The sequence below is a fragment of the Phoenix dactylifera genome, unplaced genomic scaffold (genome assembly GCF_009389715.1).
Source record: "Phoenix dactylifera cultivar Barhee BC4 unplaced genomic scaffold, palm_55x_up_171113_PBpolish2nd_filt_p 000456F, whole genome shotgun sequence".
Taxonomy (NCBI): Eukaryota; Viridiplantae; Streptophyta; class Magnoliopsida; order Arecales; family Arecaceae; genus Phoenix; species Phoenix dactylifera.
In genome coordinates this window covers 4,486-292,843 of record NW_024067886.1, presented here as the reverse complement: position 1 = coordinate 292,843, position 288,358 = coordinate 4,486, and the positions used below count along the sequence as shown (strand labels likewise).

Genomic DNA, 288,358 nt, shown 5'->3' with positions numbered 1-288,358 from the left:
CATTGAAGTATATATATTTATAGAACTCAATTCTTAATCATAGTTTTTCAGCAATGTATACATGAAGCACAATAATCTTTTTAATATCAAATAAAATCATATATTTAAGAATATTATTTCAATCAAGATCATTGAAAGACACATCATTTAGACTAATATTAGTACACTTTAAGGATAAGAAAAGATATGTTTCGGATGCGTATCAGACAATCAACCAAGGCATCAAATTAATTCTGTTTTTCTTATGTTAAATTTTCCATTTAGAAATCATATTGAGTTATTCTCCTGAATGACGCGATATTGAAGCATATAACTTAGGTTACAAAGATGTAACGATATAAACATTTTTAAGTTAAGTTTAAGCTTTTATACAAAATCAGATTCTGAATTTTCATAAGAATTTCCAAGAAAGCTTCAAAATTATAATTTGAGATATGTATCTTCTACATTGTAGCTCATCTAAATCACTAAGATTGAAAACACATATTTCAATAACATTAGAGCACTTTCAGAATCTTTGTATTTAATATTGAGTTTCGATACAAAATGGAGGATATTTTAACAAGTATAGGACATTATGTATCAAAGTTAGGCAAGTAGAAAGATAGATCAAGATCCAATTCATTTTGCCTAAATAGAGATATCTTCTCTTCTTCTTTTTGTAAATCTATTTAACTTCAAAGATAATCGTGAATGATAAAACTGAAATTTCTTTTTATATTACTTAAAAAAAAACTTTATGTAGTATTTCAAACATTCAAGCATTGGAACACAAGTTAGTTTGAGGCAAGGGTGAAGCAAAGAATTTGTGAGCAAATTAAGACATATTCCAAGTTAAGACATATTTTAATCAACTTATCCAAGCATGGAGCATTACAAAATATTGAGAACCCATAATTCAAAACATCATGCCCACATGCAAAATATATTATGTGTTAAGTCATGCATTAAAATATTAAGAACAAGCATGTCAAGGATCAAAATCAATTCTTTTTAAATAAACTCCCTCCTATTTAAATATAATCTTCCACTAATTTCATCCTTAAGGTGTGTTTCCAAGTGATTAAAACTTGACTTGATTCTTCTTATATACTTTCATTTACTTTGTCATTCATTCCTCATTTTTTTTGAATTTCTTTTCTTAACCAATTAACGAACATTTTGATATTGTTTTCATTTTTACTTTCTTATGCTCAACTCTATTTGCTCCCTATCCGGTGGAGTTGGAAGGGGCACGAGGTTATACCACTAGCCTCCCTCTTGTGCCGTCCCTAATATACCCTACACCGAATAGTTGGGTCAAAATAGTGCCGGGGTACTACCACTAGCCTCCCCATTGCACCCATCCCCTATGATGAGCAATATAGAAAGGTTAAAATGTTCACTTCAAACTCTCCCTGTTTAAGTTAATTAATTACGGATTTTATTCCCTCCAAAAGAAATGCTCACACAGTCTCACAAATGTGGCCGAATATATTTATGGCTTGTTTTGCTTTCCTTAAGATTGGAGTATTGCCTTTACTTAGATTTTACTTCTCTTGAATAATATCCATTTTCTTTTCTTTATCTCTCTCTTTTTGTTCATTCTCCAAGTAATTTACATGAAAAGCAAATAAAGAAATAATCTTATGTATCATATAGATGTATATATGCAAAACAACATTGTTCATTGTCAAGAATTCATAGTTTCTCACAAGTCATTTTAATCAGCATTTTAAGCATATACTTGTGTATTTCATGGTTATGAATATAAGGCAAAGGAATATTTTTAGTTTGAGCAAACCATGAACAATCTTCTAAAATCATAAGTCAATTAATACATATATAGACATGATATCAAGAATTAGTAATCAAAGACTTTAATCATGCCACAATAAGATCTAAGTCATTGACTTTGCTTAGCTAATTTACAAGTGAGGTATTTAGAATTACCAATTCATTTTATATTCTTCAAGTCAAATACCTACTAGATTTCTTATGTGTAAACTTTTGGCTGAAGAAAGTCCCCTTTTTTGTTTGCATGTGAATGTTTATTGTATCTTATGTGAAGGAAAGTCATTAGTTTCTTCAAGATACAAACATTCATACAACATATTTTTTAACTAGATGACTCAACATAAGATATGACAATAATTGAATGTTGAGTCACTTTACTCAAGAGATTGCCTAAATATAAGCAAACACATGTCACTTGAACTAAAGAGATAGTTTTTAACCAAGATGGTTCAAGGACAAGCATGTGAAGCAATAGAAAATTCATCAAGTCAAATCAATTTTTATTTTCAGAATCAATTTAGTTAGATTTTATTTGCTTAAGATAATTATCAATAAGACACGCTAGCTAAGTTTTAATCAACTTATCTTAAACAGTTGTTTCTATCAAAATTCAGATTATGATTTATCTGTTGTTATCAATAAAATATGATTCATTAGAGTTAGATTGAAGTCTTGCACAAGGGGCACATAATGAGCATATAATCTGGTCTACTAGCTGTACGATAAATACTTATTCTATCATGCTTCAATACAGCTTTAAAACAATAATCTACTTTGCTCATCCTTTTCCAAATTCTACAAGATGGGTCATAGACATACCTTCTTCATGCCAATCTTCTATAAGAGTTTTCTTGTGGACTAACTTTGGTCAATGAAGATCCCCTTTCTTGTTTGTCTTAATTTGGAGTTCAGAAAAAATGTTAATTCATTCATTATACATATTTCAAACTCACTTTGCATGAGCTTAGTAAAATCTCCATATAAATCTTCATTAGTAGAACCAAAATGATGCCATCAATGTATGCTTTGAGCAAGCAAGATATCACAATTCTTCTTTTAATGTATAATTTATCATTATTACTTTTATTAAAAAGTTACTCAAGCTTTTTATATCATGCTTTTGATGCTTGTTCCAAATCATATATTGCTTTATCATATTTGTAATGAGTGTTTTTCAAATAAGGTGGTTATTTTACATAGACCCTTTTTTAATGAAATAACCACATAGGAGTGCATTCTACCACATTCATTTGATAAAATATAAAGCTCATAAAGCAACAAATGATAATAGTGATCTTACTTCTAATCATGCAAGAATTTTATCAAGATCTAATTCATCTTTTTTAATTTAGTCTTTTAGTAGTCATCAATTTTTCTTATTAAGTGCATTTCTGGAAAAAACTCCAATTGGTTCTAATTATTAACAAGTTTTCAGATTGTTATATGTAAAAGATTAACCATATACATATATAATTTGATTTAGTATCTTGATACTAAATCATTAGTCTCATAAAGAATAAAATGAATTGATATTTTCTACAACTAGAATCTTTTCATTGAATGTTTCTATATGCATTGCTTGATGAATGATATCAAAGATAGAAAATATTTTATCAGATTTGGCATTATTTTCAAGAAACCCATATCAAGCATAACATATACTACTAAAAAATATGACAGATATGCAATAGATCATTTTTTTTTTATTTTTCAGAAGATCAAATGGAGTTTTCATCAAAAAATAGATCTAATAGAAACCATATAGATGACAAGCAATGATGATAGCTTTTACGATGACGCATCATCTACAACATTGCCTTTTTCATTTCTTCAAGGATTCTATTAATTCCCTATTTTACTCATGGTATTCTTGGTGCAGAAACAATTGTATTCATTATTATTTTCTGTGCACGGCTTAATAACCAAAATTGGTTTTCAAAACTATGCCATGATACTTCTTTATTTTTATAGTTTGCAAACCTTTTTTCATTTGAACCCTTTTGTGAGTTTGTGCCAATGTAGAAAATATTTCAATTTGAGTGCCAAAAACAAAACTAATGTAAGCTTTTGAAAACTTAGTAATGGAAACAACATCTTTAGATTTAGAAATTGATTTTTGGTTGTTTCTTAGTTAACATGCATAGCAAACTTTGACCTTTCAGAAGATAATCTAAGTAAGCCAATGGACAAGTCTTTTGAGATTAAGTACATACTAGCATGAGTTGATTTTATATGCCAAAGATGGTTTTTTTAATCTTGGTATTCATAGTGCATATATTCAAAGCATACCAAGTACACATTTTCGTATCTATGATCAATAAACAATAATGCCATGGATAAAAACTCTCAATCAAGCATATAGAGAATTCATAGAGTTATTCTTAATAAATTGATTAATCATTTAGCAACTTATCCAATAGTGAGTAAAGCATATATAAAATGAAGTGATTTGATTATATTTCCAAAAGTATTTTCTATATCACAAAATTGATTAATACTCGCAATTCATATTTAATCAAATACTAAAGCAAAAATAATGATGAGATGCAAGGGTTACTGATTTCATTATTATTACTTTTCATAAGTTTATTTTAAGTTTCATTTTTTGACGTGTGTCTAGAACACCCATTTGTATGAAAGTTCTATTTGTTCCATGGGTATCTTGGCACACCTACATCTACATCCTCATATTTTCATTTTGGGTACCCAAGCTTGCTTGGGTCCTTGAGAGTTAGGACATATAGTTCCTTTTGGAAACCCAAATTTGTTAATTGTAATAACTTTACAACTTGATTTAATTATGTTAGAACGATAGGTAAAGTTGTTATGCCCATTCTTTTCATGTTTGAAATAAGTTATCTTATTTAATGGTTTGCTTGGTGAATTGATAACCTTTTCTCTAGAGATTTATTATTAAGTAAAGGAGTCAAGCCAAATTTTGATTTATCATAAGCAACATATTGGCTTTCAAACATCATTTTTAATCTTTCTGAACTTACAGTGAATTGTTAATAAAAAATTTTAATTGGTTAATTTTCTTTACTTAAGTCTTTGATTTTTCTTTAATTAAACTCTGAATTTTTTTGAATCAATTATTCTAAAGTTTAAGCTAAAGCTTCATTTTCAGAATTTAGTTTATCTTGTATTTCATCACTAGAATTTCTTTCTTTTGAAATTTTCAGATTTAGTCTCTTAAGATTTTTATTCTTCATAGCTAACTTTTACATTCACCCTAGCAAATCATGAAAAGCATTTAATAATTCATCATAAGAAAATTCTTCTTGAAAATCATTTGATGTAAAAGTAGATTCAGATTTTACCTTTATCTTCTTGTGCATAAAGCACAAGTTAGTTACGCTCTTGCAGTTCTTTGGAGCTAATATCATTATGTTGCTCCTAGCTTTTCATTTTCTTGCTTGACTCTTCCTTGGTCAAGGCTTTCTTCCTTTTTATCTCTTTCTTTCTTTCTTCTTGCTTCTCTTCTTCTTTGTCTTTAGGAAGCTTTGAATTTTTTGTTGTTCTTTCTTCCTCGAGTCGACTTGGTTTACTTGGAGTCGACTCGATTGACTTGAGAGTCGACTCGAGATATTCGGGAGACGGTCTCGTTCTCAGAGGCCTAAAAGATGATTTCTCTGTCTTTTGAACTGTTCTGCCATCGGAGTCGACTCGGGCCTTGTTGGAGTCGACTCGGCTAAACTTGGGGGTCGACTCTGAAATACTTGGAGTCGACTCGTTCACAGGATCTCCAAGACTGAGTCTCTGCCTTTCAGACTGTTTTTCTTTAGGAGTCGACTCGGGACAGATGGGAGTCGACTCGGCTAATGTGGAAGATTCTGCAGTCTCATTGTTAGTATGCAATTGAAGCATATGTGAGCTAATCCTGAGATTTACATGAATATTTCTTAAGGTATCCCAGATTTCTTTAGCAGATAAACATGCAGAAATCTTATGAAATATATTTCATGGATAGCACAATATAGAATGTTCATAGCATTAGCATTCAATTATGCTAAGTCTTTTTCATTGACAGCTCGAGAATGTGTGTGAAGATCATTTATTGTGATATTCCATAAAATCATAGTTTTATGATTGAATAAGAATGCTGATTCTAGCTTTTCCATTGAATATAGTAAGTTCCATCAAACAGTGGAGGTCTGTTTATGGAAAGTCCCTCGGCAAATAATATGTTATGTGGGGTTGTCATAATCTTTAGCTCTAGTCGGTTAAGACTATAATTAATAGAAGAGCACCTGCTCTGATACCACTTCTTGCCCAAGGTGACAACCCAAGAGGGGGGGTGAATTGGGTTTTCTAAAAATTATATTCCCTAATTTTTACTTTGAATTGAATGCAGCGGAATGATAAGATGTTATTTACTTAAGCTCTAGGCAATTACAAGTAAAGTAGTGGAAGATTAAGCTAGAGCAATTATAATCTATGTGAATGGTAAGGATGGAGTGGAAGCTAGCAAGTTCTAAATAATCACTTACAAATCAATAGGAAACAAAGCTCGAGATATTACACAATCAAGTAAGAATGTAAGGCATGTAACATAAGAGATAAAGCATCACAAACACAAAGATGTATAGTGGTTCGGTGCACCCCAGCACCTACATCCACTCCCTAAGACCTCTTGGAAATTTCACTATAATCCCTCAGATTACAGCCGGTTGTTTTACAAGCTCACAATCCAACTTGTTGTTTTGCGAGATCACAACGAACTCGGTCGGTTTTCACAGGCTCACCGACTAGAACCAACCGATTGTTTTCACGGGCTCACAATCCAACCCAGTTGGTTTTCCCAAAGGCTCACCAACTACAACCTTACAACGATTGTTTTTCGGGTTCACAATCAACCCAGTTGGTTTTCCCTTTGGCTCACCAACAAACCTTAACACCGTTGGTTTTTCCTTTGGCTCACCAACAAACCTTAACACCATTGGTTTTTTCTTTGGCTCACCAACAAACCTTAACACCATTGGTTTTTCCTTTGGCTCACCAACAAACCTTAATCCCTTGATTCAATTCCTTGATTGAATCAAGTTACAAGATATTAGACTAAGAATTTAAAGCAAATATAAGATTCTTAAATATACAAATATAGCAAATATAAACAGGTAAAGTAAAGAGAAGAAGCCCTCAAACAAATTTGTAGATGAAGGAACTCGGCTTCTTCTTTACTTGACCCTCTTCTGATTTGGCACGAGGTAGAGGATCACTGAGGCAGCACACAGTTGGAGAGAAAGCTTTGGAATTCACCTCGGATGCTCTTCTTCTCTCTCTTTTGCTTAGAATGGTCCTTTTGTGCTTTTGGGAGATTTTTCTTTGAGATCTCTTTCCTAAGTGTTCTCTCCCACTTCCATGACTTCTTTCCTAGCTCTCCTCTTGATTTTATAGCTTTGGATGGCTTGGAAACAAAAATCTAGCCGTTAGAGACAAAAATAGAGCCGTTGGAGTCAAGAAAAAACTAGCCGTTCGGAGTCAAGAAAAAACTAGCCGTTACGCCTCCCAGCGTGCTGAAGTCGACTCGGCTGAAGTAGGAGTCGACTCGGCTGAAACAGGAGTCGACTTGTGAATAGTAGTCTGTTGGCACTGTAGCTGGGAGTCGACTCTGCAGATTTTAGTGCTATTACCTTTTTCTTGTGAGAGGATTCTTCTTCATTGTGTTGTTTCATTGTTAGCACATGCGTCATGAGGGATCCAAGTAGCTCCTCGAGTGGCAGCTTGTTTAAATCCTTAGCCTCTTGGATTGCCGTCACCTTGGCTTCCCATGACCTTGGTAGACAACGAAGAATCTTTCTGACAAGCTCACTGTTAGTATAATTTTTGCCAAGGCTTTTTAGGCCATTGACAATGTCAGTAAATCTAGTGAACATGCAAGTGATTGTTTCATTAGAATCCATCTTAAATAATTCATACTTATGAGCTAATATATTTATTTTGGATTCTTTTACTTGATTTGTGCCCTCGTGGGTCACTTCAAGTCTATCCCAAATCTCTTTTGCAGAATTGCAAGTAGAGACTCTATTGAATTCATTTCTATCTAAAGCATAATAAAGCACATTCATTGCTTTGGCATTTAGTTGTGCCTTTCTAATGTCATTGTCATCCCAATCCTTTTCAAGCTTGGGTATGGTGACACCCTCTACATAAATGGATGGGATGTATGGTCCATTTAGAATGGTGGTTCACATCTCATAGTGGTGCGGACACGAATACTAGACTGATTACTTTGCGGGATTATGGTTGTCGCAGGAAGACGGTCCAGCCACTTTCATTGTGGCTGGATTGATTGATTGATGTTTTTCTTTTATTATTTATTTTATGTGGGTAGGATTAATTTGCATATTGTCTTGTGAGGACCTCTTTCGAATTGTTTTTTTTCGTTGGGACTTATTTGTTATTTGGTGGCCCTATATATATATAGGGCATGCATTTGTTTATTTTTTAATGAATTAATGCATGAAAATTAGTCTTCTTCTTCCTCCTCCTCCTCTCCTCTTTCCCTTCTTCTTCCCCTCTTCCTCTTCTCTTTCTCTCTGCATTCCAATCTCTACATCCGTCCTGCATCAGCTTTGGTATCAGAGCCAGGTTGACTTTGCCTCTGTTGCTGAAGTCGAAGGATCCGGTTTATGGACGGACCCCCGCCGATTCCTTTTCGGCCTTTTCCTCATCTATATTTTGCTAGATCATTTGCACCGCAAACGCCGGAACGCACGGAAGGACGTCGCACGGCACGTACTCCGAAGAAGAAGGGTCGCTCCCTTTCTTCCTTATTCTCTTCCCTGTTCATCGCCTCACCCACTGTGAAGAAAGAAAAGGCAAAACCCTCCCGTCGGTCGACTGCTACCCGGCGTCAATCCACAGATCGCCTTCGCAAGACGCCGTCGCCGCCTTCACTTCCCACCGCCGCTGCCTCCGACGCTGTCTCCCTTCCTTTCCATCCTTCTCTCGGATCTCACGCAGTGAAAGGCTCTGTCGCCGGAAACCCCCAAGGCAGGCCGGGAGGCAATTAAGCCGGCCTCCTCGTCATTTTCTCCTCCGACTGTCACTGTGCAAGCATCATCCACCGCAACCGTTTCGCCGCGCCGCCGATTCGCCTTCGGTCGCCGCCGTGCTTCCCCGGAGGTTTCGGCAGCATCTTGCTGCCACCGACCGTGGCCGGATCCAAGTGAAGGACATCGCCGCTTCGTTCACTGCCGCACCAGCACCCCGCTCCACCAGCGCAACGCCTCCCCGCAACCACCGCCGCGAAATCAGGTGCGACCGTCGGATTCGTCGAAGGTGGAAGAAGATCCACAGTGCGGGTACGATCTCGATCCGTTAACCCATTATCCATTAACCCGAATCATTTCAAAAAAAAAAAAGAATTGTGGATCGGACTGTCTTAGTGGGTTGGGTCTGTTAACCCGATAACCCGACAACCCGATTTGAGTATAAAAAAAAAAAAAATTGTGGATCGGACTGTCTTAGTGGGTTGGGTCTGTTAACCCGATAACCCGACAACCCGATTTGAGTCAAAAAAAAAAAAAAAAAATTTAAGTGACGCACGTGACGCGTAAGTCGCGCACGTGCGGGAGGCTTCCTCCTTCCTTCTTTCTCTCTTTCGATTCTCTGGTTTTTTTTTGTTTTCCTCTTTTCTTCCGACCACCGTTTCCCGTCAACCCCACACCGCCTCTTCTCCGCCGTCAACACCTCCGCCCACCGTCACCGCCGCCGCCGCCCATTCTTCCGCTTCACCACGTCTCCCGCTTCTTTCTTCTGCCATAGTTGTGATATTCCGCCGGCATTCATCGGCCCGCCGAGTCCACCACCACCACCGTTTTCCGCCCTCCCACCACCGCCAATTTCTGCCTTCCACTGCTGTCAGCGCTCCCCACCCGCTCCCCACCGCCGCTGCCACGCCTGCTGCTGCACCACCGCGCTGTGCGCCGCCCCTGCACTTCTTTACTGCCGCTCGCCGCTGCTAAGTCGCCGCCGCACCGCCGCTAGAACTCGCCATCGCCGGTCACCGCGCCATCACGGTCATCATTGGTGGTCCATTTCACGAACTGTCCCGACCAAAGCCACCATCAGCTTCTCCGACTACCTTCAGGGAGGTACCAGTGACCACCTTCTCCGCCATCAGCTGTCATAGAGCTTTCGTCCAGCCTCAGCTTCTGTAGACCACGTCTCTTCCGCGCGCACGAGTCTCTCTCCAGACCAGGTCAGCGCTGTTCTCCCATTTCCTGCAGATTCAATTTGCTCAATTAAGTTGGCATTAATTTTCTTAATTTGTGCGTGGTAATGCGTCCACAAATCTAAAATACACGCGTTCACACACGTTCACAAGACAAACAGAAACCCTAGTAGTAGCACTTTTAATATTGACTGTGGAGCTAGATCAATTCGGAGAAACATACGTGGCTCCGTCACACCTTGCATATTCCAAAAACTTAGTACTATTGGACTGCACTACTTGTTGGCCTGCGTCTTATATTAATTTTCAGTTTGCAATAACTATTTGCTAGGGAGTAGTTTTAGTTTATATTGAGCATCTACTTTGCAATTGTGAATTCATTTCATGCATTAGGTCTACTTAGGAACCTTTATAGTTGGTCGGCTAATACATTTTGTCATTCATTTTATGCATCTACGTAGTGGTCGTGTCGCATCTCATCTTGAGTCCCCCCTAGACATGGATTCCAAAATTGAAGCCCTATTAAAAGCTATCCACGATACTAATGATCAAGTCCAAAACACTAATGCCCAAGTTCAAAAAACTAATATTCAAGTCCAAAATACGAATGCCCAAGTCCAAGCAAACAACGCCCAAATTCATGACCTAACCACAATGTCCACCCAGGTTAATGCCCGACTCGATTCAATTGAGGTTTCACTTCAAAGGGTTCTTGAATCCCAAAGAGCTAGTACTCCCCATTTACCGGGTGTTGATGAGGACGACATCTTAGAACAACAAGCCTCGGCTCGGCAGGGCAACTTTGACAATAGGTCTGTTCCAGGTCACCATTACGCCTTCCCTCGCCCTAGAGGACCTGGTCCCATTCCTCCTGTTGATAGAGGTCACCGGTTTACCGTAGAACCTAGAGAGCCTCGTGACCCTGATGAAGATGTAATGCGAGGCATTAGGATTGAAGCCCCCACTTTCGATGGTCGTCTTGATCCGAAGGTCTTCTCCGATTGGCTACACAAAATGGATCACTTCTTTGAGTGGTACAATCTGTCGGAGGAGAAAAAGGTCCGATTCGCTAGAATGAAACTCCTTGGTCGAGCTAAGTTGTTTTGGCAAAACACCGAACAACTGTTAGCCAGGAGACATCAACCTGCTATTACCGATTGGGTAGAAATGAAAGAAAAATTAAAAGAAAAATACCTTCCATTAAGTTATCAATCTGACCTCTTAGATCGATGGAACAATTTAAGACAAGGTAGCCGCACAGCTACTGAATACATCGCCCAATTTGATGAATTTATGATGCGTAGTAATGTAGCTGAAGATGAACGTATGATCTTGAGCCGATTTCGACGAGGCCTAAATGATGAGCTTAGGAAAGAACTTGTCCTTCGTGAAGTGACCACCTTAGATCAAGCCTATACATTTGTGCAAAATTATGAACAATTCTCCAAATCTATGTTTGCTAGGCGCCCTGACACCAGGCGGGTCCCCACTAGTGCCCAACCATCTGGACCCAGACCCCCAGTCGGTTCTGTCCCTCCTAAACCCTTTTCTTCTCCACCTATCCAAAACCGAGATATTAAAGGCAAAGGAATTTTAGGTGAACCTCCAAAAACAAGCTCACGAATTCAGTGCTTTAAATGCCAAGGGTTTGGTCATGTTGCCTCCCAATGTGCAAATCCGACCCTAGTTATTGACACACATGAACAGAAGGATGACATAGATAATTTGGAGGAACAAATTTATGAGCCTAATCTAGATGATATTCAAGATGTCGAAGACGAAACTGAGGAAGAATCACATTTTTTAGGCTGTCTCCGACCTAACCCCCAGAAAATTGCCCACGAACTTGATCAATCCACTATGAATGTAGTAAGGTGTGCAATTACCCAGCCTAAAGAGACTGATGACTGGAGACGAACCTCAATTTTCCACACTTACATTAAATGCGGCGAAAAAGATTGTAAAGTTATCATTGATAGCGGGAGCTGCATTAATGCGATATCTTCCAGCATTGTCGCCCGCTTGGGTCTGACTCCTGTGTCCCAACCTCAACCTTATAAGGTCTCCTGGATCGACACGTCGTCCATTCACATTAAGGAACGGTGTCTTGTACCTATTCAAATCCTCTCTTATAAAGACACTGTCTGGTGTGACGTACTCCCAATGGATGTAGGTCATCTGATATTAGGTAGGCCTTGGTTGTTCGATCTCGATGTCACCATCTACGGTCGAACTAACTCTTGCTCTTTTGTATTCCAGGGTAAAAAGATTAAGCTTAATTCTTTACGGCCCAAAACGCTAAATAAGAGTACAGACAAGAGTAAATCAAAGGGGAAGGAACTGCATATCCTTAACCCCACGGAATTTGAGAGGAACGTCCTTAAGGACTCTCCGGTGTTTGCCCTGCTAGTTAAAGAACTTCAGCCACATCTTAAAAGCACATTATCGGCTGAATCCCTCGCTATTCTCGAGGAGTTCAAAGAAGTTTTTCCTGAAGACCTTCCAGATCATTTACCCCCTTTGCGTGATATTCAGCACGCCATTGATCTAGTCCCGGGAGCTACCCTTCCTAACTTGCCCCATTATCGGATGAACCCTTCTGATCATGCAGAGCTCCTAAAGCAAATTAACGAGCTTCTACAAAAGGGATTTATTCGAGAGAGTCTAAGTCCTTGTGCCGTACCTGCCCTTCTTACTCCAAAAAAAGATGGGACTTGGCGAATGTGTGTAGACAGTCGGGCTATTAATAGAATCACGGTCAAATACCGTTTTCCTATTCCCCGACTCGACGATATGCTGGATATGATGGCAGGTGCCACGATTTTCTCCAAGATTGACTTAAAAAGTGGCTACCATCAAATCCGGATTCGTCCAGGAGATGAATGGAAGACAGCCTTCAAGACAAAAGATGGCCTTTATGAATGGCTGGTAATGCCTTTCGGCCTCTCAAACGCTCCAAGTACATTTATGCGAGTGATGACTCAAGTACTCCGGCCTTTTATGGGCAAATTTTTAGTCGTGTACTTTGACGATATCCTTATTTATAGTCAAACTAAGGAGCAACATTTAGGCCATTTAAGGCAAGTTTGTACGGCTTTACGCAACGAGAGCCTCTATGCTAACCTTAAGAAGTGTTCATTTTTTACTACTCATGTAAACTTCTTAGGGTATATAGTCTCCTTTGAGGGTTTATCTGCTGACCCTGCGAAAATCACCGCAATTGTTGAATGGCCTGAACCTAAGAATATTACTGACATCCGTAGTTTTCACGGCCTGGCCATATTTTACCGTCGTTTCATTAAGGGCTTCAGTACACTTATGTCACCTATCACAGATTGTCTTAAACGAGGTGATTTTCAGTGGACACGCGCAGCTAAAGCATTTAATGACATTAAGAAAAGAATGACGGAAGCACCAGTTATGCGACTCCCTGATTTTAGCAAAGTTTTTGAGGTGGAATGTGATGCATCTGGCTTAGGAATAGGTGGTGTGCTTAGTCAAGAACGTCATCCTATAGTCTATTTTAGTGAAAAGCTGAATGAGGCTAGACAAAGATATTCCACCTATGACAAAGAATTTTATGCTGTAGTCCAGGCCCTACGGTATTGGCGACATTATCTCCTTCCTAATGAATTTGTTCTCTATTCTGACCATGAAGCACTTCGTTTTCTTAATTTCCAGAAAAAAACTTAATCATCGACATGCCAAGTGGGTTCAGTTCCTCCAGAATTACACTTTTGTCCTCAAGCATATGTCAGGTGCTGCGAACAAAGCTGCTGATGCGTTAAGTCGTCGAGTAACTTTGTTGTCCGCCATGTCTGTCTCCATCACCGGTTTTGATAGACTTAAGTTCGATTACTTGTCTTGCCCAGATTTTGGCCAACTCTATAATGCCCTTGCTGATGGACAAGGACCTTTGATTGATGGTGTTTATCTACAAGACGGGTACTTGTTCAAAGCGTCCAAACTCTGCATTCCGCGCACTTCTGTGCGCGATTTCTTGATATGGGAAGTACATGCCGGTGGTCTCGCTGGACATTTTGGCCGTGATAAGACCATAGAAGAAGTTGAACGTCAATTTTTTTGGCCCAGTTTGAAACGGAATGTTGCTAAAATTGTGGGACAGTGTCGCACGTGTCAACTAGCTAAGCACAAAAAACAAAATACTGGCCTATACACTCCGTTACCTGTCCCCGATCGCCCTTGGCTTGACCTTAGTATCGACTTCGTGCTCGGCCTTCCTCGCACATTTCGGAAACATGACTCCATTTTTGTGGTTGTGGATCGTTTTTCTAAAATGGCCCACTTCCTCCCTTGTTCCAAAACTTCTGATGCCTCTCGAGTAGCCAAGATATTTTTTGATGAGATTGTTAAGTTATACGGTTTACCAAAAACCATTGTCTCCGATAGGGATGTCCGCTTCATGAGCTATTTTTGGAAAACCTTGTGGCATCTAGTTGGCACCAAACTTAAATTTTCTACGGCTTATCATCCTCAAACTGATGGCCAAACTAAAGTCGTCAACCGAAGTCTAGGTAACCTTCTGCGTAGTCTAGTAGGGGATCACAATCGTAACTGGGATTCTATTCTGCCTGTCGCCCAATTTGCATATAATTCGTCGGTCAATAGATCTATCGGGATGAGTCCATTCGAAGTGGTCCATGGTTATAAAGCTCGCAAACCTGTAGATCTCCTACCTATGTCCCCCCATATTCGCATTTCTGAGTCTGCACATGCATTTGCACAACACATTCATAATCTGCATCAGGAAATTAGCAAGCGCATTCATATGAGTAATGCTCAATATAAGCTACAAGCTGATTCTCATAAGCGAGATAAAACATTTCAAACTGGGGATTATGTTATGATACGTATTCGGCCTGAGCGGTTTCCATCTGGAACCGTCAAGAAACTGCAGGCTCGTAGTGCTGGGCCCTTTCGGGTATTGCAACGAGTGGGTACTAATGCTTACGTTCTTGATCTTCCCTCTGATTTTGGTATTAGCTCCACTTTTAATATTGAGGATTTGGTTGCTTACAAGGGCCCCCTTTCTATTCCTACTGATCCTTTCGCTCCGCCATCACTTGAGCTTGATGATACTCCTATTCTTGATTCCATCTCATCCCCGACCACTCTAGCTTTACCACCAACACAAAAAGAACATATTGATGCCATTTTAGATGAGCAGACTGTTTCTACCAGTGATGGGGGTGTTCAGCATTTTCTGGTTCGTTGGCGAGGACGCCCGGAGTCTGATACTACATGGATTACACGTGCGGAGTTACAGCGCATTGACCCAGATCTTTTGGAGTACTACCAGAGTCATTCGTCGGGGTCGACTTCTTCTTACCCGGGGGGAGTTGGTGCGGACACAAATACTAGACTGATTACTTTGCGGGATTATGGTTGTCGCAGGAAGACGGTCCAGCCACTTTCATTGTGGCTGGATTGATTGATTGATGTTTTTCTTTTATTAGTTATTTTATGTGGGTAGGATTAATTTGCATATTGTCTTGTGAGGACCTCTTTCGAATTGTTTTTTTTCGTTGGGACTTATTTGTTATTTGGTGGCCCTATATATATATAGGGCATGCATTTGTTTATTTTTTAATGAATTAATGCATGAAAATTAGTCTTCTTCTTCCTCCTCCTCCTCTCCTCTTTCCCTTCTTCTTCCCCTCTTCCTCTTCTCTTTCTCTCTGCATTCCAATCTCTACATCCGTCCTGCATCACATAGTCTTGGGCTTGGATAAATATTCTCATCCTAGCCTTCCAATATGAGTAGTCGGATCCATTAAAGAATGAAGGTCTATGTGTGGACTGACCCTCAATGTGAGAAGATCCAAATGGGGTTGTCATTTTGATCTTTTACTCTTTGGGTAATAGAGTTCCGGCTCTGATACCACTTGTTGCCCAGATAGACAACCCAAGAGGGGGGGTAAATTGGGTTTTAAAATAATTATTGCAATTAAATGGTTTGTGAAATACTGATAGTCAACTTTAAAGACCACGCAATAGCACGTATATGGTAGGATAGTGATTACGGGTATCGATCCACAGGGATTGGGGTATAATTGTTTTTCTTTAAAAAAATAAAAATATTTGAAAAAGAGAATTTGTGAAGACTATTAAACTAAGCAATTTAATAAAAGAAAATGCAATTAAAAAGATATCAGTTTGGGAGAACCTAGGGCAAGGAATTCACCACTAACATCGGAACAAGGATTAATTATATTTTATTTTATTCTTGGATAAACATGCAAATTGGCTACAAGCCTAATAAGCATTTAACTAAAAATTCACAAAAGTAATTTGGGCATAATCCATCTTCGGTTGGCATGAAATGTCTACCCTAATCTAAGGTGGCAGCACATCGCATCTTCCCTAAGCATGGACTATCTTATATTTACTTAGTGATCATGAAGAACAGTTGTATAAACATCATATTTAAAATCACAGAAATTAAATATGAGATGAAATAAAATATTCATTAGAAGCAGAATAAAGTTTATACAACTCCAAGAATAGAAATCAAAATATAAAAACCCTTGGCCCTTTGTTAGGGCTACATCCAGCCCTAGTGAAGAAATCAGCCTTCCATGAAGTTGTGGGCGGCAGCAGCAGCACAGCAGCGGGCTCCCGTCTCTTCCTTCATGATCAGCTCCCTTTCTTTCTCCCTCAGCACTTCAATCTTATATTTTTATATACATGGGAAGTTATTCCCAAAATAACCAAACTACTCTCTCCCTTTACTTTTTCTTTCTTCCCGTGGGATTAGCCTGTGAGGGAGATCATGCCTCCTCTCGAAAGAGAAGAACTCTTCTTTATATAGGCTCTCCCTCCTTCTCTCTTCTCGGTTGAGATGAGGATGAATCACGCCAAAGTCGCAGGAGGTTGCTTGGAGCTCGGATGGCGAGGACGTGGACTGAAAGGATCTCGGACGCGGCTGGCGACGTGGCTCTGTTCGGCTGGGAGATCTGGAGGTTGAACTTGATTCGGTTGGGAACAAGCTAAGAGCAGGGGATGAGCTGGATGCGGGATGAAGATAAATCAACGTGAGGGAAGTTGCTTGATCTGCGGCCATGGGATGGACTACGTGGAAGAAGCTCGCGGATGGCTGAAACAAACCTAAAGAAGCAGAGACGTGGACGCCGGATTCAAGCTTACGACTGTGATGAAGATGCGTGAAACAGAGGATGCGGATGATTCGGGAGGATGAGGAGATGGAGTGCGGAATATTGGGATCAATCCAGAAGAAGATTGGTTCGATTTTATCCCGTGGATCATGGGAGAGGGGTCTTGGATCTGTTCTGAAACTAAAATAAGGGAGGTTGAAACGTGAAGCTCGGGTTGCTAACAAATGCTGGGAGATGATCGCGGATGGGGAGTTGGGATCAATCCGGAAGAAATGGAGCAACGAGAAGATGCGTTGGGGCTTTGAATGCGGAAGGGATGTTGCTCACAGTTGAGAGTAGATTAGGGTGAATCACGGAAGAAGATGAGGATCGGTGGGTTTGTTCTTTGGAAGAGAAACGGAAGCTTGGACGTGAGAGGTTCTCGGCTGAAATGAGCGTGGATAGGCTGTTACTCTGTTCCAAAACAGGGGATAAGGATGCAAGGTTGTTCCGCTAGGAGGATTAGACGTGAAAATACGGGAGGACTGAGCTGGGAAGTGATCACGGAAAAGATGGGATGAGCTAGAGCTTTATCCCGAAGGAAGAGGATGCTGGGTTGTGGTTATGTTCCTTAGTCCCGTTTTGGGTCCGAATGAAGGCTGGAGTGTTATTTATTTTTTTATTTTTAAATGGGGAAGGGACTTGGTTTGGAAGGAATAAGGGAGTCGGTTGTTGAGCCCAATGTTGAAAGAAATAAGGAAGTTGGGAGAGTAATGAAACGGATCTGTGAGCTAAGATATTGGGAGATCAACATGGGACAGCTGGGATCAAACTTGGAGCATTAATTACTAAGCACAGGTTCAGCTGCAGACGTGACCTGCACACATTAGACTTAATCATTAAATAATTAAATCAACTCGAATCACCTCTTATAATTATTAAAATGCAATGATGAGGGTAGCACATCTTTTATGGTTAACTTGACCAAATATGTCAATGATAAGTGCTATGAATAAGATATTAATTTATGCATTATTTAGCACTTATCAGGACTGTGCTTGGGCAGCATTCACTTGTTCTTGCACAAATTCAGGGAATTGAGCTGCCGAAGGACATTCATGAATAGGGTGAGACGGGCTAGAGCAAAGAGCACAAACTTGTGCTTGGGGAAAATTTGGAAACTGTTCTCTAGACATTAGCTAGTCCAACTTGCGGGATAGTGCATCTACTTTGTCAGATAGACCTATGGACTGGCTAACTTCATATATGGTTCCTTTTCTTTGAGAACTCGGGGGTGCTTGACGAGCAGAGGAAGCATGGTGGAGAGAATTTTCATTAAGGTTTTCAAATAATTGCCATGCCTCATGGTCGCTTTTAAGCATGAAAGTACCCCCGCATGCGGCATCGATCATCTGACGGTTTCGTTCAGTCAATCCGTCATAGAAACATTGCACTAATTGCCATTTGGGTATTTGATGATGCGGGCATTTTCGGAGTAAGTCTCTAAATTTTTCCCAAGTTTCATGAAATTCTTCCCCGTCAGATTGGGAGAAGCTCGTGATAGCACGCCTAAATTGGTTTATTCTTCCTATGGGAAAATATTTTTTTAGAAATTCATGTTGTATTTGAGCCCATGAAAGAATGGAATTGGCTTCTAATGAATGAAGCCACTGCTTAGCTCTATCCTTAAGAGAAAAAGGGAATAGCCTAAGTTTCAGAGCATCGTCAATGAAATTCTGAATTTTGACAGTAGTGCAGATCTCAAGGAACTCATCCAAATGTTTATATGGGTCTTCATTATTGAGTCCATAAAAAGAGGGAAGCATTTGGATGACACTAGACTTAATTTCAAAATGTGCAGCAGCGGTGGTATCAGGTAGTCGAATACAAGATGGAGAGGTATAAATGGAAGGAGTGAAGTACTCCTTTAGGAGTTTGGGTTGTTCTTCAGCCATCTCTATAAGTGGAGCAAATCCTATGGTTCTATAGGTGCGGATTTCAGCTCGAAGGGCCCTAATAGAACGCTCTATTTCAGAATCGAAAGGTACTAATTCAGGAGATCTGGAACGACACCCTAGCATACACTAATACTCTTCTGATCAGTTAAGTACAATCAAGCATGCATTAAAAAGAAAAACACATAAAATCCTAGTATGTCCCTAAAATCACTAGACAGCTCCTAACTGGTTTGAAGATGGCACCTAAGCCTCCAATCCGATCTAATGAACTTAGTTGACCAGGTAAGCTCCCAGGTAAGTGGGGGAGTCACGATGCGTTCGGAAAGGTCCCACTTAAAAACCACTTACCTCGAACAGGTGAATTGTCTCCCTTGGGACAAAGCTTGCCTAGACATCAACTGAGCCACAGAGCGAAATTGGTGCAACTTTCGGTGATCTTCGTCCTATTGAGCTCGAATGTCCCTAAGGGCCAACGTCTAATTGATTTTAGTCAAAGTGATAGCTATGTGAAAATTGATTCACCTAATTTGGGCAAGAATCTGGTGATTAAATCCAGTTCATATCTTGTTGGGATGATTGCCCTTACTATGTGCGGATTAATTGGTGTATGTGTATCAAGCATGCATTCACACTTTTACTGAAATTAAAATCAAACAATCACCACAAAAAGGGAATTAATTTAAATAAGAAAGGTTTAGAGGTTACCAAAGGGAATTTTTCCAGCAATTTTTTTAAGCAAACCTCTACAGCATTTCTTTTTCGGTAGTTCCCTTTTGATCGTCCCAAATTTTCTCCTCGATTCCTGATCAAATAATACCAAAATAAAAATCAAGAATTAGTAAGAAAGAGATAGGAGATAAGAAAAGTAAAAAAAATTGAAAATATTTTTATTTTATTTTAGATAATATATTATTATTATTATTATTTTATTTTTATTTTATTTTTGAATTTTTTTATGAAAAGAAAAACAACTATGCTAGCAATCCCCGGCAACGGCGCCAAAAATTGATAGTCAACTTTAAAGACCACGCAATAGCACGTATCTGGTAGGATAGTGATTACGGATATCGATCCACAGGGATTGGGGTACAGTTATTTTTCTTAAAAATAAAAATATTTAAAAGAAAGAGTTTGTGAAGAAAATTAAACTAAGAAATTTAATAAAAGAAAATACAATTAAAAGGATATCAGTTTAGAAAACCTAGGGCATGGAATTCACCACTAACATCGGAACAAGGGTTAATTATATTTTAATTTATTCTTGGATTAACATGCAAATTGACTACAAGCCTAATAAGCATTTAAATAAAAATTCACAAAAGTAATTTAGGCATAATCCATCTTTAGTTAGCATGAAATGTCTACCCTAATCTAAGGTGGCAGCACATCGCATCTTCCTTAAGCATGGACTATCTTATATTTACCTAGTGATCATGAAGAACAATTGTATAAACGTCATATTTAAAATCACAGAAATTAAATATGAGATGAAATAAAATATTCATTAGAAGCAAAATAAGGTTTATACAACTCCAAGAATAGAAATCAAAATATAAAACCCTTGGCCCTTTATTAGGGCTGCATCCGGCCCTAGTGAGAAGATCAGCCCTGCATGGAGTTGGAGACGGCAGCAGCAGCACAGCAGCGGGCTCCCATCTCTCCCTCTTGCGATTCCCTTGAGAACGGCTCCTTCTTAACTCTTATGGGAAGTCATTCCCAAAATAACCAAAAATCTTCTCTCCCTTCTTTGTTTCTTTCTTCCCGTGGGATTTGGCCTGTGAGAGCTTGGGACCAGCCGGCTCCCTCCTTCCGAATGCTTTCTATCTTCATGCATTGCTTCCCTTTTATAGGCTCAGCATCCCCTCTCTCTCTTCCTCTCTAGTTGTTCCGATGAAGACGTGAGCTGATCCGGGAATTTGGATGCGGAACTGTGGAAAGATAGGAACAGAGGATTCTTCCGTGATCAATGGGATTAATCCGAATGAGAGGTAGTTTGGATTCAGTTGGCAGTTTGGTGAAGAAATCTTTGTTTCGGAACAGGGGAGGTGATTCTAAACGCTAGAGATGGAAACATGAGAGGATCTTGGCCTGCTAGGTGGAAGTTTGGGATTTGGTTGATTAAGGATTAGTCGGTATGGGATGCAGGGGATGCCGTGAAGCTCAGGAGAATGGAAGGATGGAGTTGTTTCGAAAGCTTTGGAGATGAAGACACGGGAGGAATGAGCTGGGAATGGCTGGCTTGATTCTGTTCGTGGGAGACATGAGAGGATAAGCATGGGAAGTTCGCTGGATTACTCCGGAAGATGGCTGGGACGTGGAGACTGTTGACGTGGATACGATGGGAAGAGGATAAGCTCTGTTTCGTTGGAACATGGGAGAAGAAAAGATCACGGTTGAAGGAAATCTTTGGATTTAGTTGTTTGGAATGCTGGGAGGATAAGATTGGGAAGGATGATGCGGTTGCTTTGAACCGTGAGCTGGGATTAATCCGAATGCTGGGATTTGTTCCGAAGAAGGGATAGGATGCAAGCAGCGGGCATTTGAGAGGATGGAGCAGCTGGAAGCAGGGGATTTGGATAAATCACAGAGAACCGCTGAGATGGCGAATCCGGAAGGAGGTTGGGATACTATGTTCTGTGATGCAGGGAGTCGGAAGAATGGAGGCTGATCGTGTGAAGATTTGTTGCGGATTGGAGGTGGCTGGCAACGGAATATCTAGATGCTGGGAGGAAAGTTGGTTCGAAACAGGGGATCTTTGGAAGATATCTAGAATGAATCCGGGTGAAGAGGAGGATCGGTGAAGTTATTCTTTAGATGCGGAAGAGCTCTTGTTTGTTGACGTGGAAGGATCCTTGGCTGAGGAAGTTCGGATGATGCAGATGGATATGGAGGAGGTCACGGAGAAACAGGGGATTCGGTTGAGGACGTGGTCGAGGAGCAAGGAGGATGTGATGATCCGTGATTCATGGGATGCATGGATTCCAGACATGGAGCAGAGCTTCAACTCGGATCGGGATGAAGATTGGAGTTAGTTGGGATGGCTATGGGAGTTTGAATCATAGATCATCCGAACGCTGGAGAATAAGAAGACGTTGGAACTAAATGGATCACGAACGAGGTATGAGTTAGATTCATGCGGACGTTGGAGTTATCCAGAAGAAGGCTTGTTTGGTTCAGAAGAGGAGAATGTGGCTGGGCGTTTGGATGAACAAGGGAAATGGGATGACTCGTGGAAAAGGATGTACGTGAAACAGGGGATGGAGCTTTGATATAGGGTGATGTAAACGGGAATAAGAGATTTCCTTTGGCTGGAACATATCCAACGGTTATAATTCTTTGAGATCTGTGCAACTATAGATGATATACTTTGAGATCTGAGAGACAAATAATTGAAAGAATTTTATTGGTTTTTGAGATTAAAATAGGGAAATTGGGTTATGTGGAAAAAGAGTTGGAACGAGTGGGAAGAAATTTAGGTGAACATGAAAAGCACTGAATTTTGGAAAAAAATTCTTGGAGTCGACTCTGGAAAATATAAAATTGTGAAATGATGTAGTGTCCATTTAGGCTTTACCTAATTGAGTTTGACTTGACCTGCATGCATTAAACTTAATCAATAAATAATCAAATCAAACTTGAATTACCTTTGATAATTCATTAAAATGCACTGGTGAAGGTAATACATTTTTTAGTTGAATTTACAAAATATGTGAATTAAAATAATGATAAGTGCTATGAATAAGATATTAATTTATGCATTATTTAGCACTTATCAATCATGCCAAAATATTTAGAATTTATTGATGATTGATAGGTAGTAGGGTTCTATGTGGTGGCTCGTGGCCTTATGCCTATCCGCACCCTAGGACCGTTACGGCGGCCCGCCGGAACGGGGCGGAGGTCGTGACAAAGCTTAGTATCAGAGCAAAGGTTAAGAAGAGTCCTGTCAGAGCAATAGGGTGAGTCAGGATTAAGTATAGGATTACACTATGGAGCATAGGATTTTTCTATATGTTATTTTATGAGTCATTTACAATTCAGTAAAATATATTTGAGGATGAGACTTAAGAGTTCTTTTTTTTGACTCTTTTAGAGACATATAAAGAATACCTGAGAGGATCTGCTAGTCTTGAAAGGAGGATGGAGCCAGATATAGCATTGGATGCGGGTTCCGCACATGTCGAGCCCCAAAGAGAAAAATCTCCTCCTGCAGACAGGCGGAGAATTGATGATCAAGGGGAGGTAGGAAGTAGAGATCCACTGGTAGAACAACTTTTGGCGGAGAATCAGGCTTTAAGAGAGCAGATTGCTCGAGGAAAGCCTCTTGCCCCGTCAGTAGTATCCATCCCACCTTATGCACCTGTGCCGAGAAGTATGGCCAGGCAGGCTCTGGATGATGAGGGGATTTCTGTACAGGATTTTTTGAGGCTCAGAACTCCGGAGTTTAAGGGGAAAGAAGGTGAAGATCCTCAGAGATTCCTGGAGGAGACTGAAAAGATGATCCAGAGACTGCCCTATTCTGATGCAAGGGCAATAGAACTTGTAGGGCTCACAATGAAAGAAGATGCCTGAAACTGGTACCAGAGGCATATGGAGGACAGATTGTACAGTAGGAATCCTCCAACCTGGGAAGAGTTCAGGCAAGCAGTGATGGATGAATTTTTGTCTCCGGCGGAGAGGAAGAATTGGGCTCTTCATTTTGAGAGGCTGAAGCAGACGCTCGGAATGAGCGTAGCTGAGTATGCTCGTGAGTTTCCTAGATTGGGGAAGTATGCTCCTTACATCATCCCCACTGAAGCTGCCAGAATAGAAAGGTTCAGATGAGGTCTGATTGCCCCACTTTATAATGCGGTGTTGGCAGTAGAGGTCTCCACTTTGTCCAAGCTTATAGATAAAGCAAAGCAGTGGGAGACCAGAAACAAAGAGGAAAGAGCTGAAAGAGAACAGAGGAAAATGAGTGTGGGGAAGGAGCAAAGCAGTAGAGGTAGATCTGAGGGAGCAGATCTTTCGGAAGGTCCGACGGAGCAGTCTGTACGCTCAGCTCCACCTGCCCCACATAAGAGAAAATGGAGGAGAAGAGGTCAATCACAAGATACTTTTCTATCATCAGTACCTCGTCCTCCAGTCACTATGGCCAGAACCGAATCCAGGTTCCAATCATGGCCAGTGTGTGGCATATGTGGGAAGCAGCACCCTGGCAGATGCAGAATGGACCAGAGAGTGTGCTACAGATGTGGACAGCCGGGTCATTTTGCCAGAGAATGCCCACAGGGTGCCACCCAGCAGTTTGTGCCTTTGGCATCCTACCCTTCTGTGCATATGGACAGGCCTAGTAGTAGGGGGCTTGTAGGCAGAGGCAGAGGTCAGACACCAGCGTCACAGCAGAGTGCTGGACCATCTCAGCCGTCAGCTCCAGTAGGCAGAGGGCAAGGAAGGGTGTTCATGGTAAATCCACAAGAGGCACAGGCATCGAATGCAGCTGTGACAGGTATGCTCCTCATTGATAGGATTAAAGCTAGAGTGTTGTTTGATTCTGGAGCTATCCATTCCTTTATATCCCCTTATTTTGGTAAAAAATTAGCTAAGAATAAGATATTAATGCATATTCCCTTAGCTATTAGTACACCTGTAGAGGATAGTATAGAAGCGAAGTATGTGTATCTTACCTGTGCGGTAGAGATAGAAGGTAAAACACTCCCAATTGATTTGATTCTCAATACCACACCAAGCAGAATATGAAGAGAAGATACCCTCACCCCTTTGAGTAATCAGGTAATTTACTCTTTTAAATTCGAGGACGAATTTTATATAAGGGGGGGAGGATGTAATAGCCCCAAAAAAAAATTTTATATATATAAAAAGGGATAGAATTATCCTTTAAAATTGATATAAGGGGTAAAATTGGAAGGAATCAAAAGATAATGGCATAGTTGTAGATGCGTTGAAGTGGCAAGGGTAAAATGGAAAGGAATCAAAAGTTAATGGCATAACAGTAGATATGTTGAAGAGTTAGGGGCAAAATAGAAATTTAATAATATTAAACAAAGGATGAATAGTGCTTGATGTGACTTAATTCATGGGTTTGGTGCTGTGTCCGTGGAGTGAAACAGAGAAAAAAAGGGGGGAGTCTCAGGTGGTGACAGAGAGAAGGAAAAGAAGAAGAAGAAAAGAAAGGAAGAAAAAAAGAGAAAGAAGAAGAAGAAAGAAGAAGGAAATGGAGCTCCGGTTGCGCTGCCAACTGAAGGAAAAAGCGTAGATCTCCTTTTTCTCTACGCAAAGACCTCGATTTTCCAAAGAAAAAAAGGTAAATACCCATTTCTACCTAGTCTTTTGATGAAATTAGGCTATACAAAGGGTGGATGTAGTCTAGAGGGGTTGGATAAGGGTTGTAGAGGTGGTTAAAAGAGGAAAAATTGAATTTCGACAAGTTTTTCCGGCACTGCGGAAAAACTATGTCGAAGTCCCAACTTCGGTGAATTATTTTGGAGGTCAATTGGCCTCCGATGGTGATGCATGTTACCATTCTAGAAAACCCTATAAGTGTAGAATATTAGGTATAAATTTCATAAAATTTGGAGTTTGAAAAGTGGATCAAATCGGGATGAAGTAACCCACTGTCAGTCCGGGTTACTGTTTATCCGAGATGAAAAAAAGTGAGAAAATGGTGGGAGTCACCTCAAAATGCGCCAGAGTCGACTCGAGGTCCACTGGAGTCGACTCGGGGCAGATTGCGGTCAACTCATGCCTCAGAGGGGTCGACTCACGAGGTTGGGGGTCGACTCACGAGGTTGGGGATCGACTCTCTCTAAGAGTCCAGAAAATGAAGTTTTGCGGCTCTGTGGTCGGGGTCGACTCATGAGGTTGGAGTCGACTCACGCTTCAGTGAAATTTTTAGTGAAGGAGGATTTTGACTCTTTCTCGCACCTTGATCCTATAGCAGTGGCCTAAGGCATATGTGTGATGCTTTTGCATCATAATACATATAAGGAAAAGATTAATTGATAGAAAAAAGGAAAAAAGGAAAGGATCTAAAAAAGGAGGGAGTTGAATCAATTAAAGTTTCCTATATTTATGATTGGCTCGTAGATTATGCGCCTTGATACAAGACTAAATGTATTGTAAATGCATATATCAGTTGTGCAAGAAACTAGGAAACAAGAGGAGGAAGTTCCCCACTGCCTACTGTAGATTTTGAAGGTGTATCAGGACCGTGCCGGGTTGACAGGTGAGTGAAAGTCATGTACTTTATACCATGAGCATTCTTAATTCATTTTCATGAATGTCGCCAAGTATGAATTGATTCCACTTGAGCATATTAATTGATATTGTAGTAAATTTCTCTATAATCTTGATTCTCCATGATTGATTATTCTGTACATGCATTTGAGGGAACATTGAGAGAATTACGAGGGGTTGATGAGTAATTAAATTGGTTCCGAATTGTGAAATGACTTATTTTGTAAATTGATTTCATTTCCTCTATTTCAAAGCCTTGTGGAGCCTTTTCAGTGGTATATTGAGTTGCATTGCACTCCCATGATTCCTCACTCCCAACCCTGACGTTAGTTTATGATTGGGTCGGAGTCGAGTGAGTGGTAGTCTTGATTATATTCCTTTTTAGTAGAGTATTGGGAGGGTGCATTATGGCATTTACGCATGGCTTGGCACTATCTACAGGACACCTATAGTCGATGGGGTTAGACATCGGCCTGTGTGCATATAGTAGCCTTTTGGGTGGGCGGAGCCCAGCCCTTCCTAGGAGGGATGCGGCCCTAGGCGTAGGTTCGGCCGGTCCTACGACTTATATTCTGCTTGCCGCCGGGCATAGTACGACCCCGCGAGGTGCAGTATAGCTTTCCGCGAATGTAGAATTCCCGCGAGGTGCCATTTAGTATTCAAATGTGAGATAAGTCTCACGGTTTTCTATAGATTTCTATTCTGGATACTGGCCAGCATTTACATGATCAGTGTGGTGTCTTATCCTGCATATGCATGTGACAGTAGGAAGTTGTTGTGGTTCGCCTAGAGCGTAAGACGCACCTTCCAACAGCTGTCTAGTGATGACTTCGTATATTGACACCCTGATTTACATATTAGTGTGGTGTCATATTTTATCATGCATATGGCAGTAGGGAGTTATTGTGGCTCGCCTGAGACGTAAGACCCACCTTCCGATAGCTGTTTATCGATGTCTCAGCCAGGGGCGGCCCAATACATCTGGGGGCCCAAGGCGAATTCAGTAAATGGGGCCTCTTTTTTTTAAATAATAATTTTTTAATAAATATAAAATACTTAAAAAAATGTTATGGAAATAGATTGCTGTCAAGTACACTATTTCAACAAAAATGCATGAATCTAATAAAGGTCGACAAAAAGCCTCTTCAGTTTAATATAATTCTTGAATGAAAATATTAAAAAAAAATACTTAAAAAAAAAGGCCATGGAACTGTTCTTGGCAATACTGTTTACCATGTGAAGCGAGAGCAAAATAGGAAAAAGGCCATCCCATGGTGCTTCACGGTCAAAAAATTTGTCCAAGAGAAAGTAGGGTCATTATGGAAAATTCACTCCATCTAATTAATAAAAGTCCCATCCCACCATCTTCCCTTCAAGTGAGTACCCAAGCAGCCCCTGCAACATCACGGAACAGCAGCCATTCAACCCCCCCTCCCTCCTTCTCTTTCTCTACCCTCCTTTTCTTTTGCTAAAGACCATCTCCCCCTTCAAGTGAGCACCGAAGCTGCAACTGCAACATCACGGCACAGCAGCCATTCAACCCCCTCCCTCCTTTTCTCTCTCTACCACCCAAGAGGGGAGAAGAAACCGAGAGGAGAAAATTAAAAGAATCTCCACCCTCCAAGAAGTCCATCTCCAATCCCCCTATCTTTCTTCCTGATGGCCCAGCTGGATCAGGAGTAATGTGAGGGAAGGAAAACCAAGACCAAAACCAAAAAAGAGAAGGGATGAAAGATAAGAGTGGCTTCAGGTGTGTATGAAGCCAACCAAATCCCTCCTCTCTCTCTCTCTCTCTCTCTCCACCCAAAACAAAACTACTGTCCCCAACTTCCCCGATTGCCCTCTGCAGGCCAGGAAACCCTCCACCTCCCTTCCATCAAGGGGGAAGACTCGTAGCCAGCTTCTGCTCCCGGAGGCCTTCCCTTGGCCCGGGGCCTTAGGCGACCGCCTCAGTCGCCTAGGGCTCGGGCCGGCCCTGGTCTCAGCATATTGACACCCGATTTGCATGTTCCAGCATTATGATCTGTTGAGCATATTCATGAGTAGCATATATGTTTATTTGATTATTCCATATGTGCTTCAGATGAGTTGATATTGATTATGGTGATATTGATGATTTACTCCATATTCACTATGTTGAGTTCACGTTCATCTTGTTATTGATCTTGAGATTTCATCTCGAGCCATGATTATATTCTGTCTCATGTGCATAGTACTCTCTACTCCACTCACTGAGTATTCATATACTCACTCCCCAGTTTGGTGTTTTTGATTACAGGGCAAGTGTTGTATAGAGAGGAGCAGGATTAGAAATTGTCTGCTAGCTATGCCGCCCCATAGTATAATGTAGATAGAAGTTTATACATTTTGGTGTATTATAAACCTTCTGTTGTATATAGTGTAGGATTACAATCATAGATCCTGTTGTGGATATGGGTTTGACCATGGATGGAATGGGAACCAGATTTTTATGCAGATGAGTTATGTGCCTGTGATGATGTATTGATATATATTGTCCAGGTTCATTATGTGACAGATTATGTGATTGCTGCTCTGACAGGTAGTGTTGTGGTATGTATTGAGATAATCCTGATAGGTCACTATATAAAAGGTGATCATTTTGTGCATGCATCATGCCAAAATTTTCAGAATTTATTGATGATTGATAGGTAGTAGGGTTCTACGTGGTGGCTGGTGGCCTTATGCCTACCCGCACCCTAAGACCGTCGCGGCGGCCCGCCGGAACGGGGCGGGGGTCGTGACAATCTCGGCTGGGATGAATGAGGATGAACGCGGAAACCTGGGAGCTAGGGAGTTTGGATGAACTTGTTCCGCCCGTGGATGATGGAGTCAATCCAGAACGAGAGAAAAGCTGGATTGATCCGAAAGAAGAGGACGCGGAGGGGACATGGCTCTGTTCTTTGAACGGGCTCTAGAGAGGGACTCGGATGGGTTGAAAAAAATGGCTCTGTTTTGAAGCTAAAACAGGGGAGGAAAGGGATGACGTGGACAGAGCTTTGGATGCGTAAGGGAAGGACATGCACATGGTTGAGATGTGAATGGGTGTGGTCGGCTGGGATCCAATGTGGATGAGAGAAGTTTGTTCTGTTCTTTGGACATGGGAGGGAGAGTGACGTGGAAGCTTGATCTCTATGCACTTAAAGGGTGACGTGGACACGGGTTCAGCTGCAAACGCGACCTGCACATATTAGTTCAGACATCATTCCAATTAGTTCGACTCGACTTGCACACATTAGACTCGACCAATAAAATCAAGCAAACTCGAATTATTTTTAATAATGCCATGATGAAGGGAACACATTTTCTTATGTTTAAATTTAGAATATGTGCAAAAAAATAATGATAAGTGCTATGAGTAAGATATTAATTTATGCATTATTTAGCCCTTATCAAGTATTTTATTTGGAGAGGAGAAAAGCCGGGGAGGAAAGGAAGAAGAGCCAGATGTGATGGACGCCTTCTCCACTACTGCCACTGTTCAATTCTCCATGGAAAGCTGAGCTCTTCACTAGTGTTAGATGCAGCCCTAACAAAGGGCCAAGGGTTTTGTATTTTTGATTTCTATTCTTGAAGTTGTATAAACTTTATTTTGTTCTTAGTGAATATTCTATTTCATCTCATATTTAATTTCTGTGATTTTAAGTATGACGTTTATACAATTGTTCTTCATGATCACTAAGTTAATAAAAGATCATCCATGCTTAGGAAAGTGCAGTGTCCTACCACATTAGTTTAGGGTAGACATTTCATGCCAACCGAAGATGGATATTCCTAAATTGCTTTTGTGAAGTTCTATTTAAATGCTTATTAGGCTTGTGGCCAAGTTGCATGTTAATCCAAGAATAAATTAAAATACAATTAATCTTTGTTCCTATGTTAGTGGTGAATTCCTTGCCCTAGGTTCTTTTATTCATATTATTATTAATTGCATCTCTTATTAAGTTGCTTAGTTCAATAGTCATCTCAAACTCTCTTTTTCAAATATTTTTAAGAAAACAACTGTACCCCAATCCCTGTGAATCGATATCCGTAATCACTATCCTACCAGATACATGCTATTGCGTGGTTTTTAAAGTTGACTATCAATTTGGATGGGCCTTTCTCCAAGTTTCAATTCCTGAAACATATTACAACAAAGTATAGAAAGAATTAAGGCCCAAAAAGTATAGCTCCTAAATAATAAATACAGAACAATAAATGGAGCTTAGATATTGAAGATTTGATCTTTTAGCTCACAATGAAAGCTTTTGAATGATATTCATTTTGAAGCGCTCCCTTTCTGCTTTCTCCCTTTCTGGTTCTAGTTGGTCCAAATAGATCCATGTGTAGTGATGCAAAAATAAAATTGTTCTCCCAAGTGCAGGAGAATCGCACAAGTAGTAAATTCTCGGGAGTCCGAGGTCGAATCCTCAGGGAACGAAATATATATTAGATTATTTAATATGATTTTAGATTAATTAATTCAATAAATTTGTGGATAAAGATGATGTTTTGCAAATAGAAAATAAATCAGTAAACAGAGAATTGAAATTTGGATAGATTAAGATGGTGTAGGAATTTGGAATCCCCCTCGATGATATTATTTTCAACAATTAAATTCTGGGATTCTTGATTAAGGATCAATCAGATAGAATAGTTCTAATCATGGAGTATATAATTTGAAAACATGAATTCAAGATCTAAGTATTTATCGTGCCGATTACGTCTACGACAAATCAAACATCGAAACAATTCATGAATCAAAAAAAAATATAAACCATAAGAGATCTATCGCATAAATAAGCATGCAAGAATCAAAAACATATTAATAGATGTAAAGCAAAGAGAGCAATATTCAGAATTTACTTGAAAGAAAATAAGACATCAAAAGTTCCTCCATCACCCTTCACCTAAGGGATTAGCCAGCCATAAACATAAAAGAACTCCCCTCTTCCTCTTATTTCTCTTTTTTTTTTCTTTTTATTTTCGGAAACAGGGCATCCCCTGTTTCCCTTTCTCCCTTACTTTTCTTTTGAATGGCAGAGGGCCTCTCTGTTCTTTTTCGTATGAGGGATGACTCTCGCCCCTGGTTCACCGAATGGGGGATATATATAACAACTCTCCCCCCAACCGAGAGCGGTGTCAAGCTGGCCTTCGATCACTTCTTCGCACGCGGTGGAGATGACCGGATGAGGCTGTGGATGCGGGAGAATCGGACGCGGAAACCTTTCGCGGGATGCTAGGGGATCTGATGCACGAGATCATCACGGACGGTTGGCTTGCAGACGCGGCAAGGATCCATCGCTGGGAGGTGGAACGTGGACGGATGGAGTTTGCAAATGCTGGCGAGATCTGATCGCGAACGGAAGGTGGTTTGGAGCTGGGATCACGGTCGCTGGGATCTGACGTGGCTGGGCTTCATCGTTGGAGCTGGGAGCTGGGACGCTGAGATCACGGACGCGGGGAATGTCTGAACTCGGAAGCCGCGGATGCAAACAGATGGGGATGCTCTCGAACGGAAGGATGACACGCCGGTGGGGAGAAGGATCCAGAAGAATCGGACGCGGAGATGCTTCGCAGGAGGCTGGGAACTTGGCTGAAGATGCTTGCAGATGGAACTGGGATGCAGACACTGAGAACACAAGCGGAGAAGACGGAAACGATGCCTTGGGGTCGCGAATCCGGAAGCAGTGGATGCGGGAAGGCTTCACGGACGGCTGGGCTTTGCTCGTGTGGACGCTGGCGATATCGTGATGCTGCGAGGAAGACGGAAGCCGAGATCTCGGGGGTTGCACAAACACGGGATGATGAGGTGGTCGTTCGAACGCGTGAAGGAAGCTGAGAATCGAGATGAGGGGTCGCACGCTGGGATTTAGATGATGCGTTGGAAGGTTACACGGACACGGGGTGCTGGATGCTTCGTGGATGCACGAGAGAAACACTTGATCGCAGATTCCAAGAGTTGGGAGAAAGGTTGATCGCGGCATGATTTGATCACGGATCCTGAGACGCGGACGGGTCTTGAGAGGGCTGATGTGGCTCACGGACACGTCAAGGCTGCTGAAGTGCTTATGAACGGCTGAATCTAGGCTCTGCTCTGCAGCTGGAAAGAGATGAATTTATATATAATGATAAAACTATAATAAGTGCTAAGGATAAAATATTTAATCATGTAAATGTTAACACCTATTATTTATCATTATTTTGCTAGCATTAGCCTAAGTTAATTGGTACTTAGATCGCACTTTTGTGCTCTCATCACACCCCCCAACTAGCTTATTGCTAATCTCTAGCAATTAACGAGCAGATAATAAAATGAGAGTGCAAAAGGTGTTGGTTGATCCTTTGATGTTTTATTTGAACTAATTGCATAAAATTAAGATAAGCACTCACTTTCGTAGGAATCACGATTGCACTTAGCACGTGCAACAAGCCGTTAAACCCCTAGGTTACCCTAGTGGACGAGTGTTGTCTCGTGAGGGTTTTCAGGGATGTTACCCACAAACATCATGAATTATATGACATGAGATTCTAATAAAAATAAACCCTAAGCTAATACACATGTAATTAATTGACAAATATTTTCAAGTATGGCAACTGTCAAAGCAAGGAATATAAAAGTGTAGTGTGCATCAAATCATATGACTTTCTCAGAGTACTAATACCTCCACCACAACAGGGCACCGCCTGAGTTTTAGGTGCACTACTCAAGTTCACAAGTATTTTCTACAATTTGTTAGAACCTGATTCATCAAATTTTCAGAATATCACATATTGTCTAAATTTGTCAAGAATGGTTCGCATATAAAGAAAGAGCTATCAATCCCAACTAAACAACCCGGGTGCACAGAGATCCAACACAATGGAGTCAAACCAGTCATTACCACATGTCACTAGGTTCAGTCTGACCAACCCATACATGCTTATTATTATTTCATTCTTTTTTTCTTTTTTTTCTTTTTTTTTTTTTTAATACCCATGACGACTACATCTATTCAACCCCATTAGGCTCTAGTAAGGTCCATGTAGCGAGCTTTCAGCCAATGACCCCCGATCCAGTTGGCTCAAGACATTAGGTGAAACACCCCTCGGGCTTAATTACTCGAACCAGACTACGCCACGAGGCCAGACTTGTTATCAGAAGGATTTTTTTTTTTTTCAATGATTATGCAAGAAAAGAGAAGATAGACTGAACCATATAGGTATTTTTTTTATTATTATTATATATGTGACTGCATCGTGACTATAGGTCAACCAAGGTCGGATCATAAGGCACCTAAGTAATCTAACTGGGATATTCAACCTCTATCTTTATGTGAAAACCAAATCATGAACCTTATGATACGACAAGGATACTCATACTTCTTTTACGGATAAGGCTAACAAAAATGCAGTTAACAAATATGAACTCCTGAGGCCTTCCTATTGTCATTAAGTACACGTGTGGGGATCTAATAATAGGTCTCTGATCAGTCATAGTATGCATGTGTTCCTTGCCTTAATAGTTGTACACACTCAATATGAAAATACATGTGCATTTGCTCAGAAAAGAAAGTAATAGAATAAATCAAATGCAAAAACAAGTTTTTTTTTGTTTTGTTTTTTTTTTTTTTTGATCAAAATATTTCCCTCCCCCCAACTGAAACATTGCATTGTCCTCAATGTAAAAAAAAATGCAAGAAAATTATATATGAGAGACAATAGAGAAAATAATAGAGAGAAGAAGAATACCTTGAGCTGTTGATTTCCAGAAAAGAAGACCTACAAAATAAGAAGAAAACTAGAAATAAAAAAAAAATTTAATTCTAACTAATATACACGTACCTTGGCCGTCATGCTCAGTCATAAGAAGGCTCCTCCAAGGGAAAGGAGTCCTCTTCATCTGCAAAATTCTCAAGAAAAGATTTTAATCTGTGTCCATTTACCTTAAAAATTTGACCATCCTGTGGATTCTCAATTTCAACTGCCCCGTGTGGAAAAACAGTTTTTACAATGAAAGGACCTGTCCATCTTGATCGTAACTTTCCAGGAAATAGATGTAAGCGAGAGTCATACAAAAGAACTTTTTGTGCAGGTTCAAAAGATTTTCTTAGAATTGATTTATCATGCCTAATTTTCATTCGTTCTTTACAAAGTCTAGCATTGTCATACGCATCCCGACGAATTTCATTCAACTCACTTAATTGTAATTTTCGAATTAAACCAGCATCTGACAATTCAAAGTTCAATTTTCTAATGGCCCAATATGATTTATGCTCTAATTCAACAGGTAGATGACATGCTTTTCCATAGACTAGCCGATACGGGGACATACCAAGAATAGTTTTATAAGCAGTACGGTAAGCCCACAATGCGTCAGAAAGTTTTAAAGACCAATCTTTGCGTGATGGATTCACCGTTTTCTCTAAAATTCGTTTAATCTCCCGATTGGCTAACTCAACTTGGCCACTAGTCTGCGGGTGATAAGGAGTTGCAATTTTATGAGTGATACCGTACTTTCGTAACAGGATCTCAAAAGGTTTGTTACAGAAATGTTTTCCCCCATCACTAATTATGACCTTGGGCATCCCAAACCTAGAAAATATATTTTCTTTAAGAAATTTTAAAACTGGTTTGTGGTCATTTGTTCGACAAGGCACAGCTTCTACCCATTTGGACACATACTCTACACCAACCAAAATGTACTCATATCCAAAAGACGGTGGGAATGGGCCCATGAAATCGATGCCCCACATGTCAAAAATTTCAATAGCAGTAATGGGCTGAAGAGGCATCATTTGCCTATGAGTTAGACTTCCAACACGTTGACATGGGTCACATGTCCTACAGAACTTGTGGGCATCTTTAAATAATGTAGGCCAATAAAAACCACATTGCAACACTTTAGCTGCCTTTTTCTTATATGCAAAGTGTCCTCCACAAGCATTGGCATGACAAAAAGAGAGTACACTTTGTATCTCATGCTCCGAAATGCATTGTTGCCCAAGGTGACAATCCAAGAGGGGGGGTGAATTGGTTTCTTCTAAATTTTTGGTACTTTTAAAACTTTCTTAATTAAGTGCGATGGATGCTCTCTTAGGTTATTTAAGTGAGTTAATCTAATGCAAGAAGAGAAGATAAAGCAAGAGAAAATGAAAGCACAAACACAATGCAAACACACCAATATATAGTGGTTCGGTGCTCTCCTTAGCACCTACGTCCACTCCCCAAGCGTACCCTTGGGAATTCACTATAATCTTGCGGATTACAGTTGGATTGTTTTCCGGGCTCACAATCCAAAAACCTTGTTGGTTTTACGGGCTCACCAACGAACCTATACACTTGGTTTTCCGGGCTCACCAAGAACCTTGTTGGTTTTGCGGGCTCACCAACGAACCTATACAACTTTGGTTTTCCGGGTTCACCAAAAACCTTTGTTGGTTTTGCGGGCTTACCAACGAACCTTTGTTGGTTTTGCGGGCTTACCAACGAACCTTTGTTGGTTTTGCGGGCTTACCAACGAACCTTTACAAAGTGTTTAAACAAATGAAAAGAAAAGATTTAAACTCCTAGATGAGCATATAAAGCAATATGAACAACAAGAAGAGTTAGAAAGAAATTATCGCTTTGAAGTCGCTTTGCTCTTCTTGGTCAAGGAAGCTTCACTCTTCAATGGGGGAAGGAGCTCTTAATGCCTCTTTGAATCTGCTCAATCCCTTTCTTTGATTCTTGAATGAAGCTCTTGATGAAGCTTGTCTTGCTAGGGTTCTCTCTTGAATGCACTTGATGTATTTTCCCCAAAGCTTACTTCCTCTGATGAATACTCCCTCTTAAATACTTCTCCAACCTCCAAATAGTCCTTTCTGACCATTGGATTGAAGAAACTAGCCGTTTATAGCCGTTGGGAGTCCAAAAAGCATTTCTGCACAACTAGCCATTATGTTCAGCCCGTGTTTGGGTCGGCTCAACCTGTCCTTGGGTCGACCCAACCTTCACTTGGGTCGACTCAAACATTCCTTGGGTCGGCCCTCTCAGAAAACACAGAAACTTGAAATTCAGCCTTCTGTTGCCTTGGGTCGACCCAACCTTTCTTTGGGTCGACTCAAACCTTGGGTCAGCTCAACATTTTTCTTGGGTCGACCCAAACTCAGGAAAATCAGAACCTTGAATTTCAGCCTTTCTTCACTTGGGTCGACTCAACCTTTCTTTGGGTCGACTCAAGCTTGGGTCGACTCAACTTCATCTTGGGTCGACCCTCTCAGTAAATCCAGAGAACCATTTTCTGAGTTGTTTGAGGATCTTGATGTTTGGGTCGACTCATGCTTTCCTTGGGTCGACCCAACTCACTGTTCATCTGTGTCATTTTTGCAGAAGTGTGCCAAATGCTTTCTTGATGTGCCGGGGTCGACTCAAACAATCTTTGGGTCGACTCAATCCACACTTTGCTGCATTCTCAAGGTTAGATCCATTCAAATGAACAAGAACATATATATATTTTCAATTTAAACAAATATACTGAGAGTAATGAACTTATAAATGAAGTATCAATTTAACTTATAGCATGCTCTAGATAATTGCTTGTTAATCATCAAAATAACACTATCATCCTCAATCTCCCCCTTTTTGATGATTACAAAATAAAGAGTATAAGCCTATTGATACTTATCTTTAAAATCAGTTTATAGAAGGGATTAAATTGCTGAATTTCAGCTTTTCATATATACTTGTGAAATCTCCCCCTATATTATTCAAATGTTGCCAATTTGACTTTTTGAATTGTTCCCCCTTTCATTTATAATTCATTAGCAATGAAACTTCAAAAATTTGAGATAAAACATGAATTTCAGGTTATGTATCGGGGTGCGAGAGGTGCGTGCCAAATTCTGAATTTTTATGTGCCAAATTCTGAATTGCGATAGAAATTTTGATTTGATGATTTTCATTGTTACAAATTGCTCCCCCTTAGATGTATAAGCTTTCTTATATGATTTTCAATTTGTTTGCCCATTTATTTCTCTTTTCTTTACATGCTCTAAACACTATCTTTACTTCTCCCCCTTTTTGTTATACATATCTTTACTTCTCAAATAAAATACTCTTTCTTTACTTCTCCCCCTTTATATACTCTTTTCTTCTCTTCTCCTTTATATACTCTTTCCTTCTCTTCTCCCTTATATACTCTTTCCTCTTCTCCCTTTATATACTCTTTCCTTCTCTTCTCTTTTATATACTCTTTCCTTCTCTTCTCCTTTATATACTCTTTCCTTCTCTTCTCCCCCTTTTTGTTATCATCAAAAACATATATATGGGAAAAGATGCAATAAAGAACAAACTTCAGACTTCATTGATCAAAATAGGAACATTTTTATATATTAATGCTCAAAATGATGAAAAGTACAATGTTCCACAATCAAGATTTAAAGATATAAGGGAAAGACAAGATTCATAAGGGAAAAAGCAAGATACATATGAGAAAAGGCAAGATACATACGAGAACTAGATTTCTAGCCTAGGCTCTAAATATAGATGCTAAGATCAGCCTAGGGAGACTCTAATTGAGAGTGGGAAATAGGGTTTTCGGAAGAGGACAAAGGGTAAACAGTGCCCTAGATAGCTCACGGGTCCCCCTTTTAACAGTGGGGTCCCGACGTTGGGTCGACTCAAGAAATTTCTTGGGTCGACTCAATGTTGGGTCGACCCTATTCTGGGTTGGGTTGACCCAAGTGCAGAATTTTTCTTTTCTCTTCCGTTTTGCTTCTAAAATGTTTTTCTTGCTTCCAATCCTTATAAACTCTTTATGGGACAATGATACATGAGTAAGGAATCTATAGATAACAAGTTTGACTCATGTTTCATGGGTTTTTAGAAATGGGAGGAATGTATCATGAGATTGCTTGCTCCCTTTTATATCTCTTCAATAAAAAGGATCACATATGCCTAATTTCCTCCTTAGCGTGCAGACTCTATCTTCACTCAAGGGTTTTGTGAATATGTGAGCTAATTGTTTTTCAGTACATATATGCTCATATGTTTCCATTTTGCACATGATCCCTAATAAAATGATATCTTATTTCTATGTGTTTGGCTTTAGGAATGAGATATTTAGAATGTAAGCCAGAAGTGATCTCTAAATGTAGATTCCAAAGATAGTTTTGAAATCAAGTGTAGATGGAATCTTTTTCAAGTTATTTCAAGGAGTATCAAGAATAATATTCAAAGAAAGGCACGGATGAAAATCCAAATAAAAGTATTGGGGCATAGATACCAAAACATGAATTTATGTAGTGTAGGATACATAAAATTCAAGGCTTTGAAAGTTCTTTTAGAGCTCTCTTAAGGACTTTCTTTTACTCCTTTAAAGATAATAACATCAAAATCAATTAAAATGAATTGGCTCATGATTGAAACGCTAAAGTGCAAGCCAATAAGAGCTCATTAGTAGATTCCAAAGTAAATTTCCAATACTAAGACAAATGGAATTCTTTTCACTTAGTTTTCAAAACAAGTGATTTACCAATTAAGTACAGATGAAAATCCAACTTTCAAAAGATATTCAATGAAGCACAGAGTTTAATACCACTTTACATTTGGTATTCTTTCTCTCATCTTTAGTTGTGAATTTACATGATTAAGTTCTATATGATCTCTCCCTCTGAAATTTTCTTTCTCCCCCTCAATTAATCATTCCATTTGAGAGTTTAGAGTTTGAAGATAATTTTCAATAAAGAGATTGAGTATTTAAAGCTCCCCCTCAAAAGATGCATTTTCTTTTAAACTTTCTTTTCTTTTGTTGAATTTCAGATTTTAATGATAAACGTGAATAAAACTGAAACTTTATGATATCAAGAATGTAGAGTGATCTAGAGTTATTCAAAATTTATAGCAATCACTCTTTTTAATCTTTTAAGAACAAGTTATGCTTCCTCTTAATCTTTGAGAAAATGTACTGAAATATTAATCAGAAAATGATTCATTTGAAGCTCAAATTCTTTCAAAAGCATTTACATTTTCCTTCTTTTAAGAATCATTTGAGTGAGCTGAAATATTTCTAGACTTGAGATCATTCACTCTTTTAATAATATATATACATATATATTTTGATGAAAGTCTTTAACAATGTAGGAGAGGAAAAAAAATATATAGATGACCATTGAAGTATATGTATTTATAGAACTCAATTTCTTAATCAAGGTTTTTCAGCAATGTATATATGAAGCACAATAAATCTTTTCAATATCAAAATAAAATCATATATTAAAAAATATTTGTTTGCAATCAAGATCATCAAAAGACACATCATTCAGACCAATATTAGTACACTTTGAAGATAAGAAATGATATGTTTCAGATGCGTATCAGGGCAAGCAATCAAGGCATCAGAATTATTCTATTTTTCTTAAGCTGTAATTTTATCTAGAAATTCATATTGAGTTATTCCCCAAAATGATGCAATCATTGAAGCATATAATGAAGGTTACAAAAATACAATGATAGAGGCATTTTTAAATTAAGTTTAAGCTTTTATACAACATCAGATTCTGAATTTCATAAAAATTTTCAAAGAGCCTTTCAGGATTATAATTTGAGATATGCATCTTCTACATTGTAGCTCATCTTAAATTATTAAGATTGAAGACACATATTTCAAGAACATTAGAGCACATCCAGAATCTTTGTAATTCATATTGAATTTTGGTACAAATTGGAGGATATTATGTACTAATGTTAGGCAAGATAAAAGATATGTCAGAATCAATCCATTTTGCCTAATTTGCAAATTCAAATAAATTTTTTTTTATTTTTCAAAATATATTCATTAAAACAAAATGATGTTGTTGTTGGTAATAACATGTTTCAATCAAAATTTATAGGCATGAAGCATTACAAGTTAAATCTAGGAAAGATCTTTGCTATTTGAATATTGAAAACACATAATTCAAAATATGCAAAACATAACAAGCATGTCATGGATCAAAATCAATTCTTTTCAAATAAAATTTCCTTTATTTAAATACAATTTAGCACTGATTTTATCCTTAAGGTGTGTTTTCAAGTGATTCAAACTTCATTTGATTTTTCACAACCTTCTTATATATTTTTATTTATTTATCATTCATTCCCCAAATTTTTAATTTCTTTCTTTAACCATTCAATGAACATTTTGATTATCTTCATTTATTTTTCGGTTTTACTTTTCTATGCTCTATATTCTATTTGCTCCCTATCCGGTGGAGTTGGAAGGGGCACGAGGTACTACCACTAGCCTCCCTCTTGTGCCGTCCCTAATATGCCCTGCACCGAATAGTTGGGTCAAATAGTGCCGGGTACTACCACTAGCCTCCCCATTGGCACCATCCCTATGATGAGCAATATAGAAGGTTTAAAATGTTCACTTCAACCTTTTCCTGTAATTAATTACGGATTTTATCTCTTCCAAAGGAATGTTCATATTAGTCTCACAAATGTGCCGAATGTATTATGCTTGTTTTGCTTTTCCTTAAGATTGAAGTATTTGCCTTTACTTAGATTTTACTTCTCTTGAATAATATCCATTTTCTTTTCTTTATCTCTCTCTCTTTTTGTTATTTTCAAGTAGTTACATGAAAGAGCAGAATAAAGAATTAATCTAATATGCTGCATATAAATATATATCATGCAAACAGCATTTTCATTATGCCCAATGATTCATAGCTTATCACAAGTTATTTTGAATTAGAGATTTGAGGCATAAACTTGTGTATTTCATGGTTATGCATTATATAGGAAAAAGTAAACTTCAATTTAATCACACCATGAAACAATCATCACTAGCATGAGAATGAAGCATGATATCAAGATGATCAGCAATTAAAGGTTTAATCATGCTACCATATAATTTCAGATTATTGATTTTGCTCAACTAACTCACAAGAGAAGAGTTTAGATTACCAGTGTATTTAGCATTCTTCAAGCCAAATACCTTTTAGATTCTTTACACCCTTGGCTGAAGAAAATCTCTCTCCTTTTTTTTGTTTGCAAAGGAATGTTTATTGTATCTTTCATCAAGGTGTCCTTCAAGTTGAAATTTCTTGCTCATAAATCCTGTATCATTAATAAACTCTTTTTCTTTCTTGAAGGAAAGTCATTAGTTTCTTCAAGATACAAAACATTCATACAATATATTTCTTTAGCTAGATGACTCAACATAAGATATGATAATAATTGAATATTAAGTCACTTTACTCAAGAGATTGTCTAAATATAAGCAAGCACAAGTCACTTGAACTAAAGAGATAATTTTATTAAATAATATGGTTCAAGGACACCCATGTGAGGCAATAGGAAGATTTATCAAAGTCAAACCAATTTTTTTTTTATTTTCAGAAGCAATTTAGCTTAGATTCTATTTGCCTAAAATAATTATCAATAAGATATACCAGTTAAGTTTTAATCAAGTTATTTTAAATAGTTGTTTCTATCAAAATTCTGGTTATGATTTGGCTTTCAATACAAATAATCTTGTTTTAGAGAGATAGGCAATTTTCTTTTAGATTAATTAAGATTTTATATTTGACTTATGGGAGATGGTTCAAAGGAATTAATATTCATACTTTTAGAATATTTTTATGCTCAGATTAAACATGACGTGTTAACATTAATCAATAGAATTCGAGATAATTTTATGTAAGGATATTAATCATTCAATCAAGGATACAGTGATTATACTAAATGAGACACTTAAAGATCAGATTTATTAATCTTAGATTTTTTGAATAGTCTTGAGAATTACAAAAAAAATCATTGTTATAAAACTTTTTAGTAGAATTTTCATTATGATCACGACACATGCATACATGCGACTTATAGAGTAAATCATAATATATTTCAAATAATCACATAAGGAATGAGTGATATTATGATAAATTATACTCATACCTTCACAAATAATGAAATAAGATTTCATAAGTATTATGCTCAATAAAGTTTTAACATGAAGGTATGAAATCAGCATCAAGTGTTTATACTAGAGAGGAAATTTAGATTTTTGTAAACTTGAAGAAGAAGGTTATATATATATATCCATTCATTGTTTTCTTATCATGATGCAAGCACTAGAAAGTTTCATGCTAAACTCGTTGAGATAAAATTTAACATATGAGGCATTTAAAAACTTTGATGCAGAGAGTATCGTAATTTCATAAAAAAGATAATTTCAATACACGAAGTAGAATGTTAAACCTTATACTAAATTTAATGAATAAAATGAGACTTATCTTTAATTATGTGTCAATGCACCCATTTGTATGAAAATTTCATTTGTTCCATGGGTAGCTTGGCACACCTACATCTATACCCTCATATTTTTCATGTTGGGTACCCAAGCTTGCTTGGGTCCTTGAGGGTTAGTGCATATGGTTCCTTTTGGAATCCAAATTTGTTTAATCGTAATAACTTTACCATTTGATTTATTCGAATTAGAACCATAAGTAAAGTTTTTATGCCCAATCTTTTTATATTTGAAATAAGTTATCTTATTTGATGGTTTGCTTGGCAAATTGATAACCTTTTTCTTTAGGGTTTTATTATTGAGCAAAGGAATCCAGCCAAGTCTTGATTTATCAAAAACAGCATGTTGGCTTTCAAACATCGTTTTTAATTTTTCTGAACTTACAGTGGATTTGTTAATAAAAGATTTTAATTGGTTGATTTCTTCATTTAGGTTTTGATTTTCTTTAATTAAATTCTGATTTTTCTGAATCAATTGTTCTGAATTTAACCTTAAGCTTTCATTTTCAGAATTTAGTTTGTCTTGTATTTCACCAAAAGAATTTCTTTCTTTTGAAATTTTTAGATTTAGTTTCTTAGAATTTTTATTCTTCATAGCTAGTTTTCTACATTCACAATACAATTCATGAAAAGCATTTAATAATTCATCATAAGAAAATTCTTCTTGAAAATCATTTGATGTAAGAGTAGATTCAGATTGTACCTTATCTTCTTGTGCCATAAAGCACAAGTTAGTTACCCCTTGTATTTCTTTGGAGCTAGTATCATCATTGTTGCTCCTAACTTTTATTTTCTTGCTTGACTCTTCCTTGGTCAAGGCTTTCTTCCTTTTTATCTCTTTCTTACTTTCTTCTTGCTTCCTCTTCTTCTTTGTCTTTAGGAAGCTTTTGAATTTTTCGGTGTTTGGGTATGGATCCTTGTTTTCATCACCGAATTCTTCATTTGTTGTTCTTTCTTCCGGATTGGGAGATTCAACATCGTTTTCTGCAGGCTCACTGTTAGTATGTAATTGAAGCATATGTGAGCTAAACAGAATATTGTCATAAATATTTTCTAAAGTATCCCAGATTTCCTTAGCAGATAAACATGCAGAGATTTTATTAAATTCAGTTTCATGGATAGCACAATATAGTATGTTCATAGCATTAGCATTCAATTGTGCTAAGTCTTTTTCATTAATAGTGTGAGAGAGTGAGTGAGGGCCTCTAGTAATGATGTACCATAATTCATAGTTTGAAGCTTGAATGAATATCCTCATTCTAGCTTTCCAATAAGTGTAGTTTGTGCCATTAAATAGAGGTGGTCTATCAATTAATTGTCCCTCTCCTATAGAACATCCCACTTGGGTTGTCATGATCTTTAACTCTTGATTGTGAGATCAATGGGTACTATTAGAGCACCTTGCTCTGATACCACTTGTTGCCCAAGGTGACAATCCAAGAGGGGGGGTGAATTGGTTTCTTCTAAATTTTTGGTACTTTTAAAACTTTCTTAATTAAGTGCGATGGATGCTCTCTTAGGTTATTTAAGTGAGTTAATCTAATGCAAGAAGAGAAGATAAAGCAAGAGAAAATGAAAGCACAAACACAATGCAAACACACCAATATATAGTGGTTCGGTGCTCTCCTTAGCACCTACGTCCACTCCCCAAGCATACCCTTGGGAATTCACTATAATCTTGCGGATTACAGTTGGATTGTTTTCCGGGCTCACAATCCAAAAACCTTGTTGGTTTTACGGGCTCACCAACGAACCTATACACTTGGTTTTCCGGGCTCACCAAGAACCTTGTTGGTTTTGCGGGCTCACCAACGAACCTATACAACTTTGGTTTTCCGGGTTCACCAAAAACCTTTGTTGGTTTTGCGGGCTTACCAACGAACCTTTGTTGGTTTTGCGGGCTTACCAACGAACCTTTACAAAGTGTTTAAACAAATGAAAAGAAAAGATTTAAACTCCTAGATGAGCATATAAAGCAATATGAACAACAAGAAGAGTTAGAAAGAAATTATCGCTTTGAAGTCGCTTTGCTCTTCTTGGTCAAGGAAGCTTCACTCTTCAATGGGGGAAGGAGCTCTTAATGCCTCTTTGAATCTGCTCAATCCCTTTCTTTGATTCTTGAATGAAGCTCTTGATGAAGCTTGTCTTGCTAGGGTTCTCTCTTGAATGCACTTGATGTATTTTCCCCAAAGCTTACTTCCTCTGATGAATACTCCCTCTTAAATACTTCTCCAACCTCCAAATAGTCCTTTCTGACCATTGGATTGAAGAAACTAGCCGTTTATAGCCGTTGGGAGTCCAAAAAGCATTTCTGCACAACTAGCCGTTATGTTCAGCCCGTGTTTGGGTCGGCTCAACCTGTCCTTGGGTCGACCCAACCTTCACTTGGGTCGACTCAAACATTCCTTGGGTCGGCCCTCTCAGAAAACACAGAAACTTGAAATTCAGCCTTCTGTTGCCTTGGGTCGACCCAACCTTTCTTTGGGTCGACTCAAACCTTGGGTCAGCTCAACATTTTTCTTGGGTCGACCCAAACTCAGGAAAATCAGAACCTTGAATTTCAGCCTTTCTTCACTTGGGTCGACTCAACCTTTCTTTGGGTCGACTCAAGCTTGGGTCGACTCAACTTCATCTTGGGTCGACCCTCTCAGTAAATCCAGAGAACCATTTTCTGAGTTGTTTGAGGATCTTGATGTTTGGGTCGACTCATGCTTTCCTTGGGTCGACCCAACTCACTGTTCATCTGTGTCATTTTTGCAGAAGTGTGCCAAATGCTTTCTTGATGTGCCGGGGTCGACTCAAACAATCTTTGGGTCGACTCAATCCACACTTTGCTGCATTCTCAAGGTTAGATCCATTCAAATGAACAAGAACATATATATATTTTCAATTTAAACAAATATACTGAGAGTAATGAACTTATAAATGAAGTATCAATTTAACTTATAGCATGCTCTAGATAATTGCTTGTTAATCATCAAAATAACACTATCATCCTCATGCATCTTCTAAAGATTTGATCATTGCAATACTTGAACAAATAAGGAGCATCATAATAATAATTTCTTACTTCACGCAAGAAATTATTCTGATCATTTGATCCCCAATGCTCCGGCATCCGGTTAGTGACAAGAAAGTTTACAATATCAGCATACCATGGCATAGTAGAAAGTGCAAACAATTGCTCTTCAGGGAACGAGTCCTTGATGGGCAACTGTGGCACCGAATCATTAAAAACTAGCCGTGATAAATGGTCAGCAACCACATTCTCTACTCCCTTTTTATCTTTGATAGTGATGTCAAATTCTTGGAGTAAAAGAATCCATCGTATTAAGCGTGGTTTAGCCTCTTTCTTATCCAGTAAATATTTTAGCGCTGCATGATCCGTAAAGATAACAATAGGAGCACCAAGGATATAAGAGCAAAATTTGTCTAATGCAAATACTACTGCAAGCAATTCCTTTTCGGTGGTGGTGTAATTCATTTGAGCATCATTTAAAGTTTTGCTTGCATAGTAAATGACATATGGCTTATTATCCTTGCGTTGTCCTAGGACAGCTCCTATCGCATAGTCACTAGCATCGCACATGATCTCAAAAGGTAATGACCAATCGGGTGGTCGCACGATGGGTGCAGTGCTAAGCATAGACTTCAACTTTTCGAATGCCTCTTGACAGGTTTCAGTCCAATTGAACGGTGTATCAAGGGATAGGAGGTTACATAATGGTCGGGCTATGACACTAAAGTCCTTGATGAACCTCCTATAAAATCCGGCATGACCCAAAAATGATCTAACATCTCTAACCGTCTTGGGTGCAGGTAGCTTGGCGATTAAGTCAATCTTAGCTCTATCAACTTCCATGCCCTTCGATGAAACAATATGTCCTAGGACAATTCCCTTTGGCACCATGAAGTGGCATTTCTCCCAATTCAGTATCAGGTTCTTTTCTATACACCGAGCTAAGACAGCTTGTAAATGTAGTAAACAATCATCAAAAGAATCGCCAAAAATAGAAAAATCATCCATGAACACTTCCAAAAACTTCTCGTTCATGTCTTCAAAAATACTGAGCATGCATCTTTGAAATGTTGCAGGTGCATTACATAACCCGAACGGCATCTGACGGAAAGCGAATGTACCAAAAGGACAAGTGAAAGTAGTCTTCTCTTGATCTTCTAGTGAAATCTCGATTTGGTAGTATCCGGAATAGCCATCGAGAAAACAATAAAAATTATGTCCTGCAACTCTTTCCAAAACTTGGTCTAGGAAGGGTAAGGGAAAGTGATCTTTCCTAGTGACCAAATTCAATTTTCGATAGTCAACACACATGCGCCAACTCGTGGGGACACGAGTCGGGACTAACTCACCCTGCTCATTTTTGACTACCGTCAGACCTGCTTTTTTGGGCACGACTTGAGTTGGACTCACCCACTTGCTATCGGAAATTGGGTAAATAATACCCACGTCAAGCAACTTGAGGACTTCTGCTTTAACCACATCTCTCATCGTAGGATTCAACCTGCGTTGCATTTGCCTTGTGGTTTTGGCATTGTCCTCCAAATATATCCGGTGCGTGCAAATTAAAGGGCTAATCCCCTTCAAGTCTGCAATAGACCACCCTAAAGCTCCTTTATGATTCTTTAGAACACCAAGTAATTTTCTTTCTTGGGCATGATCAAGATCAGATGAGATGATTATAGGAAAAGTGTCCTCGGATCCAAGAAAGGCATACTTGAGTTCCTTCGGTAAAGGTTTCAACTCGAGCTTAGGTATTTGTTCATGGGATGGTACTATCCTTGCTTTTCGAGGTGGCAACTGTTCAAATTCCTCTACTCGCGGTCTCCACCCATAGACCATCATAACATCCGAATTATCTAAATCAGGTGGGACCATATCATTAGCAGTACCTTCAGAACACCAATCTATCAAACCATTGTCGGCCGATTCAGTAAATGTTTCTTTTAACAAATATTCTTCCGCAATGGTTTCAACCCATTCAACTTCTTTACTTTCTTCATGATCACTGGGTTGTTTACCTATACTAAAGACGTTCAGTTCCAAAGTCATATTGCCAAAAGAAAGCTTTATGACACCATTCCTACAATTGATCAATGCATTAGAAGTTGCAAGGAATGGACGTCCTAAGATGACCGGAATCTGAGATGGTGAATTGGAAGCCGGATGTGTGTCCAGTACGATAAAATCAACAGGAAAATAGAACTTGTCTACTTGGACCAACACATCTTCGATAATCCCTCTAGGAACCTTCACTGACCTGTCAGCTAATTGTAAGGTCACAGTTGTTGGTTTCAACTCACCCAAACCGAGTTGCTCATATACCGTATATGGCAACAAGTTCACACTCGCTCCTAAATCTAGCAATGCTCGCTCAATCCTAAAATTGCCAATGATGCACGAGATAGTTGGGCAACCTGGATCCTTATATTTAGGAAGAATGTTATGCTGTAAAATTGCACTCACATTTTCAGCCAGAAATGCCTTCTTCTTGACATTTAAACGACGCTTGACAGTGCACAAATCTTTTAAAAATTTTGCATAGGAGGGCACTTGTTTGATTGCATCAAGAAGAGGTACATTGATTTTTACTTGCTTAAAAAGCTCAAGAATTTCAGAGTTTGGTTCAAGCTTTTGCAAGGGCTTTAATCTTTGTGGAAATGGTGCAGGAAAAGGACATTCAATTTTTTCAGTAGATGTTGGTGCTTCATTTTCTTCATTATCCTTTTCTTTTGTCTTGGGAGGGTCAGAATCAGGTATGACTTGTGTTTGTTCTAGGACTGGTCGGTCAATAACCTTTCCACTTCGCAAAGTTATTATACTCTTTGCTTGTTCTTTATGCGAAGTTGAAGATGATGCATTGCTACCGCCATAGATTTGAGGATTAGGTTATGGTTGAGCTGGTAGCTTACCTTTCTCTTGAGCACTTAAAGCAGTGGTCAGCGTTGTCAGTTGATTTCTTAAGTCATCATTGATTTTAGCTTGACCTTGCATGAAAGATTGCAAAGTTTCTTCGAGACTGGATTTTTGAGGGGGTGCGTGTGCATAATGAGGCTGCGGAGGTGGAGGAGTTGGGTTATATACTTGTTGAGGTTGGTCATTCCTCCACCTGAAATTTGGATGGTTCTTCCATCCAGGGTTATAAGTACCCGAAAAAGGATTATTAAAAGATTTTTGATATGTATTCATAATATTGGCCTGATCATGCAAGACTTTCTTGAATGCGGGTATTGTGGGGCAATCAGTGGTGAGATGACCAGGCATCTCACAAATCCTACAACACTCGCTGTTATGTTCTAAGGTCTTGACGGGTTCAATCCTTCTAAGTTCAATTTCCTCTACCTTCCTAGTAAGGGCTGCCATTTTAGCCTGAATATCATCCTGAGTACTAAGGTTATAAAAGCCCCCCTGTCCAACGCTAGAAGGCTTAGGCAAAGGTTTATTCACTCTATCCCCTGTATCCCATAATTGTGCAGTCTCTGAGAGAGAATCTAAATAATCCCATGTCTCATCGGGTTGCTTTTCCAAAAATAGACCATTACACATAGTCTCTATAAATTGTTTTAATTGTGGAGACAACCCTTCGTAAAAGAAACTAATGGTTCTCCATGTTTCAAACCCGTGATGAGGACAAGAGAGAAGCAAATCTTTAAATCTCTCCCAGCATTCATAAAATGTTTCATGGTCTTTTTGTTGGAAGTTACTAATGTGTCTTTTCAAAAAGTTAGTCCTTTGTACGGAAAAGAATTTTTTCAAGAATTCTCTTTGCATATCCTGCCATGTTCCTAGCGATCTAGGTCTCAAGGAGTTCAGCCATGTTTTGGCTTTATCCTTTAAGGAAAAAGGAAACAAGGTTAATTTAAGGACATCTTCCGATACATTTGGCACTCTAAATGTGATACTAATTTTCTCAAAATCCTTAAGGTGAAGATAAGGGTTCTCGGATTCCATTCCATGATACGTTGGCAGCAATTGAATTACCCCTGGTTTGATTTCAAAGTGTCCAACATTTTTAGGAATAATCATGCATGAAGGTTGACTAGTCCTAGTAGGGTGTAAATATTGTCGAAGTGTCATAACTGGAGGTCTACCTTCATCACCATGGTGACTTCCTACATCATCAGGAAAATTTGCCATCTCAAAAGGTGTGAGATACTGCGAAGGAATTTCAAGGATGTGTCCTAAGAGATGATCTAAAGTTGTACGACTTAATCGACCGGTGTCGTCCCTATTCCACCCTAGCATACAAAGTTTCAGAGTTTATTTATTTATTTATTCTTTTAATGATCACCCTTGATCTTTTCTTAAAGTTCTTATCAATTAAAAGTATCCGAATATCAATCAGACCGTTCCGATGAAAGAAACATGTGTCCTACAGCATTCGACGAAATTTGAGTGCAATCAGACGGTGGATTACTCAGATATCAGAGTTTGATGCAGACTGTGCAGGGAATAAAAAAAACAGCAATAAAGATTTTTTTTTTTGAAAGAAAAAGACTAAATACTAAGATACTGATTAAATCTAAAATTATACTAATAAATCAGCCATTCCCCGGCAACGGCGCCAAAAACTTGATGCAAAAATAAAATTGTTCTCCCAAGTGCAGGAGAATCGCACAAGTAGTAAATTCTCGGGAGTCCGAGGTCGAATCCTCAGGGAACGAAATATATATTAGATTATTTAATATGATTTTAGATTAATTAATTCAATAAATTTGTGGATAAAGATGATGTTTTGCCAATAGAAAATAAATCAGTGAACAGAGAATTGAAATTTGGATAGATTAAGATGGTGTAGGGATCTGGAATCCCCCTCGATGATATTATTTTCAACAATTAAATTCTGGGATTTTTGATTAAGGATCAATCAGATAGAATAGTTCTAATCATGGAGTATATAATTTGAAAACATGAATTCAAGATCTAAGTATTTATCGTGCCGATTACGTCTACGACAAATCAAACATCGAAACAATTCATGAATCAAAAAAAAATATAAACCATAAGAGATCTATCGCATAAATAAGCATGCAAGAATCAAAAACATATTAATAGATGTAAAACAAAGAGAGCAATGTTCAGAATTTACTTGAAAGAAAATAAGACATCAAAAGTTCCTCCATCACCCTTCACCTAAGGGATTAGCCAGCCATAAACATAAAAGAACTCCCCTCTTCCTCTTATTTCTCTTTTTTTTTTCTTTTTATTTTCGGAAACAGGGCATCCCCTATTTCCCTTTCTCCCTTACTTTTCTTTTGAATGGCAGAGGGCCTCTCTGTTCTTTTTCGTATGAGGGATGACTCCCGCCCCTGGTTCACCGAATGGGGGATATATATAACAACTCTCCCCCCAACCGAGAGCGGTGTCAAGCTGGCCTTCGATCACTTCTTCGCACGCGGTGGAGATGACCGGATGAGGCTGTGGATGCGGGAGAATCGGACGCGAAAACCTTTCGCGGGATGCTAGGGGATCTGATACACGAGATCATCACGGACGGTTGGCTTGCAGACGCGGCAAGGATCCGTCGCTGGGAGGTGGAACGTGGACGGATGGAGTTTGCAAACGCTGGCGAGATCTGATCGCGAACGGAAGGTGGTTTGGAGCTGGGATCACGGTCGCTGGGATCTGACGTGGCTGGGCTTCATCGTTGGAGCTGGGAGCTGGGACGCTGAGATCACGGACGCGGGGAATGTCTGAACTCGAAAGCCGCGGATGCAAACAGATGGGGATGCTCTCGAACGGAAGGATGACACGCCGGTGGGGAGAAGGATCTAGAAGAATCGGACGCGGAGATGCTTCGCAGGAGGCTGGGAACTCGGCTGAAGATGCTTGCAGATGGAACTGGGATGCAGACACTGAGAACACAAGCGGAGAAGACGGAAACGATGCCTTGGGGTCACGAATCCGGAAGCAGTGGATGCGAGAAGGCTTCACGGACGACTGGGCTTTGCTCGTGTGGATGCTGGCGATATCGTGATGCTGCGAGGAAGACGGAAGCCGAGATCTCGGGGGTTGCACAAACACGGGATGATGAGGTGGTCGTTCGAACGCGTGAAGGAAGCTGAGAATCGGGATGAGGGGTCGCACGCTGGGATTTAGATGATGCGTTGGAAGGTTACATGGACACGGGGTGCTGGATGCTTCGTGGATGCACGAGAGAAACACTTGATCGCAGATTCCAAGAGTTGGGAGAAAGGTTGATCGCGGCATGATTTGATCACGGATCCTGAGATGCGGACGGGTCTTGAGAGGGCTGATGTGGCTCACGGACACGTCAAGGCTGCTGAAGTGCTTATGAACGGCTGAATCTAGGCTCTGCTCTGCAGCTGGAAAGAGATGAATTTATATATAATGATAAAACTATAATAAGTGCTAAGGATAAAATATTTAATCATGTAAATGTTAACACCTATTATTTATCATTATTTTGCTAGCATTAGGCTAAGTTAATTGGTACTTAGATCGCACTTTTGTGCTCTCATCATGTAGTAGTTCACAAATTTTATTTTTTTCAAATTTTAGTTTTGGCAAACCTATTACAGAATCTCTTTTAACTAGTTTTAATATTGTATCCATACTTGCATGACCTAACTTACGGTGCCATAACCAACTTGCATCATTAAGCTTAGTATCACTAGCTACTAAGCAAGGATTATTTTTGTCAAGATCTTCAAGATCTACTACGTACACATTACCACGTCTTATTCCTTTGAATACTAAGCTATTGTCACTTGAGTTGGTTATGATGCAAAGAGTTGGCTTAAACAGAACATCAAACCCTCTATCACATAATTGACTTACGCTAAGTAAGTTATGCTTAAGATCATCTACAAATCGTACATTATCAACAAAGGTTGAAGAGGTGATTTGTACTTTACCTATACCAACGATGTGACCTCGGTTGTTGTCTCCAAATGTCACAGCACCTCCCTTTTTAGGCTCTAGGGTGAAGAATTGCTCCTTGTCATCCGTCATGTGTCTTGAGCAGCTACTATCCGAGTACCAACAGTTTTTGTCGACTTTGGCTGCAAGACACTTCTACACAAGGAAATCATACAAATTTAGGTACCCAAATTTTCTTAGGTCCTTCAAGGTTAGTAATGTTGGTTCCTTTTGGAATCCAAACCTTTTTAATTTTCCTTTTAGCTTCTCCTTTCCTATGGTCACACACATTAGCTTTATGCCCTACTTTTCCACAGCAAAAATAGGTTATATTCTTAGTTTTACTTTCCCCTGCTTTCACAAAGAAATTTTTAAGAAGCTTTTGCTTATTTTTAGGTTTATACCCTAAACCAGCTCTATTAAATACAGCTCGTTGATTATTAAGTATCATTTTCAATTTTTCAGAGCTATATGTAAACTTTTCAACAATAGGTTTGTATTTTTCAAGTTCTTTTATTAGCTTTTGTTTTTCTGTTTTGAGTATGTTTAAGTCTTCTGTGAGATTATCTTTTATAGTTTGTTTACCGTTTTTAAGTTCTGAAATTTCCTTGGTTAGTTTTTCGTTATCTTTAAGTAAGGTGTTAGTTTTTTGAATTAACATTTGGTTGTTTGTTTTAAGTTCTAAATTTTCTTTAATGATACAATCCTTGTCCTTAGTTAATTTATCGTATTTATGGAAGTGAGATTGAATAGTTAGTTTTAGTTCTTTATTCTTAAGATTTATTGTCTTATATTCATCCATTAGTTCATTAAAAGCATCATACAATTCATCAAAGGTAAAATCTAAATGCGTTTTAGATGTTACCTCATTTTCATTTGCCATAAATCAAAAGTTGGCCTTTTCCTCTTGTTCCTCATCCGATGATGATGATGATGAATCGGAGTCCGTCAAAGTGGAGACGAGGACTTTCTTTTTCTTAAATTTGCTGGCCTTCTTCAACAAGGGACAATCAACTTTGAAATGTCTCGGTTTCTTGCATTCATAGCATCCGATTCCTTCATTTTCCCTTTCCTTACCTTTATCCTTGTAGTAGGAACTTGAGGGACCTCTCCTCTGATGAAAGGACTTCTTCCGGTTGATGAATTTTCTGAACTTTCGCACGAGAAGAGCCTCATCATCGTCTTCCTCATTATCTTCTTCTTCGCTGCTGCTACTGCAAGATAGATCTTTGTTAGAAGAAGTAGATTTGAGGGCTATTACCTTTTTCTTATGAGTGGATTCTTCTTCGCTGTGTTGTTTCATCGTGAGCTCATGCGTCATAAGGGATCCAAGAAGCTTCTCAAGTGGCAGCTTGTTCAAGTCCTTGGCTTCTTGGATTGCCGTTTGTTGCCCAAGAAGACAACCCAAGAGGGGGGGTGAATTGGGTTTTAAATAATAATTGCAAATTAAAAACTTAATGAGTAACTAATTAAACTTAGTTGCAGGTGGATTAATTAGTTTACTATATGCAGTGGATGAGGAAAATGGAAGAGACAATTAAACAATCACAAACATAAGAGATTTTATAGTGGTTCGGAGCTAACCCTTGCTCCTACGTCCACTTTCCAAGCTTCACTTGGGAGTTCACTATAATCCCTCGGATTACAGCCGGTTGTTTTACAAGCTCACAACCAAACTTGTTGTTTTACGAGATCACAACGAACTTGGTCGGTTTTCACAGGCTCACCGACTAGAACCACCCGATTGTTTTTTCGGGATCACAATCAAACTCTTACACCGTTGGTTTTAACCTCGGCTCACCAACAAACATCTACAACCTTAATTCAATCTCCTGATTGAATCAACTAACAAGAAAATAGTTTGTAAAGAGTACAGAAAAAGCTTCTTAACAAGCAAATATGAGCAATATAAAAAAGATGTAGAGTTGAAGCCCTCAAACAGATTTTGGAAGAGGAAGAAGGGGCTTCTTGAACTCTGAGTCTCCTCGTTGAATGTACTGATGATCTGATGTCAGAGGAGAGCCTTGAATGCGAGGAAGACGTTTGGAGAGTAGACTTTAATGCACTTCTTCCTTCTTTCTCTTGTATTAACTCTTGAAAGGCTTTGGTAGGTGGAAATCCCTTTTGCTTTGAATGGAGTCTCTCTTTCTTGCTCTATTACTGTTCACTCTGGCTATTTAAGCAATCCCCATCGAAAACTAGCCGTTAGACACACTTTTAGAGCCGTTCTGCACAATCTGCAACTTCTGACAAAGTGTCCGTTGGGATCAGAGTCGACTCGCTCGATCTGGAGTCGACTCATGCTTTACTGGAGACGACTCGCCCGCTGTTCAAAATTTGAAATAAAGTGTCGTCCCGTTCTGGAGTCGACTCGCCAATGTCCGGAGATGACTCTTCCTTCTGGAGACGACTCGTTCTTCAGGATTCCAACAATCTTTCTTTCGGTTTTACTTCCTCGAGTCGACTCGGATTCTCTTGGAGTCGACTCGGCTCTCAGAGCCAGAAAAATAGGTCTTCTGTCTTTGGAGTTGAACTGTCTCGGAGTCGACTCGGACTTTGCTGGAGTCGACTCGGCTCTCAGACACCGAAAATCTGGTCTTCTGTCTTTGGAGTTGAACTACCTCGGAGTCGACTCGGACTTTGCTGGAGTCGACTCGGCTCTCAGACACCGAAGTTGGCTCTCTGACTTTTAGTCTTGCATTCTGATGACCCAAAGATTGATTTAAAGATTAATTTTGATGATCACAAAACCTTGAAGTATAAATACTAATGTTTGTGTTGCAAGAAGAAAGATAATTTGTTTTGCAAGGAACATAGCAAGTTGGAAAAATACAAGAAGGCCTCAAAAGCTCTCAAGAAAAGTTGGAAGAAAGCTACACTTTATTGGCCCAAGTTTCAAGTTCAAATGATTCAAGTTAGAGGAGCAAATTCAAAGAAAGATTCAAAAGATTAGTCCTCGAGTCGACTCCTGGAAGTTTAGAGTCGACTCTGGCACTCTGGAGTTTCAAGAAACAGTGCTCGATTCGACTCCGGGACTCTACGAGTCGACTCCGACTGAGAACAGGCAAAAAGACAGAGAGTTGTTTTTCAGCGCTACAGTGCTCGAGTCGACTCCAACTTCAGCGCTACAGTGCGGAGTCGACTTCCAGCTACAGTACCGGCAGACTACTATTCACGAGTCGACTCCTCTTTCAGCCGAGTCGACTCCTGCTTCAGCCGAGTTGACTCTAGCACGCTGGGAGGCATAACGGCTAGCTTTTTCTTGACTCCAATGGCTCTATTTTTGTCTCTAACGGCTAGATTTTTGTTTCCACGCCATCTAAAGCTATAAAATCAAGAGGAGAGCTAGGAGAGAAGGTATGGAAGTGGGAGAGAATACTTAGGAAAGAGATCTCAAAGAAAAATCTCCCAAAAGCACAAAAGGGTCATTCAAAGCAAAATAGAGAGAAGAAGAGCATCCAAGTGAATCCCAAAGCTTCCTCTCCATCCGTGTGCTGCCTCGGTGATCCTCTACTTCGTGCAAAATCAGAAGAGGGTCAAGTAAAGAAGAAGCCGAGTTTCTTCATCTACAAATTTGTTTGAGGGCTTCTTCTCTTTACTTTACTTATTTATATTTGCTATATTTGCTTATTTGAGAAGCTTGTATTTGATTTAAACTCTTGTTCTAATATCTTGTAACTTGATTCAATCAAAGGATTGAATCAAGGGGTTAAGGTTTGTTGGTGAGCCAAAGGGAAAACCAAAGTTGTAAGGTTGTGGTTGGTGAGCCTTTGGGAAAACCAACTGGGTTGATTGTGAACCCGGAAAACAATCGTTGTAAGGTTGTGGTTGGTGAGCCTTTGGGAAAACCAACTGGGTTTGATTGTGAACCCGGAAAAACAATCGGTTGGTTCTAGTCGGTGAGCCTGTGAAAACCGACCGAGTTCGTTGTGATCTCGCAAAACAACAAGTTGAGTTGTGAGCTTGTAAAACAACCGGCTGTAATCTGAGGGATTATAGTAAAATTTTCAAGAGGTCTTGGGGAGTGGATGTAGGTGCTGGGATGCATCGAACCACTATACTTTTGTTGTGTCTGTGATGCTCTTTGTTATCTAATTTCCTCACCCACTTACTTACTTAGATAAATTGCTTGCTTAACTCTTCTCCGCGCATCCTTTAGTTGCAAGCATATTCAATTTACTTAATCAAGTCTCATTCAATATAACTGCATTAAGACTCATTGTATTAAATTGCATACTTGGGCAAACTTAGACTAATCTTTTATTGAGTCCGCTGCTTAATAGTTGATTAGATTAGAATCATACTCTTGCTAAGTTTAAATTCCACTATGCATCCATACAACTTAGCTTAATTAACTCTAAAAGATTAGAAGTAGTTGAAAAGTTTTAAAAGACCCAATTCACCCCTCCTCTTGGGTTGTCACCTTGGGCAACACATTCCTCTGAGAGTCGACTCTTGCTTCTATTAGGAGTCGACTCGCCAACCGTCGGAGTCGACTCGAGTTCTTCTGGAGTCGACTCGGCTCTCAAAGTCCATTAAGCAATCCCCATCGAAAACTAGCCGTTAGACACACTTTTAGAGTCGTTCTGCACAATCTGCAACTCCTGACAAAGTGTTCGTTGGGATCGGAGTCGACTCGCTCGATCTGGAGTCGACTCGGCTGTTGCTGGAGTCGACTCATGCTTTACTGGAGACGACTCGCCCGCTGTTCAAAATTTGAAATAAAGTGTCGTCCCGTTCTGGAGTCGACTCGGCTAAACCTGGAGTCAACTCGCCAATGTCCGAAGATGACTCTTCCTTCTAGAGACGACTCGTTCTTCAGGATTCCAACAATCTTTCTTTCGGTTTTACTTCCTCGAGTCGACTCGGATTCTCTTGAAGTCGACTCGGCTCTCAGAGCCAGAAAAACAGGTCTTCTGTCTTTGGAGTTGAACTGTCTCGGAGTCGACTCGGACTTTGCTGGAGTCGACTCGGCTCTCAGACACCGAAAAACTGGTCTTCTGTCTTTGGAGTTGAACTGCCTCGGAGTCGACTCGGACTTTGCTGGAGTCGACTCGGCTCTCAGACACCGAAGTTGGCTCTCTGACTTTTAGTCTTGCATTCCTCTGAGAGTCGACTCTTGCTTCTATTAGGAGTCGACTCGCCAACCGTCGGAGTCGACTCGAGTTCTTCTGGAGTCGACTCGGCTCTCAGAGTCCAAAACATCTTCTCTGTCTTTCTGTCTGTTACTCCTTGGAGTCGACTGGTACTTTTCTGGAGTCGACTCGGCAAGCATCGGAGTCGACTCGATGTCTTCAGGAGTCGACTCGGTGACAGGGTCTGAGATTCATCTTTCTGTCCTGCTGTCTGTTCTCAGTCGGAGTTGACTCGTAATGTGCCGGAGTCGACTCGAGTCTGTGCCAGAACGTCTGAAACACTTGGAGTCGACTCGAACTCTTCCGGAGTCGACTCGCGTTCCAGACTTTGGTTCAAACTGAGTTCCGTACTTAGCCAAAATGTATTGAACCAAGGCTAGAGACAATTAAACATAAATTTACAAATATTTGGCTGAAACACTAGATTGAATTCATTAGTATAACATAAGATATACTCAAATGCTTTGAGCTCATCAAAATCAAATAGGGTTATAATCAATCACTCCACACCGTTACCTTGGCTTCCCATGACCTTGGCAAAGATCGAAGTATTTTCCTGACAAGGTCACTGTTAGCATAACTTTTGCCAAGACTTTTCAAACCATTGACGATATCAGTAAATCTAGTAAACATGCAAGTGATAGTTTCATTAGAATCCATTTTAAATAGTTCATACTTATGAACTAGCATGTTTATTTTAGATTCCTTGACTTGATTCATGCTCTCATGGGTCACCTCAAGTCTGTCCCATATCTCTTTTGCAAAATTGCAAGTAGAGACTCTATTGAATTCATTGCGGTCTAAGGCACAATAAAGCACATTCATTGCTTTGGCATTTAGTTGTGCCTTCCTTATATCATTGTCATTCCAATCTTTTTCAAGTTTGGGTATAGTAATATCATCTACAAAAATTGAAGGAATGTATGGTCCATTAACTATGGTGCTCCAAATCTCATAATCTTGAGCTTGGATAAATATCCTCATCCTAGCCTTCCAATAGGTGTAGTCGGTTCCATTGAAGAATGGAGGTCTATGGGTGGATTGCCCCTCAATAAGAGAAGATCCAAATGGGGTTGTCATTTTGATCTTTTACTCTTTTAATGTAAGAGTTCCGGCTCTGATACCACTTGTTGCCCAAGAAGACAACCCAAGAGGGGGGGTGAATTGGATTTTAAGTAATAATTGCAAATTAAAACTTAATGAGTAACTAATTAATATTATTGCAGGCTGATTAATTAGATTACTAGTTGTAGTGAGTGGAGAGGATTGAAGAGACAATGAACCAATTACAAACACAAGAAGTTTTATAGTGGTTCGGAGCTAACCCTTGCTCCTACGTCCACTCCCCAAGCTTCACTTGGGAATTCACTATAATCCCTAGAATTACAGCCGGTTGTTTTACAAGTTCACAACCCAACTTGTTGTTTTACGAGATCACAACGAACTCGGTCGGTTTTCACAGGCTCACCGACTAAAACTACCCGATTGTTTTTCCGGGATCACAATCGAACCCTTACACCGTTGGTTTTACCCTCGGCTCACCAACCAACCTTAACACCCTTGATTCAATCCCCTGATTGAATCAAGTAAGAGAAACAATATGGAAAGAGTACAGGGATAGCTTCTTAAAAAGCAAATATGAACAATATGAATAAAGTAGAGTTAGAAGCTCTCAAACAGATTTTGGAAGAGGAAGAAGGGGCTTCTCGAACTCTGAGACTCCTCTTTGAGTGTGCTGAAGATTTGCTGTCAGAAGGGGAGCCTTGAATGCGAGGAAGGTGTTTTTAGGATGGAGTTCAATGCTCTTCTTCCTTCTTTTTCTTGTATTTTCTCTTGAGAGGCTTTGGTAGGTGGAAATCACTTTTGCTTTGAATGGAATCTCTCTCTTGATACCTATTACTGTTCACTCTGGCTATTTAAGTAATCCCCTTTGAAAACTAGCCGTTAGACACAACTTTAGAGCCGTTCTGCACAATCTGCAACTCCTGACAATATATCCGTTGGGATTGGAGTCGACTCGCTCGATCTGGAGGAGACTCGGCTGTTGCTGGAGTCGACTCATGCTTTGCTGGAGACGACTCGCCCACTATTCAGGATTTGAATAAAAGTGCTGTCCCGTTCTGGAGTCGACTCGGCCAAACTTGGAGTCGACTCGCCAGTATCCGGAGATGACTCGGCCCTCTGGAAACAACTCGTTCTCAGGATTCCAGAGATCTTTCTTTCAGGTTTACTCCCTCGAGTCGACTCGGATTCTCTTGGAGTCGACTTGGCTCTCAGAGACCGAAAAACTGATCTTCTGTCTTTGGAGTTGAACTGCCTCAGAGTCGACTCGGATCGTCTTGGAGTCGACTCGGCTCTCAGAGCCCAAAAACTGATCTTCTGTCTTTGGAGTTGAACTGCCTCGGAGTCGACTCGGATAGTCGTGGAGTCGACTCGGCTCTCAGAGCCCGAAGTTGGTTCTCTGTCTTTTAGTCTTGCTTTCTTCTGAGAGTCGACTCTTGCTTGTTTGGGAGTCGACTCTCCAACCGTTGGAGTCGACTCGAAATCTTCTGGAGTCGACTCGGTAACAGGGTCCAGAAACCACTTCTCTGTCTTTCTGTCTGTTACTCCTTGGAGTCGACTCGGAACTATCGGGAGTCGACTCGGTAAGCATCAGAGTCGACTCGAATTCTTCAGAAGTCGACTCGGTGATAGGGTCTGAGATTCATCTTTCTGTCCTGCTGTCTGTTCTCAGTCGGAGTCGACTCTCAGTGTGCCGGAGTCGACTCGAGCTTGTGCCAGAACATCTGAAACACTTGGAGTCGACTCGAAATCCTCCGGAGTCGACTCGAGTTTCAGCCTTTGACTTAAGCTGATTTGGCCATCTCATCATAATCAAATTGGGGTATTATCAATCACTCCACAGTACAGCTTCAGCTCTCTTATTCTTTTGGTGTTTCCATATATTTAAACTTTTTGGAAGAGGTTTGATCACTAACCAAACCATTAGATAGGTAAAAGAGCCGTTGTGGGATAAAAAATAGTTGTTGTGACTCACAGAAAAACTAGCCATTGTAGTTGTCAAGCACAGAGGGGTCGACTTGTGGTTTTTAGAGATCGTCTCGAACTTGTTGTAGCTTCTGCTGCACTTTGTCTTTTTAATGTGGCCATTGTGGAGTCGGCTCTCTTAGTTTAGAAGTCAACTCGTCAGATAACTGGAGTCGACTTGTTGCTTTCCGGGGGCAACTCTTCAATGGACTAAGTTTCACTATTTTTTCTCTTATTATCAACTCGTCTGTTTCTAGGGTTGACTCTTGTTTAACTAGAGTTGGCTCATGATTTCTATAGATCGACTAGTAAAAGCGACGCTTTTTCTATCTTTATGTCCTTTCTCTATGGCCATTCAGAGGTCGACTTGCTTTTGTTTGGGGTCGACTTTTGTTTGACTGGAGTCGGCTCGAGCTCTTAATGCGTTCATTAGCTGTTACGTTGAATTTCACGACTTTCTGTCGGTTTTCTAAGACTGACTTGGGGTTGACTTGCAATCTGATGGAGTTGGCTTCTGAAGGCATATCAGATAGCAATAGTGTATCGAGGTTGACTCGTTGTAAGCTTAGGATCGACTCTTGAGGTAGCTCAAGATTAAATTTTGGGTCTTATTTTGAGAGTAGATGAAGGCTGTCTTATTGCTTTTTGAAATTAATCAATTAAACTCAAAGCAATAGATTAGTCAACTTTTTACTCAACCACTTTGTATCATCAAAATCAACTCTTTAGGACAACAGAAATTATACTAATAAGATATCTAATAAAAATAAAGTGACACTACACGTCAACAAAATAAATCATGTGCATCCATCTACTTAGGTTCTATATTTTGGTAAAAATAATCATCTGCTCTTAAAATTTTGATAGTATGACAGTAATGCTACACTAATAAGATTTCTCGTATTTATTTTCCATCAAAGTGATGCATCTCCCCCCAGTTTACTTTTTCCTGAAGTTTATAAACCCAAAATTTATTGTTATCTACTTGTCGGCATGTAGTATTTCTTCTCTTTTTCTTAGAAAGAGAGATATATTTTTTTGTTCTTTTGTGTGTCAATATTATAGAGGTTATCCTCTATATCATTTACGTAGCAAAGAATTTATGATTGTTGTTTGTCAGCTTTCATGTTAGCACAATTTTAGAAAACATGTAACAACCTGTATCAGCCCATAATACTTTTTTATTAGAGAGATCCTATATTGGGGTTAGTATTATTCTTTTGTTAGCATGATCTTGTTAGAGTGATTTTAGGGATCACATAACAACTTATATCAGCGAGTATTATTTTTCTTTATTAGCATTATCCTATATCATTTTATATTATTTTTTTAATAAAGTCTGTACATGAGTATATATAACCCCTGAGATGTACTGAATATGCTAAAATAAAAAAACAAAATCACTTTTCTCTCTCTCTTTCTTGTTTTCCTCTTCTTCTACAAATATTTTAACATAGTATCAGAGCCACCAGTGATGTAACATGCTGTCACCATCTCTCCTGTCTTTGCTGTGGTCATCGTCGCTATGTCTAGAAGCTTTAAAGACCCCTATTGTCAATCTATCGATCTCTATGATCGAATGAATCAACACCTGAAGATTCTTTATTTTTTAGTGGATCTGCAGAATGTCTGTTTTCCCACAAATCATCTATGAATCAACATTTGAAGATCCTATATTTCTTACGAGATCTACATATCCTCTATTTTTGGTGGATTAACATCTGAAGATCCTTGATTTTCTAGTGGATCCATAGCTCCTCTCCACCACTTTTTTCCTCAGCTTCAGATTGTCAATTGTCTCTCCTCATCCTTGCTTGACTCCTTTCTCTCTATCTTCAGTTTAATTTGCTGCTTTCAGCTCCTTCGCTATCAAGTTCGAGGTCTCTTACTCTTCTTCTATGGTGCCTCCTTCTACGAGGATCATCGACCTTCAGTTGCCTTCTCTCTGAGCTCTACTGTTGCTGCATCTACCATCTTCTATATATCTTCTTGCTGCCATATCATCAAATAAGTCAATCTGCCACATCGACAAACACGTAATCTGTCATGTCAGTCAGACACATCAACAAACGCATTAGTTTTCTATGTTAGTCAACCATGTTAGTGAATACTAGTTTGCCACGTCAGTTAGCTACATCGGCATTGCCAAACACATCAGTTTGCTACGTTAGCTTTCTAATCTGCCGCATCAATTTTTAAGCTATTATGTTAGTTTCTGTTTCGCCATATCAAATTCTATATTATCACATCAGAATGACACATTAGTCTGCTATATTGGCTTCAGAATTGTTATATCAACCCCTAATCTGCTACATCAGTTTCTGAGCTATTATAACAACTTGGATTTTTCCACATCATGCTCTATGCTGCAATGTCAGCTCTTGATCTCCACCACATCAGCCTCTGAACTGCTATGTGACCTTCTAGTCTATCTCTTAATTTAATGCGTCAGTTTTTGGATACATTGGTGATCTAGTTTCTAAACTCAAGTTGTCACCTTTAGTACTATCTTGAATTTGAGGAGGGATGTTAGCCATAGTTTTTGGGATCATATAACAACCTATATCATCCCTTAATATTTTTTTTTATTAACATAATTCTATATCGGTCAGTATTATTTTTCTTTATTAACATGATCTTGTTAGAATGATTTTAGGAATCACATTATAACTTATATCAGCGACTATTTTTTTTTTTATTAGCATGATCCTATATGAAGCTATATTATTTTTTTGTGCAGAGTCTATATACGAGTATATATAACCCCTGAAATGTACCGAATGGGTTGGAATAGAGAAATAAAATCTTTTTTCTCTCTCTTTTTCGTTTATTTTTCTCTCATTCTGCAAATATTTTAACATTTTATGTGGCATAAAGTATTAATTAAGAGTAAAATAGAGCACCTATCCTCTAGCATGCCAGACTAGCAAGACAATAAGAATGCTGAAATTGCCATTGGAATTCTGTTCTCGCATCCATGTTCCCAATTTGGTAGAATGCAAGTTAGGTTTTTCATCTATTCTACTCCATCCTACCATTCCATGTTCCAATTTGGGGAAGTCTGGTGATTTTTTTCCATATTTATAGAATAAAATAATATATTTATTGCAGTTGCCTTCCAGGATCATGATCCCTTGTGTTTAAGTTTTTTCCTTAGACAATAGTTTCCCAAAGTTGTATTCAACCAGAAAACTTATGAGACATGGTAATACTAAATAATGTATGAGTTCCTCAAATCAATAACAAATTCGGTCAAACTTATTAATTAAATTTTAGTGAATCAGTTTTGAAGAATCGCTTTTCTCTCTGCTATTTGGGTCATCATATGGATTATAAACAAACTAACCATAATTTGTTCACAAATAAATCGACTCATAATTACTAACTTGAAAGCTGACAACCATCAAACACAGCAGAACGAGTTCCAATTTTATGACAGTAGCACCAAAACAACGGACCAAGGTCTCATAACTTAGCATCCAAAATTAGAAGCACAAGATGCCTTGGAATCTTTATTAGCAGAGAACCTGAGAGCTAACCACAGGGAAGTCCTGGTGTGTCATCCATGCATACTTGAACTTAATGCGACCCCCTCCGGGGATTGGCTGGCCCTCGGACAATACAACGCTCACCATCCACCGGTTTGATGGCCCGAGGATCCACCGGCTCGACACTGCTGAGGCCATGGCACTGCACGAACACCATAGACTGAGCACACTCACAATTGTTGCTTACTGTCACCTCGTACTCCGGCTTCCCCTCGACGACACTGCCGGTCCTCGCCTGATCCAAGGTGATGTCTGGTACACCGCGTGGCGCTCCGCAGCCTACATCGACCGCAAACAAGTAGAAGATCAAATGAGTTCAAACAGGCATAAATTTGGGTCTGGTTGGCGATAGAGGAGAATATTTGTTTACCTCTATTGGCGACGGAAAGAAGAAGAATGGCTACGAAGATGCTGAGGGTGGCTCCCATGCTGACTGGCTTTGGCTCCTTATGGTGAGGAAGTTGGGAGGCTGGCCTTATTTAGAGGGGAAATAGAAAAAAAAACCAACGGCTAACGGGTTGGATTGGGTCGGACCAAGCATGATCCGCATATTGGAAGTCGGAACAATCATCTCTCCTCCGGATTACGGTCCTAATCAAATAATATGATGTATGATACTTCCGTTATGTACTGCTTTTTACTTTTTTGGATGTATTGCTTTTGTTTTTACCAAAAAAAAAAATCAAATAATGTGATGTCACTGAAATGATATAATTTGAAAGATTTTGATATGTTCCCATATTAGGACTGGATTCACAGGGTACACCGATTAAGAAAATTTTTTTAATGCATTAGGATTGAGTAGATCCAATAATTAATGGAATTTTTTCCTTTGTCTGGTGCATAATAATTGATGGAATTAATGTATATGTTTTCTTAACTAAGAAATGGATGAATATGCTAAGAATCTGACACATCCTTGGTCCAATATTGGAAGGTTTTTATGAAAGAGGATCAAGGAGATCCGATTGGTCATTTTTTTCTGAAAATGGTCAAGACGGTTGGGCCAGGGCTTGACCGGTGTTAACCATAATCCAAAAATAGATATTTGAAATGGGTTGATAGGGTCAGCAATTATCAACGTATATTTGTGGTTTCCTACTCGACTCACACTCTTAAACTGGCCTCATAACTCTTCTCAAGCACTTAAATTAATCTTTTCAATTACGAAAACCAAATATATTTGAGGTGCCGGTCGATGCATTGGTTTGGACTCAGGCCAATTTGAAACCCATTAAGGAGGTTGAATGGTATTTTCTCATATTTGCTGTCCTGACCTCAAAGTTCTGATTGGGGTAGAACTCTAAAGCAAGTTTATAACCTATATTTTGGGGTTTTGTGAGTCTCTCTTTTGGAATATCATGAAGGTTTTTGTTTTCTAGTAAAGATGGGTGGTTCATGCAAGTGTCCTATCAATGACTTGTTGGGTTTTGACCCACATGACCACATCGTGGTCAGTTACGATTCCGTGAGAAGTGGAAGCATTATCCTTGATGGTAGGATAACATAACGGGTCTCACCCTCTGCCTAGATAAAAAAAAAAAAAAAACACGGCATCGGTCTCCATCACCGGGTGTTTGAACAGGGGCTAAGAGGGAGAAACAAAGGAAGCTTTGATCGTTCAGATTATCATGGACTCAGGTATGTTTCCTTTCAAGATTGGTTCTATCATGATCCTATTTAAGATGGTTTTTAACATATGGTATCAGAGCCTGGTTCATCCTAGAACCAGATCACAGTGAAAGGGTAGATCACAGTGGACAAGGCAATGGTCGTCTTGGCACCATAGAGGCGATCTCATCATCGCCATCTTGACCGGCCGTCACTGGGACGCCGGGATATTGCGCCGAGAGCCGACCATTGCATTGTCCCTGGATGGGTTTTTAATGATATCATACAACCCAAACCGGATCCATGGATTTGAGAAACAACACCACTCGGGGTTTGACCCTGCTGACGCCGGATCTGGCCGGCATATGCCGCCGTGAGCCATCAGAGGATCCGGCGTAGCCGCCGGCCATGGTCTCCCTCCCACTCTTAAAAAAAAAAAAAGGGAAAACTTACCGGATGATCGCCGTCTTCCTCTGTATTCCTGCGGGTGACGCCGTCGGGCGGCGTTTCGTCCGGCGTCGGGCCCATCCCGGTGGCGTCATCGGGCGGCACTTCGTCCGGCGGCATGATCACCGCCCGCTGCTCCTAAGAGCCGACGGGTTGGGTTCGGCGGAACCCCAACCCGCCGGCGTTGCCCTGCTGGCGTGCGACCGCCGGTGGGCTCGCCATCGAGCGGCGAGTCCACCGGAAGGAGGCGGCGCGCTCGTCGCCCGACGACCGGAGGCTGGCGGGCTGGGTTCGGCGGAACCCTAGCCCGCCGCTAAAAGAGGAGGAAGACGGGTCGATCCCGACCCGTCTTCAGTTCTTTAAAAAAAAAATATTAATTTATTCATAACGGGTCCGGGTTTTGAGTTTCGACCCGAACCCGTAATCGTTAACCCGCTGCATTTAAAAGGGCATAACAGGCAAAACGGGTTCGGATTTTTGGGTTTCGATCCGAAACCCGAGTTCGTTTGGCCAATAAAAGGAAATTTTTGTTTAAGCCCCTCTGCATAGTTTATTTGTGCAAACAGTCCTTCCAGGGCTGTTAGAAGGACGAATTATTTTCATTTCAGTCCCTATTAAATGTTAAACTTATGCATACAGTCCTTCCAGGGCTGTTAAAGAAAGAAAATGTTTCTGTTAAATCCCTGTGAAATATTTTATTTATAGTGAAGTCCTTAGAGGGCTGTTAAAAGATGAAATTGTTTCTGTTAAGCCCCTGTGCAACATTTTATTTATGCTGACATCCTTCCAGGGCTATAAGAAACAAAATATTTTGATTTAGTCCCTGTAAAACATATCACTTATTTAGAGGTCCTCAAAATATGTTAATTTAGTCCCTATAAAACATATTATTTATGCAGAGGTCCTTGTAGGGTAATGTGATTAAAAAAAATGTCATTTATTTTACATTTTAGTATACTTGAGCATGATATGACATATGTACTGATTATGTAGATTAGTAAAATATTAAATACATGTTTTATTTTAATTTGTCATATTATGAATTGTCAATTATGTGCAATGTCATTATTTTAATTTGATGTCTATATTATGTAATGGTTTGGTAGTTACCAAAGTAACCCAACTAGAATGTTTAATAGACATTAAGTCATCAAATACTCTAATCCCAGGTATTAAGATAATGACTTTGCAAATTATGACTTACAGTTTTTCAATCATGAGATATTATGGATTGGCCCAAAGGTGCACCACTTTCAAATGATTGATTTGCTGAGTTAGGATAATTAATGAGTATCCTTGATTTAATAGGTATTGGATGCTCAAAGGCAACAGACCTATTTGAATTTTGGACCTATATCATTAATTATTCCTAGGTGAATTGGGAATCACCATAATAGTAATTTAGTGTTTCATAATTACAACCCAAAGGTGTATTATGGTAATACTGTTTATGTTATTCATCATTATTGCTAACTCAAAGTGTTAATGTTGTAAGCATTTTCTTATTGTTAATTTTCTTATTGCAGTATCTATTCCTGCTTCGCTTCATTCGCAAGCTTCATCTATTACGATCTTTAATGGAACTAATTTCTCAGAGTGGAATGAACAAGTCCAGTTTCACCTAGGTGTTCTGGATCTTGATTTAGCACTCCGATCTGAGAAACCGGCTGACATTACTGATTTGAGCAGCTCGGAAGAAAGGTCTTTTTATAAGACTTGGGAAAGATCGAACAGATTGAGCATTATGTTTATGCGGATGAGTATAGCGAACAATATCAAGTCAACGCTTCCTAAATGTGACAGTGCTCAAGCATTATTGAAAACTGTGGAAGAACGTTTCCGATCTGCTGATAAGTCTCTGGCTGGGACATTAATGGCTAAACTTACCACCATGAAATTTGATGGTACTTGTGGGATGCATGAGCATATCCTTGAAATGACAAATATAGCTGCTAAGCTGAAGGCTCTTGGGATGGATGTGAATGAATCCTTTTTAGTTCAATTTATTTTGAACTCCTTGCCTCCTCAATTTGGATCATTTCAAATTCACTATAACACTATTAAGGATAAGTGGAATGTGAATGAATTGACCAGTATGCTTGTTCAAGAGGAGACAAGACTTAAGCAACAAGGATATCATTCTGTCAATCTTGTAAGTCATGGAGCCAAGAAGAAATGGAAGAAGCCAAGAAAGGGCATGAAGAGTGGACCATCCAAGGGTAAAGAGCCTCATCATGATACCGAGGTTCATAAGAAGAAACAAAACAAAGATAGATGCCATTTCTGCAAAAAATTGGGACACTATCAGAAGGACTGCCATAAACGCAAGGCATAGTTTGAAAAGAAAGGTAAGCCTTTGGCTTATGTATGTTTTGAATCAAACCTTACTGAAGTTTCTTCTAATACTTGGTGGTTTGACTCAGGTTCTAATGTTCATGTTTCAAATACGATGCAGGGATTCCTTACAACCCAGATGCAAGATCCAAATGAGAGTTTTATCGTTTTGGGGAATGGGGTTAGAGTTCCTGTAACAGCTGTTGGAACCTATCGTTTGCTTTTAAATATTGGTTGTCATTTAGATTTGCTTCAGACTCTTTATGTTCCTTCTATTTCTAGAAATTTAATTTCTGTTTCTAAACTTGATGTTGAAGGATATTTCTTTAAAATTGGGAATGCTAGTTTGCGTCTTTTCAAAGACAATGTCTTTCTTGGTTCTGGTGTTTTGTGTGATGGCTTATATAAAGTAAATCTTGATAATCATTTTGCTGAAACTCTTATGACCTTGCATCGTAATATTGGAATTAAACGAAACATGATAAATGAAAGATCTTCTAACTTGTGGCATAAAAGATTGGGTCATATATCCAAAGAAAGATTAGAGAGATTAGTAAAGGATGGAATTTTGTTAAACTTAGACTTTACTGATCTCGGTATGTGTGTAGACTGCATTAAGGGAAAGCAAACTGACGCAATCGGGGTGGGCTGCAGATTTTTTCTTCTTGAGGATGGCTGAATCTTTCTTCTCTTTTTTTTTTTTTTTCAAGCAATGGCAATGGAGGCTAGGGTTCTTTGTAGTGGAAGGAAGGAGGAAGAAGATGGGTTCTGGTTGGTGAGATTGGGTTCAAGGAGGGTCAGCCAATGAACCAAAATTAGGCACCAATTTTGTGGGGGCTGAAATTGGCTAGACCAATTTTTTTAGGCTGAATTGGGTTGTGTGGAGTCCTAATGGCAATAGGACTTAGAGGAGGACGTGGGAAAGGAGTCTTGGGCGTGAGGGAGGTGCTGAAATGCTGATGTGGCACTCAAGGAGGGTGCACACAAGGGGTGGAGGCGTGAGAGCAAAAGAAGGGATAAGGATAAACTTGAGTTTGTTAGGGAAATCTCATCCAAAACCAACCCAATTTCAAATGGCGTGAAGGGAAGGCGTCCCACCTTCCCTCAGCCCCTTTGGCATCGCACCAGCAAGAGGAGTAGCCTCTCTTCACGCAAACAAACCATAATTTCGAAATCCAAAAGAAAAACTAACTTCATTCATCATACCCTTCTTTATATAGAAAGAAAGGTTGGCACAGAATTTTAAATTGGACTCCTAATTACATGAGGACTCAATTCAAAATTTAAATTTTCTAATTGACCAATCAAAGGCCTTGACACCTAAGCCTAGACACCTAGGAATCCATTCCTTATGGCGTGTGGATTGAAACCCATCAAAAGAAATTCAGCCGCATGCCACGAGTTGGAATCTAGGTGGAACTCCTTCTCGGGTACCAACATCAGCATGAAGTTCGGGAGACTCCTCAAATTTCATCTGATCTCCAAATTTCATGTTCTTATAGTCATTGGAAAGCTACGGATGTCTACTTTCCAACAAAATTTGAATCAACTTAATCAGACTTCTGTAGCTTTCAAAATCTTCAAAATACCATATGGTGTTCAATCTGTCACGGATTTCAACTGGATTTGAACTCTGAATTTCTTCCACATGTGAGAGGTCTTCATGGTTGAACTTCTCTTTCTTTTGACATGTGACCACTTCTAATTAGCCATGGACCCATTCACGCCTTGGACTCAATTTAATTCATTGTGAAGAGGCTAACCCATTGTGAATCAAATCACTTATTGCATGGACTCAATCTAATTTCAGCTTGGACTCAAATTCTTTTCACCCCTCACCCAATGTCCCACGCCATTAGAATGAGGAAGGTGCTCCTGCATCAACTCTCCCCGGCTGGAAAAAGACTCGACTCTGTCGAGTTCTGTGACTGATAGAGCTCGTAGAGATCCGGGTTCAGCCGTTGGACTTCTTCCGTCTTCAACCAAGAGCAATCTGAAATTGGTCTGCCCTTCCATTTAACTAAAAATTTCTGATATCCCCCTCGACGTGTGGACACAATCTGATCATCCAAGATGTCTTCAATGGTGTCTTTAGGGGCTGATCGACGTGGTAATGATGGGGGTACGGCTGGAGGGTCTTCATCTTCAGCAAAGTGACCTTCGTAGAGCTGCAGGTCTTCAACATTGAAAATTGGGCTAACCTGCAAGTCTTCAGGCAAATCAAGCACATGTGCATTAGGTCCCATTCGTTTCACTACCTTGAAGGGCCCGGCGCGACGAGGATGTAGCTTCTGAAAATTTCTGCGAGGGAAGCGTTCAGCACTCAACCGCATCATCACAAGGTCTCCTTCTTTGAATTCCAGGGGACGTCGCTTCAAGTCTGCTTGTTGCTTGTAAATCTCGGTGTTGGTGACCAAACGACGTCGAACTTCAGCATGGATATCTTGTATGTGCCTAGCGAAGTCTTCACCACCTTCGCTGGTCCTTGTGTTGATGGGAAGTGGTACAAGATCAATAGGCCGCCGCGATTTCAACCCGAGAACAATCTCGAAAGGTGACAATCCTGTGGTACGGTTGACACTGCTGTTGTAGGCAAACTCGGCATGGGGTAAAATCAGATCCCATGACTTCACATGATCCCGGACTAAGCATCGAAGAAGGTTCCCAAGACTGCGGTTGACCACCTCGGTCTGCCCATCGGTTTGGGGGTGATAGGCGCTGGAGAAGGAAAGACGGGTGCCAAGCTTCGCCCAAAGTGTCTTCCAAAAATAGCTAACGAACTTGACATCACGATCAGATACAATAGTCTTCAGGAGCCCATGTAGATGAACCACTTCTTTTAAGAACAAATCAGCAACTCGTGATGCATCATAAGTCTTCGCACAGGGCACAAAGTGCGACATCTTTGAAAACCTGTCAACAATGACAAAAATAGAATCATGTCCTCGTATCGTCTTGGGCAACCCAAGCACGAAGTCCATGCTGAGGTCCTCCCATGGTGAGCTCGGCAATGGCAGTGGAGAGTAGAGGCCGGCATTGGATTTTGTTCTCTTGGCTAGTTGACAAGTTCGGCAATGTTTGATGATTCGGTGGACATCCTTGCGCAAGGTCGGCCAATAGAACCTATCCTCCATCATAACGACGGTCTTGTCACGCCCGAAGTGACCAGCAAGACCTCCCCCATGAACCTCCCGGATGATGTGGTCGCGAAGAGAGGTTTCTGGAATACATAGGCGTGTGCCACGGAAGAGAAAGCCATCATGGATTGAAAAATCAGAATGCTGCCGGTGACTTCCTGCTGAAATTTCGGTGTAGATAGACTGAAAATATGCATCAGTAGAATATAGATTTTTCAGATCATTGAAGCCCGTTACTTCTGCATTCAAGAGGGTGAGAATATGTGTCTTCCGGCTAAGGGCATCAGCGACTCTATTTTCTGCACCAGGCCTATGCTTCAATACAAAAGTAAATTGCTGCAGTACATCCACCCATCTCGCATGTCGCGCACTTAGCTTCTTTTGTGAATTGATGTACTTTAAAGAGTCATGGTCGGTATACATGACAAACTCTCGATGTAGAAGATAATGCTTCCAATGTTTAAGAGTTTGAACCACAGCATAAAACTCAATATCATAAGTGGAATACCTTCGCTTGGCGTCGTTGAGCTTTTCGCTGTAGAAGGCGACGGGATGACCTTCTTGGCTCGGAACTCCAATCCCAATATGAGAAGCATCACAAGCGACCTCGAAGAGCTGATCAAAGTCTGGAAGTCGAAGAATTGGGGCTTGGGTTAGACGTTCCTTGATGTCTTCAAAGGCTCTAGTGGCGGCCGGCGTCCAACGGAAATTTTCAGCCTTCATACAATTGGTGATTGGTGCTACTATGCTACTGAAATTTCTTATGAACCGGCGGTAGAAGGAAGCCAAGCCATGGAAGCTCCTCACCTCATGAATGTTACTTGGCGTCGGCCACTCCCGAATGGCACGAACTTTCTCCGGATCCGCTGCAACACCTTGATCTGAAATTATGAAACCAAGGAATGGTACTTGTGATTCAGCAAAGAAGCACTTCTTCAGGTTAACATAAAGTTTTTCTGATCGGAGTGTAAGAAGCACTCGGCGAAGATGTTGCTGATGCTCCACACGGCTACGACTGAAAATCAAAATGTCATCAAAATAAACAACCACAAAGCGCCCAATATATGGTTTCAGCACTTGATTCATAACCCGCATGAAAGTACTTGGCGCATTGGAGAGACCAAACGGCATAACCATCCATTCATAAAGGCCATCCTTGGTCTTAAATGCCGTCTTCCACTCATCCCCAAGTCTGATTCTGATCTGGTGGTAGCCACTTCGAAGGTCCAACTTGGAGAAGATGGTGGCTCCATGCAACAAATCCAGCATGTCGTCAAGCCGCGGGATCGGGAAGCGGTACTTCACTGTAATCTTGTTGATTGCTCTGCTGTCCACGCACATCCTCCATGAACCATCCTTCTTGGGTGTAAGTAGAGCCGGAACGGCACATGGACTGAGGCTCTCTCGGATGAATCCCTTGTCCAAAAGTTATTGGACTTGGCGGTGAAGCTCCTCATGTTCTCTAGGATTCAGCCGGTATGCAGGAAGATTTGGTAAACTTGAACCCGGCACCAAATCTATGGCATGTTGGATGTCCCTCATCGGTGGAAGCTCCTTGGGAAGGTCCTCAGGGGTTACATCAGAGAAATCATCCAATATAGACTTGAAATCAGGAGGAACAACTTCTGAAATTTCAGCCCCAACTTCCCTAGCCATTAGTGCATACATGACCCCCATCTCTCGGCTACAAGCTTCAAACTTTCTCATGGTTAAAACCCGTTGGATTATCAGATTTTCAGAGGTAAAATCAGTGATCCTAAGGGGCTTTAACACAACTCTTTTGTTGGCACAATATAGAGAATAACAATTGGATCGACCATCATACTCGACACTACGATCATACAACCAAGGTCTCCCTAGAAGAAGATGGCACGCTTTCATGGGCAGAACATCGCACCATACTTCATCTCGGAGGTCCTTACCAAGTGAAAAACTGATCAAGCATCTTTGTTTAACAGAGATGGAGGAGTCTTCGATCCAACTTACCCGATACGGCTTTGGATGCAGTACCGGTTTCAGATTCAGCTTTTTCAGCACTTCTTCGGAAATGATATTCATGCAGCTTCCATTGTCAATGATGAGGTTTAGAGACTTGTTGGCATGCTCGACGCGAGTGTGGAAGATATTGGTGCGCCTCCAATCTTCCTCCACGTTCTCCTCCAGCTTGCAACCCGTAAGAACCCGCCGCACGACGCACACAGGTAGATCTGAAGCTTCTAACTCCACCGCAGGGGCTTCTTCATCATGTTCTTCGTTTCCTTCATTTCCCTCTTCATCAGCGGGCTGAGAGGGAGGAGTGACTTCAGAGGGCCCTATGATCTCATCCTCCTCGCATACCAATGCAAATCGTTGGTCTCGGGTAGGACAAACAACGGCGAAATGGCCTCGCCCGCCGCACTTGTAGCATTCAACAGGATTCTTCCCTTGCGGTGTGGATTGTGGCATAGGACCTTTACCCTTTTCATTAGCCCTTGGAGCACCCCTTTCCTGATATGTGCTTCTATTTACAGAGGTTTCAGATCTGAAAGCAGGGGCGTTACCTCGAGGAAATGGAACTCCTCGGTTGGTGCTGCGCTCGGAAAATCGTCGTACAACTGGTGCTTGCGCAGGGCGTCTTTGTCGTAGCTGCGATTCAACTCGAATGGCGAGTTGGTATGCCTCCTCTAGGCTGAAGATGCGCGTTGTCATTAGCTCCCTCTTGATGTCATCCCTCAGCCCGGATCGGTACCGAGTTAGGGACTGTCGATCCGTCTCCGTGAGGTTGCTGCAGATCATCAACTCATGGAATCGGGCCGTATACTCCTCTACGGAAGAGCTTTCTTGACGAAGTTTCAGAAGTTCTTCGAAGAGTGTCTCCTCATAATCAAGGGGAAGATACTTTTCGTTCAAACGAAGTTTCATCTCCTCCCAATCATTGATAGGGGGCTGTCGGAGTCGAGGAAGCTTCTCTTCAACGCTATGCCACCATATGCGTGCTTGGCCCTTGAGCTTCATCTTCAAGATTGTTTGGCTCGGGGAAGAGACGATCCCAAACAACTTCCACCTTCTGATTCAAGGCCGCCACTTGCCGGATGAGCTCGGCCATCATCTCAGCACGTTGTCGTTCATTGTTGTAGGGGCGACCACTTCTGGTACTCATGGCGACAAGGATTCGCTCTGATACCAATTGACGCAATCGGGGTGGGCTGCAGATTTTTTCTTCTTGAGGATGGCTGAATCTTTCTTCTCTTTTTTTTTTTTTTCAAGCAATGGCAATGGAGGCTAGGGTTCTTTGTGGTGGAAGGAAGGAGGAAGAAGATGGGTTCTGGTTGGTGAGATTGGGTTCAAGGAGGGTCAGCCAATGAACCAAAATTAGGCACCAATTTTGTGGGGGCTGAAATTGGCTAGACCAATTTTTTTAGGCTGAATTGGGTTGTGTGGAGTCCTAATGGCAATAGGACTTAGAGGAGGACGTGGGAAAGGAGTCTTGGGCATGAGGGAGGTGCTGAAATGCTGATGTGGCACTCAAGGAGGGTGCACACAAGGGGTGGAGGCGTGAGAGCAAAAGAAGGGATAAGGATAAACTTGAGTTTGTTAGGAAAATCTCATCCAAAACCAACCCAATTTCAAATGGCGTGAAGGGAAGGCGTCCCACCTTCCCTCAGCCCCTTTGGCATCGCACCAGCAAGAGGAGTAGCCTCTCTTCACGCAAACAAACCATAATTTCGAAATCCAAAAGAAAAACTAACTTCATTCATCATACCCTTCTTTATATAGAAAGAAAGGTTGGCACAGAATTTTAAATTGGACTCCTAATTACATGAGGACTCAATTCAAAATTTAAATTTTCTAATTGACCAATCAAAGGCCTTGACACCTAAGCCTAGACACCTAGGAATCCATTCCTTATGGCGTGTGGATTGAAACCCATCAAAAGAAATTCAGCCGCATGCCACGAGTTGGAATCTAGGTGGAACTCCTTCTCGGGTACCAACATCAGCATGAAGTTCGGGAGACTCCTCAAATTTCATCTGATCTCCAAATTTCATGTTCTTATAGTCATTGGAAATCTACGGATGTCTACTTTCCAACAAAATTTGAATCAACTTAATCAGACTTCTGTAGCTTTCAAAATCTTCAAAATACCATATGGTGTTTAATCTGTCATGGATTTCAACTGGATTTGAACTCTGAATTTCTTCCACATGTGAGAGGTCTTCATGGTTGAACTTCTCTTTCTTTTGACATGTGACCACTTCTAATTAGCCATGGACCCATTCACGCCTTGGACTCAATTTAATTCATTGTGAAGAGGCTAACCCATTGTGAATCAAATCACTTATTGCATGGACTCAATCTAATTTCAGCTTGGACTCAAATTCTTTTCACCCCTCACCCAATGTCCCACGCCATTAGAATGAGGAAGGTGCTCCTGCATCACAAACCAAACACACAAAGAAAGTTGCCACAAGAAGTGAAGAACTTCTTGAAATTATCCATACAGACATTTGTGGGCCTTTTGACTCCCCATCATTTGGTGGAGAGAAGTATTTTATCACCTTTATTGATGATTTTTCACGTTATGGTTATGTCTATTTGTTGCATGAAAAATCTCAGGCAGTGGATGTCCTAGAGGTATACATTACTGAGGTTGAAAGACAATTAGATAGAAAGGTGAAAATTGTCAGGTCTGATAGAGGTGGTGAATATTATGGTAGGTATGATGAAACAGGACAACACCCTGGCCCATTTGCTAAACTCTTAGAAAAGTATGGCATACGTGCTCAATACACTATGCCGGGAACGCCACAGCAGAATGGAGTAGCTGAAAGGCGTAATCGTACACTTATGGATATGGTTAGGAGTATGTTAAGTAATTTTCCGTTACCCATATCGTTGTGGATGGAAGCCCTTAAGACCGCTGTATACATATTAAACCGGGTTCTTAGTAAGGCAGTTCCAAAAACTCCTTTTGAGTTATGGACAGGAAGGAAACCGAGTTTAAGACACCTGCATGTTTGGGGTTGTCCAGCGGAGACCAGAATTTATAATCCACATGAAAAGAAATTGGATTTTAGAACGATTAGTGGATACTTTATAGGTTATCCCGAAAAATCCAAAGGGTACAGGATTTACTGTCCTAACCATAGTACAAGAATTATAGAGACCGGTAATGTCAAATTTATTGAGAATGGTGAAACCAGTGGGAGTGATAAACTACAAAATGTGAAAATTCAAGAAGTTAGGGTGCAAGTCCCTTTACCCATGACTTCTAAGAAAATTGTTGTTCCCACAGTTGTCACACAGTTTAATAACAATGAACAACAAATTAATGATCAAACACTCCATAATGAAGTTATCACCACTGAACAAGTTGTAGAAGAACCACAAGGGATGACATTAAGGAGATCTCAAAGAGAAAGAAGATCTGCCATTCCAAATGATTATATGGTTTATCTACAAGAATTTGATTTTGATATAGGGACAAGAAAAGATCCGGTTTCTTTTAAACAAGCCATAGAAAGTATTGATTCGACTAAATGGATTGATGCCATGAAAGATGAGTTAAAATCAATGGATCAGAATGAAGTCTGGGATGTCGTTGATTTGCCCGAAGGTTGTAAGACAGTTGGGTGTAAGTGGGTCTTTAAGACCAAGCTCGACTCAAAGGGTAATGTTGAACGACATAAAGCCAGACTGGTGGCCAAGGGTTTCACTCAGAAAGGAGGCCTTGATTATAAAGAGACCTTTTCTCCTGTATCTAAAAAGGACTCATTTAGAATTATTATGGCTTTGGTTGCACATTATGATTTAGAGTTGCACCAAATGGATGTAAAAACTGCTTTTCTAAATGGGAGTTTAGATGAAGAAGTCTATATGGACCAGCCCGAAGGTTTTCCATTAAAGGAAAAAGAACACATGGTTTGCAAATTAAAGAAGTCAATATATGGTCTTAAACAAGCTTCCCGACAATGGTATCGCAAGTTCAATGATACCATCACTTCCTTCGGTTTTAAGGAAAACACTGTTGATCGGTGTATATACCTGAAGGTCGGTGGGAGTAAGTTTATCTTTTTGGTCCTATATGTTGATGATATATTGCTTGCCAGTAGTGATCTTGGCTTATTGTATGAAACTAAGGTTTTTCTCTCAAAGAACTTTGAAATGAAAGATATGAATGAGGCAACCTACGTGATAGGCATTGAAATATTTCGTGATCGATCACGTGGATTGTTAGGGTTGTCTCAAAAGGCATATATAGACAGAGTTATAGAGAGATTTGGTATGGAGAATTGTTCAGCCAGTGTTGTTCCAATTCAAAAAGGGGATAAATTTAGTCTCATGCAATGCCCACAGAATGAATTGGAACGTAAGCAGATGGAAAATATACCTTATGCTTCTGCAGTTGGTAGCTTGATGTACGCTCAGACCTGTACCAGACCGGACATCAGTTTTGCAGTTGGAATGCTAGGAAGATACCAAAGTAATCCAGGGATAGATCACTGGAAAGCTGCAAAGAAGGTGACGAGATACTTGCAAGGAACAAAGAATTACATGCTTACATATAGAAAGTCAGATAGCCTTGAGGTGATTGGCTATTCGGATTTAGACTTTGCTGGATGTGTGGATAGTAGAAAGTCAACGTTTGGCTATTTGTTCCTTTTAGCTGGAGGAGCAATCTCATGGAAAAGTGCCAAACAGACAAGCACTGCTTCGTCCACCATGGAAGCAGAATTTGTGGCATGCTTTGAGGCCACGGTTCATAGTTTGTGGCTGCGTAACTTTATCTCAGGACTTGGGATTGTCGACTCTATTGCCAGGCCGCTGAGAATCTTTTGTGACAATACTGCAGCCGTCCATTTCTCCAAAAACGACAAATATTCTAATGGTGCCAAGCACATTGAGCTTAAATATTTTGTTGTCAAGGAGGAAGTTCAGAAACAAAATGTGTCTATAGAAAATATGAGGACAGAGCTCATGATTGCAGATCCTTTGACAAAAAGGTTTACAACCGAAGACTTTTAAAGAGCATGTTGAAAGAATGGGTCTTAGTTGTAATCCATGATATTAATTGAGGATTGTATTATGTTTATTTCTTTGACACTTAGATATAATTGATTATGTTTCTGTTTTTCCTGTTCTTCAAATATATGTACATGTATGGGTTTGAATGTATGATTACAGGAATTGTCTCTGACAAAGACATAATGTTTGACCATTAAAGATACTTCTCATTTATGGACTATGATTAAATAATTTGCTGGTGTTGTAGTACTTGGAAGGAACTATGTCATTATATTGATGTGGAACCGCCTTGACTCGCATTAGTAAGTTGTTTAATTATGGTATTATGATGACCCAACTGACTATGGATTAGAATGATGCGCGCCTAATGTTTATATCATTTCTAACCAAAGTATGGTCATATGGGCCAAGTGGGAGAATGTTGGGTTTTGACCCACATGACCACATCGTGGTCAGTTACGATTCCGTGAGAAGTGGAAGCATTATCCTTGATGGTAGGATAACATAACGGGTCTCACCCTCTGCCTAGATAAAAAAAAAAAAAAAACACGGCATCGGTCTCCATCACCGGGTGTTTGAACAGGGGCTGATAAGTGCTAAATAATGCATAAATTAATATCTTACTCATAGCACTTATCATTATTTTGATTCATATATTTTATAAATTCAACTAAAAAAAATGTGTCACCTTCATCATTGCATTTTAATAAATTATTAAAGGTAATTCAAGTTTGATTTGATTATTTATTGATTAAGTTTAATGCATGCAGGTCAAGTCAAGCTCAATTAGGTAAAACCTAAACGGACACTACATCATTTCACGATTTTACATCCTCCGGAGTCGACTCCAAGAACTTTCCGCCAAAACCCAGTGCTTCCCATTAATTCCCATCTGCACCTAATTCTCTTTCCACACTTTTCAATTATTTGTTTCTCAGATCTCAAAGCATACCATCTAGTTGCACGGATCTCAAAGCCTTATCTTCTTCAAATCTCAGCCGGATAAGCATCCTAGTTTCCTCCCCAACTTCAAAACGAACAACTCCCTCATTCCAACTGATTAACCCTTCATTCAACCTGGATTAATTCCAATCATCCAGATCACTTCACAACCACGGATCCAGCGTCATCTTCTCCCGCGATGCATACCAAACAACATCAGCGTCCACATCGTCCGCAGTCCAAGGATTTCCTCCCAACCCGGATAAGCTTGGATTAGCTTCATCTCCATATCTCCCACGGATAAGATTCAAGCTTATCTTCTCATCATTTCCCCTATTCCGGATCACTTTACATCCATTCCCAGCCGTGAGCTTCATCCAAACTCCCGGATTAATCCCAAACATCCACAGCCAATCCCATTCAAATCCAGCATTCCATCCTTATCTCCTCTTCGGAACAAATCCCATGCATCCCCTGTTTCAGCGGAACAAAACCATCATGAGCTTCAGCCGTTTCTTCCGTTCTCAGCAGCTCAATCTCCCGAATCCATCCAAACAACTTCCCGACTCCAATAATCTGAGAACCAACCTATCAAATTCGTTCCAAAGATCCTCTGTTCGCAGCCATATCCACCAGTTTCAAGCCTCCAGCATCTCCATCTCGGCTGTAAGCTCAACCTGACGTCCACGTCCTCGCCTTCCCCTGCAACCGAGGATCAAGCTGACTTCAAACTAACCAATCCAGCCGTTCGGCGAGCTTCAAGGATCCAGCAATCAACACATCAGCTCCCAGCTCAACTTCTCCCACGTCCGGATCTCCTGCGGCCAGTCGGGATGAGCATCTCGAACAAATCTAAGCCTCATTCCGCTTTGATCCATCTTTATCTCAACGTGAAGCATGGAAGAGGAGAAGGAGGTATGCAGCCTATATAAGGGAGGACTTCTGATCAGAGGAAGGCATTCTTCTCTTCCATTCATTCCTCCCCCACCGGGGGGGGGGGGGCATTCCTCCTCTTCCCCACCAGGGGAGGGGGCTGATCCCATTCCTTCTTCCGCCACCGGGGGGGGGAGGCTTCTCCCATCTCCTCAGAAGCCAAGTTTCCCACGGGAGAAGAAGAAACAGGGGAGGGAGTGAGCCGAATCCCATGAGAGAATAAAAAATGAGAGAAAGGAAAGAGAGAGAAGGTTTCTTGGTTATTTTGGGAATAACTTCCCCTAGAGCTAAGAAGGAGCCGTTCTCCAGGAAATCGCAAGAGGGAGAGATGGGAGCCCGCTGCTGTGCTGCTGCTGCCGTCTCCAACTCCATGCAGGGCTGATCTCTTCTCCAGGGCCGGATGTAGCCCTAACAAAGGGACACGGGTTTTATATTTGATTTTATATTCTTGGGGTTGTATGAACTTAATGTTTTTAATGGATATCTTCTTTTGAATCATATTTAATTTCTGTGATTTTAAGTATGATGTTCGTACAACTGTTCTTCATGATCACTAGGTAAATATAAGATAGTCCATGCTTAGGGAAGATGCGATGTGCTGCCACCTTAGATTAGGGTAGACATTTCATGCCTACTGAAGATGGATTATGCCCAAATTACTTTTGTGAATTTTTATGTCTCCATTCATTCCCCAGCCGAGCGGAAGCCTCATATAGCTCGTGCGATGGATCCCTGATCCAGTTGCAAAATATCCGAACGCGGAATCATGGGATTTGGATCACGGAACGATCGCAGGCATTGGGCGCGGGAGATTCGGACGCGGATACTTGACTGGGACTCGGATGATTGCGAATCCCGGAAGAATCGGATGCTGGTTCGGAGGATGCGGAAATGGGAAGCTTCACGGGAGAAGCTGGAGCGTGGACGCTCGGTGGTAGCTTGGGAGATCTGAACCGTGGATGGCTCGCGGAAGATGCTTGCAGACGTTGTGATGCTGGGAGATTCGGACGTGGCATGCTGGGAGGCTTCACGGATGAATCGCTGATGTTAAGATGTGTGGACTGCGAGGAAGACGGAAGAGCTGGGATGCATACGCTGAGATCACGGTGGATTTTGCACGCGGACGTGGCATGCTGGGATTCTGGATGCAATCTCAGATGGCTGAAGTCGGGACGGCTGGATCGCAGCTGATACGGGCTGAGACGCTTGCGAACGGAAGAGCTGGAAAATCGCCGGGAAGAGGCGGAAGACGCATGCATTCGTGAGGAGCTCGAACGTGGACCGCTGAAGATCTGGGGATGCTGGGATTCTGTGAACGTGGAAGCTTGGGAGGAAGGAAATCCGAGACGTGTGGGATGCGAAGATGCTCGGGATGGTTGCGGACACTGGGTCACGGACGCGGATGAAATGCTTCATGGGATGCTGACCGGCTGGGCTTGAACGCTTGGGATTGGTTGGAACTCGGGTGCAAGATAGCTTCACAAGCGGAGAAGACGGACTGCTGGTGCTTGGGCTAAGATGCAGAAGAAGCTGGGTCGCACGAGATGCTGGGAAGGGAAAATGAAGCTGCGACGAAGTGGACCGCTGAACTTGACCTCCTTTTAGTGTGCAACTGGGGTCGTCCATGCGGTTGGCTGGTCACCTATAGTGATGCATCTTTTTGAACCCAATGTGCATTTTAGCTTTGATTTCTGATCACCTGTACCCCACAAAAATATAATATTAATGCGGCAATTTTATCATTATTTGTTAGCAATAATACTAATTTAAGTTTACCTGGTGTTATTTTGATGCTTACAAAGCCATTGAGGCCATATGGAAGTGCTAATGCTATTAACTCAATTAATCCAGTACATAAGTGAGTAAGGAAGAAATATTCGATACATCATTGATAAATGACACACCCTCGATACATTCACGATACATTAAGAATATATGGTCAAAACCACTCTCAAGAAATGATAACGAGATAAAATTTGTAATAGAGAATGGTAGAAAGCTCAATAATCCATTTTGGCAAAGTTTCACGTTAAAAATACCTAAAAGGGCAATTCGGTAATTTCTACATTTAAGGGTATGAAACTTTATTGTGCCATGCATCATAATTTGCTTGGAATATCATATTGTTGTTTCAATGAGCATAACTAACCTTCAAAGTGCAGAAAAACATGGTTAGAGTCGACCCCAATTAGTTTGGAGTCGACCCCGATACGTTTGGCACGCCTTTGGAACACTTGGCACAAAGTAGGAGTCGACCCTAGAAGAGGTGGAGTCGATCCCGGCACATCAAGAAACATTCTGGCACATTCTAGCACTTATGGCACGGATGAACAGTACTTGGGTCGACCCAAGTGAAAGATGAGTCGACCCCATCCTCAAGCCTCAAGAAAACAAGTCTCTGGAATCCCTGAGAGGGTCGACCCTAACCGAACTTGAGTCGACCCAACCTTGAGTCGACCCAACCTTGAGTCGACCCAAAAAGAGTTGAGTCGACCCAAGTGAAGGAAGGCTGAAATACAAGGTTCTGTATTTTCTAAGAGGGCCGACCCAAGAAAAGCTTGAGCTGACCCAAGTCTGATGAACAGTGGTTTGGGTCGTCCCAAGAAAAGTTTGGGTCGACCCAAGCACGGGCAGAAGCATAACGGTTAGTTATGCAGAAGTGCTTTTTGGACTCCCAACGGTTATAAACGGCTAGTTTCTTCAATCCAACGGTCAGGAAGGACTATTTGGAGGTTGGAGAAGTATTTAAGAGGGAGTATTCATCAGAGGAAGTAAGCTTTGGAAAATACATCAAGTGCATTCAAGAGAGAACCCTAGCAAGGCAAGCTTCATTCAATTGCTTCATTCAAAGAGCCAAAAGGAAGTGGTTGAGCAGATTTCAAGAGACATTAAGAGCTCCACCAACCCTTGAGGAGTGAAGCAATCGTGACAAAGAAGAGAAGAGCCGTATTAAAGGGATAACTATATTCTAAACTCTTCTTTGTAGCTCATAATTGTTTTATTTGCTCATTTAGGAGCTTTAGTTCCTTGTTCTTTATTCTTGTTGTAAGGTTTGTTGGTAAGCCCGTAAAACCAACATTGTAGGTTGTTGGTAAGCCCGTAAAACCAACGTAGGTTGTTGGTAAGCCCGTAAAACCAACATAGGTTGTTGGTAAGCCCGTAAAACCAACGTAGGTTGTTGGTGAACCCGTAAAACCAATTGTGAAGGTTCGTTGGTAAGCCCGTAAAACCAACATAGGCTTTTGGTGATCCCGGAAAACCAAAGTGTAAAGGTTTTTGGATTGTCAGCCCGGAAAACAATCCAACTGTAATCCGCGGGATTATAGTGAATTCCCAAGGGGTCGCTTGGGGAGTGGATGTAGGTGCTTAGGAGAGCACCGAACCACTATATTTCTTGTGTGTTTGCATTGTGTATTGTCTTACTTTACTACAATTACTTACTCATCAATTAACTCGATTAAGGAATCAAAAAGTTAGAAAAACCAATTCACCCCCCCCCCCTCTTGGCTTGTCACCTTGGGCAACAAGTGGTATCAGAGCAGGAGCTCTATAATTCCTTGCCTTTTTGATTTTGACCTAACCGTCAAAGAGCCAAAGATCATGACAACTCAAATAGACAGTTTTCTAGGAGAGGGACAGTTAATTGATCGACCTCTACTATTTAATGGCATAAACTACACACATTGGAAAGCATGCATGCGCATTTTCATTCAAGCACATGACTATGATTTATGGAGTATCATAGTCAACGGGCTACACACAAACACTAATCATGATAAGAAAATGGCTCAGCAAAATGCAAAAGCTATGAATATTCTATATTGTGCATTAGATGATAGTGAACTTAATAGCATATCTTTTTGCATAACTGCTAAGAAAATCTGGAATATGCTTGAAGGTAAATATGAATGCACTAACATTTTTAGTGAATCTGAAACTAGCTCTGAAGAAGAAGAGCAGCAAACTGAAATTAAAAATCCTTGCTTTATGGCACATGAAGATAAGGTATGTATTGGAACACAAAGTGATTTCTCATTCTAAGATAAAGTACATGCTGAAACTCAATCTGATTTTACATTTGATGAACTTCATGATGCTTTTTCTGATCTATACTTAGAATATAAGAAGCTTAGTTTAAAGAATAAAAAGCTAAATCAGAAAAATCTATCTCTTGCTGAAAGCTATGATATAACTCAGAAAAATAATAAATTACTTTCAGAAGACAATGAAAGGCTAACTAAAGAAGTTAACAAATTTAAGCCTATAGTTGAAAAATTTATTATCAGCTCTCAAAAACTGAACTTAATGATAAATAATCAAAGAGCTGAATTTGAAAAGGCTGGATTAGGATATCAATCTTGGTACACACAAAAATTTCTTAATGATATATGTGTTAAATCCTCCACTATCTATCCTAAAACGGATTCTAATTTATCTGATGAACCTAATGAACAAAAACAAAAAATTAAAAATCCATCATCTACTTATATTAAATTGATGTTTGTTAAATTTAATAAGAGTATGCAGAAATACATTCCTTATAATCCTAAAATCTGCAAGCCTATGGACAAAATAGCTATTAAGAAAATATGGGTTCCAAAAGGAACAATAATAGCTAACCTACAAGGACCCAAAAGAGCTTGGGTTCCTAAGTTGAAAATCTGAATATTTTCTGTAGGTGTGTCTAGCACTCAAGGCTCCAACAAAAGATGTTAATTTAGACATTGGGTGCTCTAGATATATAGTAAAGAATGAAACTTAAAATATACTTAAGAAAAGTAATTGAAATGAAAAGAATAATGAAATTAGTAATCCTTGCATCTCATCATTCTCTTTGCCTTAGTATCTAATTAAAACATAAATTAGAGGTATTAATCAATTTTGTGATATAGGTAATAGTTTTAAAAATATAATCAAATCACTTCATTTTATAGTATGCTTTACTTACTGCTGGATAAGTTGCTAAATGATTAATTAATTTATTAAAAATAACTCTATGAATTCTCTATATGCTTGATTGAGAGTTTTTATCAATGGTATTATCTTTTATTGATCATAGACATGAGAATGTATACTTGGTATGCCTTTAAATATATGCACTATGAATACCAAGATTAAAGAAACTACTTTTGGCATATAAAATCAACTCATACTAGTATGTACTTAATCTCAAAAGACTTTGTCATTGGCTTACTTAAATTAATTTTTGCAAGGTCAAAGTTTGCTATGTATGTCATCTAGAAAAACAAACTAGAATCATTTCTAAATCTGAAAATATTGTTTTCACCTTTAGCCTTTGAAAATTCTCCATAAAAATTTATTTGAATCTCTAGGATTGTGAACCTAGGAGATAAGCTTTCTGATATTGTAATTGTGGATAATTTCTCAAAGCTAATATTGGTTTTGTTCTTGGCATTTAAATTGAAATATTTTCCGCATTAGCACAAAGTTACAAAAGGTTTCAAATGAAAAAGGTTTGCAATTTGTTAATAAGGTTTGCATAAAAAAATAATATTGAATACAATTATTTTTGCACCAAGAATACTATTGCATATAGGGGTTATAAAAATAGAACCTTTGTTGTGTAAGGACAATGCCTTGTGATAGCAGTTGATTAATGCTATCATCACAGCTTGTCATATTATAAGGTTTCTATTAAATCTATTTTTGAAGAAAACCCTATATGAACTCATGAAAAACAGAAAATCAAATGGTGCATACCTTCATGTTTTTCAGTTATACATATTATGTTCTCAAGAATGAATATATGCCAAATCTGATAAAACAAGTGCTTCTTTGGATATTACTCTTTAAGCAATGCATATAGAATATTCAATGAAAAGATACTAGTTGTAGAAATGTCAATTCATATTATTCTTATTAAAACTAGATCTTTTATTGAAAATATAGTTTGTCATTTTGCTTCTATTTAAAAGACATTAAGAAGAATGAACAAGATGATAATTGGTTAAGTTAAACTAAATCATTTTGAAAGGGATAAAATTTGAAATCTTTTTGAAGAATCTGAAAACTTTTTATATTTGGAACAAAATTGAGTTTTTCGGAAACACACTTAATTAAGAAGAATTGGTAATTACTAAAAGAATTAATCAGAAAAGATGAAATAGATCTTGATGAAATCTTTGCATGATTAGAAGTCAAAGATAACCATTTTTATTTGTTTGTTTTATGAGACTTATATTTTGTCAAATGAATGTGTAGAATGAACTTCTGTGTGGTTATATCATTAAAATTTTTATATTATTTAATAACCATCTATATTTGAAAAACATTCATTACAAACATGATAAAACACTATTTGATTTAGAACAAGCACCAAGAGCATGATGTGAAAGATTAAGTAACTTTTTGATAGCAAGTAATAGTGATAAAACTATGTATCAAAAAGAAAAATTCTGATATCATAATTGCTCAAATATATATTGATGACATTATTTGTGGTGCTACTAATGAAGCTTTATGTAAAGTTTTTACTAAGCTCATGCAGGATGAGTTCGAAATGAGTAAAATGGATGAACTAATCTTTCCTCTCGAACTCCAAACTAAGATAAATAAGAAAGGAAATCTTCATTGGCTAAAGTAAGTTCACAAGAATATTCTTACAGAAGTTTGGCATGAAGAAAGGTATATCTATGACCCCATATTGTAGAGTTTAAAAATGATGAGCAAGGTAATTTTATTGTTTGAAGCTGTATTACTATATCATACAGCTTGTAGGCCAAATTGTATGCTCATTTTGTGCTTACATGCAAAGATATCAAACTAATTCTAATGAATCACATCTAAATGATATCAAAAGATTCATAAAAATCTGTTGAGATAGTAAAAACTAAGTAAATACTCCAATCTTAAGTAAAAGCAGAGCAAGGATAATATATTCAGCACATTTGTGAGACTTGTGTGAGCATTCTTTTGGATGGGATAAAATCTGTAATAAACTATAATTAAATAGGAAGAGTTTGGAGTGAACATTTTTAAAAAGAACAGTTTAACCTTTCTACATTGCTCATCATAGGGATGGTGCCAATAGGGAGGCTAGTGGTAGTACCTCGTGCTCCACCAGATAGGGAGCAAATAGAATATAGAGCATAGAAAAGTAAAACCGAAAAACAAATGAAGATAATCAAAATGTTCATTGAGTGGTTAAAGAAAGAAATTAAAAAAAAAATTGGGGAATGAATGATAAATAAATGAAAATATATAAGAAGGTTGTAAAAAAGCAAATGAAGTTTCAATCACTTGAAAACACACCTTAAGGATAAAATCAGTGCTAAATTGTATTTAAATAGGGAGAATTTTATTTGAAAAGAATTGATTTTGATCCATGACATGCTTGTTAGGTTTTGCATACTTTGAATTATATGTTTTCAATATTCAGTTTGAAATGCTCCATGCTTGAATAATTTGATTGAAACATGTTTCTACCCATAGCAAATTTATTTTTCTTTTTATGACACTCATAATTTGGAATAGGCTTTAACTTTGTATACAAGTTTTTGCTTCACCTTTGACTTCAAAATAACTTGTGTTCCAAAGCCTAATGAAAATTGTTTTTACTTGTATTCTATACTCATCAATGATATTTTGGATTTCTCTTGTACTCTCTTGATCAAAAACAAAATTTCTTATTAAATTGGTTCCAATGCTTGAATGTTTGAAAAATTACATAAGAATTTTTCTAAAAATATTTTTGAAAGAAATTTTAGATTTGTCATTCATGATCACCTTTGAAATCTGAAAGTTGAATATATTTATAAAAAGAAGAAGAAAAGGATACTTCTATTTTAATGAATGTCTTCTGAAAAATAAAAGAAAAGAATAATCTGAATTTGCAAATTAGGCAGAATGAATTGATTATAATTTATCTTTCAACTTGCCTAACATTAGTACATAATGTCCTCCAATTTGTACCAAAATTCAATATGAATTACAAAGATTCTGGATGTGCTCTAATGTTTTTGAAATATGTGTTTTCAATCTTAATAGTTTAAGATGAGCAACAATGTAGAAGATGCATATCTCAAATTATAATCCTGAAAGCTTCCTTGAAAATTTTTATAAAATTCAGAATCTGATTTTGTATAAAAGCTTAAACTTAATTTAAAAATACTTCTATCGTTGCATTTTTCGTAACTTTCATTATATGCTTCAAAGATTGCATCATGCTGGAGAATAATTTACTATGATTCTTAGATAAAAAACTACAGCTTAAGAAAAATAGAATTAATTTTGATACCTTGGTTGTTTGCTCCGATACGCATCTGAAACATATCATTTTTTATCTTATAAGTGTACTGAAATTGGTCTAAATGATGTGTTTTTTAATGATCTTGATTGCAAACAAATGGTTCTAAACATATGATGTTATTTTGATATTAAAAAGATTTATTGTGCTTCATATATACATTGCTGAAAAACTATGACTAAGAAATTAATATTTTGAATATACACTCCTGCATAATTAAATGCTTCTATCATTAAAAAAAAGAAAAGCTATTTTTAAGAAGAGAGTTAATGATCCTAAAGCTTAAAATATTTCAACTCACTTCAATAATTCTTATAGGAAAGAAAATGTAATTACTTTTGAAAGAAATTTGAGCTTCAAAAGAATTATTTTCTAATTAATATTTCCATACATATTCAAAAAAAAAAGAGGAAATATAATTTATTCTTGAAAGATTAAAAAGAGTGATTGCTATAAATTTTGAAAAATTCTGGATCACTCTACATCCTTGATATTATAGAAGAACAAAAAAAAACGTTTGAAAGAAAATACATCTTTTGAGGGAGAGCTTTAAATACTCAATCTCTTTATTGAAAATTATCTTCAAACTCTAAACTCTCAAATGAAATGATTAATTAAAGGGGAGAAAGAAAATTTCAGAGGGAGAGATCATATAGAACATAATCGTGTAAATTCGCATCTAAAGATGAGACAAAGAATACTAAATGTAATGTGGTATTAAACTTTGTGCTTCATTGAATATCTTTTGAAAGTTGGATTTCCATCTATATTCATCGCTAAATCATTTATTTCTAAAAATTAGTTGAAAAGAATTCCATCTGTTTTAGTATCGAAAATTTATCTTAGAATCTACTTATGAGTTCTTATTGGGTTGCACTTTAGTGTTTCAATCCTGAACCAATTCATTTTAATTGATTTTGATGCTATGATCTTTAAAGGAGTAAAATAAAGTCTTTAAAAGAGCTCTAAAAGAACTTTCAAAGTCTTGAATTTTATATATCCTACATTGCATAAATTTATGTTTTGGTATCTATGCCCCAATACTTTTATATCATGAAAGAACTTTGAAGTCATTAAGAATTAAGGATTCAACATAATCTTATATTTTTCGAGTATATAAGTTTTGATCTTTATTTACTCTTATACTATACTCTGAAAATTAATTAGATTGCTCTCATTTTGCTATATACTTAATATATTTATAAAAAAAAAAAGTTGGATTTTCATTCGTGCTTTCTTTGAATATTATTCTTGATACTCCTTGAAATAACTTGAAAAAGATTTCATCTACACTTAATTTGAAAACTATCTTTGGAATCTATATTTAGAGATCTCTTCTGGCTCACATCTTAAATGTCTCATTTTTAAAGCCAAACTTTTCATCCTTGATTTTGATGTGATCCAATCATAATTTTAAAACTATAGTAATTGGCTCTGATCTATACTCATTATTTTGCCCTGACAGTATTGCCTTGAGTCACATAATTCATATTCTTGCAATAATTTGGCATGCACTGAATGAAATATTGTCTTGTGCTTAATATTTCATTATTTTGCAATCGTTTTGATATTGTCAAAAAGAAAAAGAAATATCTGAGTATATGCTCATAATGCTTTATGTTTTGAATTGAATATCAATCAGCTTAAATTAAAATATGTTGATTATGTTAAAGCTGATTAACTCTAAAGCATTATCATGAAGTATGTTCTTAAAGTATCTCCCAGACTTTGTATTTGTTTTGACTTACATTTGCTCTTTGTGGTAGTTTGTATTTCTTCTCTAAAACATAGTGCTTTTGGCATAGACAATGTTTCTCTTGAGTTATGATCTTTGTGATTGTCATTACAATGCTATCCATTTCATTGTTATTCATTCTTTTTGATGATAACAAAAAGGGGGAGAAAATATAAGGGAGAAACTAGAGGCAAATTCTATAAGAAAAACAGTATAGGGGAGAAAATATAACAGGGGAGAAAATATAAAAGGGATATATTGCATACTTAAGGGGGAGACATGTATTATACACTTAAGGGGGAGACATTTGACAAAGAGAAAATCTGAATCTGGCACATAATCATAGAGATTTTTCTTGCCTCGATACATAGCTTGAAACTCTTGCTTTAAGGGGAAGCAAAGCTAAAATTCATTAGGCATTCTACTTGGATAAGATAGGGGAAGCTTTTGGTTCATTGATACATTCTCTAAATTGGACTATTTGAAACCATTACACCAAAAGCATTTTCTATACATTAAACCTTACTTCTCACATGAATATCAATTTGCTTATACTCAATGTTTTGTAATCATCAAAAAGGGGGAGATTGAGGATCCTAGTGTTATTTTGATGCTTACAAAGCCATTGAGGCCATATGGAAGTGCTAATGCTATTAACTCAATTAATCCAGTACATAAGTGAGTAAGGAAGAAATATTCGATACATCATTGATAAATGACACACCCTCGATACATTCACGATACATTAAGAATATATGGTCAAAACCACTCTCAAGAAATGATAACGAGATAAAATTTGTAATAGAGAATGGTAGAAAGCTCAAGAATCCATTTTGGCAAAGTTTCACGTTAAAAATACCTAAAAGGGCAATTCGGTAATTTCTACTGTTAAGGGTATGAAACTTTATTGTGCCATGCATCATAATTTGCTTGGAATATCATATTGTTGTTTCAATGAGCATAACTAACCTTCAAAGTGCAGAAAAACATGGTTAGAGTCGACCCCAATTAGTTTGGAGTCGACCCCGATACGTTTGGCACGCCTTTGGAACACTTGGCACAAAGTAGGAGTCGACCCTAGAAGAGGTGGAGTCGATCCCGGCACATCAAGAAACATTCTGGCACATTCTAGCACTTATGGCACGGATGAAAAGTACTTGGGTCAACCCAAGTGAAAGTTGAGTCGACCCCATCCTCAAGCCTCAAGAAAACAAGTCTCTGGAATCCCTGAGAGGGTCGACCCTAACTGATCTTGAGTAGACCCAACCTTGGGTCGACCCAACCTTGAGTCGACCCAACCTTGAGTCGACCCAAAAAGAGTTGAGTCGACCCAAGTGAAGGAAGGCTGAAATACAAGGTTCTGTATTTTCTGAGAGGGCTGACCCAAGAAAAGCTTGAGCTGACCCAAGTCTGATGAACAGTGGTTTGGGTCGACCCAAGAAAAGTTTGGGTCGACCCAAGCACGGGCAGAAGCATAACGGCTAGTTGTGCAGAAGTACTTTTTGGACTCCCAACGGCTATAAACGGCTAGTTTCTTCAATCCAACGGTCAGGAAGGACTATTTGGAGGTTGGAGAAGTATTTAAGAGGGAGTATTCATCAGAGGAAGTAAGCTTTAGAAAATACATCAAGTGCATTCAAGAGAGAACCCTAGCAAGGCAAGCTTCATTCAATTGCTTCCTTCAAAGAGCCAAAAGAAAGTGGTTGAGCAGATTCCAAGAGACATTAAGAGCTCCACCAACCCTTGAAGAGTGAAGCAATCGTGACAAAGAAGAGAAGAGCCTTATTAAAGGGATAACTATATTCTAAACTCTTCTTTGTAGCTCATAATTGTTTTATTTGCTCATTTAGGAGCTTTAGTTCCTTGTTCTTTATTCTTGTTGTAAGGTTTGTTGGTAAGCCCGTAAAACCAACATTGTAGGTTGTTGGTAAGCCCGTAAAACCAACGTAGGTTGTTGGTAAGCCCGTAAAACCAACGTAGGTTGTTGGTGAACCCGTAAAACCAATTGTGAAGGTTTGTTGGTGAGCCCGTAAAACCAACATAGGTTTTTGGTGATCCCGGAAAACCAAAGTGTAAAGGTTTTTGGATTGTGAGCCCGGAAAACAATCCAACTGTAATCCGCGGGATTATAGTGAATTCCCAAGGGGTCGCTTGGGGAGTGGACGTAGGTGCTTAGGAGAGCACCGAACCACTATATTTGTTGTGTGTTTGCATTGTGTATTGTCTTACTTTACTACAATTACTTACTCATCAATTAACTCGATTAAGGAATCAAAAAGTTAGAAAAACCAATTCACCCCCCCCCCCCCTCTTGGCTTGTCACCTTGGGCAACAGTTGGACCTATGCTCCTTAACTTAAGACTCCTAATTAACTCGGACTCTTTAATTGACACTTGATTAAAAGTCCATATCAGCTAGGACTCTTTTACATGATACATGGACTTATTACAAAGTCTCTAAATAAATTAGGACTCTTCAACGCCACTAGGACTCAATGTAATTGGGCATTGAAACACTAGGACCCAATGTGACTAGATGCTGAAAATCTTGGACTCACTGTAATTCAGTGCTGAAACTTTGTAGACCCAATGTAATTTGGTGCTCATCCAAGAAAGAGACTCAATCTCCACACACGCCCTAGGCTTAGGCTCATACTCCTGCATAGAGCTGATCAAAATCCGGGCCGGGCCGGGCTCTACAGCAGAAATTAGGCCCGATGGTCTTGCCCAGGCCTGGCCCGGCCCAACTGTCGGGCTTAAATTTTTGTCCAGGCCCGACCCGACTTTATAAATCTGGTTCTAGGCCCGTCTAGCCCGGCCCGACTTGATAGGCCCGACCCGACAGGCCCGATTTTTTCTTTGTTTGGAATCTGAAAATGGGCCAGAATGGCCTGACTAGGCTCGGCTCGATTTTTTTGGTTGGACCGCTTTTCCTGCCCAGGCCCGACCCATGGGCCTTTTTTTAATGCCCAAGTCCGAAAAATTTCGGACCGGGCTGGGCGGGCCAGAAGGCCCATGATCAGCTCTACTCCTCCATCAATAAGGCTATGAATGGGTCAGGTCGACTTGTGATCCAATCCGATCTGACCCACTTAGACCCGACCCGACCCATTTTGGAGGACCCATGGGCCAGATCGGGTCCTAAAATTGGATTTATTCCATTTTCTGGGTTGGGTCTGGGTTTACTGAATTCAGACCCGACCCCTCGACCCATTTGAAAGTTAGATAATTTTAAATTTTCAATCTTACAACTCGACCCGCCCCGCCTCGACCCGACCCGACCTGACTCAATCTGAATCTGTAAAATTATTTGGGCCCGCAGGCCGTAGGTCGTGGAGGTGCAAATAAGTTCTAAAGCCATGGATGGGTTGACCCAACCCGAACCAAACCCGAGCCCAAATTTTTTGAGTTGGGTCTGGGTTATACATGGACCCAACCCGAACGATCCATTAGATCAAAAATGGTAGCAACGGACCTGGCCCGACCTGACTCGATCTTCCATTGGGTTGGATCGGGGTCACTCATGACCTGATCCGACCCGACCCGACCCATTTGCACCCCTAGTCATTAATGAACCTAGCAGTTCTTCTATAAGAAAAGTGTTGAGGTTCTTTGCTTCTTGTATAGCAGTGACTTTTGCCTCCCAAATTCTCAGTAAAGACTTGAAAATCTTTCTAATTAAATCACTGTTAGAATATAATTTCTCAAGACATTTAAGACAATTAAGAGGAATTTCAAATTATCATTTGGAAAGATGTTCAATTTGCTTTGAAATTTTACCTTAAGCATTTTCTCTAGTTCCTTTCTTTTACTCCCCTTTTTTGCATTTCTTATACTTTTCTCTTGAGGTTTTATCTTGAATCTTTTACCATTTTCTTTCTCATTTTTATTTCTTTCCCTTTTTCTTTCTCCCTTTTCCTTTCGGTATCTTCCCCCTTTTTCTTTCTCCCCCCTTTTGTCATTATAAATAAGGAGGGCACCATTTTACAGAATAAACATGAGAGTCATTCAGACTAAAATATTCATTGTAGTATTTCACATAGTTAGATGGATCAACACAATTTATAAAATCAAATAAGTACTTAATCTATAGCTTTTTTATTTATTGTAATGTTAAGGCATTTTAAAAGCACATGTTACGTGAACTAGAACTGCAAACATCCAAACATATAGTATTTGAAATAAAACTATAATTTTTATTAATAGACATAGTTCAAATAGAAGTACGAAACTCTCAAAATAAAAGTGAAAATGAAGTATGAGAGTTAGGTACAACTCAAAAAGACTTAGAGATCTGTACAAAAAGGATGATAAGAAAAGATCTTAAGTTCTAGATTCATTGGAGGAGCTAGATGATGATGATGAAGAGGAATAGGATATGCCAGTATAAGGGCGATGAATAATAGAAGCTAAAGTAGTGAGAGATTTTGTCAGGCTTGATTGGCTATATTTTCTGTTGAAGCGCCCTGATGACCCAAAGAGTGACTTAAAGATTGATTTTGATGATCACAAAACTTTGAAGTATAAATACTAATGTTTGTGTTGCAAGAAGAAAGATATTTATTTTGCAAGGAACATAGCAAGGTGGAAGAATACAAGAAGGCCTCCAAAACTCTCAAGAAAAGTTAGAAGAAAGCTACAATTCATTGGCCCAAGTTTCAAGTTCAAAGAATTCAAGTTGAAGGAGCAAATTCAAAGAAAAATTCAAAAGAATAGTCCTCGAGTCGACTCCTGGAAGTTTAGAGTCGACTCTGGCACTCTAGAGTTTCAAGAAACAGTTCTCGAGTCGACTCCGATACTCTACGAGTCGACTCCGACTGAGAACAAACAAAAAAAACAGAGAGTTATTTTTCAACGCTACAGTGATCTCGAGTCGACTCCCAACTTCAGGAGTCGACTCCCAACTTCAGGAGTCGACTCCCAGCTACAGTGCCGGCAGACTACTATTCACAGATCGACTCCTGTTTCAGCCGAGTCGACTCCTACTTCAGCCGAGTCGACTCGAGCACGCTGGGAGGCATAACGGCTAGTTTTTTCTTGATTCCAACGGCTCTATTTTTGTCTCTAACGGCTAGATTTTTGTTTCCACTCCTTCTAAAGCTATAAAATCAAGAGGAGAGCTAGGAGAGAAGGTATGGAAGTGGGAGAAAACATTTAGGGAAGAGATTTGAAAGAGATTACAAGGAAAATCTCCCATAAGCACAAAAGGGCCATTTAAAGTAAAATAGAGAGAAGAAGAGCATCCAAGTGAATCCCAAAGCTTCCTCTCCATCCGTGTGCTGCCTCGGAGATCCTCTACTTCGTGCAAAATCAGAAGAGGGGCAAGTGAAGAAGAAGCCGATGTTCCTCCATCTACAAATTAGTTTGAGGGCTTCTTCTCTTTTCTTTACTTATTTACATTTGCTATATTTGCTTATTTGAGAAGCTTGTATTTGATTTAAACTCTTATTCTAATATCTTGTAACTTGATTCAATCAAGGGATTGAATCAAGGGGTTAAGGTTTGTTGGTGAGCCAAAGGGAAAAACCAACGTTGTAAGGTTGTGGTTGGTGAGCCTTTGGGGAAAACCAACCGGGTTGATTGTGAACCCGGAAAACAATCATTGTAAGGTTGTGGTTGGTGAGCCTTTGGGAAAACCAACTGGGTTGGATTGTGAGCCCGTGAAAACAATCAGTTGGTTCTAGTCGGTGAGCCTGTGAAAACCGACCGAGTTCGTTGTGATCTCGCAAAACAACAAGTTGGGTTGTGAGCTTGTAAAACAACCGACTGTAATCTAAGGGATTATAGTGAAATTCCCAAGAGGTCTTGGGGAGTGGATGTAGGTGCTGGGGTGCACCGAACCACTATACATCTTTGTGTTTGTGATGCTTTATCTCTTGTATTTCATGCCTTCCATTCATGCTTGATTGTGTAATATCTCTAGATTTGTTTCTATAGAGTTATAAGTGATTTGCTTAGCTTCCACTCCATTCTTACCATACACATAGATTAAAATTGATCATACAACTATAAGTTAATTTTAGATCAATTGCACCCTAAAGCCATAGTATAATTGCTCTAGCTTAATCTTCCACTGCTTTACTTGTAATTGCCTAGAGCTTAAGTAAATAACATCTTATTATTCCGCTGCATTCTATTCAAAGTAAAAATTAGGGAACATAATTTTTAGAAAACCCAATTCACCCCCCCCTCTTGGGTTGTCACCTTGGGCAACACGCCCGATCGTATTAACAAGAATAGAAGCTGAAGCAGTGAGAGATTCTGTCAGGTGTCTTGTTTCACCTCAAACTTATCTGATCATTCTAATTATTTGCTTGCTATTTTTTGGCTCAAGTCTGGGTTTACTGAATTCAGACCCGACCTGACTCGGCACATTTAAAATTTGGATAATTTTAGATTTTCAATCCTACAACTGTCCCGACCCGATCCGAATCTGTAAAATTATTTGGGCCCACGGGCCGCAAGTCGCTGGGGTGCAAATAAGTTCTGAAGCCATTGATGGGTTGATCTGATCCGGACCCGACCCGAGTCCAAATTTTTTGGGTTGGATCCGGATTATACGTGGACCCGACCCGAATGACCCATTGGGTCAAAAATTATAGTGGTGGACCTGACCGACCTGACCCGATCTTCTGTTGGGTTGGGACTGATTCAAAATTACGACCAGAACAAGAAATCGGATTGGGTTGGGGTCACTTATAACCTGACCCGACTCGACCCATTTGCACCCCTAGTCATCAATGAACCCAGCAGTTTTTCTGGGAGAAGAGTGTTAAGGTCCTTTTCTTCTTATATAACAGTGACTTTTGCCTTCCAAATTCTCAGTAAAGATATGAGAATCTTTTTAATTAAATTACTGTTAGAATATGATTTACCAAAACATTTAAGACAATTAATAATGTTTCTAAAACGAGTGAACATATGAGAAATATACTCATTGGACTCTATTTTAAATAGTTCATAATCAGTATAATATTAATTTTAGATTCTTTTACCTAGTTAGTGCCTTCAAGAGTTACATCCAGCCTATCCTAAATTTTTTTAGCAGAAGAGCAAGTAGATATTTGATTAAATTCATTAGCATCTAAAGAATAATATAAAATATTCATGACTTTAGCATTTAGTTGTGCCATGTTTTTATCAAATTCATCCCATTCTCTTTTGGCTTTGGGAAGAGACACACCATTGATTATTTTTGTGGGTGTGTGAGGTCTACTGATTAGGATATTCCACATGTCGTAGTCTAGCACTTGAATGAAAATACGTATGTGTGCTTTCCAAACTATGTAATTGGTGCCAACAAACAAAGGGGGGCTTATTATGGATTGCCCCTCAGCAAAGGAGGTACCAATAAAGGCTACCATAGATCTTTAACTCTTGACGGTTAGGTCAATGAGTAGCTTAGGTACCATGCTCTAATACCACTTGTTGCCCAGCTATATAGCTCAAAATGGGATGATAAATTGAATTTTTTAAAAACTTTATCTAATAATGCACCAGAATTAAATGTTTAAAAAAAAATTGAATTCAACAAATGAGCATTAAACAAATATGCAAGAAATTAAAGCAAGAAAAATAAGCAAGGCAAATACAAAAAAAATTTATAGTGGTTCGGTGCTAACCTATACCTATATCTACTCTTTAAGACTTTCTTCTAAGAAATTTTACTAAAATCTATAACCCAAATTATAGCCTAGTTATTTTTCGAAATCATAACCAAACTCAGTTAATTTTTCTTGGTCAATCAACTAAAACCTTCAACTGATTGTTTTTCGAGTTCACAATCAACCTAGTTGATTTTTTAGGTAATCAACCGAAACATTTTTCGAGGCTATTCTAGGCTCAACACAATCTAATTCAAGATTTGGATGAATCTTTTCCCTAAGTTTCAATCCCTAAAACTTGTTATAGTAAAGAATAAAAATAAGTAAATGTTGTTACAGTAAATACAACTCCAAGACAGTAAACACAAAATAATGAATGGAGCTACACTCTGTCGGTTGACGTGAGTGCTCTTGAATGTGCTTCACCAACTCTCTAATATTGAAGATGTCATCTTTCAACTCACAATGAAAGCACTTGACTGATATTCTCTTTAAAGTTTTCTCTTTTTGCTTTATCTTTCTTGCTCTAATAGATTTATCTTTGTGGTGCTTGAGCTCTCTATTTTCTTTGGTATTCCCAAGCATTTATGCTCTTTGGAGAAGGTTGGAACACTTTTCTAGCTGTTAGACAGTTAATTGAGCTGTTGTGAGATGAAAACTGTCGTTCAGACTCACATAAAAACTAGTCATTAGTGTTGTCACACACAGAGAGGTCGACTAGAGATTTCTAAAAGTTGGCTCATGATATACAAGAGTCGGCTCAAGCTTGCTTATATTTCTACTGCACTCTGTCTTTCATCTGTGGCACTATAAAGTTGTTTCTCTCAGTTTAGGGGTCAACTCGTCAGATGACTGAGGTCGACTTGTTGCTTTCAGGGGTTAAATCTTCAACGGATTAACTTTTACTACTTTCTGTCTTTTCACTGTGGTTGTTTTAGGGTCGACTCGTCTCTTTCTGAGGTCGACTCCTGTTTGTCTAGTGTCGGCTCGTAAATTCTGGGGGTCGACTTGCTAACACGATAATTTTTTCAGCTCTCGGTCTTTTCTCTATGGCCATTATGGAGTTGACCCATTTCTGTTTGTGGTCAACTCTTGCTAAGTTGGAGTTGGCTTGAGTAGTTTTGGGTGGCTCGAGTATTTCTAGGGTCAACTTGTTGATGTGATAAATTTCTTGACTTTCTGTCTGTTTTTTGAGACTATTCTGGGGTTGACTAGTGATCTGTTGGAGTCGGCTCGTGAAAGTGCATCAGTCAGCGACAATGTACCGGAGTCGACTTTTGAGGTATCTCAAAATAGATTTTTCTATTTTTGCAAGTGAGCTTCCAAAAAATGTTTTCATGGCCTTTCAAACTTTTGCTTCTTGATGTGGAGCTTCAGTTAGATGATCTTTTTTTTGAGAGTGGCTGAAGGCTTTCTTCTTGCTTTTTGAAATTAATTACTAAAACTCAAGGCAATAGGTTAGTCAACTTTTGACTCAACTGTTTTACATTATCAAAATCAATCCTTTAGGTTCAACAAATATGCAATATAATATAATAAATCTACAAAATTAAGAGGCATTTTAGTCACACTTAGACGAGTTTTAGAAAGCACTTTTGGGAGAAGTTGCCAATTAAAGCTTTTGCCAAGCAGAGATTTTTTAGCTTCTAGAAGGACTAGAAAGATGTTTCAGGTTTTTAATCAAACACCCATATATTGCCCAAAAGTACTTTTTGAACTCCAAGAAGTATTTTTGGCTCCTCTAAAAGAATCGCAAATCATACCAAATCGGGATGGAGGACTAGTGGGAATTGGGTCAGTTGAAGGATAATTAGAGTTGGGCTAGTGATTCAAACCAAACCAAAGCATTGGCTAGCCAGTTCAAGAAAATTGGAGAAATTGACGGGACATTTGCTCCATTGGACTTGCAAATTGGGCTCAATAAACTGCAATTAGTATCGCAGTTAATCAATTAAAGGTTAAAAAGTTGGAGTCTTTGACCAATTGAAGTTCGATTGAAGCATGGAGGATTGGTTAGAAGAAGATCAATCAAAACAATTGAGCTCATTTCTAGCTTATGATCACTTATTAATTAGGTCTAAGTAGCTTAGCAAGGTATACTTAGGGATGTCTACAATTAGATTTGGAATATTTATTTTTTATTTTATATTCCCATCTTTTTTACTTAAATTTTTTAAGTTACTATATTAGTTTGTTGATTTGTTCACCTTTTTAGTTAGCATATGAAACTTTCATAATTATCGTATTACAGTTATTAAATATTTTTATTTTATAATATCTCAATTTACAATATAATATAAACTTTTTCTAAAAAAAATAATATTGGCTTATCATGAAAAGTACATGCGCATGAACATCCCATGTAACACTTTTCCATTCTCAAAATACACCCTTCCCAGAATATCCTCCTTCCCAAAATATCTCAATAATAAATATTATATTTTCGAGGGATGGGATTCCTTAGTAACTTGCAAAAGATGGATTTTATTTACAGAAAATGGATTTCCACAAAAAAACTTACAAATGATGGACTTGCTATAGGCTAACAGATCAAAAGGTGAAATAGAGATCATGGAAGCATACCCGAGAATGGAGTGGTGAGCATGGTGCCTTAAATAACTAAAAGAGAGGGAAAAAAGAATAACATCGTAGATAAGATAAATGCGCTACCTTGTGAGAGCCGATAGCAACTTGCTGCCCATTCCCCCCCCCCCCCCCCCCCAAAAAAAAAAAAAAAATCTGTTGGCCAACTACCAAGAAATTAAAAAGCACTAATTTTGGACGTGCTTGCTAGCTAGCAACTATGTTGACGTGGTGTTAGACGGCCATTGCTTGCTATTGAAACCTTTCCATTTTGGAGAAGGAACATGGGATAGCAAGTCAGGTTTGTTCTCTGGGTGAGGTTTGGTCGTCAAAAATGGAAACCTAGAATAATTTTCCACTCCTAGAAATCGTTGGGAACTCCCATGTTTGGATAAATCCACGCAACTCGAGATAATGTAGCAAACCATTAGCATATAATATGATATTAATATTAATATATTATTACTTATAAAATCATAATTAATATTGATGATATTATTTGTACTATATATATTACCAATGTTAATAATAATGTTATATTGCATTAATATTATATAATATTATGATAATGATTATCAAAAAAATGATATAAGCAATATAATATGTGATACTGATAATAATGTTACAAACTGTATTAATCTTCTCTTTTAATATTACGTTATTAATATTATTACTACTAACGAAATCTATATCAAGCCTTCATCTAAACAAAACACATGAGTCTTAGCAACTTATATCAATATTTAGTGATGCAGATTCAAGTTTGAACCCTGATGTCACCCGAATGTTGATACTGATTACATGATCCATAAAATTATAAATTATATAGTATTATGAATGATGTTTATTATATTATGCCATTTATATACTATATCATTTTGATAATCATGATCATAATATCATAATATAATCTTTATTAATATCTATAATATCAATAGTACAAATAATATTAATTATGATTTTATATTATTACTAATATGTCATATTATATCCTAGAAATTTGCTTCATTGTCTCGACACTACCTCGATCTATCCAAACACCGAAATCAGAATAAGTCATTCCTTGTCATTTCTAGGAATTGAGAAATCATTATTAATTTCTATTCTTGACAACCAAGCATGATCATAACATAACGGACTACATATTGGATCAAATAAGAGGCTTTTCTTTATTTCCCCTAACTTTTGCATGATTTGTTATTAATAGTTTCTCTCTTTGAATTGACTAATTCTTTGTTTCATAAGTTCTAAATGTCCATGGATTTTAAATAAATTTGCAACTTTGAAAATAGCTATAGAATGATGTACATGGAAGCTTAAAGTAATGATCTTATTCTAAATATTTAGTCAAATGCCTATGACAAATTGTAGCTACATCCTCCCTAATTCTTTTCTAGGGACAATGGTTCATCCACATGCGGTGGTGGCAGAGTTGCAAAGGGATGTTCTTGTTCAGCAAGAAAAGAAGAAAATTAATAGATTTATCTTTTGCAACTAATTTTGATACTTCTAAGGTATAGAATTTGCTACAAAGGATAAGTTGTTGTTGGCTCATATATGTGACCAGTATTGATTTGGCTACTTTGATGAAAATATTATAACTTATATTTGAAATACTTGAAGAAGCAGTCAATTATTGCTTGAAATTTTAGATATCTTGCTTTCCAGTTTTAAATTTCACCATAAGATATGCCTAGTTTGATCTTTATCCAAGAAGGGTATATAATTATTACTTTTACTGCCAAAAACATCTAGGTATGGCAAAGAAGTTTGGCCGGTAAAGTTTAACCTAATTGATAGGAGAACTTCAAGCTTTTATGTACACAAATCTTGGCTAAAGTTATGCATATCTTTGCTCATGGATTTCAAAATATTATTCAAGTGCTTCTAAAAGTATGATTAAGCTTGTGACTAGGGTAGAAAATTATCTGCATGTTCAGCTTGTTCACAATAAATTGTTGAAGAGATTCAATAGGATATAATTTAAATGAAGAGTGGTTAGTCGGAAAAATTGGTTTACATACTTAAAATGATATTATTAATTGTATTGGTATTAATTGATTTAAAAAATGTTTAGTAACATATTTATTAGTTAACATACAAATAGATTAAAAATCATGGTTGATATGTGCATAGTTTTGTACAAAATCAAGATGTTAACTTGAATAAAACAAGCTAAAGTTTTCAGAAATAAGGGCTTTTTTTTTGCATTTATTTTGCTAATATTATTTTATATTTTAGGTTATATATCCATATTTTGTCTAATATATATGCTATATGACATGGGAGTTGCTGATATGCTGGCTAGAAAAGCTTTCTTACATACCGAGAGTCTAGAAATAAAAGATCAAAATTAAACTTGGATTGAGCAAATGTAACCCTTCCATAGTTGCCAACAGTAGCAAACCATAGAGACATTGAATAAATAAAAAGTTTTTGCAAGATTATTTAAAAAAGCTATAAATATATAGAGATGAACATCCAAAAACAAGGCCTTTTAAGTGTACAAAATCTCCCTACTCTCGCTCTTACACTTCTTCCGTTCCTCACCCGGTTGCTGATGCATTAATCTCCACCATCATAAAGGAAGAAGCGTTGTGCAACTAGAATTTTTCAAAGAAATGAAATTCCCATCTTTATCTCCAAGACTCCATCCCAGCAACAAAATTGCAACCGGCTTCCCTGAATACATTTTTCTATAATAAAATTACAATATTCCTATATCCTATCAGGCGCATGGCACGGCAGTCGGCAGGACCCTGGTAAAATTAAAGTCAAAGAGTCAGAATGGCAGCAATTAACACCTAGTGGAGGTGAAATTGCAGCAGTCCATATAAATATATAATTCGGGTGGGTCAAACGTGCCCAAGCTGCGGTGCAACTGATCCCCCTGCCCAGCCCCGGTTCCTCCCACCCCAACTCGATCCCGATCGCATCCCTCCCCGTTCCCTTTCCACTTCTCCTTTCCGGCGGCCAAATCGGCAGCGGTTCTCTCACGTCCAGGCCTCCCGTTCTCAATCCCATAGGTGAGTCTCTTATATCATTTCTGTCCTTTCGCCCCCTTCCTCTCTTTTCTTCATCTATATCTGGCCTTTGTTCCTCACGCTGTCCTCCCTCTTCCTTATTTATCTAAACCGAACTAGCTGCGCTGATCTCCCATCCCTTCTCTCCATCAAGCCCTATCCCTAGACCTTGATGTGGATCTCCCACCGGTTCTTCCAACCTATGACCCTCTCCGACTACCTCTCCCTCGAGCCCTACATTGCCGATTCCATCTCCCGTTTTTCCTATGATCTGTTGAGGTTGGATCTAAATTTTATTCTGAACTCGCTTTAATCTTGCTGCGCTTATCGTTCGCTATGAATATCTGTGCCTAAATCTTTGTTGTCTTCTTGTATTTGTGCATTTTTTTTAAATCGTGGATTTTCTCTTGTTTACTTGATTTTTGATTATGATAAGCTGACTTTTATTTTATTATGTTTTATCATCATCATTATTATTTTTGATATAGGCATCGTTTTGCCTGTTAGCATCACGGTGAAGTTTACACATTCATTGTTAGGGTTCTGATTGTGGGACAGTTTGTTCCTTAGGACTTGTTTGGTTCGCGGGAAAAGAAAGGGGAAGGTGTGGTCAACAGAAAAACGAAGCTATCAAAATCTATGGATAAGGTCTCTCTTTATTAAGGATATAATAGATATTTCATACAACTTTTTTCAAGAAAGTAGATGCTCAGCGAAACATAAGCTACTATAGAATGACCACTTTCTTTGTGATTGGGAGGCAAGAGGCTTCTTTGTCCTCCTTGGTGAGATTTCAGAGGTTCTTTTTTCTTTGGTAAGACGCTGAAAAATCATTGCGTTTAGGATAGAGGTGAGACTCTTCTATTCAGCCATAGTTATCTCATTAGCATCCAAACCGCAGCATCTCTATTGTTTCTTCTTCCATCCGCTAACTTCCATCACGCCCAAGCCCTAAATCCCTTAATGCACAAGTCTCTAAGTTTCAGGTCTAAACCGCATGCCCTAATCCCATCCTTCCACCGTTTCACAACATAAACCATAGTCTTCATTTGAGGAAAAATAGGGTGACTAATTTCTGCAGCATATCTAGGCCGCACCACATCCCAAATCCCTTCCCCTACGCTGTCAGCGGCCTTAAAAAATTTCGCTTGCCACCTTCACTTAAAAATCACAAATTTTTGTAAGGCCTAGGACGGACCCCTATTTTGTTCGAAACAGAAAAAGCGGCTGTATCCTCGCTTCCCGCGGCCTCCGCCAGCCTCCCGCCCTCTTCCTCTCTCCCCTGCTCGCTCTCTTTTTTCTCTCCTTCTCCGGCTTCGGCAACGGATTTCGTTTCCGTTGCCGAAACTGTACCGGTGAGCCATCGGTACGGCTGGAACCACCCAGTTTGGGACGGTTTCGCCGACTCTGTTTGTATTGAAACCTTTGTGTCTTGCTGGCTGTTGATATACCAAGCTCACCATTCAACTTTTTTTGGCCTAACCTTCCTTTTATTGCCTTTTTGACTTTCACAATTTTAGCTTAAAGATGCTACAGGAGTAGCTATTGTTATTATTTTTTTTGTCATTGCCTTTTCTTGTTTTTTCTCATTGCAGGAAACTCATTGGTAGATTATGAATTTAAAAATGATTCTTCAAGGGATAAGGGGCAGAAGTACTAATTCTTTCTGCATGTTTTGATTGTGGGTTTCAAGGGTGTCTGTGAGTCACAGATCACATTGCCAAGTATGAATATCGTGAAGGGTGTCGCTGATCTTATTAAGAGATCATCTGGTGGCCAAACTGGGGAGGGTGGCTCGTGGGCTCATGCAGATAAGCTCTCTGCGCCCTCCCCAAGGTTCCGTTTCAGGTATGATATTTCATCATCACTTCCATGACATTGCTTGTCTTCATCTGATAGAGATTATTCTGTTATTTTTCCCTCGATTGTTGAGCTAGGTGTCTGTTGAGACTAGTACTGTGTTGGCTTTTAGTTTTATAGACTTACAAAATGATCTTCATACTGCTGCTCTAGTCCTTTCTCTCTTTTATCACCTTCCCCCCTCCTTGCTTGAAATGCCCATTTTCTGAAAAGCAGAAGAAAAGGCACATAACAGAAGACCGCCACTAAAAAGCAGTGAAGACAACAATCAAGAGACCTGATACTTTCTAGTCTCGAGGTGATCCTACTTTAGGGCATAGAGTTAATACATGCATTTGTGAAGACCTGTGTATGCAATGTGGAAGACCACAGACTCAAAACAATGACAAATTAATACTAAAAATGATAACATATGCTGTTATGACATTGGTAAACCACCCCTTGCAAATGCAAGATGAAGAATAGGTTACATTTTCATCACTAGGCAGACCATGTCATAAATTGTAGATCTTCTTTGGAAGAGGAAGTAGGTAGTATGACATCTACAACATTAGCAGGTACAGAGTTTCCAATGTGCCAAGTGTACAGGATTGTGCATGATGATGCTTTAGAATTCGTAGTTGTCCCATGTCATCGTCATTTTGCTTCCTTCTTATGTTTTCTGTTTCACAGAGCAGATGCTAAACATAAGGATAAATCCTGATATTTGTGTCTCTATCTATAGGGTCTCAACTAGACTCAAATAAGTCGCAAGGTCCTGGTCAAATCTTTAATGAGGGAGTAGCAGGCTGATTTAGTGTGTTTCGTTGTATTGGCTGGTTAAGGGCAGGTCATCAGTTTAACCAGCCAAACACTCGAAAAAGGTTGGGATTAAGGTTATTTGGTCAGTGCCCTCAAAAGCCACTTAATCTGGTTAACTTTATTTCGTGAAGGAGGGTGAAATAAAGTTAACCAGTAGAGGTTTATCTTCTTGGTTTACTTTTTCACTTTTTCCACAACTTATTCCACTAATCATTGAAATGTCTACCAAATAGTAGATATCCTTAATTGATGGTTAGCTGATTTGGGGGTGGTTACCAATAATCCTTTCTATCACAAGTTACTTACCCCCTGGATAGCTACAGCCCTAATGGTTTGTTGGAGTAGAAAATAATCCTTCCTATTACAAGCTTATCCTTTGATAATTAAAGGAGCATATGGAAAAGATTAAAGAGATCTTTGCCTCTTCTAATTGCAACTAATTCAATTATGTAATTATAAAGATGATCTATTGGCCTTCATGAAGCATACGAGAGTCTGCAACTTTGTAGGAGAATTGTGAATTGTGAAAATAAAGTTCTTGGTAAAAGATCTTTGACGATCAAGAAACTAGAGGATGATCAGGAGCTGAAGTGCAACGATATTCTGAACTTGACTTACTTGCAGTAGAAAGCAAGTCACGGTGATCATTGATGGAGAAGTGCCAAAAAATTTGGTTTCATTTTGGTAATTGGAAAAACGAATTTAAAGATGAATGAGAAATGAAACCGTATCAGTTAGCATGGCCACATGATTGCTGCCAAGGTTAGTTGAACCATTCTAGACCGAGCGGTCCAGGATGTATCAAACTGAAATGGGCAAGAACTGGAATGGTTTGGGTGGTTGGGATGGTTCGACCCTTAATAGACCCCCAAGGCCTGCTCCCCCCCTCCTAACTCTCCATGGCCCCAATCTTTGCTCGATCTCCCCCTCTCCCCCCTCCCTCTCTCGCTCTCTCTCTCACTCGACCGATCTCTCTCTCTGCCCATCTTTTGCCATGATGGGAGCTTCAAAGCTCCACTGTATGTGAAGTCGAAGACCACTGATGACGGTTGTTTGACCCCGACCCCGATGATGATTCCAACTCTGTGCAGCCGAACAATATATCTCTCTTTTCCCCCTCCCCCTCCTTGTCCCTCTCCCCTCTCTTCTCATCCTTCTTTCTCGCCTTCTTCTCTCTGATCCCTAGTTTCGTAGGGTTAGAGTTTTCTCTCCTTCTCCCTCCCTCCCTCTCCCTGCCACTCTCTCTCTCTTCTTCTTCCTCCTGCTTCTTCTTCACTCTCTCCCTCCCTCTCCTTGATTCGGTACACTCCAGCACGGTATGGTACGGACCTGTACCATACCTAACCGGTCGCCGGCTGGTGCGAGCCTCGATACCAGCCCAGCAGACCTTGATTGTTACCAACCCATTGTAAAACATCAATGCCAAATTTTTTTCTAAGGTGCTTGTGATGCCATTCCCATGGTAGCTACAAACTTGTTTGGAAAACCTTGGTTTGATAGAAGTGCATAACAAAATTCTTAAGCCAATACATATTTCTTTTGACATCAAGGCACAAAGCAAGGAATGCCGAACCGGCCCGTACCAAACCGGAACCGGTTGGTACAAGGCCATACCGGACTTTAGATATACAAGGCCGGTACTGGTTCAGCGATCCTTGGCACAAGGTATGCATTTTTGCTGAATATGCAAGTGGATCGTGATCACGAACTTGAAGACTTGAATCCTCTTATTTTTGTCATGTCATAGCTGCCAATGATTTTTTAGTGTGTAGTACTTTAGATAGAACTTTGAGTAAAAAAAAGAAACCATTCTTTCAGAGGTGATTGAGCAACTCGTATGACATTACATGTGCTGCTGGTGGTGTGGCTGCACTATAATAGGATACTTTGTCCCTTGGACATGGAAAAGGACACCTACTTCCTAAGAGTCCCTTTGAAATCTGAATGAACTTGATTAGGTTTCCACCTTCTTCTTTTTATATAAACTTGGATATCACCTAGGATTTTTCTAAAGAAACATGGGCGTTATTTACCTCTTACATGGAACCAGATTCCATTTTCTTTGCAAATGAGGTTTCCTAGCCAAATGTGGAAACTTGAAGTGGCCACATAAGTAGGATGGGAAAACTGATCTGTCTGTTTTCTCCTTTTGTCCTTCCTTCCTTTTCTTCCACTTTCTTCTTCCATTAATGATGTTGGTTGCTATGTCTTGACCATTAACAGTGGTATGGCAATTTACAATGCTTTAGCTCAATGCAAGTTGAAAACTAGCCTTGAATATTTTTTATGGTAGTCTGGCCTTTTGTGATTAAAAAAAAAGGGCATCTAAATGAACCTTTGTATCCAAGAGATCTTTCTGTAAATTTTTGATAAAGAACACCAAATGTAGTGACACTTCTCCCTTCAAGTGCCCTATGCTACCTACCACATCTTTACCTTGAACTGAATTATTGAGGAACTATGAACATTTTCATGATATCGTCTTGAATGATGACTAAACCATGCTACTAAAATAAAAGTCTGAAGCCATTGAACACTAGTGCTTTCTCCCTAGACATTACAAATGCATTTTCTTGAATTGTTCCTCCTTTAATTCCTACTATGTTCACTTTGCTAATCTTAGCAAACTATCAATTGACATGTTTTGGCCTCGTATGTTAAGAAGAAAGTTTGTTGCAACATGTCATATCTGAAACAAAGCTTTCATAAATTGTTTTCTCTTTTCCTTTTACTTAGTCTTCTTGATTTTTGGATAGTATGTTATGAGGTAAATTTCCTTATTTGTTCTTTTTATTAGTTATTAGAAGATTTCTAACTTGTACGTACTTCCCATTACATAGTTATTATTGTGAAATTCAAATTGTGAAATTCAATTTTGCTAGCAATCAATCTTGTTTAAGCACTCTTACTCTGGAAGTTTATTATGTGAACTTGATTATTAAATAATTCATCATATTTTGTTTTTTCCCCTCTCTTTCAAGGGATGTTGGTGAGGAGGCAGTCTTAAGTACACTTTGGCAGAGATACGAGAATGCCATTGATAAGGTATGTGGTGTATTGGTTCATATTGCTTGACTCTTTGGTGTGCTCAAAATTAAGTCTTTTGCAAATTATTCCTATTGATGATGGGTTTGCAAGTCAATCACAAATAGTTTCATACTAGCTTATTAAAGTCTTGATCGCTTTATCATTTAATAGTTTTCAAATATGATACCTGACTAATATTCCTAGTTTTGTTGGTTTTCTTGTTTTTCCTTTGTTTGGGATGGTTATCTTTTCTCTATATTTTTTTCATCATGTTTGGCTTGTCATTTATGTTTCTTTTTGTGAAGTTCATTAGCAAGGATTTATATCTCGTGGAACAGCGCATTCTAGCCTTTTTTTGGAATGGTATGATCAAGGTATGCTAAACCGATCAGAACGGTTCAGCTCGTACCGAACCGGTGCCGACAGGCACTGGTACGGTACAACATATAAATTCGGTTCTGTACTTGAACCGGTGTGTACCGGCAAGCCGGCACCGGTGTGTGCTAGGCCAAGCGCGGCTTCCCTGCGAGCGCCCGCGTGGGGGGCAGCGGGCCCGCGCGGGCGCAAGTTGGGAACCGCTCTCGCGCGTGCGTGGTTCCCCGGTAGCGCTTCCCCAAGTTGGGAACTGCGCCCGCACGGGATTCCCCGCGCCTGGAATGCACTTGCGCGTGGTTTCCAGCGCGGGGCAGCAGGCAGCCTGCGTGGGCCATTTAATGCCATAGAGTTGCATTTAATGCCACTCTGTGGCATTTAACGCGGCAACATGTAGTTTTTTTCATCCGCGTGCGGATGCGTGAACGGAGAATCGCGTGCCTGTGCATGATTCCTAGGGAACCGCACCCGCGGTCGGATCCCTAGTAGGAAAATGCGCCCATGCACGATTCCTAGTTTCCGCGTGTGGTTCCCTGTGCGGGGCAGCGCGCCCACGCAGGTTGGTAGCCCGTGTGGGCTGGCAACTCGCGTGGGCTATTTAATGCCACTCTGTGGCATTTAACGGGTCGTTTTTTTCCGCATCAGCACGCGTCTGCGTAGTTTTTTTTCTCGCGGACGCAATGCGCGCAATTTTTTTCGCGTCCACGCGCGCGTGTCCGGTTCGATATTGGTGCTCACCGGTATATTGGTACGGTCGGTCCGACGAACCTTGGGTACGACGTTGCGTCCTGATGCTTGAAATGGTGGATCTATTGTCCTTGGTCTTGTTTGACACCAGGAGTGGTGCCCCGCTTGACACTTGGGATGGTGGGATGCCCTGTTGTCCCATCGGAACTTAACTTTTGATTCATTAGGGCTTGTTTTCCACATCATTTTAGAGTATAATATACTATTTTCTTGCTTGATAATAAGTTAATGATAAATGTTTATCAGATTTAAGCTCTATAATATCTAAAGCTCGGTAAGAAGTATACTGAGCTCTTCGGAATCAAATATACAATACCTATAATATTCACACAACTTAGCAAAGTTCAATCTGAACCTTGAATAATGCTTCTTGAAATAGCAGAAATGGAGAAATGACCAAAATTTCGGGAGAAGTTCACCATATATATTTTTAGTCCATAAGCAAGTTTCAATTGAGTCTCTAAAATTGACCCTGTTTTTTGGGCTGGTTCAAACTGAAATTGACAAGTTCAAGTTTTGATTTCAGAGTCTTGCTGAAGCTTTAAGCTATGAAACCAATCTTTGAGTCAGGTTCGCGGGGCCTGAACCATCAAGTTCAGTCTTATTTTTGTTATTCAACATATGAATTATTCTGGAATTATCTCAAATGAGCATAATAATGTTTTTGTTAAGAGAAAAATAATTGCCCTTGAAGTAAACATGGGTCCTTGCTTCATCCTATTGGGAAAGTTGTTAGAATGACTTGGTTGCTTTTAAGAATCATCATGTACGACTTCATCCTTTCTAGCAGGTCTTTGATCACAATAAGGTCCAATTGAGATTGAATTCAAATGACCTAGTGCTCAAGGTGTTGGAACAAAATAGTTTGCTTTTAGTTTGCTTTTTGGAGTTGATTTTGAAGTCCTATTTTTAAGGTGGTTTGATGTGCGAAGGTCCTAGTTTTGGTATTCTATCCAGGTCTTATGGGAATCTGGGCAGCATTTTAAGAATGATTTTGAGTGTCCATAGGACATTGATTAGTTGCTTATTAAGAGCTCTAGGTCACTTGTGAAACAAGCCAAGAAGAAAGGCTATAAAAGTGCCGTATGGCTGGCCACTGAAAGGCATTCTACATGAATTTTATTAGTTGAGAAAGAATGTGGTTTCCCTGGCCGAGTTAGGCTCATTTTTTCTTGTCAAGCAGCAAACTTAACTATCAGTCCTCACCAATCACCTGATCAACCCTTGAGTTGCTTAGATATAGTTGTACTTCTCATAGAAACCCAAAATGAAAATTTTGACTATTATAACTGCTAGAATTGCCAAATTTGTCCTTGTTGCTCTATTTTTTGTAACATAGTAATGAGGTGAATCTTGACCAAACTTAATTTAATCCTATCTTACTTAGGTCCACGTATGCCTCTACTTGCCACTCCCAAGTGGTCTTACATTGACTAACCATGATTATCTAGCCATTACTAGACTCCTGCTAATTTGCTTTAACATCTAGTAACCAACAAACTACTGCTAATTTTCTTTTGCTTTAATATTTGTCTTGTACTAATTCAATTTATCCAATTATTTCCTCAAACTATTTTCATCTAGATTGATATGAATTTACAACTAGTTTGAAACAGTTGAATGTAAACAATGATCAACTCTCTTGCTATTGTCCTTGTCTTTTTCCAAATTGCATTGATCTTAGCCATAGACCAAGAAGCTGAAGTTACTTTGCTAGCAAGTACATGGGATGCTCTTGTAAATTTCATACCAATTATACTTCTAATGCATTACAATTAAATGCTATTTTGTATTTGCCTAAATAGTTTCTAAACCCATGACTATTTCCAAGGTTAGCCGAATTGGTACCAGGACTCGTACCAGTTTGGTACAGTACCGAACTAGTATTGTACCGTCATATGGTACACTGTGGCATGCCGGTTCTGATTTTCGATTTTGGCATGACCTCCCCTTATTTTTCAATTATCTAGGCATTTTTGGACATTGAAAATGACATGGGGGAGAGCCACCTCACCTTGTTTTGGGCTGGATCCTCCTTTAATCGTTGAAATCATGGAGTTTTTGGCAAAATGGGAGGGTTTGAAAATGAAAGGGAAGAAAGGCTTGAGAAGGCTTGGGAGGTCTTCTTAGGCCTCTCCATTATTGAAAGAGGAGGGACTGAACCAGTTCAGACTGGTGCGAACCAAGCGGTTCCCACCGGTTTTGGTTCGGAATGGTTCAAGACTTTTTTTTGAAAAAATCAGCTGAACCATACCGATTGCGCCTTGGTTTAGTTCTTTGGCCTGGTTTGGCATACTATGATTATTCAAAAAATGATGTTTGAGATTTACTTTTTGTGTTTCATTTCTTCATTAGTTTATTGGACTCCTAGCCATTGAATTCATTTGTGACAGTGACAAACATGTAGGCTCATTATTCTATTAACAGCATTTTGTATTGTTTATGGTGTTTGGTATGCTGATGTCAGTTTAATGCTTTGGAACTAGTAGTCTGACCACTTCATTGAAGCTTCTAAATTGAGGAAGCCTAATGTACAATGTTAATTTATAGTACTGTTAATTCAAGAATTAATGGAACTTTGTATTGATTCAAAAAATTTGAAGTCTTTCCTAGTTGAGTTCCATGTTGCTTCTTGTTTCCACGTACTCTTATTCTTTTATTCTTTGTTATTATTTTTTATAGACAGAAAAAAGGAAGCTTTTACAAGTTTTTCTCTTGCACTTTATACAAACATACAAAAATTGGGAGCCTGTTCATGGTGGCCAGTTACCAGCTGAGCAAGCATCAGGATCCGAGGAGATAATTCTGGGATGCTCTACTGGGCATCCTTCCGAGGTTATTCTTATTCTAATCCAACAGATTGCCCGGATATCTTCTCTTGTGACTGAGTGTAAGTGAATCATTTTATTTTCTAAAAATCCATTGGAAATCTTAACCATCGTTTTCATCTGCTTGCTTTGTGTACATGAAGGTAGACATTTGTCCATGCTTTTTACATCAGTTAATTCAATAATTCAGAACTGCATCTTTCTCTTTTACAGCTTTATTCCAGTCAAACAGTCATGCTTTTGTAAATTTTTCAATGACTTTTTTAATGTTTTGGTAATGTATGTTTCCACTTAATTATTATGATGATGTGCTTCATGTCATGTTATGTCGTATTTTTTTCAGAGGCTAATGCTTTTGACGCAATCTGTATTTCAAAAAGTTTGAGATTGTGCAATTGTAATATGCTTTTATTTGAATGATACACTTAAGAAATTATCGCCTAAGCTCTGAAAAATGACCATATAACCATTGATGGTGTCCTTCAGTATTTAATTATGATATTGATTTTCTCCACAATTTGTTGTTGCTTTATATCAGTTGATCATGAACTTACTATAAATTTGTATATGTTAGCTAACTATTTTTCAATTTATTTTAAATCAGTGAACAATAGTGCTGCACAAGCTAATGCTGACCTTTCAGAGCCATCAGCGAGCTTAACTTTTAGCATGGAAGCTTTGTACGTTTTAAACTGCCTAACAATTATAACTCGTTCAGTACACAATTGCAAAGTATTTAGCTATTATGGAGGGGTACAGAAGATCATTGCTCTTTTGAAAGGTAATCACTCAAGTAATTTAATTTGTTCATGCTCATGATTTCCACTTTATCATTTTCTTTTTTATTTCTTGCCGACATTTTTTATGTCAAATTTATGTTATATTAAGTCTTCTGCTTAAGGATATAATTAATAGTATATATTTGAATAAATGGTATCATTAGTAGTTTAGTACCATATTCTGTATGGCCTTTCTGTTTGATGGACTATAACAACGGTATGATATTTTGCTTTGCACATATTGGTTCTTCTTGATGGTTCTGAATGAGGACCTTAGCTATCATTGTCTCCTTTAGACCTACTTGTTTGCATGAATGGTATTACACAATAAGAATAGGTCAGTCAGTCACAGAGATGGGTCCAAGTCCATTCTATTCTCCTACTGCCCAGAGTCCTTAACTAGCAAGCCGTTTGGCCAAACATTTGCTTTCCCATAAAAAATGCTAAAAGGAAGAAAATCGATCTCTTCAGCCAGCTCAAAACTGTGCACGAGTTTTGGCGAAGGGGTACTCGACGTTCCTCAGCCATGCAGTCCTTATGAATAAATAATGACTGAAAACTAGTCCTCTTTTATTAAGAAAAAGGCTATCGTTCCATTGTTGCCATGGCTTTGATGCCTTGCTAGGCGTGATTTTACTTCAGCAATGGAATGGTATAAAAAATGACCTAGCCAGCATTAGGTTGAGTTCATCTTTATTTATAAATTCAGTTTCTAACATTGGGAGAGTTGGAATTTAGCATTCCATCAAATTCAGTCTAAGGCTTGAGTGAGGAGGGCGTTATATTGAGGTAAAAATGGGAACAAGGCTTGAAGGTTAATCATGACCCAGAAAGATTGTCTAGTTAAAACAAGAGATCTAATTCTGCACTTGCTTCTAGTGCAAGAAAACTTTCTTTACTCTTTTTATGCAATACTAGAATCTGATGGCATTGTTATCATAACTGAACTGGACAGTTACCTGGTCAAGGGGCCAACTCACTATATCACCAGTCCAATTGTTGTGTCGACAGGTCAGAATAAAAACATATTTAAAAAATAAAATTAATTAGTATATTAAAAAATAAAAAAATATGTTGCTAGAAAATATGCAAAATTTATTGACAAATTTGGCAATTTTAGATACTAAAAGGTTTAAAACCATCAAAAAGGGCGAATTAACTGTACTTAATTCTTATCCTTTTTAAAAAGTAATTATTGAAATGTCGAGGCAAAGTACCATAAATTTCTTGAACTAAATGTGTGGTTTGTAGATTCTAATCTTTTAATTTGTTATTGCTAGCAAATAGATATATTTATGATAAGCATGTGATAATTTATTTGATCAGTTGGGTTCAAGAAAAGGTTACAGTGAAATTTATAAAATAGCGAAAGCTAGGGAGAGGAAATCTAAAATCATTGATCAAATTGGATGCATGAAAAGTGAGAATAATAGGATGTTAGTGAAATATTAGAGAATTAAAGAAAGATGGAGATATTATTTTAAGAAATTGTTAAATGAGGATTCTACTAAAGACATCTGTTGGGGGAAAAATAGACCACCCCACACATACAATTAAAGCACCCAAATCTGACAACAAGTCTGAGCTCATCATGCAGGCCGAGCTCATCATGCAGGCCGAGCTCAGAGAGCCGAGCCGAGCTCAGAAGGCCGAGCCGAGCTCTTCATGCAGGCCGAGCTCAGAAGGCCGAGCCGAGCTCATCCATACTGCCGAGCTCAGAAGATCGAGCTCATGCAGACCGAGCCGAGCTTAGAAAGCCGAGCCGAGCTCAGAAGACTGAGTCGAGCTCATCATCCATGCTGCCGAGCTCAGAAGGCCGAGCCGAGCTCAGAAGATCGAGCTCATGCAGGCCGAGCCGAGCTCAGAAGGCCGAGCCGAGCTCATGCAAGGCGAGCTCAGAAGGCTGCCGAGCTCATCCATGCTGCCGAGCACAGAAGGCCGAGCCGAGCTCAGAAGACTGAGCCGAGCTCATCATGCAAGCCGAGCTCATCCATGCTGCCGAGCTCCGAAGACCGAGCTCATGCAGGTCGAGCCGAGCTCATGCAAGCCGAGCTCCGAAGGCTGCCGAGCTCATCCATGCTGCCGAGCACAGAAGGCCGAGCTTAGAAGGCCGAGACCAGAAGGCTGCCGAGCTCATAAGGCTGCCGAGCTCAGAAGGCCGATCACAGCAGGCCGAGACCAGAAGGCTGCCGAGCACAGAAGGCTGCCGAGACCAGAAGGCTGCCGAGCTCAGAAGGCCGAGACTAGAAAGCTGCCGAGCTCAGAAGGCTACCGAGCTCAGAAGGCCGAGCACAGAAGGCTGCCGAGCTCAGAAGGCCGAGCACAGAAGGCCGAGCTGATCTCAGAAGGCCGACCTCGTCGTCTATATGCTGCGGCCATGCCCTGCAGCAGCCTCATCGCACCATGCTTTACTTGCCGGCCACGCCATGACATATCAATCAGGGACCATACCCTGCTATGACTGTCAACGCCTCACCATTCCCAAGAATGTACTGCACTGCGTGCCACAAGCAAGCTCTGGCTACGCGCCATCTCCTCCCATGATGGGAACGGGCCATCCACGGCAACTCATTACTTCACACGCCTACGTCCAATCGTGACGGTAACCCATTAATTCGCCCAGTCACATCACAGGTAACTCTACCACTCTCCCTATAAAAAAGAGGGCTTCTTCCTCCCAAAAGGAGGCTTCGGACTTGGAAATACAGTCCCTCTCCTTCTCCAAAATTAAGCCCCCCTCTGACTTAAGCATCGGAGGGCCGGCGTCGGAAACCCCGGCCACCGGCTTTTTGCAGGCCCCCCACGGAGGACGCCGCTCGCCGACGGATCGCCGCCCGCCAGTGTTCGCCGGAGCTCCTCCTCCTCAGCCGACGGCCGCCCCCGGGTCCAATTTCCAGCAACAGTTAGCGCTAGAGGAAGGGCCCGAGTCGCGGCCATTAAACTAAGGAGCAGAGGAGTCTTTAACGCCTCTCAGCATCATGCTCCAAGTCCCAAACGCTCAGTCCAGAATTTACCACTAAGATCTCCGGTAGATCAAGTTCCACAAGTCCAACCCGAGCACTTCGACGCGCTAGTGCAGCAAGTCTAAGCGCTAGCCATTGCAGCCCAAAGTCTGCAACAAATGGAGGTCCCTTCTGTGCCACCTCCACGGGTTCATATTAAGCAGAGGAAGAAACTTTCTCCCGAGCCATCTCGAATCAGGCATGGCTCCCGCTGCAACGACGTATGTGGGGGCAACCAGTGAGAAGTAGTAGCCCAAGTCTCACGTCAACGAGTTGGAGGAAAAGAGAAATAAAAGCTGAGGTCTGGAGAAGGAGAGTTATGGAGCTTTAAAATGGGATTGTGAGCCTCTGTGGCAAAGAGTACAGCCCCATTAAATCCCATTATCCTTCCAAGTCTTCTGTCTTCCGGCAGCAAGAAACCAGCATGTACTCCCTCCTCACGGGCGTAAGTCCTTAGGACGGCGCCCGCGACGTTGCTCTCTTTCAGAGCATTGCCATCACCGAAGCCCCCACCGAGCTCAGAAGGCCGAGCCGAGCTCATCATGCAGGCCGAGCTCGGACAACCGAGCCGAGCTCAGAAGACTGAGTCGAGCTCATCATCCATGCTGCCGAGCTCAGAAGGCCGAGTCGAGCTCATCATGCAGGCCGAGCCGAGCTCATGCAAGCTGAGCTCAGAAGGCCGAGCTCCGCAGGCTGCCGAGCTCAGAAGCTCGAGCGCAGAACACCTCCCAGAAAATCGAGCCAAAGAAGGCCGGTGCTGAGCCAAGTCCTGAGGGACTTCGAAGCTCGATAGCCATCAAAATATCTCTAAAAGGTACAGGACGCCACTTTGGCTTCAAATAATTTCAATATTTCACCTATTTTTAGGTCGGAGAATCCAAAAAACGACCTACGGGTATCCCTATCTCCAATGTCTTCCCGCTCCGAATAAGGGCGCACGATCGCCAACGAAGTCCATCTCCTGTATGTATCTCCAATGATGCCCCGACTAAGTTCGGGATGCCCCGAGTGTCGATAGTGCGTGCCCAGACCCCTCGACACTTCGGGAAGACGGGGTAGTACCTTCGCGGCCCTCCGTGGCGCTCAACACCAACAACGGGGTAGTACCTTCGCGGCCCCCCGTAGTGCCTCCTCGACTAAGGTCGAGATGCCCCGAGTGTCGACAGTGCATGCCCAGACCCCTCGACACTTCGGGGAGACGGGGTAGTACCTTCGCGGCCCTCCGTGGCGCTCAACACCAATAACGGGGTAGTACCTTCGCGGCCTCCCGTAGCGCCTCCTCGACTGAGGTCGAGATGCCCCGACGAGTCGACAGTGAGCCCGAGCTCCCTCGACCTCGGGAAGACGGGGCAGTACCTTCGCGGCCCTCCGTGGCGCTCAACACCAACAACGGTGTAGTACCTTCGCGGCCCTCCGTAGCGCCTCCTCGACTAAGGTCGAGATGCCTCGAGTGTCGACAGTGCGTGCCCAGACCCCTCGACACTTCGGGAAGACGGGGTAGTACCTTCGCGGCCCTCCGTGGCGCTCAACACCAACAACGGGGTAGTACCTTCGCGGCCTCCCGTAGCGCCTCCTCGACTAAGGTCGAGATGCCCCGACGAGTCGACAGTGAGCCTGAGCTCCCTCGACCTCGGGATGACGGGGTAGTACCTTCGCGGCTCCCCAAAACGTTCATGATTGACAACAAAACACCCCCAAAATGTTCGTGGATAACAACAAAGCAACGCCCACACAGATCTCCAATGGCAACTATTTCTCCTATTGTGCCGGCGTCCCTAGAAAGCGGACCCCGAACAAAAGAGCGTCCACAAAAGTTAGTCGAGGAGCAAAGCTGCCGACCTCGGCGTGAGACGCTCGACTCCGATAGTAAAAAAAGGGCTCATGGCCTGAATTTTCACCTCGTCAGCTGGGAGAAGTGCGACGCGGAAGATCTGTCGCGTCGTCTCGACGTTCTCGAGAGCTGAGTCGACCACAAGCCAAAGAAGGCTGCTGAGTCGACCTGAAGCACTTGACTCCAACTGCATGAGAGGTACACCATACTTGGCACGCACATCTCCATATATATTTGGCTATATTACAAGATGATCGACGACTGGACTACTTCCTTCGCCCGAGCCAAAAAGCAGCTCGAACTCGGAAGTCGGGGGTAGTGTTGGGGGAAAAAATAGACCACCCCACACATACAATTAAAGCACCCAAATCTGACAACAAGCCTGAACTCATCATGCAGGCCGAGCTCATCATGCAAGCCGAGCTCAGAAGACTGAGCCGAGCTCAGAAGGCCGAGCCGAGCTCATCATGCAGGCCGAGCTCAGAAGGCCGAGCCGAGCTCATCCATGCTGCCGAGCTCAGAAGACCAAGCTCATGCAGACCGAGCCGAGCTCAGAAAGCCGAGCCGAGCTCAGAAGACTGAGTCGAGCTCATCATCCATGCTGCCGAGCTCAGAAGGCCGAGCCGAGCTCAGAAGGCCGAGCCGAGCTCAGAAGACCGAGCTCATGCAGGCCGAGCCGAGCTCAGAAGGCCGAGCCGAGCTCATCCATGCTGCCGAGCACAGAAGGCCGAGCCGAGCTCAGAAGACTGAGCCGAGCTCATCATGCAAGCCGAGCTCAGAAGGCTGCCGAGCTCATCCATGCTGCCGAGCACAGAAGGCCGAGACCAGAAGGCTGCCGAGCATAGAAGGCTGCCGAGACCAGAAGGCTGCCGAGCTCAGAAGGCCGAGCTCAGCAGGCCGAGACTAGAAAGCTGCCGAGCTCAAAAGGCTGCCGAGCTCAGAAGGCCGAGCACAGAAGGCCGAGCACAGCAGGCCGAGACCAGAAGGCGGCCGAGCACAGAAGGCTGCCGAGCACAGAAGGCTGCCGAGCTCAGAAGGCCGAGCACAGCAGGCTGCGGAGCACAGAAGGCCGCCGAGCTCAGAAGGCCGAGCACAGAAGGCCGAGCTGATCTCAGAAGGCCGACCTCGTCGTTTATATGCTGCGGCCATGCCCTGCAGCAGCCTCACCGCACCATGCTTTACTTGCCGGCCACGCCATGACATATCAATCAGGGACCATACCCTGCTACGACTGTCTACGCCTCACCATTCCCAAGAATGTACTGCACTGCGCGCCACAAGCAAGCTCTGGCTACGCGCCATCTCCTCCCATGATGGGAACGGGCCATCCACGGCAACTCATTACTTCACACGCCCACGTCCAATCGTGACGGTAACCCATTAATTCGCCCAGTCACATCACAGGTAACCCTACCACTCTTCCTATAAAAAAGAGGGCTTCTTCCTCCCAAAAGGAGGCTCCGGACTTGGAAATACAGTCCTCTCCTTCTCCAAAATTAAGCCCCCCTCTGACTTAAGCATCGGAGGGCCGGCGCCGGAAACCCCGGCCACCGGCTTTTTGCAGGCCCCCCACGGAGGACGCCGCTCGCCGACGGATCGCCGCCTGCCAGTGTTCGCCGGAGCTCCTCCTCCTCAGCCGACGGCCGCCCCCGGGTCTAATTTCCAGCAACAACATCTTTGGGGAGGAGTTGAGATTCTATTTGTATAATTCAGAAAGGTAAAATGGAGATGGCTTTGGAAAAAAAATGCAAAAAGTAAGTCATAAAGGCCAAATGAAATACTTGTTGCGGTTTGGAGAATCATGGGAGATATTCGGTTAAATTGGAATGTGTTGGGAATTTATGTGGTACAAGTAGATTTGGGTGCTTTAATTGTATGTGTGGGGTAGTGTTGGGGGAAAAAATAGACCACCCCACACATACAATTAAAGCACCCAAATCTGACAACAAGCCTGAACTCATCATGCAGGCCGAGCTCATCATGCAAGCCGAGCTCAGAAGGCCGAGCCGAGCTCATCCATGCTGCCGAGCTCAGAAGACCAAGCTCATGCTGACCGAGCCGAGCTCAGAAAGCCGAGCCGAGCTCAGAAGACTGAGTCGAGCTCATCATCCATGCTGCCGAGCTCAGAAGGCCGAGCCGAGCTCAGAAGACCGAGCTCATGCAGGCCGAGCCGAGCTCAGAAGGCCGAGCCGAGCTCATCCATGCTGCCGAGCACAGAAGGCCGAGCCGAGCTCAGAAGACTGAGCCGAGCTCATCATGCAAGCCGAGCTCAGAAGGCTGCCGAGCTCCGAAGACCGAGCTCATGCAGGCCGAGCCGAGCTCAGAAGGCCGAGCCGAGCTCATGCAAGCCGAGCTCCGAAGGCTGCCGAGCTCATCCATGCTGCCGAGCACAGAAGGCCGAGACCAGAAGGCTGCCGAGCATAGAAGGCTGCCGAGATCAGAAGGCTGCCGAGCTCAGAAGGCCGAGCTCAGCAGGCCGAGACTAGAAAGCTGCCGAGCTCAGAAGGCTGCCGAGCTCAGAAGGCCGAGCACAGAAGGCCGAGCACAGAAGGCCGAGACCAGAAGGCTGCCGAGCACAGAAGGCTGCCGAGACCAGAAGGCTGTCGAGCTCAGAAGGCCGAGCTTAGCAGGCCGAGACTAGAAAGCTGCCGAGCTCAAAAGGCTGCCGAGCTCAGAAGGCCGAGCACAGAAGGCCGAGCACAGCAGGCCGAGACCAGAAGGCGGCCGAGACCAGAAGGCTGCCGAGCACAGAAAGCTGCCGAGCTCAGAAGGCCGAGCACAGCAGGCTGCGGAGCACAGAAGGCCGCCGAGCTCAGAAGGCCGAGCACAGAAGGCCGAGCTGATCTCAGAAGGCCGACCTCGTCGTCTATATGCTGCGGCCATGCCCTGCAGCAGCCTCACCGCACCATGCTTTACTTGCCGGCCACGCCATGACATATCAATCAGGGACCATACCCTGCTACGACTGTCTACGCCTCACCATTCCCAAGAATGTACTGCACTGCGCGCCACAAGCAAGCTCTGGCTACGCGCCATCTCCTCCCATGATGGGAACGGGCCATCCACGGCAACTCATTACTTCACACGCCCACGTCCAATCGTGACGGTAACCCATTAATTCGCCCAGTAACATCACAGGTAACCCTACCACTCTTCCTATAAAAAAGAGGGCTTCTTCCTCCCAAAAGGAGGCTTCGGATTTGGAAATACAGTCCCTCTCCTTCTCCAAAATTAAGCCCCCCTCTGACTTAAGCATCGGAGGGCCGGCGCCGGAAACCCCGGCCACCGGCTTTTTGCAGGCCCCCCACGGAGGACGCCGCTCGCCGACGGATCGCCGCCTGCCAGTGTTCGCCGGAGCTCCTCCTCCTCAGCCGACGGCCGCCCCCGGGTCCAATTTCCAGCAACAACATCTTTGGAGAGGAGTTGAGATTCTATTTGTATAATTCAGAAAGGTAAAATGGAGATGGCTTTGGAAAAAAAATGCAAAAAGTAAGTCATAAAGGCCAAATGAAATACTTGTTGCGGTTTGGAGAATCATGGGAGATATTCGGTTAAATTGGAATGTGTTGGGAATTTATGTGGTACAAGTATATTTCTAATTACTGTAGACTTGTATCAAGGATTTGCACTAAGCCTATATCTTTTTGCACCAATTATAGATGAACTTATTGCTAATATTCAGGAAGATGTACCATGCTATATTTTATTTGTGAATGATATAGTGTTGATTGATGAAAAGAGATTAGATTTAATACTAAATTGGATTTATGGAGGAAAAGTTTAGAGTATAAGGGCTTAAAGAGTATATTGATGTAAATTTAGTGAGAATGGAAATGAAAATGTGATAGCGATTGAGATTGATGAATGAGAAATACCACAAAGTGATCGATTTCGTTATTTAAGATCTATTATACAAAATAATAGGAAGATAAATGAAGATATATGTAATAATAAAATTAGATATGGTTGGATGAAGTGGAGGTGCATATGGAATCTTGTCATATGATAAGCACATACCTTGGAGATAGGATGGTATTGTTAGTACTCAGTACCATACCATTCTAACAGGAAAACTATATGGGGCATGTTGCAGACACTAATCCTTTATTGAACCAAGATGTCCCCCTCTTTTTGGCCGAAACCAGTTGGGATTAGCTCGTACCATGGCCGTTTCAGCCCGTAGCTATCATGACCCATCTAAGTCAGCTGTTTTGAAAAATAAAAGAGAATGATAGCCTCAGGGGCCATGGTTCTGTCTATGCTTTAGTCATGGGGTATGTTGTGAGTGGATTCTAAAAAAGAGGGAAGGAGAGGAAGAGGATGAGTGAATGAGAGAGAGAGAGAGAGAGAGAGAGAGAGAGAGAGAGGAGAAAGGAGCAAGGTAGGGAAAATCTAGGGAGGCAACATCATGGTTTGGTCTTCTTGATGTTGAAATCATCATCTATTTGGTGAGGCTTTGGTCCCCCATGCTATAAAGGACTTGGACCACCGAGCTGAAGCGAAAATGAGATGAGTAACAAATCATATTGTATAGGAGAAGGGGATAGAAGAGTTGTTGGACATGGTACACTGGCCTGTGAGATCATGGACCAATTTCATGCGAAGTTGGGATAAGCTTGAGAACGCCGGTGTTAGACAGAAGGGGACACTTAAGAAATTGCATGCTGAGTTAGTCAGTTAGATGTTTTAGCCTGACTTGGGTTCTGGCTAACAATCATCATCATCATCATATATCGAAGCTAGAGTTATTGGCGCACTGGTTCGCCAGAGTGGATATTATGGTCTTGCCTTTCGTGAGCCACGTGTATACCCCCAGTCGTCATATCTTGAGGTTATGCTCATGCATAATTTTACTACCCTTCATATGATCATGGTACGATGTTGCCTCCTATTACTATGAGTAGGGTTGGCCAGGCTCCTACAAGACATTATCAGCTACAGTATCAAAATGGTTATTCGGGACATGATCAAACATAATATTTGTTATGAGGATGATATCCATGCTGGTATTAGATTTAAGGCCTTGATTATGAACAAGACCTGAATGTATAGAAGACCCATAGTTACTCCACCTGGGCTTAGAACCAAGTTTGATATTAGTTTAATTAAACTCATGGCTTTATTATATATTATGATATTATAACTGATAATTGATAAGTACACACTATGAGTTTTTATTGATAATTTTTTGATTTCATAGAAATCACGGGTCCTAATACTAGTACTAGAACCATACACCCATAGTATGCTGAACCAGCCGGTACGGGCTGGTTCAGCCCGTATCGGACCGGTCCGGTCTCTAATCGGTCCGGTACAGCGGTGGAAAATAGGGGCAGGAGCCAAACGGTACGGAGGGTGTACCGATGTGAACTAGAAAATGGGTTTGCCTTGCAACCACTGACATGACCTTTGTCCTTGAACTCACCTTCCTAAAACTAGAACCTCAAAATGTAAACCCATTAGTAGATTGCAGTTTTCTGTTTTTAAACTTGTTAAGAGAGTATTCATGGGTGAGTTTCAAGAAGGCTAGGTAGGCTTTATGAGAGGTAATATTGCAGTTTTCTGTTTTTAAACTTTTGGAGTCTCTTGCCCTTGTTTCGTTGAAGTCAAGGGCAACGTTCTATCCTTGAAAGTAGACCAAAACGATGGAGTTGGCAAATCCACAACCCTTCTTGGCTCCTGGGCCAACCAGTGAAAGTAACAGTACTACCTATTTATTGGACCAGCCAAGGTTCGCCGGACCGACTGTACCGGCGAGCACCGGCACCGGTATGGTTCCGGTTCGGTATCGGCTTGGAACCGGTACCGAACCGGAGCCGTGCGCGCGGACATCAAAATAAAAACAACAAAAAAAAAATAACGCGTCCGTGGGTCAAATGCCACAGAGTGGCATTTGTGGCATTTAATGCCCCCAGCCCGCGTGGGCATGGTGCCCCGCGCGGGGAACCGCGCGCGGCCGCGATTCCCTGCTGAAGAATTATGCGCGGGCGCGGTTCCTGCGCGAGGAATCGCGCGCGGGTGCGCGTTCTCCGCTCGCGCGTCCGTGCGCAATTCCCAAAAAAAAATTAATGCGTCCGCGCTGACGCGTCAAATGCCACAGAATGCCACTCTGTGGCATTTAATGCCCCCAATCGGGCTTTAAATGCCACTCTGTGGCATTAAGAGGCCCACATGGGCTCCAGCCGCGTGGGCGCTCTTCCCTGCGCGCGGGCGCTCTTTCTCGCACGCCCTCGTGCGGGGAAATTGCGCTTGGGCGTGCGGGAAAATTGCGCTTGGACTGGCGCGAACCGGCCCGGTTCGCACCGGTACCGGCTTGTACCGGCACGAACCGGCCCGGAAGTATGGAACCAATCGATTCCGACCTAGTTTGGGTCGGAACCTTTTTTATACGCTGTACCGACCGGAACCGGTCGGTTCAGCATACCTTGGGACCAGCGCTAATAAAAACGAGTATCCATACTAAGCAAGAGAAGGAAAGCAGCAATGCTATAGATAGTTGGGTAAGAGAAGCTAAGCGCAGTTACCAATTACGTGATATTAGCGCGACAGTGTTGAATTGGAAAATTAGGATGAGGTCTAAACTTGTCCATAATATCCTCATCCGTGGCATGGGATTCCTACTCAGCACCTTTTTAGATTTTGAGAAGAGTTGCTCTTTTGAGAGCACAGTACGATGAAAGTTGTAAGCTGTGTTAGGGGGAGAGTTATTGTCTATTGTTGGCCTCTATGGTAGAATCAGTTGAGGAGATTTGAGAACTAGTAGTTTATCTTGTGTCGGATGTTAGTGGTTCGAGTTTGCTTATCTCCAAACCGTGAACTTAGTTGATACTATCAAGGTTTACCGTTTCGGTATCGGACCTCTTATTGATGCCACACTAGCACAGTATGGAGTTTTTTTGGTACCCCACTTGTACCAGGTACCGGTACAGTATGGTATGCCCCGTACCATCCGATTCGGGCCGGTATGGTGTACCGTGGATACTCTTATAGCACCCAATTTTTTCAATTCGGCAATTCGATATATGATTTATCATTCATGGGCATTCATAAGATCCTTCCATTTAGCAGCACCTTAGGATGGCATAGCCTTAACGTTAATGGCAAGGTTCAAATGAGGAAAGGCAATAGGAATATTACAGTTCATGAATGTCCATTTCTGTATAAAAAAAATTTGCTTTTGGCATAGTGAATGTTGCAAAGAAAATCGACTTATTTATTAACTATGCAGGTTTTTTTTTTTCCCCTTTTTTTGCAGAATGTTACACATTTAGGAATCTCTGGGTGTTTTTGCCTCTTGTCCTGGGTATGATATAAGTGATGCAGATTTGTTGAACTTCCATTGTACACCTACTGAATGCTTGATAGACATTTGGAATATCCGATATACATTTGTTTAGACTATTGCCTGTCATTTACTTAGATCTAGGGGAAAAATTTTCAGGGAACCCCTAAATGTGTATCGTTCTGCAAAAAAGAAAGAAAATCGATCTTTTCTTGCAAAATCAATAATTAATTGGATTGTTTGTGCAAAATGCACTTTAGTTTAAAAAATGTGTATTCATGTAAAAAACACATGATTCATTGTTGAAATATGGACATTCATTGCAAAAATATGCGCATTTGCTACCATTTAGCATGCCATTTGAGTGTATTTGCTGCTTCTAGGGGTGAAAGCATCCAAAAAGTTTTATATTGGCTTGTTTCTGGGGAAAAAGATAAAGATGACCTGAATATGTAGAAAAAAAAATGAGGTAGGCTGTTTTTGCAAAATCCCCTTGGTGACTCTTTTTCCCTCAAATATTAGGTCCAAAAGATATTGTTGTAGACAAATTGATCGAATCATAAAGTACTTATATTTTGCCACTTTGTTATTGAAATTGTCAATCGAGAGTTTGATATTATTATTATTATTATTATTATTTTGACTTCCGATTTAGTGGGGGTTAGAAGATTAGTCTTGGTCTATAAATGGTATTAATGGTTAGTGCATCAAGCTTGCATGGTTAAGTGCCTAAAGTGATGTTGGCAAATATTTAGATTTAACTGTGTTATAATTTTATACGAAAGTTATTTGCATGATTCAATCGTATCTTAGGTACGGACTTCAACTTTTTAACTGAGCAGTATGGTATTATGCTTCTTTTTATCATTGTTTTAAAAATTGGCTACTTTTGGCCACTATCCTGACCACTATAGTGATTTTGGCTTGAAACCTCTATGCAAACTATATCATAGTGATGCTAAATCGTGCTTGGGTATAACGAGCCTGATATATCAGAAGAAAACCTGCTATAGCAGGCACTAAACTAGGGTTTAAAACTGGTGATTTGTCCCTTAGTGGGCTGGATCAGTTTCTAATTGGATGACTTGGACTCACTGTTTGTTTTGATGCTCAAGGAGCAGACCTAGAAAGTAGCAGATGATAATTGATCATTGAGAGAGTCAATCATCAATTTGTTGTTTGACTTTTTTATCTAGATTCTATTGGAGTCTATTATTTTTTGATGATGATGTTATGTTTGGTGAGTTATGTTATATGATTGTGGACATCTTTCTTTTTTGGTTGATGACTTGATGTTATGTGATTGTGGACATTTTTCTTTTATGGCTGATGTTATGTGACTGTCGATATTTTTTTTTACCAGTGATGTTATTATGTTTGGTGGATGCTGATATTTGTCATTAGATTGTAGACCTTTATATTACATTGTTGGCATGATATTATGATGTGAGGTGGATGATGTTTTATAGCTTTGCTTTTGATGTTTCTTTTTTCATTATTTTTGTAGGATGAAGTTGATGTAATATATTAATTTTTTGATGCTTAGTGAGAAAATTAGCAGCCCGCTTGGGGAACATAGTGCCCATTGTAGCACCTGCTATCCACTATCCTTGTTATGAAATCCCCTGGCTGCTACATGCTCTCTATCTGCTTTTTAATTAATTGCTTTTGTTATGCATAATGGACATTCTTGAGCATGATTTTCTGCAGGCATGAATCATGAACGAACAATGTTTTTCATGGAGTATGATGAAATTTCTTAAATTAGTTTATCTTTGATGATCTAAGAGTAGGATTATGATAGTGTAATTTTAACCAATTGATCTGTTCCACTAATTCATGTATCAATATAAGCATCATCTTTGTTGTAAATGCTATAGTTATATCTTTCACTTGAAAATGTTCTGCATGCATCGGGCATACCTTAGCAGCGCAATCTTGTACCTAGGGCATTGCACCTGCTCTGAAGATTCTCTGGAGTCCACTTAGGTACTAGTTTTATAGATAATTAAGCCCTTTCTTTTTTAACATTTTTTTAAAAGATTCACTTTCTTGTTTCACGTTTGAATCTCTTCCTGCACCGTGGAACTGAAGGACAGATGCTGCTTTGATCCCATTTGTCAATTATACCATTTGCCACGAAATCTGAATTTTATATACTGCTAACCCCTCCCAGAACATGGCTGCAATCATGGTCTGCTGAACCGGTCGAAACCGGTAAGATATAGCCACAAAATTCAGTTCCAACCCCTTTGGAGTCGGAACCGAACGGCTCCTTGCCAGTACCGGTGCGAACTGGTGCGGTTCGCACCCGTTCAAGCCTAGTACCGGTGCGAATCGGTCCGGTTTGCACCGGTACAAGCCCGATACCGGCACCGAGGAAGAAGAGGAAGAAGAGGAAGAAAGAGGAAGAAGAAGAGGAAGAAGAAGAGAGAGGAGAAGAAGAAAAAGCCTACCTTCTCCCTCAGGCTGACGAGGATCACCCGTTCTCCGGTGCAGTTCTGGTCCCTTCTTTGCTCGCGGGAGAAGGGGGGAAAGAGAGGAGAAGAGAAGAGGAGAGATAGGAAGAAAGGAGAGGAGGAGCCAGTTCGGGAAGGAGAGGAGAAGGGTCAGGAAAAAGAACAGGAGAAGGGGAAAAAAAAGGACAGTTCGGGAAGGAGAGGAGAAGGGTCAGGAAAAAGAACAGGAGAAGGGGAAAAAAAAGGAGAGAGGCCCGTGTGTGGGGGCGCGGGCGCGAGTGGGGAAACGCGCCCCCGACTCGCACCTGCGCGCGTTCCAAGCGGTGCGAACCGCGCGTCCATGTGTAGGGAATCACGTGCGGTTCCCCGCGCGGGGCAGCGAGCCCACGCGGGGGGCTTCTAATGCCACAGAGTGGCATTTATTGCCACTTTGTGGCCGAACGCGGATGCGTGCGCGTCTGCGCATTTTTTTTTTTAAGCGGAACCGGTTCGGTACCGGTTCCAACCGGTATCGAACCGGTACCGGTCTTCACCGGTACGTCGGTTCGGTCGATTCTGCGTACCTTGGCTGCAATACATTCATAAGTGAGTCAGTGAGTCACTTTTTTTTGGGTTTCTGTAATTTCAAATGTTGTCCTATTATATCCCTTTAATTGTTTCAAGGTGAAAGATTATTGTCTTGTCTCTTATCGTATTAAATTGTGCATGTCATGGATCTTCAGCTGTCTTCAAAATATATTATTCCCAAACAATGTAACATTTTTGACTTCAGATTTTGATTTTTCAGCTGCAGTTGTACAGCTCAAGACTTTGACTAGTGCACTTGCTGTAGATGAACAGTTATCAAGTTCTAGTGTAGAGAAGACCAGGACATTGCAAAAATTACTAGTATATGTTGTTTCAGTAGTTTTTGTTTTTGTGGAATTGCATTCAAGTGCAACCATGAAGAATCAGTTTGTAGATATTGTTAAATATTTACCTTCAAAGGATAATCTACTTGTAGTTCCTTCAAGTAATCCAAAGAGCCTGATCTCTGAGAAAAATCTTGATTGGCAGCAAAAGGCAATCGTGTTAGTGATGGAAGCAGGTGGAGTCAATTGGTTAGTAGGTAAGGTATGCTTTTTAAATATTTGTTTGCTTGTGCCTCTTCTGTGTCATATGGTGTACGTGTTAGATGAAATACTATGATGGACTGATCAAATTTAAACTTGAAATATGATTTGGTTGCATTTTAAATTGATAATATGGTGGACCAGTTAGGAGAAATTGTATGTTGGACAGATCAATTTTAAACTTGAAAAATGGCTTTTTGCATCTTTAAGTTGACAGAAGTAGAAAATTGAAATTGCTGTTGTTTGATTATGACATTTATACTGTGTTTAGAAAAGGCAGACCTAGGATTAATATAGACAATTATAACACTATGATTGAGGTTCATGGTATGTATGTACATACACACACTGCTTAATTATTATCAATACTTCTGAAATACTTTAGACCATATTGCTATACATACATGTTCATGTGAGCAAACAGGAATCCATGTCATCACGGAAAGTTGTTAGCCAAAACGAGTACTATAGAGGAAAAAAAGGCATATGTGCACATGAAAATGGAAAACTACAACATATGAGACTTAAGGGTTATGAAACTGTTGGATTTGTGTTACAGTGTATGTGAGCGTCTACATGTTATTTTGGTCCATATGTATTTGTTGTACTGCACGCTTATTGAACTATAGCACTAGAATTCATTCAAACTCAATAATTGGCCATCCAGATTGATGATCTATACCATTGATGACGATATACAATATTCAAAACTTTAAATTACCTAGAAACCAAAAGTCATATAATTGAAAGTGTCTTGCTAATGAATCAAGAGAATGCAAAGTATATGGTTTTAGTAAGATAACATGATGTTTTGCTATGATCTACGAGTTAGAAGCATCTATACTTAATTTTTGGTATATAAATGTTTTTTAAATGCATAGATGATGATAAATATTGTGGTTTCTTCAATTGTCTGTGATATCATATATTTTCGTATGCTAAGCGGCATCCATTTTTGCTTCCAGTCATTTCATAGGCAGGACCTGTGATGTTGATTTTTGATTTGTTTCTAAGCTCTTTTGTGTATTGTAGATCATGTTTGTCAATCATGATCACTGGTGTAAATCTATAGTTTGGATGACCTGTTGATTTTGCACATGTTAATCCACTATTAAAAGTTTAATGAGAAATGTATAGTCAAACTCTCTTTATTTGTGTCTATATATAATCAGCATCTAGAGAAACTTAAAAGGCAAAAAAATATGGAAGAGGAAACAGGGAGCATAAGTGTTATATAAATATGTATTTATATTTTCTATGAGCATCTAGAGAAGCTTATTAACCAAAAAGAAAGCAAAATAGGGATGAAAAAATGAGCATCAGTAAGGCATTTGTGCACTCAAAATGAATAGCAATAACAAATAATGTCCAAAGTTAAAGTAGTTATAGGATAGAAATTTGGAAGATAGTTCTCTACAAGCAACACTGATGTGAAAAGGATGTGGTGGGGTGGGGTGGGGTGGACTTGAGTTCATAAAGTGGATGAATTGAGAATATGGCAGTTCGGCTACTGGACATATTTGGATGACAATGTTGAAAAAGAGATTTTGAAGATGAATTTGGAAAGTTTTTTGCATGTAACCATTAGGAGTATGGTGTTTGATTTTTAGCATTAGATCATATTTTATTTTAGATCTATGAAAGTGTATGGTCTGAAACCAAAAAAAATAAAAAATTGAAAATGAGACACAAGGAGGAGAACAATAAGAGTAAAATCAAAAGGAAAAGGATGAATATATAAAGTGGAAGAGGGAAGAAAAGTTTGGAGGAAAGAAGAAAATTGCAGAAACTTTGTAATTTTTGAAGCATAGCTTTACATCGGACTATGTGGACAGCAAACACTGCAAAGACTACCAGGAGTCTAGGAAAACAACCAAATGGTCATCATAGACTGCTCAACATGCACTTTAGATACTTTTAAAAAGAAACATCAAGCAAATGCTTAAATCAATTAGTCAACAAATAAATACTATTACAAACTAGGACACATTTTTACTTTTCAAAATGGGTTTTTATTAGAAGTTCGGGGAAGAGGAGGATTAGCGAAGAAAAATTGTGGGAACTCTATCCTTTTCTGAAAGTTGCTTTAAATCAAATTATGGTGAAAGGAAGACACTACAAACCATGGTCTGCTGTACCGGCCCGTACCGGTACGTACTGGTCCGGCCCTAGACCGGTATCGGATCCGCATGGAATCCGGTACCGGGTGTTTTTTTAGGAGAACTGTTGCCCAGAGATGATCACCCAAGAGGGGGGTGAATTGGGTGTTTTAAAAACTTTTGACTAATTAAAAATAAAACACACGAATATATGCACTAAAGTAAAGAAGGAGGAATGAGAAAGGTCAATCGCAAACACAAGGTTTTATAGTGGTTCGGAGCTTCCACTGCTCCTACATCCACTCCCCAAATCACCTTTGGGAATTTCCACTATAATCCACGATTACAGTACGGTAGTTTTGCGAGTTTACTACCCAACTCGTTGTTTTACACCGGGCTCACAACAAACCCTAAAACCCCCAATTTCACTTAGGCTTGGGACGCCTTTCCCTTGTTCCAAGTCCCTTGACTGGAACAAGCACCACAACGAAAGAGTTTACAAAAGAAAGGAAAAGCTCTAAAAAGCAAATATTGCAATTATGAACAATAGAACCCGGAAGAATCCTTTTGCCGTTGGAAGCGTGGGAGATATTGATTCTTCCGATGTGGAGCGCGTAGGATTGAGTGTGAGCTTTGAATCCCAAGCGCACGAGAGTGATTGAGCTTGAAATCACTTGGGAAGCTTGAAAACACTTGATTTCTTCACTTGAATGCACTCACTCCCTTGAACTTTTCTTTCTTACTTCTCTCTTGAATGATCTAGCTTTGGGTTGGTGAAGATATGTTGAGAAGCACTTAAGAGGTCCCTTTTATAGCCCAAAAAGCAAATATAGCCGTTAGAGACAAAGAAAGAAGGATTTGAAATTCAAACCAAACCTGAAAAGCTGTCAGTCGCGTCCCAGTCACTCCGGGGACGTCTCCGCTTCAACGGGAGACGTCTCGGCTACAAGATTTTACTTTTTCCGTTGTCTGGGGTCGACTCGGCACTTTCAGGGGACGTCTCGGCTTGTTTGCACTTTTTGAATGGGGACGACTCCGCTGATCTGGGGACGACTCCGCTTCTTTATCTCCGAAGAACATGTCCTCTGGTATTTCCTGAGAGAGTCGACTCCGCTCCTTCAGGGGACGTCTCGGGTTGTCTGCACTTTATGCATGGGGACGACTCCGCTGTCTCAGGGTCGACTCCGCTTCCTTATCACCCAAAAAACCATTCTCTGGAAAACCCTGAGAGAGCCATCTCCGCTATCTTGGGGACGACTCGGGAAGTCTCCTTTTTACTTGCGGGGACGACTCGGCTTACTGTGGGGACGTCTCGCGCATATCTCTTGAAAACTGACTTTCTGCCGCCACTGAGAGAGTCGACTCCGCTACTGAGAGAGTCGACTCCGCTAACGCGGGGACGACTCGGCAGGTGTCGGGGACGTCTCCAAGTGTGCCGGTTCTTCCTGTTTGTGCCAGAGACGTCTCTGAAACTATCCGGAGACGTCTCGGCTGTCCCTGATCTGTTTTCTTTAACTCAAAATATTCTTCAATAAATTCATAAAAATTATGGGAACTTGCCTAGACATTTCTTAACAATATTCTTAATAAGACACATGAATTCCTCAATTAAATTGTTAAGATATAATGGAATTTTACTCTAGTGTTTTGTATTCATCAAAATCTATTAGGGGGTCAATAATCTCCCCCTTTTTGATGATGACAAAACACTAAGTATATGCAAAATTTGAGATTTAAACATATACACAGTATTTGATCAGATGTACAAGTATAATGTTTTGATTAGAACTAGATACAATGTGCATCACTCAAAGTATTCAATTTTTAGTTCTTTCCTTGTGCATAAGATTGATCTTTATAGTTCTTAAATGATTTTAGCATATCAACTGAATTTGAATCAAGTTAAAATGAAGTATTGATGCTGAGGATAATTGAAAGCTAGATTCTTTTTGACTCCCCCTTTCTTTTCCAGAAGGGCAATTATCTTAAGGTCAATATTCTTCAATTTTATCTTTTCTAAATCAACTTTGGAGTATGATTATAAATTTTGCATTCCATATTCAATATCCATATATATAACTGCTCCCCCCTTTCACTATCTCTACATTCAATATCTACTCCCCCTTTTTGTCATCAACAATGAAGGAGACAAATTATCTCTATATTCAATATATTCAGTTTTCATTTTACTCCCCCTTTGATATTCAGGTTGTGCTCTCCCTGTTTCATATGCTTTGATACGTTGTGCCAAATCTGAATACTTAATGTATGTTATGAGATTCTTATGACACATGAAGAGGCACATTCACATTCATAGAAACACATACATAGAGTTGGCAATGTACACAGTTTTCAAAAGGGATTGTATTCATGTATCATTGTGAACCTTTGAAGTCAGTACATAGTCAAAAAGAAGAAATCATTACAAGTATTGATTTCTAATACAAAAGTGTTTCAAAAATAGCCTAGGATTTACAAAAAGATCCTACAAGATATCCATCATCGGCGACGTTGCTCATGGGCCCTACCAGCTGTATTTTGTTCATAAACCTTACAAGCTGCATCTATGAATGTGTTGATGGAATCCATGAGGGTCTTAAATTGATCTCCCTGTGACTTGTGGAAACCTGCCACAAGTGCCTCAAACTCTATAGTTGCCATTTCAATTTTTCCTCTGAGTTGGGCAACTAAGGTGCTCACATTGCCATCTGGTTTTGTTAGCTCTTTAAGACTCTTGGAAATGCTCTTCAAGCTGTCCTTGAGCTCTAATGATCTGATGGTTTGGGTGGCACCCACACCAATTATTTCTTGTGTTGTAGCTTCAATTTGACTTCTAATATCCTTCATCTCTTGTAGAAGCCCTTCATGTGAAGCTCTGATGGGGGCCAACTCTGTGGAGATCATGGATCTCATCTCCTCCCTCATCTGCTGGCAAATGGCAGATGCTAAGGTGCGCATCTGATCCTCTGACAGAAAGGAGGGCCCACTAACTGGAGGAGGTGGTGGCATGGATGTGGAAGGTCCAGCTGAGCTGGAGGGAATATCAGGGATATCCATGTGGCTAGGTGGAGGAGAGTGATGGTCAGACTCATGATGTGGGATCTCAGGCTCTAGGATTTGGGTTTTTCTCTTTGGTACCTTGACCCACGATCCATCTATCTTATGAAATTCCATTCTTCTCATTGTGCCCTCATTGTAATAGTCGGTGTTTCTCAAGGGCTTTGCAGGTTCATTTGTTGGAATGGGAACCTTGAAGTGTTTAAAGATTAAGGTAAAGATCATGCCATAGGGTATACTAAACCTAGAATACCTATGATATAGGGCAATGTAATTTAGCATGAGTCTAGGGAGGTTTAGAGGGATCCCTAGTAGGATGTGGTGTATTATAACTAAGTCTCGCTCCGAAACAAAATCGAAGCGACCGGTTTTAGGAAATAGGACCCGGTTGACAATACTTAAGAGAAGTCTCATCTCTGCATTTAGGTCCTGGGAATTGACAACATCAAGAGGGCCGCAGTCCTCTCTTCCTAAAAGTAAATTTAGGGCTGACTCCCTTTGGGGATGTGAGGTTGGAGCCTCACCGTCCCTAGGAATTTGTAAGACAGTGGATAGGACATCTTCATTGACTTCTACTAATGTCCCTTGGACATATCCAGTGTACCCTAGGTCCCCTAAGGCCATATTGCTAAAAAGTTCTCTAACTAGGCCGGGGTAGGTCGAGGTATTGAGGGTACAAAAGTGTTTCCACCCTTGGGCTCGGAGTCTCTCTCCAATAGAGAACCCCTCATGATCTAAAAAGGAGAAATCTATGTACCTTCCTGTCGTGACTGTGCGATTTGCACAGGAAATAGTCGTGGTTGGCGGAGCAACCGGAGGAGACGGCGCGGAGGGTTCTTCCCGTCGTTCCTCACCGTCGGCCGCTACCCTAGGTCGCCTTCCACGGGTCGTCCTAGCCTTCTTTGGTGCCGTGGATGCTAGGGTTTGTGATGTAGAGCAAACGGAGGCTAGGATTTGAGGTGGAGAGCAAATGGAGGCTAGGGTTTTTCGTTTTGGTCGGGAATGAAGGAGAAAGCTCGAGTCGGCTCGAGCGATTTCGACCTATTTAAAAAGCCCTCCTTCGGTCCCCGAGACGTCTCCGCGACTAAGGCGAGACGTCTCCCCTGGGGGGACGTCTCTGCGATTTGCCAGAGACGTCTCCGGCACTAAAAAATTTCAGACTGAATTCTATCTTCTCCCAATTTTTGTTTAATCACCCTAATCAACATGATTTTTTTTGATAAACTTAGAGTGAATTTGTTTGTGATCCTCCCCCTTAATGATACATCCTATAATAATTTGATAATGATTTTTGAATTATTAATATTGAAATGAGGAGTGTTTGACCAAATTTCGAATACTTATGAAATAGGCTCTGAAAATATCTCCATGAAGAGTCCAAGGGAGGGTAACCATCCTCCGGAAAGTCAAACAGTTCGTCATTTAGCTTAGATGAATTCATGTTTTCACTTATGTTTACCTTGAGGTTGATTATTAGTTTGAGTAGCAAAGCAATGCAATACAAATTCAACTCATTTGCTAGGATCATACAAGCTCAAGGCATTCCTTAAGAAATTGAATCTTTCTTTACAAAGGGGCTTTGTAAAAATATCAGCTAATTGATTTTCAGTACATACATATTCAATCATCACATCATTTTTCAGCACATGATCCCTAATAAAATGATGCCTAATCTCTATATGCTTTGACTTAGAGTGTTGGACAGGATTTTTTGTTAAGTTAATTGCACTTGTATTATCACATTTAATTGGTATATTATCCATTTTGATACCGAAGTCTTCAAGTTGTTGCTTAATCCAAAGAACTTGGGCACAACAGCTTCCAGCTGCAATGTACTCAGCCTCAGCTGTGGACAAGGCAACTGAATTTTGTTTCTTGCTAAACCAAGAAACTAAATTGGCACCCAAGAGTTGACATGTGCCACTTGTGCTTTTTCTGTCGAGTTTGCACCCGGCAAAATCAGCATCGGAATAAGCAATTAAGTTTATGTCAGATTGTTTAGAATACCATAAACCTACATTAGATGTCCCTACTAGATATCTAAATATTCTTTTAACAGCTTGCAAGTGTGATTCCTTAGGACATGCTTGGTATCTAGCACACATACAAACGCTGAATAATATATCTGGTCTACTAGCAGTAAGGTAAAGTAGAGAGCCTATCATACCTCTGTACAATTTGCAGTCTATACTTTTACCTTTTTCATCTTTGTCAAGCTTGCAACTTGAGCTCATGGGTGTGCTGATTTCCTTTGCATCCTTCATCTTGAATTTTTCCAGCATTTCCTTGATGTATTTGGACTGACTGATGAAGATGCCTTCCTCTGATTGTTTTATTTGTAGCCCAAGGAAGAAGTTGAGCTCACCCATCATGCTCATTTCAAATTCTCCCTGCATAAGCTTGGCAAACTCTTGACAAAGACTATCATTAGTAGCACCAAAAATTATATCATCCACATAAATTTGTACAAGCAATAAGTCATTTCCTTTTCTTTTAATAAAGAGGGTTTTGTCTACATTTCCTCTCTTAAATTTGTTCTCAATTAGGAAATTGCTTAATCTTTCATACCATGCCCTAGGAGCTTGCTTAAGTCCATACAATGCTTTATGCAATTTATACACATAATCTGGATGTAAGTGATTTTCAAAACCTGGAGGTTGTCCTACATAAACTTCCTCCATTATATAGCCATTTAAGAATGCACTTTTTACATCCATTTGATAGAGTTTAAAATCCATGAAGCATGCATATGCTAAAAGCAGTCTAATAGCCTCTAACCTAGCAATAGGAGCAAAAGTTTCATCAAAATCTATTCCTTCCTCCTGATTATATCCTTTGGCCACTAGCCTAGTTTTGTTTCTTATTACTATTCCATCTTCATCTAGTTTATTTCTATACACCCACTTGGTGCCTATAATTGAAACATTAGGGGGTCTTTTCATTAGAGTCCAAACTTCATTTCTTTCGAATTGGTTTAATTCCTCTTGCATAGCATTCATCCAATTATCATCTTTTTCAGCTTCTTCTAGTGATTTAGGCTCTATTTGCGAAACGAAGGCAAGATAATTACTAGTGTTTCTTAAAGAGGATCTAGTTCTTATACCTTGTGAAGGATCACCAAGGATTAGATCCTTTGGATGACCATGTGCATACCTCCATTCTTTAGGAAGATCTTGATTTCTTGATGGAGGTTGATCTTCTTCATCTCGCTGATTTGTATCTTCTTTGATCTCATCCTCATGTTGTTTGTCTTGAGTGGAGAGTTCCTTCATTTGGTCTTCAAGTATATCTACATCACCATCTTCTTCTTTTCTAGAAGAATCTCCATTAGTTTCATCAAAAACAACATGAATGGATTCTTCAACAACGAGAGTTCTCTTGTTGAAGACCCTGTATGCTCTACTAGATGAGGAGTAACCTAAGAAGATCCCCTCATCTGATTTAGCACTAAATTTACTGAGATTGTCCTTTCCATTGTTCAAAATAAAGCATCGACAACCGAAAACATGAAAATAACTTATATTTGGTTTCTTACCTTTTATCAACTCATACGGTGTTTTCTTTAAGATGGATCTAACTAAAGCACGATTTAAGATATAACATGAAGTATTTATTGCTTCAGCCCAAAAATACTTTGGTAGATCCGATTCGCACAACATGGTACGAGCCATATCTGCTAGTGTGCGATTCTTCCTTTCTACCACCCCATTTTGTTGGGGTGTCCTAGGTGCCGAGAAATTGTGATTGATACCATTTTCGTCACAAAACTTTTCAAAGTGCTGATTTTCAAACTCGGTACCATGATCACTCCTAATTGCTTTTAGTTTAAGATTGAGTTCATTCGAAACCCTATTATGAAACTTGATAAAAGCAGGAAAGGACTCATCTTTATGTGCAAGAAATGAAACCCATGTAAAACGTGAAAAATCATCAATAATTACAAGACCAAATTTCTTAACCCCTAGACTAGCAGTTCTAGTGGGTCCAAACAAATCCATGTGAATTAGTTCTAAGGGTTTTGTTGTTGAGACTATATTCTTAGACTTGAAGGAACTTCTTGTTTGTTTCCCTAATTGACATGCAGCGCAAATTTTATTCTTCTCAAAGTCTATTTTTGGTAGTCCTTTGACTAGATCTTTTGTAATTAATTTGGAGATTAAGTCCATGCTAGCATGCCCTAACCTACGATGCCATAACCAACTAGTCTCATTGACTTTGGGATTCATGGCTACAAGACATTGGCCATCCTTCATGGTGAGATCATCAAGATCTACCATGTAAACATTTCCATGCCTATGTTCTGTGAGTATGATCTCATTATCATTTGGACTACTAATTATGCATAGTGATGATTCAAATGACACTTTAAAGTCCTTGTCACAAAATTGACTTATACTTAATAAATTATGTTTTAGTCCATTAACTAACAATACATTATCAATAAATGAGGAGGGTGATATGGAGATTTTACCCATACCAATAATTCGGCCTTTAGCATTATCTCCAAATGTGACTACTCCTTCTTTTGATTCCAAGGTGACGAAGAGACTCTTGTCACCGGTCATATGCCTTGAGCAACCACTATCAAGATATCACATTCTCTTTTTATTCCCGGCTGCAAGGCATACCTGCAAAATGATCATGTGAAGCTCTTAGGTACCCAAGTTTTCTTGGGTCCTTCGTGGTTAGTGTAGTTGGTTCCCTTAGGCACCCATACTTTAGTTATGCTTTTAGCTTTTACAAATGTATTCTTGTTAGTTTGGATTTTTCTTTGAATACAAGAGTAGGCTTTATGTCCATTCTTTCCACAAAGAAAGCATGTTGGTTTTTCAGTTTTTACGTCTTTTGCTTTTACAAAGAAATTCTTTAGATACTTTTGTTGCTCATTAGTTTTATATCCTAATCCGGCTTTATTAAAAACAGCTCTTTGATTTGAAAGAATAAGATTTAATTTTTCAGAGCTTTGTGTAAATTTTTCAACAATTGGTTTGTATTTATGTACCTCATTCTTAAGATTCAAATTTTCTTTGACTAGTTCTTCCTTATCCTTTTTAAGAGATTCAACATTTTGTGCAAGTGAGGTATTATTATCGAGTAGGGATTTTACTTTTAGATTTAATTCCTTAATTAGTGTTTTTGCCTTTTCATTTTCAATGCTCAGTTTTGAATTTTTGATTTCTAGGTTAGTAGTGTTAATATTTTTAATGCTCTCCTTTTCAATTAATAAGTTTTCAATATTTTCCTTTAGTTTTTGATTGGAGGCTTTTAATTCTTTATTCTTTGCTCCTAACATACTACAATCACCCATAAGTTCTTGAAAAGCCTCATATAATTCTTCTAAAGTAAAATTTATGGTTGGGTTTTGACATACCTCGTCGTCTTCGAACGCCATGAAGCATAGATTGGCGGTCTCTTCCTTCTCTTCCTTGGAGGATGATGTGTCACTATCATCCCATGTTGCCTTCAATGCCTTCTTCTTCTTCTTTCCAAAATACTTCTTTTGTTGAGGGCATTCGGAACGAATATGTCCCGGTTTCTTGCAATCATAGCATACGATTGGGTCTCTTTCTTTTTCCTTTTCTTTTTTCCAATCATTTCTCCCTCCAAATTTCTTTCTTGGGAAGGGTTTCTTTCTTCTCATGAATTTTTTAAACTTCCTTACTATCAAACCCAAGTCCTCATCTTGACTTTCTTCTTCACTCTCACTGCTCTCTTCTTCACATACACTTGAGGTAGCCTTGAGTGCGATTGTCTTTTTCTTTGGCAACTCTTCTTCATGCTGCTTCATCGTGAGCTCATGCGTCATCAATGAGCCCAAGAGTTGTTCTAGCCCCAAAGTGTTGAGGTCTTTGGCTTCTACAATCGCCGTGACCTTTGCTTCCCATGCTTTTGGCAGTGACCTGAGAATTTTACTCACAAGTTCGGGGTTAGTGTAAGATTTGCCCAAGCTTTTTAGGCCATTAATAATTTCGGTAAAACGTGTAAACATGCATGTGATGGTTTCATTAGGTTCCATCTTAAACAATTCATATTTGTGAACTAGAATGTTCACTTTGGACTCTTTGACTTGATTTGTACCCTCGTGGGTAACTTCAAGCCTATCCCATACTTCCTTAGCGGAACTACATGTAGAGACTCTTTTGAACTCATTTACATCTAAAGAACAAAATAGTGAGTTCATGGCTCTAGAATTGAGTTGAGCCATCCTATCATCATTCTCATCCCAATCCTCCTCAGGTTTGGGAACTCGAATGCCATTAACCACATGTGATGGTTCTTGTGGTCCCTTGACTATAACCCTCCACAAGGCATAGTCTTGTGCTTGAATGAAGATTCTCATTCTAGTCTTCCAATAGGTATAATTTGTCCCATTGAAGAGTGGAGGTCTATTGGTTGCTTGCCCCTCGGCAGGGACATTGTTAAAGGGTGTTGCCATCTAGATCTTTGGCTAAGACGGTTAGGTCTTTCAAGAAATACACAGAGCACCAGCTCTGATATCACTTGTTGCCCAGAGATGGTCACCCAAGAGGGGGGTGAATTGGGTGTTTTAAAAACTTTTGACTAATTAAAAATAAAACACACGAATATATGCACTAAAGTAAAGGAGGAATGAGAAAGGTTAATCGCAAACACAAGGTTTTATAGTGGTTCGGAGCTTCCACTGCTCCTACATCCACTCCCCAAATCACCTTTGGGAATTTCCACTATAATCCACGATTACAGTACGGTAGTTTTGTGAGTTTACTACCCAACTCGTTGTTTTACACCGGGCTCACAACAAACCCTAAAACCCCCAATTTCACTTAGGCTTGGGACGCCTTTCCCTTGTTCCAAGTCCCTTGACTGGAACAAGCACCACAACGAAAGAGTTTACAAAAGAAAGGAAAAGCTCTAAAAAGCAAATATTGCAATTATGAACAGTAGAACCTGGAAGAATCCTTTTGCCGTTGGAAGCGTGGGAGATATTGATTCTTCCGATGTGGAGCGCGTAGGATTGAGTGTGAGCTTTGAATCCCAAGCGCACGAGAGTGATTGAGCTTGAAATCACTTGGGAAGTTTGAAAACACTTGATTTCTTCACTTGAATGCGCTTACTCCCTTGAACTTTTCTTTCTTACTTCTCTCTTGAATGATCTAGCTTTGGGTTGGTGAAGATATGTTGACAAGCACTTAAGAGGTCCCTTTTATAGCCCAAAAAGCAAATATAGCCGTTAGAGACAAAGAAAGAAGGATTTGAAATTCAAACCAAACCTAAAAAGCTGTCAGTCGCGTCCCAGTCACTCCGGGGACGTCTCCGCTTCAACGGGAGACGTCTCGGCTACAAGATTTTACTTTTTCCGTTGTCTGGGGTCGACTCGGCACTTTCAGGGGACGTCTCGGCTTGTTTGCACTTTTTGAATGGGGACGACTCCGCTGATCTGGGGACGACTCCGCTTCTTTATCTCCGAAGAACATGTCCTCTGGTATTTCCTGAGAGAGTCGACTCCGCTCCTTCAGGGGACGTCTCGGGTTGTCTGCACTTTATGCATGGGGACGACTCCGCTGTCTCAGGGTCGACTCCGCTTCCTTATCACCCAAAAAACCATTCTCTGGAAAACCCTGAGAGAGCCGTCTCCGCTATCTTGGGGACGACTCGGGAAGTCTCCTTTTTACTTGCGGGGACGACTCGGCTTACTGTGGGGACGTCTCGCGCATATCTCTTGAAAACTGCCTTTCTGCCGCCCCTGAGAGAGTCGACTCCGCTACTGAGAGAGTCGACTCCGCTAACGCGGGGACGACTCGGCAGGTGTCGGGGACGTCTCCAAGTGTGCCGGTTCTTCCTGTTTGTGCCAGAGACGTCTCTGAAACTATCCGGAGACGTCTCGGCTGTCCCTGATCTGTTTTCTTTAACTCAAAATATTCTTCAATAAATTCATAAAAATTATGGGAACTTGCCTAGACATTTCTTAACAATATTCTTAATAAGACACATGAATTCCTCAATTAAATTGTTAAGATATAATGGAATTTTACTCTAGTGTTTTGTATTCATCAAAATCTATTAGGGGGTCAACAAGAACCGACAGGTATGTGGTCCGTACCGGTCGGTACCGCATGGTACCGGCATTGTACCGGTGCGAACCGGCCGATTCCCACCAGTACGTCAATTTTTTTTTCAAAATAACCACAGCGTCGCGCCATACCAGGCCGGTACGGTACCGGTATGGACCGGACCGGTATGGTACCGGTACGGACGGCCACTGGTACGCTGACTGGTACTGGTACGGCGGACCTTGCTACAAACAATAACAGGACACCAAGCAAATGGTTGTTATAGATTGCTTGGCAAGTACTTTAAATGTTTCTAATAAGCTAGGAACATCAAGCAAAAGCTTTAGGTGAATTGGCCAGCAAACAAATAATTCTAAAAATTTCATGTTACTAGGAATGAGTTTTTGTTCCACATATGAATCATAATTTAACAACTTTGTCTTACACTATTAACTATTGAATTTCTTTCTTACATGGATAGCATGTCTGCTTTTCAACTAATATAGCATGGTCTTATTACAATATATCACCTAATTTAAGAAATGGTAGTGATAACATATGTAATAAATAGTATTTATATACGATATATGACGTAAATGATCTTGGGTTGCTTATTAGCTTTTCTTATCTATATATGAGATATGATGTAAATATTTTTTGGTTGCTTGTTAGCTTTTGTAAGTTCTTATTCTTTTGACTCTTTATAGTGGAAAATTTCTATATATAGATTATGCTGATCCAATGTCCGTCGTACCGGTATCGGTCAGTATATCGGTGGCCGGCCGGACCGGTACGGTACCGGTTCGGTACGTACCGGCTGGTATCGGTACCATACCGGCACGGTACGGCAAGCCAGAAATTTAGGTTCTTTTTTTTTAAATGTTGTCTCTGTTGGATCTTAAATTAAGTAAAGATTGATGTTTTTTTATTTCTTTTTTCATGATTTTTGATGTTTCAATGTTTAAATTTAGGGTTAAAATTTGAAACATAGATGATGCATGTTATTAGCTCCTCCCGTTCCAAATGATAAAATGATACACATAAAATATCTTCAAATTAAGATACAATCATTTACATACATTTAAAGCACTCTCGGATATCTAAAATTGGGATGAGTGTCGATGGCTTTCGTAGATATCCAGATCATAAGTATAGTAAGGAGGCAAATCAACCCAATCAGAAGGAATGCGCGTCGGGTTATAAAAACTGTCGGATCTCTCGCTCACGCTCTGGCTCTGAGAGGTGTCCTTTGATTGTGTAGGGGCCCATCCAAACATGGCGGAAGCAAAATCCGATGCACCATATCCATATTCGTCAGGTTGAGGCTGTGGATAATAGAATCCGTATCCGTATGCGAGCTCTTCTGCAGCCGTATCCTGTCTTCCTGAACGACTTTGAGGAGCCCGTCTTCTATATTCAATGATATCCTCACGGAATCTATCAGGTGGTCGACTGTGGTTCGTATCCTGTGTAGCACCCGTAAATTGGGACTCACCGGTGAAATAAAGACCACCCTCAGGCTGTCTCATAACTACCATACTATCCTCCGCTCCCTCCATGGCTAGAAGATCCATTACCATCAAAACCTTCATTGCTGCTGGTCCAAGTCTCCTCCTCGACACTCTCCATTGGGACCCTTTGTTTTCCTTTCCTGGCCCTCTCTGTCTGGCTATGTCGCTCTTTTCTGCCGAGCATCTTTCGATCAGCTCTTTCGGTGGGTGTCTCGTACCAATCATGTGGTGACTGGCTCCTCTGTGCCTGTGGCTGATCAGCTCTGGGAATGCGTGGAATATTGCGCTCAGCCCATTGCTCTGGATCGACCCTAGCGTCGGTGGCTATGAAGCTAGCTGGTCGTGAAGGCGATCCTGGCTCGTCAAGCTCGGGCTCCTGCTGCTGGCCTACAAGCCAGCCGAGTAGTGGATCATTGTCATCATCAGTGAAGATCCCGTAAATCAGATCTGCATACTTGAGCTCCGCTTCCTCATGAATGCACTTTAGCCTCAACCGCAGATTGTAGTGCATATAAAAAAGGTCGTTGAGGCTCTTTTGCATCAAATGGTTTCTTTGTTTGCTGTGTATAAGGACGAAGGTGGACCAATTGCGCTCACAGCCACAAAAGAAGACTGTTTGGGAGAGGATCCAGATAGCTATCTGCTTTAGATTTCTCGCGGACCCGCCAAAATGCACCCACCATTCAGCTACAAAAATATTTATGAAAATTACATATATGGTAGTTCCATATTAGTAACTAAGTAACACCAGGTGAATGTTTTCCTGATGTGTCACGTACCTGGATTCATATTGTGTTTGCTGACGATAGCCGCTCGTTGGCCAAAACTGTAGTTGCCCTCTCTAAATAATTTTGATGCAGGACGGAGGTAAGGGATGGAGAGGCAGAGTAAAAGAGGAGAAGAAGAGGGGAAGAAGAAGAAAAGAGGAGAGGAGGAAGAGGAAGAAGACTAATTTTCATGCATCATTTCATTAAAAAAAAACAAATGCATGCCCCATATGCATATAGGGCCACAAAATAACAGATAGATCCCTACAAAGAAAACAATTTGAACAAGATCCTCAAATGACAATATGCAAATTAATCCTACCAACATAAAATAATAAAAAAATAACATAAATCAATCCAACCACAACGAAAGTGGCTGGACCGTCCTCCTGCGACGACCGTGATCCTGCAAAATAATCAGTCCAGTTCTAGTGTCCGCACCAACTCCCCTCGGGTAAGAAGAAGTCGACCCCGACGAATGACTCTGATAGTACTTCAGGAGATCTGGGTCAATGCGCTGGAACTCCTCACGTGTAATCCATGTAGCATCGGACTCCGGGCGTTCTCGCCAGCGAACCAAGAAACGCTGAACACCCCCATCACTGGTAGAAACAGTCTGCTCATCTAAAATGGCATCAATATGTTCTTTTTGTGTTGGTGGTAAGGGTAAATGGGTCGGAGATGGTATGGAATCAAGAATAGGAGTATCATCAAGCTCAAGGGATGGCTCAATGAAAGGGTCAATAGGAATGGAAGGGGAACTCTTGTAAGCAACCAAATCCTCAATATTAAAAGTGGAGCTAATACCAAAATCAGAGGGGAGATCAAGGATATAGGCATTAGTGCCCACTCGTTGCAATACTCGAAAGGGCCCAGTACTGCGAGCCTGCAGTTTCTTGACGGTTCCAGATGGAAACCGCTCAGGCCGAATACGTATCATAACATAATCTCCAGTTTGAAATTGTTTATCTCGCTTATGAGAATTAGCCTGTAGCTTATATTGAGCATTACTCATATGAATGCGCTTGCTAATTTTCTAATGCAGAGTATGAATGTGTTGTGCAAATGCTTGTGCAGACTCAGAAATTCGAATATGTGGGGACATAGGTAGGAGGTCTACAGGTTTTCTAGCTTTATAACCATGGACTACCTCAAATGGACTCATCCCGATAGATCTATTGACCGACGAATTATATGCAAATTGGGCGACAGGTAAAATAGAATCCCAGTTACGATTGTGTTCACCGACTAGACTTCACAAAAGGTTACCTAGACTTCGGTTGACGACTTCGGTTTGGCCATCGGTTTGAGGATGATAAGCAGTAGAAAATTTAAGTTTGGTGCCAACCAGGTTTTCCAAAAATAGCTCATGAAGCGGACATCCCTATCGGATACAATAGTTTTCGGTAAACCGTATAACTTAACAATCTCATCAAAGAAAATCTTGGCTACTCGAGAGGCATCAGAAGTTTTGGAACAAGGAAGGAAGTGAGCCATTTTAGAAAAACGATCCACAACCACAAAAATGGAATCATGTTTCCGAAAGGTACGAGGAAGGCCGAGCACGAAGTCAATACTAAGGTCTAGCCAAGGGCGATCTAGGACAGGTAACGGAGTGTAGAGGCCAGTATTTTGTTTTTTGTGCTTAGCTAGTTGACACGTGCGACACTGGCCTACAATTTTAGCAACATCCCGTTTCAAACATGGCCAAAAAAATGGACGTTCAACTTCTTCTATGGTCTTATCTCGCCCAAAATGTCTAGCGAGACCACCGGCATGCACTTCCCATATCAAAAAATCTCGTACGGAAGTTCGCGGGATACAAAGCTTGGAAGCTTTGAACAAGTACCTGTCTTGAAGATAAACACCATCAATCAAAGGTCCTTGTCCATCAGCAAGGGCATGATAGAGTTTTCCAAAATCGGGGCAAGACAAGTAATCGTGCCTAAGTCTGTCAAAACCGGTGATGGAAACAGACATGGCGAACAACAGGGTTACTCGTCGACTCAGCGCATCAGCAGCTTTGTTCGCTGCACCTGACATATGCTTGGGAACAAAAGTGTAGTCCTGGAGAAATTGAACCCATTTAGCATGGCGATGATTAAGTTTTTTCTAGGAATTAAGAAAACGAAGTGCTTTGTGGTCAGAGTAGAGAACAAATTCATTTGGAAGAAGATAATGTCGCCAATACCGTAGGGCCTGGACTATTTCATAAAATTCTTTGTCATAGGTGGAATACCTCTGTCTAGCCTCATTCAGCTTTTCACTAAAATAGGCTATAGGATGACGTTCTTGACTAAGCACACCACCTATACCTAAGCCAGATGCATCACATTCCACCTCAAAAACTTCACTAAAATCAGGGAGTCGCATAACCGGCGCTTTCGTCATTCTTTTCTTAATGTCACTAAATGCTTTAGCAGCGCGCGTCCACTGAAAGTCACCCCGTTTAAGGCAATCTGTGATAGGTGATATAAGTGTACTAAACCTCTTTATGAAATGACGGTAACATGTGGCCAGGCCGTGAAAACTACGGATGTCGGTAATATTCCTAGGTTCATGCCATTCGACAATTGCAGTGATTTTCGCAGGGTCAGCAGATAAGCCCTCAGAAGAGACTAAGTACCCTAAGAAGTTTACGTGAGTAGTGAAAAATGAACACTTCTTAAGGTTAGCATAGAGGCTCTCATTGCATAAAGTTGTACAAACTTGCCTTAAATGGATTAAATGTTGCTCCTTAGATTGGCTATAAATAAGGATATCGTCAAAATACACGACTAAAAATTTGCCCATGAAAGGTCGAGTACTTGAGTCATCACTCGCATAAAGGTACTAGGAGCGTTTGAGAGACCAAAAGGCATTACCAGCCATTCGTAGAGGCCATCTTGTCTTAAAGGCTATCTTCCATTCATCTCCTGGGCGAATTCTGATTTGATGGTAGCCACTTTTTAAATCAATCTTGAAGAAAATGGTGGCACCCGCCATCATATCCAACATGTCGTCGAGCCGGGGATAAGAAAAACGGTATTTGACCGTGATTCTGTTAATAGCCCGACTGTCTACACACATTCTCCAAGTTCCATCTTTCTTTGGAGTAAGTAGGGCAGGTGCAGCACAAGGACCTAGACTCTTCCGAATAAATCCCTTTTGTAGGAGCTCTTTAATTTGCCTTAGGAGCTCTGCATGCTCAGAAGGGTTCATCCGATAATGGGGCAAGTTAGGAAGAGTAGCTCTCGGGACTAGATCAATGGCGTGCTGAATATCACGCAGAGGGGGCAAATGATCCGGGAGATCTTCGGGGAAAACTTCCTTGAACTCCTCAAGGATAGCTAGGGCTTCAGCTGGGAATGTGCTTTGAAGATGTGGGTGAAGCTCTTTAACTAGTAAAGCAAACACCGGAGAGTCATTAAATACGCTCCTCTCAAATTCCGTGGGGCTAAGGATATGGAGTTCCTTTTCTTTAGAGGTACTCTTGTTCGTACTCTTATCTAGTGTTTTGGGCCGTAAAGGATTAAGCTTAATTTTTTTGCCCTGGAATACAAAAGAGCAAGAGTTAGTTTGATCGTAGATAGTGACATCGAGGTCGAACAACCAAGGTCTTCCTAATATCAGATGACCTACATTCATTGGGAGTACGTCACACCAGATGGTGTCTTTGTAAGAAAGGATTTGAATAGGTACAAGACACCTTTCCTTAATGTGAATGGATGAATGGATGACGTGTCGATCCAGGAGACCTTATATGGTTGAGGTTGGGAAATTGGAGTTAGACCCAAGCCGGAGATAATGCTGGAAGATATCGCATTAATACAGCTCCCGCTATCAATGATAACTTTACAATCTTTTTCTCCGCACTTAATGTAAGTGTGGAAAATTGAGGTTCGTCTCCAGTCATGAGTCTCCTTAGGCTGGGTAATTGCACATCTTACTGCATTCATAGTGGGTTGGTCGGATTCGTGGGCAATTATCTGGGGTGTAGCTCGAATACAGCCTAAAGTGTGTGATTCGTCTTCAGGTTCATCTTCGACATCTTGAATATCCTCTAAATTGGGCTCATAAATTTGTTCCTCCAAATTATCTATGTTATCCGCCTGTTCTTGTGTATCAATAACAAGGGTCTGATTTGCACATTGGGAGGCAACATGACCAAACCTTTGGCATTTAAAACACTGAATTCTTGAGTTTGTTTTTGGAGGTTCACCTAAAACTCCTTTGCCTTTAATATCTCGGTTTTGGATAGGTGTAGAAGAAAAGGGCTTAGGTGGGACAGACCCGATTGGGGGCCTGGGTCCAGATGGTTGAGTACTAGTGGGAACCCGCCTGGCGTCAGGGCGCCTAGCAAACATGGATTTGGAAAATTGCTCATAGTTTTGCACAAATGTATAGGCTTGGTCTAAGATGGCCACTTCACGAAGGATAAGTGCTTTCCTAAGCTCATCATTTAGGCCTCGTCGAAACCGGCTCAGGATCATACGTTCATCCTCAGCTACACTACTTCGCATCGTAAATTCGTCAAATTGAGCGATGTAATCAGTAGCTGTGCGGCTACCTTGTCTTAAATTATTTCATCGATCTAGGAGGTCAGCTTGGTAGCTTAATGAAAGGTATTTTTCTTTTAATTTTTCTTTCATTTCTACCCAATCAATAATAGCAGGTTGATGTCTCCTAGCTAACAGGTGTTCAGTGTTTTGCCAAAACAGCTTAGCTCGACCAAGAAGTTTCATTCTAGCGAATCGAACTTTTTTGTCCTCAGACAGGTTGTACCACTCAAAGAAGTGGTCCATTTCGTGTAACCAATCAGAGAAGACTTTCGGGTCAAGACGACCGTCAAAAGTGGGGGCTTCCACCCTAATGCCTCTCATTACATCTTCATCAGGATCACGAGGTTCTCTAGGTTCTACGTTATTCAATAACCCTCTGAAGTGAAGCCTCAATTGAATCGAGTCAGGCATTAACCTAGGTGGATATTGTGGTTAGGTCATGAATTTGGGCATTGTTTGCTTGGACTTAGGCATTGGTATTTTGGACTTGAGCATTAGTGTTTTGGACTTGGGCGTTAGTGTTTTGGACTTGAGCATTAGTGTCTTGGATAGCTTTTAATAGAGCTTCGATTTTGGAATCCTTGTCTAGGTGAGACTCAGGATGAGATGCGACACGACCACTACGTAAATGCATAAAATGAATGACAAAATGTATGAGCCGACCAACTATAAAGGTTCCTAAGTAGACCTAATGCATGAAATGAATTCAAAATTGCAAAGTAGATGCTCAATATAAACTAAAACTACTCCCTAACAAATAAATATTGCAACCTGAAAATTAATATGAAGCGCAGGCCAATAAGCAGTGCAGTCAAGTAGTACTAAGTTCTCGGACTTTGCAAGGTGTCACGGAGCCACATAGGTCTCCCAGATATGATCTAGCTCTACAGTTAATATTAAAGAGGTGCTATTACTAGGGTTTTTGCTTGTCTTGTGAATGTGTTTGGTCACGTGTATTTTGGATTTGTGGAACGTATTTCCACACACAAAATATGAAAATTAATGCCAAATTAAATGAACAAATTGAATCTACAGGGAAGGGAAAAACAACATTAACCTGGTCTGGAGATAGACTTTTGCACGCGGAAGATGATCAGACTGAAACAGGACCGGGAGGGTGGTCAACGGCATTGTAGGATCGTCACTATGATAGCTTCCGTGGAGGCGGTCGGAGCAGCTGATGGCGGCTGCGGTTGGAGCGGGTTGCAGTGGGGGCTGTCAGAGATGACAGTGGTGGCACGACAATCGACGGTGGCAAATACGTGGCGGCGCGGCAGCGACTAGCAGCGGCGTCAAAGAAGAGCGGGGGCGGCGCGCGGCGCAGTGGTGCAGCAGCAGACGTGGCAGCGGTGGTGGGAAAGAGCGGGGGGTGCTGATAGCAGTGGAAGGCGGAGGGGAATGGCGGTGGTGGGAGGGACGTGGGAAGTGGTGGCGGGTACGAAATGGCCGGCGACGTTCGGCGGAGCAGCAGCAGCTACGACAGAGGGGAAGAGATGAAGTGGCGCGGTGGTGCGAAGAGAAAATGGTGGTGGCAGCGGTGACCGTGGGCGGAAGCGGTGACGGCGGAGAGGAGACGGCGTGGGGTGGCGGAAGGCGGTGATCGGAGAAACGAGGAAAAGGATCAGGAGAATAAGGAAGAAGAGGGAAGGGAAAGAAGAACACCGCTGCACGTGCGTGACTTACACGTCACGTGCAGCAACTTAAATTCATTTTTTTTTCTTTAACCCAAATGGACTTGGGTTATCGCGTTAACAGACCCAACCCATTAAGACAGTCCGATCCGCAATATTGAATTTTGAATTTTGATTTTTTTTTGAATTTGTTCGGGTTAATGGGTAATGGGCTAACGGGTCTAGACCTTACCCGCACAGCAGATCGTCTTCAACCTCCGACGATTTTGAGGGATCATGCCTGATTTCGCGGCGGTGGTTGCGGGGAGGCGTTCGCTGGTGGAGGAGCGTGCTGGGGCGGTGGCGGCGTCCTTCTCCTGGATCCGGCTACGGACGGTGGCCGCAAGATGCGGCCGAAGCTTCCGGGGAGGCACGGTGGCGTCCGATGGCGAATCGGCGGTGCGGCGAAGCGGCGGCGGCGGTGGGTGCAAGCGCAGCGACGGCTGAAGAGGAACACGATGCAGAGGCCGGCTTATATGCCTCCCGAGCTGCTATGGGGATAGCCGGCGACGGGGCTTTCCCTTTCTGTGCGGGAACTGAGAGAGAGGGGAAGAGGAAGGGAGACGGAGGCGGTGGGAGACAGAGGCGACGACGGCGTGTGGTGGGGGGACCGGTGGAGTGGCGATGGGTGGGAAGCGACCGACGGGAGAGCTTTGCCCTTTTTTTCTGCACGGGAGATGAGATGAGGGAAAGAGAAAAAAACAAGAAAGAAAGGAAACGCCCCTTCTTCGAAATGCGTGCCGTTCAGCAATCCTCCGTACGATCCGGTGTCCGCAGTGCAATTACTCCAGCAAAATGCAGATGAGGAAAAGGCCGAAAAGGAATTGGTGGGTGTCCGTCCATAAACTGGATCCCTTGACTTCAGCAACAGAGGCAAAGTCGGGCCTGCTCTGATACCAAAGCTGATGCAGGACGGAGGTAAGGGATGGAGAGGCAGAGTGAAAGAGGAGAAGAAGAGGGGAAGAAAAAGAAAAGAGGAGAGGAGGAAGAGGAAGAAGACTAATTTTCATGCATCATTTCATTAAAAAAAAACAAATGCATGCCCCATATACATATAGGGCCACAAAATAACAGATAGGTTCCTACAAAGAAAACAATCTGAACAAGGTCCTCAAATGACAATATGCAAATTAATCCTACCAACATAAAGTAACAAAAAAATAACATAAATCAATCCAACCAAAACGAAAGTGGCTGGACCGTCCTCCTGCGACGACCGTGATCTCGCAAAATAATCAGTCCAGTACTAGTGTCCACACCAAATTTGCTCTGTGAAAAGTAAGCATGTTCTACCATGTTAATAATTGAAGATGCCAGTATATTTACACATGCTGGTAATTACTAAATCATAATTACCTCTTCAAGATAGGATCGCTTTTTCTGGATCATGCTCCATCTTGTAAATCACATTACGCAAAGCATCCAGAAGTGTTTCATCCATACCAATTTCATCTATGTTGTACTGAAACCGGGGGTTTAGGTAGTATGCTGCACATATACGAGAGTATCTTAGCATAATTATATAAGTACATCCATCACTATAATTGTCACTATAATTATATCTTAGCTTACTTGCTAGATGTAATTTCTTACCCATTTGCACTCCCCACCGTCGCTCAATGATGTTGATGTACGACCGGCCATGCACTGGATCTGCCTCCATAATCTGATCCTTTGCCTTGACCATCATGTGATACAAAGATTCCATTTGGGGTAGATCTTGCTATCTACGGCCCGCAGCACTTCATATAATGATTTGATAGCTTTGACTATTGTAGTAGCCCACTGCCAGAATGACTGTCTCGTCACCAAGTAATCATCTTGCTCCCTTCAGTGCCGGCATAAGAATATCTACTATCATGCCACTCGGAACTGACAAACACTGACGTAGGGCTCCTCTCTTCTCGAGAATGCTATCAAGTGCGATGAAGTTGGTAGCAAACTGTGGTCTCAGAATCTCTCTCCCTGCATACTTTCTCATCAGTGAAAGGACCCAGTTATGGTTTATAAATATACCTGGTGATGCGTTGGGCTGTCTCCACCATTTGCTGCACTCTATGGATCTTTCCAATGTTCATCAGCATGAGATCAATATAATGTGCAGCACATGGGGTCCAGAAAATATATGGGTGCCACTCCATCAAGATCTGTCCGGCAGCTTTATATTGCGGCAGAAAATATATGGGTGCCACTCCATCCACATTGTGTCTACCCTCTGCTGCCTTGAATCTCTGCTGGGGAGAGCATGTAGATCTACATCATGAATTGTCGCTCCTTGTGAATTTCTCTAAATGACTTCTTTCGGCTACCAAAACTACCCAGCATAGATGCAATCCGGCCACGTTCTTTGCCGACGCCCTCCCTGACTGAAGTTGTCCTCAAGAACTCTGGATCTTGTCTAGTGCTTCCAGAACCGCCACCCGACTCGTATGCAGAGGGCCCAAATCGAGCCCTATACCTGGCCACCTCCTCCTGCTGCCACTGATCATTTAGGCTTGCCTGCATGGTCGCCTGAGTATCTGCCTCCTCCTCATCTAGATCCTCAACCTCCTTTGGCTCCCTAGAGTGATAGGAAGGTGACTCTGCCGCTCGGCGATCGACCTCCGCCCTCTTCTTGGAAGCCCTCTCCTTCGCTTTTTTGACCTCAACGAGATTCTGCCTCATCAGCACACGAATCTCGCTAGGACAATTCGGGCACGTAGCAGCCTCACTGGAATTTCCGTCTAAGTGTTGCTTCAACTTGGTTACCTCTCCTTCTTTGAAAATCTTGTCGCAAAAGTTGCATTAAAACTGGTGCCGTTGCTCCTCTCTTCCAAGTCTTCGCCCATAAGACTAACCAACATCACGCATTGTAGGGTTCGTTTTTCTTGATGGCTCCATTTCTATCATAAATTTTCAACATATCAAAAAATTAAACTAATAGAGTAAATTTTCACATGATCTTATTTTTTAAGCAATTTATAAACTTTTTTTTTTAAGTTACTTATTAACAAAATTAATGAAATAACATAGGACAAAAAAACCACACCTTAAATAGTCTCCGCTGGATTTTTTTGGAAAGGACCTCCTCCTGAATTTGTGGGCTATCTCTCAAATCCCCTTCTCTGGTTACTCCTCAGAGACTCACTGAATTTATGAACTCTGGAGTTTGAATGCTCTCGTTCGGTTTTTATAATCGAACGAGTGAGGAAGGCCGAGGCGCAGAATCTTGCTGTCTCGGCCATCAAGTTTAAAAAAGTGGCTCTCGGCCAGTCCTTTCTTTTCAAAAGCGACAGAAGTCAAAAACCACAGCGCGCGACGCTGTGGTTGTTTAAAAAAAAAAATTGCGTACCAGTGCGAACCCGGTTCGCACCGGTATGAGGCCGGTACCGACTAGTACTCTGCTAAAAAAACAACCCGGTACCGGATTCCACGCGGATCTGGTACCGGTCTAGGGCCGGACCGGTATGTACCGGGCCGGTACGGCAGTTTATGTGCTGATATGTAATTGTTTGAAAGGATTAAAAAGCCAAATGTATAGTTATTTGGGCTGAATATGTGTTGAGTTTGAAATCTTAAACCAGGGATGACACATTCAAGTGTACCTACATATCTGTATGACTGTATCTTCACAGAGGGACAGATAAAGAACTATTCAAAGGGAAGAAAGATCATTTTTTGGGAGAGGCTTAGCTTATGGACTTTTCCATCCTTATCCAATTTAAAAGAAGTCAAGGAATTGGGCCTGACTAGGTGTGCTATTTATGAGAATGAAGTATCAATCTCATATGCCTAGTTAGGCACCATGGTTGACATGATGGTGGTATAACAGTTTAAAGTGATTTGTAAATTGAGTTTACATGACACAGCCTGTTTCTTTATTTTAATATGGATGAGCCAAAGAACCAAAAAGGTGCATCACGTTTAAGTGCATTGTAGTAAATGCTGACCTGGTTTGCCCTTTGCGTCCTTTGTCCATCTACTTGTCCTTTGTCCATCTACTTGTCAACCACTTTTTGAAAGTGAACACTCTTCTCAAATCATTCTTTAGATTGTGGATGCATCATGATATTATGACTAATGTCATTGGAGTTATACCCAGTCCAGTCAATCATATTTCTTTGCAGACTTTCTCATATTTACTACACCGGAATGATGATAGATAAGTTTTTTTGTTCATTCAATTGACTTTCTAGAGTTCAATATATTTGTGCAACATTCCTAGCATTATCCAACATGAGATTTGTGCAATGTGTGGTGCATGATGTTGCAAGGCTTTAAACTTTGAGGATTGGTACTGTATCAATAGCTGGTTGGTGTGGTAAAACCCTTGATACAGGCAGTGCAGGTGCAGTACGCCTTGATACATCTCAGTACATATGAGCAAGAAAAAAAAAGAGTACCGTGTGCTATATTGGTCATTATGCCTTGATAAGACATAATGTATCCCTGATTTGCCTAATACTGGTGCATACAGGCCCCTATCATACAAGCTTATATCTGGTAGGGTATGTACTGGCTGGTGCAGAGCGGTATGGACCTGTATCCTTTCTCCTGGTTGATATAAATGGAGCATCCTTGCTTCCAAGAACTTTTCCTAAAGTTATGAATGCATAGATTTATACTTCAATTGATCACTTAGTAATCATACTTCCAAATCATTAGCCCAAGGATAAAAAATAACTTAGCAGCCAAGACATCTCTACTTAGTAAAATGTCCAGCGAACATATTGGCATCTGCCTATGTCCAATCTTTCCTTTTCATAAACTTGTGGTTATTTGCTATTCCTTTCTTTTCAAAGCTGAACTACTTTTGTTTTAGAATACACAAAGGTATGATAGGCCCTTTTGGCCATGGCTTTCTCACTTACATTTTCTGTTCATTGCAAAAGAGTTCTTAACTATTATCAGCATCACATAATTTCTCATTATGCTGGTCAAATGAAAAAAAAGAACAATTTACCTTTTGTTCCAGAGCTTTTACGGGTCATTAGAAGACTGAATCTGAAGGAGCAATGGACTGATCTGTCACTCCATTATTTAGCTCTGGGAACTCTAAGATCAGCTCTGTCTGAAAATCCGCGGGCACAAAATCATTTCAGAAGCATTGGAGGACTCGAAGTTCTGATGGATGGACTTGGACTTCCCTCAAGCCAATGTTTAGTTTCAAAGCATACCATTCTTTCTGGAGATGAAAGGTTGTCCTTGGATAGTGGTGAAGTTGGCCCTTTCAAATTCTTACATGTTCTTGAAACTTCATTCTTTTGTCTGTTTCTCAGAAATATGATGAGTCATTACATTCCTTGCTAAATCAATTTGAGATTATATTGAATTTTTGAACATTTCAATTTAAATTATGATGGACTTGGTTTAAATTTTTTAAAATAATTTGCCCTTTCTGCTGGTTTTGCATTTTTCATTATGTGACTATGCTGTCTTCTATCTGCTTGCCATGATGGTTCTCACATTAGACACCGTGTGAATAACTTTGCTGCAGACTTCCATGCTTACAACTTTGTTACCTGATTTCCTGTGGAATTGAAGTTCCTTTATAAAAAAATAATAATATGGTTTTAGTTAATTTCTGGCACCCTTTTCCATTTTCTAAGGTGGCTGATGGTATATAAGTCAATAACAGTTACATGCTTGCAAGATGTATGTTCAAAACTTGATTACAGTAATGTCTAGTCCACCTGCTGCAGCTAAACTTTTGGTCACTAATTTGAGAAACATGCCACTTTAAACTCTTGGTAACTTTATCAGTTTAAGCCTTATCTTTATTTTGATTTGAAGATTGCCATCAAAAATTGAAATATAAAATTGCCATCAAATATTGACTCAGTAAGCAAGATACAATCATTTTCATTAACTTGGGATGTTGTATAGAAGAGCTAGTAGACAAATGGGGTATAGAGACACTTTTCTATGTGCTATGTCCAACACTTGTCAACGGACTAGACAAAACATCTAGTAGCCATTAATAAAGATTGCAGTGTCTAATAATCAAAAAAGATGGATAATAAAGAATGTCTGAGCTGGCTGGCATGCAACATGAGCATGCAGATACGAGAAGGTCAAGGTGATTGTATGCAAAATAGGAAGAAATTGTTAAAGATGAATATGTTAGAGGTAGTGAAGTTGCATTAGTTGAAGCAATGAGAAGTATTGTAAAATGATATGTATGTGGGTAATAAAGGATTGAGAAAGCCCCAATAAGCAGAGGGCCAAAGGCTGAAGTTTAGTTTCAAAGGATCTGCTATAGTAGAGATGAATACCTAAAATAACATGCACATAAATTGTGATATTGATTTGAAAAGGCTAGCAGTAGCTAAGTAACTGGTCTTTGATAGAAATGGTTGGCAAAGGTGGCTTTAGAATGTTGACCCTAAATGCCTGTGTAACATTATGATATGGTCAGTTATGGTGCCCGTTGCCATTTCAATCTATTGTAATTTGTGGTAGTACTTACTTTAATAAAAGTATAACTTACAAGTGATAGAAGAGCACATGTTACTAAATTATTATTTTTTTGTTGGAAATGAAGTAATGATGTTAATCAATGTTGTCAGGTTGGGAATCGAATCATAACTTGTTGAAAATAGATGATTCTGTATCATGTATGAGGACATGATTTGTAAAAATCTTTTAATTTCCTTCAGAACTTTCAAAATTATAAACAATGTGAAGAATTGGAAATATGAGTCAATTGTAAATTAGATGACTGAAAACAAAAGGCCCACCAGATGTAAACCAACAAAAAAAAACATGTTTGGATTAAAATATTTCCAGCAACATGAGCTGTAAATATGATATCCTACAAATAAATGTCATATTTGGTTATTCAGTAAGTATATTGCCACCATCTAAGCTAATTATGGCCTCCTATTATGACAAAAAAAAAAAATACAAAACAATTAGCGGAAGGCCCTTAAAACTAATAGAAAAGATGCACAAAATTTTCTTATTGTGAACATCATAATCATCTAAATTAAATTCAGTTTATAGAATGACCTTTACTTAGGAAACAATTTTTCCCTCATCGTATGGTTGGACTATGACTGCAGATGATAACTGATTATCCAACAAGTCCATGCGATTGTTTACATGGAAACTACTTAGGGTCATTGAAAGGGAAAAATAAACAAATAACATTTCAAATATGAGTTTTGTACTTACTGAATTAATAATTCCACTTTTATATGGCTGTTATTATTAAATTAATAGCTTCATTGCTGTAAGGTTATTGTACTTAAAAAACGTAAGTTTTGAAAAATATTAACAAAGACCAAAACTAAAGAATTGTACTATAGAGCTATTGGGTATCTGATTATGGATTTGAACATGACTTGAAAGTTGAAGCCAATAAAAGGAAATCCAAATCTGAATTTGAACTAGATTACCTTATTGGATTTTGGAGTTGGGTCTTGCTAAGATCTGACTTGAACTCAAACTGCTCACACCCTTAGGTTGGAAATCTTTTGATACCAATTGCAGCTTGGATATTATGTGATTATAGGATACCTACCAAGTTGAAGGGAAAATTTTATAGAACAACCATACGATCAGATATGCTTTATGGTACAGAATGTTTAGTAGTTTGAAAATAATATGCGGGCAAGATGAGTACGGCCGAAATGAGAATGTTGAGATGGATGCGTAATAATACAAGAAAAGATAGATTAAGAAATAGCGCCATTCGTAAAATGGTAGAGGTAATACCAATTAAGAACAAATTAAGAGAAGGATAATTTAGAGGGTTTGAACATGTACAACATAGTGCACTATGTTGAAATAGTGATTTGATATATAGAAGGAAAGAGAGGTAAAGGTAGACCAAAAATCACATGGGAATATGGGATAAAGTAGTAAGGAAAGACTTGATATCTCAACATCTCTCATAAAGCGTGGCCCTAAAGTGAGTTGAACGAAGCATAAGGATTCATGTAACTGACCCCGGCTATTTTGGAATTAAGGCTTAGTTAAGTTGAGTTTAAGAGTTGTTTTTCTGTTCTGCAGATAAATCTATCATAGTTTTGCTTGTGCTTAACAAAAATAATTTAACACTTCAAAACAATAGTTAGTTATCCTATAAGGTAGAAGGTTGTGGAAAAATAAGAAAAATGTATGACAAACACTAGGAAGAGCAGGAAAGTTTCTGTGGAGATCTCAGCTTCCACAACTCTCAAATTTATTTTCATTACATTAGAACTTCAAAACTTTAAGGATGTTGCTAATTTGTGTTGAAGGCTTATTGGTTCTTAGTGATATAAATTAGTCAGTCTAGAAGTCAAAATTCTAAAAATGAGTCAACGCAAATTGACATCCCTCTTGGTTGATATATAACTTTGATGGACCTGGCACTTATGTACAAGGGATCCGTTATATGGATCTAGATCCTGTAACAATATCTGGTCTTGTTCCAAAGAATCTAGATTGCTAAGGGCCAATTTGATCTTCAACATAAAATTCAAACCCTAAATTATATAATTTTGAGAAGAATGTTGTATATACTATGTTCATTAGTGCAAATACGTCTGCCATCATACTTCTATTATAGATCTGCAACATATTGATGATTATTCTGTTATTCAAGGAAGATAATCTTTCATCTTCTTTTCTATACATAAATGCATTCATATGTACAACATGCATGCACATGTTTCTGCACAGCGTTTATAATGTTTCAGATGTATTTATCCTTGGACATGCTCGTCTTGTTTTGTTTTTGTCTTACATTTTCCTTCTGATATCTGTGTGCAAGGTGTACACCATTCAAATTATGACTTTAATTTACTGACGAAAAGAAATATTTCTTCTACAGAAGTGGAATTTTCCAGCTCCAAATTCTTTCATTGGAAGTCTTAAGGGAGTCTATGTATCCTAAATTCCTATCTTGCTTTTGCTAAATGAAATTGAACTGAGAGGATATAAAATTTTTAAATTTTGAATTGCATTTTGGAACTACATTTACAGAAAGTCTTGTGTGCTTTTGCCTATGGATATGTGCATGTACAAACATATGTAAATGATATAAAATGTAAATACATATGATATGTAATGATACACTTGTTTAATTCTGTACTGCCCCAAATTTTATGCAAGGTTACCCTCCTTTCTTAAAAGTTTATATGTATGTTAATGACATGTGAAAGATTCTTGTTATTGATGTTCCTGTGGTATCTCATAGGAAGATCTTACTTGAATGTTTTCATTCCAAACTTAATGTAGTTTTCCATCCATGTAATATCTCATCAGTCCACGTCATCTATTGCGTCCTTAACAACTGCTTCAGCTTTGGCAACTTGAACAATATGCAGTTTCTATATGAAAATGGACGCATACATAAATTTGCAAACAGCATATGCTGGCCTGCTTTTACGCTTCAGGAGCTTAATCAACGAATGATGAGTTCATCTATGCGTGAATCTCAAGTGATCAATTTGAACTCTACCAAAAACAGCACTGAAAGGATACTTTCAGCAGAGACTTCCGTTCAAGATGAAACGTACTATCTTAACATAACAGAATGGAAGGCATATTCTATCAAATTGAGTAGAGCACTTTGTTCTTTCCTCCTTGCTCCTGAAGATATCGACTTTCATCATGGTCAGGCGTCTGTTGGTCAGAGTTCCCTACCTATCTCGCTGGCATATTGGGAACTTTCTATAAGATGGGTCGTGAAGGTTCTTCTTACAGTTTTTCCATGCATTAAGGCCTGTGCCAATGAAAGGCAATTACCTAACCATATAAGGTGAATTCTTTAGTTGATTTGTTGTTCAGAGTACTGGAATAAGTTTTGTTAATGCTTACCTACAACATTCGTATGTGCACTAGTTCTATGTCTGTTACTATTTCCTGAACCTTTATATTGATTTTAACTATTAATGAGTTTCTCTTCCAAAATTTTGATTGGCTACTTGATGCTTGACTTAACAAATTTCATATTTAGTCTCAATCTCTACTTGAACCTAATGAACATGTACTGCTGTTGTTGTCATTACATAAGATATTTCTTGCCGCATCATAGCCATTGAGACAAAAATGGAGTCAACTTTATTTCCTTGATAAAAAAATGAAGGAAATTCAAAGAAGAGAAATTCCAAATCCCAAGTAGAAATAAGGTTTGAAACATTAGTCGGTATTGTATGTGCCCATCGATAATTATCATACCAACACCTTGGTAATACAAGGGGGGCATTGGTTTGGGAAAATACTGCCTAGACTGATCCAAATGATCCTGGATATAGAGGTTTAGAGGTGGATCATGGTCAATTCACCCCAAACCGAGTTCAAACCAACTGCAAACTGAGTGATACCCTACAAAACAGGATTCGCAGAACCAAGAAGAACCGGACGGTACACCCCATACCATATTGTACTATACCAGTTTGGTAGCAGTATCCGGTACGGGAGGCGTACTGACACTCGGTATGCCGAAAAAGACTCCATACTATACCGTACCAATACAGTGCTAGTGTAGCCTTTTCCACCATTTGAAGGTGGGAGCAAAGTGAAGGAGATTTTGTGTTTAAAAATCTGAGTGAAATATTGGGTTTAATTGAAAAAATCATGTGCCAAAAAATTATTTCATGAAAAACCTTTTTGTCTGAAGGCTTGAATCAAAACACCTGCTTTGTAGGTTTTGGAAGCAGTCCCCTTGATTGATTAGTTTAGAAGAAAAGAAATAAAAAAGAATAAGAGTAAGAAAGTAACTTTAGTGGCCTTTTTTTCCTCCTTGGAAACTAGAGCAGAGAACCCTGAAGTCACCCATATAAAGAAATTAGAATGAGATTAAGGGGGAAATTTGTAAAATAATATCTCGTGAAATAGGACTACATACTAAAATATGCATGCACATATCTGTATATATGTAATGTATGTGAGAATAAAAGCATTGATGGTTTGACTAATTTCACTCCATATCTTGTCAAGCTTCCTTCTCATCTCTGCTTTCTCTATTTTTCTAATTGCTTGAATATATGGCAAAGAGAACCAGTCTCACAGTTGCTCGAAACGGGGAACATATGCATGCAAAATTTAAAGAAATTTAGAGAGTTGTGAAATCATTAATGGGCATCCAAAAGAAAAATTTTGCTATTATTTTCTTCAGATGTTGCTCCCACTGAATGTGGCCTATTTAATCACTTGACTGGTGTTTAGCATTTTAGCAACAATGAATTTATAACGTACTCTCAATCGTGGTTGAAGTATGTCACAATATGCTGAAAATGGTTCATCATATGATCCTATTCTTCTTCATATTGTAGCATCACCTTTCTATTATACTTGTGAGCAAGGTCGCCGTACCGGTGCCGCACTAGTATAGGCGTACTGAGTGTCGGTACGGTACCGTACGCTCGGTACCGACCGTACCGACATTGGTGTACCGATATCGGTACCCATCGGTACGGGTACGGTACGCTCGGTACCGACCGGTACAGCGAACCTTGCTTGTGAGCCTATTTACATGCGCTTGAGCCTCTTTTCAGTAGTTGGTTCTCAAGATAATTAACCATGTTTGAACTGCTTTTTTTTATGAAGTATTAGCTGGTATGCATGTCTATCTCATAGTTAAACTTAAATAAAGCAATAGGTCAGAGCACAAATTTTCAAGAGGTTCTGAATTGCCTGGCGCATATTAACAAATCATTCAGGAGATTGCATGATCATGTGGAGCGTACAGGTGAGGTATGCAGTTAAAATGATAAAAAAATTCATCACTCTAAAAGTTTAACATGAAACTTTTGTGATTTCTGAATCAAATGAAACTTGAGCTAGTATTTGTTTTCTATTATGTTTTGGTTATTCAAACTTGAGAAAGAGCTTTCATTTCATTTTTGGGATGCTTTTTCCTGAACTTTAGATTATCCAAGGTGATTGATGCATGAGATAGTGAGTCTTACTCAGGGTAAGTCGCCTCTTCCCAGACTGATTTGGTCTGATTTCTACTAAATTGATTGTGTTCTATGAACCAGTGTTTAAAAGGGGGTTGCAGTATGCAGGTAGTCAAGGGACTGCATATACAGGTGCATCTGCAATTACTATATTTTAACTATTTTAAATAATATAATATATTAAACAGAATAATAACAATAATAATGATAGTAATATTTTTTTGGTAGACGATAACAATAATAATAAAAATAACAACTAACAATGAGTGCTCTTATTGTTCAGTACCTAATTCCTAATAGCTATAATGATAATATGATCAACATTTTAATATCCACCCGTGTTAGGTCCATCTGAAACCCACATCAAACCCAGTTATCAGTTTAAACCCACTTCACTTGCATGGGCCCACAAGCTGCATATGTGGTTCCAGAATGCTAAGCGGGCTCACATACGGAACTCTGCAGTACTAAGCAGGCTGTATGTGCTGCCACATAATGCTAACTGGACTGCCTTTTTGGTCCATATATGACTGCATATAGGCAACAATGTTGGTGCGGTCAAGCAACCACATACACATTTGGCAGTATGCACTGTATTTAAAAGCAGTGAGACGAACTGCCATAGATCCTAATCCCTGAATAAATACAACAATCAAAGTTTCATTGTGGTTGGTTCGCGTCCAGGTTAGATTTGAGATGTCCCAGCCCATTTGGTGGTGGATTTCCTTATCTGAAATTATAATTTTTCTGCCTATAAATGCTTGTTTTGAGATATGAAAATGTTATTTTAAACTAATTTGGCATGAATTCTTGCTTTCTGTGCATGCTCTACCTATGTATTGTGGTCATCTACAAATGCCAATATATTCAGTCTAACTGTATAATGGAGCTTATCTAGGTGCTAGAATTAATGAAATCTGATATTGTAATATTGTATTTTGGTCCCCTATACTCTTTTTTCCTTTTTTAAATTGATAAACCTTCATTCATCTTTATGACCTTTGCTGCAGGATTGTAGCCAATACTTTGCAACATTACATCCTTTGTGCATTTAGAAAGGTTCTTGTTTCTGCACCAGCTCTACTTGAAACCTTCCGGGAGGAGCGAATTTGGGACTTAATTTTTTCAGAGAAATTCTTCTATTTTAGGCCATCTTCAGAAGAAGTTGATGCAGAGATTGATGCACAGGGTGACAGTGTTCTGGTAAAATCTGAACTACCTTCTACCACTGAGAGCTCCAAGGATCAAGCAAAACCGATCAAAGTAGACATTCTTCAAGTGGAAGCCATTTCCTTCTTGGAGTTTGTTGCAACTCTAAGTGGAAATACAAATAACTTGGTAATTTTTTATTTTTTTTATGTGCTGTATTCCTAATAAATTCATGTGTGTATTATATCTAGTGTAAGAAAACATGTATCATGCTTAGAGAATTAGATGTAGAGTAAAAGCAGCGACCGAAAAATTTATTCACTGCTTTTCAATTGTGCAATCTGTGCATTTGCATATCTTGGCTAGCATAATCTCTGTAGTTCATAAGTTTTGTGGATGAGAAAGGTAGATTTCTAAGTTTCAAGCATAAGTCGGTCTCTGTATTATATGTTGCTGGTGTTGCAGGTTGCTCATATATTCCTCAAACTACTCTTGTATTTTGTACCATACCTTGTTGTGACTGACATGGATCACCATTTCCCATAGTAGGTGCAGTTCTAACACCTTTTGCATTTAGTTGGTATAGTATAGTAGCTGTTATGCAGTGTTCTTGTGCCATGTCCATTGTAGATTTGTTTACCTTAGGTGTCAAAAATTGCGGAATTGGCTGTAAAAATTATTTATGTACTGCAAAACCATTTGCTGAAAAGATATCGAAAAGCAGCGAGTGAAAATTGTGTTGATATAACGACACATATATGACTTCTCTTGGCATCTGACCAATCATTTTTGATGGTTCTAATACCTAAAAAATGATATGAAGTCTCTCTTTAATAGCAGTGTTGGCAGAACCATCCCGAACCAGACGGTTTCGGCAACAAAAACGGAACGCGTTGCTGGAGCCCGAGAAGGAGAAAGAAAGAGAGAACTAGCGGGGGAGGGAGGGAGAGAGTGCCGGCAGAGGCGGGCGGAGTGCCGGCGAAGGCCCGCCTCGACGGTGGAAAGCAAGACCACGACTGCTGCCACTATTTTGAACGAAACAGGTTCCAGCCACGTCCTTAAAAAAACTTGCGATTTTTAAGTGAAGTCGGCAAATCACTTGCTAACTTTTCTTAAAAATCACAAAATTTTTTAATTTCAAGCCAAAATCTCTCTCCTTATTTTGCAAATTTCAAGGTATTTTTTAGTGTCCCAAAAAAAGAGAGGAAATGAGATTAGGGAGAGGAAGTATACCTTATTTAGAGTTGGATCCTCCTTCACTCGTGCTGTATCAGCATATTTTTTGCCACGAGAAAGGGGAGTATTCGAATAGGCTAGGAAGGCCCGGGAAGTTTCTCGGGCCTTCCTAACCACTCTTTAAAACAAAAATAATAGAGGCTTCCCAACCACTCTTTAAAACAAAAGAAAGAGGTGGGGGAGGGGGGCCGGTTCGGAACCGGTCCGACTTGGTGTGAATCGGACGATTCACATCGGTTTCGCACGCAACTGGCCGGTTCGGACCTGTTTGGTACTGGTTCTGGCCGGTTGAAGCCGATCCTGAATAAAATAGGTGAACCGACCTGGTCCTCCGTCTGGTTGGCTCAGTACGGGCCGAATCGGGCAGTTCGGCTCGGATTGGCAGACCATGGTTTGGACACTGATATTGATCTAGTGGTCAAATTAAATGAGTTTACATAAGGAAGTTTAGAAGTTGCTTGAAAGAGGTTGTAATGGTGTAGGCTAGAGAGAGCCTCTAATTTGGAGAGAATCTCAATTCAAGTTGAAGGATACTAGAAAGTAGGGCGAGACTAAGTTGTTGATAGTAGTAGTGAAAAATGGTTCACAAAATTTTTAGACATAGGAGGGTTTGACCTTTTATAAGCATGAGAGATTTAGGAGCTATGCCATGATACCCTTTACTAGTGGAAACCAGCATGTCCCTAGCATCAGTATTTAGGTGAAGTGGTGAACCATCCTGAATTGCCCCAACTAGGCAACTTCCAGACTAGCACTTGCTATACCACTTGATATTGTTCAATATAGAGCTTAAAGGTTCTTTTGCACCTTTCTGTTTTGGGTTTATATTCATTTTCATCCTTGTTGTGATGGATTAAGACGACCTAATTTGGGGAAAAAATCCTTTAGTGTGCACGTCATAGAATATCGTATGGGCCAAGCTTTCTATTTTTCCACATTTCCTCTAGCATCCATCTTAAAGAGGAAACTCAAAAGTCAAATCGGGATGGGACTCCTACTAATAGTGTCCATCAGTCCTGTGGCTAAAAGAGGCCATCTGCATGCATCCTCTCTTCTTCCTCATCAAGCTTTTGTCTATCCATCTTCTTCCTCGTCAAGCCATCCCTCTCATTTGTGAGACCTTCCGTCTCCTTCCTAAGTTCCTTCTCCAAATCCTTCTCTCTTTTCCAAGATCAAAGAAACTTATAGTGTGTATCAACAAGCTGGTGTGTGTGTATTACCATATAGTGTATACTAGTGAATACCATGTTCTGAAAACTATATATTTACCTATAGGTAGGTGTTGGGATGCTGGATGACTATTTTGCTAGTGGGCATCATCTAGCTATTTAGTATGTACTAGCGAACAACATATTTTGGAAACTGTGTATCGCTTTATCTAGAGGTGTGTTTTGGGATGCTGGATTATTATTTTGCTAAATGTGTATCATCTGTCCATGTATATATACTAGTGAACAACATGTTCTGGAAACTATGTATCAATTTATCTAACATTGTGTATTGGATCGCTATTGGATTTATCAAAGGAGCTTAAAGTATGGATCTGGAAGCCAATAAGTGCATATCATCTAACCATGTATTATGTCCTGATGAATACCATGTTTTGAAAATTGTGTCTCGATTTATCTAAAGATGTGTATTAGGATGCTGAATGACTACTCTGCCAGCGTGTATCATTTGGCCATGTTGTATGTACTGGTGAATACCATGTTTTAAAAACTATGTATCGATTTATTCAGAGGTGTGTATTAGAATGCTAAATGATTATTTTGTTAGTTGTGTATTATTTGGCCATGCAGTGTCTATTGGTAAATATCATAGTTTGAAAATTATGTATCGATTTATCTGAAGTTGTGTATTGGGATGCTGAATGACTACTTTGCTAGGTATGTATCGTTGGACATGCATTGTGTACTGTTCAAGGTCGGAGGAATCGGTATCGGTCACCATATCGGTTCTTCGGCGGGACGACTTGGTACGGGCCATGGCGGGCCCATACCGAGAGAGGAACCGTGGGAGATAGGAAAAGAGAAAGAGAGAGCGAGAGAGGAAGAGAGAGGGCGGGACACCAGCGGAGGCCGGCAAGCGATTTGCCGCTCTCTTTCTCTCGTGGTGGGGTGGCAAAGCGAGAAGAAACCCTAACCGCTCAATCTCGAAGAGAAGACTCTTGAAGACGGAAGACTTCGAAGAGATACGAGAGTCAGAAAGGTGAAAGAGCAGCTGCAGCCTTGATGGAGAGTGTGGAGTCAGTTCATTTAGATTCGGAGATCAGAAAGAGTAGTAATAATAGTTCTAGTTGTCATGGATCTATAGACCTATCGGGTTCTGAGTTGTATGTTGGATCCTGTTACTCGCTGCAACAAGTAGCCTATGAGCCATACGGATACAAATATGAATATGGTGCGTCTGAGGCAGGCATTGTCTTCCGCTGGTTATTACCATACTCAATCTAGAGCATCTTACGGGTCAGATTTTGTTGCTGGCATATTTGGATGGGCTCCTCCACAGCCATATTAACTAGAGGTCTCCTTTCAGAGCTAGAGTTCCAGTGAGATCTGAAACTGGTTATAACCCAGATAGCATTCTTTATGAAATGAGCGTATAGGACTACAACGCCTCGTGGTTAGAGGGGTGGGCTGATGTGCCTGCTGATGTGCCTCCTGATTATGCTAATGATTCGAATATCTATGAGAGACATCGCCACTGGACGAGATTTTAGATATTGGTGTGCTTGTATTTTAAATATATGTAATTGATAATGTCATTTTATATTTTGTATCCTACTAATTTATTTTAGGATATTTTATATTGCTTTTTTATTATGCAACATCTTACTAATCATTTTATGTTTTGCATCACTCTAAAACATCAAGAGGCATTATTTAGGGTGTATCGGGATCATAGAAACATCAAAAAATATCAAGAAATAACAAATTATACTTAAAGCATTGAAAAATTGAAAAAAAAATAATTACCATTAATTCAAATTTAAAAAATATTTAAAAAATTAGTGTTGTTATGGTACTGAACTGGTACCGTACCAAACCGGTTGCCGACTAGTACGAGTCCCGGTACTGGTTCGACAGACTTTGATTAGGTGAATATAATTGGAAAGAATGTAAGCTTGCTTGTTGCACGATATTGCTTTTCATGGTATTATGTGGGTGTAAAGTTTCTCATGATACTGGCACAAATCGAAAGGATTGGTTTGTTGGTTAGGACGTGTGTCTGTAACCCAGATAGCATTCTTTACATGTGATTTCCACATACTTTTTTACCCTTGATTGATATATACTTTCTTCAGAGCTCTAGGTGTTGGAATTTGGAATTTAATTGACATAGTGTTGGCTAGACATTCTGATACTAGCTGGTAATATGTTATTGCTAGCTCAAGAACAGCAAATAGTTTGTTCTGAATTTACTCAGTTTCTGTAGTTCTATTTCTTTTGCGAGTGGCTTGTTCTTGAGATATGTCTGATCATGTCTCTATGAATACTTTTTTGACTAGAATCTTGATTATTGTGATTTCATTTTTCATTTTTCTCTAATTGTGGTGCAGCCGGAATGCTCTGTGTTATTGGATACGCTTGAACAGTCTGCTTGTAATCCTGAAATAGCAATTATTCTTGTAAAGAGCCTCTATCGGATTCTACAACTTGCGGTTGAGGAAAGTCTTGCTTCTTTCAAGCCACTGAATGCGATTGCTCGAGTGCTCAAGGTTGCATGCATTCAAGCTCAAGAGCTCAGAAAGTTAACTTATTTAAGTCTGCTTGCTGAAGATGAATTTAATGAAGGGAGCAAATTCAAAAGAGATTGGACACCTTCTTCGGTTGAGACAGCTGAGAATTGGATTATATGCATGAAGTCCTCATTCGAGCTTTTCACAGAGTATCTTCGCATAGCTGAGAATGGGAAAAGTTTGGTTTTGCATAATTCCAATTGCATTGATTGTTTGTTTGATTTATTTTGGGAAGAGAATCTTCGAAAGCCTGTGTTGGAGCAAATTCTTGGATTATTTAAGGTTTAAGCACTATCATTTTTGTTTTTCGCTAATTTTTCTAAATGTATATTTGATAATAGAAGTCTTTGTCCTTATAAATTATTTTCAGTTGCCTCCATCATCCGCAGAAGATCACACAGCAAAGTTGCAGCTTTGCTCCAAATTTCTGGAAACCTTTACTCGTGCAAAGGAAAGGGAAAAGTGTTTCGTGGAATTGTCAATTGATCTATTGATTAGCATGAGAGAGATTATTTTGATTGATAAAGCGGTATGTTACTTGTTATGACATTATGCATATTTTTTTGATGATATGTCTGCATTGTTCTTCTTATACCGACTGAATAAGTTTCTGTTGCATATTCCAACTATATTATTTTTCCCCAGTACTTTCAGAGTTTGTTTCGTAGTGGAGAGTGCTTTTTGCACATTGTCTCTCTATTAAATGGGACTCTTGATGAGAGAATCGGGGAGCAGTTAGTCCTTAATGTGCTTCAGACATTAACATTGTTGCTGACTGGAAATGATGATTCGAAGGTATTCTATCATTTTTCCATGGTTGTAGGAAATGTTATGATATTATATGTTATATATATATCCTTGTTTTATGAAAATGATCAAAGGTTTCATAATTTTCTGATCTTTCCCCTAATGTTTTATGGCAAGTGAATTTTGAAAAATGTGTCTTGAATGACTATTTGACATCTAAATTTATCGGCATTAAAGCATCATGATTTAAATTCATGTTAATATATCAAAGAGATTTCTTTTGACTCTAGTCATTTGAAGTGTTCATTAATCATTATATCACCTAAAAGAGAAATGTTTCCTTTGTTATGGATTAAAATGAAAACTCCTGGTGAGTTGTTTTGTGACAAGTGACCCTAGCAAGTAAGGGGTAATTTGTTGGCCTTAGTGTTCTGAGTAGAAGCTTTATACGGTGACCCTCGCTCGCAAAGGGGAAGTTGTTGGCCTTCATATTCTTATTCGAGATATGATGCAGTGGAATCCTTGGCTAACGGGCCTGTTGATTAGCGAATTCTTGACCAATGGGTATAATTGTTGGTTTCAGTGAACCCTTGTCTAGTGGGTATAATAGCTGGTTACTAACTAGATGATATTGAGGTGATTGTGATAAGTGTCTCAAAGTTTCGTGTGCGTTCTAATATTTTTTCTTATATCCAAGTATATTTCAAGTGTTAATGAGTGTATTTCAGTGTATCCTTAAAATGAGTGTATTCAATAATTTTTGAATGAAAAAGCAAGCATCTTAATCAAGGAAGGCAAAATCATCCTAAATCGTCCGATTCAAGGTGTATAGAGCCGTACCAACGGTGGACTAGAAATTACTTCAAAATATCAAGAAGCATCTTTTAGGATGTACCCGGGTGTTAGAAACATCAAGGAAACATCAAATTATACTTAAAATCATTCAAAAAGCCTAAAAAAATTAATTACTAATTATTCAAGCTTAAAAAAAAGAAAAAAATATGGCTTGCTGGTTCGGAACTGGCATGCCATAGAATACCATGTTTTAGTACGGTATTGAATCGGTTGCCGACTAGTATGGGTTTCGGTGCTTTTTTGGCAAACCTTATGCCATGGTGTAAGTTATTAGTGGAAGAAATAGTGTTGAATGATGAAAGAAATGAACTAAATTAAATGCTATATTGGACTTATGGAGGAGTGCTTTAGAAGATAAGGTCCTAAAGATTAGAAGAAGAGAATATATGCAATGCAAATTTAATGAAAATGGAAATGAAGATGCAATGCCAGTTATGACTGATGACCAAGAAATATTTGCAAGTCACCAATTTGCTACTTAAGGAAAAATAATGGGAGATAGATGAAGATGTATGCAATGTAATTAGAGCTGGTTGAATGAAGTGGAGAGGTGCATCTGGAAAATTATTTGGTAGGCACATGCCTTGGAGACTTAAGGAAAAGTTTTATAAAACTACAGAAAGGCCTGCCATGTTGTCTAGCTGGGATTGCTGGGTATTAAAGAAAAGTACATTAAAACAAGTTGAATGTAGAAGAAATGAGAATATTAAGATGGATGTGTGGTAAGACTAAAAAGGATCAAATGAAAAATGAATATATTGAAAAAGTTATGGGCATGGTACGTCGTACCGGTCCGAACTAGATGGTACAGGGCATACCGAACCGGTTCGGTACTAGTACCTAGTATGGGTGGCGTATCGACATTCGGTATGCCAACAAAATTATGTACCGTACCGTACCAATCAAGGTTCGCGGTACCGATCATACCGACGTACCGGTCGGCTTCGGTATTGGTACGGAACCGGTGCCGAACCGAGCCGAACCGATACCGTACCGATAGGGCACATTCGGCCTGGTTTCAATCCCATCGTCGTTTTTTTTTGGAGTTCTTTCACTTTTGGATATTTTTTGGATGTTTTTATGTTTAAGTTTAAGGTTAAAACTAGATGATGCAACTTATTACTTCCAAATGATTCAAATAATGAGATGAAGAACATAAAAAATTTTCAAATTAAGATACAATCAATTACATACATTTAAAGCACTCTCGAATATCTAAAATCGGGTCGAGTGGCGATGCTTCTCGTCAATATCTGGATCATCAGCATAATATGGAAGCAAATCAACCCATCCCTCTAATCAAGCGGTATTGTAGTCTTGTATGCTCAATCCTCGAGGAATGCGCGTTGGGTCATTAGAACTCTCGGATCTCTCACTGAAGCTCTGGCTCTGAGAGGTGTCTTGATAAGAGGCCCATCCGAATATACCGTCACCAAAATCCGACCCGTAAGACCCTCCGGGCTGCGCAGGGTAGTAGCCACCGGAAGATGACTCCGATGCACCATATCCATAGGCTGGCTGAGGTCGCGGATAATAGAAAGACTCGGAATTTGATACATCAATGGATCCGACTCCACATAGGAGGTCATCTGCAGCTGCATCCTTGTCTCTTGAACGACCTCGAGGAGCTCTTCTTCGATATGCAATGGTATCTGACTGGCCTATATCAGACGGCCTACCGTGGTCCGTATCTTGTGTAGCATGTGTAAACTGAGAGTCACTGGTACATCGAAAACCTCCCTCCGGCTGTGTCTCATAAGTAGTACCATACTGTCCTCCACTTCCTCCATGGCTAGTAGATCCATCACTATCAGAACCTTCATCGCTGCTGGTCCAAGTCTCCTCGACACTCTCCATTGGGGCCCTTTCCTTTCCTTTTCTTGTTTGCTGGGATTGACGCCCTCCGGATCGAGTCGACTGGGTAGTAGAGCGTCCTCGTCCTCGCATGAGAGGATCATCTCTCTGAACGGGAGCGTCGTACCAGTCATGCGGTGACTGGCTCCCCTCTAGCCACGTCATATCAGCTGTAGGAGTACGTGAAATATTGCGCTCAGCCCATTGCTGTGGATCGACCATAGCCTCGGTGGCTATGATGCTGGCTGGTCGTCGAGGCGATCCTGGCTCATCAAGCTCGGGCTCCTGCTGCTGGGCCGCAAGCCAGTCGAGCATAGGATTATCATCATCATCCGTAAAGGTCCTATAGATGGGATCTGCATACTTGAGCTCCACTTCCTCCTGAATGCATTTTAGCCTCAACCGCAAATTGTAGTGCACATAAACTAGGTCGTTGAGGCGCTTTTGTGTCAAACGGTTCCTCTGTTTGCTGTGGATGAGGCCGAAGGTAGACCAGTTGCGCTCAGCCACTCGAGCAGACCGTTTGGGAGAGTATCCGGATAGCTATCCGCTTAAGATTTTTTGCGGATCCGTCAAAATGAATCCACCATTCAGCTGCAAAAATATTGAAGATAATTACATTTTACATATATGATGGCCTCATAGTTGAAGATAATTCAGATGCAAAAATGTCTTGCAGATTTGTATTGTACCTGGATTCATAGTTGTCTTGCTCACGACAGCTGGTCGCTGTCCAAAGCTGTGGCTGCCCTCTCTAAATAATTTGGTCTGTGGAAAGAAGCTTGTTGTAGTATGTCAATAATATAAGATCCGATATATTTACATATGTTACTAAATCATAGTTACCTCTTCTATACATGATGCGGCGACTTCTGGATCAAGCTCCATCTTATAAATAACATTACGCAGAGCATGAAGAAGTTCATCATCCATACCAATTCCACTCTCGTACTGAAACCGGGGATTCAGATAGTATGCTGCACATAGATGACACCATCTTAGTATAATTATACAAATATATCAATCAGTATAATTATCAATATTATCGCTTACCTGCTAAATGCAATTCCCTACCCATTTGGGCTCCCCACCGCCGCTGAATGATGTCGATGTACTCCTGGGCATGGGCTACATCTGCCTCCATGATCTGAGCCTTTGCCTTCTCCATCATGTGATACAAAAAGCCCATCTGGGGGTATCTCTCGCTATCCACGGCCCGCAGCACTTCATATAATGGTTTGATAGCCTTGACTATCGCATTGGTCCGCTGCCAGAATGACTGCCTGCTTACCAAATCTTCCATCCTGCTTCCTTCAATGTCGGCCTGGGCATATCTACTTTCCTGCCACTCGGGACTAACAAACATCTGACGTAGGGCTCCTTTCTTCTCGATAAGGATATCAAGTGCAATGTAATTCGTAGCAAACCGTGTAACTCCTGGTCTAAGAATTTCTCCCCCTGCATACTTTCTCATTAATGAAAGAACCCAAGTATGGCTATAAATATACCTGGTGATGCGTTGAGCTATCTCCACGGTATGTTGCACCCTACGGATCTTTCCAATATCCATCAGGATGAGATCGATGCAATGTGCCGCACATGGGGTCCAGAAAATTTGTGGTCGCCGCTCCATCATGGCCTGCCCGGCCAACTTATATTGCGTCCCGTTATCAGTGACGACCTGCACGATATTCTCCTCTCCAATCTGATCAATCACCTCCTCCATAAGTCTGAGGATGTATGAGGCGTTGTGCACCTTATCCGAAGCATCAACTGACTTGTGGAAGAAGGTCTTCGTATCACAATATGTCAGAAAGTTGATGATGGCCCGCTTTTTCGGACCGGTCCAACCATCACACATCAGAGTGAGCCCATATGTGGGCCACTTGCTCTTATATGAGCCAATCCAATTCTCTAGCTCCTTATTGTTGTCAAGAAGCTCACCGTAAATATCCCTCGGGCCTGCAGGATCGACACCGGGACCGACAGACTGTATGGCAGACTTGTAGTATATATTGTCTGCAGCATTCGCTGGAATGTGGCTGAAGTGGAACCAGGATCCAATAGCTCGCCACATATCCTTCTTCTTCTCCTTCCACATTGTGTCTACCCTTTGCTGCTTCGAATCTCTCCTGGGGAAGGCATGCGGATCTACATCATGGATTGACGCACGTCGTGGAATCCCTCCGGAAGACTTTTTTCGGCCACCAAAACCACCCAGGATAGATGCAATCCGGCTACGTCCTCTGCCCTCGCCCTTCCTGACTGAGGTTGTCCTTTGAAACTCTGGATCTTGTCTGCTTCCACCAGAACCGGCGCCCGACTCGAAAAACGAGGGCCCAAATCGAGCCCGATGCCTCGCCACCTCCTCCTGCTGCCACCGATCATCCAGACTCGCCCGCATGGAAGCCTGGATCTGTGCCTCCTCCTCATCTGGACCCTCGACCTCCTGTGACTCCATCAAGTGATAGGAAGGTGCTTCTGCAGCTTGGCGTTCCACCTCCGCTTTCTGCTTGGCAGCCCTCTCCTTGGCTGCTTTGATCTCAGCGAAGTTTTTCCTCATTAGCTGACGGGTGCTCGGTGGGCACTCCGAGCATGCAGATATCTCACGAGAATTACTGGCTAAGTGCTGCTTTAATCTGGTTACTCCTCCTCCTTTGAAGCACTTGTGGCAATAATTGCACTGAAACTGGTGTCGTTCACCGAGCATCTTTCCATGCTCCTAGCCAATATTACGCTCTTGGGGTTGCCCTCTTCTTGACGGCTCCATTCCTACAACCACATTAATTTTTTTCAATGTTTATTTTTTTGTAATTAAAAATTAATATTTAAATTTTTTAATTAAATTTAAAATTATATAAATTCTGTAAAAATAAAAGTTAATGTCACCATTAACATCGTCCATATATCGACAACATATAAAAAATTCAAGACGAAATGGAATCATTGAATCATTTTCTATTTTTTGGCAATTTTTGACTTAATTTTTTTAAGCAATTTAAATGAAATATTAAAAAAAAACAATGTAGGGGAAAGAAATTTTACCTTATTTAGTTTTTGCTGGATTTTTCTTCAAGAAAAACGACGCTCTCCGACCTTTCTAATTTTTTTCATGCCTTTGTCTTTGCCTTTCTCTTCTTTTCCTCCTCCTTTCTCTCTGCCTTTCCTTCACCTAAGCGGATGGATTTAGCTTCAGCATTCGGTCGGCTTTTATAGCCAACCGTTGAGGCACTGTGGCACTTTGAAAAGTGCCACTATGAGCCACAGCGCGGCACTTTCGAAGTGCCGCACGAAGTGCCCCACCGGCACTTTCGATTGAAGTGCCGCACAAAGCGGCACTTTCGATTGAAGTGCCGCACAAAGCGGCACTTTCGATTGAAGTGCCGCACAAAGCGGCACTTTCGATTGAAGTGCCGCACAAAGCGGCACTTTGAAAGTGCCACAGTGTGGCACTTTTGAAAGTGCCTCTGGCTAGCACTTTCAAAGTGTGGTACTTTCAAAGTGCCACAGCGCTGGCACTAAAATTCAGCACCGAACCGGTGCGAACCGGCTCGGTTCGCACCGGTTCGAGCATCGAACCGAGCGGTTCCGATCCATATTGGGTCGGAACCGTTTTATACCTCGGAACCGGACCGGTACCGGTCCGGTTCGGGCTGAACCGACCGGTACAGGTCGGTTCAGCAGACCCTGGTACCAACACTATGCTAGTGTGGTAGTGATACGAGGTCCGGTACCGAGATGGCGAGCTTTGATTGTGGGAGTTGTACAAATTATGGACAAAGTGAAAGAAAATCGATTCAGATGGTGTGGACATATACATTGGAGATTTGAGGAGGATGTAGCAAAGAGAGGTACTTTGGTTTGTGTTGAAGATGTTAAGAAAAGGAGGGGATAATCTAAGGTAACATGGATGGAGGTTGTGAAGAAGGATATGGAGAAACTTAGAATAACATCAAAGATGGTCTTAAGTAGGAAAACTTGGTGAATAAGGTTCCATAAACCCGACCCTCGAAGTTGGGAAAAGGCTAGATGATTATGTTATGTTTTTTCTATTGTCTCATATGCATCTTGAAAAAAAGCAATCTCCTATGTTGTTTAAAAATAATAGATAGTTCTAAAATATATTCAAGCATTAAGCATAATAGAACTCTTGACAAATAGAAAAACATATTCTCATCCTAAAACTCTTGAAATTAATTGATCTTTTCGTTAGACATATAATAAGTTGTTTCAAACCATGAAATTTTATGCTAAGATTTTGGAACCCTAAAAAAATTAATTATTTTAGAGTTAATATTCGGAATCAGTGTGCTTTCTATCATCAAAAATCAAATAACTTGAAATCCTTGGAGGGCATGTATGGATGTCTAGATGTAGTATTCAAGTAATATTTTCATTAATGGCTGTTAGTTGGTTTGGTGTGTTATACTTGTCTTGTAATAGTCAGACTATCTAAAGTCTAAATAATTCAGATGAACCTCATTTCCTTAAGAAGTTTATTTTAGGTATCATGGGAGTATTGGGAATCTCAATTATTGAAAGGCTGCAGGTTGTGCCCCTCCCATGCTCCTGTTATCTTATGTTCAAGGATCCAGGGCCCCGGAGGTTCCCCTTTTTTCTTTATCATGGACAATTCCTATCCTTTATTACTGCAGGCATCACCACAGTTTTTACCTTGCTTTCTCTGGATCTATGGTACTTCGGCTAATGCTTTATCTCATTGCCTCCATGGTTGTCTTGGGCTTTTCTTCGCATTGCAAATAATGTGTCCTTTTTATTGTCATTATAAAGCTAACCAGATATTTTTGGCTTCTTCATCATAACCATCTTTTTTTTTCTCTTACTCAACACAATATCTTATACCTATGACAGTCATGCTGATTACAGTTTGCTAAAAATTAATTCTACTAAGAAATATCTGTAACTATATAATGTTAAAACTTACCAGCCATTTCCTTGTTGTTTACTCATTGAAGGTTGCCTTTAGAGCACTTGTTGGTGTGGGATATCAAACATTACAGAGTTTGCTCTTGGACTTCTGCAAGTGGCAATCAAGTGATGGACTTCTAACTGCCCTTCTTGACATGCTCGTGGATGGGAGGTTTGACATGAAAAAGAGAACTGTTATAAAGGTTGGTAGTTTAAGTGGACTTCTGCTTCATATATTCACATAGATAATGATTTTCTGCTCACTTCATCTTGGTGTTTATGGTGATACTGTGATACAGCTGATAATGTCATTATAATGCTGCTGGCAGAAACCTGTAAATTAAGTATAATAATATTGTGTCACTGATGTTACTAATTTTCCTGAGTTTATTTTTTTCCTTTTTTGTTCAGAATGAAGATGTGATTATACTTTTTCTAAACCTTTTGCAAAAGGTTTGTATGTTTTCTATATTTCTTTATCCTTTTTTTTTGTTTCTAATAGTGAACTCTAGTTTTTTAATATCTACATATTCTGGTTGACAGAGCAGCACCTCACTGCAGCATTATGGACTTGATGTCTTCCAAAGTTTGCTAAAAGATTCCATTGTGAATCGAACTTCATGTTTCAGAGCAGGAATCCTTAGTTTTCTTCTAGATTGGTTTTCTGTAGAAGAAAGAGAGGACATAATTGCAAAAATTGCTAAGTTAATCCAGATCATTGGTGGGCATAGTATATCAGGGAAGGATATACGCAAAATATTTGCTCTTCTTCGCAGTGAAAGGATTGGATATGCGCAAAAGTGCTCGCTGCTTTTGACAAGTGTTCATTATATGCTTAAGGAAAAAGGACCTGAGGCATTTTTCGAGTTCAGCGGCCAGGACTCTGTATGTTCTGGGAACACATATTCCTTCCTATCCCTTATTTTTTGCTTTTGTTTGCATTATGATGTTATATTAAGTTTCTTTTAACTGAGGGATTAGATGATTTTTTTTTTAAATTTTATAAATTGCTATGCTTTCCTATTAAGCTTTTTGAATCAAGCTCATAAGTGGTGCATGTAATTCTATATATTGTTCAACCTTAACGTATCTGTAATTGTCAATTATGTAGTAAATTTTCTCCTTGAATTGTATTTGGGGGCTTATAAATTTGCATGCTGCATGATGGACATTATATCTTTTCTTGTTATGTAGCACTGAAGCTTTCTATTGTCCTTCTATATTTTTGGTTGGCCTCTATTTTAGTTCTCTTCATACAGGCGTTGTACCACTAATGGTGGTATTTTGTAGGGAAATGTATAAAAGGAATATTCTCTTTATGTTAGAATGCTGTTTGTTGGTTCCTAGATGTTTGATATGTCCAAATAAAAATATAAATGTTGCTGCTGGATATACGTACAGTACTACAGTATCGAACTGCTAGTGTTGGTTGACTTAAATGAGCTAGTGCCGGTGTTTTGCTGAAAATTCAGTATCACCGCTATAGTGGTATATGGAACTACTTTATTCAGGATGCATGGTTTCATGCAGCTGCATGAATGATAATATTTTCTCTGACAGCAGTAGTTTTGTCCTGACTCATGGAATTACTGGTGTGGGTAATGCATGAGATCTTAAGCTGTTGTTGGGAGATCATTTGCACAAATTTAATGGCCTCACTAACCTATCCTATTGCGAGCTTATACCGAGATTCATGTAAATCTGGCTGCTTCTGTAGCCTTGACATTAGTAGTAAGTGTGAAATGCATATCTAGTTGGTTGCTCACCGCTTTGTCTTGGGAAATGAAATATTCAATTTTGAAGAGATATTCCTTGCAATAATACTGAAGCTTTAAACAATTTACTGAAGTCGTATTGAACTGACAACCAATTATGATGAAATACCTTATGTTTTCCTGGACTTCAAATATATAAGACTGGTATGTTAGATTTTAATAAGAACAGAGCTAGGTGTGCATATTCTACTAAACATGTTTCCTGAGAATCATCTGATTGCACGTGCATTGTAATCACTCTGGGTGTTTTCAATAAAAATATAAAAAATGAGAATTTTATCTGGATCAGGCTGTTGGTTATGAAGAAAGTATGCTTACAGGATCAGTAATCAAAAATGAAATGATGAGATGGGTTTGTGGTGCAAATAGAAAGGATATGCCTAGAAATTAAAATTTTAGGAGCTGTGTCACTAGGGGTTAAGTTAATGAACAGGCCAGCAAAGAGTTTATGCTCAAACGTTGGTTTAAATATGAATTTTTGTGAGTAAGATGTTGTGTAGCTTAGTGTTGGAGGCGAAGAAAATACGCATTGTAGGTGTTAACAAAAAGTGAAAATGAAATGGTGAGATGGATCTATGGTACAAAGTGGAAGGAATTTCCTAGAAACAGGTATAGGAGTTTAAAGAGTGGGCCGATTAATGGAAGACCAACAAAAACTCTGTCCATCTACATGGTTTAAATTACTGTTGCTTACCATTTTGAATAAATGCTGTCCATTGAAGCCATCACTAGATACAAAATTTATGTAATCAAAATTTGAATGATTGCCAGGTTTGGATGATTAAATGGAATTGTCCATTTTGAGAGTTATTACATCAACAAGTGAGGCTGCAGTTCTTCAAGTATTTGATGCCTGAAATTGTCGCAAACGAGTTCAGTGAAAAAGGCAATTTTTACACTAGCACAGGTAGGATAGACTTAGCCTAAGACAACTAGAAGCTGGACATTGACATGGCTTTAGGTAGGTTGTTAATATCTCCACAAAGGAAAGTGGAAGACTGGATCACGATTTCCTGTATGAAAAGGGGGGTTGGGGTGGATAAGCACAGTTTTTATGATCTCTTTAGCTATCGAAGACTTTTCAATGCTTCCATTGGTGATATGACTGTATGGGCTATGAAGGAAGATATGGCCTCATTAGTCACCAAGGATGCTCCACTTAGTGATTATGTAAAATCGACAAGTATAAATGATACCGCTTTATAGATTTCCACAGATAATGTAGAGGTGGGGGATGATAGATGCCCCTTGATTGCTAAAACAAGGTAGCATTGAAATCTATGAAAGTATGTAAAAAATTACATTAGTGAGTTAATGCATATTAATTAAATGCAGAGCATGAAAACTTCATTCATGTTACTGGTAATCTGTGGAAGCCTTTAAACATCATATATAATTGCATAACGAGACTTGCTGAGCTCAGAAAATAAAAATTATTTACCACTAATAGAGGTGCAAACTTCCATGTTCAGTTGACATGATCAATCAGCTATTGTAGTTACTACAAAAAAAAAAGACAGACTTGAATTAATTGCCGAGACACATAAGGCTTTCTTCCTTGCTGAAAAAGCAATTACTGCGTATTGAAATTAACATTAATTTCAATTTTAAAGCAACTGACTTCCATATCTACTTGATATGCAATTTATTGGGTGGAACTTGATTGACCCAGGCACCACAGAATTTTAACATGCCTGTACCAACTTTTGAACCAATTGATTTGATCAAAGTCTTAGATATGTGACCTAAATCTCAACAGAATTATTTCAGTTCTAGCAAAATGGTTTTAATACTAGTCAGAACTGACTTGAGGTTGCACAACATTCTGAGTCAAATCCAAAAAGTTTAAACATGTCGTGGACCTAACGTGAGTTGGATCAGATCCGATATTAGTTAAATGAATAGATGCATGATGTTTGAGTCCACACTCAAACACTTAGTTCTCTCCGAGTCATGATAAAGCTGAAAACCCAAAGCCACTATCTTTACTTGACCTACTGGCTCCTGTGTCCTTCCTCATTTCTGTTACTTGCTGAGATGTGATTCTTTTCCAGAAAGTGCTTATCAAATAGGAAATATGTGAGGAAGCTCTTCAATAGTTCAATCTTCATTTTAGAGAACTGTTGGTTGAATTACTTCCAGAAGAAGCTTTCTACAGAAGTAAAAGCTATGTATACACACTTCTGTATTTGGTTGATAACTGATATTTTTAAGGGTTTCTTCATTGATTCCAAACATAACTAATTTTTGCAAATACTGTTAGTGCCAATTTTGCCCCCCTCTGAAAATGAATCATACTTCTGAGCATAGTTGCTATTAAACTTTACGTAGTGAAAGGCAATCTTTGTTTCTTGTGGACTATCCTTGTAGCTTCGTCTAGTCAGGCTAGATCACTTGTCAAGAATTAAGTGGAAATATTCCTTGGTTTCTTTGGTTGTGATTAAAGGTTTTTGAAACCATCTTTTTATTTGGTCTTCCGATAATTGGTTTTATGATACTTACATTTCTGTAGCAGAACATAATGTTTGAAAAAACTTCATTTCTACCTTTCAGCTTTTTGACAGAGGAAAGTTAAATTATTGTGCTGTCTGCCATCTTTTACATGATCCAAATGTTGCTGCACTGATTTTCTTTCTGGCCTTCAGCTTTATTTTGTTTGTAGGGATATGTTACTACAATTTGACATATCATGATAACTCAGCTGTAAGCAAATGACACCAACATAATTTTCTTGTTCATGATAGGACTAATTCTTGTGGCACATTGAAGATGCAGTTCTTTTTCTGTTGTATTATGCCTGACATTTGCTGTTCCTGGTCTCCCATAATCCTTACATTTTTTTTAAAAAAAATTGCACATTACAATAATTCAAATGAACTGCTAGTATTTATAGTACTTTTATTAAGAATCTAAATTCTTCCTCTGTTATTTGCTGCAATTGTACATTTCCTAATGAGAGTTTCTTTAATTAGTAGTTTAAGTTTCTTTCTTCTGGCAGGGAATTGTGATCAAAACTCCAGTGCAATGGCCCTATAATAAAGGATTCTCGTTTTCATGTTGGCTAAGGATAGAGGACTTCCATGAGAGTGGCATAATGGGACTTTTTTCTTTTCTCACTGATAATGGAAGGGGATGCTTGGCGATGCTTGACAAGGGCATGCTGATTTTTGAGGTATAAATGTTTTGTCTAATTAAGCTCATATTCTATTGTTGATTATTATTGTTTATTGAAAAATGTTCCATTGAAAGCTCATCAACTTGAGGGTATAATAGTTACTCTTGATCATTATTATTATTTAATATTAATAAAGAAAAAAAAAAGCATGATGAGCTTCTTTTGATATAAAGCTAGCCAATAGCATGTGAGATGTGCGATGCAAGTGACAAGCAAGGTGGATGACTCTGTGTTAAGCTTTTCTTGGAAATTTATGTTAGATGATAAATGTATTTCTACTTTTGATTGCCATAGGTCCATTGTTTTTGTCTTAGACAGGAGAGAAGCGGAAGATCTAAGCTAGTAGGTGCATTATGCGACTTGTGGTGCTTAAAAGGGAGGGGAGAGTTGAATGTCCAGCTACACAGATGCTTACTAGATGTTTGCTTTATATAATAGTAGAGATGATCTAGGGAATCCTGAATTTTCCGATCATTTTACAAGTTATTTAGCATGGTTCACGTTTACTTTCATGAGCTTGCGTAACAATTAAAAACTCATATTACAGTAAAAATTGAGAAAGTGAATCCTTCTTACATTCTTTCGAGAGGTGTGATAGAGCTCCTTTGTGAGATTCCTTGACCTTGTCGCATCTTGGAGTGTTATATCCAAGGTTAGTTGAACTGGTATTAAGATCCATACCGGTCGGTTACCAATTTGATATGGCATCAGTTCGGTACTGTACCGACACAAGTTACGCTGTGGCGTGCTGGTTCCAAATTGTCATGCATTTTTTTTTCAATTTTTTAAGCTTTAAGAAAAGTAATAAAATTATTTTTGTTTTTTGAATGATTTTAAGTCTAATTTTATATTTCTTGAAGTTTTTTAATGTTTCTATCGTCTCGGTACACACTAAATGATACTTCTTGATGTTTTGGAGTGATTTTTTTGCGTTACCGGGGTATGGCTCTGAAACAATGCTACATTGGGGAGACAAAAATTTGGCAAATTTGTGTCATCGGGTTTGCTACATCTAGCCTTTTGCTTTAGTGTGAGGCTAAAACCAAAATGTAAAGAAAAAAGTCAGCGATTTTGCACGCTAGGAGAAGCAACATGAAATATCATAAAATCAATTAGTGAGATATAAAACACAAAATGATACAATCAATTACATTTATTTAAAGTACAACATACATACCGATATCTAGAATCTCGTCGAGTGGCAATGTCTCTCGTAGATATCCGAATCATTAGCATAATCAGGAGGCACATCAGCCCATCCCTATAATTAAGCGTCGTTGTAGTTCGATATTTTCATCCTATAAGAAATCAGTTTCAGATCAATCACTGTAGCTCTAGCTCTGAGAGGTGTTCTCTGGCTGTAATACAGCTGTGGAGGTGTCTATCCGAATATACTAACAGCAACATCTGATCCATAAGATACTCTGAGCTGCATAGGGTAGTAGTCACCCATCACGCCCTGAGTCCGGAGCGCAGCAGACGCCGCACCCCTATATGGCAAACCGTACAAGCATGCAAGGCTGCAAATCATATTAAAGTAATGACAAATTTTTGAATTTTTTTTCAATAATTTATTCAAAGCAATCTTTCAAAGTTTCAAAATACCATATGTCAACATAAATCAAATACTCTAACTAATCTATCAAAAATGCCAATAATTGAATAAAATCTCAAGAATCTAGCGACTCCCTAATTCCATGTGATCATGCCTCTGGATTTGAAAAATAGAAAAAAATAAGATAATGAGCTACACTAGCCCAGTAATCAACATAATATCCTAGAGTGGGGTCAAAACATGCCAAATATTTAATTTAAACACAGAATAATGATTAAAAAATAAATCATAAATAACATATTTTCTTTTGAAATTTACTATACATTTTCATAAAAACCATGATACTAGAATCCCAACATAAATACGCTATGGCCATGTAACCCAATGGTATGGGTCGCACAAAGTGCCCAAAACCACTATTATTAACCACCGGTGGCAGAGGTGTCCAAAAATCACTATTCTAATTACCGGTGGCAACGATGTCCAAAAACGACTATTCTAATCACCAGTGGCAATGGTGTCGAAACTTGTTTCTTACAAATACAAGTCGACAAGGCCAACGAATAATCTCCATTGGCGGCGCCAGAACAGATCATAGCCATGTTGAGAATACATACATATAAAAACAGATTTCATAAGTTGTCTAGTCATATTTTACATATTTCATAGCATATAGCAAAATTTTCAAATGATTTATAACATGTTTGACCCATTTTACTAAGTACAAAACATATTTCAAAATTTAATCAACTGATAATTATTTTACCAATAATTTGAAACAAATACACTTTGAAGCATCAAGTTATGTACCTCTTAAAATTGTCATCATTTGGAGGGTGTCCTCAACTTACCAATGCTGAAATTCTTTCTTCCATATAGGCAGAAGCACTACCAAGGGCCTGGCCAATGGATACTTGGCCAAATAGCTCTGGACAAAACTAATGAGCATAAAAGTTTTACCAGATCCGGGGCGTGAGCCAGAATGCAACCCCCCAGTCTATCATTTACTAAATTTCTAACCAGAAATTAAAGCCTTCTAACCGATGTGGCTTCATTTGCTTCAAATGCCTTGGATGGATAGAAATGTCAGCTGCTATAAAATCTTCCAAAAATTTAGGTTCGGAATATTGTAATGTTTCATCTACATCCTTGGTGTTTCTTAATCTGGACATGAGGGTCCTTGCTGCCTGAGGGGCCTTTGCCCATTGGTATTCAAATATCGTGTCTACACTTCTTTAAATAACTCCACAGATACGACAAAGAATGCCTAGATCATCCTGAAGTACGGGGAAGTGCTTGCATTCTTCTTCTTCTTCTTCTTGTACAGCAGCTGGCTCAACATATTTAGGACTCTTTGAGTACTCCATATCTAATTACATTTCTTTCCAAGGATCATCTAGGTGATGCTCATCATTTTCTAAGTTTTCTGCCTCATCTTGTTGGCAGATTCCCATGATCGATGAATGCTCCTGGACAGCCGCAGATGAAACAAGCATGGAATTTACATCAGTTTTTCTTTTGTTTTTCCCTCCATAGTCATTTCCACCTGTCTTTTCCACCTGCATAATCTTGGTTCACAAGATCCTGAAATCACTGCTTCTCAGGAAATTTCTGTAGGACAACTTTTTGATATTGAACAGATGGTTGCCAGTTTGCTCTAAATGCAACACTATCATCTCACTTATCACTTCCATAGTCATAGGGACTGATCTGGTTTGAATGACTTTCTTGTGTTATCATGGCTTGTCTTTGGAGGCTCTCAATTCGAGTTCTTATGATCAGTGTTTATAAATCAGAAGATTTCCTTCCAGAATTGGAAGCATGTTGACTTCCTGTTTGATGGATTGCATCTTCATCATCTGAAACAAGAATTATGGCAGATGTGCTGTCTTCCCTTCTTGGTATTTTGAGCAAGAATCTGAAGGGCCATTTGCAATATCTGGAATTTTCCTCTGCATCATTAAATCAGAATCACCACAATACAAAATATTCTGAACGCTGGACTTGTGTGTTTTTTTCTTCTTTTTTTCTGCTGACATTCTCGTCGATCTGAGTTCTGATTCCCTCTGGTTGATAGGTCTGACCAAGTATTTATCCCACGATGAGAGCTAGATAATAGACTTGGATAGGAATTTGCAAGTGATGGCCATAATGTGGACAAGAATTTGATGACCTACATCCTCTGAGCATGGAGAATTTCATACTCTTTGGTTACACTTCCATATATTCCTTCATCCAAGCTCTCCAAATAATTTGACAAAGCAAATGGATTTGAATAATCTCTAACTTTGGAGGAAAACTTTTCTTTGGCTTTCTCAAAACCAGAACATAAAACTCACCTCAGATTTGTAACGATAGTTATTATCCTCATCGTCTAACTTTGATCTTTTATGTCTCTAAAGATACATATCCAGGTTCAAGATTTCTGACGAGCTGTGCTCCTTGGGGGTTTCCATCAAGAATCATTCTGGGAGGAAGAAACGAGTCACCAATTTCTCCTACGAGATCAAAGGATTCTTTCTCCCTTCCTCTCCTCTTCCCCCGGCGCTCATGGAACGAAAAAAAGAGGAGTTGCAGTCAAAGAGAGAGATGAGAGTGGCACGACGGAGTTTGGTTGCAGCTGTTTTAACTCCCCGCGTAGTCAGGGAGTTTAACCGCCCGCAGCCTCATCGCTCCGAGGAAGACGGAGCAAAGGTTACTCTGTTCTGGTTCTTCTTTGGGGTTATGGGCTGAAATCGGCTGGGCCTACCGGCTTCAGCCCATTTAGGCCTATTCTCACATCACCGAAAGATGATGCCTCAAATGTACCATATCCATATCCATATTTGTATGGATCATAGACTGCTTGTGGCTACGGATAATAGGATCTATCGTACAACTCGGAATCCGATATGTCTACAGATTCTACACTATGTGCAAGGTCATTTTCAGCTGCATCGTGTTTTTAATAATCTCGAGGAGCCCGTCTTCAATATGAAATTGTATCCTTGCAGACTCTACCAGCTTGTACACTGTAGTCGTTATCTTGCATCCGTAACTTGGGACTCACTTGCGAATCGAAGATTACTCTATGTCTGTCTTATAAACGATGGTATCATATCCTCCATTCTCTCCCTAGCCACTAGATCCATAATCGCCAGAACTATCATCACTGCCCTCTCTGATCTCTGAATCTGTGTGAACTGACTCCACTCTCTCCATCGGGCTACAACTGCCTTTTCTTTTTCTTTCAGGCTATGCTGAGCAGCTGCCTGCTTTTCTTTCGTGCCTCTCTCTGTCTGGCTATGCTGGGAGATAGATGATCTTCTCAAGGAGTTCCTTTTTTTTTCTCTAGAAAAAATCTTATCGAAGAGCTTGAATACAAGGTTTCTCCTAGAGGAGATCATTGCCGCCATTGTCATCGATCAACAAACTTATGGTCAACGATCAGTTTTGTTACCTAGCCTGTCTTTATCGCATGTTTTTCGAAGGAAAAATGAGGAGTTTTCTATCTTAAAAGAAGTTTTAGGAAGCGAATTTATAGAGGAGCACTTGATGATGGTATATGATGAGAGGTCATGTTGCCATCATGCTGTTCCGTTCTTGAACATCGTGTTAAGATCCAAGGAGAATGACATCTAGCTTTTGGAATCAAGGTCTTGCAAAGACGAACCAGCTTACGCAATCCTCGCCAAGATGGAGACCACAACCTTTGGCAATTTGCTCCACTGCCTTGCCATAGTCTTGGAGGACGTTGGATGACTTCATACTCTTAGTTTCTCGAGTAGTCTCTTGCTCAGATTTGTTGTCCTCCAAGATCTTTATATGGTGAGGTATACCTCTAAGCTTTGCATTGGAACTTTATTGCTTATTAGATGAATTGTAAGTAGTGATCCTTTCAACTATATCATGGTCTGGGTGGAGTCTGTCATCAAATTTAGGAGAGAGTTCAAGGTCAGTGTGACTCCTTTAGAAGATTTCACCTACTAGTATTTGGACTAGATTCAAAATAGTAATTTAGAATTTAATTGACATAATGGGATGAAAAATCTTGGCATCATATTCCTTGAGAAGCTTTTATAACCTTTACATTTTCATATAGTTGTTAATTTAACTACAGATAGAATATAGAGGGCTTATTTAGTACAAGAAGCACTTACTTTGGATTAGTAGGGTGAAACATTTTTCTGGGCCATTTTTAATGCATTTGTTTGCTATGGATGATTATGAAGTAATTTGATTTGAGATCTCTCTCTCTCTCTCTGTGTACCAACTTGATATATCTGCTTTTTATATTTTTATTTTTAAAGTTGTAGCTTGATTCTAGCTGCGTAATTTCGATGACTGCAGGAAATTAATCTCCTGCTTGCCTTCTGATGGATTCATATTTCTTGCAGTCCGTTAACCAGAAAAGGCAGTCCATTCTACTACCTGTAAATCTTTTTCCCAAGAAGTGGCATTTCCTTTGTATCACTCATAGCATAGGGAGAGCATTCTCTGGGGGGAGCTTACTCAGGTGTTACGTTGATGGTGATCTCATATCCTCTGAAAAATGCAGGTCTGCAGAATCCCATGAATATCACTCATTATTTCTATTTCTTCCCACCTATCACTTTGTGATATATATTTAGTCCTTTTTACTTTGTCCGCTATACTCAAAAAAAAAGAGAAAAACTTTGCGTTTGGTATCATTATGTTTCAGGTATGCAAAAGTTAGTGAGGTTATGACTCGCTGTACCATAGGAATGGAACTTAGACCAGCTGATGAAGAGCTCCACTCGTTCAAATTTGGAAAAATATTTCCATTTTTTGGTCAAATTGGTCCAGTCTATGTGTTTGGTGATGCCCTTTCATCTGAGCAAGTAAGGGGTGTATATTGCCTTGGTCCAAGTTACATGTATTCATTCCTTGGTGATGAAGTCCTCCTTGCTTCTGACAATTCACTGTGTAATGGAGTTCTAGATGCAAAAGATGGCCTTTCAGCAAAGATCATTTTTGGCTTGAATGCGCAGGTTTCAGTTCTTTTATTAGTAAATTTTTCTTCATAACATGGTCTCTCATGACGTTTTTGACAAGTCAAGGCCGAATAAACTAAGCCCCCATATTTTTCTCTCCAGGCTAGTGATGGTAGGTCTTTATTCAATGTGTCACTAATGCTGGACAATTCTTCTGAGAAGAACTTATTTGAAGCCATAGTTATGGATGGGACAAAGTTATGCTCTCGTCGCTTGTTGCAAGAGATTATTTACTGTGTTGGTGGTGTGTCTGTGTTTTTCCCATTTTTGACCCAGTTTGATAGGTCTGAAACAGATAATGGGCAGTTTGACTATTCATTGATCAGATCTATTACTAGCGATAAATGTGCGGCTGAAGTTATTGAGCTTGTTGCATCTGTTTTAGATGGGAATGTCCCGAATCAACAACAGATGCTTCTTCTTTCAGGATTTTCTATCCTTGGTTTCTTATTTCAATCTGTTCCACTCCAGCAATTAAATATGGAAACACTTTCAGCCTTAAAGAATATGTTTGATGTCTTGAGAAATTGTGGTAACCAGTTCAGACTTTCTTTTCTGGATATGTATATTGATTGATTCATAATTCAGTTTATGTTTTTCACTTATGCCCTGCATGTCAACTCACTATTTCATATTTTACTCAGGCATGTCCGAAATGCTTCTAAAAGATGCCATGTTAGGAATATACTTGAATCCACATATTTGGGTCTTTGCAAATTATGAAGTGCAAAGGGATCTTTACATGTTCCTCATTCAGTATTTTGAGAATAATAGAGCCTTGTTACCAACATTATGTGGGCTTCCACGGATTCTAGATATTATATGCCAGTTCTACTGGGATAAAGCAGATTCTCGGACTGCTGTTGGGGCCAAGCCTCTTTTGCATCCCGTAACCAAACAAGTAATTGGAATGAGACCGGGCCTTGAAGAAGTTCATAAGATACGTCTTCTTCTGTTAAGTCTTGCAGAAATGAGTTTGATGTATGTGCTGTCATTCACATATTTATATACCTTCATGATTTTTGGGTTCTTCAATATTTTGAATAGCCTGTTTTTTTTTTTTTTTTTTGTTTACATTGCATGTCCTCCTGTAGTTGTAGCATTGTCATCACTTTTTTTTTATCATAATTTTTTATGGAGGGAAATTGGACTTGCAGGCAAAAAATTTCACCACCTGATATAAAGGCTCTTATTGCTTTTTTTGAGAGAAGTCAGGATATGGTATGCATTGAGGATGTGTTACACATGGTTATTCGTGCTCTATCTGAGAAGCCTCTGCTAGCTTCTTTTCTTGATCAAGTAAATCTGCTTGGCGGTTGCCACATTTTTATTAATCTCCTTCAGAGGTGTGTAGTCAATTATATTAACTTAAATATAGCAAAAATATCTTGCTTATTTTTTTATTATCCCGACAATGTTTCATTGAAAAGCTCAAAAGCATAACAGTAACAGACAAACCTTGTTATTATGTACTTCAAATACTTGCCCTTTCAAATGTACATAAAACTTCTGCAGTTTCCTGTGTGAATAATATAATGGGAAAAGTCCTTGTTTTAAACAATCCAAACTAAGGTCGGTGGAACTGTTCCGAACCGGGCGGTTCCGGCCATTTTGAGCCATACCGGTGGCTCACCGGTACAGTTTCGACAAATAAAATGAGACCCATTGCCGGAGTCGGAGAAGGAGAAGGAAAGAGAACGAGCGGGAGAGGGAGGGAGAGGGAGAGGTCAGGATGCCGGCGGAGGGCCGTGACAGGCGAGGCTGCAGCGGGTTCCCTTATTTCATTAAAAAATTTCAAAATTTTTTAAGCCGCAACCGAACCCCTATTTTGTTTGAAATAGGGGAACCCGACACGGCCCGTACCGACTTGTGCTGCCGGAGAACCGGTACGGTGCCCGGTATCGGTTCCTCCGACCTTGATCCAAACCAATACAAAATAACATAGAGTATCATGGGAAAAACATTTGATGAAAAAAAGGTGACTGCCTCAGTCCAAAAGTATTTTGGAAGATGGCTCTCACACAGCATGGTCCTAGTCTTTTTTTTAAGGGTTCTATTTTTTCTTTCTTCCACCCCATTCTGTTGGGGTGTCTTAGGTACAGAATAATTATGTTCTATTTCATTTTCATTTCAAAACTTTTCAAAATCATGATTTTGAAATTCAGTTCACTTATTTTAGGGACTTGCATAACTTTTTCATTTAAAAGAAAACATCTTTCATTGGAAAGCACTTGCATACCTTATTTCAAATCTTGAGAAAACATCAATGATGAAAAACCATAACGTTTGCCACCTAGACTTGAAGTTCTAGTTAGCCCAAATAAATCTATATGCAGAAGTTCTAATGGCCTAGAAGAAACTCTAGTTTATTTTTCTAGTTGGCATGCATTACAGGTTATATCTTTTTCAAAACTTAATTTGGGTAGACCTTTAACTAGATCTTTTCTAGCTAATTTTGAAATAAGGTCCATGCTTGCATGAGTTAATCTATAATTCCACAACCAACTAGTCTCACTGATTTTGGTATTTATGGCAACCAAACATTGTATGTTTTTTGTGGATAAATGGTCAAGATTGACAAAGTATACATTTTCATGCTTATGCCTTATACACTTAATGCCATCATCACTAGGACTAGAAATAATGCATATATAGGATTCAAAAATTACTTTAAAATCTTTATCACATAATTGATTGATGCTGAGAAGATTATGTTTGAGACCATCTACTAATAATACATTTTCAATAAATGTAGGAGTGATACTGATGTTACCAATTCTAATGATCTTTCTCTTTTCTTTTAAGAAAAATGAATTGTGATTCATCTCCTGTCATATGTCTAAAGTACCCACTATCTAAGATTCTAAGTACTAACTTCTTTTTGACCCAAGGGCTGCCAGACATATGTGTATTACAAAATTCAAATGTCTTAGGTACCCATGCTCTCTTCGGTCCTTGCAGGTTAGCTGTTATGGTTTCTTTTGGAACCCATATTTTCTTAATAATAACTTTACCATTTAAGCTATTTGTTTTAAAATTACAGGTAAAGTATTTGTGGCCAATTTTACCACAGTTATAACATGTTGTCTTTCTTGATTGATCGCTTGAAGATTTGACAAACATTTTCTTTAATAATTTTTGTTCTAATAGAGGGTTATAGCCAAGTCCAGCTTTATCAAAAATAATTCGTTGGCTATCTAACATCATGTTCAACTCTTTATAACTTAAAGTAAATCTTTAACAATTAGTTTTAATTAATTTATTTCTTTAGGTTCTGATTTTCTTCTAGTAAGGATTGTTTTGCTTTTAAAATATTTTTATTTTCATTGAAAAGAGTTTGAATTTTCAATTTTAGCTCTCTACTCTTTTGACTAGGCTTTTTAATCTCATCTAATAACGTTTAGAAAGTTTCTTGAAGCTCTTCAAAGGTAAAATCATTTAATGGATCAGAGCAAGGTTCGCCGTACAGGTACCGGTAGGCGTACCGGTCGCCTACCGGACCGGTACGGTTCCGGTTCGTATCGGTTTAAACCGGTACCGACCCGGAACACTCTTCTCCGCCAGAGCCGGGGAAGAAGAGAACGAGGGAGCGAGCGGGGGAGGGAGGGAGGAGAGGAGAGGCCGCCTGCGAAGGGCCGGGGGTGGCGGCGGAGCCCGCAGGGGGGCGGGGGAGCCCGCCGTGCCCCCCCCGGCCCTCCCTCCCTCTCTTCCCCGCTCTCTCTTCGTCTTCCCCGGCTCCGGTTGGGTTCGGTCCGTAACGATTTTCATGGCTCCGGCGTACCGGTTACACACTGAACTGGTCCGATACGGCCCGAATCGGCTGGTACGGGCTGGTTCGTTAGACCATGGTTCAGAGTTTATCTTATTCTCATGAGCCATAAGGTATAGATTTGCTGTTTTTTTGGGTCCTCTTTTGAATTTGAGTCGTCATTATCAGTCAATGTAGCGACCATTGCTTTCTTCTTTGGCTTCTTAAGAGCTTTTTTAAGTAGTGGGTAGTCTGCTCTAAAATGTCCCAGCATTTTGAATTCATCGGTTGCGCTTTCTTCTTTTCTTTGTTTTCCTCCCTCTTGGCCAAACGCCTTCTTATTCCTTGGCTTCTTCTCAGAAATCTTCTAAATTTCTTATGATGAGGGCCATTTCCTCGTCTCTCTCTGAACTGTTTGATTCTTCGCTCTTTTTCTTTTTATGCTGTTGATTTGAGAGCGATGGTTCTTTTTATTGACTCTTCTTCAAAATTTTGCTTTTTGGATAACTCATGAGTCCTCAGAGAGCCCAACAATTCTTCTAGAGAAAGGGCGTTGAGATCTTTTGCTTCCTGACTGGCCATGACTTTGCCCTTGCAAGCTCTTGGTAGTGACCTGAGGATTTTTCTTACCAAATCACTGTTAGTATAAGATTTACCAAGACTTTTAAAATTATTAATAATATTTGTAAAGCGAGCAAACATATTAGAAATTGACTTACTAGACTCCATTTTAAATAGCTAATATTTATGTACAAACATAATAATTTTAGATTCTATGACTTGGTTAATGCTTTTGTGAGTTACTTCCAGTCTATCCCAAATCTCTTTAGCGGAAAAGCAAGTTGATATGCAATTAAATTCATTATCATCTAAAGAGCAGTAAAGAATATTAATGGCTTTAACATTTAGCTGTGCCATCTTTATTTCAAATTCATCCCATTCCCCTTTGGGTTTGGAAAGATACACACTATCAATATTTTTTGTGGGTGTGTGAGGTCTATTAACTATGACACTCTACATGTCATACTAGTGCCTAAACAAAAATGTGCATGCGTTTGCTTTTCAATAAGTATAATTTATGGCATTGAAAAGAGGTCTATTTGTGGAATGACCCTCAGCAAGAGAGGTTCCTATTGGAGCTGCTATAGATCTTTAACTCTTGACGATTAGTTCAATGAGAGGCTTAAGTACTAGGCTCTAATACCACTTGTTGCCCAGCTATGCAACCCCAAGAGGGGGTGAATTGGTCTTTTTGAAAATTTAAAATCAATGCAGTGGAATGAAAGCTTGATTGAAGAATATTAATTTAAGCAACTAACTAAAGTAGATATGCAAGAAATTAATGCAAATAGATTAGGCAATACAAACACAGAATTTATAGTGGTTCGGTGCCAATCCTGTGCCTACGTCCACTTTCCAAGACTTTCTTCTTGGGAATTTCATTTTAATCTTTTAGGGATTATAATTTAATTGTTTTACACGGGCTCACAATCAACCCAGTTGATTTTCACAGCTAATCAACCAAAACTTACACCGATTGTTTTACTCGAGCTCATAATCAACCTAGTTGATTTTCACAGGCAATCTACCAAAACCGACATAATCCAATTTAAGGCTTGGATGGCCCTTTCCCTCAAGTTTCAGTCCTTGAAACTTGCTATAATATAGTATAGAAAGAATTAAATGCGGGCACAATAAAGTATGGCTCCTAAACAATAAATACAAAGAAAAAAATGGAGCTTGGCTATGTTGGTTGGTTTTTTTTGATCTGGAATGCGCTTCACCAACTCTCAACTGTATAAGATATGATCTTTCAGCTCTCTTGAATGATTCTCTTTGAAGCTCTCTTTTTTGCTCTATGGATTTCTTTTTGGCCTGCTTGAGTTGTCTTTTCCTTTAGTGTTTCCATGTATTTATACCATTTGGAAGTGGTTGGAACATTCTTCTAGCTGTTAGACAGGTTAAAAGCCGTTGGAGATAAAAACAACCATTCCGACTCATAGAAAAACCATCCATTACTATTGTTAGGGGTCAACTCAACATCTTCAAGGGTCGACTCGTGATCTTCAGGAGTCGACGCATGATCTTCACGGGTTGACTCGAGCTTGTTGTTTTGCGGCGTTGTCTTTCTTCTGTGAACATTGTGGAGTTGGTTCTCTCAGTTCAGGAGTCACCTCGTTTGATGACAGCGGTCGATTCATTGTTTTCAAGGGTCGACTCTTCAATGGACTTATAATCAATGGACTTTGAATTTAAAAACTAATTAAAAATATAATTAATATTAAAAATCATAAAAATTAGTAGTACGTAATACGTATTTCAAAAATATTTTCTGAAGTAAAAACATATTTTTCAGAATTTTTGGTATTTAAAAATATTTTTTAATTTAAAAGTTACTAAAAATATATAAATAAATAAAAAATATAAAAAATTGGTATTATGTATTAGTTAAATAATTTTTTTTGAGAAATAAATATTTTCATCGTAACGAAATTTTGTTATTTTTAAATAATTGATAAACTGACGTACTTGATAAACCTATAGGAATTGAACCATCAAAGAAAAATGAGCCGAAGCGGGATATTGGTCGGGATCATGGGCAAATGCTCTCGGGTCAGCACCATTGAAAGTGCAACTGGTGCAATATAGAGTTAAAGAGGGAAGGGGTAATCTGGTTGAAGCAGCACTTAGCTGGTAGTTACCTTGATGTATCTGTGTCGGAATTGTCTATAAGAGGTTCGGTAGCTGCTGAAGATATATTTCGCTGATTTCAAAGCAGTAAAGGGAAGAGTTGCCAAGAAAGCAGAGGGGGATCGCCGAGCAGCAGAGCTACCTTCCTATTACTCTAGGGAGTAAGAGGAGGCGTCTACTCCAGATGATGAGGATGCACAGATCTAAACTATCATTCAAGCGAGCCTCGATGATCTGTGGCAGGAGGAGGTGGCCAAGTATAGGGCTCGATTTGGGCCCTCATACTATGAGTCAGGTTCTGATTCTGCGAGCAGTAGGGCAGATCCAGAGTTCAAGAGGACCTCGGTCAGGAAGGCTATCAGTAAAGTCGGTGGTTGTATTGCATCTATGTTGGAGGCTTTTGGTAGCTAAAAGAAGTCATATAGAGAGATTCTATTTGGAGCCACCATCCATGATTTAGATCTACATGCTTTTTCTAGCAAGGATTCAAAACAACAGAGGCTTGACAAAATGCTGAAAAGGATAATAAGAAGAATATGTGACGAGCTATTGGATCCTAATTTTACTTCAGCTACATCCTAGCGAATGTGGCGGACAATACATACTATAGGTCTGTCATTTCTTCCATATAGGCTGTCGGTCCCGATGTAGATCCTCTAGGACCGAAGGATATGTAATACGAAGATTTTCTTTTATAAGTTGGTTGATGCATTCGATCAGGTGCACGACGCCATGCACATCTTCAGATTGATGGAGGTGATTGATTCGGTAGGAGAAGAATATCGTTCATATTATTGCTGATAATGGGCTACAATATAAGGCCGTTGGAAAGATCTTGCTGGAGCAGCGGCCATATTTTCTAGACCCCATGTGCTGCACATTGTATCGGCCTATTATGATGGACATTGTGAAGATTCATAGAGTGCAGCAGACAGTGGAGACAGCTCAAACCATCGCTAGATATATTTATAACCATACATGGGTCTTTTTACTGATAAGGAAGTATGCAGGAAGAGAGATCTTGAGACTAGAAGTTACACGGTTTGCTACCAATTATGTTGCACTTGATAGATTTCTAGAGAAAAAAATCAGCCTAATGTCATATGTTAGTCAGTTTTGAGTGGCAGAAAAGTAGATTTGAGAAAGCCAGCACTGAAGGAGCATTGTCGAGGACTTGGTGATGAGGCAGACATTTTGACAGCTAGTTGAGAAGATAGTGAAGGCTATCAAACCATTGTATGAAGTGTTTCGGATCGTGGACAGCGAGAGGTACCCCCAAATGGCCTTTTCATATCATTTGATAGAGACGACAAAGATTCAGTTCAAGAAGGCCAATCCGATGTATGCCTAAGAGTACATCGACATCATTGAGCGGCGGTGACACTATCGGATGGGTAGAAACTTTCATCTATCCGAGGTTTCAGTACACCGTAGCTCGAATCGATATGGATGACGAACTTCTGTCCGCTCTACCTTATGTGATTTACAAGATGGAGCCTAGTCTAGAATTTGCAATCCTATGTCTAGAAGAGATAAGTTAAGTGACATGTGTAAGTTAACCGATATCTTCAATTATTAAGATATTACAACATAGTTTTTTTCATAGACCAAAATATTTAGAGAGGGCACGAACAGCTTTGGAGTCTCGACGGCTGTCATAAGAAAATTATGAATCCAGGTATATTACACATCAGGAGGGCATTTATCTGATCTTACATGGTTACTAATATGATACTATCTTATATGTAATTTTATTTAATATTTTTGCAGCTGAATGGTGGATTAATTTTGGTGTGTCCGTGAAAATTTTAAACGGCTAGCCATTCAGACCCTCTCTCAGATGGTCTTCTCGTGTAGCTGTGAGCGCAACTAATTCACTTTCGCCCTTATCTATAACAATTAAAGGAATTGTTTTACACAAAAGCGCCTTAACGATCTTGTATATATTTTTTACAATCTGAGGTTGAGGCTGAAGTGCATTTAGGAGGAAGTGGAGCTAAAGTAAATATATCCGATCCATAGTCCTTTCGTTGATGATGAAGATGATTCTATGATCGGATAGCTTGTGGGCCAGTTGCAGGAGCCAGAGTTTGATGAGCGAGGATCGCCTCTACGATCGGTCAGTTTCGTAGCCAGCGAAGCTAGTGTCGATGCAGGGCAATGGGCAGATTGCAATATTTCACGCATCCTTCCGACTGATCAGCCACAGCCACAAGGATCACTAGAGAGTCAGTCACTACATAACTTCTTATTCTAGACATCCTCTCAGAGATATGATCTAGAGAAGCTTAGACGGGGCGACTACTCAGTCAACTCGGTTAGGAGGGCGATATTCATCCTTCCAACATAGCTAGGAAAAAATGGGCATGAAGGATAAGCTGTCAGCGAGTGGCACGAACGGTAAGTAAGCAACGAGTGGCACGAAGGATAAGCAGGCAGCTGCTCAACATACCAAAATAGAAAAACAAAAAGGCACTTGTAACCCCCCATGAAAAGTGTGGAGCTAGTTCACTCATATTCAAAGACCAAGAGCAGCAATTCTAGTGATCATAGATCTGCTGGCCAGGAAGAAAGGACATGAGACCTCCGTTTATGAGACAACTAAAGGATGGTTTTCAATTCACCGATGAGTCTCAGTTTATGTATGCTACACAGAATAGAGACCACGGTATGCGATTTGGTAGAGCCCGTAAGAATACGATTGCATATAGAAGACAGACTTCTCGAGGTCATTCAGGAGGACACGATGCAGCTGCAGATAACCTCACTTATAGAGTAGGATCATCAATAGACGTATCCAGTTTCGAGTCGTATGCTAGATTCTATTATCCACAGCCACAAGCAGCCTATGACCCATACGGATACGGATATGGATATGGTGTGTTTGAGGTATCTTCTGGAGGCTACTATCCTATGCATTCCGAAGCATCTTACTGGTTAGATTTTGCTGTCGACTTATTCGAATCGGCCCTTTTACAGTTGTTTTATCAGTTAGAAGATATTTCTCAGAGTCAGAGTTTCAGCGAGAGATTCGAGAGTGCTCATAACCTAGAGCGCGTTTCTTATGGGATGAACAGACAAGACTACAATATCACTTGATTAGAGGGAGGGCTGATGTGCCTTCTAACTATACTAATGATCCTGATATCTACGAAAGTCATCGCCACTCGAGATTTTAAATATGAATATGTATGTTGTATTTTAAATATATGTAATTGATTGTATTATTTTATATTTTTTAACCTCATTATTTGATTTTAGGATATTTGATGTTGCTTCTTGTAGCCTGCGACGTCTCACTAATTATTTTATGTTTTGTATTACTTTAAAACAAGCTTCATTATTTAGGTTAAATCGGGATCAGAGAAACATAAAAAAAATATCAAAAATATATCAAATTAGACTTAAAATCATTGAAAAAGTTGAAAAAGATTGATTATCAATTAAGTAAACATGAAAAACTCAAAAAATGGGTGTGTCGGCTCTGCAGACCTTGCTTTCAAGTATCATCACTAAATATACCAATGCGTTTCATTAGTAGAGTTATTTTTGTGATGCTTTTGGATGAATAAGTTTGATAAAATAACAGCATGATAGATATCCAAGGTCTGTAATCTCAGTATTGGCTATCATATCGGTATGTTACTGGTTCGGTACGGTGCAGTTGGTACGGTATGATATGTATCTCGTATCGAGATATTCTCTAGCTTCTATTTTCTCACTTTTTATCATAGTATTATCTGAAATCGAGCGATACTGGTCGATACCAAGCAAAACAGAATGGTTCTACATGGTTTGATCTGGTTCAGATCGGTATGGAGTATGGACTAGTTCCCATACCGAACCAGCAACCCAACACTATTATGGATTGGTTCAGTACATGGTCTATTGTGCCGGTACCGGGCATTGGGCCAGTTGTCTGGCGGCACGGGTCGGTACGGGCCTGCACCGTGCCATGTCGGGCCTATACCGACACAGTAAAAGAGGTGGGGGAGAGGGCGAATGGGAGAGAGAAAAAGAGAGAAAAGGGGGAGAGAGGGAGGGAGGTCGGCGGAGGCAGAAACAGGGAACCCGGCCGTGGCCTCCGCCTCATGCCCGGGCATCGGCCTCCGCCACCCTCCACCAGCCTCCCTCTCCCTATCCCTTCCTTTCCCGCTCGCTCTCTTTTTTTCTCTCTTTCCTTCACCTTCTTTCCCTCCAACAACCAATTTCGTTTCCGTTGCCGGAACCGTCCCAATCCGCTGCTGGGATGGCTCGGTATATCCGGAACCACTCATTGGGATGGTTTCGCCGACCTGGTTCAGTATGTATGCCCCGATCCAGGTGTTTTGGGTCGGATTTACAGTTCTTGGTTATATCTAAAGGCTCACAGCATGGTATTATTCCGGTTTGGTGCTTGAATATTTTTCTTTGGCTATGTTCTTTATTTCTCCTCTAGTCCTCTTTTCTATTTATTTTTTTTAATTTCTTCAGTTAACACTATAGAAAGATGAACATGATCTCCACTATAATTGTATAATTTAAGATACCATAAAAATTATGAGTATTTCTACCTATTAGCACTCTCTTCATTGGTCCCAAGGATTCAACTCACAGTGGATCATCTTAGGAAGGGTCACAGTCCCAAGTGCTGGGATGGGACCATCCCACCTTGTCCCAGCATCTCGTTTGGCACATTCCAAGTCATCCCCCATCTTAAGTGTCAGGATAGGGTAGGGGCGCATCCTCTTCCATGAACAAACTTGGATGACCCTGTCTCGTGGGATTTGAATCATTGATTGGTCCTATGTGACAAGTATTGGTGCAATGGACATGAGTAGGTAGGTGTCAAATGGGATTGAATGTGGTTTGGTAATTCTAGGAGTGCCACATCAGTATCCAATTGGGAGTGGTCAATGGAGAGGTGACCTTTAGCATTTTGCATAATCCAATTAGCTGAAGGTTATTCTAGTATACGTTTGTATCTTCAAATTACAATATGCGGTTTAGATCAAGTTTCATTTGCTATATACATTTTGGAATTGTCAAAATGTCAAAGGCCACTGCTTCAGTATATCCGGTTTTCCATGCATAGTGTTGTCTGCTCGTCATGACTTATATAACTTGTAAGTGAATTTCGGCATATTATATTTCTTCTTGACTTGGTGATTCAGGGAGTTGGAGACAATCAGGCTGCTAGGATTGCAGTTTCTTGGGAAACTCTTGGTGGGACTTCCATCTGAGAAGAAAGGAACAAAGTTTTTCAGCCTCTCTGTTGGGCGATCTAAATCTCTCTCTGACAGTCAAAAGAAAGGAGGTACCAGGAGGCTACAACCAATTTTCTCTGCAATATCTGAAAGAATTTTCAAGTTTCCGTTGTCAGATCATCTATGTGCCACATTATTTGATGTTCTTCTTGGGGGTGCTAGTCCTAAACAGGTAATGTCGTAGACTATGTTGATTGTTTGTTCTTATTTAGTTGTTAACTATGGTATAGGATAATGCAGCATCTATGCAGTTGTAAAATGATAATACCTTCTTGGAATATTTGTTTCTAATTGTCGCTGCATCAAAATTTGTTCTACAGGTCTTACAGAAACATAGTCAATCTGAAACACTGAAGAATAAGAAAAATAGCTCCACAAGCTTCTCTTCTCATTTTTTCCTTCCTCAGATTTTAGTCTGTGTCTTTAAATATTTGGCAATTTGCAAGGATACTTCAACTCGGGAAAAAATTTTAAGGGATCTTCTTGATCTGCTTGACTCAAACCCTTCAAATATTGAAGCTCTGATGGTACTGATAACTTCTTTTTTCTTATTATTTGACACATAAAAATGGCATGTGATTTTTTTTGAATGTTTTGAACAGGAACATGGTTGGGCTTCCTGGTTAGAGACATCTATGAGGCTTGATGTCTTTAAAAACTACAAAATGGTGTCCAAAGTCCAATCTGATAGCTCAATGATTAATGAATTAGTTCTAGTGAGAAATTTATACTGTGTTGTTCTTTCTCACTATTTATATTCTGTAAAAGGTGGCTGGCATCAGTTGGAGGAGACTATAAATTTTCTACTGCTGAAATTTGAACAGGTGTGAGGAATTGTTTCCACAATTTTTTCTGGATGAATATTTCTTCAATTTTCTGATAGTGATAGCTCCAATTTTGTTTGCACCTACAGGGAGAACTGCTACATCAATGTTTGCTTCGGGATATCTTTGAAGATATAATTGGAAATCTGATTGAATTATCTTCTGAAGAAAACATATTAATTTCACAACCCTGTCGTGATAATACACTATATCTTCTGAAACTAATTGACGAGCTTCTTATCAAAGAAAGTAGCGATAGACTTCTGGTATCTAATAAAATTTCTCTTTGAATTTTTGTTTTTGTTGAAGTGATCTTTATTGTTCTATTCCCTGCAACATATATTCTTTTGTAAGCACGGAACTGTTTCTTTTCCTTCTTATAATTTCGCATTCTCATTCAAGTCTCCCTTGTTTGTGTTTTGCAGTTTCCTGGCATTGGAATCTCTTTAGGCTTTTCTTCTGATGGCCTACAAACAGAGAGTCAAAAAGATATCAGTTCTGCAGTAACTGAGATATTAAATCTCAAGGATGATGATCAACTTCGAAGGTGACACTTCTAGTTTTATTGCGTAGATTTTGCTTTATGTCATGCTTGTCACTTCGGGATGACACATGATGTATATGAAGAGTATGCACATGGTCATGCTTGTTTGCATGTGCATAAACTAGAGCTGATCATGGGCCTGACAGCCTGCCTAGCCCACTCAGCCTAGCCTGAAATTTGGCAGGCTTGGACGCTAAAAATAGCCTTGTGGGATGGGCCTTGGCAAAAAAACAGTCCTGATCTGAAAATCGGGCTGGGTTTGGAAAAATTAAAAATTAGCCCAGCCTGGCCCGATCAAAGATAATTATATATATGTAAAAATATTATTTTATATGTTAATTATATTAACTAATTATATATTGTAATAATAAATGCTTATACTATATATTAAGGAATATATCAATATCAGGTCTACCGGGCGGGCCTGGTATTGACCTTTCAGGATTGGGCCAGGCATGGGCAAACAATAGAGGCCCAATGTCTGGGCCGGGCTTGGCCAGCCCTGGGCATAAACATCTTGCCTACTTTCTATTGTAGAGCCCAGCCTGAGCCTGGCCTGGCCGACATTTGATCAGCTCTAGCATAAACTACGTCCATCTAATGTTAACTGATTATCTGCTTCATGTTACTTCAGTTATGATTAAGAAGCACTGGTCTGTCAGCCAGGGTAGCTAATATTTCAGTGACCGCCTTGATGTTGTCATAAATGGAAAACCAAACTTATATTATTCTGCAAGTTTGCGAACAGTGTGGATAAAATGTCTTGTCCTTTTAATACAGTCCATGGTGTTTTAACTTTTTAATATTCTCTTTGAGGATTCTGGCTATCTAACAATCATAATCTATCCTTTCAAGATTTTCCACATATTCTCCTCAACATTGCCATCTATACTACACCATTGCATACCTAAACCAATTTCTTTTCTAACAATCCACTTAACATGACAATGTTTCCCTATTGCGGTTATTTGAGATCTCTTTGAGAGCTCAACCTATGTCATCAAGACCATTAATATTTGTGCTAAGCCGAAAAGAAAATGGTGGAAGTTTGAGTTAGTTAAATAGTTAGATGTGAACAGAAGTTTAATTAATGAAATGAATTCTAATTCAATACTCTTTACAACTACAGCATCCCTTTAACGCGTCAATTTTCTAATGTTGTAACTAGAGAGGGTTGCATGATGTCGCTTGGCCTTGCATGGTTATTGACGTCATTGTAGCGCCATTCTTTAATTTGGTGTCACTATTGTAGCTAGTTGCTCGGGCAACAGATGGGTCTTAAACCATCTTGGTGACCACCATGAAGGTTAGCATGCTTGCACATGCACATATATTGATGTATTTTATTTGTCAAATTGCATAGGTGACCTGACATGACAAACCTTCGCTATGGCATAGGCAACTCTAGGTGAACAGGTGACTGCTCAAGGAACAAGATATAAAAGTCAGTCAATCATTAATGATAGAAATCAATTTTTAGAATAAAATGTAACAGATAGAATCTGCACTTGACATTTGCATTAATATATGCTTTTTCTTTCGGCTCAAATGGCAAGGGGTTACTTGCTTTTCGGCATCCATCTTGCACGAGACTGGAATTGATTCTAGCATTTGTAATGAAGGAGCTTTTAGAATGCTTATGTGATGTTAGATATGCCCATTGGACACAAGAAAAACCAGTTGGGTTATATATGAATAGTGACATATGTACATGTACGGACATAAACTTTATGTCAACTGTACATATGTATATGATGTGTGTCAGTTGTACACACTGTACTCACAGACTCTCTTTCTAGAGGGGGGATTAAATCAATTGTTAGACAAAATAATTCAGAAGATCACCCTGTTAAAACCCTAGACACAAGACGACCAAGTAATTGCAGGGATCTCTGCAATTTTAACTATAGAGTTAGCATAAATACTAAAATTTCCAATATACATCTTCCACTATGTGCTAATAATGTTTCTTTTGTTAATAAGAACCCTGCAGTAGTGTACAGTTAAGTGCAGATGTCGAGTCATCTTAAAACATTAACATGTTGGAAGTAATGTAAAATTTGAATATTTAGTGAATAGTTGGTTTTGTGACATCTCAATGTAATCTCCTGGGCAAGGTTCGCTGTACCGGTCGGTACCGAGCGTACCGTACCTGTACAGATGGGTAACGGTATCGGTACACCAATGTCGGTACGGTCGGTACGGTCGGTACCGAGCATACCGTACCGTACCGACACTCGGTACGTCTATACTAGTGCGGCACCGGTACGGGATTCGGTACCGGTACGGCGAACCTTGCTCCTGGGTGATAGGCTAGATTTGTTTTTTTACTTATATGTCTCTGGAATGTGCATTCCCTTTGGCTTGTTGTTGCCATGTTCAATTTGTAATTACAGAAACATTAAGCAATTATTTTTGTGACATTATTTTAGTTGTGCCCATGGTCTGTCGTACCGGTCCGGTACGGCCGGTACGGGCCGGTACATACCGGTCCGGCCTGGGACCGGTACCGGATCAGCGTAAAATCCGGTACCGGTAATTTATTGTTGAAGAACCGGTACGGACCGGTACGGGACCGGTTCGGACCGGTACGCCACCGGTACGGACCGGTACGGGATCGGTACGGGACCGGTACGGGCCGCCACCAATACGCCGACCGGTACCGGTACGGCGGACCTTGGTTGTGCCTAACTATTTCCGGATTGCAGCATTGATAGTAGCAGTATATTGCTTAGGTACATGGTTTTATATCATTATCTTTTAGATTACATGAACAAATTATCCTAGATAGTTAGTATAACCAAAATGTAGTGCATTTTCAAGTAGAGATATTTTTACTAAGATTCTAAGTTTTAGAGATATTGAGGACATATGCCTGTTTGAAACCCATCCTTCTACTACTTCACGTATATTCAAGATTCTGCTTTAATTTTAAATCAGGCTACTTTTAAATCAGTCTTTTCACATGAAATGGTCTGGCATTTTTTTTACTTCATTTTGACTCTCATTATAATCATTGTTAGCCTGATAAAAGGCTTTGTCTTGATATTACCATCTTAACTACAGTTATTCTATCTTCTTCTTTAGCATTTACCATTATATATAATCAAGTTTTTTCATCTTGAACTCTTCAATTTTCAGAATTCCGTCGACTCAACTGTCTACTACTGGGGAATTTGATGAGATGATAGATGAGTGGTGGGATTTATATGACAAAACATTGATTCTTATTAGTGAAATGAATGGGAAAGGACCAAGTAAGCTGTTACCCAAAGGTTCAGCTGTGGGAGGCCCGTCTTTTGGGCAAAGAGCGCTTGGATTGGTAGAGTCCTTGAACATTCCTGCTTCTGAAATGGCTGCTGTGGTTGTATCTGGAGGAATTGGCAATGCATTGGGTGGAAAGGTAAACAAATATGTTGATAAAGCTATGCTGTTAAGAGGAGAGAAGTGCCCAAGAGTTCTTTTCCATCTTGTAATCTTGTATCTTTGTAAAGCTTGTCTGGAAAGTGCATCAAGATGTGTTCAGCAGTTTATTTCACTGCTCCCATCTCTTCTTACATCTGATGATGATCAAAGCAGGAACAAGCTGCACTTTTTTATTTGGTATGTTTTCACTAGTATTCTTGTTTTAATTCAAGTTCTACTAAAAGTGGTTAGTGGTTACAGATTATCTTTTCATATGTGGAAGTTAGAAAATGAAAACTTATTCTATTGTTCCAATATGGGCTCACTTTTAATTCTCTCTTTGACAGGACCTTACTCGCAGTGAGATCACAATATGGAATGTTGGATGATGGAGCGCGTTTTCATGTTATATCACACCTGATTCTTGAAACTGTCAGCTGTGGAAAGTCTATGCTTGCCACTAGTATTATGGGCAGGGATGATTCGGTAGAAGTTAGAAGCAACACGAAGGAAGCTGGATTCATTTTTAATCTAATTCAAAGAGACCGAGTTTTTGCATCAGTATGTCATAGATTTTTCTTTCTAATATCTTGGTTGTGTGCACATGTTCAGAGTTCATGTTTGAATTAGTTACTTCTCAAGTTATATCAGCGTACCTAGGAAACATGCTAGGTGACTATGCTTTCAGCCATGCTGAGAATAATATCAAGGATTTAATTATCATGTCCTGATGCTGTGGTGTGCTAGCTCATATTGGCACCATGATGAGCCAATTACTGGAACACAGCCAACAGCATGCCAATGCCACATGGGGAGCAGGATAGCCTTTTCGTACGAAAGACCTTCGGGGTCTTTTACACTCACGCAACTGCCCGGTCATGCTTTGAGATGTGTGATCATGCGTGATCACATGCGATCATTCACTATCATGCATCTTAAAGTGGCTCTAGAGCATGATCAGGCATTTAATGCATGCGAAAGACCAGACGTGGTCTTTCGAATGAAAGACTGAACCTCTTTCCTGCTGCATGCTGGTAAGGTGCTGCAAAGTATGCACTTGTCTATGCCAACCAGTGCATGCGGCGCTTTATTCCTTGTGTGAATATGCTATGATAAAGCAAACCATGCTTTCTCAAAATCTTGGTTGTTTTCCTGCATGAAACAATGTTAAATGATTGGGTTTCATTTACTCTGTAAAAGAACAAAGTATTATTCAAAAAACATCTAAGTGCAGTGGCACTACAATAATCTTTCCTCTGATACTATTTTCTGTGCAACAAGCTTTGAAATGTTTTGCTTCATTCTCAGGCAGTTGATGAGGCAAAATACCTGAGGGCTATTAAGGATGACCGTATAAAGCAGTTGCAGGAGTTTCATGTTAAACTTGATGAGCATTCTCTTACAGAGATGAACCAATGGAAGACCTTGGAGGATGAAATTCAATCTAACATGAATACAATCCTTTCTTCAGATGATACCAGAATAACTGTTTCTCGGCTTGCTTATGATGAAGACCAGCAAATTATTGCTGTAAGCCTTGATTCATTTTGTTTCATTGTTATTATAGTTAGATGATAGTATGACAATTGTTTTTGGTTTGTTGCCAGGATAAATGGATACATGTGTTCCGTGCTTTGATTGATGAAAGAGGTCCATGGTCTGCCAATCCTTTTCCAAATAATATTGTGACCCACTGGAAACTTGATAAGACAGAGGATACTTGGCGACGCAGACTCAAACTCAAGCGTAATTATAAATTTGATGAACAACTTTGTCATCCTTCAACAACTAAATTATCCAGTGAGACCAGCCAACCTGTAAGCGAATTCCCTACTGGCAGTGGGGCTAATATTCCTGAGAAAATGAAGCGCTTTCTTTTAAAGGGAGTGCGAGGAATTGCTGAGGAAAGGAATTCAGAGCCAAGTGAGCATGCCAATGACATAACTACACCAATTGAATCCAGCCTAAATAATTCTGTAGATAACCAGCGTTCAGATTATCTGAAAGATTGCACTGACCAAGTGGATAATATTCAGGATAAAAAGGAATTGTTCACTGGTACCACAGATAATGATTCGAGTGAGGTATACCAGTTTAATGTATAATCAAACACTTTAGAAAATGTAATATGGCTCCTCATTTGTTTTTCTTGTTTTCTAGGTTTGTCTGTCAGTTCCTTGCGTGCTTGTAACACCAAAGAGAAAAATGGCAGGGCATTTAGCAATCATGAAAAATGTACTGCATTTTTTTGGTGAGTTTTTGGTTGAAGGTACAGGTGGTTCATGTGTTTTCAATAATTTTCAAGATCTAAGAAACTCAGATTCTAGCAAATATGACCAAATGGGAGGAAACCAAAAGGAGAAGCTGCAAAAAGGGTCGATAAGTCTTGATGCTGATCATGGAAAAGGGAATGCAGTTAATATTATGGACTCAGATGCTTCAAAATATAATCAGCCCAATAAAATCAAACGCCACCGGAGATGGAATGTTTCCAAGGTATGTGTAGCTCGGAATCGTTCTATTGTGATTTTTCATTTCATAGTAGCTGTTGATCTTGATTCATTTTGTTATATAGTCTTTCATTTATTAATCTCTTTTTTGCTATTGACAGATAAAAGCAGTTCATTTGACTCGATACTTGTTACAGTATACAGCAATCGAGGTCTTTTTTAATGATTCAATTCCCCCTATTTTTTTGAACTTTGCATCCCAAAAGGTTGCTAAACAAGTTGGAACATTGGTAGTCTCTTTCAGGAATGAATTCTTATTCCCGAAAGGAAGCTACAGAGAAAGAAATGGAATTATATCTTTCATTGATAGACGTGTAGCAGTTGAGATGGCTGAAAATGTTAGGGAAAGTTGGAGAAGAAGGGAAATTAGCAACTTTGAATATGTAATGATTCTCAATACTCTTGCTGGCAGATCTTATAATGATTTGACTCAATATCCTGTTTTTCCCTGGGTGTTGGCTGATTATTCATCAGAAACACTTGATTTTAACAAGTCATCTACTTTTAGGGACCTTTCAAAACCAGTTGGTGCACTAGATTTGAAACGATTTCAGGTAACATCTATGGTTGGGCTATATATGCTCATGTATGTCCTGAAGAGGACCATCTAATTCTATTCTTGTGTTTTATGTAGGTTTTCAAAGATAGATATTGTAACTTTTGTGATCCTGATATTCCTAGGTGATTAATGATGCCCTTGAATGTATACTATTATCTCTTTTGTTGGTTCAACTACATTCTAATGGCATTGTTGCATTTATGCTCTTGCAGCTTTTACTATGGATCTCATTATTCCAGCATGGGTATTGTGCTTTATTACCTACTTAGGCTAGAACCTTTTACTGCTCTCCACCGTAGCTTGCAGGTATTAAGACTTTTATCCTTTTTTTCCTTCATATTTTGCATTAGGTGAACTTCTATGTTGAAGATCTTTTGTTTTTTTTTAATATTTCTAGTTTGGATTATGTTTTATTTCTTCATGTACGATAGTCCTTATGTGTGTCAATATTAGTTATACATCTTCTGCATTTCCTGGACAGGGTGGTAAATTTGATCATGCAGACCGTCTTTTCCAAAGCATCGAGGCCACATATCGTAATTGCTTGTCCAATACAAGCGATGTGAAGGAACTCATACCTGAATTCTTTTATATGCCTGATTTTCTTGTCAATTCAAATTCTTATCACTTTGGTGTTAAGCAAGATGGCGAACCTTTGGGTGATGTTGCTCTCCCACCATGGGCGAAGGTATTTGAATTCTTAGTATGGATAAACACTATGCATGGATTAATTAATCATGGTTTGCTGAACCATGTTGAACCGGCCAGTTTAGGTTGTACCAAACCAGACTGGCTGGTTACTGGCATGGTTCATTACCTTGGTTTGAAACATAGGGAGACGGGGAGGCCGAGAGAGAGGGAGAGAGACAGGGATCACCTGTTTCCTATTTTATTGTTTGCCGATTTCGAGCAAAAACCATTTGCCAACTTCAGTTTGAAAAATTCAAAAAAAAAAAAAAGATACGGTTCGTCCTGGAATGGACGGTTTGGACCCATATTGTATGGTGCTGGCCACCGACTGGTGGTACCGGTTCGATAAACCTTGCATTAACATGTATCTATGCACATGTATATGTATAGTATCTCTCTTATCTCTCCCTCTCCCTCTCTCTATGTCACGACCCCGAACCTGATTTGCCAAATAACGAGAGAGTACAATCTGAATGAGTCAATAGCCTAAATTCTCATTTATTGTTGGAGATGCACAAAATTATGATTTGAAGCCTCATGGCAAGTAATTGTACTATAATGGTCATTAAGGCTGCAAATGGGTTGGGTCGACCCGACCCGCGTAGACCCGACCCGAATTTTAGGACCCGCGGGTCCGGGTCGGGTCCTAAAATTGGACCCGAATCATTTTCTGGGTCGGGTCTGGGTTCACCGAACGGACCCGACCCAACCCGAATGGATCCGAAGAGAGAAAGAAAGAGGGGGAAAAAGCAAAAAAGAGTTTTTTTTTTCTTTTTTTTTTTATGTGGGTCGTGGCACTATTGGTCCGTGAGGATCCTCTCTCGGTCTATTACACTGTTGATACCTCTGGTGTCTCGGTAGCAGGCTTTTTTTTTCTTTTTTTCCTTCTGTTTTTCGGTTTCTGTTTTTTTTAACTTTTGCAGGGAGGAAGTGAGGGAACACCGAACTGAATATGGGTCATGTGCCAGTTTTCTGCAATGGAATTGGATTTTGGAAGAAGGTCTGGGATTTTTTTTGTCCTCGTGAGAGGGGAGCTGGGAGACACCAAGTTCCGTCCAATCAGTCATATGGACAAAAAATAGTGTGATATGAAATTTGGCTTGTAGACCGACTTAGTCAGGGGTCGTCTGTTCTGACTGGAGGTCAATTGCAAGTCTTTCAAGTCATGGGTCACCCAGCACCTCATAATTATGATATGACCAAATTAGATTTGCCCAAATCCTTTCCCAAAGCACAAAAAATTGGACCCGAACCCGATCCAACTCGGACCCGGACCCGACTCGGACCCGACCCGACCTGACCCATTTGCACCCCTAATGGTCATTCATTCAAATAGAGCAAGGTAAATTTCATGCAATTTTTTTTTATAATATGCAACTTTGAAGCCAAACCATGACACAAAATCTTGTAGTACACAAAGTAGTTCATATTATGACACATTTCACATCCTTCAGTATAGGTACATCTCAAAAATCCCCCCTAGGTTTACTAATACAATCACTTCTATGACTACAAGCCTTAAAGTACGGACAAGGATGAAAGTCTTTCTTTGTAGTGGAAGTTTCACTAAATATATTAACAATACTTTAGGCTTGCTAGTAGCCTAATGTCAATTTGTCTTTCAATCTGAAATATAATAAATAGGTGATCGAGCTGCATAGCTTAGTAGGTAGCCAAACATAAATGATACAGTATTTGAAAAAATAGAACAATGGAAGCGGTAAAGTAATTTACCAATGCACAATATCTTATAAAAGATATCAGTTATGTACATTTACGAATACCACTTTGTTTTTTTTAAAAAAAAAAAGTAGAATACTTTTGAAACTATCCGATGCATGTGTTTTTAAGTAAAATTATCGAAAACAGTCATTTAGAGAAATATTAAAATACACTTCGAAACACTTGAATACACTGGCATGCACTTCAAAACACTTGAATACACTGCATACACTTAAAAACACCTGAATACACTAAAACTTTGAAACACTCATTTTGATCGTTTTAGTATCAACCGGTCGGTAACCAACTGTTATACCCGTTGGTTAGAAGTTTACTGAACCAACTTTTATACCTGCTGATCAGGGGTTCACTGATCGATAGGCCCATTGGCTAAGTGTTTCACCAAGACCAACTATTGTACCAGCTAGTCAAGGGCTCATTGATAACCAACTATTATACCCACTGGTTAGGGGTTCACCGACTAACCAAAAGTTTATTTCAATTTATAGAATATGCGATTTTCATTATTAAGAACCAGCATTGTTAAGAACACTTTTAATAATAACATTTAAGTCTATAACATATTTTTTTGATATCATGTAAGATCTAATTAACCAATATAGCTAAAGTATAAAAAATACAAATGTTACTAATCATTTCTTCACTAACTATTTGCTATAGGCAGTCGGGACTTCTATAGCTGCAAATAGTAGAAAGAGAGTAGTACCTTCCTATTTGTAGATGGCTTCTAAGCATAAGGTGTCCAGCCATCCTAGTTTAGTAGGTAGGTGTTGAGGTTCAGCTAGGTGGCTGAATTTCTAGCATGAGATGGTTGCTCTACCATAAGGTGTAACAAATATGAGATGGCAGCTTAAAGGGAATTGGCATGACGTAGTCGTTCCTAAGGTGATAGTTCCATCACGGGCCAATAGACAAGCATGATGTGGTCATAAGCAAGTAGTGGCATTACTATACTAACAGTTAATCCCTATACCTTCCTAATTCATGCTTAGGGTCTTATCAATCATTAAATTTGAGTATTTATTACTAAAATTCCATACAAAGGATTCGATTTCCTTATGAGTCCTTTTACAGATCAATATTTCGTATAATACACTTGGCTTAAATACATTTGAGCATGTAATAGGCTCTAATATGTTTACCTATTTCTGTGTGTGTGAGATGGATTATGCTTCTCTCAAAAGGAGAGTTTTTGAGAGAGGGTATCTACTCCTCTCGATTCTATTATGGTAATTCAATTTGAAGATCTACACCATTGATCACAATATACCATTTAAAATGCTTGAAAGCAAAAATCTATCATGTGAACACAAAAATGGATGGTTTCCATTATGCTAGTGTTCTAAGATACATGATAAAGTATTTAATTTCAGATCCACTAGCAAAACATGTTCTCTTATTGCTTTAACTGTTCATTTTTGCACCCACTTGATGCATAGGTTAGAGACAACCAAAAACATAATTTTTGGTTTATAGGTGCTAGTGGTATAAATTATAATCATGTTGCCCAGCTAAGCAGCCCAGGAGGAGGGGTGAATTGGGTTTTTCAAAACTTTAATCGAGGATGCATCAATACTAAATACTTGATAGACAAATCTTTGAGCAATAAATAAGCACTTAAATAAACAAGCAAGAAATTAAATCATGGGAAACCACGAAGGTAAACACAAGAAGTTTATAGTGGTCCGGTGCCAATCCTGCGTCTACATCTATTCTCAAGACCTCTTGGGAACTTCACTATAATCTATATCCCAGATTACAGTACAGTTTTTTGGGTTCACAACCAAACCTAGTTGATTTTCTCAGGTCAATTAACCAAAATCTTTGCTGATTGTTTTCCGAATTCACAATCAACCAAGTTGATTTTTCAGGCCAGTCAACCAAAACCTACCTCGAGCCAATACTAGGCTCAACACAATCCAATTACAGGGTTGGATGGACCTTTCCCCTAACTTTCAAACTTGAAACTTGTTGCAATGAAAAGTAGAAAGAATTAAAGCACAATGAGTATTGCTCTGAAATAAATACACAAAATAGTAAGTGAAGCAAGACTCTGTTGGTTGACTTGAATGCTCTTGAAGGCACTTCACCAACTTTCTAAAGTTGAGGATGTGTTCTTTCAGCTCACAATAAAGGCTCTTAAATGATGTCTTCTTTGAAGCTCTTTTCTTGCTCTAGCTCTCAGAGGATTTTTTTTTTGTGGTGCTTGAATTCTGCTCTTTCCTGTGGTGTTCGCATGCATTTATACTCTTTGGAGAAGGTTGGAACACTTTTCTAATCGTTAGATGGTTAATAGAGCCATTAAGAGGAGAAAACAACCATTTAGACTTGCAGAAAAATTAGCCATTATAGTTGTCAGGTGTAGAGGTGTTGACTTCGCAGTTTTTTGGGGTCGACTCAAGATTTTCAAGAGTCGACTCATGATCTTCAAAAGTTGGCTCGAGCTTGCTTCTATTTCTGTTGCACTTTGTCTTTCATCTATGGCCCTTCTAGAGTCGACTCTCTCAGTTTAGAGTCGACTCAAAATTTTCAGGAGTCAACTCCTTGATTTCAAGGGTCACTCTTCATGGACTATCTTTCGTTGCCTTCTGTCTTTCCATTGTGGCTGTTTTGAGGTCGACTCGACTGTTTCTGGGGTCGACTCTAGTTATATTGGAGTCGGCTCGTAAGTTTCTTTGGTTGACTCGCCAATACAGTGAATTCTTTGTCTCTCTGTCTTTTCTTTGTGACCATTTTGAGGTCAACTCGTGCTAAGCTGGGGTCGACTCGTTGATGTGATGAAATTCTTGGCTTTTTGTCCATCTTCTGAGACTGTTTTGGGGTCGACTCGCAGTCTGTTGGAGTTGGCTCGTGAAGGTGTATCAATCAGCGACAATGTTCCGGGGTCGACTCAAGGTAGCTTCAGATGAAATCTTCTATGCTTATTTGTAAGCTTCCAAAGAATGTTTTCATGGCTTTTTGGGGTTTAGCTTTCTCATGTGGAGCTTTATATGGATGATCTTCATTTGAGAGTGGTGAAGGCTTTCTTCTTTGCTTTTTGAAATATATCACTTAAACCCCAAGCAAATATATTAGTCAACCTTTAACTCAATTGTTTTGCATCATCAAAATCAATCTTTTAAGTTCTGCATATCAATCGTATGAATCTTTGATTTGGATGTTCAATTATTGATTTTGGAATCAAAGAGTAGATATTCTCTCTCGCTACAGGGGTACGAATGTGACCATGAATGCTTAAATGATTAATTGTTTGTCACATTTTTTTTTGGTCTGGAACAGTTTTGTGGAAAAATGGGGATTTTGGAAACCATTGATCAGAAATTGTTCCGTTTCATGATTTATGCCCCAATCATGATTTTTCATCTTTTACAAATTTTAACACTATAACTATGTAATTAAATTTGTGGACATTTGTGTCTTTTCTTTGTTTTTTTTCCTTTTGGTAGAGCAAACTCATGTCTTTGTGTATGCATTAATGGGGATTTCTGTAATATGATCTTTCAAAATCAGTAAGTATCATTTAGCCCACTTTTGATGAAGTTCTCAAATATTCACTTGATGGTGGACCTTATGCTTAATTTACTCTTGAAATACATGATATATACATAATACCTCTTTCTTACTGCTTATTTGCTCAAGTGCATTCAGTTAATATATCTTCTTATATCGAATAAATCATGCATCTCTAAATAGATCCAGATATGTTATTTGTCCTGCAAAGCGATAAATTTTGGATTTGTAACATAATCAGCACTCAATAGGAAATGCAATGATATAAGTTTCCTAGGATCTTAACATGAGTTTAGATCAGGTCAGCATGCGATCTTAACATCACCTAATTAAGGAATTTTACATGACAGAAATTCTAGTAGATTCCTAGAAAATCTGAAACTCACAAGCTTTGGGTTCTCTTGACATGGAGGAACTGTTGTTGTAGGAACCATATGTGGATCCAACATGGATGGGGATCAGACATCTCATGCTAACATAATAATATCCTATACGCATGGAGTGAGCGGTTGACATGTTATTGATGCTTGATTAAGTATGTTGTACATGGAATCATGACTTTAAGGCACCATGCCCAGCAGATAATCAGTTAGGCTTGATTTTCTTTAATTTTCTTCTATTTTCATTTTTCCTTCTGGTTTTGAAATCATTATGTCAGGGTTCTCCTGAAGAATTCATACATAGGAATCGAGAAGCCCTAGAGAGTGAATATGTGAGTTCTAATCTCCATCACTGGATTGATTTGGTGTTTGGTTACAAGCAACGTGGGAGGCCTGCTGTGGAGGTATGACTATTGCCTTTGTTCAATACTTGTGAACTTTTAGTAGTGCAAGTTCACTAATTTGTGGAAGTGATATTTGATCGCAGGCAGCAAATATATTTTATTATTTAACCTATGAAGGTGCTGTTGACTTGGAGAACATGGATGATATATTACAAAAATCTGCAATTGAAGACCAGATTGCAAATTTTGGCCAGACACCAATCCAAATTTTTCGTAAAAAACATCCAAGAAGAGGGCCTCCAATTCCTATTGCCCATCCCTTATATTTTGCCCCTGCATCGATCACATTGACTTCCATTACTTCTATTGCAACTAATCCTCCATCGGCTTTACTTTTTATTGGTTTGTTGGACTCAAATATTGTCATGGTGAACCAAGGGTTAACCTTGTCGATAAAATTGTGGTTGACAACACAATTGCAGTCTGGTGGAAACTTCACATTTTCTGGATCCCAGGTTTTGTTCATTTATCACTCAGTTGTCATGTTTCGTGTTATGATGCAGTATTATCACTTCTTCTGTTTAGTATGGTGATGATACTATTAGTAAGTAAATATATTTGAATTTTTTTTTTTTTTTTCTTCTGTCTAGGAACCATTTTTTGGAGTTGGTTCTGATGTTCTTCCTCCTCGGAAAATTTGTACCCCCTTGGCTGAAAATATTGAATTTGGAAGACAGTGCCTGGGAACATTGCAAAATCTTAATGAAAACTATTTGATCTCATGTGGCAATTGGGATAATAGTTTCCAAGTAATATCCCTAAATGATGGAAGGATTGTGCAAAGCATCCGACAGCACAGAGATGTTGTCAGTTGTCTTGCAGGTAATTCTATTATGGATACCCATTGACTACACTCCTGAACTGTTGCTTGTATTTCGCATATACTTCAATTACCAGTATCTTCCCTCGAATTTGATGAGAGTTCATATCTCTAAGTTAAACATGTGCGATGTTTTTTGTAGCAGTTAACAAAAATGTGCCTCTATGCCACCTCTTTCATCATATAGAAAATTTGAATATATGTAAATCAACTGCTAAGCTTGATCAGATCTCGATGTCTTGAACTCCATAGAAACCTGATGTTACTATTGTCACGATTAAAGAGTGCATATGTTACAAGGCAGTGAAGTGTTCATTGCAAGCTCCGCCATACCGGTACTGGTCGGCGTACCGGTGGCGTTCCGGACCGGTACGAAATCGGTCCCGTACCGGTCCGTACCGGTCCCGTACCGGTTCTTCAACAATAAATTACCGGTACCGGATTTCACGCTGATCCGGTACCGGTCCCAGGCCGGACCGGTACGTACCGGCCCGTACCGGCCGGTATGGACCGGTACGGCAGACCATGGTTCATTGTGCACCCTGCCTGCCCCAAGATGGTTGATAGTTGCTACAGAAAACTTGGTGATAGTTGCAGGGTGTAGCAGCCACTTCCAGTCTAACAAGGCTAGCTTTTCATTCACATATTCCAATTAGAGACCTTGTTAGGGTTAGCTGCAAAACTGATCTGAATATCATCATATGACTTCCTTTCCTTTGACCATGCTATATTTGCAAATATAAATCTAAGCTGTGTTTCAGTAATATAATTTTGGTTTCATAAAATTCATGAAGAACTAAGGACTTTGTCAAACAGTAGGGGTCTGAATTCACCCGTTTTCCTGAAACGTGCTAGTATCACCTAGAATGACAAATATAAAACTCGAACAACTCCTTACTACTCAACCTTCTCCATGAACCAGCCATAAAGAAGTAGAATTCTTTGGCATTTTACCCAAGTGCAAAGATTTTCCATGGTTTATTCCATCCAATCAAATTTTGTTATATGTTTTTTATATTTTTTTGGTTCAATCAATTTATCATAAATTCTGACGTTGCCTAACTCAAATATTTTTGTTGTTTAACTTTATATTGATAATTATTTTCATGATGTTTATTTGCGGCATTGTAGTCATGGTCATTTATCTAGTGCCGGGTGTCACTATTTGTTTCTTGTTTGTGCTTTTAATTGTGATCTGCACGTGTTCTCTGAAAGTTCTTCATGTGTTACCCAAGGCACAATTTTAGCCTCTTTGTTTTCTCCGGTAGCTACATGCACCTTGTGCATTCAAAACTAAGTTTTTCCTTATCCTGCTGCCACCTTTCTTACTTATCTCTAGTCTGTGGCCATGATCTTCGAACAGGATGAAGTTGGAGTTACATTGGCTTTAACATTCAATGCTTTTCTCACAAATCAATACAAACACTCCTAAGCATATCATAAGACAGGTTAGGTGGTGAATAACAGGTTGAAAAAATTTTCCATGTACTGTTTATTTGCAAAGCGATAATGTGGTCAATAAGGATCGCCGAACCGGTACCGGTCGGCCACCGGACCAGTCCAGTCCCGTTCAGACCGGTACCAAACCGGCCAAAAAGACGTGCGCCGTTCAACATTCCTTGGTGGTCAATGCTTTTCTGAAACAAATTAACCATAAATCAGATGCTTTCGGTTGGGGAGACAAGCAAAGCCTTATGTTGTCATTCAATGTTGCTCAACTTTCGTATGGTAGGTGAGCAACAAGTTGTTGGATTTTGAAAAATGCTTCTGATACTGTCTTTTTTTTGGGGGGGGGGGGGGTACAATGGGGACTCACACACTACATGTGTGGGTGTAGCCCACTGATACTGGGTTTTGCAGTTAGAAAAAAAGAGAGGAGCTGATTTCAAATACTAGATCTTTGAAGTTTTCAAGAAGTTTTAGTGTTGGTGCTCCTGTATTCATATCTTTTAAACTTTAGGTCCACATGTGCACTGAATGCCACATCTATTAGTGTAAAGCCAAATTTGTACAATTTCGAGGACCGACATCAAGGACCTGATCTCTCTCAACAGTACTGTACCAGTTCAGAGAGAGACCAGGTCCTGAGGTGGTCCTGGGTCTCCCTAAACCAGGTGGGATGCCAATTTTTTAATTTTTAAATTCTTTTCTTTTCGTTCTTGTTGTTAATGGTCATTTAGTCTGTCTCGATTGGTCTCATACAGTCCCACTAGTCCAGTACTGACCTGGTTGCGGACCAGGATGAGCCCTGATACAGAGATTGAAACTCTTGCAAAGGACAAAAGAGATATTGCTTCAAAACTATGTGTAGTTGTTGTAAAAACAAAAGCTATTAGTGAAATAAAAATATGCAACTTGTGGAATTTATATACTACTATTGGCAACTGTTTTTAACTCTAACAAACATGTTCTACATTCCTTTCAAATATCTATATTAATATGCAAGTAGTTGGCAACATTGGTACAACCTTGCTGGAACTTTTGGGTTTTTGCATCTATGTTTGATTCGGATAGTTATTAGAACTTTAAGTTTTACTTGAGTGCTAATTTGAAGGTCTAGATGGTGTAATTCTTTTCTCTATCCTTCTCAGTTGCTTTCAATTATTATTGTATTTATATTGGTAGCTAATTCAGTTTTATAATCAAGAGCTAATTCTTTTCTCCATCGAATATCTCTGTCTATGACTTGTACGTAACTGTTGCCTTCAGTTCTTTTTTACGTAATTAGAGTTCATTGATGTTGCAGTGTCATCTGATGGAAATATCCTTGCTACTGGAAGTTATGATACGACAGTCATGGTATGGCAAACATATAAGGGGAGATCCACAGAGAGGAGATCTCGAAGTATTCAAACTGAGTTGCCTCGAAAAGATTATGTCATCATTGAAAGCCCCTTCCATATCCTTTGTGGTCATGATGACATCATCACATGCTTGTTTGTTAGTACAGAACTTGATATAGTTATCAGTGGGTCAAAAGATGGTACTTGTATGTTCCACACCTTGCGTGAAGGAACATATGTACGGTCCGTCCAGCATCCAGCTGGTTGTGCATTATCAAAGCTAGTTGCATCACAACATGGAAGACTTGTCATCTATGCTGATAATGACCTGAGTTTGCATATGTATTCTATTAATGGAAAACATATTGCCTCTTCTGAATCTAATGGCCGTCTCAGCTGCATTGAACTTAGTAGTTGTGGAGACTTTCTTGTGTGTTCTGGTGATCATGGACAAATAATCTTGCGCTCCATGCATTCGCTTGATGTTGTTAGAAGGTATGAAGGTGTTGGGAAGATAATAACATCTCTAGTGGTGACTCCTGAAGAATGTTTCTTAGCTGGGACCAAGGATGGAAATCTTCTTGTATATTCTATAGAAAATCCTCTGCTCCGAAAAGGTAGCCTTTCACGGAATGTAAAGTCAAAAACATCCACAGCGGGTTAATTAATGAAATTGTAGCAATGGAATCTTCACCAGCACTTCTTGCCAGAGGTGCGATCAAAGGTATCCTGTTTTCCTCCCTAAGTTCTTAATTCATGATTTTCCACACTATTCTTTTTAGATCAATAGGTCCATTATGTTTTATAATGCTATTGTTTTAAAGATTTGATGAATGTTTCCTCTCTCATGCCTGCAAAGGAATTACTTCCACTAGTTTCCATTAGTATAAGATGTGTTCTTTTGTCAGTAACGATCTTCAGATATTGATTTGTGGTAAGTTAATGTTTTGCATGTTTGTGGCAGGCAGCTAATTTTAAATCCGAACATTTTGAAATTGATCCTTGGGGTCCATTTGGTTGGGGGCAAGGAATGCTGAACCGGGCAATTGGGGGCAAGGAATGCCAACCGGTCTTTGGATTCGGTTCCGACCCTGAACCGGTTGGAACCGGCCGGAAAAGGTCCGAGCCGGACCTTACCGGTGCGAACTGGCCTGAAACCAGCTGGCCGGTTTTGTTCGAACTCGGTGCGAATCAGCCGGTTTGCATCAAGTCGACCCGATTCTGAATCGGGCCTCTGTCTTTTGCTTTGTCTGCTGTTAAAATGTTGTTGGGAAGACCCGAAAAGACCTCAAAAACATTTATAAGCGGCGGAGAACTTTCCACCATTCACCCTTTCCACTAGGTCAAAGCACACCGATTCAGCACTTCAGAAAAAAGTTCAAGCCTAAATAAGATGTGCTCCTCTTTTCTATCTTATTTCCTCATTTTTTTGGCTTGAAAAAATAGCTTCAAAATTACAAAATAAGGAGAGACCATGCCAAAATTTTCGTTTTGGGCTTGATTTTATTTTATATTATAGATCTATGAAAATCTACACGATGACTTAAAAAAATTAATTTTTGGATTATATATAATTTTTAAAAATTAAAAATATATTTTCGGAATAAAAGATTAAAAAATATTTTAAAAAATAAAAATAAAAAAATTGTAAACTTTGAAGTGTATTTAGGGAGATGCAAGCTACTTTATAGCAAAATTTGGCATCCATTCATTCAAGTTTTTATACGATCAAGCGCACGGTAGCCTAGGCCTAAATTTGAAAAAAATTGAAAAATAAGTCGCATTTGATGCATGCTCAAAGGCCTAGAAAAATATATGAAGCATGCATTATTGGGTTCTACTTGGATCTGAGCTGAAATTAATTTTTTAAAATATTACTATTTTTTTGGTACAATAGCAGCTTCCACGCGACGGGTGTGAGCATAGCCAACTGAATTAGAAAAGATAAGCCTAAGCAAGGAAATAGGAACCAATGCAGGGTCAACCCAAGCAAAGCCCCTAGAGTGGTGAGCCACGAAGGAAGCCACCCAATCAGCGATGCTATACACCTCCCTGAAGATGTGCAAAGTCCGTGATAGTCCACACTCGGCTAAGAGTCTACGGATGTCCTGGAGCAGCGGTCTGGAATCGACATCACGACTCCGACTCCGGATCCACTCGATCACCGTGGCCGAATCACCCTCAAGGAAGATGCAGTCCACCTCCAGTCGTCGCCTCGCATAGGTAATACTCTTCCATGCAGCTCTGAGCTCAACGCAGGCTACGGACGTGTCATAGATCCTCCGACCCCCTGCCGCTACCAATCTGCCCTCATGGTCTCTAATAACGGAGCTCGCACCTCCTGATACACCCTCCTCGCCAGCACTTTCATCGAAGTTCACCTTGAGACAACCAGGGGGTGGGGGCTCCCATGAGACCAACACGGTCCTGGGCGCTGCAAGAGCGCAAGGGGGGCCCCGGATTTCTTCGGCTGTCCTAAAGGATGATGGTGTGGGGGGGGGGGGGCGGACCTCCGCTACCTGGAGAAGAGCCCTGTCCACTACCTGTCTCGGATGCACTTGATATCCTCGAAGATTCAGGCTTTTCTATCTAGCCAACAGTGATAGGCTAGGTAGGCAGCCCTGACTCTTGACTCCCGCCTTCGGCTATCGTGTAGATGTCTACAAGAACTGCACAAAGTCCTCGGGAACCGCCCACTGGCGCTGAGGGTCGGGGGGCTCGTAGCACCCCCCCAGATCTGAGCAGCTCTCGGGCAACCGAACAGGATATAGAAAACAGACTCCTCGCCTAAGCAGTCCATACAATCTGGGGAGAAGCTCATCCCTCGCCGAGCTAGCAGGCCTCTAGTAGGCAAGCACCCCCACGCCACTTTCCAGACAAACAAGGCGACTCGTGGGTGGATGCGAAGTCTCCAGATCCAGCCCCTGTCAATCTGCCGAGTCGGAGACCTCCTGACCACCGGAAGTAAGTCCCAGGCTGTAACTGTAGACCTTCCGGTCACGCTCCAAACCTTCCTGTCCTCAAGCACACTAGCAGGAATCGGCAGGGATAGGACTCGCTCAACCAGCCTATCCTCGAAAATCCATTGAACGAGGTCCTCGTCCTATGCTTGTCGGCTCGGAGCAAATAGATCAGAGACTGCGCCCCTCCAGAAGTCCCCCATCGATGAAGGTGGGCCAGCTGCTCAATGGCATCGCAAATAACCAGCCATCCTCCAAAATGTCACTGGTCCGCCCGTCCCCGATCTTTCATTTGATCTCCGGTAGTACCACCGAGGCATAGACGCAGATTCTCTCCAGATGAAGGAGCTGTAACGACCTGTGCGAAACCTGTCAAATCTATCAGATCTCCATACTTCGCTCTCATCACGGTGCCCCAAAGACTCTGGCTCCAAAAGGAATCTGGCTGCCAGCCTAGTCGAGAGTATTTCTCGTCGCTCGGTCAAGGATAGAATCCCCAACCGGTCACTGCTGGTCGGCTGACAGACAGTATCCCATGCTAGAAGGTGAACTCCACTATTTAAACATTATTTTTAAATTCAAAAAATAATTAAAAATATATAAATAATACTAAAATTATGAAAAATTAGTAGTATGTATTACATAATTCAGATCTAATTTCTGAACTACAAAATATATTTTTTTGAATTTATGATATTTAAACATATTTTTAAATTTAAAAATTATTAAAAATATATAAATAGATAAATAATATGAAATTTTAGTTTTATGTATTAGATAAATCAGATGTATTTTCTGATGTAAAGAAAAATTATCTTCATCGTTACGAAATTTTGGTATTTCTAAAGAATTGATAAATTGGCATAGTTGATAAACCTGCAGGAATGGAGCTATCCAGAAAAAAGGTGCCAGAGCACGACATTGATTGAGATTATGGGCAAATGCTCTCGGGTCGCACCATTGGAAGTGCAACTAGTGCAACACAGAGTTCAATAGAGGAGGGGTAACCAGGTTGAAGCAGCACTTAGCTGCTGGCTATCTTGATGTATTTGTGTCGGAAATACTTACAGGCGGTTTGGCATCTGATTAAGAAGCACTTCGCTGATTTTAGAGCAGCAAAGGAGAGAATTTTCAAGAAGATGGCGGAGGTGGACCGTCGAAAGAGCCACCTTCCTATGACTCCAGGAGGTCAGAGGAGGCGTCTACTCCAAATGACGAGGCACAGATCCAGGTTGCCATGCAGGCAAGCCTAGATAATCAGTGGCAGCCGGATGAGGTGGCCAAACATAGGGCTCGATTTGGTCCCTCGTACTACGAGTCAGGCTTCGGTTCTGCGAGCAGCAGGATGGATTCAGAGTTCAGGAAGACCTTAGTTAGGGAGGCCGTCAGCAGAGGCGGTGGCCATATTGCATCTATGCTGGAGGCTTTTGGTAGCAAAAAGAAGTCATCTAGGGAGATTCAATTTCAATATCGATTACTACTTCAAGCTGCGTATCTTTATACCTATTAACAAGATAGAAGAGAATGCTATCTCTCGAAAAATTAGCAAATTTGCAAAGAAAATGAAAGAAAAAAGCAATTCCCGCAATCACTTAATGCAGGAATGAAATCCTAAGAAAAATAATTAGTTGTCTCATTTGCATGAAAGGTAAAAAACAGTATGGAGAGGGAAAAGTGAAGATGAGCTATTGGGTTTCACTGCCTCAATGTTTTATCAATCAGGTATCTAATTCTTTTTTATTAATTTACCCATGATCTGTTTTCTTAATTTTCTCCATATCATGGGAATATTTTACTGTTATTCTTACTATCTGGTTGGACATTTGCTTAAATTGTTGGCATTAACGCTTTTTATCTATTTTAACCACATTGGAAGTTTTCATTGCTTTTGTTAGTTATATTATATAAAGTTACTGAACAGCGTAACTTCCTTGAAGATACAGGATAAATTCCTGCATAATGAAAAGAACAACCATGATCGTGATGTTGTGGTATCATTAGCTCTGCAGACTTCTAAGATTCCGATCCTTAAATGCTGACGGAGAATGTACAGGTTTGTCTGCATCTTAATGGGAATGAATTTGACTGCCCAATGGAAATGAAGTCACAGTAATGTGTGCATGTTGAGTCTTGCATTCTTTTGCTGTAAAAGACGATGTGGACTTTGATTATCATTCATCAATTATAGATAGAAATACCTATATAGATCAATTCACATCCTCTCTCAGTCTCTCATTGTACCCTTGCATCCTCAGGTGGGGCATATGAGAGTAAGTGCTTTATTACATGAATCTACAGTTTTGTTTTATTTCTGCACTGCTGTATATGCAGTTATGGGGCTCTTGAGCACGTTGTTAATGTTATGACTTATGAGTGATCATTTCTTCTAAAGAGGGCTATTCAGCATCCATATTTGAGTCGGTGGAAGGTTGAACTAAATGTTTCTTTGAGAGGGATGATCTTAGGCATCATATTTTTCTTACCATATGGATACAACTTTTTTATTTGTTACTGTAAGATCCCTTTTTAAAAAAAAAAAAAATGGCCTCTGATCATTTTGGTCATGTATTCCAGGTTATGGTTACATATCTAGAATATTGAAATTCAAAGCTTATAAATACTCATTGTTGTGGACTTCATTTACTGATTATTCGGCTGTTCTTCAAAATATCTGCTTTCAGCTTGTAAATACTCTTAAGTTGAAGTGCTAGAATTCCTATGTAATTGTTGTTTCAGTGGTTATGGTAATTAATGTTTCCAATGTATACCCATCTGCTTCTTGGTGAACTTAGCTGAGCTCTCATCAATGGCGTCTCCATCTCCAGAGTTTGCTTACCTTGTAAGCATATTGGTGATTACTACATCTAATGGCACTTTTGAAAAATATTGTAGAAGTTTGTTCTCTCAAAGCAATTATTTAAAATGTCATCTGGTCAATGAATATGGATGTTTATACTATCACGGGCAGCTTGCCAATGACTTATTAATGACTAGAATAGCATCATTGAATTTTAACAAAGAATATCGTAATTGTTTCCTATTGGGCTGCCCCTATTTTTTGAAGGGTCAAATAAATTAGGAATTTGTTGTACAAGATTTTCTGCCTCATTCTCAATTATTTTTGTTGTACGTCCATGCAAATGTGTCATACGTGAGCTTACAAGCCTAAAATGTATCCAGAGAATTCAATGGAGGTATCATGTCAGGCAATTTATGTGCTTTAACCTTTGAAGCTGAATCTGTAATGTGGATTTTGTTAAACTCGATTTGTCAATCGTTAGGCCTTTCTATGGGCTTGCTGTTGTTTGGGCCGAAGTAGCGCACTGTAGCTCCAACAAGCTATACTCTTTTTTTCTTGTGCGCGCGCGTCCGATGTGTGTGTTGTTGCTTCTGAAAATGGACTATATTTATTTTAACATTAGTTGTTCGGAATGCACGAACGATGGATGGTAGGTCGTGCAGACTGGGAGAGTAGCATGGTTGTTTTATCAAGACACAAGATGGGAGGGGGTAGTAGGTGGTTCCTAGTTTCTTTTTTTTCTTTTTTTGAAAAATAGACTTAAGCAGTAAGTGATTGAATTTTTAGATTAATGTACATGGGAAGTAAAACCTAGACCACAGCATAGGTTTGGTCGACAAAACTCGAGCGAGTCTCAACGCAAGTCTTCAAGGCTTGAGCTTGATCTAACAGAAGAAATAGTAGCAAGCTCGAGTTGACCCCTAAAGATTACGAGTCAACTTCTGAAGATCATAAATCGATCCCTGACGATGTGGAGTCGACCCCTCTACCTAACAATAGTATTGAATAGTATTTTTGTGAGTCACAACGACTGTTTTTCATCTCACGATAGCTCTTTTACTTGTCTAATGGCTAGCAGTATGTTCCAAGAGTATAAATGTATGGAAAAATCTTAAAAATAAAAAGAGAGCTCAAGCAAACCAAAGAAAAATCAACTAAGTAAGAAAGAGAAAGCAAAAGGAAGGTTCAAAAAGAAAATCATTTAAGAGCATTTATTATAAGCTGAACAATCATATCTTCTTCAACTAAAAGTTGGTGAAGCGCCTTCAAGATCAATTAAGCTAACTAACCATGTCAAGCTCCATTTAATTCTCTATATTCATTATTTAGAAAATGTACTTTATCATGTCTACACTTAATTTTTTCTATACTTTGCTGTAACAAGTTTCAGGAATTGAAACTTGGGGAGAAGGTCCATCCAAACATTGAATTAGATTGTGAAGGTTTTAGTTGATTTTTAGAAAAAATCAACTAGGTTGATTATGAGCCCAAGTAAAACAATTGATGAAAGTTTTGATTGATTTTCTGAAAAATTCAAATGGGTTGATTGTGAGCCTGAGTAAAATAATCGATATAGGTTTTGGTTGATTTTCTAAGAAAATCAACTAGATTGATTGTGATCCCGTATAAAACAATTGGACTATAATCCCGAAAAGATTATAGTGAAATTTTCAAAAAAGGTATCTTGGGGAGTGGACGTAGGTCAAGATTAGCACCGAACCACTATAAATTTTGGTTGTTTGCATTGTTTGTTTTGCTTATTAGTTTGGTGCTAAAATTTATATTTATCTATCAAGCTTTTAATTCAACTGTATTTTGTTAAACTTTTTGAAAAGCTCAATTCACCTCCTCTTGGGCTACATAGTTAGGCAATAGAAAGATACATAATTCAACCTAAATTGGAATAAATTGAATTGTAAATTGGGTAGAATAGGTTGATTTTGATATACCTCTTTGGGATGCCTTACATACTTTAGTACTATGATACTTGTACTTAATGCCACAATGCATGTTGTAATATTATAAGACTTGCTGAAACTCATCAATATTAGCTCGTATTTTGATTCTAGTCCAATAAAGTTTCTCATATTTTTAAATGAATATGATCTGATAATTTGAAATTTGTATTTTCTATATCCCAATACTCAAAATCTTAATGACTTAAGATGAGCTGCAATGCATAGAAAATACATATATCAAATTATTAATCTAAAAGTTTTATTGAAAACTATTCTTAAAATCTGAAACTTTAAATGGAATGATTAATTAAGAGAAAGAAACAAAACTTAAGGGGCAAAGATCATATGGAACTTAACAACATAAATTAAAGACTTCTACAAAATGGGGAGAAAGAATACTAAAATATGAAGAAATAAAAAATGATTCTCTCTAATAGGCCTCTTTTGAAATTTAATTTTGAAATTTACTCTGATCCCCCTTAAAGCTTGCTTGATAAATCTTGTGCTTCAATCATGAGCCAAATTACAACTCTAATATTTGATGTTATTAGGACCACACTAAAATTGATTATAATAACTCTAATTTAATGAAAATGGGAAGAGAGGAAGTTAACTATTGTTATGTATTAAAATTTTGAAACTCTGGAATCCCAAATGGTTTGATCCATCAAAGTTGTATGATCAAAATCTCTGAATCTAATTTTCATCTTTAAGCTCTTCAGTCCTCCTAAATATTGATTGAAACAAACTTGAAGTTGCTATATTCTTTTGATATTTGATAAATTTTAGAATGCAACTTCTTGATACTGTCAAAAAGGGGAGAGAATAAGTTGAGTATATGCTTAATTGAATATATATATTAGCTTGGATTAAGCTAAATATTTTATGAAGCAATCATAAAATATGTTCTTAAGGCACATATTTGTTTACTTCATGTTTTACATAAATGAATTAATTATAAATAAATTAAAAAAAGCACAATATGTTTTATTTTGCATATAATCAAAGTTTTTTCATGAAAAGGGATTGATTGTTGACCCAATGGATTGATTTTAATGAGGACAAAATATTTAAGTATGATACTAGCAATTTTGTGTTGTTAGAAAGTTAATTTGTTTTATAGGGAGCTCAGTGAAAGGTTAGAGAAGTATGGAGAAGCCTGGAAGAATAAATATTAAAGTTGGAGAAGTATTTGAACTATTTTGAAGCTTTTGTAGTGGAGGAGTCGATCCCAAGTGAAGAAGAGTCGACCCCAAGTGAAGAAGAGATGACCCTAGAAAGCCACAGGTCAAAAACAAAAGACAACCACTTTCAGAATCTTTAGGAGTCGACCCTAAGACACGAAGAGTCGATGCCATGACTTCAAGAGTCAACCCCAGGGTTTTAGGAGTCTAGAACAAAGGGGTCGACTCTTCGGGTTTTTCTATGAGCACAGAGCAGAAATGGCCTCCACTTTGTCGCTACGTTCGTTATTGGATAACGACAATTGGACAGGACCTAACTTTAACAACTGGCTTAGAAAGCTTAAGATTGTGCTAGAGTATGAATGGATCCTTTCTGTGATAATGAATCCGGCACTTGAGCAACCCGCTGCTAATGCACGGGATACAGTCAGATATACTTATCAGAAGTGGCTCAGCGGCCGTATCACTGTCCGTTGCATTATGCTCACTGCGATGAACGACGAGTTTAGTCGCAGGTTCGAGAATGCACAGCCGGAAGAAATTGTTCAAGTGTTGAATGAATCTTTCGGCATTTCCGACGACGTTGAAAAGCACAAAACTAGTTATGTTATTTTCAGCACCCGAATGAGGGATTTCTATTAAAAATCAACTGAGTTAATTGTGAGCTCGGAAAAACAATGTTGCTATAATCTTAGATTATAGTTGAATTCTCAAGAAGAGTATCATGGAATTGGACATAAGTGCAGAGTTAGCACCAAACAACTATAAACTGATGTGTATGTAGTGTTTTATTTGGGTGTTTGTTATTTTATATGTTTACCTATAGTTCGTTTTTCGCTTGCACACACATATTAAGTTTTTATTCTGCTGCATGCTGCTAAAAGTTTTTGAAAAGCCCAATTCATCCCCCCCTCCTCTCTTGGGCTGCATAGCTGAGTAACACACATCAAAATACTTAATGACTTTTCTTTAGTACTGTCATGGCAATCCAAATTATAAAAATATTTTTCTTTATCCACTATTGAGGTCGAGTATATTATAGTTACAAAAGCTTGCAAAGGACTTTTATGAATGAAAAATTTTCTACAAAAGTTTGACCTTGAACAAGAGAAGTATATGCTTCACTATGACAATCAAAATGTAATCCATCTCTCAAAGAATCCAAAATTTCACTCGAGATCCAAGCACATTGATATAAGATATTATTGGATTCAAATGCTTTAGAGATGAAGTTGTCATGTCTTGAGAAAATCCATACTCAGATAATAGATCGGATATAATGATTAAAACCATGTCCGAAAAAAAAATATTATTATAAAGAGAAGTGGGCTTGGTAGAATTCCCCACACAAGTGAGGAGGGGGAGATTTATTTCTAAAGTAGGCTTGGTGGAATCCCCCATATGAGTCAAGGGAGAGAGATTTGTTGGTGTGCACCCTCTTCAGGTGGGACCCGCATCATTTAATTTAAAAAAAAGGACAGAGAGAAAAGGAAGAAGTGGTGCATGTGGCTTATTTCGAGTGTTTTCTTTCACAAGCCATTTTTGTCTTGTTTGGAGAGAGCTGCAATAGTGATAACAAAAATAGAAAACAAACAAAGAAAAGGTCTGACGGTGAAAACAGAAAATTAAAAAAAAATGTGCTACTTTACCTGATGATCAAATTACTGATTTTTCACCGATTTTGATAAAATTTTAATATCTTGTTCCTATCAATAATAGATACAAATTGAACGGTTTGGATCTTTGAAAAGCTTTCTCTATTGGATATTTCAAGCATCCACATTTGGCGAGACTCACCCTTTATTTGGTTGTTTATTATTATCTTATTGATGATGAATGTTCATATTGTTGAAGCTAAGATCCGATCTTAGCGATGTTTGGGTAGCCTCTAGTTGAACTAGAAAGGATAAATTGTAATCTTATTATTCTAAATGGTGAAGGATTTTAGCTGGACTAGACTCTATGGTTTTTCGCTTCATATCGAAAGGTTTCCAGATTTAAAATTGTGGTGCCTCTTGTTCATGGGTTACTTGATTATCTTATTTGTTGATTACTTATGTTGATTGTGGAAGATTATTGTTACTTGGTGAATTGTTATGATATTCCTATTTAATTGCACAAATAAGGAAGAGTGTTTGTGGCATTATTCTTTCTTGGCTCATTTTTTTTTCCAACATTTATATCCATACTGCAAACAATTATATATAAATGTATATGGCGCCAAGAACTAAAATAATAAACCATTAAATCATGAGACATGAATTAAACTTTCAGTCAACAAAGAATAAACAACAAAGTCTAATCAATCAAAGGCCCAGATGTCAATTATCCCGGGTCGACCCGACCCGACCCAACACGGACCAGACCCAACCCAAATCCGACCCGGCCTGACCCCGAGCCGATCTTCAACTGAATCGGGTCTGGGTCCAAAATTAGGATCCGGATAAAAAATCGGATTGGATCGAGGTCACTCAGGATCCAACCCAACCCAACCCATTTGCACCCCTAATGAAATAAAGGGGGAGTGTATAAACCGAGCTTTAGCTCCATAGTCACAACCCGTCTAAAGCAAGGGGCCAAAGTTTCAGGTTTCGAGTGATGTTATCCTTCAAAATATTCAACTTTCCACGAACCTTCTTGAGAAAAAATAGAAGTAGAGGTACCTCTTCTCCTATGGGTTGGGACTTTCCTCATCTATTCCCATCCAAAAAGAAAAAAAAAAAAATCGGGAAGCATGGGAATGTGTGTGAAGCAGCAGATGGATACACTGCAGAATCGCTTTCATGGCACAACCGTTTCTCAACAAGATTAGGATGGAGACCGACCGCTTCTGATTATAAAGCCTGTGGGAATGTAATATCTAGTTTGACAACAAGACAAACATCAGGACGAGTAGGGAGGCTTCGTAGTTCCAGCCCCACCTGGCCCAACTCCAGCCCTCTCACATTATAAACCCTGTATGTTTAGTACACAAGGAGTTTGTTGATGGATCCTGCTACCATGAGCAAATTATGCTGCATATAATTTGCAATGTGTTTTAAACTTATCCTAAGAAGCAGCTTTAAAACAATACTTCACATTACAACAATGGCTTGCCAAGTCTACCTAATCTCAGATCTCAATGACAAATGCAAGTGGCCCTTGACAGCTCCATGAAGTCATTCCTTAGTCTGACACACTAAACCAAAGCAGCTTACATGAAGTAAACGAAATACATATGAAAACAACGCATGCTTGATTTCATATGAGCACATCATAAACCTCAAGTTCCAGTAGAACATACATTTTGTGGCTCAGTGTTAAAATATAAGTGATATGCTGTAGCTTGGTATGTGGAAATGTGAGCTGCTAATTTGAACATAACTTCACGAGTGCAGCAGAGGGAATGTGGATGTCAAGCTCATCTAAGCTCGGACGATCATGGATGCTCAAACAGTGCTCATTAGCTAAATGCAAGAGACAGATGAAAAACAGGTGCGGGGAGATATCCTTGGCTGGAGCTGTAGGGCAGTCACTTGGAAACTGAAGTAAGACCTCCCTTAGAGACACTGTAGCCTCACCTTCCTGAAATACATATAATGAACCATCAAATATGCATGAAGGCAATAATGAGATCAAAAATAAGGAGATCTATTTATAAACAAGAAGAAAAAAAAAGTGATTTTCTGATCAAGAACTTAACAGACACTTGTTCAAAATAATGTAGTAAAACTGGCTTCAAGTCTATACACGCAGGGAGAGTGTGCGCATTAAAGCTGCTAAATTTTAGCATTACAAGATTCTAAATGATCAGCTGTACCAAACAAATGGCATAAACATTATTGTATCACAAGGCAGAAAGAATTACATGGTTGTCTAGAATATAGCATATATACACATATCAAGGTCCAAAATATCACAAGTTTCAGAAATTGGAACAGACTCGCATGATCTTAAGGGCCAAATAATGAACAAAGTTTTAGCATTATAGTTTTGGCATATGCCTTAATAGATCATTCAATTAAACGTGTCATGATATGGGTTACAAGAGAAGTCCGATATAGAAGAATTATGCAAATGTGTCATATGAGCAATGGTTCCATGGAGCAAGCTAAAAATGAAAATAAAAAGATCAATATCGTTATGATCCCGACAATTAAGGGTCCCAGGAGGGGCAGACTAGGGGCAAACCTAACTTTTAGTTTTGTTTTTTCTTCCACAAAATAGCTGCTCCACGACTTGAACCCTTGCTTGTCATCCCAAGCCTTCTATCATTGCACCAAGCAAGGGACCCTTAAGCTTGTCACGTGAGCAGCACAATTAGGAGTATTAACTCTGTAATTATTCTGTAATTATTTAGAGATAACAGCTGTAATTATAGGTGATAACTAGGAATCAGGGATGGTTAATTCTCCTTGATTTACTTTCCATGCATAGCTGTCCTAATATAGCTATGTAATTATAGGTGATAGCTAGGAATCAGGGATGGCTAATTCTCCTTGATTTACTTTCCATGTATAGCTATTTTGAATCCTCTATTTAATGTAAAGAGAGCCTAGGAGCAAGGTATCTAAAATATTCTGACATGGTATCAGAGCTACTTCTTCCTAGTTTTCTTCAAAAATCTCTTAGCTTGTGGAGCTTCTTGTCCTAGTCTTGGTTCAAAGCATTCTGGTCTTCTGTCTGTCATCAAGGAGAAGCATGAAGTTGTCTGCATCAAGTTCACAGGGAGGAATCATTCGACTTGGGAGTTTCAGTTTCAAACTCTTCTTCAAGGTAAAAAGCTGTGGGGCTATATTGATGGCTCCATGAAGCTCCCAGCAGAAACTGAGGTTGAAAAAAGGGCTGAATGGATAGCCACTGATGCAGGAATTCGTTCCCGGATTCTCGGGTCTGTTGACTCTCATATAGTTCTGAGTCTTCATCCATATTCCACTGCAAAACAGATGTGGGATTACCTCAAACTTGTGTTCAATCATGACAACAATGCTAGGCGCTATCAGCTTGAGTTGGAGATTGCCAATTTCTCTCAAGGCAATCTGTCAATTCAGAAATATTACTCAGATTTTCTTAATCTACGGACCGAGTATTCTGGCATTGTTGATTCTGGCCTTATTCAAGCAAAAGTTCCTGCAGAAGGCTTGGTTGCTGTACACCAAGTCCATGCCACGAGCCAAAGGGATCAATTTCTCATGCGCTTGCATCCTGAATTTGAAGCTACTAGATTTGCCTTGCTTAACAGGGAGGTCCCTCTCTCTCTGTTTGTTTGCCTAGGAGAGCTGCTGCGTGCAGAACAGAGGGGAATTACTCAGGCTCTCTTGGAGAAAGATGCCAGCAACACTCCTCCAGTTGCCTTTACTGCCCGGGAAGATCCAGGTCAAGAAATATGAGCACGGTTCAGTGCTATAGCTGTAAAGAATATGGCCATATTGCTGTAAATTGCAGCAAGAAATTCTGCAATTATTGCAAGAAAAATGAACATATCATCAAAGAATGCCCCATCCGTCCTTCCAAGCCAAAGGCTTATCAAATCTCTGTGGAGTCCGCTGCCTCTTCTACTTCATTGTGTGAAGAATTCTCTACATCTGCTACATCCATAACTCCAGCCATGATGCAGCAGATGATTAACTCTGCTTTTTCTACTCTGGGTCTTCAAGGTAATTTCTATGACTCTTCTAAGTCTTGGTTCCTTGATTCTGGTGTCTCAAATCACATGACTAGGACCCCTGATATGCTTCAAAATATTCGAAAGTATCATGGCAATTCACATATCCAAACTGCTAGTGGAAACACAATTCCTATTACTGCTGTTGGAGATATTTCTGCTGCACTCAATGAAGTGTTTATCGCTCCTGGGTTATCTGCCAATCTTCTTTCTGTTAGACAGTTAGTTAACAATAGTTGTGCTGTGGTTTTCTCTCGTGATAGATGTATCGTGCAGGAGCAGGGGTCGGGCAAGGTGATAGCGAAGGGGCCTAAGATTGGGAGACATTTCCTCTACAGATCACTCAAAATAAGCCTACTGATGTGCTGTCTTTTGCTAGTAACACCGTTTGTAGTAAGAGTGAGGTTTGGCTCTGACGTTTGGGCCATCCAAACACTTGTATTCTAAATTATTTATTGAAATCTGGAGACTTGGGAAATAAAGAATCTTGTTCTGTTCCTATTGAGTGTTCTTCTTGCAAACTCGGCCAAAAGCAAAACTCTCCCTTTTCCTTTACATGGTAGTGGAGCAGAAAAAGTGTTTGAGATTGTCCACAGTGATGTATGGGGTATCACACCAGTTCCTTCTCGTGCAAAATATAAATATTTTATCACATTCATCGATGATTACAGCCGATTCACTTGGCTATATTTTCTGCGCTCCAAGTCAGAAGTTTTTTCTACCTTCAAGAATTTTGTAGCTTATGTGGAGAATACGTTTTCCACTTGCATCAAAGCTTTTCAAACAGACCCAGGTGGGAAGTATGTATCCTCTGATTTTCTGGACTTCTTGCAGCAGAAAGGTATTCTTTCCCAACGGACATGTCCTTATACACCCCAACAAAATGGGTTGCCGAGAGAAAGAATAGGCACCTGCTTGACATTACTCGGACCATGCTCCTTGAGTCCTCCGTCTCTTCCAAATTTTGGACAGAAGCACTTTCTACTACCGTCTATGTTATTAATAGGCTGCCCTCTCTAGTCTTGGGCATGGACACTCCTCATTTGCGGCTCTTTGGCAAGGATCCACAGTACCAGGATCTTCATATCTTCGGGTGTGTATGCTTTGTTCACTTGCCAGCACATGAACGACAAGCTCTTTGCACAGTCAGTCCAATGTGCCTTCATGGGATATAGTCCTTCTCAAAAGGGCTTCTTGTGTTATGATCCAGCTCTTAAGAGAATGTGGGTGTCTCGGAATGTGATTTTCTTTGAAAATCAGTCTTTTTTTGCCACTAATCCAGTTTCGGATTTCTTAACTATTGATTTTGTTGCTGTCTTGCCTCCTATTGATTTTGCAACCCTTCCATCTGGACGTTTTAAACCGGTTTGGTTTATACTCGCCCCAGTACTGCACCCACCATAGCTGCGGCTCCCCCTGCAATTTCTTCACCTCTAGTGGAGCCCAATGTTGTCAGTTCTAACCCTGCTACCACTGTTGTTCCTGTGCTGGATGTTATCAACTCAGAATCTTCTACACACTATTTCTGAGGAGGCTGCTCCAACATTCTTACCTACTGATGTTAGGCGCTCTACTAGGTCTACTCGGCCTCCAGATAGACATGGCTTCTCTCATAACTGCCTCTCTGCAACTCTGGCCAACATTGCAGTCCCTACTTATTATTCTCAAGCTGCGAACGAAGAGTGTTGGAGACTTGCTATGCAAGAGGAACTTGATGCTCTCGCAGCCAACAACACTTGAAAGCTTGTCCCTTGTCCTACCACAGTCAAGCCTCTCGGATGTAAGTGGTTTTTTTCTGTTAAACTTCGATCTGATGGGTCTGTGGACAGATATAAGGCAAGGCTGGTTGCTTTAGGCAACAAACAAGAATATGGAGTGGATTACGAAGAAACCTTTGCCCCGATTGCCAAGATGACCACTGTTCGTCTTGTTCTTGCTATAGCCGCCTCTCAAAGCTGGCCCATTCATCAGATGGACGTCAAAAATGTATTTCTCCATGGTGATTTAAAAGAAGAGGTGTATATGAAGCCTCCCTCCGGTTCAGCAGCTCATCCTAATCATGTTTGCCGGTTGAAGCGGTCTCTTTATGGGCTGAAGCAGGCCCCTCGTGCATGGTTTGACAAGTTTAGAACCACTCTTCTTGGTCTTTCATTTCAGCAGAGTCAATATGACTCCTCTTTGTTTCTCCATAAGACTCCAGTTGATCTTGTCTTACTCTTGGTCTACGTAGATGATATTGTGATCACGGGTACTGACTCTCTTCTCATTCAGCAGCTGCAACAGAACCTTCAGACCTCTTTTCATATGAAAGATCTTGGCCACGTACCCTATTTTCTTGGTCTTGAAGTCCACCGCAGCTCCACTAGAGTGTATCTCAATCAGCATAAGTATGCCCTCGATTTGATCAACCTGGCTCATCTCCAAGATACTGCCTCTATCGATACTCCTCTTGAGCTTAATGTGAAATATCGTCGAGATGAAGGAGACCTTCTAGATAATCCTACTATTTATCGTAAGCTGGTAGGCAGCTTGGTCTACTTGACCATCACAAGGCCAGATATCTCCTTTGTCGTACAACAAGTCAGCCAGTTCATGCAGAATCCTAGACACCTACACTTAGCTACTGTCCGCAGAATCATCCGATACATCAGAGGGACTCCTACACGTGGTCTGTTCTTCCCTACTGGCACTACACTTTATTTGATCGGCTATAGTGATGCCGATTATACAGGATGTCCAGATACCTGTCGCTCTACCACAAGATGGTGCATGTTTCTTGGTGATGCACTTATCTCCTGGAAAAGTAAGAAACAGGACATGGTTTCCAAATCCTCGACCGAATCTGAATATTGAGCAATGTCTGTTGCCTGCTCCAAGATCATTTGGCTCCAAGAACTCCTCTCTGAACTTGGTTTCCCACAGCACAATCCCACTCCCTTACATGCAGATAATACTAGTGCCATCCGAACTGTAAATAATCTTATTTATCATGAGCGCACCAAGCATATTGAAGTGAATTGCCACTATATTCGACAGGCCTTTGATCGCAATGTGATCAGCCTTCCCTATGTTCCCACGGATCTCCAGGTTACAGATATTCTCACCAAGGCCTTGCCGTGCCACAGACACTAGTTTCTTGTAAACAAATTGTTACTTGTTAATCAACCAGCATCAATTTGAGAGGGGGTGTCACGTGAGCAGCACAATTACGAGTATTAACTCTGTAGTTATTCTGTAATTATGTAGAGATAACAGCTATAATTATAGGTGATAGCTAGAAATCAGGGATGGCTAATTCTCCTTGATTTACTTTCCATGCATAGCTGTCCTAATATAGCTATGTAATTATAGGTGATAGCTAGGAATCAGGGCTGGCTAATTCTCCTTGATTTACTTTCCATGTATAGCTGTTTTGAATCCTCTATTTAATGGAAAGAGAGCGTAGGAGCAAGGTATCTCAAATATTATGAGAAAGCTAAAAATGAAAGCAAAAAAAAGAAATTGTGTTCAAAATGCATAGGCAACTTGAGGCGTTACAAACCCAACATAGAGGTAGCAGTTCTTGAATTTTGGCATTTAACACTTGTACACCGATGACTAATCCAATAATGATATAGTAAAGGAAGTATCATACAGGCAAAGCTAAGAGGGGCATGCATCTAAGAAGCGGGAACCAGATTACTTGGCCTAAGTAAAATGGTGGACTTGGGATAGGGGAAGTTAAGAAGATGAAGACTGCCCTCATAGCTAAAATAGTTGGCAAGTTTTATATACAAATGGAGAATTATAAGCACTTTGTGCTTGAAACAAATACAATTTTCTAGATTCATGGGAACAATATCATTGTCCATGTTGCTGCTCTTTGGGCATGGAGCTGCATTTGTAAAAGCTCATCTGATTGGTGATGGGGCATTTCTCTGTTCTCACGCAGCCTTAGCTCTCAGATGTTTCTCTCAACAAGCGTCCTTTGACCTTAATTCTTCCCTTATCTCTGATGATTGTGAAGTGTTTGATCTTATTATAAATGAAAAGAGGTGGGGATGTCTTCCCCATTATTCATTTATTCCCTGCTGAACTTTGTAAACATATCCTATCACTGTCTATTCTGATTGGCAATTGGAGAGAAGCTTTGCTAGGGCACTACACACCACTCTTCAATCATTATGAGATGTGTACCATTCTCTGTCTCTCTCTTAGTATGTCACCTCTTGGAATGGATGCTAGATGGTGTAAGAATGTTAAGGCTGCTCCTCGTGTCCAAGTTTTTCTTTAGAAACTTATCTAGGATCTACATCCAACTGCTGAAGTTCTTAATTCCTTTGATTTGCTTGTATATGCAACTTGTGGTCATGGCATTGGAGCCCTTGAGTAGTCCATTCCAAAACAGTGTGGGATGAACTAGGTAGAGCATTAGTCTGAATTATATACTGCTATTCTTGGAACTATTTCTTCTCTCTCTTCAATCTAGGCTACCTGGTAGGAAAAATATTGTTTCAACCCTTTTTCCTCCTGGAGAGAGAGATGGGCAAGTTGGAAAGCTGATTGGCACCTCTTTCTCTCATTGGGTTAATCAAGGAAAGGATAACAAGCCTAATGGCTATGTCGACTAGTTGTGTTGGTATGCCACCAATGTTGGACTGGCCAAAAATAGGATGATCAAGGGATAATGATAAAGTAGCATAGATTCAGTTGCCTTGACCTTCAAAAAGTTTCGCTACTGTCACACCGTCTATTTGAAAGGAGGATGAGATAGGATAAGGTATAGCTGAGACTACGATTTGAGTAATCTATTGCTACTCCTAATGGTAAATTAGTGTCCTAATGGTAAACTACAAGTGAGGAAAGTTAAAGATAAAGTAAATGTAATTAAAGATGAGCTGGTTTCATTGATGTTTTGAAAGGTCCATTGCTTGGATTACAATCCACTATTTATACTCAAAGATAAACAGTAGTGTAACAATCTACTTGGTGGTAACAACCAACATCTAACCCCCACTTTCCTTAACTCTAGTAACTAATGCCAACTACCTATGATGTCATTACGGCCAAATCTTGTATCATCTTCAGACCGATAATTAACCTCAATCAGCCTCGATTCATCATGTCTCCACTTGTCCTGCTCCATACGAGTTCATCCTAGTCGTCTCTCTTTATATGGCCTATAGAATGATCCTTCAGACCGATTCGATCAACCCCTTGCCACATTTGTTTACTTCAGTCTCTCAAGCATCTTTTCCTTTCACTCGTCCTTTAGATGCCCGCAAAAGCTTTATGCCTTGGCTCAGAATTCAAAATCCCTTACCAAATTCTGTCTCGAAGCCACCATGCATACAGTGATCCCCCAGACACACTCCGATAAGAAGACTTCTTCGTCTTTGCTGTTTCAGGATCCCGACAATAGTCGCCCACATCAAGTCGCAACCTAGCACGATCCGAGTAGTATGGAGGGACTAATGATAGGGTTGAACGTCGTCGAGAGCCCGGCCTCAGCGGCAGAAGAACTTGTCGTCGCTCTCCTCCTGCCCGAGGAGGGACTACTTTCTCCAAATTTTGTCTTTCTCGAGGTGCTAACGAGCACGTTCACCTTGAATTTCATTGGTACAAACACAAAAAAAAATAAGTCAATCAGCAGAGCGAAATCGGTAATAAACAGAATGAGATAAAGAGATATACCAAAGGCAGAGCTAGGGCTCAAACCGGCATTTACTAAAGCCGATTCTTGAAGCAACTCGACCAAAGGTGGAGCCCTCATCTGGCGAAGTAGATCTACTAACTCCTGCTTTTCATCTAACAAAAATGGAAAAAGGCTTAATGCCCGCTTTCCAGGTATCCTCCACCGTGTCAAAAAAATGTCAGAAAGTCAATAAGGACACGAAGAAAAATTGACCCTTCTAACCATGAATGGATGAGGTGCCTGGGGGAAGGACATTGTAGCCTTTTCTATGAAAAAGGTACCACCACCCTTTATTTCAGGGAAGAGCCTTCACTTGGAAGACAGCTTGGAACATCCCCGCAGTATCGACGATTCCTTGAAGCCAGACAAAGCAAAAGAAGCCCACTATCATCCTTCAAGCATTGGGGACAAGCTGCACGGGAACAAGTTGGAATTGAGCAAATAGTTCGGCGATAGCCATTCGGATCGAAAGCCTTAACTCCGCCTTCAGGGACTCCTCATATAAGGCTATCCAGTTCTCCACGGGTGAAGTCACCTGATCTGAAGGACCAAGGTGCTCAAGAATGTAGTTCTGCGGGATAGAGAGCGCAACATGAATCTGGTCAAGATCAGACTCCCCTCGGAGGCTTATCTCAGTATCCAAACCTAAGGATACCTCGGGGTGGGTGTTCCTTCTAAGGCCATAGAGGCCCGATCGGAAGAGCTCTAACCTACCCCTTCAGCGTTGGAAGACCAACCTCCGTTGGATGGGTCCATAAACGGCATGCAAAAGGACAAAAGGAGACAAGGGAAAGGAAAAGACGTAGGGCAAGCCAAAACTACAGAGTAAGCCAGAACAAAAGCACAAGAAGAACGTCGGCTAAACCCCATGTTTGCTCTCTTCCTCTCTTTAGGTTCTCGAATAGGAAGCGATGAGATGAAAGGATTGGGGTTGCCACCCTTCCTATTCATAGAAGACTTAAGTGAACCATTCTGATATGGTGTTTCACCAACCTCGGCCACATGTCGCTTAGACGTTCGCCCTAGAACGACCTCTCGGATCATCATTGAACTCCAAATAGTTGTTCAACTTGCAGGCATCCCTCCCATGATTACGACACTTCGGAAATGACAAACATAGTCACACCCCTCATAAAAGCAAGATGCGGGAAATCTCTGTTCTCCTACAAAAGGGCGGTCCGATTAATCATCAACAATCTTTGTTGGTCGGCCTTATCGAGGAAGCTACTTCCGCAATCCAAGCCAGCAAGCTCAGCTCGGCTACGAAAGTGAGGGGCAAGTGATATGCGTCAACTCATGTGAGGCGCCGACCAACCAAGGCTCACCACGGAACCAGCACACCACCAATCAAGGCCAGCCATAGGGTACGTCCAGAAGCATGCGGCCAAGTTCGAATTTCAAAAACCCCTGACAACTGACGACATCCTCACCGAGATCCCAAGTGATCCTTGAAATCACACCAACCAAACAAGTGGGGCACGATCCGTGTGCGAAACGCCCATGCCCGATATTAGGAAAGTGTGGAGGCCTGCCAATCTTGGCCGACCACATGCCCGAATTCCAAGGTGTCAGGCTCTCGCCTTCGCCTATACAACCAACTCTCCAGAGGACCTTTCAGGTAAATGCTCGAACGCCCTGACAGACTGTTGGGAGCCTCCTTTTACTCTCTGAGCATCGTCCTAACTTAAGCAACGGAGGGTCTCCCACCGGACATACTCCAACAAGAGAACTTCTTTGTCTTTGTTGTTTTAGGTCAGAGCACGATCATAGACCGAGATCCTGGCAACAGTCGCCCGCCTCGAGTCACAACCTAACACGATCCGAGCAACCAATCTTCTGGCACCATTGCCTCACTCGCTCTGTGCCTAGGCAGGCTGATTCCCAGCAACAACAATACCTTTCAAAGTACTCTTAGGCCCCGTTTGGCAATGCTTTTGGTGAGCTATAAAGTACTTTCTGAGTCTTCAAAAGTACTTTTGGATAGAATAAAGGTGTTTGGTAAAAAAATCGAAAAACTGTTTTAGCTTTGCCAAAAAGCTAAAATAGTTTTTTGGTAGAAGCTCCAAAATGGAGCTTCTTCAGAAAAACACTTTTAGCATGTATCGAAAAGCTGTTTTGATTTATAATTTTTTTTTCTTTTTGGAACAAAATACACATGATAAAATATTATAATTACAAGAAGATTTAACTGTGTGCTAGAAAGACTTAACTATGTGCCAGGCTATATTAATTTATGCTAATAATTATAATATTTTATACCTTTATTATTGTATTATACTATAAATATAATATAATATAATATAATATCATAATACAATGATATGTTATGTTATATAATATCAAATTATGTTATATTTTTATGCCATAGTATACAATATTATATTACTATATTATAATGATATTATATTATATTATAGTAATATTATATTATATTACATATTTTTTATTAATATATATTATATTTTATTATGCTCTGTTGTATAATACTATGCAATTTCTTTTTGGTCATTTTGTCATACCAAATGTACTTTCTCAGGTTGTTTACCAAACACATATTAAAGTTCTACAGCACTTTAAAAATATAGTTACCAAACAGTAAATAGCTTTTTATAAAAGCTCTACTTCAAAAAGCTCTACTGCTAATAGCTCTGCTAAACACGGCCTTAAATCCTAATCCCTAGAAGCTTTAAATTAAGTATATGGAGAAGGGCATAGCCATTGGCAGCTAGATATTTGCCAACCACAAGCACAAAAGGCCTATGAATGCAAGGCCTTGTAGTTAGTGGATTACTTCTACTTAAAAGGTTTCAACCCTCACAACCAAGATTTGCCGAATGGTACTATTACCCATATTGGTTGGCCCATACAGGGCTCGGTACCGAGACAGCGAAATCTTGTTTAACAGTAAATTATAAAATATTTTCTAAGTTGAATTACTCATGTTTTGCGAGCTTGATGCATAGTATTTTATGATTGAATATACATTCTTCTAGAATATTATATGACTCATGATCGAACATTTTGATTTCGATATGATTATGCTCAATTGATTTCGATATCATATGGTTGTATGTATCTTTTCATTTGGAGTATGAAACATGTTTTTGAGAAAAAGTGTTGATTCGAGACAGATTTGGATTCACAACTGGAATATATTTCGTTTCCCTGCTAGTGGGGGTCATATGTGACACTTTGAAGGAGAGGGATCATATAAGCAAAAAATATTGGTTTGTTCAGTTTCTTCCTTTTATTGTATTCCCCAAAGCTTCTGATTTTGATTAGGGTGGCAGAAGAGGAGGTGAATGATATACGATCACTAAATGGATAAACTTAAAGCTACTAAGACGATGATGATAGACACATGCCAACCAACTGCCATCACAACGTGCTAATCATGGTTGAAACTCATGGTTGTGGCCTTGCAAGTCTACTTCTGATTGCACTGCCATATACCTACTTTCTCTTTCCAATTCCCTTGCTCCTCTGTTGAGTAAAGATCACATTTCCCCTTGCCACTACTTGTTAGTGTGTTGCTGAACTTATAGGATTCAAATTTCTTCTTAGTAACTGATCAAAATTCACATGTTCACAATGATACTTTAGCCACTTTGACTAAGGCTCCAGACTCCAGTGCTTAAGAACATAAAATCCACGAGTTCTCATGGTGTGCCACACTAAGGTTAAGAGATCCGTTTAGTAGGCCACGATTTAAATATTCTTAAGATGTACTCAAATACATACAGCAATACACCAACCATACCATAGGCACAACTGTATTTCCCTCTTCTTCCTTTTCTTCTCCCTCTTCTCTTTTTCTATTTTCCCTCTTTTATTTCCTTGCATGTTCTTCATCATTCAATTGCTATATTTATCCCTTGGAAAGATCTTCTTGTGACAGTTGTTACTTCTAAAGAACTCAAATATATGGTTAAGACTTAAGATACATCTTTTTTGTTCTTAAAAATAACATCTGACTTGGTTAAATAATATCCTACTATAGACTTACCTAACAAGAACAGGTCTATAAAGAAATGGATCTTGTGTGGGTTGATGGTTAATACCATAATCTCTAACCCTACCTCTCTACACTTATGTTGCTCGTTCAAACATGAGCTAAGATATAAAATCTATATAGGAAGAGAAGGTCGAATTGCTTCCTTGATGAAAGTTGTGATAACATAATTCATGGCAAATTTGACATGAACAAAACATTGTACTTTGACGAGAAGATGCTTTGCAGTGTTCATTTTATTAAACATAAGAATGAGTCCAGGCCAAGATGATTGGACAAGCTAAATGACAAGTTGTGCATTATGAAGAAATTTCATTTATGCAATGAAGCAGCAAGCACTTAGTGCAGGATATTATCACTCAAATGTAACAATTGCCTATTCCAAAATAACCAAATATTTATGCCAATGGAGCTAGAAGTCATGCTGGGATCAATGGTAGACTCAAGATTACAGTAAATCAGTGATTTTAGGTCGCAGCAGGACTGATGCAGAAGTGAAAAACAAATGGTGCCTCAAAGCATATAGATATCATGAGGCCCTATGTTCAATTAGAATTTGATTTGAGCAGTTTGAGCAGACAGAGCATATTAAAGACCTTTCTTTGTTTTTTCTTTTATATCATCAAGAATTGAGGAAAATAAACCAAGCTGTCCATGACTAGCTTAAACTTCGCTCAGTAAGTAGCTCATTCAAGGTTGTCTGATAAGAAAACAAGCTGAGTCTAAACAGTGGTTAACTTGCTGAAGAAAGTACCGGTTCGGCCTCACTCAAGAATTAGCTTTTGATTAAATGGTCACTAACAAAGCCTAAACAGATACAAATATCACATAAGCTTGAGTCAAGTTTCATAACTTTTTGATATAACTGATCCAAAAATGAAATCCAAAACTTCACTTGAATCAGCTTCTTTCAAGCCCAAATTAGGAGACTTAACTCCGATCGGTGCTCAATTTCAGACACCTACGGCATACAAAATATTCACATACACTGGTCTAAGAAATTAAGTTCCATCCTTACAAAATGACAATTTTTTCATTAAATTTTTTGTTTAAAGATGTATTTTCCATGCTGGAGGTAGTAATAATCTTTTTTCTCCCCTAATTGATAAATATCAGATTTGACACCATACATTTGTATAGGTTTGATAAATTTCAAAAATCAAAAATCCTTCCATACCTTAGGTTAGAATAAGAATTAAATACTCTAGTAAACAGTTCGATCAAATAAAGATATAGAAGAGCCTTTACACGATCTCTATTGCTTTCAGTTAAGCATCATAAGCACAAACAAAAAAAGGTTACAATGGCTGTATGCTAGATTATATTTACCAGTAACCCTTGTTATTGTAATTTCATCAACATATCTATAAGAGAGAGCAGAATGCATGATTCAGCTCCACTAGGTAACAAAATAAGCATGATTTCAAACTCTGCAAAAAATCAGTATTTTCTATGGTTTCTCATTTAAGCCATTAGAATATGCTAGATATGCAATTTTGACAAGTATCATATATTTGTCATGATATATCAAACTATGACAACCAACTATGCTCATTAAAGAGATAGATGGTCTTTAAGAAATGAAACAAAAATGACTTACCACAATAGAAATCTGAACAGATTCTTGCATATGATTCCAGAGCATATCTTTTAATGTATGAACATCAACCTGTTTCGATACTTTGTCATACTGAATATCAACTTTATTTACCTAAATTAATAAGGAAAATGAATAAAGCATCAGTATATAGATCGTCATTTTTTCTTTTTGTAATGAAATAATCAATAAGAATTACTTCCATACTCATCTTCCTATAAAAACTTCCACATTTTGCCTACTTGTGTAAAACATAGAATAATAAACATGCCAAAATTTCTCCAGTTAAATGTTTTTCTTTCTTTTAAAGAGACACCAAACATGAGCTTCTTCTTAAAGAGTTGAGATCAAAAGGTATAAAGCTAATCTCGCATGCCTGGGGTAAAGTCTAAAATATTTTATCACTCTCATACAAAAAAAATTGGAATTAATTTCCTTGTTTCTAATTTATTACGCATATTTTCTATCAAATAGAAAGAATTGATTATTAAAATATCTAACTTGTCTTAAAGAACTCCACGTATTAATTCTATATGTATGATGTCAAGATTCAATCTCTTAGTGGTTTCTAACCATGCAAGGTGTTCAAGGTCGGTTCTATGCAAAGCATGGTTCAGAACTTCAGACATTTTTTCTTTTTGAGTTTCAGAATTCTGAAAACCACCTACGCGACCCAGTTCTTCACCTGCCTGCTTCTTTGGTTTATTAGAACTCCATGCTGTTCAACCTGGCTTTCACAAGGTCCAATGCATAGCTACTCCAATTACAAAACCTGACAGGATAGGGGGCAGGTTCACCAGTTTTCTAGTCTAACCAGCCAGTCAATCAGGGTTTAATAACTATGCCTAGGATATCTTCTCAAAAGTTTAAATCAAGGTTCGTCGTCTCGATACCGGACCTCGTACCGATGCCACACTAGTACAGTATCAATACGGTACAGTATGAAATTTTTTTGGCGTATCGAGTGTCGGTACGCCATCCGTACTAAGTACCGGTACCGAACTGGTACGGTATGCCCCGTGCCACCCAGTTCAGGTCGGTACAACGTACCATGGTCCAAATCATACAACTAGCTGCATCATCTTCGCTAGAAGCCCTAAGCCCCACTACAGGCTTATCCACTATCACATCCTTAGTCTTGTAGTCTTGTGCCTGAATCAATAGCTAAATAACTTCTTTATTTACTAGCCTGTGCTATACTCATGCAACTAAAGTTTGTGGAACTTGAAGCACAAGCTTTGTTAGAAGTCCATAAAAAGACATCTTCTTCTTGAAAGGGTTTTCATCTCACTATAAGTCACGATTTTACCTATACTGTTTTTCTATTCACCTTTGTGTACAACCTATTTTCAGTTTTGTTGTGACAAATTGTACTCTCCATCCTTTAGACAATTGGTGCCAAGCAAAAAGTAATAGTGCTCGATCGGCAATCAAAAATAGCTTCCATATTCATCTTCCAATAAAAAGTTCCAGATTTTGCCCACTTGTTTAAAACATTATTTAAAAAAAGAACATGCCAAAATTTCTCTACTTAAAATTTTTCTCTCTTTAAGAAAAATCCAAACATGTGTTTCTAGTTAAGAAGTTGACATCCAAAAGTGTAAAGCTAATCTTGAGCCATTGCTGTAAAGTCTACAAATATTAGCACTCTCATATCACATTTTTTTTTGAATTAATTTTGTTGTTTTCTTTCTTTAAGAAAATAAATCTAAGAATGCATCAACAAACTAACATAATTAATACTTTATTCTATATTATCATGATTAAGTCAAATAAATTTATAATTCAAGATTACATGCTAATAAAAAATTATTTAAATTTAAGTTTATATAATTTTTTAGAAGAGATTATATATTTTTTTTGGTTTTTTGCACGTATACTTTCCTAAATATATGAAATTGCATGAATACCCTCGTAAAATTACTATTTGCATATATATCCTTCTTTTTATTCCTTTTTGCATATGTACTCATACTATCTAACATTGTTAAAAAATAAACAGCTTAAAACTAAAATGATTGAAATACCCTGATAGGTGATATAGAAAAAAAAGTTATAAATGTATACACGCATATAGCAACTTTACGTCAGTATTCATGCAATTTTTCATATTTAGAAAGGTATACATTCAAAAAATCCATTAAAAAAATTCAAAACATGGCTAGAACTTGCTAAGTTTTTATGATTCAATTGGATCAACAAGTCAAAAAAAGATTGAGCCACATTGTCAATTTTTGTTTTTAAGATCATGACACGGACAAATTAGAATATTAGGTGATCATTTTGGTAATGTTATTCCCCATTTGATTTTGTTATAATTATCATTATTGAATCTATGACATCTATATATTCTTCATCATTTTTAAAAGATTAAAGCATAACAGATTTAAATTAATTATAGATGTTTAGATTAGTAAAATATTTTTTAGTGATTTGTAAATGTTGAGTTGTTTGTTTTTGAGGCGAGAATTTCATAAAAGCAACATAATTCATTCTATAAGAGTTAATATCAACATGAGATCATGTGACATGATAATATTAATCCTTTTTTGCCAACTTTTTTTTATTAAGGACAACTAAATTATCTTTACTAAATTTTGATCATTTTTTATTAGATTTTTTTAGTGTATACCCTCCTAAATATGCATAATTGCATGAATAACCTTGCAAAGTTGCTATTTGCATGTGTATCTTTATAAAGTTTTCTTTTTGTGCGTCTATCTATAAGGGTATTTCAGTCATTTCAAATTTAAATCATTTATTTTTTAAGGGCATTAGATGATATGGGTACATATATTTAAAAAAAAGAAAAAGAAGAGTATACATAAAAAATAAGTATTTTATGAGGATATACATGTAAATAGCAGTTTTACAAGGGAATTCATATAATTTTGTATATTTTGGAGGGTATACATGCAAAAAAAACCCTATATTTTTTTAGAAGTATCAATATTTCAACAATCTAAAAATAGAAAAACTAAAAAAAAATTTAAGATAGTTCATATGATTGTTGTAGAACAATGAGATATATGAAATCCTCATATTTTGGGTGATATGCTAACAAAAATATCCAAATTCTAGAGCTTATGATTTCATAAATTTTTGGCATTTCAAAATTCAAACCATGGTCGGCTGAATAGGGGTGGCAAAATATGACCCGACCCGCCAACCCGACACGTGTTCGACCCGCCATAAACAGGTTTGGGTTTGGCCTAAACAGGATTCGGGTCGTAAACAGGTTGACCCGTTTAACCTGTTTATTAATTGGGTCGGATACGGATTTTAGATGTCTGACCCGCTTAACCCGTTTCTACCCGTTTAATATAGGTTGAACCAAATTTTCTGGCCCAAAAAGGCCCGCACGCCGCTCGGCCCAATTTCACCGCAACTTCTCCTCTCTCTAGGGATTTCCCTGATTCTATTTCAATTTCACCCCTCAACGTCCCTCTCCCGATCTCCCGATCTCCCCTCTCCTCCGCCCTCTCTGGATTCTTCACCTCCGCCCTCCCCTCGCCTCTCCTCCGGACCTCCGCCTCCGCCCTCTCCGGATTCTTCCCCTCCGCTCTCCCCTCGCCTCTCCTCTGGACCTCCGCCTCCGCCCTCTCCTCCCCCTTGCCGACTAGTTCCGCCTCCTCGTCAACGGCGACCACAGCAGGGACCCGAGCAAGCCTACAGACTGTGAGAGATAACGGCGCAGCAACTCAAGGGTTTCGCGATCCGGGGTACGGTCTCCATCTACTCGGCGAGATCGATCTCGTAGCTCTGGAGCCGAGGCATGGAGGGATCGTCGGGGTTCCAAACTTCCAGTGGTAGATGGAGAAGGTCCTCATCCGCTTCGGCTGGGCAGACGGGGGCTCGGATTGGGAGGAGTGGGCCTGCGCCGGGACCAGCCGTGTTGCCGTGGACAAGGCGGCGATGGGGAGCGGCAGACGGGTCGGGAGAAGGCAGCGGGCGGCAGCGATGGGGAGCGGCGGACGGGTCGGGAGAAGGCAGCGGGCGGCAGCGATGGGGAGCGGCGGACGGCCGGACGGGTCGGGAGAAGGCAACGGGCGGCGGCGATGGGGAGCGGCAGATGTGTCGGGAGAAGCCGAGAAGGCAGCAGGCGAAAAAGGTCATTTTTTATTTTAAGTATTTTATTTCTAGTTATTTACAGTATTATTTAGTTAAACGGGTAAGCATAAACCAGACATGTTTAATCGACCTGTTTAATAAACATGTTAAATGGGTCGGGTCGGGTGACCTGTTTATTAAACAGGTCGGGTTCAGGTTGTAATTTCTGACCTGTTTATTAAACAGGTCAGGTTCAGGTTTATATTTTTCTGACCCATTTAACATTTGACCTGACCCGTTTATGTCTGACCCGACCCGATTGCCACCCCTACGGCTGAACCGTCCCGAACCAAGCGGTTCCGCCCATTTTGAGCCGTACCGGTGACTCACCGATAAGGTTCGGGCTGTAAAAACGGCACGCTGCCAGAGCTTGAGAAGGAGAAGAGAAAGAGAGAGAGAACGGAAGAGGAAGGAAGATGGAGAGGCGGCAAACGGATTTTTAAGCGATTTTTAAATGATTTGCCAACTTCACATAAAAATTTTGAATTTTTTTAGCTACAGCCGGACCCCTATTTCATTTGAAATAGGAGAACCGGCCGCAACCTCGACCCCGCGGCCCTCTATCGGCATCCGCCACCTCTCTTTTTCCCTCCCTCCCTCCCCCGCTCGCTCTCTCTTTCTCTTCTCTTCTCCGGCTCCGGCAGCATGCCCTCTCTCGGTATGGGCCGTGCCGGTCCTGTACCGAGTCGTCCTGCTAGGAAACCGATATGATGCTCGATACCGATACTTTCAACCTTGATTCAAACACATTAAACTAGGACAAAATTATTATGAGTATTGTAGAATAATGAAACACTAAAATTGGCACAATACATCAAACAGTTTTATAAGATAGATATTTTTAACTTTTATTTATAAGCAATAAAACAGTTAAAAGGTTACCAAAGGCCCAAAACACCTTTGAAGAAAAATATTAAAAACATGTTATAGTTAACAAATAGCATGATATAGTGAAAGCATGAACCATGGATAGCAATTTATGACATGACCTGCCGAACGAACCGCAACCAACCAACTGCCACACCTAACCAAAACTAGGAAAAATGGATACCTTTGCCATTTTTCAAAAGCCAAAATAGTTGATGCATGTTTTGATAATGTATGTGGCATTTTTTAGATTTTGAATTTGTTAACTTTTGTTATTAGGTAAATATGGCTCATGGCTGCATAACAGCAAATACCAGCAAGATATTTAGATATTGCATGGCAACATTTTGGGATGGTAGGCAATGATCAAAGAGAAATAGAGGATATCATTAGTGGAGAGGAGGTGAGTGGTGGGTCTCTCACCTAGGGGCTATTTTGTTTGCCTATATTTCTAGATGTAGCAAAAATCTAGAAATGTTGCATTTGTATTTGCAAGTGTCTATTTGGCTTGCTTACATTTCGTTTTTCGATATAAGCGGGTGTGATCACCTTGCATCTGACATGGTAAGATTACCTTCACTGATATTATTAAACATATCATCACATTATATAGATACTATAATACTCAACTATAGTAATTACAAAATATAATATACATATAACGTAATGTAATGTAATTTGTAATATTGTACTATAAAATGAGATATAATATAATACAATACATGATATTATATGTTATAATATAATATTATATTATAATGTTATCTTATACTATAATATGATATACTATGATAAAATATTATAGCATCACATATAACGTAATATAAGACAATACAATATACTAAATATAACACAACATAAAATAATGTAACATAACATAATATAACTATATATAATACTATAGTATTATATTATTTTACATAAATGAATATTTTACTATATAATTATTGATATTATAATATCATTTCATATAATTATCATATTTTTAATTTTACTAATTAATTAGCATTGACGTTATAATCAATGTAATTAAGATATGCCGTACCGCCCTAATCGAACGATATGGGGCATACTGTACCATTTCGATTTGTCACTATTATCCGGTACGGGTGGCGTACTGACACTCGGTATGCTAAAAAAATTCTGTACCATATTGACAGTGTGCTAGTATGGAACACAGGCACTGATACGGGTTCCGGTACCAAGACGGCGAATCTTGAATGTAATAATTATCACCATATTAGTGTAATAGTAATTTTTATATTTGTATATGTTCACATATAATTATATCATATTATATTATATTACTTTATTATAATATATATTATTATAAGATATTATGATATTCATTGTTACATTATCATATCAGAACTATTATAATAAGAATTATGATAATATCATAGAAAGGCAACCCAGTGCATGAGGCTCCTGCAATTTTAGGGTCTAAGGATAATCCGACATGTATAGACTTACCCCACATGTAGAAAGGTTGTTTTCATGTTCTGAAGCCGTGACTTTTAGGTCATAATGGAGTAACCTTACCATTTCACCAAGGCTCACCCTCATCCTAATAATATTTTATTATTGATAATTGTAATACACTAACATATGATTATTGGAGAGGAAGGTGATGGTAGCGCTTTAACGCTTCGTCTAGAGCTTGCATATAGAGATGTGGTTAATTTTGGCTACATCATTAGATGTAACAAAAAGGTCTTAGAATACAACTCGATTGCCTGCATATAGCCTAGTTGCAAGCAACCAAATACCAACATCTATCCACTTGCAACTAGGTTGCAGCATCTAAGGCTCCGATGCAGGCAACCAATCCCTTAAAAGAATGCTTAGCACGAATGAGTAGATATGTAAGTGAACTCGAACATGCTTGCCAAAGTTATTATGAAGAACTACATGATTACAAGGTTAAGAGTAACCAAAAGAATATGATGATAATGATGACAACAATGATTAGACGTGACTATGCCATCCTCACGATGATAAGCTCAAAGATCACATTCCTCTTTTCAGTATTGTAACAATCCAGGACATCATACAAAAAAACTAGCCAGAAGTTATTATTTACATTTCTTGGCTCTGTATAAGTACTCAAAATCTTTCCGATGCATAATTTATGTGAGACTAAATACACTCCTGCACGAGTTCTCACATACTTCCCCCCCCCCCCATTTAGGCCCTAACAAATAGGGCTAAGGGTCCAAATCCAATTACAAATCTCAAGATCAACCCATAGTCAATCCTAAATAGGACCGTGTTGCATTATCCCCTAGTCACACATAGGCCATAGGCTGGGTCCGCTCTGATATCATTTGTAACAATCTAGAATCTCACCCAAAAAGACTTGCTAGAAGGTATTGTTTGGATTCTTTGGCCCTATATAAATATCCAAGATCTTCCCAATGCACAAATATGGGACTAAAAACTTGCTCATGTAATAACCAAGGATTTTACTTAAAAAGTCTAGCCAAAAAGTTATTTAGATTCCTTAACCTTGTATACATATCCAAGATCTCTCTAACGCACAACTGAGTGGGACTAAGCACATGCTTGTATGGGCTCTCAAATATTTTCCCCATTTAAGTCTTGGCATCCTCGCCAACCTAAGGTCCAAATTCAATCACAAACGCCAAAAATCTGCCTGTGGTCAACACCAAAAGGGCTTGTGCTGCAATTTCTCCTAGTTGATGTAGGCTATATTTTGGATCTTCTTTGGAACCATTTATAACAACCCAAGACCTTACCCAAAAAGGCTAACTAGAAATTATTATTTAAGTTCCTTAGCCCAATATAAGTACCCAAGATCTCTCTGGTACATAACTAATATGAGACTAAACACATGCTCGCACAAAGTCCTCACAAGCTTAAATGAAATACAAAAAGAAAATCAAGTATCATATTGGTCCATTTCCTATCATCTACACGATACTACTAACCAAGGGCAACATAGTACACAAGACTTCCACCACTGTGGAGTCTGGGGTGGGTCAGCTGCATATAGCCTTACCCCCACCATGAAGCTACTTCTGTGTTTCAAACCAGTGACACCCATTCACAATGGAGCAACCTTACGATCTGCAAGATACTACAAATATTACATTATGTCATTTGTATATGACGGATGACATCCTTCCAAACAAATATAAATGAAGGCGGTATCTATGACTACCCCTAAAAAAACAAACTGAAGTAAAATCAAGGAATATGACACAATGATAAGTGAAGAAACAAACCTGGCGTGGCTGGCGAACAAGACTACCTGTATCTTCATTATCATTACAGACATTTCCATCATCAAATTGGTCATTGTTCATACTTTCATTATCCCATGATGCCAAAACATATGCATCAGTACCTTGCTTTATTTCATCTATTAAATACAAAAGCAAAATAATGAGTATTCAATAGCTTTAGATATCTTGGATGGTAAAGGCAAGTGAAAAGAATATGTTCACTTGTTTCATACAATGAACAAAAAAACAATTCTAATATATGGCATACTTTTGTTTTGAAAGTGAAAATATTATTGAACATGAAATCATGCAACTTTATAAATCATCAAGGAATTCAACTAATCAAAAAACCAAATTAGAGCCACGAACAAGTACATTTACATGATAGTAATTTATAACTTACTTTTACAATCACAATAACTCAACAAAAAATCAAATTAACAAAACATGATCCCCACCAATTTTAGTTGGACATATACATCTCTGTTGAGATCCAAAAGTAAAAAAACTCTAGGTAATTATCGTTGAAACTTGGTCATGGCATCTACTTGAAGCATTTAGTAAGGCCATTTTATGTGAAACAAAAAGAGAATATTTAACAATGTTCTAGAATTATTGAAGGATGACAAAGCCGCTCTAGTACTACTAGTCAATCGATCAACTGGATGATTAGATTCCAATTGATATATGCTAGCAAATAGTAGTTTAGTTGTCCTATGTTCATCTTTCAATTAATAAACAAACTTATCAAACAAGTAATTAAAATTTCCATTTAGGAACTTCAAAACCATTCATCTACTTAGTCAAGATCCACACTTGAAGATGTCTTTTCTATTTCTTGTGATGGATAGTGTTCAAGATGACTGAAATCTCCTCCTAGAGAACATCATTAATTACTTTTAACTGTTGAGTCCCTTCTAGTCTAGAAGAACAATGTCAACACTTCTAGGCTATAGATAACTCATATCTGCCCCAAAGTGGTACAACCTATAACTACTACAGGGGTAGATTGATTTCATAATAGTTAATTATGGTGCGATTGATTAGACACTTCAACAAATGCTCATCATCCCAAAAGATCATCATAGAGGTATGTGAACACAAAACAGAACAAGATAAATATTTTATTAATGAAGCCTAATCAATAAAATATAACTAGTGCAGCAAACTGAAAATAACTACGACAGAACAATAAAAAAATACTACCAGTAAACTTTGGTTCTAAGGATGTGATAAATGGCAACGATGGTAATGATGATGGGTAGAAATAATGATTGATGGATGAAGTAATGAGGGTTGGATAGAAGATTGTGATAGAACTAATAGGATAATTACCTCTGCGAGTTTGGTCCCTCCGATCCAATGAGAATCTTCAGGCCGTGCTCCATCAAGGCATCGAGACGAATGATAACGGGGTCAAGAAGGTGGCTTCAAGAAAAAATAGGTCAAGAAGCAAGATAAAAGTGGAAGAAAAAGAATTTCTCAGGGCTTCGCCCACGATGGTACTCACCTTTCTAGGTTTTCTTCTTCTTCCTTTTTTTTTCAAACTTCCTTCCCCCCCTTCTTCCATATATTCAACATGCACAATTCTATCTCCAAGACTATCATCCATCCTCCGTTCCTAGAGATGAGTGATGGCCAGGGGCATTGAAGAAAGGCCAAGGCTCAAGCAATTAAGTGTGGTGGTTTGGGATTGGGTTAGGCTTCCTACCACACGTAGGTGGACCTTTTTTGCTTAGCAGTTCTAGTATATGACTCGACTGAAAATCCAAGCCTAAACATGGCTTTGGATGGAAAATATAGAAACAACAAAAAACATAAACTATGTACAAAATGGAGCCCTGAGACTACATCACAAGTTATACACAAATCCACCTTAACCAAAAGAGTATCTTAATACAATTAGCACAATAGTGTTTCTTCAGCATAAATGAAGTAATACCTTAATTTCTTCGTCCTACAAAAGATAATTAGTGATGGAAATCCAAGATCTCATAAAAGGCAAAACATCCAACCACCTGATAGATAGCCAAGATGGGCAAGGAGAGGCTAGCAAATGTTATTCTTGATAGATTTATTCATAATTTTCATAAAAGTGGCTGACCATGTAATAAGTTCCATGTTAAAGAAGAAAAGCTGACTAGCTACTTATATGGATCCCACACATAACCACAGCCAAGGATTTATAATGCAATGAGTTAGGTAAAGGAGCAGTAGGTTCAATTCCCAAAAAGTAAAGCTAACTTCCAATTTAAGATTGATGCTTTTAGGGGGCCTTTATCTATTCAACCAACATTAAGGATAGCAGAAGGTCCATCATCTTGGGGCGCACCCAAGCAACTAACCACAATGAGGCATGCCACGCATCACCTTAAGCTTTGTCTAATTGTTAGGATTTAAAAAAAAAGTAAAGCAGAATCTTCCTTTCTGATACTTGGCAACGAAGAGAAATTTAAGTGGCAATATGAGGTAAAAATTTTTCACAAAAAAATAACTCTAGTTTAGACAGATAGAAAAGGGGAAAAAGCAAGTGACATTTTCTTCAAGTATTATTCGCATATTTAGCCAATAGATGTAGTAGAATAAAGAAACCTCAGCAAACTGATTAGTTTTCAGTCAAAATGGAATGTCTCATTAATACAAAACCACCTAATTAATAGCCAGGATGGATGAGGAGAGGCTAGCAAATGTTATTCTTGATAGTTATACATCACAATTTTCATAAGAGTGGCTGATTATGTAAAGATTCCTTGTTAAAGTAGAAAAAGTAACTGACCACTTTTATGGGCCCCATCCATAACAAACCACAAGCAGAGATTTATAGTTTAGTGGAGCAACTAAAAGAGAGACCGGTTCAACTAGGATTTCAAATATGAAAAACAAGCCAAGAAGCACCAGCTAGCAAGATAAAGTATTCTCAATATAGAAAGGGGATAAAGAAATAGAGTTCTAACATTTTCAAGCAAAGGAGGAATAATAAAGCAACTGGCCACCATGAGGACTCCTATCACAAGGAAACCAAAAGAGGAAGTGAACCTCCAATTTAAGGCTGACAGCTTTAGAGAGCTTTTCTCTATTCAACAACATTAAGAGCAGAGGATCCATCAGCTTGGGGTGCCACCAAGCAATTAGCCACAATAAGACATGCCATCATCACCTTAAGATCTGTCTAATCATTGATACAAAAAAAGTAAAGGAGAATCTCCTTTTCCAATACTTGCCAATGAAAAGAAAATTTAAATAAAAAATATATGGTAAAAAATTATTTTACTAAAAAATTAACTGCATTTTAGATTGGATAAAAAAGGGGGAAAGCAAGGACCCATGGAGGCATGTGTGTAGTCCCACATCATTTATGTGCTGGAAGGCTCTTGGGTACTTATATAGGGATAAGGAATCCAAATAATACCTCCTACCTAGTCTTTTTAGGTGAGGTCTTTAGTCAAATGGTATTGAATAAACCTGGCCCATAGCCTATATAGACTATGGGACACTGCAACACGAATCCATTTAGGCTAACCACAAGCTGATCATGATACTTGTGAATAGATCTATAGTACTTATGATTGGATTTGAAAAGATTTGGCCCCTTAGCCTGGCAAGAATGCTAAGGCTTAAATGGGAGAGCATGTGAGGCTCCATGTGGGCGTGTGTTTCATTCCATCTAGGTTATACAGTAGGAAGATTTTGGATACTTTGCATATAAGGATCCATGCAGACATGTGTTTAGTCTAGCATCGATTATGTGCTAAAGAGATCTTGGATAGCTATACAAGACCAAAGAATCCAAATAGTACCTTCTAGCTAGCTTTTTCGGAAGGATCCTGGGTCATTACAAGTGGTATCAGAGCGGATCTAGCCCATGGCCCATATGGGCTAGGGGACACTGTAGCATGGGCCCATTTGGGTTAACCACGGTTTGATCATGGTGTTTGTGATTAGATTGTGATACTTGTAATTGGATATGAATGGATTTGGACTCTTAGCCTGCGGAGACACTAGGGCTTAATCGAGGGGAGTATGTAAGGATCCGTACGGCCGTGTGTTTAATCCCACATCAATTATGTGTTGCAGAGAACTTAGATAATTATACAGAGCCAAGGAACTCAAATAACACCTTCTAGCTAGCCTTTTCAGGTGAGGTCCTAGGTCATTATAAGGCCAAAGAACCCAAGAATACCTTCTAGCTAACCTTTTTTGGTTAGGTCATAGGTCATTACAAAAAAAAAGGGCATTTTCTCTGATTATTTTTTGTATACTTGGCCAATTTAGGTTGTGAAAAATCCAAGTATGTTTCGCATACTTAGTTCTTAAAAGATCCTTTCAAGAATGAACTTTTAATGATTGTGGAAGATCCATCAAATAAAAATCAAAGTGGAAACACTGCAAGGATACAAATCTTCAGCCATTCCCATAACATTTAAAACATGAAGATGAAGGAACATGTGATCATAAATACCACTGTTAGGATCCCACATATGCCATGAAAATTCGAAATAATTTTCAGATTGCAGCGGAAAAACTATGCGGGATCCGTTCATCGCATGAACATATTTTAAAACCATTCGTTTGTAGATAGATTAGAATTAAATTATTTTAAACTATTTTAAAATCATTAAGAAGATTAGATCTTTACCTTGTGCGGGTAGATGGTCTCCGCAAATCTGATTCACGTGGATTTGTAGAAGGTTCGATGGAAGCCGCACACGCGTCCGGCCTCTACGGGTATCCACACGAGGTAATGATTCGATCGAAGCCTACGTATCTCCCCGGCGTGCTAGCTCCCTTGCAGAGATGGCTTTTGATGGCTGAAGTCCTCCCTTTCAATCAACTCTTGAATGCCAAAAGGGAGGAGGTAGAAGAAGGATGGATCAAGGAACAAAAACAAAGCCCTTGCAGCCTTTTTCTTTTCTCATGCGCTAGACCCAAGGAAGAGGAAGAAGAAGGCGCCACCACCCTTTCTTTTTCTCCCTTTTCTCTTGCAGCTGGAAGGAGGAATGAAGGGAAGAGAGGTTCTCACGAAATGCCCAAGAAAAGCATCAAAAATTCTGGCCGAAATCACCTCTCCCTTTTGAAATGCAAAGGGATAAAGATGAGCTCCTATTTTTTAGGAGCTCATCCTTATCTCTATTTCATGCCACCTAGGAGGGGCGTGCTCCCTTCCTTTTTCTCCCACGCATGGCTCAAAGATAGGGGCATATTCCCCTCCCTCTTATCCATTTAAATCTGCCACTTAATCAAATTAATGGGTGATTTAATTTGGGTCTAGTGCATGAGTCCAATCCTAGTCAAAATAGGACTTGTATGAACCCATTTCAATTTCCTCCTTATCCTAATCTAATTAGGATTTAATTGAACCATGACTCTATTGAACTCTTCAATCCTAATCCAATTAGGAGTCATGAAATTAATTAGGTTAAATTTAAAATTAATTAGGACTTAAGAAAATCCTAATCTAATCAGGACTTGTTCAATTTTCAGCCCTAAGACAATTAGGACTTTAGAAATCCTATTCCAAATAGGATTCTAATTTAACTTGAAATCCTAATCCAATTAGGACTTCATGAATCCCACTCCAAGTAGGACTCATGATCAAGTCCAATTAATTAAATCCAATTAATTAAATTAAATTGCAATCCGATTGCAATTAATCCTTCTTCTAACCACTAACTCTTAGCGGGTTTTCATTTATCAATCTAATTGATTATTTGTGATTCCTAATCACATTCAACCATCGGATCGGTCAATATCTCTAATGTGTGTGACCTCATAGGTTCTATTCTGACTGGTAGTGAGATATATTGCAATCTCTATCACAATATCATTGAAAACTCCTTTCAATGGGTTGAAACAATTCCAACTCAACTCACCAGGGATTATCGACCATCAAGATGATCCCTGTGAGTCTCACCATCCACCAGTGACACCTAGCAGTATGTAGTGGCCACCCAGCAGAATAGAATAATGAACCTCTAGGTGCAGTTATCGTATGATACAGTCCTTCTATCGTGGATCCCTACAGACCGGAGGTCATGGATAACTCGTCAAACCCCGTCGTCTGTCATATGTCTAGATTTATTTGACTTGAGTTCGATAGTGGAAAACTCTTTCTCCACTGTATATTACTGCCCTGGCCAAGGTCTTAGAACTCAGTCTAACAAATCACATAGGATCACTCCTCTTCTATCAAGATCGATAGATTCCATGTAGGTGCGTACCCTAATTCTACAATGAACTTACTGCAGCCAATCTACACTACAAGGACCCATATGACTAGAGACACGGTTCCTCTTCGTTCTTGATGAAATCAAATGATTTGATTGCATCATTGAAACGAGTATTCCAGCTCCGAGATGCTTGCTTTAGTCCATAGATGGACCTTTGCAACTTGCAGACCTTGTGATCTCCATCACTGGAAGTGAAACCCAAAGGCTGCTCCATATAGATATCTTCATCAAGATATCCATTCAGGAAAGCAGTTTTCACATCCATCTGCCATATTTCATAATCATGAAACGCTGCAATGGTAAGAAATGTTCGAATGGATTTTAGCATGGCTACAGGTGAAAAAGTCTCCTGATAGTCAATGCCTTCGCGCTGACTATACCCTTTCGCCACTAGCCTTGCCTTATAGGTCTCTACCTTCCCATCCGAACCTATCTTCCTTTTATAGATCCAATTGCATCCAATAGGTACTATACCTTCTGGTGGATCTACTAAGGTCCAGACTTGGTTGGAATACATGGAGTCTATCTCTGACTTCATGGCTTCCAGCCATTTCTCGGAATCGATATCTGATATCGCCTCGTTGTAGGTATTGGGATCCTGTACATGTTCCCTATCTCCCATGAGAAACATTTCCTCGGTGTCCTCTACTAGTATACCTAAGTATCTATCGGGAGGATGGGAGACCCTACTAGATCTATGAGGTGAAGGAGGTACTATGTGTACTGGCTCTATGTGAATAGGTTCTATAGGATCCATTACTCGTTGCTTTTCAGAGACTTTCTCTTCAAGCTCAATTTTCCTCCCACTGCCTTTATCAAGGATAAACTGTTTTTCCAGGAAGACGGCATGTCGGCTCACAAACACATTGTGATCCTCTGAGATGTAAAAATTGTATCCTAATGACTCCTTAGGATATCCAATGAAACGAGCACTTATGGTCCTAGGCTCTAACTTGTCCGCCTGTAGTCGCTTGACGTGGGCCGGACATCCCCAAATCTTGAGATGGCCAAGACTCGGCTTCTTACCATGCCATATCTCATACGGTGTGGTAGGAACGGATTTAGAGGGAACTCTATTCAATAAATAAATTGCGGATAATAAGGCATCTCTCCAAAGAAACATAGGTAGATCAGTGAAGCTCATCATGGATCGGACCAAATCCAATAGAGTCCGATTCCTCCTCTCTGACACCCCGTTGAGTTGAGGTGTACCCGGAGGCGTCCATTGTGAGACTATGCCATTCTCCTTGAGATAGTCCCGGAATTCCCCACTAAGGTATTCTCCTCCTCGATCTGATCGAAGAACCTTAAGGGTTTTTCCAGTCTGTTTTTCTACTTCATTTCTGAACTCTTTGAACTTTTCAAAAGACTCAGATTTGTATCTCATAAGATACACATACCCATATCATGAATAGTCATCGGTAAAGGTAATGAAGTATGAATAACGACCCCTGGCTAGCACATCGAATGGGCCACATACATAAGTGTGTACCAGGGTAAGTATTTCAGTGGTCCTCTCCCCATGTCCTACAAAAGGTAATCTAGCCATTTTTCCTTGAAGACAGGACTCACAAACTGGATATGACTCGAAAGTCAATGGGCCAAGAAGCCCATCTTTCTCCATTTTGTTCATTCTGTCCTCTCCAATATGGCCAAGCCTGAGGTGCCATAAATACTTCTGGTTTATCTCATCTCTGGAAAATTCACGATATGCCATAAGTTCTTTTTGGGCCAAAACTATTTATTTTGAAAGGCTTTGGATGGAGCAGAAACATATACAAAGAACAATACAAGAGGCTTGGAACAATGAGCTAGCAACAGCAATGGAATATAGCATTTATTTGCTACTATCTAGAATAATGTGTGCCCCTAAATAGTGGGATTAATAAGATATGGGTGCTATTCATTATAGATTCAAGGTATTACGGGAGAAGAAAATGTTGTTACAAATTCAAGAAGAAAGGAACGGGCTTAAAAATGAAGAATTATCAAATTTTGTGCTTTGAAGAACCACTACAAATGAGACAAGGGAAAATAAAGCTACATTAACAGTCTAGACCAAATGAACTGGAGGTGGCAATGCTAACACAAGAAATTTACATATAGTTATAACAAAAACGAGATGGAAGAAACACATTGATGAATAACTGGAATGTGATAACGAAGGAATTTAAAGAGCATCATGACAAAATTGGAGCTTTCTAACTTCACATGGAGATGAAATATTCATTAGGAAGTCACGAGTAACTTTTGGCACTATTTTCATCCCTTAAGCAATGACAAGCAAATTAGGAATTGCGACTTATTCATGAGTCAACAAATTTTACAATACATTGGTGTTAGAGTTGCATGCAAACAAATAAGTCATAGAACTATTTTGTCGCTAATCACCCTGTGAGGACCCGTGCGGGCGTGTGTTTAGTCCCACATCGGTTATTCGCTGGGTAGATCTTGGGTACTTATACAGAATCAAGGAACCCAAACAATACCTTCCGGCTAGCCATTTTGGGTGAGGTCCTGGGTTGTTACAAATGGTATCAGAGCGGATCCGGCCCATAACTTATGTGGACTAGGGGACTCTGCCGCACGGATCCATTGAGGTTGACCACAGACCGATCGTGGTGTTTGTGATTAGATTTGAATGGATTTGAACCCTTAGCCTGACAAGGACGTCAGGGCTTGAACGGGGGGAGTATGTGAGGATCCGTGTGGGCGTATGTTTAGTCCCACATTGGTTATTCGCTAGGTAGATCTTGGATACTTATACAGGATTAAGGAACCCAAATAATAACTTCCGGCTAGCCATTTTGGGTGAGGTCCTGGGTTGTTACAAATGGTATCAGAGCGGACCCGACCCATAACTTATGTGGACTAGGGGACACTGCAGCACGGATCCATTGGGGTTGACCACGGACCGATCGTAGTGTTTGTGATTAGATTTGAATGGATTTGAACCCTTAGCCTGACGAGGACGTCCGGGCTTGAACGGGGGGAGTATGTGAGGACCCATGCGAGCGTGTGTTTAGTCCCACATCGGTTATTCGCTGGGTAGATCTAGGGTACTTATACAGAATCAAGGAACCCAAACAATACCTTCCGGCTAGCCATTTTGGGTGAGGTCCTGGGTTGTTACACACCCCATCACAAGTTATTCACAAACTCTGCAATAACTTGGTAAGTATTATGATTTTTATCCTAGCTATATTTTTATACAACTTTCTCTCAAATCAACCAAACAAGAGAAAATTCTCTACTTTTCCTTTGTTAAAAAATAATTAATCTTTCATAATCCATTTTCTTGAAAACTAAACACATCCTAGGTGATAAGGACCCACACGGACTATTCTTCTTTTGTCTTATTTTTTTCATTTTTCAGCTAGAGTGGAAACCTTATTTTTTGAGTTAGACTGAATGGATGTGTAATTTCGCACTTAGTTTTTAAATTCTATGAAATATAATTGAATTTTTGTTGTCTTTAAAAACATTTGAGTCATCTATAAATAGTCTCTAGGAATCAATGTGAGTTTGATTTTTAAGTGAAATCATCACAAATAATTCAGACTGACAAAAAAAAAGTCTTCTTCATGCATCATATTGCATCTTTAAGGGTTGAGATCAAATTTTAGGAGCAATTTGTAATTTGAAGAGTAGAGGCAGTTTTCGTTTTACAATAGCGACCTTTTTGATTCAAGAAGAATCACTTGAATTTGGTCTAGGGCTGGAATGAACTACTTCGTAGTTTTATTTGATTGTTATAACTAGTTTGTGTCTTTGTTTGAGAATGAAAATCCAAGAATTTTGAAATTCAATCATCCTATGGTCAATCTGGGCATTGCTTTTTCAGATTGTCCAGCACGAATAGTTGATAATTTTTAGCTAGATATGATACCATTTCAGCCAACCATTCTGGTCAACCACGAGAGCCTGAGCCAAGTTTTTCTAAGAAGATGCAAGTCCAAAGACACAAAAGGTCCTTCAAATTTTCCGTTGCAAAATGACAAAGAAAAATACTATATTTTCCAATGCACATCTCTCTAAACCACACAATTGACATAGCTGTTAAATTCTCAACCATCAACCATAAATAGCAGATGAAGCTTAGTTGATTTGATAGCTATATTGTAAACTTGCCGAAGTGTTGGATAAATGAGCCCAATATATATTACAACCTAATACTTTAATAGATTAAAAAAGTGTGACCCCACCAAAAAAGCTAGACACCATTAAACTAGTGCATACTAGTAAATTTTGAAAACTTAAACACTACACATGTAAGAGCATTTTCTAGACTAGACAATTCAATTGATCATTTCAACTGCAGAAGCTTTGAAATGATTGTTGTACACTCCATTTTCCAAGTAACAACCATGTCATGCCTTGATATTTCATGTCCAAGTGCCCACATATATCAACAGTTCAGAATTCCTTCAACTGAGTTTACAGATAAGACAAAGGAAATATGCATGAAAAATTATTATCAGCATCTAATGATAGAAACTGCAAAAAGTGTACCATGATATTCGAAAAGGTTACTATAGAGTTACTTCATTCTAAACAATATAAATATATATATATATATAATGCATCCTCTTCATCCATTATCACTTGTGATTAATTGCATAGTTTGAATCCACAACCTTAAGGTCAAAATATCTTGTTCAATCAACAAGCTTTACGTAGGAAAACTTCTAGAAGAATGGAAAATCTAGTGCTTACTCTAGGAACTACAAAAACAAGATAAAACACTAAATTAATTAATCTTCAATTGTAAATTTTAATCAAATTTTTATATATTACTCCAAGACGTATTGCTGATATTTTTTAAAGAAACCATTTTTTATTTTTAGAAAATCATGGGAAAGAAGAAAAAATTGCACCATGGATGTACAGATTCACTAGTATGATGAAGAAAATCTCAAAGCACAAAATTTTCTTAATTATTAACTAAACATTTCCACCACTATACACCTTAATGCTAGTGACTATACTTATGTGTACTCTAGCTCTGCGAAGACAATTCTGGCAAAATGTAAAAAATACAAATAGAAGATGCTAATAAAGTAAATATATGACCATGTAACAAAATGCAGATAAAAATTATAGGATCTTGCATAACAATAAGGAAATAAATAACCAGGAAAATTTTGCAAGTTGTAGACACTAGATGATGTTAAAGAGACAACTACTTACCAAAGGAATTTCTTCCTTTCTTCCCAAGACACTGCAAGAAATTTCGGTGCTATGTTATACACAATAAAAGGAATAGAGACTCCATAAAAATCAAGTTTCTTTGAAACATTTGTTGTACCATAACATTAGGAAGAACAAACAATTTGACAAGAGTATCAGGTCTATAGTGACAGTCTTCTGGAAGTGTGATATTGCAGGGCCCTTTGTTCGTGGGTAATAGTAGAGATTTTGGATTCTTCGGGGGTGCAAAGACATCTGGCATCTCATTGTCCAGTAATTTCGTGAAGTCAACATCGGGAACTTCTTTTCTGGTCTTTTTCTTCTTGGTTACTAGCTCTGGTTCGCTAGCCAAAACTGGAACTTGTTCTAAACCTGCAACAACATCCCTAACATAACAGAACTGCATATAAGAAACCAAATCAGCAAAAATTAAAAGTTTATTCTTACCTTTAACTTTTCGATACTTCCAATGATCAGGACCTGCCCATGCATTTGATTTTGAAGTAAATCCCAAGCCTAGAGACAAGAAACAATTGATTTTCTCAAATTTTTCACCTATATCTGGATCATCCAACATATATTCACCATTTTCCTGCATCAATAACTAAGATTTTGTTAATCACATGACATTTGTTTTAACATATATAGTCTGCAAAACATAATCATATACCTCTTGATGGCTAGTGGAATTTGGATTTGGGCTAATGGAGCTGTCATGGATGACACTCGTGTGGTCATCGTAATCAAAACTCAAAGTTCCACAATCATCAAACAAATTATCATCCAGCTCTAAATTGTTATCCTCCAGTACATGGCCTTGAACCTCAAGCATTTGTTCTAAAGACTTTGTGTCTGATGGCCTTTGATTATCTTCATCAAACTGATTCACAATATCCTTCAGAGTTGGTGAGATGTCATTTTTCAAGGGCATGTAATCCATCATCTTCTCAACATGATCTGTGAGGAAAGAACATGTAATGCAGACAAGAAAAGAAGCTTACATTTACAATCAGAGCTTATGCAACAGAAGCAATTTTGTGGCATTGCATCCATACCTTTGGAAAATGAAAGGTCAATCATTTCAAGTTTGTTGTTTTGTGTTTCAAGCAAGACGCTCCTCTCAGGTGCTTCAAATGAATCAAAGAGTATACGACAGCCACAATATACTCCAAGGTTGTTCAATAGTAGACCCTTGGCACCACCTTCATCAAACTGTGCAGAAGTTTGATGATACAGAGGATCCACAGTGAATGCCACTAGAATGTAAACAGTAGCAAATTGGTTTCAGCAGAGGCATTAAAATTCTTATATTACAAGTAAGCCATATGATTTTACCTTCAATTTTTTTCACATTAAGAGCCTCAAAAGATGACTCCAGCGTTGATAAAGGTGACATCTGCAATTAATAAAGTGGTATGAGCTGAAAATAACAGATGAAAAATGTCCATTCCTAAGAAACCGTATATACCTTCCTTTCTAAGTCTTTCTTAGAAAGCCCATCCTCTTGAGCAATCCCATTATGATCATCAGTTTCTGTTGTGACAAACCACACTACTAGAATATTGATCAAAATTTACAACAAAAAACTGCTTGGCTACAGAAAATAACAACATTGAAATCAAACATGAACACCATAGTAGGAGCCCAGAGAGAAACATAAAATAGTGAGATGTGGACTTGAAACAATGCCCCTGTCAAAGAGAAAACTAACCTAGAACTTATTATGATCATATTAGCAAACTGGGAAAGAAAAAAAAAGAATGAAAGAAAAGTCTATGCAGTTGGCAGCATTCCTTTATGTGGGATAACCTGAAAAGAAATGATAAGGAAAATTAGTTGATCAAGCCTTGTTGCTAAATAATTTACTTGGATCATGATTCTTCTGAGTTGTTGAATTTTCAGGTTGAGTAGACAATTTCACCAGCATACTTCCCTCCAGAATAAAGCCAACTCAATCACTTGAGAATGCAAGAGAAGTTACAAATCTTGAAAACATCTAGAATCGAGGACTTGAATGGCTCTGGTTGTAGAAATCCTAAGATATTTTTGAGCAGAAATCTAAATGGATCCAGACCAAGACATATTTTAACTGTACAAAATATGAGAAAATGCACATGTTGAGGAGAAAAAGACAAATATAAGGAAATCTGAAAGGTCAAGTGACAGCAGTATATCTCCATATTTGATGCAAAGGAAAAAACATGTATAGAGGTCAGTCACAAAAGGAACAAGCTGAGCTTTACTGAACAGCAAGTAATTTTTTTCCAAATATTAATAAGCAACTGGTTGTGAGAAACTGTTGTTGAATCTTAGTCAGTATAAAAGGAATCTTTTCAGATATTACCGGTGTTAGACACTTGAAGTGGATGCTAAGAGTCAAACATGATTTATTAGCAGAGATGATGATGGAACCTAATTTGTGTAAAAGAGGATTTACTCATTTATCATAGTATTTTCAGGAACTATGATCTTGAGAGGCTGCGCCTAGCATGTATTTAGACCCCCATCAATTGTGCGCTAGGGAGATCTTAAGTACTTATATATGTTTATTCCACCAAAATAGTGAACTAGACCTATGCTATGGAACAGGCTTGTCCCTGCTCCCTTCAATTATCATTTTGTCTTCATCTACTTTATAAACAATCAAAAAAATGAGAGAGATATTTGGTCTTTTCAATAAAATCCAAATCATCGCAATGTTTAATGTGCATTAAATGCACATTATTTCCTCAACTTATTTCTTGTACTTGTTCCTTCAACCAAATGCCAAAATATGCCTCTTTTGCAGAATAGGCGCGTCTTTTCAACAGTATAAGCTATAAGGGATATCCCTTCCAAAGCTATTCTACAACCAAACATCCCCTCTAGGTCCTACTGTATTTCTAGAATTTTCCATTTGTACCTATAGAAGCTTGTAACAATTGTAGGTGCCCATAAATTTTCGAACTTTCGTTCTTGTAAATATGCAATGTTGATTCCCCATTGCATAATTCTATCCACTACCAATGTACTCTTCCTAGTTAAAGTTATAACATTTCAAGTAGCAAAACAAATCTTTGTTTTTCTTTAGATTGGTTTCTTTGCATTCTTTGTTGATGATGTGGAGCCTTGTCTTCGTAAAAACTTCACCCCTAGGAGGCACCCTGGACCCAACTAACCCTTCCTTATTTCTTACCACAACGAGGATATGTCATGGTGCATTGCTTATGAGTGATAACTTGATCAGCAATTGCTCAGTTTTCATCACAACATGGTCATATTATGGCACATGATATATGAGTGGTATCCTACCCAACCCCCCTGCCAACTTATCACAAACTAATTGGGTCGTGGCATGCTGCAACAAGAAAAGTTCTAGCACTTACGAATATCAGTTTAAAGGCCATTCCAAAGTTTGCCTTGCTTTTTAGCTATTAGCCATTGTTCCAAATCCAACCCTTTGCCTTTTTCTACTAAGTCTGAGACCAGCATTGGCAGTGTTCTATATTTCATTCATGGTAAATATAAAGTACAAAAACCACTTAGAGGGGGAAATTATAACTTCAAAAAAATAAGAAAAAACCTTTCTCTTCTTCTTCTCTGCCAGCCCGATTGATCCCTCCAAGGACCTTGTATGCCTCAGAATGCACCGAATCCACTCTCATAGAATATATCTTCACCCCAGCTTCCAGAGTGCAGCTTGCCTGCACCAGAAATAGTATTAAGTCAGTGAAGGAGGCCAACCCTTGCCATGTAAATACCAGCGCCAAGAAATCCAAAAGAATCAGCCAAAAAACAAGAACGAAAAAAAAATGAAACCTTCTGGAAATTGGTCTCGTCATCATCTTCGGGTCTAACTCGGATGATCTCACTGAGATGGTCTATGAGACCCAGCTCCCACGTGTTCTTCTGGTTTATCTTCTGCAGAACAAAAAGAGCAAAGAGAAAAAAAATTGAAGAAGATTTGAGATCATAACCCTAGATAGACAATGCAACATAAGGAGACATGAGGGAAGGGACGAACATTCTCGCTTGCGAGCTTGATGCAGTTGTGGAAGAGATCCATGATCTGGTCTCGGTCCAAGAGATCGTGGCGGGCAGAGGGTGCGGCGGAAGGGTTGGGGGCGAAGGACCGGCGGCGGATAGAGGCGGCGCGGGCAGCGCGGGCCTGGGCGCGTTCGAGCTCGTCGTCGTTGGAGCCCAGAGGGAAGGCGTGGGACGTCGGCGACTGCAGAAGGGCGGCCGTGGGAGTACGCGGCCGGTGCTTCGACGCCACCGGCCTCGAAGGGTTCGGCAGCGGGGTGCGGCACTCATCTCCCATTTTGGTGCCTCAATCCCCTTTCAGAAATCGCTCTATGGATCGATCCCTGGGACGAAGGGTTGCCCTCTTTTTTCTACTTTTGCTCACTCGCTTTAGATCGGATAGAGAGAGCAAGGGAGAGAGAAATTCGATTTCCCTCCGTCGCCGTATAATTTGAATCCAGAAACCGCTCGGACCTTCTCGTATGATATTTGGACAGCTGGAATGTTTAAACCCGGCTAGTTCTAAATACACCCCCCCGATTGCTCAGGACACCCCCTAAAAACCAAAAAAAAAATACCCAAACTAACCTTTAGTGTAATTACCATATTGCCCTTGAAATTTTCTCAGTACACCCCCCTTCCTCCTCCTCCGTCTCCTCCTCCGTTTCGTTTTGAAAAGGAAAAAAAAAACCACCCCTTAAACCTCTCGATCCATTTACATCGTTTAGGCGATCTTTGAAGGAGATTTAAGCCCCATTCGAAGCATGGACAAGCAACTAGTGATTTGGGACGAAGAATCGGCCGCAAAGGTACGTGTTCCACCTTGTTTCGAAAGTTTTTTTTTTTCACGGTTCGTGCTCCGTTCGGCACTGGATCGCCGAACAAAAGGCTTCTGTTCGGCTGCATAGTGCCGAACAGAAGCCTTCTGTTCGGCAACGCTCTACCGAACAGAAGGCTTCTGTTCGACTGCACAGTGCCGAACATAAGGCTTCTGTCCGGCACACTGCAGCCGAACAGAAGGCTTCTGTTCGGCACTCTGCAGCCGAACAGAAGCCTTCTCGTGCCAAATCGCGTGCCGTGCTGAATTTTGTGCCGAACAGATCCTCTGATTCATTAATTCTTGGTGATAAATTATTTTATATGTAGGGCTATGCTACAACCGAATCGAGTATAATTGGATCAGAATTTGTACTGGATTACACAAGCGAATTTACAACTTACGAGGTATTATAATATATTGTGCAATTTTGTATTAGTTTAGCGAGCTATTTTTACAACTGTGTACTTACATAAATTGTTTAATGTATAGATCTTCAAGAGTAGAGAGGACTTGTGTAATTGGTGTCGTGAAGCTGGGAGGCGAAATGGTTTTGTTGTTGTAATCAAATCATCCGATGCAGGTACCATTTCTAAGAAACCCAGAATTACGTTAGGTTGTGAGAGGGGTGGGACGTACCGAACCACAAAAGAAAAGCGAATAAAGACTGCCTGTGGGACAAAGAAGTGTGGATTCCCTTTTGCATTAAGAGGAAAGAAATTGGATACTGCGGATGATTGGATATTACTGATCGTATGTGGAGTGCACAATCATCCCGCTGCAGAGAATCTGGAGGGGCACTCATATGCAGGGAGATTATCTGAGCAGGAGACGGAATTGTTAGTGGATATGTCGAAGAGTTTGGTTCGTCCAAAGGACATATTATCCACATTGAAGGAAAGAGATGCCCTCAATGTTACGACTATCAAGACTATCTACAATGTACGTCAACGGTTTAAGGCTGCAGAGAAAGCCGGGAGGTCTGAAATGCAACATCTATTAGGTAAATTATCAGAGGCTAAATATATTGAGTGGCATAGGAATTGTACTAATACGGATGTTGTGCATGACTTATTTTGGGCACACCCTGGCAGCATTGATTTGTTCCGTGCATTTCCCCGTGTGTTGATAATGGATTGCACGTACAAGACGAATAGGTATCGTCTTCCGCTCTTAGAGATTGTGGGGGTGACATCTACTGACATGACATTTTCAGTTGCTTTTGTATACTTAAATTCTGAGGGGGAAGAAAGCTATACTTGGGCATTAGAGAGATTGCGCAGTGTCATAGCTGATGATGTTTTGCCTGAGTTGATTGTTACAGATAGAGACTTGGCTTTGATGAATGCAATTCATAGAGTATTTCCTACTGCTAGACATTTATTATGTAGATGGCATATTAGTAGGAATGTTTTGGCCAAGTGCAAAAAAATTTTCGAATTGAAGGAGAAATGGGATAAATTTATTATGAGTTGGAATGTACTAGTGCTGTCCTCCACGGAAGACGAGTATAATGATCACTGGAGTGCACTGCAGAGAGAGTTCGGTACCTATCCAGATGCACTACAGTATGTGTCAGATACTTGGCTGAGCAAATACAAGGAAAGATTTGTTGCGGCGTGGACTGATACATGCAGGCACTACGGAAATGTGACGACAAATAGGTATCACAAATAAAGACTCATTTAATTTTAATTTGCCTCAATTCTTATATCTAACTTTCATTTGTTTACTAGGGTCGAGAGTGCACATGCAAAGCTCAAAAAGCAGCTTGGATCAAGCCAAGGAAGTTTCGAGTCATCTTGGACTAGAATACATGGATTGATTGAGTTGCAGCACAGCTCCGTTAAAGCCTCATTGGAGAAGAGTTTATTGGTAGTGCAGCACAACTTCAAGCCAGCTGAATTCAAAGAGTTGCGAGGTTTCATATCTATAAGTGCGTTAAATCATGTCCTCGCCCAATCGAAACGAGCCAATTCAGTTGGGTTTGATGATTCAAATTGTGGGTGCGCTATTCGACGCACACATGGTATACCATGTGCTCACCAGATTGCGCGGTACAGGGTGGAAGGTCGGCCCATTCCTCTCGACTGCATAGATCCTCATTGGAGGAAACTTGATATTCTGCCTACCCCCCCCCCCCCCCCCCCGTGCAGCCAATTCAGTTGAGTTGTGATGCAGAGTTAGATTTGATTGCGCTACGATTCAAGAAGTTAGATGGGGCTTCTCAATTGCAGATGATCAAGAAGTTACGAGAGATTGCAAGTCCAGATAGTACACCTCTTTTAGAGCCTGCAAAACGGAAGACCGGTTCACGTGGGCGCGCTTCACTGAAGGTTGATACGTCTACTCGACGTGACCCGTCTGCGTTTGAGTTGGTTCTATCTGGACAGGATAGTTATTCACCTGGTGTTGAGAAAGTTACCATCCGCAATCCATCTACTCAGATTCAAAAGAGACGGCCCAAGCAAAAGGTAAGTACCAAATATTTATTTCCTTACAATAGGTATCACAACGTCTACGGGACGGTCCGTGCCGTGCCGGTATGTCATGTGCCGATACGGGACATGTCGGGACGTGCCGTGCCGAGATGTGCCGATACGGGACATGTTGGGACGTGCCGTGCCGAGATGTGCCGATACGGGATGTGCCGTGCCGAGATGTGCCGATACGGGATGTGCCGTGCCGAGATGTGCCGATACGGGACATGTTCTGCCATTGTTACATATTTTCTATCATTTGATATTATTTGCAGATTTTTCGTACTAGAGCCCAGTCACATACGCCCATTATCTATATTGATGCTATTCCTTCTGCCTTGAGACCATACATCCAGCATATCAAGGATGTAAAAGCTGATGGGAATTGCGGATTTAGGGCAATAGCTGACTTACTGGAATTTGGAGAAGATGACTGGGTGCGTGTTAGGAAGGATTTATTGCAAGAGTTGCAATGTCATTCGGACCACTATCGCACATTATATGGTGTGGAAGGGACGATTGCTGAGAACACTCATGCATTATCATATTATGATGATTGTCCACCATATGACAGATGGATGACTATGCCGGACATGGGTCATCTTATAGCATCCTGCTATAATGTTGTCCTATACCATCTCTCGTTGCAACAATGTCTGACCTTCCTACCTCTCCGTTCTGTGCCAGTACCTCTTCTATCCCGCAAAGATATCGCTATCGGATTCGTAAATGGAAATCATTTTGTTGAGGTACTACGTTCACAACACTTGCGAATATTTAATTTTGCTTATTTAATTTTGCTTATTTATAATTTTGTAGCTATTAATATTTTCTTATTTCTAATTTTGAAGGTGTTCTTGTTGCCGGGACATCCTGTTCCGCCAGTAGCGACCAACTGGCGAAAATATCATCTTCCTTGTGCTACCGGATGGGAAAATTCATATGAAGCACGGATTCAACAGTTCAAAGAGAGCATCTCACCTAATGTTATAATTAGCGAGACAGTAGAGTTAGATTGATTATTTATATATGTACAATTTTTGAAAGTTGTAAATTTTTTTGGCCTCTTAGAGTCATGTACTGTGAAACTCCATCATCAATATAAATCAAAAAATATCTGTCTTCGCATTGTTAGATTGATTGTTATGTGCACTGTTATATTTGTGTAAAATAGAACGGGCCAGGCTTTACAAAGATTACACGTAAATGTACCAAAAATATATATTTTTCATTAATATCAAAGGCTTTACAAAGATTACAAAGGCTCCATCATCAATCCCTATGACGCCATCGTCGACGCGTGTACTGCTGTACGTCCGAATGAGAGGGTCCTGGATCCGAATGAGAGGATGCTGTACTCGGGCCAGGCTCATCACCCAGAAGTACCTGATGCATCTGAGAAATAGCATCATATAGGTGCCCGGCACCTAGTGACGTAGCCTCTGAGGGACCCATCCGTACAATGTCGGTACTGATACCGAGTGTAGCTGCATTACGCCGCCGGTGCATGTCAGCATCATCATGACCTCCCCTAGCTCCAGAATGAGTACTCGAGCGCAGATGAGGAGGCTGAACTGCAACGTGCGTGATACGGAGATACCACTCCATGTATCCCGGTACGCTGTCTGATGGCCGGGTAACTGGGTGGCTCCTGCTCGCCTGGCTCAGCACGTGGTCCTCCCACCGCTCCCAAAGCTGATCCATATAGGAGTAATGTATCCGGTACGAGCCTGCTGTGGAACCTCTGTTGGCTCGCGTAGGGGCTAGTGGCGCTCGAGGGATGGTCTGAATACGACCAAACTGTCTAAGAACCCTTTCTGGATGATAGGGTTCTACGATATCAAGGCACTTGATGGAGCCACTAAAAAATGCGACGGGTATATATGGGCGATCTCCCCGAAGCCGATGATGGGGATCCCAAATAACCTGTAAAACAAAAGGTCCATTTCAGTTTAATACTATATCGCATATTAAAAGTACTGACAAACACAAGCAAATGGTAATATGATACGTACCTCATCGATGCTCAAAAGGTCCAATGACTCACGTAGAACCACTAAATGGTCCATCGTGGTACGGGATGGAGTACCGGGCATCCAGCGGTGCACGCGGGGACTGGCATCAGTATACTCGAGCGACGGGTGAGGACTGAGTGCTGGAAAATGCTCATAAATCCATGCCTGCAGAAGCGTCATATAACCACTGATCTGTCTCACTGATGACCTCGACGCAATCCCCAACTGCCGATACAAATATGCTAAGGCAGCTGTACCCCAGGCATATGTGCTCACCCTATCCAGATCCCGCAGTAAACACAGATACGCTATAGGCACCCTGGTCCCACTCTTATCAGCAAAGAGTGTGCAGCCTAACAAAAATAACAAATAGGCTCGTGCTGCACACTCTATCCTCTGCTGCCTGTCTCTATCAGATACAGAGTGAAACTGAGTCCTCAGCCACTCCATCCTCACAGACTGACCGCGCGATGACAGTACCTCCTGACGCGCGTCTCCAGCTGACACCCCCAACAACTCCACAAGTAGCTCCTCAGCATCCCGATCACTCATCCTCTCAGGAGAAACTGATACTGAGGAACCTGCGACAGGAATCCCTAAAATGGCGGATACATCATCCAACGTGATAGTGATCTCGCCAAATGGTATATGGAAGGTGTTCGTCTCGGGCTGCCATCTCTCTACGAAGCCCGAAATCAGAATCTTATCGATGAATCGATAAGAGCACTGTACTAACTCTACGAGGCCCGACTGCCTCAATAGTGCTCTGAACCTGGTATTTGGTTGGTTTGAAGACCACCACTTCCATTCACCAACCTTGGCAGTATGGTTCATGCACTTTAGTGGAGCTCGTTCCTGTAATATAAATGTATAATTACTACTACTTTATAAAACATCAATAAACAAAATATAATGCTATAACAAATAAACAATACCTGTTGCCTCCAGATGGAAGCTGCTATATGCGTCCTGAAACTGATCAGGACGGACTCATCCTTTGGACCTCCTGGACATGGTCCAACGGACTCATCGTCTTCGCCCCTAGCGGGCATATCATCATGCTCTGACTCAGGAGAGTCCGATGGCATATGAGCAGGCTCGGGAGAAGCAATCCTAGCACGACGTCTCCTAGCTGACGCCGTAGGTCTAACTCTGGCGGGACGGGGATCCATGTCTGAAAATATAGAAATTCAATGTTAGGCTATATCAAAGAAAATAATTCAATTGCATACATAAATGTTCGGCACAAAATTCAGCACGGCACGCGATTTGGCACCATAAGCCTTCTGTTCGGCTGCACAGTGCCGAACAGAAGGCTTCTGTTCGGCTGCACAGAGCCGAACAGAAGGCTTCTGTTCGGCTGCTCAGAGCCGAACAGAAGGCTTCTGTTCGGCTGCTCAGAGCCGGACAGAACCATTCTGTTCGGCACCGTGCAGCCGAACAGAAGGCTTCTGTTCGGCACCGTGCAGCCGAACAGAAGGCTTCTGTTCGGCACCGTGCAGCCGAACAGAAGGCTTCTGTTCGGTTGAGTGTTGCCGAACAGAGGGCTTCTGTTCGGCACTGTTCAGCCGAACAGAAGGGTTCTGTTCGGCGATCCAGTGCCGAACGGAGCACTGGAGGCGGGGGGGCGGGGAGCTACCTCGACGTGGTCGTGGAGGCGCCGGCGAGGTGCTCGTTGCTCGGGAGATGGCCGGGGAGGTGGTTCCGGGAGAATGCCGGCGACGAGAGGGAGAAGGGGAGAATGCCGGCGACGAGAGGGAGAAGGGGGAACGGGGGGGTTTTGGGCGAGGGAGAAGGGGGAGACGGAGGGGGTTTGGCCGCCGGCGAGGTGCTTGAGGTGCTTGAGGCGAAGTTTTTTGGGCGGAAGGGAGAAGCCGGCTGGAGTGGAGTTTTGGAGGGGAAGAGCGGGGTTGGGGGGGGGGTTTGGGGGGTGTAGAGAGCAATTTAGGTGAGGGGGTGGGGAGGGTGAAGGGTAATTTAGGATTTTTTAATTTTTTAGGGGTGTCCTTAGCAAATGGGGGGGTGTAGAGAGTATTTAATTTTTTTTTAATTTTTGGGGGGTGTCCTGAGCAATGGGGGGGTGTATTTAGAACTAGCTCTATATACGGCGTTCGGTGATTAATATAAGCCGAAATACCAATTTTGCCCCTATAATTCAGTAAAAACCATAGGTTGAATTGGTGAGGCTTTTAGGCATACCGAGTATTTTCCTGTTTGAAATGTATATGTGACGGTTGCATTGCTAAAATATACATTAGGAGCGGAGTCAAATATTTCCCCGAAAGATCTTAAGAGTCTTTGGGCCGCTTCCAAGCTTGGCGTAACAAGGAAATCTCCCAGCAGAAGAATGGGCAAGAGTTCCTCCCATCCAAAGCTTCGAAGGACAGACGGAAATTGGCAAAGGGTTTCAGGATGATTTTGGTAGCTAAAGTCCATTACATCTCTAAGTTCCGACCATCAGAAAGTGATATTCCGAACTAAAATTGTCACTTGAGGACAGGGAGGAAAAAATCTTCTATGCTTGGATGCAACCCAAAATTAAACCCTAAAGCCAACTTGAATCTAGACCCAAAAATCCACACAAACTAAGCTCTAAACTTGACCCGGGCCTAAAATACAATCACCATTCCCTTTAGAATCACCATTCCTTCAATTAAAGTCCGATGATTACATTCTTAAATGGAAAGAATGATGGGACTTGAAGTGGCCCAAATCTGACCTGCCAATCACAAGGAGACATATGCTACCGAGAGAGAAGGAGAACTTGTTTTAGTTGGACAAATCTTTCAAGCTGAACTAGATAAGAATGACCAAGAGATTGTTTTTCACCTAACTTAGAGCTCAAGAGCCTAATACCGGTTGGATAAGGACTCCATATATAGAAACAGAGGCTTGGCATACCAAGTATGTAGACTCTTCTTTTTGATTCATTATTGTTGCAGGGCTATGCAGCCCAAGAAGGAGGTGAATTAGGCTTTTCAAAAACTTTAAATAAAATGTAGTGGAATAAAACTTGATGAGTGCGTGTGAGTTGCAACAAATAATAAACAGAAGTAAATATGCAGGAATTTAAAGCACACAAGTCATTCACCACAAATTCATCAAATTTATAGTGGTTTGTGCCAACTCTGCATCTATGTCTACTCCTCAAGATACCCTTTTTGGAAATTTTCACTATAATCCCTTTAAGATTATAATCCAATTGTTTTGACCGAGCTCATAATTAACTCATTTGATGTGGAGTGATTGATTATAACCCTATTTGATTTTGATGAGCTCAAAGCATTTGAGTATATCTTATGTTATACTAATGAATTCAATTTAGTGTTTCAGTCAAATATTTGTAAATTTATGATTAATTGTCTCTAGCCTTGGTTCAAGACATTTTGGCTAAGTATGGAAATCAATTTGAACCAAAGTCTGTAGCTCGAGTCGACTCCGGAAGATTACGAGTCGACTCCAAGTGTATCAGAAGCACTAGCACAAGCTCGAGTCGACTCCGGCACATTACGAGTCGACTCCGAAAGAATTAGAGTCGATTCCGATGCTTGTCGAGTCGACTCCAGCAAAGTACGAGACAGACAGAAAGACAGAGAAGCCGTTTTGGACTCTGAGAGCCGAGTCGACTCCCGAAGAACTCGAGTCGACTCCAACGGTTGGCAGGGCGACTCCTAAGGAAACAAGAGTCGACTCTCAGAGAAATGCAAGGCTAAAAGTCAGAGAGCCAACTTCGGTGTCTGAGAGCCGAGTCGACTCCCGCAAAGTCCGAGTCGACTCCGAGGCAGTTCAACTCCAAAGACAGAAGACCGGTATTTAGGTGTCTGAGAGCCGAGTTGACTCCCGCAAAGTCCGAGTCGACTCCGAGACAGTTCAAGTTCAAAGACAGAAGACCTGTCTTTCCGGGTCTGAGAGCCGAGTCGACTCCAAGAAAATTCGAGTCGACTCGAGGAAGTAAAATCGAGAGGATGATTTTTGGAATCCTGAAGATCGAGTCGTCTCCAGAAGGGAAAGTCATCTCCGGATATTGGCGCTTCGACTCCAGGTTCAGCCGAGTCGACTCCAGAACGGGACGACACTTTATTTCAAATTTTGAACAGTGGCCGAGTCGTCTCCAGTAAAGCATGAGTCGACTCCAGCAACAGCCGAGTCGACTCCGAACCCAACGGACACTTTGTCAGGAGTTGCAGAGTGTGCAGAACGGCCATAAATGTGTGTCTAATGGCTAGTTTTCGTTGGAGATGGCTTAAATAGCCAAAGTAAACAGTAATAGAGTAAGAAAGAGAGACTCCATTCAAAGCAAAAGAGATTTCCACCAACCAAAGCCTCTCAAGAGTAATTACAAGAGAAAGAAGGAAGAAGTGCATTGAAGTCTACTCTCCAACCGTCTTCCTCACATTCAAGGCTCTCCTCCTGACAGCAAATCTTCAGCACATTCAAGAGGAGTCAAAGAGTTTGAGAAGCTCCTTTCTCCACCTCCAAAAATCTGTTTGAGGGCTTCTAACTCTTCTTTGTTTATATTGTCTAAATACGCTTTTTAAGAAGCTTTCTTTTTTACTTGTTTCAAATTATTTTTCTTACTTGATTCAATCAGGGGATTGAATCAAAGGTGTTAAGGTTTGTTGGTAAGCCGAGGTTAAAACCAACGGTGTAAGGGTTTGATTGTGATCCCGAAAAAATAATCGGGTGGTTCTAGTCGGTGAGCCTGTGAAAACCGACAGAGTTCGTTGTGATCTCGTAAAACAACAAGTTGGGTTGTGAGCTTGTAAAACAACCGGCTGTAATCCGAAGGATTATAGTGAAATCCCAAGTGAGGCTTGGGGAGTGGACGTAGGAGCAAGGGTTAGCTCCGAACCACTATAAAATCTCTTGTGTTTGTGATTGTTTCATTGTCTCTTCCTTTCCCTTCATCCACTGCATATAGTAACTAATTAATCCACTTGCAATAAGTTTTAATTAGTTACTCACAAGGTTTTTAATTGCAATAATTACTTTAAACCCAACTCACCCCCCCTCTTGGGTTGTCTTTTTGGGCAACAAGTGGTATCAGAGCTAGAACTCTTCTACCAAAAGAGTAAAAGATCAAAATGACAACCCCATTTGGATCTTCTCATATTGAGGGCCAGTCCACCCATAGACCTCCATTCTTCAATGGAACCGACTACTCATATTGGAAGGCTAGGATGAGAATATTTATCCAAGCACAAGACTATGAGATGTGGACCACCATACTTAATGGACCATACATCCCATCAATTTTTGTAGAGGGTATTACTATACCCAAACTTGAAAAAGATTGGGATGACAATGATATAAGGAAGGCACAACTAAATGCCAAAGCAATGAATGTGCTTTATTGAGCTTTAGACCGAAATGAATTCAATAGAGTCTCGACTTGCAATTCTGCAAAAGAGATATGGGATAGACTTGAAGTGACCCACGAGGGCACAAATCAAGTAAAAGAATCTAAAATAAATATACTAGTTCATAAGTATGAATTATTTAAGATGGATTCCAATTAAACTATCACTTGCATGTTTACTAGATTTACTGACATTGTCAATGGCCTAAAAAGCCTTGGCAAAAATTATACTAACAGTGACTTTGTCAGGAAAATTCTTCGATGTTTGCCAAGGTCATAGGATGCCAAGGTTACGACAATCCAAGAAGCCAAGGACTTGAACAGAAGCCCACCTTGAGAAGATGGGACTTAGATATATGTCTGATTGGCTTTAGTGCAAGTGGGAGATTGTTAGATGTATGCCCTAAAAGCCAATCTGGCGGACACATTATTAATTCTAGGACATAAATTTGTACTTGACTTTATTATTATTGAATAATAAATGGGCTTTTTTTTCATTCATATTGTTTATGTGTCTATGAATCGTCCAAGGAATTAATAAGATGATGATACATATTCTCAAGAGTTGAGAATTTGAGCCATGTATCATTGGTGATTAATTTCTAAATGCTCCTGATCAATGGATCATCACGAGGACAGTGATCGATCCGATCAGTGCACAGATCACTTTTCTTCTGGATGGACGAGACTCGAGTCCACAGTGTAGGGACACTGAAGTGATAGTGCAGGTGCTTGTTAGAGAACAAGGGTACTGAGCGTGACCAAGACAAGAAGTCACTTGGATGTCTATCCACTCGTCAGTGACTTGCTTAATGTTGCAGTAGTATGACTGGTCCTTTGACCTACGGTGCTTCGGCTACTCACAGTGAGGTTATTGTAGTTTGACTACACGTATACATGGTCTCTAGCCATATGGGTCCTTGTAGTGTAGATTGGCTGCAGTAAGTTCACTGTAGGAGTAGGGTATGCACTTACATGGAATCTATCGACCTTGATAGAAGAGGAGTGATCCTATGTGATTTGTTAGACTGAGTTCTAAGATCTTGGCCACGGCAGAAATATAAAGTGGAGAAAGAGTTTTTCACTATCGAACTCAAGTCAAATAAATCTAGACATATGACAGACGACGGGGTTTGACGAGTTTTCCATTACCTCCGATCTGTAGGGATCCACGATAGAAGGACTGTATCATACGATTGCTGCACCTAGAGGTTCATTATTCTATTCTGCTGGGTGGCCACTACATACTGCTAGGTGTCACTGGTGGATGGTGAGACTCACAGGGATCATCTCGATGGTCGATAATCCCTGGTGAGTTGAGTTGGAATTGTTTCAACCCATTGAAAGGAGTTTTCAATGATATTGTGATAGAGATCATAATATATCTCACTACCAGTCAGAATGGAACCAATGGGGTCACACACATTAGAGGTATTGACCGATCCAATGGTTGAATGTGATTAGGAATCACAAATAATCAATTAGATTGATAAATGAAAACCCGCTAAGAGTTAGTGGCTAGAAGAAGGAATAATTGCAATCGGATTGTAATTTAATTTAATTAATTAGATTTAATTAATTGGACTTGATCATGAGTCCTACTTGGAGTAGGATCTTTGGAGTCCTAATTGGATTAGGATTTCAAATTAAATTAGAATCCTATTTGGAATAGGATTTCTAAAGTCCAAATTGTCTTAGGGCTGAAAATAGAACAAGTCCTGATTAGATTAGGATTTTCTTAAGTCCTAATTAATTTTAAATTTAATTTAATTAATTTCATGACTCCTAATTGGATTAGGATTGAAGAGTTCAATAGAGTCATGGCTCAATTAAATTCTAATTGGATTAGGAATTGGAGGAAATTGAAATGGGTTCATAAAAATCCTATTTTGACTAGGATTGGACTCATGCAATGGACCCAAATTAAAACCCCCTTTAATTTATTTAAATAGCAGATTTAAATGAACTTGAGGGAGGGGCCCACGCCCCTCCCCTTGGGGTGTGCGTGGGAGAAAGAGGAGGGGCGCACGCCCCTCCTTGTTAGCCAAAAGAAGAGATAAAGATGAGTTCCTAAAAAATAGGAACTCATCCTTATCTCTTAACTAATTAAAAGGGAGCATGGAATTTCGGCCAAAATGAAGGTTTTTGTCCTCATTCCAGCCGTGAGCACCCTCCTCCATCTTCCTCCTTTGAGCCACAATCAAGAGAAGAAAAAGAAAAGCTTGGGACGCCCTCTTCCTTCTTCATCTTGGTTCCAAAAGGAAGAAAAAGAGAAAGGCTGCGGGTCTTGTTTCTTCTTCCTAAATCCATCCTTCTTCTTCTTCCTCTCAAGCCAATCAAAGGTTGATTCAAAGGAGAGGACTTCAGCCATCCATAGCCATCTCTGCAAGGGAGCTAGCACCCCGGTGAGATCCAAAGGCTTCGATCGAGTCAGTACTTCGTGTGGATACCTGTAGAGGCCGGACGCGTGTGCGGCTTCCACTGAGCCTTGATCAAATACCACGTAAATCAGATTTGCGGAGACCATCTACCCGCACAAGGTGAAGATCTGATCTTCTTAATGATTTTAAAATGGTTTAAAATAATTTAATTCTAATCTATCTACAAACCAAAGGTTTTAAAACACGTTCATGCGATGAACGGATCCTGCATATATTTTTCTGCTGCAATCTGAAAATTATTTCGAAATTTTCATGGCATATGTGGGATGCTAACAGTGGTATCAGAGCCATGGTTATGTAGATTAAGATTAGAATTAAATTTTTCAAGGCATTTTAGATCTGAAATTTAAGGGATTATGCTTGCTGAAAATTAAGTATGTAGAATTTTCAGCTTGCTGTTTTTTCTGCATACTAATTAATGGATGCTTAGATTAATGATTCTAATGCATTAATAATGTGATTACAAATGTTTAGAATCAAATCATGCATGATCAACAAGTCATGAGATGATATAATCAGTTAAATTACAGATCTGAAAATAATTTTTTTTATGCATGTGATGCGTATGGTGATGATCATGGATGGACCCTTTGAATGTGCTGAAATGTTCTGCGATGTTCTGTGATGCATGTAATTTTATTTTTCAGATGCCTGCGTGCATCTTAAATTTATGTATTAGAGACCTGCGTGTCTCAATGAAAAGGGTTGTAATTTTATTTTTATTTTTATTTAATTTTTAAAGCAATCTGGGATGTAATCTGTGATGTGTGTTGCACGTCGATGGTTGATCGATATGTACATCAACAAGCTCAACATGCGCGGATCGAGATCAAGGGTTGATTGAAGATGGATCAAGGAGTTGATCACAATTGGACCTAGAGGATCAAGATCGAGTCAAGAGTTGAAGACGATCAAACCAATTGACGTGCATGTGCTTGTAAAATGACCCCATCCTGGATCCATGATCATCACCATTTAATTTTATTTTTGATAAATGCCTGGATGTTTAATGCTTATGTTTATGCGGGTAGATTTATATTTGCATGAGATGTGAATACGCGATCGAGTGAGACCTAAATCGAAACCTCCCTAATCAGTCGAGGGTGAACCAACATAAGTTAGTTATATTAGATTAATTGATCTAATTGGTGTCTAGGCAAGCCTATAAGGTGGTTACTTAATTAGGAACTTACTCTCTGAGTAAGGGGAGCCTCCCACCTGCTTACCTGGCCAATTGTTCGATTACCTCTTATGAAGAACTCAAGTTGCAAACACTAAGACTTGATTATGCAATATTAAGTCCATAGGTCTTCCACCGTAGTAGAGCTGCTAAGGTCTTTTCGGTGTTGATTTGTCTCGGCTGGACACAGTGGGCAAGTTGCATCGGGGGGACTGGACCTCTCTATTAGACATGAGATGTTGCGGGGTAAAGGTGGGGTTGGGCACCAATAACTGTTAGGTGAGGACCCAATGACGACTTTATTTCTGCGGTTATACGGTGGGTCTGACTTAACTAAGTAATGGGACCAATAACTATTAGGTGAGGTCTTCATCACTTAGAGACCAAGTACCACTGCAATTTGCTTGAGAAGCATTGTACAAGAGTGTACACTCATCCATTTATATGTCACCAATAACTGTTAGGTGAGGCGGCATGTAAATCGGTGAGACCGCAGTACCCACTAGAAATCCTAGACGCGTAGGGTTTTCGTTTCTCCATCAGGGGAGTATGAGGGATTCGAGAAAATAGTGGGAGCATATTTGTTTTAAAAGTTTCTAGAACAAATTAAGTTCAAGTACAAAGTCTAACTAGAATCTTTACTCTCTACAGATCACAATGTCAGCTTCAAACCCTTTGACCCGAATCCTTGAGACCAACAGACTGACCGAAACCAACTATAAAGACTGGCTTAGGAACCTGAAAATTGTTCTGAATTGTGAGAAAATAGGGTATGTGCTCGAGAATGATATCCCTAGGCTTCCAGCACGTCCTACTGATGATCAGCATGAGACGCATCAGAAGTGGACTGATGACGACATTAGGGTCAAGTGCTATATCATGGCATCCATGACTAACGAACTTCAATGCCAGCATGAGAACATGAAGACTGCTAGGGAAATACTGGCTCATCTGCAAGAGTTGTATGGTGAGCAGAGCCGCACTGCATGCTTTGAAGTATCCAAGAGACTCTTCAAGGCAAAGATGCGCGAGGGGCAGTCTGTCCATGATCATTGTCTGACTATGATCAAGGACCTCGAGGAGCTTGAGAAGCTCGGTATGTCCATGCATAAGGAACTGCAGATAGATCTGATCCTGCAATCTCTTTCTGATTCATTTGGTCAGTTTATAGTAAACTACCATATGAATAAAATTGAATGCACTAAGACCGAATTGTTGAACATATTGGTAACTGCTGAAGGGGCCTTGAAAGGTTCAAGGGGCTCTGTTCTGGCTGCTGAGCTGACTTCTGGTTCCAAGAGAAAGTCTACTTGGAAGAAAAAGAAGCCTGCAAAGAAGCAGAAGAAAGATAAGAAGCCTAAAAAGGAAGTTCAGAAGAAAAAGGCTAATGACAAGGGAAAATGTTTCCACTGCAATGTCGACGGCCACTGGAAAAGGAACTGTCCTTCATACCTCGAGAGCCTGAAGAACAAAAGGGACACACCTTCTGAAGGTATGCTAGACTTGCTCGTGATTGAAACTAACCTTACGGTTTCTTCTACTTCTAGTTGGGTTATAGATTCTGGTTCTAGTGCTCATTTGTGCACTACTATGCAGGGTCTAAAGGAAAGTAGGAGGCTGGCGGAAGGTGCAGTGACCCTTCGGATTGGCAACGGGGCAAGAGTTGCTGCTGTGCTGTGGGCACCTACCCTCTGCGATTACCGTCTGGATTTAGTTTATTGCTTAGAGACTGTTATTATGTCCCTGCTGCTAGCAGGAATTTGATTTCTGTTTCGTGTTTAGCACAGGATGGTCATGTTTTGACCTTTGACAAAGACTGCTGTTCTATTTATTTCAGAAATAAATTAGTTGCACGTGGTTTCATGATTGATAGTCTCTATCACTTGCATATTGATGTGGCTGTGAATGTGTCTGAGCAAGTAGTGAGCGCCATAGGATCTAAAAGATTCAGAGAAGAGATAAACCAGAAGTATTTGTGGCACCTCAGGCTTGGCCATATTGGAGAGGACAGAATGAACAAAATGGAGAAAGATGCCCATTGACTTCCGAGTCATATCCATTTTGTGAGTCCTGTCTTCAAGAAAAAATGGCTAGATTACCCTTTGTAGGACATGGGGAGAGGACCACTGAAATACTTATCCTGGTACACACTGATGTGTGTGGCCCATTCAATGTGCTAGCCAGGGGTCGTTATTCATACTTCATTACCTTTACCGGTGACTATTCACGATATGGGTATGTGTATCTTATGAGATACAAATCTGAGTCTTTTGAAAAGTTCAAAGAGTTCAGAAATGAAGTAGAAAAACAGACAGGAAAAATCCTTAAGGTTCTTCGATCATATCGAGGAGGAGAATACCTTAGTGGGGAATTCCGGGACTATCTCAAGGAGAATGGCATAGTCTCACAATGGACACCTCCGGGTACACCTCAACTCAACGGGGTGTCAGAAAGGAGGAATCGGACTCTATTGGATATGGTCCGATCCATGATGAGCTTCACAGATCTGCCTATGTTTTTTTGGAAAGATGCCTTATTATCCGCGATTTATTTATTGAATAGAGTTTCCTCTAAATCCGTTCCTACCACACCGTATGAGATATGGCATGGTAAGAAGCCGAGTCTTGGTCATCTCAAGATTTGGGGATGTCCGGCCCACGTCAAGCGACTACAGGCGGACAAGTTAGAGTCTAGGACCATAAGTGCTCGTTTCATTGGATATCCTAAAGAGTCATTAGGATACAATTTTTACGTCTCAGAGGATTATAATGTGTTTGTGAGCCGACATGCCGTCTTCTTGGAAAAACAGTTTATCCTTGATAGAGGTAGTGGGAGAAAAATTGAGCTTGAAGAGAGAGTCTCTGAAAAGCAACGAGTAATGGATCCTATAGAACCTATTCACATAGAGCCAGTACACATAGTACCTCCTCCACCTCGTAGATCTAGTAGGGTCTCCCATCCTCCCGATAGATACTTAGGTATACTAGTAGAGGACACCGAGGAAATGTTTCTCATGGGAGATAGGGAACATGTACAGGATCCCAATACCTACAACAAGGCGATATCAGATATCGATTCCGAGAAATGGCTGGAAGCCATGAAGTCAGAGATAGACTCCATGTATTCCAACTAAGTCTGGACCTTAGTAGATCCACCAGAAGGTATAGTACCTATTACATGCAAATGGATCTATAAAAGGAAGATAGGTTCGGATGGAAAGGTAGAGACCTATAAGGCAAGGCTAGTAGCGAAAGGGTATAGTCAGCGCGAAGGCATTGACTATCAGGAGACCTTTTCACCTGTAGCCATGCTGAAATCCATTCGAACATTGCTTGCCATTGCAGCATTTCATTATTATGAAATATGGCAGATGGATGTGAAAACTGCTTTTCTGAATGGATATCTTGATGAAGATATCTATATGGAGCAGCCTTTGGGTTTCACTTCCAGTGATGGTGATCACAAGGTCTGCAAGCTGCAAAGGTCCATCTATGGACTAAAGCAAGCATCTCGGAGTTGGAACACTCGTTTTAATGATGCGATCAAATCGTTTGAGTTCATCAAGAACGAAGAGGAACCGTGTGTTTATAAGAAGGTTAGTGGGAGTGTTGTCGTGTTCCTCGTACTGTACGTGGATGACATCCTCCTGATAGGAAATGATATTCCTATGCTAACCTCGGTCAAGGTCTGGTTATCAAAAGAGTTCTCCATGAAAGACCTTGGGGAAGCATCCTACATTTTGGGGATAAAGGTCTATAGGGATAGATCTAAAAGGATGCTTGGCCTATCACAGAAGATGTACATAGAGGAGGTACTGAAGAGGTTCAGTATGGAAAACTCCAAGAGGGGTCTATTACCCCTAAGACATGGGATTCATCTCTCCAAAAAGATATGCCCCAACACATCTGAAGAGATTCAACGCATGAGCAGGATTCCTTATGCTTCTGCAATAGGAAGCCTCATGTATGCCATGTTGTGTACACGACCTGATATAGCCCTTGCTGTGAGTGTCACTAGCAGATATCAGTCGAATCCAGGTGAAGAGCACTGGACAGCTGTGAAGAACATTCTTAAGTACTTGAGAAGAACTAAAGATTTGTTCTTGGTTTTTGGAGGATCATCAGAGTTAAAGGTAGAAGGATACACAGATTCAGATTTTATGACTGATATTGATGATAGAAAGTCTACATCTGGATATATGTTCTTGTGCAATGGTTGTACGGTAAATTGGAAGAGTTCCAAACAACCGATCATTGCTGATTCTACCATGGAAGCTGAGTATATCGCCGCCTCTGAAGCTGCAAAGGAAGCCTTCTGGTTCAACAAATTCATTGCAGAGCTAGATGTAATGCCATCGGATGCCATCACACTCTACTGCGATAATAATGGCGCCATAGCTCTTGCTAAAGAGCCAAGGTCTCATCAGAAGTCCAAGCACATAGAGCGGCGCTTTCACCTCATACGCGAATACCTTGAGAAGAAATATGTCGAGGTGCAGAGAGTAGACTCCGCGGACAACGTGGCAGACCCGCTCACTAAGCAGTTAAATCAGCAGAAGACTGAAGCCCACCTTGAGAAGATGGGACTTAGATATATGTCTGTTTCGCTTTAGTGCAAGTGGGAGATTGTTAGATGTATGCCCTAGAAACCAATCTGGCGGACACATTATTAATTCTAGGACATAAATTTGTACTTGACTTTATTATTATTGAATAATAAATGGGCATATTTTTCATTCATATTGTTTATGTGTCTATGAATCGTCCAAGGAATTAATAAGATGATGATACATATTCTCAAGAGTTGAGAATTTGAGCCATGTATCATTGGTGATTAATTTCTAAATGCTCTTGATCAATGGATCATCACGAGGACGGTGATCGATCCGATCAGTGCACAGATCACTTTTCTTCTGGATGGACGAGACTCGAGTCCACAGTGTAGGGACACTGAAGTGATAGTGCAGGTGCTTGTTAGAGAACAAGGGTACTGAGCGTGACCAAGACAAGAAGTCACTTGGATGTCTATCCACTCGTCAGTGACTTGCTTAATGTTGCAGTAGTATGACTGGTCCTTTGACCTACGGTGCTTCGGCTACTCACAGTGAGGTTATTGTAGTTTGACTACACGTATACATGGTCTCTAGCCATATGGGTCCTTGTAGTGTAGATTGGCTGCAGTAAGTTCACTGTAGGAGTAGGGTATGCACTTACATGGAATCTATCGACCTTGATAGAAGAGGAGTGATCCTATGTGATTTGTTAGACTGAGTTCTAAGACCTTGGCCAGGGCAGAAATATAAAGTGGAGAAAGAGTTTTTCACTATCGAACTCAAGTCAAATAA

The 288,358-nt window shown here is 39.7% G+C and overlaps 2 protein-coding genes and 1 pseudogene across 12 annotated transcripts; 2 read left to right on the top strand and 1 right to left on the bottom strand.

Moving 5' to 3' along the window:
* Window positions 1-49,141: 49,141 nt before the first annotated feature.
* Window positions 49,142-49,239, top strand: LOC120106096 (annotated as a pseudogene).
* Window positions 49,240-103,581: 54,342 nt separating this feature from the next.
* On the top strand, window positions 103,582-224,877 carry LOC103710848 (BEACH domain-containing protein B). Of its 10 annotated transcripts, none has more exons than XM_039118979.1 (42): window positions 103,582-103,739; window positions 105,332-105,584; window positions 109,379-109,442; window positions 113,226-113,433; window positions 113,976-114,152; window positions 129,512-129,832; window positions 156,466-156,688; window positions 160,312-160,365; window positions 160,783-161,241; window positions 164,395-164,722; window positions 169,329-169,790; window positions 169,879-170,037; window positions 170,154-170,303; window positions 177,941-178,096; window positions 178,305-178,346; window positions 178,437-178,778; window positions 182,667-182,840; window positions 188,775-188,935; window positions 189,080-189,389; window positions 189,495-189,924; window positions 190,037-190,373; window positions 190,550-190,738; window positions 200,985-201,249; window positions 201,398-201,604; window positions 201,680-201,901; window positions 201,991-202,167; window positions 202,327-202,448; window positions 205,587-206,048; window positions 206,198-206,411; window positions 207,159-207,380; window positions 207,458-207,934; window positions 208,011-208,346; window positions 208,462-208,914; window positions 208,995-209,041; window positions 209,132-209,225; window positions 209,401-209,607; window positions 215,521-215,646; window positions 215,730-216,101; window positions 216,237-216,468; window positions 219,213-219,973; window positions 224,153-224,262; window positions 224,541-224,877. In XM_039118979.1, the coding sequence occupies exons 2-40, from the start codon at window positions 105,463-105,465 to the stop codon at window positions 219,911-219,913; spliced, it is 9,804 nt and encodes a 3,267-aa protein (XP_038974907.1). In that variant the 5' UTR covers window positions 103,582-103,739; window positions 105,332-105,462; the 3' UTR covers window positions 219,914-219,973; window positions 224,153-224,262; window positions 224,541-224,877. The 10 variants fall into 10 exon arrangements, with proteins under 10 accessions (XP_038974907.1, XP_038974908.1, XP_038974905.1 ...); XM_039118980.1 differs by having other exon boundaries at window positions 224,147-224,262; XM_039118977.1 differs by having other exon boundaries at window positions 224,105-224,262.
* A 6,180-nt stretch (window positions 224,878-231,057) lies between these two features.
* LOC103710834 (condensin complex subunit 2) lies at window positions 231,058-269,213 on the bottom strand. 2 transcript variants are annotated; one of them, XM_039118973.1, is made up of 13 exons: window positions 268,724-269,213; window positions 268,519-268,620; window positions 268,283-268,403; window positions 266,189-266,271; window positions 266,056-266,116; window positions 265,776-265,976; window positions 265,391-265,677; window positions 265,168-265,312; window positions 264,839-265,092; window positions 264,721-264,751; window positions 253,304-253,440; window positions 245,082-245,192; window positions 231,058-231,715 (listed from the first exon to the last, which is right to left on the bottom strand). In XM_039118973.1, exons 1-13 carry the CDS (start codon window positions 269,018-269,020, stop codon window positions 231,500-231,502), a joined length of 2,046 nt encoding a protein of 681 aa, XP_038974901.1. In that variant the 5' UTR covers window positions 269,021-269,213; the 3' UTR covers window positions 231,058-231,499. The 2 variants fall into 2 exon arrangements, with proteins under 2 accessions (XP_038974901.1, XP_008794957.2); XM_008796735.3 differs by having other exon boundaries at window positions 266,189-266,253.
* Window positions 269,214-288,358: the final 19,145 nt, after the last annotated feature.

Excerpts from the sequence above, each read along its gene's own strand:
- LOC103710848 (XM_039118979.1), top strand. The coding sequence starts at position 105,463 with ATGAATATCGTGAAGGGTGTCGCTGATCTTATTAAGAGATCATCTGGT. Across the intron at positions 109,443-113,225 it reads ACGAGAATGCCATTGATAAG|ACAGAAAAAAGGAAGCTTTT; the intron begins GTATGTGGTGTA and ends TATTTTTTATAG. Across the intron at positions 209,226-209,400 it reads CTCTCCACCGTAGCTTGCAG|GGTGGTAAATTTGATCATGC; the intron begins GTATTAAGACTT and ends TTTCCTGGACAG.
- LOC103710834 (XM_039118973.1), bottom strand. The coding sequence starts at position 269,020 with ATGGGAGATGAGTGCCGCACCCCGCTGCCGAACCCTTCGAGGCCGGTG. Across the intron at positions 268,621-268,723 it reads TCAAGCTCGCAAGCGAGAAT|AAGATAAACCAGAAGAACAC; the intron begins GTTCGTCCCTTC and ends TTTGTTCTGCAG. Across the intron at positions 265,093-265,167 it reads GAAGTATCGAAAAGTTAAAG|GTTTAGAACAAGTTCCAGTT; the intron begins GTAAGAATAAAC and ends ATGTTGTTGCAG.